This window comes from Micrasema longulum, unplaced genomic scaffold, assembly GCF_059751315.1.
Source record: "Micrasema longulum isolate JH-2025_06_02 unplaced genomic scaffold, ASM5975131v1 h1tg000220l, whole genome shotgun sequence".
Taxonomy (NCBI): domain Eukaryota; kingdom Metazoa; phylum Arthropoda; class Insecta; order Trichoptera; family Brachycentridae; genus Micrasema; species Micrasema longulum.
Window position 1 is genome coordinate 526,863 of NW_028277425.1, and position 234,741 is coordinate 761,603.

Consider the following 234,741-nt stretch of genomic DNA (forward strand, 5'->3'; position numbering starts at 1 on the left):
TAATGTGGCTATATTTCCATACATCAGGAAATACGCCAGTAGTTAAAGACTTATTGAATAAATTTTTAATAGGATGTGCTAATATATGAATACAATTTATAATGTAGACTGGAGGAATACCATCAGGGCCAGCAGACTTACGTTTATCCAACAATCCGTTTATTTTACAAACTTAATAATTTTATCATCAGAAATAGTAAAGTTAGGCAGGTCAATAAGCTTAGTTAATTTATTTTCCATTGATTTATTTAAAGTTACGGCATCATCATAAACATTGGAGAAAAAGTCAGCGAACATATTAACTGTATCTTGCAGATTACTAGACCTATTATTTCCATATCTCACAGATTTAGCAATACCAGTATCGCTATTGTCTAGGATTTTAGCATATCTCCAGAAATACTTAGGATTAGTCAGAATATTTTTTTATGAAAATTTCTCAATTACATATTTTTTCAAATTAATTTTAAATATTTAAATTTTTTCTATTTCCTTTATTTCTTCAGGTAACTCATTGTACAGCTTCAATCCCTTGTACAATGAGTTTTGAGATACTGTTTTCTTAATTAGTAACCTTATCTTTTTTTACCCCTTGTTTCATATGTATGACATTGTTGGTTGAATTTTATTATTGTTTTTATTTTATTCATCCCTTTGATTATTTTACGTATAAAAATTTCCACATTATATTTAATTTGTTGCTTTACTGTGAGCAAGCCAATTTTTTGTGCATTCTTTCTACATTTGGATATTTATTTTGATTTAGTATAGTCCTCATTGCCTTTTTTTTATGTAAGTACATAAAAAAAATCTCGTTAAATGAACTTTCACTTTTTTATTTTTAATAATTTGGTGTAAAGGTATTTAAGGAAACGCTAAAAAATATGTATTGATTTTTCACATTAAACATTCCACTCACACAGAAATCTTAGTCACTGTATCTTTGCGTAAGTATCTCTTTGAAGATAAAATGTCTTTTGACGTAATCGTTCGTAAAGGTTGTATTCCGTAGAGACTGAGGTATCGTACGAGTTGATTTATACACTACGAGAGATTATTTAAGTGACTCATGGTAAATTCAGATTGATTCACGTTTGTCCCACAGAAGAGCGCGGTATACAATCAATGTGTGCATCATCCGATTAATGAAAATGAAATGAAATTATATAAAACCTTGATCTTTTGTTACGTTTTATTTGCCTCGTAGACTAATGGCCAGCGTGTCTTCGAATTCGATTCCCGACATGGTTGACATTAAATATTTCATGACTCTCTGATTCCACTCATTCTTTCATGTAACAATGATGATCAAGATCCGCTGGGGTTGGTGTACCAATTCGATGCTGTATGCACCAATATGTGCTGAAAGGGAACGATGACATTGATGATGATTTGTAACATAAAGGTTATATATTCAATCTTACGCTTGAAATGAGTAATGTGAAAATTCGTTTTTTCAAATGTATACACTTTGATTTCATCTCAAATCTGTAGGAGATAAAATTTTGAACCACATACATGTTAGACTAACGTATAATTTTAAACTGTAATTAATTCTAACGTACCACTACAGAGATGAATAACATTAACGAAAAGGAAATGTAGAAGTCTAGGCATCCACAGGGCTTATGACCTGTCATTGGCTGGTGTAAGTGGCCACTTTACACACTGTGTAACATTCACCACTTTGCCTGTATTTTAAGCTCTATGGTCCTTCGATTATTCTATCTGTTGACGTTTGTGAAGTAAAAGAGCTGAAACCATTATTGCTGCGGGTGATATTCATAAATATTTTAAATACTTTTATTTTTTTTAATCGTTGCGTTCTTATAATTGACGCAAATAATTAATTTTGAGGACCATTTTCAACGAGTTGTAAATAACTCACTATTAGAAAATGGGAATCAAGTTGGAGTAGAGTGGGATTCGAACCACGGACTTTTGATCCGCGAGTCCGAGACACCAGCCACGCGACCACAACCCGATTCAAAAGGGCTTCTCTTGGGCCAGGTGGATTTATCAACAATGTTTAGCTTGTCCAAATTTTTGTAACAGCGAATTGTATTAACTGTTCCCTAGGGGGTTGAACCCAGCTCTTGTCTACAAAAACTCAAAATATTGTTGGTAAATTAATATACCCAGTGGACTAGCAAAGTGTTTAGCTTCCAACCATGATGTCCAGGATTCAATTGCCGATAGCGATTTTTTTTTTAACAAATAAATTATTTCCTGTTATTTTTGATTTTCTGACTTTTAAGCATAATTTACTTTTTAATTAATAGATTTGGTACGATAAACAACTTTTTCTAATACCTCGCTAACTCCTACAAAATAGGTTTACAAATAGTAACCTTGCCTCCGTGATATAGTGATCAAGACGCTTGACTCACGCACGGAAGTTTCCGGGTTCGGTTCCCGGTGCAAACACAAAAAAATCTGTAATTTCTCTCAAACCTCGGTATTCTGGGTTGTAATTCACCACTTTAATTGGACCTCTTGGCCTGTTTTAGTGCAAAAAAAATTAATGTGTATTTATTACTAAATATTATTAAATATTTGTATGCAAACACTTACCGACTTTTACATGTCTACCGGTTTCAAGATGTGCCCGTCTCTTCATCAACACACCAATCAAACCAACATGTAAAACCCACTATACATATTAAGTGGGTTTCTTATTAAAATGCATGGCATGTTGGTTTTATATTTTTGGGTTTTACATGCTCTGATTAGGTTATAAAAATATTTTATGTTGTAAGATAAATAGTTAAAAAATGAGAGGGAGGGGATGAAGGGAGAGGCGGGAGTTTAATAGGTATAGGGTAACATACATAAATATTATATAAAATTGTTTTAAATAAATATTTAAAAACATTTGGTAGAATGTTCGACCTCAAGGTAAATTATTAAAATATTTAAAATATTTATTAGTTTACGGAATTTGCTGTTATAAACTAAACCCTATTTAATTTATCGAAACTTACTTTAAAAACAAAACTGAAAAATCATGAAAAGGGCGGGTACTCTTTTTTTGTTAAATTATCAATTAAGATTAATATTTACGAAATATTTATTTTGCCATAAATATTTATCGTTATCCAAATTGCATCGATAAATATTTTAACGGAGATAAAGATAACTGTTTTGAAAAGTGAAATACTTTAAATACCTATATGTTTTATAAATAAGAACCTAAATTTACTTGCTTAAATTATTTCAAAAGAATTTTATTTTTTCAATATTTTTTTGATTAAAATTAAAAACTGGATGTTTGCCAAACCTGATTTGTTGTCTTTGCATGAAATTCCTTGAAGGAAGCATTATAATTAAAATTTTAATTATTTTCTGAAATGTTGACATCAGCCAGCGCCACGATTACAAATGCTATCCTCGTCGGTACATATCGAGATGGTATAAAGTAAAATCGATATTTACATGTAATTATTTATTTTATTTAAAATTGTATGCGTATCCTATTCTTTATAAAGAAAACATAATTTTACTTCGTAGATAAAATAAAATGTTAAATTCGTATTTTTATACGGGCCCGGACAATTTTGTCGGCCTCGTGGTGTAATGGTCAGCGCGTTTTCCTAACATGCGACAGGTCTTGGGTTCGATTCCCGACATGGTTGAGATAAAATATTTATTTAAAGGGGTGTTTTCACACTAGAATATTTCATAGTCCCTAGACTGGTACCTGAAGCGTAAGACTGATCAACTTACCTTCATGTAACAAAATCGATCGAGATATGCTGCGATTGGTGTACCGATCAAGTGCCCTATGCACTATTAGGTGCGGAAAGCGTAAGATGATTATGATCATTTTCTCTATGCGTTTTTACAATAAAAAAGTCAACAAATCTATATTCAACGCATCAAACATACGCTTTTTCATTCTGTTTTTTTGTTTGTATACGAATACTTTACTGATTTAAATCCATTTCAATGTATGACATACATATATATGCAATATATGTATACTTTATTATGAACTCTCCATACAAATATTATTATAAATGCAAAAGTGTTTTTTTCTGTTTGTGTTTCCTTCACGTCGCAACGTAAATCGATCAAAATGATTTTTTCATCCGAAGAGCTGAGAAGTGTCATAGTTTACTTTTCGTTCCGTAAAAAATATCAGTCGGAAAAATCCTTAATGGAAAATTGAATTCTTCTTTCACGTCACAACGGAACAACCGATTGACGTGCTTTTTTGCATCGAGATAGCCGGAGAGCTGACAAGTGTCATAAGTTAAAATATCCTGAAAAAATATCACTCGCGGAAAAAATAATAAATATTGAAACAGTATATCGGTAGTTGGAGGATGAGCAATCGATACAGGAATCCAGAAAAAAATCATGCTTCTATCGAAAAAACGACAAAATTAATCAGTTAACTAATTTCTCTAAATTTATTGCAACGGAGAGGGAAAACATTTTTGAGAAGGGAATATGGAAGTCTAGGCATAAGACAGGTTATAAGCCCTGAAAATGCCTAAACTTCCATATTCCCTTCTCAAAAATGTTTTCTCTCACTGTTGCAACAAATTTAGATCTTAACTCTGCAAACATTTGGACATACTGAAAACATTGTTAAATTAGCTAATTTCTCCTTAATACTACGCTAGCGAAGATGCGGAGTAAAACCTTATATTTATAATATATCTTTTACAGATAAATGGAAGATTGTGAAACAACGCACGAAAATAATTCATTTGTATCATTATTTTTCAACGTATCCGGACGGATGAAGTATACAGTTCTGTGAGTGAAATGAAACCAGGACCCTGGTCGAGAGTTTTGACTTAATGGCTACTAAAAAAAAACGGGTCGAGAAAGTCCATCTCGTAATGCAGTAGCTGGTGCGTTTGCCTGTCATGCTTGAGGCCTCGGGTCCAGTTCCTATAAAGGGGATATAAAAAAAATATTTTCAATGTGATTCTACACTGCAATATTTCATTGCCCTGGACTGGGACCTGAAGCGTAAGACTAATTACCTTACCTCCCTGTAATGCATGATCAAAATGCACTGTATCTACTTTATTTTATGCTTCATCAGGTTTGGAATAGAGCTTAAAGATAACGGTCACCTTATTTTCATTTGTAATTTTCAATCTGTCTTCAAACAAACTCATCGGACTTTTGAGTCTTATATTAATCTGATAATGCTCACTTTGCGAAATCTTGTTGAAGTTTAGAATACATATATTGATTTTAAGCATCAAGGTGGAGGGATTATTGATGCCTTGTCTTGGTAAGGATGAGATGTTTGCAATCAAGATTTAGTCAATGATTTTGCTGAAAATACAAAACACAAACTAAAATTAGCAGGAGGGTTTTGTCAGTGTCATGTGTTTGGTAGTTGCTAATGCTAAAAATATTTTCAAAGGATACTAAAAAAAATGTTTGCGATTGAAATTCTTTTAAAAGAAAACACAAAAAAGAAAGTTTCACAACAAAAGGTTTTTACTTAAATATTTTAAAAGTTTTGATTTTTAAAATGATTATCGAAGGCATAATTTTATATAGAATTACAGAAAAATATTTTTAAATTTATGTCCTTTAAAATGCTTGCATTTAAAAAAATATATAAAAAAGTGTTGGTAAGATCATTTTTTTGTCCTTCCTAGGAGTTTTTAAAAATATTTTTTTTAAAACTTCAATACTAAGTTTTTGTATGGGAATCAATGTATCAGAGTTTGGTCTAAATTTTTGAGACGCGTAATCTGACGGTTGAAAAGTAAGGATATTTTAGTCATTTTTCAACGAAATACCTTTAAAAACATGTTGTTTTTATCTAATGTATATTAACTAACTTTTTTAATGGCGCCATTTAAAAAAAACCTAGTTTTAAACTGACAAAATCGTATGATTGTCTCATTTTTCGTGCGTTTTACAAGACAACAAACTTCAATAAAACTTTAAAAAATACTTTTTTACGAAACTTTCATTTTAACACTGAGTTACACAAAAAATTCTTTTCTCAAAAAACTTCTGTATCTCTTTTGAAATATGTGTAAAAATTTAAACCAATCTATTATGTCGCAACTGGGCGATAATAGTGACACAAGTCCGAAATTCTTATTTTTGAGTTAATTATGCATAAATGTTACTCTATGTGTTTTTTATCCGCTTAGTTCATTAAAATATTTATGTGAATTATAATGGAATAAAAACTTTGGTATTAGTGCTTCACGTTTATTATATTAAAATAACCCAATTACAGTTTCGGCAGAGCACTCCTTCCATCGACGGGTGATACAAAACAAAAAAAAATTGTAACAGAAGTGAATGCTGATCCATTCAATAATAATGTTTACGTGACCTTTAAAACAAAAATATTTATTACATCCTGTATTTTATTACTCAAATTCAAGAAATAATAGTGGCACAATGATGATTATGCCAATTTTATCTGAAAATATTTCAAACTAGATAACACGAGTGAACTTGTTGTGCCATTGTTTTGACGAATGAATGTAAGTTTTCTGATATCGCGGACGTGTGTTACTGCTCTCCTGTGAAAATGGGTTTTTTTATTTGTTCCGCTGTCATTCCCGTATGACTTCTGGATATGTTATTCAAACAGGAATTAAAGTTAAAAAAGAGAGTTGGACTTGAAGACTATTAAATATTTGCTTCCCTACTCTCGTATCTACCCTCACCCCCACCCCTACCATTACCCTTACCGCCACCCCTTCCCCCATCAAGGCTAATCAAACACTTGCTAGATGAGAAGGAAGAGTCGGATTTCAATTACTTTTCCCTTACTCTAGGGGTTCGAAAACTTTTAAATCAACAATTTTAGTCTTTAAAAAAATTCCAATGTTTGTGGATAAGAATAAATGGATTTAACTTCAGAGATAAACAAAAAATACGACAACAGAGATATAAAAAAAGGATTTTTTAAAAGGGTTTACATCTGTGACTCTGTGGTTGTTTTAGGTGTTTACGCATTGTGTAATATTTACCCTTCACATGTCTGCGTCCAGGCGGATAAAGGATACTGTACTTTTTAGATAATGATTATTTGATGACATTCATGAACACATCTCATCTTTCGATAATTTGTAGCTACTATTTTGTGCCAAAAACCCGACGATTTATATTATATTTCAAAGGTACTATTGTATTTATTATTTTTTTATGACATTTATGAAGACATCTCATCTTTCGATAATTTATAGTCACCAACTTGTGCCAAAAACCCGACGATTTATATTATATTTCAAAGGTACCATTGTATTTATTATTATTTGATGACATTATGAAGACATCTTATCTTTCGATAATTTGTAGTTACCATTTTGTGCCAAAAACCCGACGATTTATATTATATTTCAAAGGTACCATTGTATTTATTATTTTTTGATGACATTTATGAAGACATCTCATCTTTCGATAATTTGTAGTCACCAACTTGTGCCAAAAACTCGATGATTTATATTATATTTCAAAGGTCGTTTTGTATTTATTTTCTCAATTTTTGTACAAAAATGTTCAGTTAAGCGCTTCTTTGGATTGAAAAGTGTTAACGGGTAAATAGATTTCCCTTAAATCGGGTGTGTTATTATTATTGGGGAGGTTGACGACTTCTGCAAGTCTTTCTGTGGCCCACATTTCTCTCCCTGAGCTCTCTCTAGAATTGGACGGACTCATACATAGGCAAAAGCTCTTGTACTTTACAGGCGGGATAAAATCTTTTTCTTCAGACAAACATAAATGCCTTCCATTCTTTTAAATATATCACCTCGATAACAAGTCCTTACATTATCTGGTGCATAATCTGCGTACTATTACTAAATTTACACGATTGACTTTATAAAATGTTATAAAACCCCTTTTTTTAAACATCCGTCAGAAAATATTTAATACACATAAGACTTGATCAACTTCACTGTCAAGTAATAAAATCTAACATCCATTGTACACAGTAACATTTATTTTCAACAAAACAAACGCCCTTTATTATAATATATTTTACTCGTCCAAATAGATCGATAGTGAGGTAATTTTTACCAGTCATTTATGGAAGCTGGAAAATTAACATCAAGTTTTGGTATAGCGAAATTCAAACCACGAATCTCTGACCCGGAACCCGGTAAACTACCACGGAACCAAAGCTCGAAAAAAGTTACATTTATATGTGACCTATATAGCTGTTTTAATAAACAGCTGTAAAAAAATGGGTAGCCAAAGTAGGTTGAACATGAATTGTTGAACGGAAGAGGTTAAGTGCACATTGAAAATTTTTTTTTCTCCATGTATTCATAGAAATATACACAATTGAACTGAAATTTTTGCATAAACCCAGTAATTATAGTGCGCTAATAATAAAAGAGGCAATTGAAATACACAGACACCCAAATAACATAAACAAAGACGACGAGCTTAAATTAAACTCAACATGGTTCCCAGCACTGCATACTACAAAAATGAATGGAAATGTGCCTACTGCCGACTGCGACACGGTACAAATTACTAGAACTTAAACACACACTTTTTTCTACAAAACACTCAGATTACCCTGAAGATGGCTCCTGCAATGGTAGCCGAAACAAATCCAAGACACATGGTATCACCCAAAAAAGAAACATTTTAAATATACACATGTCACAAAAAAAAAAAACGCATCCCTAACTCTATGAGATTAAGAGCCCTGTGCTGAGTTGGAATACAACAAAATAGAAAGTGAAAGCATGCACATTATTAAACAATAACACAAATAAACCTAAACATAGGTATATTACAATAAACATCCTGACAGCACGCTTAATAGTGTAAAAATCTATGCAATATCTCGCAGCAGTCTTTTGCAATGTTGCTCGTTGCCGAACAAGAAAAGCTGCCCGAAGGAGATCTCTGTAATTTGGAAGCCTTAACATCTTTATGCTGAAAGAAATGCGCATAATATGCATTTCATTAAAAACTATTTTAACTAGTCCAAATTTCAGGCCGCCACGACTCGCCATTTCGAAGATGTGACGGACAAACAAACAAACAAACTCAACACAGGGCTTTGGTTCCATGGAGTTGGGATTTATGTCTTAATAAATGTAACATAAGTATATTGTAAATAAAATTAATAAAAAAATAAACACATACATGTATTTTTAATTTTATAAAATAAATATAGGCGAATTATAGAAAAATAAATTGGAATAACCCTGCTATAATAAATACCCAGGTACATATTTAAAAAAAAATTACAATGCAAATATATATTTATTTGGCAATTCTCGACCAGAGTACGGGCCCATTGTTTTGCAGCGAACTGTAGCTAACTTAATACCCAATAGTCATAGAATGGTTTTCCTACGTTTGGGCTCCTCTATAGCTCGGCGCATTATTATTCTGAGCATGCAACGCATTTTGTCACCGGACATTATTATTAATTTTACCTACAAAAATATTTATGGAATTTAATTTTTACTTTTCAATATTTGAACACATTTTTTGTTGATAAAAAAAGGTTTACTCGGTAATGGTTTTCCTATTCTCTTTGTATATTCCTTCGCAGAATGGCTAGATAATGTTATATAAATATCATTCTACAGACCAAAAACGTACCACAAGAAAACCACACAAGATAGGTTATATTGTAATCAGTTCTAAATAGATTATAAGGTAGTTGAAGGGGAATCCATTGTTCTTTAACGTCAACCTAACGATGCGTTATAACCTACATTCATAAGCTGAGTGTGCTCTGTCATTTGCACATATTATACGTTCTATTACATTAAAAGATAAGAAAATTTAATCAAGGCATTTTTTATTAAACAGAAAACCCTTTTGAATGTTCCAAACATATTTTTTATTGAGGAAAAAACGTGTTTTAAACTCATGTACCAAAAATTTATAATATGCTCCCATTAAATATTAAAAATCAAAAAAACTTATCTGGCTCAAGAGAAAGACGTCTGCTGAGAATCTGGCTCTTAGAACGTGGTTTTTTATATTAAGATTATAGTTGTTTTTCCGTTTTATTTGGACAATTTTTTATTTTCGATATACATATTTTCCTTTTTTTTCGTAGTAAAAAGAGTTTTTATATGTTTATAGAATTTAAGAGATTATGTTTAAATATATATATTAGAACTTAACTGCACCTGCTGACAAACTGCATGTTATGCAGTTCAGTAGGACTTGATAATTTATGTGTTCATTTTTTGTATGCTTTTGAAAAATATTTTTTTATTTAAATGCTGAGTAATAAATTGTCGGTAAATTTGATTTTATTTACATATTTGATAAATAAATTTATTTTTTTAAATACGGATTTTACTATGTATATTTACACATCAGTGGCGAGCGGTGAGTTTTTAGATTGCTAAGCAATGAAAATTCGGATAAAATGTTCACAGCGGTAGTATGGCACATAAAAAACAAGTCCATTTTATACTTGATTAAATAATCCATAACAAATAGCACTGGCGGCTAATATTTTCAATAAAAATATTTTCTAATGTATCACAAACATTCGATTTAAGAAATACATTTTAATTAAACGTAATTGCAAAAAAAAAATTAATGCGTAAGGACTCGAGCCCCCGCCCTAGTTAATAGAAAGCAACGACTGATCCGTGCGGCTATTTCACGTTTTAGGCCGTCACTTATAAAAAAATCATTTATAAAAATCTATTGTCGACTATGTAGTCATTGACTCTAGATTGAGGCCTGTAACAGTTGATACGCGGGTGTACAGAGGAGCCGAAATGGAAACAGATCACTTCTTGGTGGTATCAAGGGTAATCTTGTTTCAAGGATGGCGGTCCAAGACCCGCAAAATGCAGGCGCCTTCTAGAGTCAAAGTTGAAAAACTCCAAAATGATTGCATAAAAGATAAATTTGAAAGGGCCGTAAATCTTAAACTGATCGATGAATGTGTGGAAAATATGAGTATTGATGCAATGTGGGAATGTTTGAAAAATGGTATGTGTGAATCTGCTATGGAAATATGCGGTATAACGAAACAAGGAAGAAAGAAAGGTGATGCTTGGTGGGACGATGGAATAAAAAAACTAGTGCAAGAAAAGAAGGAAGCATGGTTAAATCTGCTGACAGTGAATAAAGCGATTGGTAATAGGTATGCAGAATTAAAAAGCATATATAATGAATGTAAGAAGAGAGTGAAACAAGGTGTGTGTGAACGAAAAAAATTGTTGAAAAAAAAAGAGGGAATCAAAATGACCGAGAACTTCCAAGAAAATATAAAGATATTCTGGAAAGCGGTGAAAAATTCCCGAAACAGTAATGAAAGTGGATGTATGACAGCTATAAAAGGAAAAGATGGGAAAATGGTGACAAATGATAGTGGAATAAAAACAAGATGGAAGGAATACTTTGAGGAGGTGTATGAAACACATACAGGAAATATAAGCACTGCAGCACCTCCTCAGGTAAGTTTAAATGCATATGATGGTACGACAGAGATAAGAATGGAAGAAATAAAAATTGCTGCCAAATATATGAAGAATGGAAAAGCGCAAGGTTTTGATAATGTTGCTACAGAATTTATAAAGGCGGGCGGTGTAATAATTTTTGTATGGCTGCACAAACTTTTCAACCGATGTTTAGAGGAAGAATACACTCCTCCAGACTGGAGAAGGGCTGTTGTTATGCCTCTATACAAGATAAAAGGTTCAAGAGTAGAATGCGGAAATTATAGAGCAATCAGCCTTTTGAGCGCTGTTGGCAAAATGTATGGAAGAATACTGATTGAGAGAGTAAGAAAAGTTACAAAGGATAGAGTGTGGGATATTCAGAGCGGTTTTATGAGTGGAAGAGGATGTATGGATCAAATATTTGCTTTACGAAACATGACAGAAAAATTTCTTGCTAAAAACCAAAAGCTTTTCTGCGCATTTGTCGATCTGCAAAAAGCGTTTGATAGAGTTGACAGAGAAAAATTATGGAAGGTGTTATCGGAGTACGGAGTAAGCGGAAATCTAACACGTGCTATTGCTTCTCTGTATAAAGACAGCACAGCATGTGTTAGGGTAAATGGATCATACACATCGTGGTTTGACATTCATAAAGGAGTGAAGCAGGGATGTGTTATGTCACCATGGCTGTTCAACGTGTATATCGATAACTGCATGAAAGAACTGAAATGCTTAAGAATGGGAGCAAAAATGGGTGATTTAAAAGTCAATTGTCTTTTGTATGCTGACGATGCTGTACTCCTTGCTAATAACAAAGAGGAACTGCAATTCTTGGTAACAAAGGTCTACGATGTATGCAAGAGAAGCGATTTGCTGATGAATGTCGATAAATCGAATGTGATGGTTTTTGAAAGAAATGAAAGTATGACTAAATGTGAAATCACTGTGAATGGAGTTATACTAAAACAAGTAGAGGAATTTGTGTATCTGGGAAGTATGTTCACTAGGGATGGAATGACTGAGAAAGATATTGAAAGGAGGGTGAGTGCCGGGAACAGAGTGAACGGTGCACTTAAATCGACCTTGGCAAATAAATGGTTGTCACAAGAGGCAAAATTGGCAGTTCACAACGGAGTCCTGGTCCCGACCCTGATGTATGGGAGCGAAGTATGGACTTGGAAAAACAGGGATGAAAGTAAGCTGAATGCTGTCGAAATGCGATCTCTCAGGCGAATGTGTGGTAAAACTATGTACGATAGATGCACAAATGTTGAGATCCGTACATTATGTAAGGCTGAGACAAGCATTATCGACAAAATCAAGAAAGGAGCTCTGCGCTGGTTTGGACATGTAGAACGAATGGACAGCGATAGAACGGCTAAGAATATTTACAATGCGAATGTTGATGGATGCAGAAATAGAGGAAGACCGAGAAAGACATGGCATGACCAAATCCAACAAATACTTAAAGATGGACATGTCAAAAGTCGGAATAATCGGCGCGCGTGCATGAGAAGATGTATGAATGTAGAGGAAGCGAGATCTGTATGCAAAGATAGAGTGTTGTGGCGTTCTATCCTCTCTGCCTACCCTTACGGGGAAACGGCGTGATGGTTTGTTTGTTTGTTTGTTTGTTATTCATTAGCGTACCGGTGAAATTTTGTTTGAGTCCGACTTTTATAACTCATCTTGAAATTAAACACTATTTTTTAGTGAATAAGATAAAAACTAAATAATTTAAAAGTATTTCTTACCGAGTACGATAGTTCACTAAACAAAACATAAATTACGTTTTAAGAAACATTGTTTCATCTTTTTTTATATCACGACATAAGATATACATTTTGTAATTTTTTATATATATTTATTCTTAACACTTTACATAAGTAACGTTTTTATCATAACTAGAACTTAATTTTTTAAGTTTAAGTGGATACTGAAGAATAACCTATAATTCAACTGTCATCGTCTGCACAAAAACATTTTATAAATCATGTATATTTTATTTTTGTTTGGCGAATCTTTGTTTTTTAAAACCCACTAAAGGATTTTTACTGGTACGGCAATATTGTGAGTTAAAATATCAATTCGTAATATTATTTATTTTACAAAAAATTCACTTTCGAACCACCGACACTTTTTAAGTATGATCAAGTATTATTGTAACTTCCGTGTTTAGTCATACATAATATATTCGTTATCTCTTTCTCACACATAACGAGTGCGTATAAGCCCCCTCCATTGGATCGTCATAAGCCAAAAAGATTTATTTTAAAGAATAATAGCCCTTACAAAGAAGTGTTAAAATACTAAATTGCATTAAGGAAAGCTGCAATATTTTACTGTAATCGCTAGTGTACTTTTTTGAACACGATTCTAAAATTTTGGGTTTAAGACGTATTTAAATTCGTGTTTTTTCTTCAGCAGAGTAATCTTATGTAATCCAGTAGTAATAATTTTGGCCGATAGAGACGCAACTGGCTCGTTGTATGGAATAAAGGAATATGATGTATATTTACTAACCCAAGAAATGCAATGTTTTTTTTGTGATGTGTTATTTCCTAATAATAACGTAACATAAAACATTACTTTCTATGTCAAAAAAATATGGTAAGCTGCAAATAATCGAGTATAAGGAGAATTCGCCCATGCTACGTAGCACACGTTTCCTCTGCCTTTGCCTTTGCCTTTGCCCGTTGCCTTCCATTCAGTTTTAGTCACATTACTCAAATTTGGTACTAAAAAGTGGAAATATTTCGATTGGCTATCTCTCCTCTACGGCCGTCTCCCTGGAACTATCCGATTCAAATATTTTATTTATAAATTTACACATACGCGTTTGGTTTAGTCAGAATGTTTATATTGACATTAATTTTAGACACTCGATATTAAATACGCGTGTAAACTCAAAATGACGAAAAATTCCCAATATTTATTTATTTATTACCTATAATTTTGTTTACAATTTTATTTATTGAGGTTTGTTTCTATAAGCTAGAAGTTTCGTCTCTTAAACCAGAATTTTTTTATTGTTACATTTAAACGTACAGCAAACTGTGAATTGAATCGGGTTGTGGTCCTGTGGCTAATGTCTCGGACTCACGGACCAAAGGTCCGTGGTTCGAATCCTACACTACCCCAACTTGATTCCCATTTTCCAATAGCGAGTTATTTACAACTCAACAGAGAGGGAAAAAGTTTTTGAGAAGGGAATATGGAAGTCTAGGCATTTACAGGGCTTATGACCTGTCATTGGCTGGTTTAAGTGGCCACTTTACACACTGTGTAACATTCACCATTCTGCCCAAGTTTGAACATCCACATTTCCTCAACTGTTCCATCTGTTGACTTTTAAATGTGGATGTTCAACTTGGGCAGAATGGTGAATGTTACACAGTTTGTAATGTGGCCACTTAAACCAGCCAATGACAGGTCATAAGCCCTGTAAATGCCTAGACTTCCATATTCCGTTCTCAAAAATTTTTTCCCTCTCTGTTGAAATAAATTTAAATATGAACAACTCCCTAGGGAGGAAATCCAGCCAGTCTGCAAGCATTTGGACATAATCAAACATTATTGTTATTTACAACTCGTTGAAAATGGCCCTCAATGTAAATATTTGGGTAAATCATAAGAACGCAAATATTTCTTTTAAAAAAAAATGATAAAAAAAAAAAAAAACAAAACATAATTTTGATTACATTTTGAGATAAAATAATATTATTTTAATTTAGAAATACGTAAATATGCAATACATTTTTTTTAGGACGATAATATACCACATCATATTATCATGTCAAAATATTATATCGTCACAACAATTTGTAAAACTCGCAAGTCCACAAATGATCAATAATGATTTTTCCGGGTTTTTTGTTAGTACTTCAAATAATCTGTGTGCCTGTGAAACTAATATATCCGTATAGTGTTTTTTCTTATTTGCACCATTCGCTACTGATGCAAAATCTGTTTTTACTCTCCCCTGAATAAAAGTATGTTTTGGACTTACGAGTTTTACAAGTTAGGCTGACGATGTGTGTGTTGATTCTGACAAGAAAATATATCTTGAGCGATACATAACTTTGAGTTTTATGAATTTAGGCATTATTCACTACTGTGATAAGGAGCTATTCGCAATCCGAAATCCCTCAGCATAATTTTATGATAATGTAATCGTTGACCGCATAATAATGTAGGTATTATTTTCACTGTATTCCCTTGCTATAGGTGAAGAGAGAAAACTCGGGAACTCTTTCTTCTTTCAAATAGTAAAGAAAATGTGTTGAAAAAGGTAGAAAAGCATATAAATGGTTAGATAGTTAAATCCAGTAGGTAATTTTATTCAGTTAAATAAAAGAATAGGGATAAATAGTTGTATATCCATACTACTTTTCTCTCTTTTCTTTTGAGAATAGACATATTTTTTTACCATTATGATACGGTATTAAATAAGATTATTTATGATTTGGAAAAATTTTCAAAACTGTTAAAAGTATTTTTAATTTTAGTGCAGTTTTTGTTTGTATATTTATTCATATAAAAATTTTAATTTAAAAAAAAAACGTCAACCTAAATCCATGGAACCAAGAACCTTGTATTGAGTTAGAATTATGGATGCAAAATTACGTAATTTTACCAAAATAGTACGGTATTTTACGGTATTTTGAAACGGTATTTTGATACGACATAATGAAAAGTGGAAGCATGTATACTACTCGTATTATAAAATATCAAAAAATATTGCATTAACATCTATTTTAATAAATAGCTGGACAACACACTTAATAGTAGAAAAATCTATGCAATGTATTGCAGCAGCTTCCAGCAATATCCCATAAATAAATTATATTAATATCAAGATCAAAACTATATCCCAAAAACACAATATTAACATTGAAACTAAAGTTATAAATTATGTGGAAAAGATTAAATATCTCTGAGTATACTTGGATTAGAAAATAAAATTCAAAACACATTCTCAATAAGTAACAACGATTTTTTTTTAAATTAAAAAATACTGGAATAATTTTGATATATGAAAATATAAAAACTAGTATTCTTGTTCATTAAACAATAGTATGCCCACCTAAAATTATTATTCATCTGTAGTTTTTTTATATAATGAAGGGGAAATTAAAAACATTCAAATTCTACAGATAAAGGTAACGAGGATAATACTCAAAAACAAATATAAATATGTATTTTTTAAATGCATTAAAAAGGTAACTTTCTCTCAGTAAAGCAACAAATAAAACATGATGTAGCAATTTTCATTCATAAAATAATTTAGGGGCTTTTTAAATTAAAAATTATAATCAAATTTAACCAACATTGCCATACATACGAAATAAGAGATAATAAAAAAAAATTGCCAACGAGGAAAAACACAGTGTTCAGAACTCATTTTACAGGGGCTGAAAACTGTAGAATGACTTACCTGAAGAAATGAAAGAATCCCAAAATATTTCAAATAAGTTTGAATATTTCAAATTTTTCAAAATCTAGTTAATTTATTTTACAATAACATTACAAATAACAAAATATTTAAGGCTATATATTGGGACCAAATATCGAACCATAAACCCTTGAGCAATTATTCGACATTATTAAGGTATAATACTCTCTAATAACAAGAGTATTTGCCTCTTAAACATTGTTTCACTGATGTGAAATGTGACGATAAATCTTCTTAGTTTAAAATGTTATTAAGAGTTCATATTAGTTCTAAAGATGTTATGAACTAGCTTAATAAAGCATAAATAAAAAAGTTAGTACTTACAGTCACTCGAATCATTAAATCTCTTTATTTACGCGTCTAGAAAATGCCGTTAACAAATAACATTTATTCACATGTGCTTACTAACACAAACAAAAGTTCTATGCTTACTTCTTTCGCGAACAAGAGCTGAACATTGTGATAGGATAGTATTTGAAAGATTTGTACGGAGAGTCCATTCAAATAATTAATAAACTTTACATAGGTGTGCATGACAGAACGCTTACAAATAAAATATTCTAGTGAGCCTACTAACACGAATGAAATTTTAATGTTTACTTAGTTTTCCAACAACTGTCAGTTATACATTAAAAACACAGAAACTAAAAATGGCTGATTGATTTCTAGCAAATATTGCGACATAATTAAACAGGTAACTATTGTGGATTACCAGGTTTACAAATATCACAACAGAGACGTGGAACCTCTACGAGAGGGGAATATGAAAGATTTATCTATATTTAGATACTTAAAAATACATTCCTGTATAAGATACTGAATGATTGAGCATTTTTTATTATTGGATTTTTTTATCGTATTGGAATGTGAGATAGAATATGTATGGAAAAAATAATACAAATTAACTGCTTTGAATGACGTCACTAGTTAGATTTCAGGTTTACGGGAAGCCAACCCACCAAACAGCTTTCTGTATTCTGATATCCTTATCATTAAGTCCGGAGGATTTTAATGTTAAGATCATCTAATCATATCTCGTTTTATCGAACGCCTTCTCAAAGTCAATGAAACATGCATATATATACATTGCAGTTGACGTTCCTACATCTTTGAATCAAGACTTAGAAGCCAAACAGTGCCTCACGAGCTCCTGGGCCGCTTCTATATCTAAACTGGATATTATCCAATTTCTCTTCAACTTTCCGGTAGATTCTTGAAAGAATAATTCGAAGAAAAATGTTCAGAATATCACTCATTAAACTAATTGAATGTGAGAATAAAAAAAATGATAGTGGTGTTATCGGGTGTAGTAAATTCTATGCTGTGCTAAAAACAGCCAGGTCGCTTGCATACAAAAAACTGTAATAATCACCTTCTGAAAATAGTGTTGATCACAAAAACGGCATTTCTCAATTTTCAGAAAACACCCACAGCACTAGGAAAATTTTACGGTATAGATGCTGATGGGGAGATTAATACCTCTAGAAACCTTGTTCTCTTAAAAAAATTAAAGTGGAAAAATACATTAGTATTTCAATTTTATAAATGTATTAATTTGAAAATATCTGTAATAAAAAATGTGTTTTAATACAGAATACCTATACATTCAAAGCTTGAAAAAATTATCATTCAATTTTAGATCTGGCTGTTTTCTGCAAAATGCATATTTAAGGTTGTGTGGTAAGCCAGAATTTAAAAAATCACCAAAATTCCATTAAACCATTTTTAATGTTATTATAACAAATGCAATGAGAGATTTTTTACAATTAAGTACCCTTATATAAATATTTAGAGAGTCTTTGCAAGATGTTGACATATGAATTAAAGTTAATGGCATAGTAATCAATATTATACGCTGATGATACTACCAAGATACGCTGATGATACTACCATTACAGTTGATACTGCTGATCATCAAAGCTATGGTTGTCAGCAAACGGAGAGGCATTAACATCCATCTAACTATGTTTGGCAGTGGGATAGAACAGGTAACCCGATTTAAATATTAAGGTGCTGGATTAATGATAAGTGGAATCCAAATTCTAAAATAAGGACCAGAATTGGTATTGCAAGACCAACCTTCTATAAAATCCATAAACTCCTGTGCAAACGAAATCTGAGACTAAGCACAAAATGCACTCTTGTACAAGCATTACTACTACCCATTCTAGATTACGCTGATGTTTCCATGACTGATTTAAGCTGTGAGCAACTCGATAAACTTGAACGACTTCAGAATACATGCATAAGGTACATTTTTGGTCTTAGGAAATATGACCACATTTCTGATTATCGTAGGCAACTGAAATGGCTCAAAATTAGACAGCGGAGAGACTATCACTCCCTCTCACTTCTGTTCAATGTACTTCATAGTCCTAACGCTCCTATATACCTGTGTGAAAAAATTCAACGCTTATCAGTTCATGGTTTACCTCTTCGTTCTCATTCTCAAGGCACTCTCTTAATACCCATACACAATTCCTCTTTCTTCTCTAACTCATATAGTGTCCATGCGGCTCAACTGTGGAATCATCTCCCATCCACCATCAAAGATGTTACTACATTATCTCTGTTTAAATCACGTCTGAAGAAACATCTCCTTTCTCTTCCTTAATCTCTCCTCCTTTCCTTTTTCCTCTTTCCGCTTTTTTCCTTTTTCCCATTGAGTAATAGTTTTGATTTAAGGTAATTTATAAACAAATACGTTTATTTCTATTTTTATATATTTTTCACTTTTTAATATTTTTTTCTATTGATTATGTTCTGTAACTTGAATTATAAAAATAAAACTTTTATTTTATTGGTTGGTTGGAAGAAATTGCCATTTGGCAATAAGCCCGCCAATGTACAAATAACATTATGTACAAAAAGTTAAATAAATAAAATAAATAAATGAAGATACTTATGTATTGCCAATGTTGCTGTATGGAGTGGAGCGTTGGACCCTTAAAGTTTCAACAATGAACAAAATTGAGGCATTCAAACTTTGGCTGTGCAGAAGAATGCTTCAAATCTAATGGACTGATCGTGTCTCCAATGAAGCGGTTTTTAGCATTATGTACAAAGAGAGGGAGTTACTGACCATTGTCAAAAGAAGAAAAGCCTCATACTTTGGTCACATATTCCGCGTTGAGAAGTATGCCCTTCTTCAACTTATTATGGAGGGAAAGATAGAGGGCAGGCGGGGTTTGGGAAGGAAAAGAGCATCATGGATCAGATATCTCAGACAGCGGTTCGATGTGCCGGATGCAGCAGCGCTGATTAGGCTGGCCCCAGATCGTTATGAATTCAGAAAGAAAGTCGCCAACCTCCGATAGGAGCGGCAAAAGAAAAAGAAGAAAATATAATTCAAAAATAACATTTTCAATACATAATGACACCAACATACGTCAAAGTTTTACTAGAGCTGGCTGTTTTCTGCAAAATGTACATCTTAGGTTGTATGGCCAGCCAGACTTAAAAATAATTAAAACTGGTCAAATTGAATTCTTTTATTATGATGAAAAAACGAATGTATGCATTATTTATCATTTGTCAAAATATTCTAGCTTCTATGAGACATTCAGGCAACTCAATGAAGGTTTTACTTGAACCCATTGACTTTTAAGTCTTTGCTATTACAAAAATTGAGTTTCAGTCACTCTTACCTTAGGAATCATAAAATCATAATTTTCGTACTACAACTTGAATCCCATTTTCTAACACAGCTATTTACCACTATTTTAAAATGGCAAAAAAAATCTAAAATTTAGGTAAATTATAAAACCTCAACGTTTTTTCATACATATTTTTTTTTAAATAGGTTGTGTTTCCAAAAAAGTTATTTTAGTGATTCAAAGCGAAGGAAGAATATTTTTTTTAAGTGGAGGGATGCTTCAAATATTGATTTTATGAAAAAATCAGCTGTCAACAGTGAAAGTGTATGTCTTCATTATTTTCGAATCTTCGTATGAAATATACAATGTATAATATGAGTCGTATGGAATCAAACGCAGAACTATCCCAAACAAAAACAAAATCAACTATGTATATGAAATTGTTTCTTTAAGCCGAAATGAATTTAACTTAATGTATAAAAATCGTATATTTATGATGATTGCCTTTGGGAACATATTTATTTACTTATTTATTATTTATCCACTCAATTGAAATTAAATACAGAGGCATTAGATTTCACCTAATTCCGCGGCTAATTTAAGTTACAAGGTATAAGTTTATAAAAATATTCAAGTCAACCGCGCAGCATTCGCGTGCGCTAGTCTATGAATTAACAGGGCTTTTGACCGGTCATTGGCTGGTTTTAGTAGTGAATTTACGTACTACGTCACATTCACCAATCTGAAAAAGAGCAGAAACCTTTATTGATGTGGGTGAGATTCCTCTGGCTGAATTATTTTACCTACTAGGCAAGGCCTGAAAACACATTTTAATTTTAAAGTTTCAAGGCCAAAATGATTGTTAGTATTTTCTAGTGAAGAGAGATGTTCGTTATGTCATTTTAATTATTGGCAGGGAGAGAAATATTATCAGCGTATCTCAAATTCATTATTCGTCTTTCAGCCTTTGTCCCAATTCTCCAATACTATTTTCATTATATATTCTGAATAAATATTGAATAGTAAGGGTGACAAGATACATCCCTGATGAACTCCAGCACGAGTTTCAAATACATCCTAGTCAGCACTATCCAGTCTCACCGTAGCAGAGTTACCTTCATAAAGACTTCTTAATAGGAAAAAAAGATGATTAAGTACTCCTATTTCATTTCATTTCATCTAAAATGGTCCATAATTCATTTCAACGAGTCAAAAGCCTTCTTGAAGTCGACACAACATATGTATGGCGGTGAGTTGAATTCTTTTGCTTTTAAGATAACCTGTCTTAATATAGACAGGCGCCGTGCCGCAGTTGGTTAGACGGCCAACCGTGAAACTGGCGTCGCGGGTTCGATCCCGCCAGTTGCAAAAAAAAATCAAATAATTTTTTTTTTCTTAATTGGTCTGGGTGTTGTGGTGTATTTTTTATTACCTTCTTCCATATCCCCCTTAATTCCACCTGCTTACAAGCCTAAAAATAGAGGCTTAGTGGGTTATTCCTTTAAAATATATATATATGATTTAATTTTTCTTTTCAAAATTCTCAATAACATAGTTGATTCGCCGTATCTTTTACAAAATATTGGTTTCCGTTGTCCTCTTCGCTATACTAGATTAAATTCCCCTTTTTATGTACCAACTTGTAAAAACAATTATACCTCGAATTCATTCATTAGACGTACCTGTAGAAATTATAACGGACTCAGACTATTGATGTAGACATTTTTAACTGCACGTTGCATTTGTACAGAAAATTTCTTCATGGGGTCGATTATTTGGGATAGTTGCTGAATGTACATCTTGAGTGGTTTATGCTATGTATATGTGCCGCATGTAATGTATATGTTTGTGTATGTTTTATATGTGCGTTCATGTGTGTGCGTGGATGGCTCGGAGTGTACATTCGGTATTTTTATTTATTTTAATTTATTACCTCCATGGAAAACGCAAATGTCAACAATTATCCTTTTTTCACTTAAAATTCTTATTTATTTTTTATTTTTTGTCACATTTAATGTTTATATCTTTTTAATTTATGAAAACTTAATTGGTCTTTTTATGTTAAAAAAATGTTGTTTTTAATACTGATTTTGTATGACTGTATGTTTTCTAAATAAAATAAAATAAAATAAATAAATAAATATATAGGATTTTGTGCTCGAGTACCTTTTCCTCTAACAAATCCTACTTGCTCTTCAGCTACCTGTTCTGAGAGGAATGTTTTAAATCGTTTTTTTTAAACGTCTGGCACTCAATAACAAATATAGTTATATACAGATTGGTATTTTTTGCTTTATGAAGCAAATTCATAAAAAATATTTTAAATACATAAATAATAAAACCAACATACTATTTATTTGTGGTTCCGTGGTAATATTACGAACTAACGAATCAAAGATCCGAGGTTTAAATCCTACTCTCCCACAACTCGTTTCCCATTTTAAGGAAATGGTATGTGTCAGTACTGTGTATTGCATTGAAGATGCTTGGAATATTATTTCTGGAGTATTTACATTAATTTATTGTATCTTATATTAGTTGTGTGCTTTTAATCTTATGCCTGTTAGTAGGAGGTACAAAAGTACATACAATAAGTGTGCCAGGATATATGTGGGTATGCTGATGCTTTGATGGTATTATTCCTAAAAACATATCCACATTCCTTATCCGTAAGGTCCAAAAAAATATCGCGAAACAAATAATTTATATTTTTCAAAATTACTAAACTAGACGATTCTTTTTTTTAATACACCTACGTAAATACATATAAATATGAACATACGTACATACATAAGGGTGAAAATCGCCCACGCGGCTATCATCAATACTGCTCTATTTTCTGTACGGAATTCTTTGTTATTTTACAGCGGTAAAGATAGGTTATTAAATTAATTTCATTTTTAAATACAGCCTGTAACTGGGAGGGCAGAGCGATGATTTAACAAACAATCATGTTAGAATAAGTATAGATATAAATATTGTGTTGTAAACTTATATATTAGACTTTGTTTATCATATAACTAAATTTAAAAAATAAATAATTGAAAAGTATAAAGTTTATATTTGAACCACTAGCTTTGTGGTTATTCATTATAATTAAATAAATAAAACAACTTTGTTTTTAACCACTAATTTTTATTTTCCACCGACCGGTTTCAAAGCAAACAAGCTTCTTCGTCAAGGTTTAAGTAAGTAATGAATTGATTTTATTTTTATCATGTTCACTAAATACTACACATACATCAATACTTATAGTAGTACTACAATAAAAGAATCTGAGTATAGGAAATACTCAGATTTTTTAGTTTTATGATTTTCTTTAAAAAAATTGCCGACAACAATTAGTGAAATTGGGCCTTCTAAAAGCATTAAAAAAAAATAAACGATTTGTATTTTGTTACAAATAAATAAATAAATACTGATTCCAGATTTATACTCATATCCCATACTCATTCTTGTCGAAAACTAGAGTTACGGCCGTCTTCCGTATGATGGCAGAATACAATTATTAAAAAATAATAGAACTTGAAAAATACGTACAAAATAAGTCAAAAGTTTAAAAGAAAGCTAGATTACCATCGAGGTACAATAAACGGAAAATCATTTATTTGTCAATCAGCACAAAAAAGATCTCTCTCCCTGCCAAGCACGAAACACATTATAAAACTTTTAATTTAACTCCAGAAATTTCTTATGCATTGAAAACGAATTCAAATGCGAAAAACTGAAAGAATGAAAAGACGTAGGATTAGGTTTCTGAGGGTTGTTGGAGCTCCTATCCTAGTAATAGATTGACAGAAGACACGAGGCTGATATTTAACACGTATTTAATAAATGGCAAATAAATAAGGAATTATGTCGCCCGAGTGTTACGGCGATGGCGATTTAAACTGGCTGCACTTGAACTACATGCTGGAACTGAGTGATTGCGTTGAGCTGACTCTAATGCTGGCTGAGATGACTGGGCGTTACCACACCCTGTGGTCTCTTTGTAGGCTACGTTCCTTTGCTCGTCACGTCTCTATATTAGGAATAATGTCAATGTACTGCAGGACTTTGCTCTTGTGATGTGCAATAATGTTAGACTTGCATAATATGTTGCACAGTATTCAATATAAAACGACGACTAGCTTCATCGGTCATCGTACTATATTTCAGAAGAAATTATTTAACACGTGTATGTGTCATCGATCATGGACTATGATCCGTATATAATAAAAAATAACGCTACTACTACTACTACCATTACGCCATTTCCCCGTAGGGGTAGGCAGAGAGAATGGACCGCCACACACGTCTATCCTGGGATACATTCCTAGCTTCTTCCACATTCATACATCTTGTCAAACATGCCCTTCGGTTCGGTCTGCTTTTGACATGACCAAACATAAGATTTTTGTTTATCTGATCATGCCACGTCTTCCTTGGTCATCATCATCTTACGTTACCGTTCATTTTCACCATGTATACTTGTTTTACCATTATTTCGTCGTCCATTCGTTCTACATGACCAAACTATCTCAGTGACCCTTTCTAAATCTTATCAATTATACTTGACTCAGATTTACACTCTCGCCAGATTTCATCATTCGTAACCCTGTCATACATTGAATTACCACACATTCGTCTAAGAGATCGCATTTCAACCGCGTTCACTCGGCTTTCATCCTTCCTCTCCAGTTTCATGTTTCACTTCCATGGATAAGTATTGGGACTTAAATTCCGTTGTGCACTGCCAGTTTAGCTTAGATTGACATATTTTTATTGGCAATTACTGTGCTTAATGCTCCGTTCATTTTGTTGCCCGCATTCACTCTCCTATCAACATCTTTTTCTACTCTTCCATCTCTTGAAAATATACTTCTCAGATACACAAATTCTTCAACTTGTACAAGACATTCGTTGTTTACATTTATTATGCAGTCAGTAACCTCACTATCACTTTCAAATGCCATTTTTCACTTTTGACTTACTTTCGTTCATTGCCGCTAAATTGTCGCAAAAATAACGCAACATCAGGTATTCAATAATTAATTATTTTGGTTGTAATTATTTGAAAATTAGTGAATAAGTTAAAAGATTTAATTTTCATGCTGGTCTAAAAAAACAAAACTATTAGTTTTATTTTTAATTTACTTTATTATTATTACGCAAAGTTAAAACGAATAAAAAAAATTCGTTTAAATACATGTTATGCGCAATATCGTATTCTGTCTAAAATAATAAATAGCGCATGAAATTAGTTTTACTTAAATAGGTCGTTCTGATTTTGATACGACGGCTGTTAGTGATTTTAGAACAACCGAAAAGGTACTTACCGTCGTTTATGAAGTTTCCTATCAGATTAACTGCAATTATTCCATAATCGAATGATTAGTGCAACCAGTTACAACCTAATCACATCTTTATTTCTATTTTAATTGAATGAGTAAAATTTTAGCATTTTCTTTACAAAATAATGATAAAACAATATTCTCTGTACTAATGTAAATTCTGTTTTTTTTAAATATTTTACAGCATCATCATTCCTTGGTGCATAGGGCACTGCATTAGTAAATTTAATGCAGCGTATTTCTATCATCTGTAACGTGAAATTACAGTGACAAGTCCTATACTTGAACAATCAATAGACTTCATGAACTCGGCAATAGTTATTCCCACGTATCGAATATACTTAGTGTAGGGTATTGTTCCTATAGAACAAACCTTTTGAACTTTTTCAAAGATGGTGAATGGTAATTATATTTATTTATTCATGCATTTCATAATATTCACAGTTTTTTGTTCACTTTGCCCAGCTGTATGAAACAGGACTTATGATTTTTTTGTCTTATAACTCTAGAATGTTTTATTATTTAAACTTTCTACTGAATATGCTGTATAATTTTTAGGTAATTTTTTTAAATATAAATCTTGGATAATTTTTAGGTTTAATTTTTTTTATTATTAATCTTAGGTATAAGGAAATTTATGTTTTAAAAAAAAAATGTTTTCATTAAGTCAAATATGTAGTTATATAAATGCTTGTAAAAGGCAAATTTGCTGTTTATGTTAATAAAATAAATAAAGCAGTTTCAACGACCTGTGAAATCAATATTTTACGTCCACCCTACCAGTTATCGAACCCAGGACCTCAAGAATGGTAACGAATGCGATAACCATTAACCAACAAGGTGGACTTTACATTGTTCATTCAATTCAATTGTTGCGAACGTTAAAAAAAAAGTGCAAAAACAGCACACTCCGTTCAATATTTCAAAAGCATAAATTTATTTACTTTTACATGTACGGCATACATGCATAATATTATTAATAATATTATTGCAGGTCAGTGAAAATCTACTTTGCTTTGTGTTAATAAGCACATTTAATATTTTTATTATAAACTTCCTGTTTCATAATTCCTGGAAATGATTTATTGTTTTGTGATAATATAATTTTTAAGATAGATATTATTGATGTGAACAAAATACATTTTTATGTATTTAAATAAAATAACCTTTTTGTAAAAAATCTTGTTGATAGGTTAGTTAACACAAAAATGGTAGACACAAATAAACAGTTTTTTTTTATGCATAAAATAAAAAAATAAAAAATTTTATATTCTTAAATTTATAGAACAGCTGTTTTGCCTTAAAACGCGTGATTTAATATTTATTTTCAAAAAGCAATAATAGTAATAAAAAATAAATAGTAATAAAAAAATGTATTATATAACAACACATTTTTTTATTATTAAGTATTTGGAAAATTACTATTATCTTTAAATTTTATCCAGAACATAATATTCCTTAATCCACTGAAAGAGTGATAATATTAATTTATTTAATATTACATGTATTTTTCAAAGGTAAATTTTTAATTATTTTCTTAAACGTCTGTTATTTATAATTGTTTCCTCAATTCTTTCATTTTACTAAACTAAGATATTACTAGAAAAATTGAGTTTTAAAATATTTCTTGTTCTTAAATTTATTTGATAATTGCTTTCAGCGACGTTTTTTAACTGGGAAACTTCAGAATTTTACTTTTAGATAAAGAAAATTAAACAAGGCGTTATTACGCTGTAAACAAGAAATATGGCTCGTCAGTATAAACGGAGACTTGTTCCAAGTCGCTTCAAACTGTTGATTCGGCCAATGAGACCTCCCCTCTAGCCTTCAACCAATAGGAGCAGAGCAAACTACGCCTTATAAGGTTGTGCAGGGAGAAATCACGAACACTACCTGCTGATTTTGCGACTGAAATTCAGTTTCAGTGTCCCGATAAATTGTACAAATTGTGAGTGTCTGTCGGAGTCATTTAAAGAGCTATTTCAAGTAAGTGTCTGAAAACCGTTATTTTTGTTTATTTAATAATTAAATTTTACAAAAAATGGCTGAACCTTTCAAAACAATATTGTTGAAAAAAACGTTAATGTGACGTATTTACGAATATTTTTATATAAACACAAAATACATAAATAATTAACAATAATATCAACAATCCCACAAAGGATAAATAAATATTTAAGAAAATATATTAAATTGCTGTTTATTATGTACGTCATTTGAATTATAATTTAAATTTATTATTAATTCTTTAAACGTGGAGTCGTGTATTGGCCAAGGAAATTTAGAATATATGCATATATAATTTTCTTGAAATAATATATAAAATAAATAAATCAATTATTTTCACGGCATGTTAAGTTTAAAATATTTATATTTAAGTGAAAATTTACAGTCGTATTACAAAGTTTACACAAAATTAATTAATGAAATATGACCACTGTAAAAAAAATTACAACATAACTTCTCTTGTATCCTTGATTTTTTTATTTTTTTTACCCTTGTTTTAGGGTTTCTTGATTTTTCATACATTATAGAAGAAATGCAGTGTCGTTTAAATTATCTTCACAGTTTTAATTTTAGTAAGTTAACCCTGTTGAAGTAGTTTATTTCTTAAATTTTGTTGGATTTTTTTCTTATTTTTTTTAGATTGAATAATGTGACAATTACTTTAAGTTAATTTCAAATAGATACTTTTTCCACACACGTTTAAAAATCGTAACAGCAAAAAAAAAACAGAGAGGGAAAACATTTTTGAAAAGGGAATATAAAAATCTAGGCTTTTATAGTGTAACATTCACCATTCTGTCCATGTTTAAACATCCACATTTCCTCAACTCTTTCATCTGTTTACTTTTGTAAAGTAAAAGAGCTGAAACCTTTATCATGTAGGTGAGATTTATCGGCTGAACCATTCCACCTACTAGGCAAAGCCTGAAAACAATTTTTCAATCAACAAATTTGGATCTTAATATATCCCTAGGGAGGACGTCCAGCCCCTCTACAAGCATTTGGACAGGTTGTTGAAAATACATTTTATACAAGTTTTGTCAAAAAGGCTTTTGACAAAATGAAAAACGATGTTTCATTGAAAAACATGATTATTATTATTAATAAAACATTTAATACAAAAAGTACATCTTATACTCACAGAAGTTTTTACAGAAACTAATTTCGGACCGTACATAAAAAAAACATTTTTGTGACAATACATAATATCATACATAGTTAATACATCCGAAATAGTAAAAAAACATTATTGTATAAGAAACATAAAACACAATACTTTACACCATTTATATAAATTACATTGATAACTATCACTATCAAAAAGATTTAAGTAACATTTATTTATTTGCGACACTTCTGGATTTTTAGTTAGATTTTTCGTGTTTTAGCTCATTGGGCAGTTTATTATATTCGGAATGGCCAATACTTTCCAAAGACCTACTGCCGAACTTTGTTGAGAGAAACTTAGAAACATAAAAATTCCCCGAGTTACGGGTATTATAATTGTGAATATCATGACCAAATGTGTATTTTAAATTTGTGTGACCGGAAAAGTTAATGATATTTAAAACAGTATTGGTTATGTCATGCACTGGCATTACCTTGAAAGGAAGTATCTTTGTCGGTAGATATCCTTGACATGGGAATGCCATTTAAGTCCAAAAATGTTTCTTCGAGCTCTGTTCTGAAGAACTTGCCTTTCTTTTTTGATTTTTGCTGGCAAAACCCCATAAACATGATAGATAAGATAGGTGGGAATAAATCATAGCGTAGTAGACGGCAAACAAAACGGATTGAGGAAGCAAGCCTCGAAGTCTACGCAATACGCCACCTACGGGTGCTATTTTTGATTTTACATGCTCAAATTGGTAGCTCCATAAAAGTTTGGAGTCAAAAAATAGTCCCAAGTATTTAGTTACATTGATCTTTTCAATATAGCCAGTTCCGAGAGAAATATTGATATTTAAGTCCCGTTTGTTCCCAAAAATCATGTTTTATTAACATTCAAATTTAATTTATTTAATCTTATCTATAATAGTACGCTGTCAAGGATTCTACCTGTATTTTCTAATTTAATTTATTTTTAGCTAGTTTTATATTGTCAGCATGGAACGTTGAAAGTGGTATAATTAAACATAAAAATGGAAAAAGTAAAAATAATTCATCTATAAATTATGTACATATGAGAGTACTCTTTGCAAACCCGGCAAAATCCATCTTTCTTTATTTAGAGCAAATCACAAAAAACTGATACAATACTTAACTTCAACTTTTTTTATAATAGTCAGTAAATATTTAATACGTAAGCAGTGATAATATAAGTAGCATTATTATGTCAAGAAACTGTAATGAAATAATAAATATAATTTTATACATTCCAACATTATAATACTTTAGTAGAGGTTGCCATGTTTGCAACAAACCCGATAATTTAAAAGTCAAATTCTTACAAATAAAGCCGTATTTTTAACTGACAATGTTATAATTATTGTAAAAAAATGCATTCTGAATAAGTTTCAATAAATATCTCCGGATTTTGCCGGGTTCGCAAGTAGTACCCTCATATATACTATCGAAAATCATTTACATTCCTAATTCAAAACTATAAGACGATGAAAAAGTGTTATTTAAAGCAACTAATTTGAACATGATTTTTTTGTCATTAAAAAAATCAGCTGTACAATTAACCATTTAATAAAATTCAGCTTTGTCCTCTCCACTGCTGGAAAACGGCATCTTCCCATCCTTTCTACTCCTTTCTTTCACCCGCTTTTATCATCCCCACCGACTATCAAGGCAATGTCATCGGCCATTTTTTGTGGCCTTTCAACAACTCCTTTGTTTGCCTTTTTTTTATTTTGGGTGTTTAACCACAGGTTTCTTATCATTTTGTTTTACCAAGTGTTTTGCCCACTGCCATTTTAATTATGCTGAACGATTCATGATATCTGCGATTCCGGTTATTTGCATTTCTTCATTTCTTTTTCTGTCTCTTAGACATATACATTGAGCATATGTCTTTCCGTGGATTGTTGCATGCATTTCAGTTTCTGACTACTTTTCCGTATCACAAACATGTTATCTAGTCCGTATGTTATCGCTAGCAATATAAACAATTAAAAAATGTATTTTGGCTGTTCAATTAATCTCTATACTTCTAGGCAACTCCGATGTCTAGTTATTTTTACCTAGTTAGATTTTGTGTCCTATATATTCATAAACTACTTTGATTTTTTATTGTTAGTAAAATTAATATTCCTTATTGGACTTATCTTTGTTTTATTCATATTAATTTCAAAAACAATCCTTTTTGAAGCCTCATGTAGTTCCATAATCATTTCGTCTAGTTCATCCATGGCTTACTTAAGGGCTCTATGTCATCTGCAAATCTGACGTGAGTCAAGTACACGTCATTGATCTTTACAATCTTATTTTCTCAATTCAGGGTTTTAAATAGATTCAAGGTTAGTGTGAAGAGATTTGGCGATATTGTATCCCCTTATCGAACACCTTTCTCTATTTTATTTTCACCAGATTTCTGTGTCCTCATCAATTCTCTTATTCGTAGTAGCGTTTTGATAAATGAATTATTTTAGTCTTATGTATCTAGAGTCAACTTTGGTATTTTAGAATGCTGACATCTTATTTTTCAACGTTTTAAACGAGTAAAACGTTTTTGATAATCTATAAAAGCTATAGAAAATGTTATGGAATGTAGTTTTGCGATGAAAGAATATCATGACTAATGAAAAAATAATATTTAATCAAACTAACCAATAATGGTATACAACAACTCTTGCGTGAACTTCATAAACAGTGAGATGACATACAAAGCTACTTAAAAAATCCAATCAAACGAAGAATGGTAAATACTAAAATAATAATAATTAGGAAACACGTTTGAATCGAATGACTTGTGATACAGTAACTGAAATTATTTTTGTTTATTTTGATTATAATGTAATTTGTAACTAGTTGTTTAGTTATTTTTTAGAACTATCTAAATAAATACATTACATTACAATGTTGCATTGTATTCAGTTGATCTTCTATAACTAGTCAAATTAGTCGAATATGGTATATAGTCCTAAAGCCTTCTCGTTCTACAGGTCGATTCTACAATTATGGAGATTGTCACTATAGCTTTTTTATAAATAACAATCTAATTTCCGCATTTTGCGATACATAAAAAAGCATACAAAAATATTACATTTGAATGCAATAATTAACATTTCAACAATTTTATGTAGGTAAAAATTATTATTCTGATTTCACATTAAATTAACATGCATATTATACTGCGTAAAAAAACAAAGTGCAGATAAATTACAATTGAAACACACTCATTAAAATGTATTATTGAAAAACCACTTTCTTACTCAAATATATTCGTGGATCAATTCAATGAATTCTGAAAAACAAAATATTTCAAAGAGAGTTTGATAATGTCCTCTTAAGAGGAAACTTATCACTATCTCTATTTCAAAGAGTTTTAAAATGAGTTTTGTCGAATGTATCGCAAAATGTATGTATTTTTATTATATTTCCATTTCTTCATTTATCTTAATACCTTTACTTCAATATATTTTCTTACAATATATTATCTGTTAAACTGTTTACCACTTTTATTTATATTTATAGAGTTGTATTACTTGAGCACAAACACAATAAATAATATGCAAAATATACTTTAATTAAAGCAAACATTTAGGAATACAGTAAAACTCCAATTTTCCGGACTAATAGGTTCCAGATTGTATTGCTTTTGAAAAAATACAGCAAGTTGGAATTAAATTAAAATTTTACTGATTCATGTTCGGCAAAATTTATCCTTTTATTTTCTGATAACGATCGAGATGTTTGGCAGTCCGAATGACTGGAGTTCAAATAAACGGAGTTCTGCTGTAATACAAGAAACAAAAGTCACATTAGTTTGAATTTTTTATAACGTAATATTCGTGTTGATTTAACTCTTTTAATCACTAATTTCAATTATGAAACTCATAAAATTGTATTATTGATGTATTAATGAAATACCTAGTAAGTATCAATTTGAAATTTACCGAGTAACAAGTACTGGCGCCGGCGTCTGCGAAGCGTCGGCGTCGAATCGCCGCCGCCGGCCGACGGCAAATGAATGGCAAGTGCAGATCATGTTTGATTAGTATTGGAATTGAAGTACTTTTTGCGTGAATATATGCTTAATAAATTAATTAGAAAAGAAAGTCGAAGGACGACCAATAAAGAAAAAACGCATTTAATTTTATTTTTCTTTTCGTTTATTTTATAATGTTATTTTATTTTAAAATTTCGCAGTAACTGTACTCAATATATGTATAAAGGATGTATATTGGCTGAATTCGTGCAGAATTAAACTGCTCCTACATCTTTTCCTCCGCTGAAGATGCCATCTTCAGGGTAATTTCATGTCTTTTGTTAATAAATTAGTTTTTACATTAGATAAACGACGACACTACACATAGGCAAATGAAAGATAGGGGGCACTTTGTAATAGTATTACTGCGTCCGATCAACAAACCCCGCAGTTTGATTGATTTATTTACGTTTAAAATGATAATGGTTGATTCAGACCCCTAAGCATATCATGCCGTCGTTTCGTAAGCTCATTCATATCCCATTCACCAATCTCACTCGAATGCAATTCAAGTCGTGTTTTGCTCTCGTTTCCACCAGAAACAAACGAATACTCTGTGGTTCTTGGAAAATAAAATGACACGCAAGAATGACTTGTGCCGTGAACTTACTCCGACACACTAGAAAATCCGTGTCAAACCAGAGCACTTGAAACTATTTTATTTATTTATTTACGCTTTGTTAAGTTAGTTCATAACATCAATTTATAAACTTTTAAAAATATAACAATTTTGTATCAAAATTAATCAAGAACATATTTTATCTAATTGTTTTTTTTTTAATTTTACTTTTTATTCATTTAAGTAATAAAGTAACATCCATAATTGTATTATTGTTCCCGCAAAGTCAAGGCATGTCCGCGGGTAAGATTTTTCAAATAAAAATTAAGTACAGAGTTTAATAAAAAGATATAAAAATATATAAATAGTCAAAAAATTATAAACAGCAAGTGAAACTTAAGTGTATAAATATATTTTATTCTTCAATTATTATTAAACTATCTACTTGTTTTTTTTTTATTTTAGTTTTTATTCATTTTAACAATAAAGTAACATCCATAATTGTATTGTTGTTCCCGCAAAGTGAAGGCATGTCCGCGGGTAAGATTTTTTAAAAAAAAGTTAGGTACAGAGTTTAATAAAAAGATATAAAAATATATAAATAGTCAAAAAATTATTAAATAGCAAGTGAAACTTCAGTGTATAAATATATTTTATTCTTCAATTATTATTAAACTATGTACTTACTTATAATTTTTTTTTTTAAAATGTAATGACTGAACTGTACAAAAAAACACACCAGTTTGACATAAACTACGTGACCAAAATTGAGACCTTAAAAATTGTGCACAAAATAACACTGGGAAACATACAAGACGACGACATAATATTAGTCGAAAATGCTGACATACACAAATATAACACCAGACAACAACAACACTATCATATTGAAAAAGCAAAGACAAACACAGGACAGTCAAAAATACTACATAATGGACTGAAACACTACAACGACCTACCTTACTACTTGAAAACTTTTAATGGAGACAAATTTAAAATCAATCTGAAAAAGCACATGATGACTGAACTAACAAGACTAGATGAGACATAAAACGACTAGACAATATTAAATTTCTAATGTAACCCTAACGGGTTTTTTAAAATTCTAAAAAAATAAAATAAAAAAAATGTAACCCGCAGACAAGCTTCGGCTTTGCGGGAGCAAAAATACAATTATGTATGTTACTTATTTGTTAAAATGAATAAAACTTTAAAAAAAAAAATAATAATTTATGTTCTCACTTAAGAATAACTTGCTCTTTTTAAAAAGTTTTTGATGGTTTTTCAAAATGCGTTTAAGTTTTTTTTCTCTCGATTTTCACTACGTATTAAGTTAAACAGTTTTAATACTACACTCCCCATTTTTTATTATTATATTTAAGTATTTCAATGCTTTCTATTTTTTTTATTTCTTCAGGTAACTTACAGTGATACATGCTTGTATAAATAAATATCGTAATCATAAAACATTATCTGATCATTATTATTGAGAAGGGTGATGAATTTTACACAGGGTGCAAAATGATAAGACTTGTAAATGCCTACACATCCCTTCTCAAAGGGTTCTTCATAATATTTGCTAAAATATCTATCAAGTCATAAAAATGTTTCGTTTCAAGCTATGAGTGGATCCGGGAAAAGCTTTCTCGGTCTATGGCTGTATCGGAGCGGAGAAGAGTGGGCAGTGAAGCAAGGAAGCCCCATTCACCACGTCAAGCATCCTTCAAGCTACATGGAGCCAGCAGCTGCGTCAGGAGAAGACAGTGAAAGGACCGCTGTGATCTTCACTCTCAAGAACCAAATAGGAGGACTTGCGAGAGCTCTGAATGTCTTCCAAGATCTGGGAATAAACGTTCTTCATATTGAATCCAGGAAATCAGAAGCTGAGCCTTTAGAGGTAAGTCAAGCTAAACTAAAATATTTGTTAACATATCACAACAGAGATGAAGAACATTTAAGAAAAGGTAATATAGAAGTCTAGGCATCTACAGGGCTTATGACCTGTCAATGGCTGGTTTAAGTGGCCACTTTACACACTGTGTAACATTCACCATTCTGCCTATATTTGAACATATATATTCCTTCAATTCTTTCATCTGTTGATGTTTGTGAAGTTAAAGGCAGGTCATAAGCCCTGTAGATGCCTAGACTTCTATATTACCTTTTCTTAAATGTTCTTCATCTCTGTTGTAATATGTTAATATAAACAGCTCCCCAGGGAGTTGAATCTAGTCCTTGTCTACAAAAATTTGGACAAACTCAAAATATTGTTGTTAAAATATTTGTGTTTTTTGTAGATATTTCTAGATTAAATTCCATAGTGTATGATTTTGTTAAAAATATCAGTAAAAAATCCTTAGTTATGCACTCGTATTGCTTGACCAACGAGCAATTTTGCCTAAGTAAGCATCTTAAGGACTAAAATGTTAAATAGAGAAATGTAAAACAAAGTAATTTTTATTGATGTTTTTATCAAAATCGCAAACCAAACAAGTTGATTTAGAAATTTATTTTTTAGAGAAGTCAATTCATTTGTTAGAACCTGTTAGGATCATGTGGACTTTTGTGCTATTCTCTGGTCATTGAGTAATGGGACTTCAAAGTGATTTTCGCTAAACAAGTTACACGTTTTCGTTACTGATATTTCGTGTTTTTTAAAAAAAAATATCTCTTCTAAAAAGCCACATCAAACTATTTGGTATTTTTTTTTTTTTAATTTTATATTAGCAAAATAGTTACATTGTACATTCTACCATATAACTTTATAATTTTACTTCATCATCGTCATTCCCGTTCCGCACCTAAGGTGCATAGGACACTGCATTGGTACACCAATCGCAGCGTATCTTGGTCATTTTTCTGTTACATGAAGATAGGACGATTAGTCGAACGCTTCAGGTACCAGTCCGGGGATAATGAAATATGAAGAAGCTTGGAATATATTTTTATTGTGTTTATTTACATTATTTTTGAAACAAGAAGATTTTAAGCGCTGAAATATTGAAGGAAAAAAATGTCACCCTCCCTGAAGGAGAAGATTGCGAGGAAGACCGATAAAATTTTGGTCGGAAAATAGCATCGTTGACCTAGAAATCGCATCTAGAATGACGTGTACAAATTTCCCGTCGCTACGAATAAACGTTTCAGAAAAGATGTTGTGGCAGATAAACACACGCGTGTATTTTGTGTTTTATAATATAGATATGGTATTTCAAACACCATATAAGGTATACAATAAAAAAAAACTTGAAATGAGAGAATTTAAAATAAACCTAAATTTACAAAATACAGAAAAAGAAAGAGAAAAAGAACGAAAGAAAGATATGTGCGTGTATATGTGTGGATATTTAAACATGCATGCGCACGCATGTGCATTTCCATGCATATGTATTTGCACTTATTTATAAAAAAAAATGTTTTATATACCTTCATTTATTTTTTGAAATATATGTGTATTTTGTACTTAAATTATTAATATTGTAATCCCACAGCAAGAGGTTGCTTCTTTTTGGTGTGGTATTTCGTTTTGTTTTTTGTTTCTGTACTTTTGCATCATTATGTATTTCTTTTTTTTAACATGTCCCCTTTTTTATTTTATTAAATAAATAAATAAAAAATATATTAATACTTACACTAAAAGAACAGTAATATAATAATAATAAAACATATGATCTGTAATAAACGGTATTACCATAAAGCATATACTACTTACTTTAGTTAAGATTATTTTATTTTATAGGATTACTAAAGTGCGTTATTAGTAATTATGTGTATAATTAAAATGGCATCTGAAATACTTAAATTTGAGCATTTATTGCCCAGCTCATGTAGCCGATTCAGTACTGAATTGCTAATACATATTATCTTGTTAAGATTTTTGCAATTGTTCAGTTGTACGTTCAATCACTCTAACAGATACTTAAAAATTAATAAGGGACAACGATTATATCAAGTGTTTATAATATATTACAGTGCATTTATTTTTTTTTTCAAATCCAGTCTGATATCCTGGTTGAGATTGAGTGTGAGAAGCGTCGCATGGATCAACTTAGCAGGATGCTAAAACGAGAAGTCACAACACTACACATGCACTCTTCAGATATAAAGGGCAGTGAGGAGTTTCCGCCTCCCACGCCTTTATCAGCTGCTGCTAGTTTTGGTAAGCCTGAAATGACGTAAGTTTAGATTTACAAAATCTATTAAGCGTTTTGATTTGAGTGGATAACGCGTAAAGACAACGTAGATTCATCTGTGCAACATTTATTCATGTCATCATTAAGTAAAACTAATTTAATTTTTAACATTTTTTTATAAAAAAAATAAGTGGGAACTGTACATATATTTACACTTCACATTCCTAGCTAGTCAGGACTAGAAACATAATTTGTGTGTATCTAATATATTGTCGCTTTAGTTCGTTTTTGTCCAACAGACCATTTTTAACGAAATTCTGTACGAAAGTACAAGAGTTCTTAGAAATCCTTAATTTATAAGATTCAAATTAAAAATATATGTTTTTAAAATTGTTTAAGGAGTTTTTAACGAATTTTGTCATAAGTTGTTGTCATTATATTTGCCTATTCCATAAAAAAAAATAAAGCTCTATTTGTGCAGATTTCAGTTGTGGTCTGTTGGACAAAAACGAACTGAAGTGACGATATTACGACTTTTAATGTTGATTCAAATTTACATTTTAAAGAACATATTCTTGATACGAGAATTGAAATCCGTCTAAGCTGGTAATTCACCCAAGTAAATTTCAAACTATTGTCATACATTTTTTTAATTCAAATCCAACAACAAAAAACACAGAACCAGTGTTTTCTTTTATTTTAATTTATGCCGCTTTATTTTTTACGTGTCCGTTTATGTTTTTGAATATTCTCCGGGTGTTGCTTTGTTTATATAAAAAATCGATTACTACCATAATCTTAAATATTTTTTATCTTATAAGTAATATAAGTATAATATACGTTAATGTGACAAAAAACCTCTACGGTACAAAATAAGAAGCCAACGCATTTTTGGAAGCCTAGGTGTCACAAATATCAACAGTAAAGTGAAAGAAAGGCATCTGAGGAGGTATGGGCACGTTAGACGCAGGGCACTCGATCACATTGTGAACCGGGCGATTTCCATGGATCTTCCTCGAATAACAACTAGAGGAAGACCAAATAATTTATGGGAAGTGCAAAGAAATAACCAGATGCAGAGGCACGGCCTGGGAGACGTCGTCCAGGTATAGCCTGAGGACGGGAGAGCTGACCCAATAGTCTACGCAGATAGTGAGTTGGGATGGAACCCGAAAAAAGAAGATTAAACGTAAGACTCGGAACTGGTTCGCCTTATATGACATATAAGAGAGAGATTTAGGTATTATACTTGATACTAAACTTTCATTTACAATTTATATTGAAGGTGTTATGAATAAATCCTTTAAGCTCCTTGGATTTATTAACAGAAGCACAACTGACTTAAACAATATCAATACCCTTAAAACTCTCTTCTGTTCCCTAGTTCGCCCGCACCTAGAATATTCCTCTGTTATCTGGTCTCCATATTATGATGTTCACGTCAAAAATATTGAATCAGTTCAGCATCGATTTTTAAGAAAGATAGACTGGAGGTTGGGCATATCCAGAGACCAATATACGTATAATGCATTAGAAACTAGCTTAAATGTATCTTCTCTTCAAGACCGTCGAAATAAATCTGACCTTTTAGTCATATTTAAACTTCTCAACTCACTCTTTGATGCGCTTGAACTACTGAGCTCAATGAAATTAAATATCCCAATTAGAAACCTCAGACAAATCTTACTTTTCCATACCGATAACTAACTTTGGTTTTCATTCCTCTCTGCTCAGAATTCTTAGGTCTACCAACAAACATACCAATCTTGATTTTTTTGATAACAAGTTGTCTTCTTTCTTACGATCACTGAATCAAATTCAATTATCAACATTTCTCTCCCGCTTCCACTCCCACCAAGTCTACTATATACCATTGTGTCTTTCGACTTTCTTTTATAATAATTTTCTATGAATACATATGTCTTTGAAAATGCCCATTGAGCGCACATATATAAGTAAATAAATAGGTATAAATACTTTTAAAAAAACGTAAAATACTCTACATACAATTAATTCGATCCTAATTTCAACTGCACATACATTTATTTATTATAGCTTATGTTAATCTTCTATTAAGGTACACTTTGCACATAGATATAATGTAGTCAATAAACGGGTTATGCAGTGTGGTTCCATATTAGCAAGACTGTCTATTTCAGAGCCTTCTTCTTACGCATTTTCTATGGGTATCAAAGTTGTTTTTGCTATAATTTTTGTGTTTCTTTTTCAGATTTTGATGAGATGCCGTGGTTTCCTCGTAAAATAAACGATCTCGATAAGGCGCAGAATGTCCTGATGTATGGTTCAGAGTTAGATGCAGACCATCCTGGTTTTAAGGACCCCGTTTACCGCAAGCGCAGAGAGCAATTCACCGCGATTGCAAACAATTACAAATAGTTTGTACAATTAAATAAATAATCTAACGAAGCAAAAACAAATTGATATAAAATTTAATTGATTATTTGAATCTCTCACTTGTTTATTTTGTATTTGAAGTATACGCAGATACTTTTTTAGCGGCAACAATACACGTCATAAGATTCCGGGTTTGATTCCCGACAAGCTCGATACGAAATATATTTTAGAAACATATTTTTCCACTGCGAAATTTCAGATTTTTCTAATATCTTACTCGTAAGAATAATTATCGTGACAACATTTCTTCTTTAAATATTAGGTATTTACATTAAATTTATTTTGACACTGTAATAACGAAGCAGTGATAAATAATTTATAACGCCATTTAACTCTAATCTTTATTTTTTATTTTCAGTGGCCAAGCTATCCCTAAAGTACAATACACGGGGGAAGAAATCAAAACTTGGTAAGTAGTTTTACCTAATCAATAACTGGAAGCAATATTTTGTAATTTATTTTGATATCATTTTTATTAATTTATGAATATTTATTTTAGCTGAGAACTAAAAATGAAAGCGGCGTTTTCTTTAAGTAGTTTTCTGATAAGTTAACAGCAAATAATTTTGCTGGTATTGCGATCTGAATTTGTGATATTTTATAATGTTATGTACACAAGTCATGCGCACAATATTTTTTTCTGTTGATGGATTGGAATAATAAAATAATTTAATGCTTATGAAAAATGTGTCGTTTATTATATTAAATTGACAATTAAATTATGTAAATTTTAAAACCAATCTTCCAAGACTAGAATTCGAATTCTATTTAATCCGTGCACTTGAATAAGTTATTGAGTTGGCATGTTATTTCTTGCAATTTTATAATGTAGTTAGCACGTACAATAGTTCAATAGTATAATAAAACATATTGTCTTAACTTGAACTTTTATGCTAAGCGTAACATAGTAATTAAGTCTTAGATCGAGGAGAACTACACATTTTATTTCTTCAAAGAAATCTCTCTGTGGATGCAAATATGTACATAGGTACGTATAACTTTACAAAGTTTATACGAATACACTCGATGCTTTAAAATCAAATATTTTAAGTCAACAATCGATTAAATTGAATGTATTTAAATCTCGATAGATTTTTTAAAATGTATTCCATATATCGCTCTCCCAGGGCCCTGATTATAATGGGAAGTCAACACAGGTATTTTCGACTGTATTTAAAGAAAACTCGATATTTGTGTACGAAAATGAGAATATTTGCATGAACATTTAAAGTATCTTCGTCGGTAACCTATAATTGAACATGTTTAGAAGAAAAAAATGTATGCATATTCTGCTTTTTATACAGAAAACTTAATTCTACTTTACAGACAAAATAGAAGATAAATGTTAAATTCCCATTGTAATAGGGGGCCACTGTGGTATGTCTAAATTGGCCATTTTGCACGTGAGCAAAATCAAACATTTTTTCAATTTTTTAAATATTTTATTTTATTATTTTGGCTTTAAATAATACAAACATAATAAATGAATGTCCTAATATTAACTTATATCTAATTATTATTAAAACATATACTAATTATTAACATTTTTCAAACGATATCCGTACACTTAAAAAGAAAACTTCTATAAAGCTAACACGAAAATTTATCTGTTAAACACATGTTTTTTTTAATTGACATTTAAATGAAATAATATTTTTTTGCTCTCTTATTTCCAATGGTATTTCCTTATAATATAACTGTACAGCTCGGTGCATCAATGAGTTCTGTGTACTTGTTTTCCTACGAAATGGTAGTCTTACTTCATGTTTATTTCTCGTTTTATATCCGTGTTCACATTGATTAGAAAAAACCTTTTGAGTCAACTCTTTTGAAGTATAACCATTAATCATTTTATGAACAAAAAACATTACATTAAAATATATTAGTTGACGTACTGTCATAATTTTTGCTTGTTTCAGCATCAACTTTATTCTGGTGTATTTATTTTTTTTCAAAATTACTCTCTCTATTCAGCAGAACAGTAAGTTTATTTGTTTTTTTGATGATTGTAAGTTAATGTGCATTGACATAGTGCCCAGTCTTTTTTGTTGTATTTGCTCATTTGCCATGTTATATAAAAAACACCAAAGCGTCATAACTACTGCAGCGTTATTTTCGATATTTTATTCAATTGATTTCAAATAATATTGAAGTATGTGGTATATCTCGCTCAAAAAACCGTAGTGTTCTTGTAAGAGAAAAAAAATATGGTCAAACTGCATTCACATCTCAAAACAGCCAAATTTAGACTGATGGTGGTGTACTTGTGCGATATGAATCTGTCCGATTTCCGGTCCTCCAATTATCGCCATTCAAAAGAAACGACAATTCGTTAAAGGCTGTTTACACGTAGACAGTGCAACATTGTTTTATCCCAGGACTCAACCGTTGTACACATGCAAGTTGTGGGACGAAAAATTGTTCAGAGACATTGCCGCATTGTCCTCGTGTAAACAAGCACGGGCAGGAACATGTGACAATAGCGATTTGCTCGACGTGAACGTATCGCTCCCGTACATTTTTCTGACAAAAATGGAGGCAAAAAAATCCCTTGAATTTGTTCTTTGACAATTTCAATACTTCTTACTATAAAATAAGTAGTATTTTTCGTGAATTCGCTCGTTTTCGCGGTGGTCGCGTGTGAACTGCGGCCGAATTTTCGTATTGTCCCAGCGTTCTGTCCCGCGCGATCGTTAAAGTTCACATTAGATTTTGTAATGTCTATTATATTGTCCAATGAATGGCCCTTCGGTCTATGGCGACGCGACGCGACGTGACATCATTATTATCCCTAAATATTAATATGTTTTCCACTAATAAACTTTTCAGCTCTTCAACTATCTATTTATGCGAAAAAACCACCTTGATCGGTTGCTCCGTTGCGACTCGAGGGAAACACAAACTAACAAACATACTCGTATTTTCGCATTTATAATATATGGTAAGAATGAAGTGACTCCATTAAAAATGATTCGATGAAACATCGTGTTATCAAAACATCCGATACATTAAATTAGTTAACTAAAACAGATAGCTTGCATTCAAACTGAGTTAGCTTGGGACATGAAATGTCAAGTATCAAAATTAATTTAATATTCGCTAGAAACGGAAATGATTCGCCCGTCTCTTGATTTCAAATTGTATGCCATAGTAATATTGAGTTATCGTACTGGAGTCTGAAAGTAACTCAATTAAATTTCCGGTATATTCTGTATGATGTTTCAACTACAACAAATAATATAATCCAGTTGATTTAGAAATAGAACGCTCGCAACTTCGAAAAAATATTCGAAGCACTTACTTTATTTTTTTACCGTTTACATTTATCAACTTTGTCAAAAATCACCCATTAACACAAACTGATTGGTTTCGGAATACAATTTTGAATGAAAAAAGAATGAAAGAATGAAAAAAAATACGTACGCGTTTTCCTAATATGTGTTTAAATATTGATAACGCATTGAAATCAAAAGCTTCCAATTAAAAAGTCAACTATCTTGATAAGATACACAATTTTTAAAGCACTTTTAATTTAATTGAAAGTTTTGAATAGATCGAAAGTCTTCTTTTTATTTCCCTTATTTAAAAGGAATATCACAGAAAGCTTCTATTCTAGAGGCTTTAAGGTGGGAAATCCTCTCGATTTTTAAGGGTCTCCAAAGATATCAATGTTTCTCGCGGTGCTTTACTTTGCAACTTACAATACCATACATATTTAAATATATCTAGTACACATGCGAGATGGAGGGTTATAATATCCAGTATTGGGGAAGAAATGAATAACCATGAATATTTCTGAATTACGTAGTCGAGTGTCAGCGCGTATTCTAAATATATCATTTCGAAGATGTGTTTGTCTGCATACCTTATGTAGTTAAAAAATACAATTTTTGATACCGAATATGTTTTGAATAAACGTTATTTATAAGCGAATTTTCACTGCTGAGATTTCTGCGCTATTTACAAATATATGTTTTAGAAATCAATGCGGGTTGCCGTGTTTTAAATGTTTATTTTATTCATAGGGGTATTATTTTTCGCGAACTACACAAGCTATACGCAATCCATGCGTGTCCAGAGTATTTGGAGAATTGGCCTCAACTTGTCAAGTACTGCGGGTATAGGGAAGATCATCTACCCCAGGTAATTAAACTTTTTTTGCCAATATACCTACCCCTCGAGGGAGTGTATCTATAGTTTTCTCTATTACTCTTCTAATTCACAAACATCAATATATACTCGTATGATAGAATTAAAATATATTTACCTATGTTAGAACATAGGTAATTACTGCAACTAGGTAACCTCAAAATTAGCATTTTTGAGTTATTCACTAAAAACATTTATTTGTATTTTCCTCCATGAATGCTACAAATAGGTAAGTCTTGATTCTTTGTTTTATGAACAACTTTTTACTGACACAAACGACTTGTTTTGGCAACTACACGTTGCCTTTTTCAGGGCTATAAAATACCTCATATTATACTAGCGGACCCGACAGACGTTGTCCTGCCTGAACGTTGGCTTTCCTGCTATTTATTACCTTGGAAAAAGACATTTCATTAATAAGTAGGTACCTAGGTATTTGTTCGTGATAAAATTCCAAAACTGAAAATTGTTAAAATTCAAATAATATTTAATTTGAGTAGGTACCGAGGTACTTGTTTATGGTTAAATTCCAAAACATAAAATAAATATTTTTTTCAAATATGGCATTCTTTTTGCAAACGTCAAACTCCGGTCTTCTCACCCACATAGAGGTGTACCAGGGGCGAATGCTCCTTATAATCGATTACACGCAGCTTACCTTATTTTTTTGACATCTTAAGTAATGTTTTATAATACTGTAGTATTATTAGGAAAAAACACATCACCAAAAAAATATATTACTTTTCTTGGGTAAGTAAATTTATATATTCCTTTATTCCATACAGCGACCAGTTGCGCCTCTATTGGCCAAAATTATCACTACTGGATTACACGAGATTACTCTGCTCACTTTAAAATCACTAATTCAAATACGTCTTTAACCTAAAACTTTAGAATCTCGTTCGAAAAATTACACTTGCGATTACAGTAAAATCTTGCAGCTTTCATTAATGCAATTTAGTCCTTCAATATTTTGTCATAAGGGCTAGTATTCTTTAAAATAGATCAATTTGACTTACGACAGTCTAAAGGAGGTGACAATATACGCACTCGTTATGTGTGAGAAAGAGATAACGAATATATTTCGTACGTCTTAACACGAAAGTTACAATAATAAGTAAGTAATTGACAGTAATTGATCATACTTATGTTTCGGTGGTTTAAAAGTAAATTTGCTTAAAAATTATTAATATATTGATATTTCAATCGATAATATAGTATAAATCCTTCAGTGGGTTTTAAAAAAAACAAAGATTCGCTAATTGTTTTTTGATTGTAATTCGTTTTTGTGTATACGATGACAGTTGAATATTGTAGGTTATTCTTCAGTATCCATTTAAACTTTTAAAATTTAGTTAGAGTTATGATAAAAACGTTACTAGTGTATAGTGTTAAGAATAAATATATATGAAGAATTATAACGTTTTGTGAATAAAAGTTTTGTGAATACTAATGTGATATAAAAGTCGATAAAACAATGATTCTTAAAACGTAATTTATGTTTTGTTTGGTGAACTATCGTACTCGGTAAGGTAAGGAATACTTTAAAATTATTGAATTATTATCATTTATTAAGAAATAGTGTTTTATTTCAAGACAAGTTATAATATTCTGACTTAACCAAAGATGCACTGGTGCGCTAATGAATTATCCAGTTTATTAATTACTTTTTCGACACTTAGCCGAAAACGTGAAATAGCTGCGCGGTTAAGTCGTTGATTTCTAAGATGAAGGCGGGCCGGGGGGTTCGAGTCAATTACCCATACTATCAATTCCTTTTTTGCAATTATGTTTTTTTTAATTGTATTTTTTAAACCAAATGTTTGTGCTACATTAGAAAATATTTTTACTGAAACTATTAGCCGCTGGAGCCATTTGTTAGGAATTATTTATTAAATATAAAATAGACTTGTTTTTTATATGCCATACTACCGCTATGGACATTTTATCAGAATTTTCATAGCTTACCAATTTAAAAACTCACTGCTCGCCACTGAGGTGTACTTATATAGGAATGCGATTTAAATTAATGTTTTGAATTAAATGTTTTTTTAGTATTACCAAAAATCCAATAAAAATAAATAAATGGGTAGAAATTATAAGGAATTTAAGGAAAAAATCTGATTGAGATTCACAAAAAACAAACGCTGTTTGAAAACATTCAAAAAAAAACTTTTTTTACACACTAAAAACAAAATCTTTCCATTTTTTTGCAAATGCTTTCTCATCGAATGCAACCCTGGTAGATCGATGAATAAAACATGTATGCTCCTAACTTATTTTTTGCATATTCGATTGAAGAGTTTAATATTTACGAACATGCACAGCGCAAAGATCTATATTTCTCTGAAAACCACACGTCAATCCGTTAAGCCATTTAGGAGGAGTACTGTGACATCACACGTAGAGAGGAATTATATATATAATTAAGATAATTACATAAAGTTATTTTATAACCCTAAATAGGACAACGTGTAGTTGCCGAAACTAGTCGGCTGTGTCAATAAAAAGTTGTTTATAAAACAAAGTTTTTTATTTACATCTCTAAAATATAACAATGATCCACAAAGTTAGCGCTACAAACATTTAAAAAAAGTCTTGATTCATTAAAATCATACTATGACGATTTTAATGCATTACTTGATTATTTATAGCAGTCATAGAGGAGGATAAAAAAAATGTTTTTAATGGATAACTCACACATAATGCTCATTTTTAAGTAACCTAGTTGTAGTAATTACCCCGCGATATGTAGCTATTGAGACGGCTACGTAGTATGAAATGTCATAACTTAAACCAGCGGTGCTATTCTGAACCGCTCTCGCGGCCGTAGATAACACTTTTATCTCGCGTAATTTCATACAAAATATGTCATTGTAATTGCGATTGGTGTAATACGCTGTGCATGTCTGTCTTAGGCCATGCAGGGGCCCTTTGGCACACAGAGGCTGGGGATTTTAGAAAGGGGCCCTTTTAGAATTTCGAGGCCCCAATCGGGCCAGGGGCCCTAGGCTCGTTCCCCCCGTGCCCTTGAAAATATTGCCTTGGTCCTATGCACCATTAGGTGCGGAAAGGAAATGATGATTATGAAGAGTCATTCGTTAATATCAAATTGACAGTTTTATTCTCAAATATAAAGAAATCGTTAATTATTCTCGTGCAGTGTTGATTTTTTGCAGATTCAAAACTTCCGCGTGGATTTGGCGTTAAAATGTGTTTTATATTATTTAAAACTGTGTATTTTTATATATTTATTCAGTTGGAGGATGTGAGCGCTTTCCTGAAACGGAAGACCGGTTTTCAAATAAGACCTGTGGCCGGATATTTGTCCCCTAGGGACTTTCTTTCCGGGTTAGCCTTCCGAGTGTTCCACTGTACTCAGTATATAAGGCACTCGTCGGATCCTTTCTATACCCCGGAGCCGTGAGTAATTTGAAGATTTAAATATCAGAAATATGCCCTAGATAACCTCTCAAAGTGACTTCAGTTTTTAAGATTTATGTATTTTACAATATTTTGGGTTTGTCCAAATGTTTGTATACGAAAGACTGGATTTCCCCCCTAGGGAGATATTAAGATTAACAAATTACAACAGGAGTGGAGAACATTTAAAAAAAGGGAATACGGAAGTCTAGGCATTTACAAGGCCTTGGACCTTCATTGGCTAGTTTAAGTGGCCACTTTCACCGTTTCGCCTATGTTTGAGCATCCATATTTCTTCAACTCTTCCATCTGTTGATTTTAGTGAAGTCAAAGAGTTGAAACCTTTATTGTTGTGAAAAGATTCATCTGATCGAATTATTTCATATTTTAGGCAACGCCTGAAAACAATTTTTTTAATTCTTCTTCGACCAGTTTTGAGTTTCTCCAAATGTTTGTAGACAGTAGACTAGTTTTTATACCCTAGGGAGTCATTAAGATGAACAAATTGCAACAGAGATAGAGAACATTTTAGAAAAGAAAATGCAGAAGTATACGCATTTACAGGGCTTATAACCTGTCATTGGCTGGTTTGAGTGGCCACTTTACACACTGTAACATTCACCAGCTCAGTCAATGGCTTTATAAATGCCTAGAATTCCGTATTCCCTTTTCTAAAATGTTCTCCATCCCTGTTGTAATTTGTTGATCTTTATGTATTTTTTTTATTTTTTTTAAGTCATCGACTGGTTTTCTCCAGTATTAAGTAATAAGTAATAATAAGTGCATAATTGTAATTGTTAGCTCGGTATATTATTTTTATACCTTAAAGGATAAAACAGTGAAGTTCACTTTTTGCCGTTTTAAAGTTAAAAATGCATAAATTCTCACAGTAAACTATTTTTTACGCGAATAAAACGCCGAAGCCCACTTTTGTCATTAAATACTTTTTTAAGTTGAAATTCAAATCTGAAGTCCGCTTGGTTTTAGTAAAAGAAAAACATCAGTAGTCCCAGATACGCTATTTGATTAATGCATGTATTTACCTTTATTATCAAAATAATTATTATGTCACATTGAAAATTCTTGATAGATTGAAATAAATTATTTGATTTGTTTCAAGAGTTGTTATATTTTAGAAATCGCACAATCACAAAATCTTGTGTCCCGAACGTTTCGTTCAATGTGACGTGGTTTATCCTCTAAGGTACAGATTTATTAAAATTATGTCACGCAATATTATAAAAATACGGGCCTGGAAATATCTGTAAAAAAGAATTAAGATATTTTAGTTAGTTAATAACTTTATTTTTTTTAATCCAGATTCTAATTAGATGTAACATTCCTTTCTGAGAAGAAAGAGTCCTCGGGACCTTATTACGGAACGTAAATTAAGTTCGATAAATAAAATAAACTCCCACAATGGTCGAATTAGAAATGCTAAATTTGAAAGCGTCTTTTTGAAGTAATTATTTTAAAGAACTAATTACAAACTCTGTCCCCGAGCAGATCACGAACACAGTTGTGTTTAAACAGAACCAAAATTTTTGACCAGTGCTTTCAACTCGATAGCTTCTCTCAGGTAAAAATCCAGAATAAAAAAATAGAATAGAGTAGAATAAGTCCGCCTTGTAGTGTAGTGGTTGGCGCTTTCGCCTACCATGCTTGTTGAGGTCCCGGGTTCGATTCCTGAGATGCTCGAAATGAAATATTTATGAAAACGGTGGCTCTACACTACAATGTTTCATGTTCCTTAACTGGTATCTGAAGCGTTAGCCCCGTCTTACCTTCATATAATAGATAATCGATATACTCTGCATGATGATGATGATGAATTTTTTTCTTCTCGTTATGTTAATTTTGTTCGCAGTTAAATATATCTGTTGAATTGTTGGTTTCAGCGATTGCTGCCACGAACTTCTAGGCCACGTGCCACTTCTTGCCAATCCGAGTTTTGCTCAGTTTTCGCAAGAAATCGGACTGGCATCTCTTGGGGCGACCGAAGATGATATTGGGAAACTTGCAACAGTAAATACATATTACCATTTACAATTATTCATAAATACCATAGCAAAAATAAATTTTACACATTTTTCTAATTTAAACTAATTTAAATATAAATTATCTTGTGGTTGTAAGAACGCTTCCGAGGCAAACATTACAGCTCATACTACCATATACCTATCAGGGGTGCAAGTATGAATCTTCTCTTCCCCCTAGAGAGTGGTTAATTTGGAGATATTTATTTCTCCCATGCGGATAATCTTTGGTTCACATATGACCACATTGATGATTTAACGTCAAAAAATATGATCACGTGAAATCAAACATGATGATTTTAATTTAGAACATTATTGCGACATTAAGCATTACCCAAAACACTTAATTGGGTTGAATTGACCAGATCGTATTGGTTTTATTTCAGTTTTTGAAGCAGTTTTATACACCAGTTGACGTTTAATCATCAGTGTGGCCATTATATGATGCAAAGTGTCGTCGCATGACAAAAATCTTCAAATTAATCACTCTCTAGGGGGTAGAGAAGATCCACAATACTACCACTGGGTTTGTATTTCGAACGCATTTACAGCGCACTATAATGCGTATTTAGTTCGTCAAAACGAGCTATACCGCGCTATAATTACATTCGGAATAATTGCCCGTGGGTGAAATTTCAAACGCTCTGACGGCCATAGAAAATACTAAATAAAAAAAAGTGTTTTCTACGGCCGCGAGAGCGGTTCAAAATAGAACCGCTGGAGGTTGACTATCGTCGCCTTGCGTTGCGGGATACGGGATTTGGATACCCCGGAAAGACAGAATTCTACACCACCTAGACTTAAATGCCGGTAACTAAAGTCAAGATGGCGCCGGAGATTGGTCTAGTCATATACACGTATTTCAGAGGCAAACCGCTTCATTGGAACTTCGTTAGTCAAATACGTTTTTTTATCTCAATTTTTTTTTGGGGGGGTAGAGATTTGTGGAGTGTGATGAAAGATTTACTCAATTTTCAATTTTGTAAAAAAAAAAACATTTTTTTTGTTTATCACGAGGAATGTTCCTCTGAAGTTTCGTGATCTAGCCCGGAAACACCGCGTATAATATTTATTTGCTTGGGGCATCGTTATTGTAGATATTAAAAAGAAAAATGAATGGAATGTCGAACCTTTATCTTTATTTGCATCAAGAAATATGTATGTGGTTATATTCATTACAGAAACCACACAAATAATTGAATGTTGCACTCTTATAAAAAAATAACAATGAAAAATACAAAATTTCTAAAACTAAACATAATTTTATATTACGCACTCAATACAGAATTGCAGTTGGTGTACCAATGCAGTGCCTTATGCACCATTAGGTACGAAAAGAGAATGATTGTGATATTGATGGAAATTTAGTATGGACGTAAATGCACGCGCCAAAACAATTTTTATATTAAAATTGTATCATAATACTAAAAATAAAGTTTTGTGGTGTAATGGTGGTAAATTTGCCTATTATGCAAGAGGTCTCGGGTTCGATTTCCGAAATGTTTGATTTGAAATATTTATTTAAAAGGGTGTTTTTACACTAGAATATTGCATAATCTCTGGACTGGTAACTGAAGCGAAAGACTGATCACCTTATCTTCCAAGTAATAAAAAATATCTAGACACGCTGCGATTGGAGTGCCAATGTAGTACCCTATAAACCACTGAGTGCGGATAGGGGAAATGTTGATGATTGTTTACTTCTGTTACCAATTTATCTAAAAATATCATAATACAATGCCCTATGCACCATTAGGTGCGGAAAGTGAATGATGATGATAGTAATACAACAAAATATTTATTAAAAGTAGGGAGTGTAAAGAACCCGCAGGAAATGAAAAATGCATCAATTGCACTACGGCAAAAAAATTACTAAAACTTAATATAGACACAAACCATGCAGCATGGAGTTACGACTGCGCAGTTTATAAGAAAAAGATTGAAAACGAAAAAAATAAATATTCTTTTTTATAAAAAAATACCAAAGTGAAATAATACTATATATGAACATAGAAAGTCTTATTTCGCACCACGAAGAAGTACAAATATTACTGGAAAAATCTAAACCGCTGATGTTAATGTTAAGTGAAACCCATGTTACGGAAGACATACTAGATTTTGAAATAAATTATAAAGGGTATACTACAGTAAGGTGTGACTCAAATAGCAGACATACAGGAGGGGTAATAATAATTATCAAACAAGGAATCATATTTGATGAAGTGACTAATGAATCGTATGAGAGAGAGTACTGGATATTAGGAATAAAGATTAGAAAAGGACCGAGAAAGGGATATTACTGTGTAATATACAGATCACCAAATTCAAGTGCTAAAAAATTCCTAGAATATTTTGATGAATGGTGCCAAAATGTGCTGATAGAAAAAAATATTAACGTGATTGCAGGTGACTTCAACATAAATCTAAATCAAAGTAATGATACCTATACCAAAAAAAAAGGTACTGAAAATAATACGACAAAACGGTATGAAACAACTAGTAACAAATGATACAAGAGTTACAGAGACATCCTCAACTTTAATTGACTATGTTATAAGTAATGATTTTAATCTGAATGTAAAAATAGTTGACGATTATAAGATCACGGACCACAATACAATTGAAATAGGATTAGAAGGCTTTAAACAAGATAATATTCATGGATGTAAATACATAAAAAACTTCAAATGTTATGATAAAGTATCTTTTCTGAAAAAATTAGAAGAAAATCAATGGTCAAACTTGAGCGAACTTTCATTCGAAGAAAAAGTTAATAAAATGATACAGTTCATTGAAAAAACTGTCAATACAGTTATACCAGAAATGAAAATAATAAACAAACCGTACAACAAATGGTACTAAAGACTTAAAATAATGCGAATGGAAAGAAATAAGTACTATAAATTAACAAAGCTCACGGGAAGCCACATAGACTGGGAAAACTATAAAAAAGGTAGAAACAAATATGTCAAAGCACTAAAAGAAAACAAAAATATTTATTATGTTTGTAAAATCGAAAAAAGCAAAAATAACTCAAAAGGATTGTGGAAAAATATTAAAGGTATGATCAAAAGTGAACCAATTACCAATATTGATGAAAATATAGAATTTCCAAAGGACTTGGGAGACGACAGAAGCTTGGCAAATCGTTTTAACACCTACTATATAAAAAGCATAATTGAAATAAATGAAAGTATTCCGGTGGAAGAAGCAGAACAAAATAATAATGTGCATTTATATAATGACTTTGCTTTTGAAGAAATATGTGAACAAAAATTACTCTCTATTCTAAAATCTATGACATCCAAGGCAAGTCCCGATGGAATAACCATAAATTTGATGTGTGATGCTTTTGCTGTAATTGGAAAAACTTTTCTAGAAATAATTAATGAATCACTTAAAACAGGAGTTTTTCCGGAGAAGTGGAAGATATCTACAGTAGTTCCTATACCAAAAATAAAACAACCAAAAAAATGTGACGATTTTAGATCTATAAATACTCTACCAAAATATGAACAAGTTCTGGAAAAAGTAGTAAAGATGCAGCTTACAAAATTTTTAGATGTAAATAATATTTTATGTGATCAACAATCGGGATTTAGGTTTAAAAATTCATGTGAAATGGCCCTTAATATTGTTATAGATGACCGGAAAGAGAACATCGATAAAAATAAATATGTAGTTGCAGTGTTTTTAGATTTTAAAAGAGCGTTCGAAACTATTGACCGAAATATAATCATTAAAAAATTAAAAAATATTGGTATTAAAAACACGAAAATAAAATGGTTTGAAAATTACCTCAACAATCGCATGCAAATGACAAAGGTTAATAATGAAACGTCAGATCAACAAAAAAATGATTTGGGAGTTCCACAAGGATCTGTTCTGGGACCCCTATTGTTTATTTTGTACATAAATGATATGACTTTAACATTGTCTGATTGCCAAGTTCGACTTTTTGCAGATGATACCTTAATTTATGTAGCTGATAACGAATATGATTCAGCAATAAGGAAAATAAATGCAGAATTAAAAACAGTCTCCAAATGGCTTAAAGCAAATAAGCTAAAACTAAATGTAGGAAAAACAAAATGTATGATAATGGGTAAGAAACGCTGTTTTAACAGTGATCACAGTGTTGAATTAGATGGAGAAGTTCTTGAGAATGTTAAAAGCATGAAATATCTAGGAGTTTGGATTGACTCTAAATAGGGTATTTTCATAAACTGGGGATATGATTTTTAATTTATTCAGTATTTAAAGAATATTTTTACGATTGGAACCATATTACTATCAAAATCTGAAACGAATATTTTCATTTATAATTTCCTATTTAAAGTTTGATAGAAATAAAACGGCCCGTAACTGGCCAAAAGGGTTGATGACGTCACGCGTGACTTATATATCCTACGTTCACTCAAATCCTATACTGAGATACTCCGACGCGGGCGGCTTGTGGCTTTTTATTTGTTTTTTATAGTTAAATTTCGTCTTTTCCTTTGTTTTTTTTTGTTTTCATTTATAAACATCCATAGCATTATGACTGAAATTGGTTTTTTACAAGGAAAATCCGATAACTTGCCCAAAATAGATATAATCATGATGGGTATTTTTTTCTCATCCAATACAAACTTTTTAAGTTCCGAGTATAGAAATGTAAAGGCCGTAAGGTTAGCAAATATGTAATGTTTGCTTCCAAAATGTATTAATTTAAATAGTTGTATTATTTGCATGTACTATAAATATATTGTTTCGCGTACATTTAATGCAAAAGGGAAGTAACGTGACTTTGACACAACATAATCCATAAAATACCATTGCTTGTAGCATCTCTGTTGCTCGAGTGCGTGTTAATGCCTTTTTTTATTAAATGTGATTTACTTATTAATATATCAGCTAGGGTATATTACGGAGACAATGCCATAGATTACATTCAAGTAAAACGGACGGGTGATATTTGAATGGTAAAAGGTCGAGTCACCCCAGCAGAACATAAAGTTAGAACCAAATCGTACTCGGTGACGTTGATTTGCGATGAAGTCTAGGAAATTATAGATTCCTGCAAGTGTGAAGACTGTCCAGCATCTCAAGGTCAGTTGCCATTTTGTAAATGCAATAAATTTCACAAATAAATAAGGTAGGTTTTCATACAGCAATTTTTTAGTAATTTTATTTTTTATTCATATAGAAAACCAACAGTTCCACAAATTAAACTAAGTAACATAAGTACAGAAATATAATACAAATATAAACAATAACGTTCAAGGAATAAACTATTTTGGTATTGTAGTACCTGTCAAGTTTTATTAGTGCTAATTTCAGTACCTACTGTTAGTAAATGTTTACAGTCTACAGTCTTCATCATAAAATATAGTATTTTGTACTGAACAAGACCTACGGAAAAAAAAATAGTGGTTTGTTTTTTTTAACATCTCGTTTCAAAACGTTCAAATGCGTTCAACCATTTTGTCTGCATTTTTTCATTATGTACTAGGAATGGCCAAAAAAGCTTTATTTTGCGTCTTCACCGTAGTGTTTGTGCACATCGGAACTAAGCAGTACTTGTATCTTAAAACTAAAGACATTTTATGCGCGTTAATTAGTTAAAACAGTGTAAAACAACCCATTACAACAAAAACAACACGTAGGCTATACAAATTCATATGAATTTGTTTGAACGGTCAGTCAAATTCGTAACGCGTGACGTCACAAGCCCATACGGCATCCGAATGTTCGTTTTGGCGCCAATTCAAAGTATACGTTTTTAAACCGCTCTGAAAAATTAACGCGTGGACATAAAAAAATAAAAACTGTACAGTTACCATCGTAATTTTTTTTTCTATTTTTTTGGAAAATAAAAAAAAAACGTGAAAATACCCTATTATCTTTTTCAAAAAATGCAGACTATACGAGTAAGAAAATCGCAAAGAAGGTATCCCTGTTAGGAAGGATAAGGAATAAATTAGACATTAAAACCTCTCTGCTGATATTTAAAAGTATTATCGTTCCCCACATTGATTATTGCTCCAGTATTTTATATTTAAGTAATGAAGGAGATCTAAAAAGACTCAAAATAATACAAAACAAAGCGATGAGGATAATATTAAGATGTGGGAGACGAACAAATGTTAAGAAAATGATTCAACTTCTAGATATCATGACAATTGATCAAAGAATCAAATTCAATGTTGCCAATGAAATAAACAAAATTATTAAAGGAATAGTTCCGAGATATTTTCAAAATAAACTAAAAAATAATGAGTTCTTTCATAACTATGCAACAAGAGGATCTAAAAATATAAGACTGGAAAAAAAATCAAAAGCAATGTCCCAGAACTGCCTTATGTACAAGGGAATAAAACTATTTGAAGAAATGCCAGAATGCATAAAAAATGAAATTAATGTTAATATATTTAAAATTAAATGTAAAAAGTATATATGTGAAAAATATTAGGTAGTAAATAGTGTAAATAGTGAATATAATTAATGAAAATGTACATATGAAACAGTTAATATTATAAATTAGGATACTAAGTGTATAATAGTGATAAATAATGTTAGAATAAGTATAGATGTAAATATTGTGTTGTAAATATATATTTGACTATGTAAATACATAGAACTAAATAAATAAATAATAATAAAAAAATAAAAAAAGGAAATAATTATCTAAGTACCTACCACTAAACGTTTCCATGACAAGTGACCTAAAATTTATTTCTAAATGAAAGTTTAATTACTTTTAGCTATACTTCTTTACTGTGGAGTTTGGTTTGTGTCGCCAAGCTGACGGTTCCTACCGAGTATACGGAGCTGGTCTTCTGTCATCTGTGGCAGAGCTGCAGCATGCTCTGACTAGCAAAGACAAAATTAAGCGATTCGACCCAGACGTTACTTGCCACGAAGAATGCATTATTACATCATATCAAAATGCATATTACTATACTGATTCTTTTGAGGAAGCTAAAGACAAAATGAGGTGAGAACCGATTTAATTACAAAATTAAGTTATTTTTTCATAATTACATCAATGAAGTAAAAAGAGAACGGACGCAGCAAACTCCAGTGACAACTGTCATCAAGCGGAGGCGATACGGTTGGCTGGACCATATACTGTGGATGCCTCTTGAGAGCCTTAACCACGCTTGAATACTTTACAAGGCATCAGGTTCTCGACGTCCTGGATGTCCACTGCTGACTGTTGGTCCGCAGTTTATGTCAAAACTACGGGACGCAAACCTGACTGGACGCACAAGAGCAGGCAGCTGATAGAGATGCATGGAGGCTCTTTGTGCACACCATATGCTCCAACTAGGGAGCAGACATGGACATGGAATAGTTTATCTACACAATAGTCGGAATGTTTTTTACTTTGACAAATGAGAAATAATGTATGCATTCATTTTTTTTATAATACAAAAAAGAATTTAAGTATGTAATATATGTGATTATGGCAAGATTATATTATGGTACTTAATGGTAAAGAATCACTTAGTTCATGTTTTATGATAAATTAAAAAATAATTCAATTATGTTTTAAAGGAATTTTTGTGTTTGTTTTTAAGTCGGGCTGACTACATGATCTAAAATATGAATTTTGCAGATAACAGTCAGATCTAATATTTAATGAAACCTCATACAAACTCTGAATATATGAGGTAACATTCATCTTCATGACATTTTGACATCATGAAATTTTCAGAAGTCGATTATTACAGTTTTTCTGTATGAAAGCGGCCTTGCTGTTTTAAGCAGAACATAAAAATAAATCTCCTGATCTTGATAACACCAATATTTTCTTTTTTGTGGACTGACTGCTTTCTGCATAACAATGTTTAATTGTATTTAATACACGCATTTACAGACTCATAAAATACAGTTCTGTGAGTGAAGTAAAACCAAAACCCTGAACGGGTATTTTCGATTCGACTGCTCTCTGGTAAAAATCTTGAATAAAGGAATCGAGCGGAAGTAAGACCGTCTCGTTTTGTAGTGGTTGGCCCATTCCCCTACAATGCTCGATTTCAATTCGTGGTAAGGTTGACGTGAAATATTAATTGAGAAGTTGGTTTTACGCGGCAATATTACCTTTTCCATCTTACCTTCATGTAACATGTTATTGGGGCACGCTACGTTTGATTTACGTCTGCAGTGCTCAATGCACCATCGGGTGCCAATAAGAGTATGATGATGACGTAAAGGAACATTTGTGAGAACCGAATAATTTTTAATAAAATTTTCTAATATGTGCAAGATATTTAACACAGTTTTTTCCCCATACAGAGCTTATGCCGACAGCATAAAACGTCCTTTTGGGGTGCGTTACAATCCTTATACACAGAGTGTTGAGGTGTTGAGCAACGCGCAAAAGATAACCGCAGTCGCGAATGAATTAAAGGGAGATCTCCATCTTGTCCTCTCTGCAATGAAGAAGATATCAGCAAAGGATACGAACCTAAATATTGACGGAATAGCCCACATGCTAAGCACGAATTTACAAGTGAGTTTTTATAAAATATTTTATACTCTTTTGATTCTGTTAGGTAGGTACTTAATAGTAAGTAATAGGTAAGTACTTACTTAAAGTGATAGGAAAGCAAAAAAAGAAAAAAAAAATAGATGGATCCTTTGTCCTTTGAGTTGTTAATAGTCCCATTTTTCACGATAAAAATCCATACGGCACGATAAAATAATATTGGATGGATTGATATTTTTGTATAGTGATTATTTTTTTATTATATTTATTTATTTAATTCCAGAAAACCCAGTAAGCAGTAAACTATAAGACAGTTAATTTGTTTGGAAGCGTTAATTTGTAGAACAAGTAATAAAATAGAAAAATATCATTTATAGACTGAATACAATTTATCGCATCAACAATCGTCAATATTTTTTTGTATTAAAAAAATGTGTACTTACGAGTACCTAGCAATCCTAGCATAAAAAACGTATTTTTTTAATTTCCATTAATATTTCAAATGATAATACTATAATGTATGTAAAAAATACATACCGTAATAAATGTTATGTAAAGAAAAAAATGTCAAGAAAACATATTTATACAAAAATAGTTGATTGTATAGGAAGTACAATGAAATTCATGTTGAATTACCCTATTCATATCGACGTCTAAGTAACTAATGCGCCATTATAGACAAAATTAAGGGCATTATTTAAAGGGTGTTTACTTAAAAAACTAACTTGTACGATGTTTGAAAAATCATCTGATTTATAAAATGCAAAATAGTACTAATTTTTGAAAATAATAATATTTTAAATCAATTTTTGATATTCATCTTACAAGCCTTATTAATTAAACATAACACTTATCTTACAAACACTATTTTGGAATTGATTTAAAATATTTAAAAATTATGATCATTTTTCACATAAAAATCTTTCATTGATTTTCCTGTAAAATTTATAATATAGCGCGTCAGTCATTTGATCATTTTTACAGTCAATATGTATATTTTATATATTGAGTGGCCAAACCAATTTTATAATTTTATTTGTTAGCGAATTTGTTAGCATTTGCGGGTTTATATTATTTTATATTTCATGCCTACAATTGGAAAATGTATGCATTATAATAAGCCATTTTGTTTCAGATAGCTGAAAAAACTCCATCTCCTGCATCAGGCGAAAGTTCTCCAAATAATGATCCGAGGGATGAAAAACTCAGTATTGGAGGGGATAAGATATATTAAACAACAACAAAAAAACAGATTTTTTTGCGTTTAAGAAAAGTAAATTTTAGGCATCAAGCGTTTTATTTATATTTATTGAACTTCAAATATTTTAAATATAAAACATTACTCCCTTGTTCACGAAAAAAAACCTCACATAAGATAACGTCAGCCGTACATACTTTTGGGTACTTAGAGAAATTTCGTGTATGATCAAAGTGGAACCAACACTATAAAGTGAACGCTGCGCTAAAACAAAATGTCAAGCTGACAGATTGATTTTATCTAGACGAGGTATTTCGTTCTAAGCGACAAAAATACTGAAAAGTTGTAAGAATATTTACCATCAAAATCTTAGAGTTTATACATCTATCAAAATACATAACAAACTTTTTACAAAAATATTTCATCGACTTGTCAGAATGTACATTCTTATTTTTTCGACATATTGCTTTGCACCATTGCATTTTCAACAAGCGAGTAAATAAATTTTATCTGTAGAATTTTACAATGTACAAGTTATTGGTTATACAGTATATCCGCCGGCAGATTTGACACTTTAAATCGCGCTGTCTTTGGTTATAATAGTAAAGGCAGGAAGAGATAGGTGCATCATTCGCCGCGGGAGTGTTGCGGATTTTTTATTAATCATGAATTATGATTCTGTGGACAGGAGCCCATTAGGCTTTCGGGATTGAAGCGTATTTCGCGAACAAGAATTCGACCAATGTGGCAAAGCAACGTTTTTGTTCTCAGTTCGATATCTGAAGATAAATGATGGCCGTCGAACCAGCTGATATAGATGTGGATGCAGGAGTTTTATAAAACTGGATCAGTGGGAAATGAACCTCGACCCAGACCTTCAACTTATGTTTTGAGTCTGGAAAACGTAAATAATTTGAAAGACAAAATAGTGCAAATAATATATAATAAATAATACATTAAAAAGACTTCTGTAGGCACACAACATTTTGAAGAAAGATTTGATTTACAACCTACAAATCATCCAGCAGTTGAAAGAAAATGAGCACATACGAAGGGGAAACTGTACCAGAGTGATTTTAAGAGGATTTTCTACCCCAACACTTTTCAACAATATTTTTTTCATAAGGAGATGCATTTTTACATTGCAAAGTATGTCAATAAACATAATATGTATGTACTACTGGAGTGAGAAAAACCGTCATTAAGTCCATCAAAAGCCACCTAATAGTCTGAAGACCGCTGTTTGATGCCCCATTTCCGGCCCATGAGTAATTAGGCCATTTTTTTTTAAATATAAAGACAGTGACTTCAGAATGATATTGCGATGGTAAATACCTTTGTCATACCAGAGCTACAGCAACATGATGCCTTCAATAACATATCCCATTTTCAGCGGGATAGTCACATCACACACAGCTAGAGCATTAATGACTACAGAGAAGAGCATTTTTTCTGGAAAATGAATAGTCGCTTTGGTAATTTAAACTGGCTCCCAAAATCACCTGATCTTATCCTGTGCGATTTTCTCTAATAAAACTATCTTAAATCTCGCATGTACAGCAATTTGCCTTCAACAATAAGTGCCCTACAGAAAAATATCCCACGTGAGATTCCATTTATCAGTCCAGATCTCTGCGGGAGTTTTCGTCAATATGAGGTCCCGATTGCAAGAGTGTTTGCAACAAAATGGACAGCATCTGGGTCATGTTATTTTCAAAAAATAAATCTGCATTATTTCTGGTTATGAAAATAAATTAATTACATTTAATATATAATTATAAGAATATTTATTATTATTTTATGTGTCAAATCTGCCCGCGAATATACTGTAACAATGGGGAATAATTAAATAGACACGTTACGATAAAAAATATTTTGAATGTGTATATACATACATCTTTGTAGGTAAATACTGAATTTAAGCACGCTAAGTAAGTATTTTCAGGCTTTGCCTAGTAGGTTAAATAATTTAGTTAAATCTCACTTATACGTATCAACGAAGGTTAAACAGATGAAAAAATTTAAGAATTGTGGTTGTTTAATCAAGAGTTAAAATAATAAATGTTACGCAGTAAAGTGATCTCTAAAACCAACCAATGTCAAGTCATAAATCCTGTAAGCGCCTCGACCTTTATATCCTTCTCAAAGACGTTCTCCATCATTGTTGAAATAACTGCCATGCCAGTTTGTGTTGCTTCAATAAGTTTTTCCTTATATATGGGCCTGGATTTAAAGGAAGAAAATCGGCTTGTACTTTAAAACTAGCAACTCTAAAATGAAATCGCTTCCTTATTAGCATTTACTGTAGGCAATCAGTAGGGCTGACTTGGCTCTACGTCAAACCTGCTGATCGCCAACAACAAATGCTACTAGGGTTTGCAAAAAAGCACCTAATCTTCTTCACACTCGAAACCATGGTAGTACTTTTTATTGGTTTCATTTTTATATCCCTACTTCATTTAGAATAAACATTAATTATAGGTAGGTACGTACTGTGGGAATCTACGTTCATGGTGCACGGACGGAATATGGTAAAGCTGTGACGCTGTCCAGTTGAGTTTCGATAAAAAGTGTAGTATCAATAATTATCCATAGGATTTTCTCAGTGAAGGTAATGAAAATTTGTCAACTAAATGGCATTTTTTCAAAATCAAGTAAAACAAAAATAAACAATGTTTTATAGTGAATTCAATAAATAGGTATATTTATTTTTATACAAAAAAATATAAATAATGTATCAACTAAAATTAATCACTTATATACAATTCAAAACTAAATACAAAATCAACATAACAGTATAGATGAAACATTTGTAATAAAAGCCATTAAAATGGAGGAATATGTAGTACAATATTTTAAACAAATAATAAAACTTCTTAGTAACTACCTAATTATAATTCCCAAACTTAATATTACAAGTATTCCTAGAATCTATTTGGAATTATAACAATAGGATGGTAATAAAATATTTAAGTAAACAAAAAATATAGCTATTAATTTATAGTATTTGTTTACAATACTATAAGTGCACACTAAACTTTTACAATAAAACAAAACTAGTATTATACTAGAAATTGAAATATCGATTACAAACATTAAAGTGGCATAAACAACACCAACGGCGAGAGTCAATCGGATGTGAGATGCAGGAGCGGGGAGTTTCTACCCCGCCAGCACCTCTAAACATGCACATCATGAACTTAGATCCTCACCTAAGTAATACTTTTTTAAGATGTTGGTATAAAAGAATAACAATTTCACTTCGAATTTTAAGTAGTTAGTATTTGGGCTCCTAGTTATAGAGAAGCCCAGGGATGTGATGACAACAACTTTTTGGATTTAATCTATTTAGTCTTTAAAGTATATTTAGTCTATTTTATTCTACATACTTTCACATTCGATAAAATAGTAATATCTAAAAAAAAAACAGAATTTTCAAGAGAGCCAAAAAACTAACTTAACATGTCCTAAAACCATGTATTTTACATTCAGTTTTTCTTTCAAAAAAGCAATGCCGATGTGTTATATATATTTAGATTTGTCTTTTCTCATTCTTTAAAGAAAATCTTGTTTCTCATAAAGAAAATAATTAAAATATGAGGTGATACTGCAATTCCTTGTAACCTCATTTTTTTTACAAAAAGGTTTCTGTTGCATAAATTCATTCTAAGGACCAACAATCATTAACAGTATTTTCAGTGAAACCAAATGTTTGTAGAGAGGCTGGATTTCCTCCCTGGGGAGTTAAGATCTGAATTTGTTGCGGCAGAAAGGGAAAACATTTTTGAAAAAGAGAGTCGGTTGTGGTCCCGTGGCTAGCGTTGCGTACTCACGGATCAGAGGTCCGAGGTTTGAGTCCCACTCTACCTCAACTTGATTTACATTTTCTAGTAGTGAGTTATTTACAACTCGTTGAAAATGGCCACCAAAATTAAAATATTGGGCAAATTATAAGAGCGCTAATATTTCTTTTTATATAAAAAAAAGGGAATATGGATCAATAAAGGTTTCATCTCTTTTATTTCACAAAAGTCAACAGATGAAGAGTTGAAAATATATGGATGTTTAAACATAGGCGGAATGGTGAATGTTACACAGTGTATAAAGTGGCCACTTAAACCAGTCAATAACAGGTCATTAGCACTGTACAGGCCTAGACTTTAATTTTTTCATCCCAAAAATGTTTTTCTCTCTCTATTGCAACCTATTTAACAGCCATTAGTTTAAAATGATTTATATTTTTATTCTAAATAACAATGATGTTTCTAATACTCCAGCAGTATTTTTGATTGATTAAAATCGTAAGTAATATATTAATTGAACAGTTTTTAAGTTCCCCTGTAAAAAATATTTATATTTAAGCGGTATTGCAGTATCACCAACGACTGTTTGAGAGTGGATGCGTTCAGATAAGTGTTAGTGTGTGTGTTCATACAGCCATCAAGCAGGTAAATCGTAAAGCTAGAATTATGTCAAAAGGATATTTTTATAATTTATTTCATATGCTAAAAATCTGTTTATTTTTTTAGTTATTATTCTATTTTTTTGGATGTGCTCTTGTGGAGGAGCACGGGTCGTTTCAATCATAAAACACACTTGTCTGTGGCCGTCTACACACGTGCTAGTGTATTTCAATACTCCCGCACTGCCATCTTACTCACCACTCCATACGCAACAAGAGTCTCTCCTTCTCTCTCTCTTCTCGCCCCTACAAGTAAAAATAAACATTCAGATTTCATATTTTAAAAAAGGAGCTCAGCCTCTGTTCTGTGGTCTTAGCAATATTTAAAAAGTTAAATTTTGTGAATTTTCACCTCCGCTTATTTCTTCAAGGATAGGGATTTTCGAAAATATGTTTATTGAAATGTAAATATGAATAGAATTAATGATATTATAAAATTCTGAAATTCATTTAATTCATGATTTATAGGATGGTTTACTTACGTAAGTGATATCTGCCCAGAACTTAAAGTATTAAATTATTTAGTTTTAGTAGAAATGCTGTTTATGTATAGAGCTTAACATGTAAATGAAGAATCTACTTAGTTACAGACCCAAAGATGGTCGCCAAAAATGTACATAGTACTTTAAATGTACTCAATAATTAGTGTTGACTACCCTGAAACTTTATTTTGACTATGACTTCGATAAATTGATATTTAAAGTATGAATAAACCAATGACTAGATAATAACATGTAATCATGATTCAAATTAGAAATTCTGTAATAAGTTAGGTAGTTTCCCCGTTGATAGTGAGTACCTAATAGATTTCTGCATAATCAAACTAGTTCTCTCTAGACAACTAATAATATAATATGTAAGTGATTTCAACTTTTTCCAAGATCTGTAACTTTTAATTTTAGAATACAAATCACAAAACATAAGTATATATTTTTTAGTAATTTTATTCGACGAGGAAATAACTTTTTGCATGTCTCACAGAACATCGAGCAAAATCAGCTGTGATTTGATATTAGATTCTATTTAAACATTTCTTATGACAACCCAGTAGAATTTTCTATTCATAATCAAGATTTTTGTTCCTCATAAAGAGCATTCTTTTATTTTTTTTATGTTAGTGTATTTATATCAAAACATCAAATTGAAATCCAAAATACTTCTCAATCAATTCAACGTAGTATTATACAGCACCATATCCATGCGTGCATACATACATCCATACTTGTGGAATAGAACTTCATTATTATAGATGATATAATGTTATAATACTAACCTAGGAGATTTGAGAAGTGTTGGGACATGATAACGATACAAATGTTTAACTGTATGATGAAACTCTTCTAAAATGGAAAAAAAAAAATTCAATTTGAACACATTTCGTATGCGCAGTTTGGAGCAGTGATGGGCAATCACAGTCCGCAGGGGTGCAGCCCTATTAAAAATTGTGTTTATGAATTTTTAAAAATAGAAACAAGATTCAAAGATGTGAACCGGGTTGTAATCAGGGGTCTGACTTGATTCCCACTCTCTAATTGTAAGTAATTTATAACTCGTTTAATATATGGCCATCGAAATTGAAATCGCAATTAAAAAATTGCTTAATAGAATTTACCGCTCGTAAGCTTATATTAAAGACCTCTATACAACCCATCTAGTTTTTTAGTAAATTAGGCATATTTTAGTCCGCCTTGAGTTTTAAAAAAAAAATTGCCTGCTCCTAAGTTAGTTTGCTCATCTCTGGTTTAAAGCATCTTTATTTATCCTGTTTCTGCTAATTAGTTGGCCAACTTGAATTGCATTAGCTTAATATACTAAGGACTTATTGTCCCGACTCACCATAGATTTTCTGGCGAGTCGGGATAAGTTCTCAGGCTTGAGTCCCTCCCTAGTGGTGTCACTGTAAACTTTTTGTATTTTTTCATCTTGTATTAATTTGTGAACTGTTTATATGCTTATCTGTTTTCTATCCATATGCTATCAAGTTTATGATTGTTTAAAGGTTTTTAAACAATAAAAAGAAGATTATAGAAATAGAAACCTGCAGAATGTATAAATTAATTAAGTTTTAATTCATGGATTACCTATGAAAACTAGAAAATATATACAACATTACGAACATTCAAACCTGCTGTTTTATTTATTTTCTTTTCCCATTTAATATTTATTATTTTAAAACACGTTCGCGGTTTCCTTCCTTTCCATCAAAATCATGTTTCTCATTTAGAAAATAATGGCTATCTATACCTTTCAATCCAAAAGAGATTGAAAGTGAAAGACGGACATAGTCTATATGCGAATTTTATATTTGTAGCACAAACTTTGTGGTTATTCATTATAATAAAATAAATAAAACAACTTTGTTTTTAACCACAAATTTTTTTTTCCACCGACCGGTTTCAAAGCAAACAAGCTTCTTCGTCACGGTACCAATTTTATATTTTGAGTATCACTTTGTTTAAAATAATAACTTATTTGGAGTTTCTAGAATTATCAGTTTTAATGGAACAATTTGATTGTCGTAAACCTTGATGAAGAAGCTTGTTTGCTTTGAAACCAGTCGGTGGATAAAAAAAATAAATTGGTCTTTAAAAACAAAGTTGTTTTATTTATTATATTATAATGAATAACCACAAACTTAGTATTTTATTATGGTCTATGTGACTTAATTATATTGATGGGAGATATTGTATAGTGTCCCAATATGTCGGTCAAATAAAATTTACTTCAAACCATCAACTATGGTCCACCTACGTACTAGGCAACGTCTGAAAATACTTTAAAAAAATTATACTTCTTAGACCAGGTGGAATTTGGACAAACTCAAAACATTGTTGATAAATCCACCTGGTCTAAGTATAAAAATTGAATTGAAATAATAAAATCATATGAATCTCACCCGCAACAATAAAGGTTTCAGCTCTTTAACTCCAAATACGTCAACAGATGGAAGAATCAGAGGAATATAGATCAGCGCTGTGGCTGCCTGACTTCTATATTCCCTTCTCTAAAATGTTCTTCATCTCTGTTATTTATATATTATATTAATAATTTGTGTATTAGATGGGTTAATAAGTAAACCATACTCTTTTATGTATGTTAACACACTATTTAGTATATTAGACATAAATTCTATTGATGCTTTTAGGTCTGCAATGATGATATAGTATGATACTGGTTGTGCTTATTGCATTAATATTCCTTGCACTATCTATTGCGTTGCAGCTTTTATTCTAGAACTCATTAAACTATTGTGGACTTTATGTTCTCACTGTTTTTTTGTGAACTCAAAAGAACAACTCATCATTTAAGGCTAGGTCTTAGGTCTTCATAACAATGTGAGTGCTGCTTATACAGGCCATAACTCATTGATCAAAACCAGTGGTAATCGGAGGGAGCAATGTCCAGTGAATACGGCGGGCGAGTAGGACTTCCTATTTGAGGGTTTCCCAGTATGTTTTGACTGGCCTTGCAACATGTGGCCAAGCGTAGTCATGCTGCAAAATTACTTTGTCTGTAATATGCTCTGCTCAAATGCATCAATTGTATTCGATAGCGATCTCCCGTGATGGTTTTGAGGAGCTCATAATACACCACACACAGCTGATGATGGTGCAGAGCAGAGATGATGATGATGTAAGCTGATTTTCCGACAGACTACGGTTACCGTAAGTCTCCACAAGAACTGTGTGCTTCAGCTTCAGATTCTAAAAAAAAGTAATAAAATTTCCCACAAAAACTCTTTTTTGCCATGAAATTTGACATGTTAAACGCTATGAAAAAACATGTTGGTGCTGAGACCCTAAGAGCTTAATTTTCTAACGCATCAACTATTACCGACTGTTACTTGCTTGTAATAAATAGTATGTTTAAAACAAGCTAATGAGGAACTTCAATGTTTTTTTTTTAAATTTAGACTATTAAGCTACTAAGCCAAGAAAAAAATATTTTTAATTTTTATATATCGTGTTATCAGCGCTACGATTTTTTAAAGTTTTGTATTTCTGAAATAACTCTGCGTGTGACGTCAGAGGTTCTTCTCTGTCAGTTCTTCTGATTGGTTCGTTTACGGTAAGCAAACCGGATATCCTTCCAGCTCTCATATCATTGGCTGGTTCATATAAACCAGTGACGTCGTTCAAAGTAGAGCGTTTTTATTAAAACATTTTTTATTATTTTTTTCATACATTTTCAAGAAACTAAGCGCACAATTGAATGCTCTAATTTTTACCGCGCGCAAGAAAACATTTTTTGTATCCAATTTCCTGTTGGGCTGAAGTTCCTCGTTGAAAGTACTTAAATTTTAAAAAACATATTGATGAATATATTGTATATGCCGGAACAGGTGATTCAATTGTTTTTAGAATAAAAAAATTGTTGGGTTTTTTTATTTTTTTACTATATATTACATACTATTACATATTTTAAATACAAAATAGATACATAATTACATATTTTTTTATAAAAACCAATAATTTATTTGACATGGTAATAATGAAACTAATAGAGCAAAAGTTAAATCAAAGCATGTATATGAACAGTAAAAAATATTTGAGTATTTCTTTTTTTTAATAAAATAAATATATATGAAAATTAATAATAATTGGATTCGACCAAACATGTATATATATATTTTTTCTCACATTTTATCTTTAGTATAATTACTCGAGTGAACTGTTATCAATAATAATAACCCAATTAAGGAATATTTCTAACAATAGTTAAATTGTGGCACATAAATAAAGGATGTATCGTTTCAAACCTGTTTTTAAATCTTCCAATCTTAAAAAAGTATGTCTTAATCGAAAGCAGTATAAAATGTGTAAAAATTTCTTGGCTGTTAACACACAATTTCAAGTTTCCAAAAAAATGTAAGAAATATGGATGTTCAGTCATGGGCAAAATAGTGATATTATAGTGTAAATTTTATAATCACTTAAACCAGCCAATAGGAGGCCATAAGCCCTGTAAATGCAAAGATTTCCATATTCTTTTCTTGAAAATATGAGCATACTATATTTAAAAGGATTAGTATTTTCATTAGATATGGTTTATTGTAAAGATTGGATTATCTCTCGTTAGTTCATTTCCATATTAATTTTAATGAATATGTGAAATGCAAGTATCTGATGACATGGACTAGATTATTTGATGAAATAAATAACTTTCCGAAATGATTTTACATCTATATGAGAGTGTTGAAGTTTCCAAAATAGAAATTTAATGGATAATGTTTTGAATTTGTCCAAACATTTAATTAAGATCTAAATTAAAGTAAATCACAGTGTGTAAAAACCAGCCAATGACAGGTCATAAGCACTAAATGCCTAGACTTCCATATCCCCTTCTCAAAAATGTTTTCCCTCTCTTTTACAAACATTTAGGAATTTAATGATTTATGTAATCTAGCCAAAGAGCTTTAATGTCCTAATATTAGTATAGTGCAGCCAACAATGATCTCTTTTCATTTAAATATTTTATTAACACGTGAATCGAAATTGGGAAATTCTTCTGCCCCACCCTGTATTCTGATTTAAAATTTATTAATATAAAAGGTATACCTTAGAATCCAAAATTACATTTAAAAAAAATGTAATTAGGTTACAAATGGCAATTTATTATTTAAAGAGTTATTCATTTGCCAATATCTACCAAATCTTGGGGTCAAAATCCTATTCAAATACATACCAATTCACAAACAAAATTAAAATAGCTTTCTTTCCAGTCAATGAGAATAATCCTGCAGAAGTTTTTACCATTTTTCTGAAAACTCGTTTACATATTAGAATTATATATACTCAAAAAATAACAACACATAAATTATTGATTCTTTAAAGGAAACAAATTTAAATTTTATATAAAATAATCAATAAAATAACTAAGCATTTTTCTTTTCTTCTTAAGCTATTCATTTATCACAGTTCTTTGCAAGATGGTACAATTACATACTTTCAATAAAGCTAGAAATTTGATGGGAATATATAGGACAATTTATCCAGACAGAAAGAAACATATTTCCTTCCTGAAAGTTAAAATTTGTCCTTCACAGCATCTCAAATTTCTTTACACTACAAAAGACAAACCAGGTCCGCATAAAACAACTTAAAGTAATACAAATATACTACGTAAATAATAATATTTATATCTTTTCACTTCAATAATTCAAACTGAGTGGAGGGTACATAATGTACCTCTTATCGTTGCACCTCGATTCCTCTAAACTTTTTGTATACAACTAACACTGCAGCCAATACTGTGCAAAATAGTTTTAGGTGTTCTAAATCTTCATAACTCAAACACTTGTCTCTGACACAAAGCGACAAATCTTACTAAATAGTTGAGATTCGGGGTTTAAATAAATAAATTCCTCCAGTGTCATATTTCCATTTTAAGGTTGAATAAAGTTAAAACAAGTTGTGAACAGAAAAATGTCTCATAAAGCAGCAATGTTTGAAGATTATTGAAAAAGAGTTATACTCCTGTTCGAGTATTAGGTCTATCAAATGACACTGCTTTCAATGATGGCTGCTCTTGAGTGCCAGAACTTTATAATTTTTCTCTTCCTTGTTTTCATAGATCTGATTTTGAAATAAGAATATCCACAATTCTGAGTATGGCATGTTTTGTATTAAACGTGACAAAAATAATTGCATATTACCGTATATGATGCTGCAGTCAACATAATGTACTCGCTAGGATGATGGATGATGTGTTGTGTTGATAAGTTAAAATAAAACTTTTTTTTAAATTCTTATGATACCACAATTTTGGATATGTATCCCCACAAAACTAAAAAAAAATATTCCAAATAATAAATTTCTAAAGTCAATAAATAGTATTTAAAACAAATTACTGAATCTAATCAAAAAACTTGTAGAATAAAAATTACATTATGTGAAGCTAAAAATAGACATGAAATTAACCAACCAAAATTGATCTTACAAAATCTAACAAATTGGGGTTTTATTTTCAATTATAATAAATTACTTTTATAGCGCACATTTTTGTATAATATTAAATGCATAAAAAATAGGTTGAATATTATTTTATAATTTGGTGATTAATGTAAAATAAGCCATCTTTGAAATACACACCTTTAAATTATATTCTAGAGATAAAAATAAGCTCAAGGTTTATTAAACTAATTAAGAAATAAGTGGACTATTTTCTTACATTCTTACAAAGTTACTTGATGGGAAAGGGACAGAAAAAACAAGATAACAAAATAGTATGATGATCATAATGATGTTTAAATCAACAGATATGGTACATAACATTTAAAATATGAAAAAGTGAAGCATTATTATTGCTATCTCACTCAAATGATATGAGCTATTATCATATTCTTAAGACGGATTTATGCATTTGTCTAAAACAATATAAATTTAATTTCATTTTAGTTACATTACAACACTATTCATTAGTCTCGACATTTAATCACAAGGAAAATTCCATCTCTTTCTTGAACAGGGATTTGACCACCCTTCTTTGTTTTTCACTCAATATGAAGATTTTACAGTTTAAAATAGGTTATATAAATAATAAATAGCATATTTGCAATTTCCAACAAAAGTTGGTTGGAAACTTATTTGATTTGAGAAAATAACACAATGAACTTATTTGTTTCAAGTATTTTAACAAAACATAGAACATTTTTCGGAATTACAAACATTATTATTAAAAATACTTCAGCTATCACAACCCAGCAAATTTCAATAATATAATGATTTTGATTGACTGAATAAATGATGCTGAGTTCAAGGTCTTTGTACCAGCTTCTAACTGGTCTAATGTCAATAGCATATCCCATTGATTTAAACATTCTATTTGAGAATAATCGATGAGGATGAACATTAATTTTATCAAAAAGAAATGTTCTTTAATTTTTAACAGTTTTAACGTAAAATGGGGAGTTGATATAAAAAACAGAATTCAGTCTTTTCTCTCAAGAAAAATAACTTAGTTTTACACCAGTTACATAGAGCAAACATAAAATAAAATAATTATAATTTTTTTTCATAAAAAACTTATTAGTTGAAACAGCCTTAGAAAATCAGTACATTCTTAAAAAATATAAAAAATATCTCAGTATAAAATAATATGTAATAAATTATTCTTACTTGTAAATTGTGCACTATTCAATTGTGATAAACGAATTTTTAAATATTTTTGAGGAATTATTCTTTGAAATGAATTATCATCAGCCATGTTTATTTTATTACAGGACATTAGAATATATACGTATTTTAAAACATTAAATAATAGTAATTAGCAAAATTATAGTGACATAAATGGAAATCGTTTTAACGTAAAATAATATTGATATTTTCTTCAGCCTGATGTGTTCTGCGGAGGTCTCCCACCAGCAACTAAATGAGAAAAAATACAATCAATAATTACTAAACAGCCAAACGGAACAACAGGGAAGCGGAAATCAATCAATCAAATGTGATGACAATAAAGAACTTCCGTATCTATGGAATATACTATTTACATCAATATATACATATTTGCTGCTCGGTAGTCAACGACAGGTTAGGTAGCAGGGGATACACTGACGCAAATAAGGTATATCTAAGAAATAGTACATAGATATTCCATCCTGCAAATCGTACTGCCTGTGTGTAAATGATATTGAAAAGCGAGCAAAACTGAAAGCATTGAGAGATAGTAAAACAGATGCGGATCGAATTGTCGATCTTAGATACAACTACTGAAACCAAGACAAAATTGTCAAGAGATTTGCTCGGACGGACAAACGTCGCTACCCAGATTCGCAAATAAACACAGTGGAAAGGGCATCTAGCAGAAATTACAAAAAAACTATTCAAAATAAGGCCAGACAACACCCTCCCGGGTCCTGTTCGCAGTCTCAGTGGGGCGGTTGAGTTTGATATGGCATTGACATATGGAAGATTAGTTTCTCGCCCGCCTCCCTCGGACCTTTTCGATATTCAGGCAGGAGCTGCTCAAATAAACATCCGTAGAGCAGTCAATATCCTCGACCATTCTCCGACCATCGATGAAATCATGAAGGCGGTTAAATGTCTGAAAAATAGAAAAGCACTGGGCGAAGGTGGAATTCATCCCGAGCTGATAAAATGTAGTTTGGGTGCAATTGTTCAGCCTCTCCACACTTTATTAAAAAATCTGAGTTGAAGAACGTTGACTGAGGGATTGGATTAATGACACGATCATTGCACTTCACAAAAATGGCGATCCTTTGGAGTGTAATACCTTGGAATAGCTCTGCTGAGCATTCTAGGGAAGATTCTTGCACACATAATCTTGGGCAGAACAACAGCTCCTGTACTGCAGATTGTGACAGTCAACCAAACTGGTTTTATTCCCGGTAAGTCAAATGTATACATAATATAAGATGTATTTGCCAACAGAACAATGAAATGAACTAACTCCGTACGGGTTGCTTGAGCCACTTTAAAACGCTGTTTTTTTCAAAACTAGTCTATAAAAAAAAATATTAGATAAATACAATTAATTTTCAAGGTAAGTTTGATAAAAAACATACTTAAAAATTGTAGAAGAATCGTGAAGAAAAGAAATGTAGAATCGCAGAAGATTACGTATTTTGAAATATAGATTAAACTTAGGTAGGTAAATAGGAAATCATATAAAAACAAAACGATTATTGAAGGAATAATTTAACCCACAATTTAAAATAAAAATTGTGTGATTTTAAATGGATTTTTTTTTTCCACAGCTTTCCTGTTCAATCTATTATCTATAAATGATTAAACACATTTTACTTCTACATTTCGTTTATATGGGTACATTGGCTATATGAGTACATCAGTTATATAAGTACCAATATACTCAAGTTTAGTCTAAATTTCAAAAGGCGAAATCTGCCAGTCAAAAAATAATTATATTCCAATAGGGAAATATCACGTTTTTTTTTTTAAACATTTTTTAAGTAATTAAGGTCTATGAAATACTGTCCGGTAAACAAAAAATTTTTTGCTAATTATTAGTAGCATAAAAAATACTTAAAATTTGTAATTTTGAATTCCCACAAAAACAGTCATTCTATTGGTCACGCCCCTAATACGTCATGATTTGTGTTCATTTCTAACCATTCCGTGGTCATTAGAACATGATAACTCATGATTAGAAACAAGTGGAAAGGAAAATATATGATAAGAAACAAAAATTAAAATCAATACAGACCTCTAGCATTTTCAGTATCTTCCTCCTGAATGGTGGGCAAAGCGGGATTTGGCTGCATGCCAGCTCCGTCAGAATCCTCTATGTTCCTCCCGCTTTCCATCCCCCGAATATTAGACACAACCTGAGCATACACTGGGTCGTTTTCATCCAAAAACTCCAATACCTGCTTCAGTAGCTTATCAAGTTGATTCTTCTCATAAAACACCGAGATGTGATATGCCTCGCAAACCTGACGCGACAGGTGCCTTAGAGGAATCGCCATGTTGGAAATATCGACCTGTGGAATACAAAAGTACAATTATATAATTAACAGTGATACAAATAAACTGTACAATTGTGACTATACAACGTAACTGAACAACCAGCGAATAGTATACTAGCAGCAACACAAAAAGAACTAGGACCAAGAATATAACAAGAACAAAATAACAAAATGAGTGTACCAGTTATCAAATTTGAAATGTCTACGGTAGTTTGAGATGTAGTTGGTGACAATGGTGGGAGTTCAGTTTTTTTCACTTCTTTTATAGGAGCCATTTTTTTTAATAGTTAAATTTATGTAATAAAAAAGTAATTAATTTCATATAAACCATTTTTGCCAGAGTTCGAAAAATTGACATACACTGACTGCTTCTTAAACTTTCTTGAATGTTAAAGAAGCAGTCAGATCCTATATCAAAACTGTAAAATATGTTATATTTACAAATTTATAATTTAGATAATAGAGGATTATAAACTATCAAGAAACATTAAAAAAGATCTCACTGTGGCCGTTCTTCGTTTGCACATGACACACACATTTAGGGTTTTTGCTAAATCAATAAAACATTACATATTATGTTAACTATTTATTCATTTTATGTGTAAATGTTTTGGAGATAAAAAAAAAACAGTATGCGCGCACAAAATGCTACTGTTGCAATAAATTAAAGATTTGAATGTACTAAGATGATCTCCAGTGTGATTCTGAATGCTCTCTAAGGGAGGGGGGAGGGTGCCCCCTGGGGAGGGTTTAGAATCTCACTCAGTTTGTCATTTTGATGGCAGGTATGTAAACTTGTGAGGAAAAATATGTACAATACATGAAATAGTATGTTAAAAACATTAACTTTTCAGGACGGCTGGTTAAAGTCGTTTTGTTGATTATCGACATAATACAATTCATTAACATATTACAACAGAGAAGAGAAGGTAATATAGAAGTCTAGGCATCTATGGGGCTTATGACCTGTTATTGGCTGGTATAAGTGGCCACTTTACACACTTTGTAACATTCACCATTCTGCCCATATTTGAACATTCCTTCAATTCTTTCATCTGTTGATGTTTGTGAAGTTAAAGAGCTAAAACCTTTATTTATGCGGGTGAGATTCATCTAATTGAATTATTTCACCTACATACATAAAATGTTATTTTTACAATTTCTATACTTCTTCATGGACCAGAATCTCATCCACATAAATAGAGGTTTCAGCTCTTTAACTTCAGAATTGAAGGAATATACATGTTCAAATATTGGCATAAGCCCTGTAGATGCCTAGACTTCTTTATTACCCTCTCTAAAATGTTCTTCATCTCTGTTGTAATATGTTCATGTTAAAAGCTCCCCAAGGAGTTGAATCCGGTCCTCGTCTACAAAGATTTGGACAAACTCAAAATATTGTTGATACAATTCACACGAACTAGACATAATTCAAGTAAATATATTTTTTTTAAATCACAGCAAAGATAAATTTACACACCCTTAATCAATTCTCCTTAACAGTAGATTTTTCATAGCCGCCATATAATTTAGTTGCAAAGAATTCTGAACAGCATATACATTGGACAAAATACATTTAGTTATTATATTGCACATAAACATACATACCTTTAGAGGAGCAACTATCAGATTTATGAACTAAGGAATTAAGATCAAGATAATATATTGTGAAATGTTATATGGTAGATTCAAAGGAGGTATTATATTAATATTAATTTATTTAATATGCAATTTTTATTAAAATAGAGTAAAGTAAATAGAGTAAATCGCTCATCATCGCTAACGACTACTTTCTCTCATAATTCTGGCAGCATATGAATACACTCTCGAAAGAACGACTCATCATGCATCTTCATAAGAATGGAAGTGCTGCTCAACCAGGCCATGAGTCATCGATCAGAACAAGTGGTAATCAGTAGGAGCAATGTCTGGTGAATACAGCGGGTGGGGTAGGACTTCCCGTATGAGCATTTCCAAGTAGGTTTTGACTGGCTTTGAAACATGTGGCCGAGCATTGTCAAGCTGAAAAAATACTTTGTCATGTCTCTCCGCGTATTGCGGACGTTTTTACTTCAATGCTCGGCTTAAAAGCATTATTTGTAGTCGATAGCTATCTCTTGTGATGGTTTCGTTAGGTTTGAGGAGCTCATATTACACTACACACAGCTGATCATGGTGCAGAGCAGAAATGATGATGGTGATTATGTTCAGTGATGTTCTGACAGAGCATGGTCGCCATAAGTCTCCACAAGAATTCTATGTGATTCAGATGCAGATTTTTTTTAAAAAAAGTAATGCAGTGAAATTCCCCGCAAATACTCTTTTTGGCATGAAATTCGACATGTTTAATGCTATGAAGAAATGTGTTAACACTTCAGCGGAATAACATACATTGTCATTTCAAGCCTAATGGTGGACCTTACAATGAAGTTGGCTGTGGTATTGCCAGATGTAGAAAGATTAAGATAACACCATCTTTTGGGAAATAGCGAGAACTTATTCTAGTCCATATTATTATATTACAAGAGATGGAGATCCATCCTTTTTGAGATTATAATATGGGTGTCTAGGCATTTACAAGGTTTGTGACCTGTCATTGGCTGGTTTATTCACATAAAGTAAAGTACGCAGTTAGTAAAGTCAGTGATGAATGACATTTACTATTCACCATAATATTTGGTTTGAACATTCACATTTCTTTACTCTGTTGATTTTTGTGAAAATAGCTGGAGCTTTTGATTTGAAAGAGATTCATCAAAATTATTTCTACACCTAATAGGCCGAAAAATACTATGACAATATTTAGAGATATTCTAAATATTGTTGATCAATGAAATTTTGTTTAAGATTTTTCCTTTACTTGATTAATTTTATTTTATTTATTTATTTTTATATACGCCCAGTGGGCATTTACAAGGATGATATATTATAAGATAGAGACAATGTGATGAGACGGTAAAAGTACAAGAATATGGGCAAAATCAATGGTAGGTGAGGAAGGGAAGAGAAGGGACAAAATTGGACTAGGTGGGAATGAAAGCGGGAGAGAGATGGTTATAGTTGAATTTGATTCAGTGATCACATGAAAAAAGACACCTTGTAACAAAAAAATTATACACACACTGAAAGTTATCGCTGCAATCAGTAAGTTCATTATTTTATAATAAAAAAGGTGTATAAATTAACAAAAGTATTAAGAATAGTTTCCTGTGTTTGAGTGGAGTGAAGAATGTAGTTTAGTCTGAAATGGAACCAGAACCCTCGAAGAATGTTTTTTTATGAAACACTTATTAAAAAAAAATAATTGTGTGTTGGCCAATCATGCTTGAGGTCCCAGGCCAAGTTACTAGAAAAATTTTGTTTAACAAGTGGTTTTTCAGTGTCCGGATTGGCACCTGAAGTGTAAGACCTTATCTTCCTGTATATTGCAAATGAACACCAATCCCCTGCAATCGGAATACCAATATTATGCAACAAGATTTTAGTTAAAATTCCAGTTGAAATTTGTTCGGTATTTGTGAAGTCATAAAACGGATGAAATAAATGCAGTTCAACTGTCCTTTATAAACAATGCTAACTTAATTCCATTCGACGTGTGATAATATAATTTGATTGACGAACGTTAAAAATTCCAATAATGTTGCAATGCGAGTGATTATGATTGGCAAGGCAATTAGTGGGAAATAGACAATAGTTGAAGATGAAGCAAGATGTGCATTTGAAATGCCTTAAAGTTTTTAACTATTTTATTTATTTACTGTACATTTTGGAAGTATCGCCATACAAGTAAATGTTTGGTTTTTATATCCAAGAAAATATTTTAAAATACAATTTTGGGTGGCAAAAAAGTAATAGTATCAAAATAAACAGTTTTACAACTATTTAAGATATCGAAGCATAATCATCATCATCATTTAACTATCTGCACCCAGGGGTGCATAGGGCATTGCATTGACACTGATCGCAGAATATCTAGATATTTTTTTGTTGCATAAATGATCAGTGTTATGCTTCAGGTACAAGTCCAGGGACAGTGAAATATTGCAGTGATAAACCACCATTAAAACAAATATTTCGCATTGACCTTGCAAGGAATTGAACCCGGGACCTAAGAAATGGTCATCGAATGCGCCAACCACTAATGCGACCGGATTTCCTTTTTCAGGATTTGTATCCAATAGTAGCAATGGGACCGAATTTCCTTTTTCAGGATTTGTATCCAATAGTAGTCATCGACTCGAATACGCTCGTCAAGGATTCTGGTTCTATTTAATACAAAGAGCTGTATTCTTCATTCACCAGAACACGGAATTTAATACATTAAGATTAAACCTCTATTTGATACTATTAGTTTCTGTAAAAATAAAATTGAAATGTTGCCGTGGTAATAAAATGTAAAACAAGCGTTTTACTTAAAAAATATACTAATTGTGAGACCTGTATAAATTATAGTAAGTACCTATATTAAATTTGTAATACAATAGTGAATGGTTAAGACATATATCAAGTTCTTAATTTCACATTTGGTAACCTGTTTAAAAATATATATTTATTTATATGTATTAAAAAATACCAGAGAAAAATTGTCGCATTGCTGTCAGCTTGAGGAAAATATCTGTTCGCAAATACATTTATACTCAAGGATATTTACATCAGCAGGATATGGCGTTAATAATAATATGGTATAAAGCAACTGTTTTAATCTATGTATTTATTTATACATTCACAAAAATTAACTCATTTACATTTTTTGAGACACAATTTTAAGTTAAAGGTTTTTTTTAAGAAAACAAAAAATGTGACACCTGAAGAAATATTAGCAATCAACAATTGAATCATGAAACCCTTTGTGCGTTTCTCAAAATGCAGTGGAATATTTTTAAAGTTTGAAGCTTTGACTTATTGTAGGAAAAAAAGCTTGTACCACATCCCTTTAGTTGAAATATCCCTGTTTAATCAGCAAAATATTAAACGCATAAAGACATCATTAAGAGGATATGCGGTGGAAGAGCAGTTTGATGAATAGGCAATTGGACATAGTTTTTCTGTCACTCTCTTCCAGTTGCCTTCCTGATACTGTGTGAAAAATACAACTGCTCGTCGGACTGTTTGTATAAAGAAAAGTCAGACCGCGTATCCTCTTAAGAGCTCACAAAAGAGCCAATTACAAATTTGAATAATTTTAGATTTTTGCAAAATGCATCTTTGCCCTTATGCTTTGAAAGATACAGACTATTAACAGCAGCATCTGTTTTCTGCTTTTCCTAGCAAAACACCTTATTTTTTGTTGTAGTGTTTTAAAGGCAAAAGTACATTTTATAAGAAATACAAGATAATAATAAATATGTTTCTTTTTTGGGTGATACCCTGGGTGTTGGATTTGTTCTGATAATTCGGCTACCAATGCAGGAGCCATCTTCAAGGTAAACTGTGAGAGAAAATGGATCCTGCAATGGTGGCCGAAACGTCGGAGCAAATTCAACACACACAGTATCAACCAAAAAAGAAACATATTAATAACAGTGACCGTGAAAACCTTCGCACAAGATTATATTGTTTTTTTTTATTTATTCATTTATGCTTTATTCAGTTAGTTCATAACATATAAAGGACTAATTTTAACTTTTTATATGAATACAATTTTTCATAAAAATTTCAGAACTGAACTGAAAATACATGTGTGTGTTTGTCTATCTGTCTGTCTGTCTGTCTGTCTGTCTGATTTTTGATTACCAATCAAAAATCAGACAGGTCGAAGAAACATAAAATTCAGGTTAACTGTGCCATTTTCAAGTTGAATTTAACTAGACATCTACTCGACACAGATTCAAACTTTTTAAAAGTAAATTCAAAGAATGTGAAATTGAGAATCAAGAGGCAAATTAATGTTTCAAGATCAATCGTTTTATATTTGACCCTGCTCGGTTCAAACTCGATGTAGATTATAGAAACGTGAAATCAAAATTACCACATTAAATGCGATTTCTAGATCAATCATGCTATTTTTAAGGCTAAATTTTACTCAATCTCTACTCGATACAGACTCAACCTTTTAAACAGTAAAATTTAGACATAATATGTAAAATACCATTTTAAGATCAAAAATGATGTTTTAGAGCAAAATTTTACTTGACCTCTACTCAAAACAAACTAAAACTTTTTAACGGTAAATAACTTGTATTTTTTTTAATGGTAAACAACTTTCAAATAAATCGCAATGTTTTTTTTCAAGACATATTTGACTCGAGCTCAACTCAATAGAGTCAAACTTCTTAACGGTAAGTTGTGGAAACGTGAAATTTGGAATCAAGGTGGAAAATGCCATTTTCAGATCAACGTTGCTGTTTAAAAGCCAAATTTAACTCGGCTCTTATTCGATACGGATAAATTTTTAAGATACGTATTGGTAAATATTTTAAAAGAGACAGAACGTTACACAAAGGAACATCTCCATATCTGAAAACATGTTTTGCTATTTATATGTTGTGTAAATGAATAATGTAAAAAAAAAAAAAATATTGTAAAAGATTAAATAAATATTTCCTTATAGAATTAGATAAAATAGGATTTTCAGACACAATCAATGCTCTCTTAATAGACATGATTGTTACATGCTAGAAATATCTCTAAGTCATTCAAACTTTGAGAGCAAATAATAAATACCATAGGTAATATTACAAATTGTGTTTAAAAATGAAACATTTATGCAAAGGAATTTAAATGTTCTATCTTAAAAATGAATTTTGTGTAGCATTAAAAATGTTACCTCAAAATTGTAAAGTATTTCCTAAAAAATGATTTAGGGATTAATTTATTATGATAATAACAATACATTGTCATGGTTCTCATGAGAGCTTAATATTCAGGATTATTACTATTACAATGAACGCCGTCTGTAGCAGATCACACATGTGATACATAGGATAATAAGAAAGAGTCAGCAAATCTTTCAAACTATACAATTGAGGTCTCAACTTTTTCAATGTGAACATTTATTTAAATATCAGTTCTTACCGTTTAAGCTTACGGGGATAAAGATACAGATAAAGTTTGTACTGAAAGAAATTATGCAAAACACATAACTCTGACTGAAAGAGTAATTATATTGATATTACTATAATTGGGTTTGAAAATCAACAATTCAAAAACCAATCTACTGTGTAAGTTGTCAAATTTGTAAAAAAAATAAGTAACTGGGAGTGTGTGTAACAGAAAATAGTCTGCCTTAAACTAGGGCTGGGAGGCTGAGACTAGCCATGTGCTAGTGTTTTGGCAGGCGCCACTTTCAAAAATGTGGCTGCCTGGAGATTGGATATGTGGTCGACAACACCCCTACAGGTAGTTGTTTTGGCAGGCGCCGCTTTCAAAAATATGATGGCTGCCTGGAGATTGGATATGTAGTCGACAACACCCATACAGGTAGTTGTTTTGGCAGGCGCCGCTTTCAAAAATATGATGGCTGCCTGGAGATTGGATATGTAGTCGACAACACGCATACAGGTAGTTGTCGACTTACGATCACAGTCAATTCCGATAAACAGGTCGCAAGTAGATTTGGTAAGTCAGATTATGCAACCGTAAGGATTCTTTTTTTTTATGGTTTTTCGAGGTTGTCATTGTTTTGTATGTTTTTATTCGTGTTTTCAATTGTATGTTTATAATTTGTATACAAAAACTGTCATTTAAGTAGTTTCTGCGCATTCAAAAAAAATCTATGCTTTTGGCAGGTTGAGAAAACAACATTTTCCTTTTTGAAAGTCTTTTTCATAGTACACATATCTACGCATTGAAGTGACATACCTTCCCTATGATGGCATAGTAGAAGATACATTCTCCCAAGTAACCTCGAAGAAATACTACCGACCCTGTACCTTCAAGTTTTGAGGGCAAAAGTACCCCACAGTAGACATATTTACGCATGAGGTGACAAAATTTTTGTCTCACCGAGGAATTTTTACTTTAATTACTATCTATTTCAATTTTAAAACGTATTGAGGTGGCTATTTCTTTTCTTAAAAGCCTATTTTAAATACAAAAGATAAAAACTTCCATTAACGCGGAGTAAAGTTTCATCGCCACCTATTTGACAAATTTGAAAATTCGAGTAGCGGCGGATGTGTCCGATCAAATGATGTCTGAGATTACATTGCAATGGCACCACTTCGAAAGATATATTGCCACAATGGAAAATTTATATTACCATATAATTTTTTTCATTAAGTCTTATCTTCCTGAAAACACATATCGACATTTCGGCAGATCAAAATTCGCCATAATGAGGTAGATAGAGATAGTAGAAGAGTTAAGTATACCATTTTGATATGTACCAACAAAGATAGCGTTCGTAATCGTGGCCCTGGAAGGTGTTTGAGGATACAATATGGTTAAACTAGGGATATGGACAAATGATGATGAAATAATCTGATTTTTCTCAAGCCTGGGTGTTCTGTATTATAATTCATTGCTGTAATTCATCCTTTTGACCTGATATGCGGTGTAATATGAAAATATACTAAAATTATAAGAGACCAGTTGATGACAGGGCGTCCAAATTTGACAATGAAAATTAATAGCAGCCTGTTAATTCTGTGGCATTTAGATAAAGAGGTACAAGTCACTATTAGCTGATTGTGCAGAGGAGCCATTTAAAATTTCTCCTCTGAAACACACAATTTCAGGTGATATCTTAAAATAAAATTTAAATGCGTAAACTGAAGAGGTAAAGCGGTACAAGGTACAAGTAACATTGTGTTCCTTCATGTTGGTAAAGGCAATTTTAATACAAGTTACATGTACTTGTTTACTTATTAGCACTTTCGAATTATAGTACCTACATCTAATTTTATTATTGAAATGAATAAAATTCTCCTAACTTGTATCCCTTCACACAACCTTCTGTCGACCTATAGAGTGGAACTATATGCTTAATTCATTTTATCCATTTTAGTGACATGTACCCCTTTACATATACGCCACAGAATTTCCGGCAAAGTTATTGATTAATGTCGCGTAAGTATTGGAGCAGACATTAAAGAGATTGAAAGTTATAAATAACAACAAAATAATCAACTTCTACTCATTAAAAATAGTTCAGTTCGTTTCAATATGCATTGGTCAAACTTAGCACATAATTCGTAAATTAAGAAAAAAGTATCGAGTCAGAGGTTTTTTATTTCTCAATTCAATGTGAGTTGCATGGCGACGATTATGTTAAATGTTACAGCACAATTACAAAAACTTACGATTAGAAGTGGTATCGTGTCAACCCTCACTTTGATAACTTGAATATTCAGTGGAAAATAAGTAAGGCGATAAGCCGAGATTATTTCTACTCTCAAACCTACGAACCAATTTCCGACTTTCCGAGGTTTCCGCCTGGGCGTCTTGTCACTTTTTTCGTTTTCTTTGTCTCGCAACGCAATTTTCTCAGCGACTGCGCCTGCGCAAGCGCACGCGCACTGATATTTAGTTAATTAAAAAATAATAATAATAACTGCCTACGGTTTACAGTTAATCCGGGGTTAAATGCGTCACTTTAAAACAATTACAAATAGCTTGCAAATCAATGCAGTAATAATTTCAAACTTTTAAGACCCCAAGGCCCGATTAACCCTTCCGGGCCTAAGCGGGGTATCTAAAGTTCCCTAGGTAGCATATTTTTTTCAATAGCTATGTATATTATCATATTTATTATTTTTTTGCAGAATCTTATCCCAAAATATTTTTCTGCAGAATTCTTTCGATAATAATCAAGTTTGCCTTTGCTTTTCCCCCGAGCAAACAGAAAACATTAAAATTCATCTTTTTAACGTTGACTGATCTTTGATATATTTGCAACTTTTTTATATTGGGCACAAATTTTCAGCCACAATCGCCAAAAACTGAATTTCGTGCTTTACATTTTACATGCATTCCCGCTCTCAACTCTTCACTTACCGCCACGCTAACATTTAGCAAGATTTTCAATCAGAGTGCAACGTGATGTTATATTATAGCATCCTCTCGCAACAATATTTTATGAATAAAATCATGAATTTCGCAGAAAACTCGAAATATTATGAAACAGCTTTACAAAAATGATGACAATCATAATGATTATCTTTAAAGTAGTATTTATAGCATTTTAGCTGGGGTATTCCTGGTAAGCCCCTCAGGACTTGGTGGTTTTTTTCACCCTCAGGCTCGGAAAATTTAACTAAAGCCCGTAGAGCCGATGAAACAAGGTCCAAAGGGTCGAGTAAATGAGAATTTCTTCTCTTGTTTCCGATGGTTGAATATAATTAGTGTATATTATGATACCAGTATATCCATGTAAAAGGCCTTAACTTGCCCGTTCCTATGATGTAACCGGCGTTGCAAATTGCACTTAATTCATTAATATCTCGCCAACTACTTTGAATATCACAACAATTTTTTGTAATCTTCAAATGATTCTTTACACATAAGAAATAAATTATATCATATGTTAAGGTTTATTAGATAATTTTAAATGAAATATTTTGTCCATCATGATCTCCGAAAGTGACAAAATGTCAAGTACTCTGAGACAAATATATAAAACATTCATTTGAGAGAAAGAAATTTAATCTAATTAGATCACTAAGCAAGACACACATAAAATTTTAATAAGATGAAAAGAGACAGTAATTATCAGTAGATCATTCCATGAGTTTCAGATATCAAAAACGAAATCAGTTAACCTCGAAACTTTATACCAATGAATCGAAAGTCGCCGCTCTTTACTAAAAAAAAGGTGCGCTGTGTCTCCGAATTGTAAATAATATGTTTTTGTATCGTTAATTTTTTCGACTTCTGTAACTGGTGGTGATTTTATGTGATAAGAACCAAAAAAAAAGTTATTTTTGGATGTTACACGACATTTAATATAAATAATCAACATTAAATCGAGTGCATTCCACCAGTCGTGACAGCGAAGAAAGAAAAATGAAAGCATTAAAAATATAATATTTTTATTTTGTCCGAATTTTTATAGATAAGGACTAGATTCAAATTCCTGGGGAGCTGTTAATATTAACATATTACAACGGAGATGAAGAACATTTTAGAGAAGGTAATATATAAGTCTAGTCATCTACAGGGCTTATGACGTGTCATTGGCTGGTTTAAGTGGCCACTTTACACACTGTGTATCATTCACCATTCTTCCCATATTTAAACATCTATATCCCTTTAATTCTTTCATCTGTTGATGTTTCTGAAGTTAAAAAGCTGAAACCTTTATTTATGTGGGTGAGATTCGTGTAATTGATTATTTCACCTACATACTAGACAACGCCTGAAAGTTTTATTTTTTAAATTTCTATACTTCTTCATGGACCAGGTGGATTTATCAACAATATTTTGAGTTGGTCCAAATATTTTCCATGTGGGATTCCATTTGGAGATTAAATCGATCGTCACTAAAGTAGTGATATGTTTTGTAAACATAAACAATGATGTCATTACACGTGAGACAAGACCCTTTCTATAAAAAAGTAATTATTAAATAAGATAATGTCATTGAACTTTTAATCGTTTGTCAAATAATAAATTGGACTTTATTTTTTAACGGCCGTATAGTGTTCAAGCAGTTATTATCCCAACTCCGAGAGATAAGAAATGGTCATTACGAGTACTGGTGGTTTAATTTAAGCTGGCGCGTTCAGAAAACTCACACTAACGCATTTAAAATCTACGGAATGTTGATTAAAAAAATCTGTGTTTTAAATTTAAACCAAATGCGCTATTTTAAAAAAAATTCGGTGTTGGATAAAAGGGAGGTGTACATGAAAAAAAATACAATGGGATAAGAAAATGTAATATTAATTTACTAAAATACTTTGTTTGATTATTTTATATTTTAAAAAAAAATTAAAAATGTTGCATTTTACTAATTATAGTCCTTCCAAGAACAAGGAGCAATTTAAATTTGTAAAAATGTATTTATTTTATAGTCAATTACTCTAGAACTAAAATGCGAAGTAGTGTAGATTGTTTTAAGTATATTAATAACAAGAACTATTGTTTATTAATAAGTGCGTACACATATTTTTTCCTATATAATTTGTACTATGCATATTAATTACACTCTATTAATTATTATTATGATGAACACACAATATTAAATAAAAAACATGCTTGTTTAAAAATATATATAAATATTTTCTTAAGTAATTGTTTTTTTTTCGCTCTAATCCAAAAGAGATTTTTGAAAACATCAAGATTTTTAAAATCAGTATTCTGTACATTAAAATTGTTTTTGTGTAAGTTTTGTGAAAGCGCCATCACTACATAATCGACCTATTCGTGCCATGATTAAATGAAAATACCTACACATTTATGAACCAGTGTTTTTAATCCATAACTTAATACTCGTACATATTATTATATTTTTACTATTGAGAATCGCAGCGTTTCAGACGAACGCAGAAGCACCTGTATATATTGTATTGCCATATCATTAGCAACTAATAAAGCAATAGTTGTCTATGTCACGCTCATAAGCGCGTCTGAGCGCGAGAGAGAAAGAGATTATTTTCATATGCCGTGTGATGTCGTACCATGGGCTTATTCACGGATACTACACAATGCTTATGTGTAAGTATAGCGCACGCGCCAGCTTATAAAAATCCAACAGTATGAGTACGGAGTAAGAGTACGTCAGTAAGCAGTTCGCAGATGTAAGATGTATTATTGCTCTGTGCGAATTGCGCTATCATTAGCATTTAAATGCTTTATTTTAGGTGTTTTCCAATATAAAATGAATAATTATGATGATTAAAGTTATAATCTAAGAGTATGTGAATTTTATTTCACAATTATTTTACTTTAAAGGCTAGGAAATACGAATTTAGTATGGGAACCTTAGGTTACCACACAGGGACTGTTCACGCCAGCTGGTGCAGGGTTCTCGCTTCGACGTTCTCGCTAATCTCGGGTGACATGCGAATGAGGAAAAATACACATTCAAAATACCATTTTTTATACAAATTCCGCAATGTCACATAAATATAAATTGAAAACAGTTTGAAAAAGTTGAGCGGGCACAGTCATAAACACACAAATCAGCTCGAATAAAACCACAGGGTAATCACACCTTAACACTCGTAACACTCGAGGATGGGTACAAGCCTCGCCTGTCACTTAGGACCTTTCGTCATCGTCTCTTGAGGCTCACCAATTAACGTCACAGAAATAATAATTATTGCCACTGTTCTTAAAGATAACCGCAGTTTCTTTAAATGATTACGCAGGTAAACACATTTACCTAATACACGTAACACTCAAGGATGCGTACACTCCTCGCCTGCTACGGTCTGACTTTCCGCCAGCAATTCTACAAGCGCACTTGCAGACTCCAAGAAAAAGACTAAAGCTTGTTACTCTCTCACAAGCATTCCAAAACCTATTTCAATCGAATTCTATAAAAAATAATACTGAAATTTTAGTGGCAAACAAAATATTTCTGAGACCTTTTCAAACAATTACAAGATTTCTCTTCCTCGATAAATTAAATTATGTGACATCCTAGGACAAAAAAGAATAAAGGAAACTAGGATCTTCACACTTAAGTATAGGATAAATACCCGGTTCTTTGAAAGATTACATAAAAAATACAAGGGTACAAAGTATACACAGTATAATAAATATCTCTACTTCAGTAGAAAACATTTTAAAAGGCATAAAACATTAATTCACTATATACGACACTTTAGAAATAAATTAACATGTTGCAAAGCAGAACAATAACATTCAAAATTGCCAGTCGGTATACAAAATTAACCAATAAAGCGTTTTTTGTAAAGCATTTTTTTAACCCGCCAAATCTTTTGAACGAAGATGTTAGTGATTTAAATGCGTTCTTTACAAAATATATTATTTAAAAAACGAAATATTGATCAATTTAGTTTTGTCCCCAACAGGGACTTTGGGAAGTTTTTTCACATAGGTTAAGGTGTTTATAAAATAATGAAGTCTGATTGGTATATGTGGAACACAAACATTTATAAACTTAACAGTTCAGAAAAATAAATTGTACTAATTAATCATTTTAATATAAACGAGAAGTCGTTAATTTATTGTTGTCCTTCTCGATAGGAACGGGTATTCATATTTTATTAAAGATACATAAAGACTTATATTTTAACTGTTTAAAATGTGATCTTACGGAACAAAATAAAATGATGACTGCTTTACAATTTTCAAAATGTTAGGTGTTTCGTATAAGAAAACCTAGCATTTTTATATAGTCCAGTTAAAATTTATTTCTGTGATGTGTATAAGTAGACTTAACAATTAGAACAGGTGAATAAACAATCATAGCCTTTCACGATTAGTAGTTGAGTACAAATAGAAAATTAGTTTAACAAAAATGGAAAATTGGTCAAATAAAAATGGAGTTTCCAAAACTAAATGAATTGTTGTAATAAAAATAAACATCAATCCACCCTGTTTAATTTTATCATGCCGTGCAGATTTATATGACCATCTGTAAAAAAAAAGATTTTTTACTATTTTTAATCCAATATGTCATATTTGAATGAGATTAAACTTAAAATATTACAATGGGTATATGCAATAACTGACATGCTAACCAATATTCCATGAGATAAAAAGTATTTAATAAAGTAATAAGCTCATGGATTCAAAAGAAATCAAAATGAAAATGTTTCGTCTTCTGAAGAAATCGACATTATTGCATAAAACTATAAACTACCTTATCCGTATCGGCTATAATGACATTAATTAGGCGAAAACGACAACGCACGCGTTGATGACGTTTTGTATTTTATTTTCGATAGTATAAACCTTAGCGTATATACATATGATGTATATACATATGACTTAGAGTATATACAGATGTATATACTCTAAGGTATAAACACACTCAAATTCTTGTATTTGGCGTTAGTAAGGAGTCAATTGGAAGACAATTCAACGGTTTGGGCACAAAACTATTCAATAGAAATAAGAGTAGGTACAAAATAAATTTTTAAGTACCTATGTTAAGTTCAAAATAAATTCACTAAAGGATCATTTGCATTCGAAATCAATTGCTTTGTCTACTCAGTTTATTAAAGCTGTGTGGTAGGAGAAAACTATTTGATCTGATAAATTTAAACAAAATCTTAAATAATATTTTAGACTGTCCCTCGTTGTTGCAAATGATAAATCTTTATGCCCGAACCAGAAACATTAGAAACCATAAAATATTTCATTGTAATAACAGCCGGACGGTGTCTAAATTTGATCTTCTCCAATACATTGAATGCAAAACCTCGGCAACGAATTTTCAGACCATATTAATATCTGGAATATGTCACTTGCTGGAGAAAATAATCGCTTTGATTCTGGTAATACCTTGTTTTATATGTACACCCTTATTTAGATAAATCTTTTATTTTAACGAGAGAATAAATATAATTAGTTAGAAATAGATAAAAAAAAATTGTTCAACATACTCATGCAGATGTATATTGAAAATAGGCACCTACTACTGATATTACAACAATAACCAATGAACCAAAATTTCAATGTGTTTTTATACTAAAAACATTTTTTTATGCTAAATCATATAAAACAAATAAAGTGTACCTATGTCTAAATACATCGTAATACGTATGTAAGATTTACAAATAATACGTTTCTTGTATTTTATTATTTTTCTAACAATCTTTCACTGTTTTATCACCGTGTGCCCTTTATTATGTGTAACCAAACTATATACATTAACTACACTGTCCCTTAACCATATTTAACTTTATATTTTAACTATGTTATAAATTTTATACAAATTGGCTACAGTCGTTAAGGCTGTAGCCGGTAAATTGAATCGTACGGTTTGCCGCCGAATGCGTAAAATATACCGCTTCAAGACAAAGCAATTAAAAAAAATATCCTGTTACATTGTATGTTCGTCAATTTCTTACGTACTCTACATACTTTGTTTGACAAAATGAGAAAGACAGAGATAGATAGAGTTTTTGCGTGATTATTTAATAGGTAAAATCTATAAATAGCACTCCTGACTAGCGTACTGCAGAGATATATTTTACCGGCCTTAGAACTCAAATCACAGTAAAATTCGCTAAACTGTAGGAGCATGAAACAAAGATTATTATTAATAATAAATAACAGTAGTAATTGTTAATCATAGCACACAATATTAAATATATATATATACGTATATACGGTTAAATAACCACTAAATATAGTTAAATGCCACCGGTAATATCTTACAGTCAATCATTTTAAATTCTTAGTTATTACATTATGAAAGTAAAATTACAACGTTTTCTGATTCTGGCACCAATAGCAAATCTTTTAGAAAGTACATCTACGCTATAATATATAGCAATAAAAAAAAACTATTAATAAAATAAAAATTTTAAATGCCGCCAATACCAATGTGTTGAGGCGCCTCTCTTGCCTATTTTTTTGAACGGGCAATAGATGGTGCACTATGCAATGTCAACAAATGGAAATAATGTGTTTCAGTTTTCAATATGGCGGTCTTCTGTGGTGTCTGTTATTGTTTTCGCGTGTCTACAACGTTGTGTTATGTCATTTAAAAGACTACCAGTTACGCAGTGAATTAAAAGTGCGTCAAAAGATTATGTTGAAGTGAATATTTAATACTGCGCTTTGTCTACTCGGATCCACGCCACTCCTTAAAGGTATGTGATTCAAAAATGTTGTCTAGCTTCTACTCGAAATGGACATGTTGAAATTGAAATAGATTATAATTATTGGCGTGTCTACTCTGATGCAATGACTGTCCCAACATGAAAACTAAAGCGATGTTTTGTTTAATTTATAATATAAGTTTTGGGTAAAAAATCTAGAGCCGAATCCTTTTGCCTAAAATCCTATTCATAGGTCATCAACCTCGTCTATGATTTTCGAACGCACTATAAGGTATGCGATGGACCAAAAGAAATATATCATATTTGTATTAGTGTTCGTCGTAAACATATTTTGACAACGATTTATATTGCATTATTTATTTAGTTTTTATCAGCGAACGCGGACCACATTTGTTATTATAGTTTTATTGTTTTACAAACACATGTCACTACTACATGGCAATCACTGTCATAGGTATGCAAATATTATAGTTGTTTCTAAATTTTACCCTTAGATAATCTACAATGAAAGTATAAAAAATATCTATACGAAGTAATCTAAAATGAGCGAAAAACGCATTAGAAGTATATTAGATTTATTAGCATTAAAAAATGCATTTTGTCTGTTATAATAATTATAAATTGTAATAAGTGGTAAAATTTAAACTCCATCAAAATTTGTCACTACAAGTAGTGTATATAATTATTAAAGAATGTCTACAATAAAAATTTTGAGTGCTGTCTGGCTCAAAATTCAAAATGGCTTGTTGGTTGTACATACAGCGCTAAAGGTCAAACAACGAGACACTGATGCTCCGTGATGCCAATGAGTGCGAGCGAGACGAGAGCGGCACAGTATAACCCCCTTTTATGTCTGTCGCGATACAAAGGGATGGCCACCCCATTTTAGCAAAAATAACAAAAAGTATACAAAAACTCAACCAGCCATCTTCTCTCACGGTTATATATAGACATTGTTTTCAATTATCTGTGTCCAGGTGGACGAAGAAAACAGCTCTGTGTTTGAAATAGAACCACAACCCCCGTACGAGTGTTTTCGACTGGCGGTTGCTCAGGTAAAAATCCTAATAAAGGGAATCGAGTGCAGATAAGTCCAACTCGTAATAGTTTACGCTTTCGTCATTCTTAAGATCCGGATTCGATTACCGGCAGTGGACGTAAATTTTTTTTCTTAAATATGGTTTTAAATTGAAATATTTAATTGTTCCTGGATTGATCACATTTCCTTCGTGTAAAGACAGATGGTAAACAAATACACTTCATTTTGTGTTTTTTGACAATGCAGTGCCCTATGCATCACTCGGTGTGTGAAGGGGAATGACGATGATTATTTATCTTTCACTACACATTTACATACGCACCTACTTAGTTGACATCGCAATTTTTTATTTTTTTATTTGGAAATAATAATAGATCATGATAAGCCCATGGTGGTCCCCTGTAGGACATAGACCTCTCCCTGTCTACTCCACTCTTCCCGGATCTGCGCCGTTATCATCCACTGTCTCCCGGCAACCAGCAACCCTCCGAATTATTAGAGCCATCTCTCAATCTGTCTTCATTGGAGAAACGTAGAACTGAGATGGAACTTATATGCATTTTCGAAATACTTCATGCTATAAGCGATGTCCCATCTCTGTTGCAATCAATTTCTTTTCATGTTCCCAACCGTGTCACCAGAAGTCAAAATCTGCTATTTATCAAATCTTCCAAGCGCAACTTTTGTCCTTCTTCCCCAATGTCCATAATTCGTAGATTAGTCAATTCGTGACACAACTTGGAATGAGGAATCAGCCCTACGGTAAATTTGATATAAAAAATGTTTTTTTACACGCGGTAAAAAGTAGAGTATTCAATTACACGGCTAAGTTACTTGAAAATGTATGAAAAATAAAAAATATTTTGTTAAAAACGAACTATTTTGAACGACGTCACTAGTTCATGTGAATCAACCAATGATTAGATGGTTGTGGAAAAAATCCGGTGTACGGTAACTCAACGGACCAACCGGCAAAATTGACCGAGAAGCGGAAGAGAACTTGAGACGTCACATGCGGAGTAATTTAAAAAATCCAAAACGTTAAAACGTCATAGCGCTGATAATACGATACGTATTTTTTTTTAGCTTAACTAATTACAACATGGATGGAGAGCATTTTATAGAAGGGAGCATTTGAAGACAAGGCATTTACAGGGTTTATGATCTGTCATTGGCTGGTTAAAGTGGCCACTTTATTAGCTTAGTTTGAAAGTCTATTAACAAATAAAAAAAATAAAAAAAAACCGCTGGACTTCCTCATTCTTTCGGAGAGATCCTCCGGCTTTTCGTAGATCTCTTCGTGATTAACACTGTGTGGAATTATTTATTTATTTATTTATTATCATTATATTACATACACAAAATTATAATTTATGTAAAGTTGCTTTGACTGTCTAACTAGGGCTATTTACCCCGTTCTAAAACAGTCAAAAAAATATAAAAAACAGTAATCAATTTATAGAAACAGTTATAAAGATACAGGACAAAGTGAAAAACAAAGTAAAAAATGGAGTAAAAACATGGTAAAAAATGTAGTAAAAACATAGTAAAATTGTAGTAAAAACATAGTAAAATTGTAGTAAAAACATAGTAAAATTGTAGTAAAAACATAGTAAAATTGTAGTAAAAACATAGTAAAAATGTAGTAAAAACATAGTAAAAAATGTAGTAAAAAAAAACGTAGCAAAAAAATAAATTATTAAAACAAAGTAATAAATGCAGTAAAAACATAAAAACAGAATACATAGTAAGAAACATATTTAAAGTCATAATAAAAAAATGAATGTATGTTGTATAGCAAAAAGCGTATTTAAAGAAAGAAAAGAAAAAAACAGCATATTAAAAAATAAAGTAAAAGATGTGATAAAAATTTAAAAAAAATAAATACATAGTTAAAACAAGTTAAAAAGTCATGAGGATCTTAAAAATTAAATCAGCAAAAAAATTAAATCAGCAAAAAACTAAAAATATATATTAACAATTTAAATTAAAATGAAGATGGATTGGCATAGGTTAGTTCAAAGCCTTATATATTGATCGTATTTTAAAATATTTATTTAATGTGGAGAGTGGCACTCATATCTCCTTTTCGACTACTAACCTGGCTCGGTATTCGGTTTTCATTGCAGCCAGTGCCGAATAACCTGTTTCGCATAAATAAAACTTTACAAATGGTAGACGTACCTGCATTTCTTTGCAATACAAAGATTCATACTCTCCGCTAAGATTCCTCCAAAATTATATAATTCTATCATTTTTTTATTTTTAAATTGGCGCCTTCCCTGAAGCTTAATCACAAATAACTATCGACGTGCTAATAAGCGACGTGATAACAATTTCTCACCGTGGTTGTTTATCGTATTCGCGATCACAATGGGACATCCGTGAACATCTAATATTTGTCAAAATATTTACGTTTCGCGACGTATAATCCTGCTGCGCAATCACACATTTGAATTTCACCGGTGTAAATATGGAAAAATTCCAAAACTGCTATTTTCATTTATTTATTATTTATTGCGTTTATCCGGCGGTTGGCAAGCCAAATGTCAAGAAAAGCAGTCGCCATAGTAATTGTAATTTTATTTTCACTTGTTTGTATTAGATACTCCTTACTATTTTGCAAATGCAATATATTGTATTATTTTTTATAGTAAACGCCGATTTTTCGCCGATGAACTGTATTTATTTACGAGGAAAATAAAAAACAAACCGACACGAGCGTTGACTTAGAGATTACACACGCGATAACTTAAGCATGTTCAATATTGTTCATTGCGATCGCTCAAAAAAAGGCGCGCTTCCGACGTTGGAAACCGGCGCGCAAGGGTGAATCGTTCGTTTTCTAGTTATTAGAGTTGGGGTTCGAGTCCTCAAGATTTCCGTTTTTTTTGGATTATGTTTTTTTTGTTGATCAGATGTTTGTGTTCAATAAGAAAATATTTTAACTGAAACTTTTAGCCGCTAGAGCCACTTGTTATGGATTATTTATCAAATATAAAATAGACCCTTTTTGGGATGCACCATTCTACCGCTATGGACTATGGACATTCTAGCTCGCCACGGGTATGCACTTTGCATGCAAATACTACGGACGGACCATAGAAATATTCAATTTCATTTATTATAACTGCAAGAGGTAAACTACAGTATCTCCAAAAACCCAACTTTTTAGGATAGACAAATGAGTGTATTTTATACTTTAAACACCTGATATTTTTTTAATGAGAGGCTTTAAAAACATTTGTTTTCTACAATATTTTAATTTTTATATGTTTTAGTGTTGTAATTTTTTTTAATGCTCAAAATGGAGATACATTATTCTTGTTTACCCCTAAATATTTTGATGGTACAACATAAAATGTGGCATGGGAAAACAAAAGTAAATCCTACTACTACTACTATCACGCCATTCACCGTAGGTGTAGGCAGAGAGAATGGACCGCCACACACGTCTATCCTGGCATATAATTATAGCTTCTTCCACATTCATACATCTTGTCACACATGCCCTTCGGTTCTGTCTGCTTTTGACATGACCAGACTTAAGATTTTGGTTTATCCGATCATGCCTCGTCTTCCTTGGTCGTCCTCGTCTCGCGTTACCGTTCATTTTCGCCATATATACTCGTTTTACCATTCTTTCGTCGTCTATTCGTTCTATATGGCCATCTTAGAGACCCTTTCTTAATCTTATTTATTTTATTTTATTTTTATTTTTATTTTTATTTTTATTTTTATTTTTATTTTTATTTTATTAGGGAAATCAACAGTTCTACATACATATTTTTTTAGTAAACAAACAGATATAGTGTATAAGCTCAGAACTAATAACAGATTTCCACATAGTATACAAAGTTAGTAAAGAAAATATATGTTACATATCAAATAGATACATACAATTTATACATATAAAAATGTTATTTTCATGTACTCAATAATCAAAGATTTTAAAAATATTAATTTTAAGAACATTAAGTTACTGTAAATTGGGCGGGATAAGGACAAAAATGCTTGAAGAGAGGATAAGGAGGGGGGGGGGGAGATGTACATAATTATTATTATAATGTCTACTAAGTTACATAATGCATTTTTAGTGTAAATTTTAAATCTGACAGAGTGATGTTTGTATAATCTATATTTTTAAATGTTGTATTGTACATTGAAAAAGTCCTACGAAAAAAAGCATTTTTAACATACGATGTTTTACTTATTGGTACATGAAACAGGTGGTACCGTCTACAAATCCTGTCTGGCACATGTATTGTTATTAAACCAAGCAGCTCTGTACAGTCAACCATTCCTGTCACAATTTTGTAAAGCAGTAGTTGGTCCGCACACACTCTGCGGTATTGTAGAGAAATGATTCCATGGAAGGTGGAGGCAGTGAGAGTAGATACATAAGAAATACCGGTTTTGTATTTAAGGTACTTTATAATTTTTTTTTGAATATTTTCTATTCTACTTATATATATGGCATACTGGGGATTCCATATCTGAGAGGCGTATTCCAAATGGCTTCTGACAAATGTATAATATAATAAAATAAGGGCCTTTGGATTATCAAAGTGTTTACTCATTCGAATTATTATCAATTATATTTGACTCAGATTTACACTCTCGCCTGATTAATCCAAAAGATGTTTTATCCACGGTTAAAAAAACATTTTTTTAATTAGTAAAAAATAAATGTTATTTATTAATAGTAAAATAAATTATAAGGATGATAGGTATAGTTTAATAAAATGTTAAAAAGGTGCCTATACAAATGCAATCGGTTTTAATTTTCATGACTTTTTTCATTTATTGTCACACACTATTAGATTTTTGATAATCCAACAGTAAAGTTTTTCCCTAGACTGATACCTGAAGCGTTAGACTGATCATCTTAACTTCATGTAACAAAAATGATTAAGATACGCTGTGATTGGAGTACCAATGCAGTGCCCTATGCTCCAATAGGTGCAGAAAGGGAATGATGATGTAAAAAGTAAGTAGGTAGGTATTTATAGGCAATACTGTATTTTTTTCTGTAAAACAAATTATTTAGAGTTTTTTTCTTATCTTTCTTAATAATGTATGTTTTCTTATAGTTATTACCTCTGTTTTATAGAGATACAGTAAAAAAAAAACTTTTTTACTAACCCCTCTCAGTACCAGAGTAAAAATATTTTTTTCATTTATAAATTCTATTTTTTTTTCAAATATTTTCACGTAATTATATTTTTTATGCTGCATAGTTTACAAAAAAACATGCACTTTAGGAATGACATTGGGGTTTAGGGGGTGTAAAATAAAGGTACAGAGTACAAAAGGCATGTATTATTTTAATTTTTTTATTAAAAAAAAAGTCAAAAACATATAAAATAACTAAAAATATAAGAAATTTAATTTATTTTTTTACATATTAGTATAAAAAAAAACTTAATCATTGTGAAGTTTTTCAAATTATAATATAATTAAAAAGGAAACGTTATAAAACACAAACGTCAGAACATGCGTGAGCTACCAACATAAAAATCATATTGTTTTTTAAAGAATATATATTTGGCTAGATGCATTCAAAAAATGGGGCAGATTGGTTTAGAAAATAACGAGATATGATTATTTTTCTTCGTGTACCTGAGGAATGACGCTGGTACTGAGAGGGTTAGCAAAATTAGGAGTTAATGCTATTTACCTTAGTCTGTTTCCGCAACTTGACAGTAATAATGATACCTCTTTTCAACTAACGGTGTTAACATGGAGTAAAAAGCGGTTTTTTTTATTTTTTTATTATTAGAACGATAATCTTTTGTTTTGCGAATACTGATTATACGCACACATGCATAAGATAATTTAATTGTTCGAAAATCAAAACAACAGATTTAATACAACTGCGTCTACGAAAATTGGTTTGCGGTTACATCATTTTCTTGTAATTTTTTTTAAGACCGATTTCATATAAATCGTTTTTGTAAATACAAAGATTAATGCAACTGAAATTTGTAAGGGAAAACACCGTTTCATTTAACCTTAAAATAACAGTTGCAGAGCAGCTGCACGAGCACGTATGAACCAGCGCAAATATCTTTTGATTAGATAGCACCAGTTTCAAGAAATAATTGTACTGGCAACCTCGAGGATTCCAGAGACACTGTTGAATATTCATCATTTTACTCGTTGGAAGCGTCGCGTCGGGTGGCAATTTTTACGGTTCACCACACGTTGTACACAAGCTGTAAACATAGGAAACAAGCAATCTTTTCTTAGATCATATCAAGAGATTCTCTCTGATCAAATACTGGAAGCACTGACACAGATTTTCTTCGTGTACCGAACGAAATTCCGCAGCTATTTTTTTATAACTCAACCACTTTCATGGGACTAGCGAAAGGATTACGCTTCATTTTAATCACTGCCTTTCCTAAATTTGCGAAGACTACTGCATGTCGCGCCTGCCTTGTGTGTCTGTGTATTCAGTATTTGATCAGAGAGAATCTCTTATACGTGACAGAAGATTGCGCGTTTCCGACATTTATAGCGACTCCGATAATAAATCTTCAGCAACTTATGGTGAACCGTCGATATTGACACCCAACGCTTACAATGAGTAAAATGATGAATCTTCAACAACGTCTCTTGAACCCCCAAGATTGACAGGAAAGTATTTCCTGTAACTGGTGCTGTCTCAGCAAAAGACATGTGCGCTGGGTCATGTCGTACGTGCTCGTGCAGTTGTTTACCAAGTGTTACCAAGTTTGGTAAAACTGTTTCATAATATCGTTATTTGAGGGTGTGTCAATGCAATATAAATGAAAAAGAGTGCAGTTTCTTAAGACGATTCATGAATTACCATGGTAAATGCTACCTTGAAAACATGAATTACATAGCAGACGTTAATTTGTAGAGAATCACGCAAAATCGGGAGCGCGAAAAAGAAGATGATGGCTGTGATTTAAAAACAATATTTAACGAATAATTAATAATAATAAGCTCGAGTGATTGAAGATGTGTACTAATTAGTAATATGCGTTATTTGATCCTTTATTTAATTAATGATTTATTTATGCTTTAGCATCTTAACATTACATTTTTTTTATAAAAATCCTCAAGAACATATTTGTTCAAATTAATTAATGCAGGTGCTTATAAGGCCATATACGAGTTTGTTCGCTTAAGTTAGACGCGTTGCATCCGCGATATTTTGATGTTGCACCCGCGATGGCTTCAAAAAGGAATAACTCTTTGGTTTATTTTTGGTTTCTATAATATTTATAATTATTATACAGTATTGCTTTATCATCTTTCAAAATATGTAGGCATAATATCATAAATGTTCATAATTAACAGACTTTTCTGTTTTTGTACCACGCTCCGGAAGGGTAGGGCCAATTTTGTTGCACCCGCCATATCATTTTAAACCTCTCTTGTGTTATTTGTGTAATCCATTTGAATTCTTTTACACAGATTTAAAGAACACTGGTTAAAATGTAGCCCTTCAAATAATAATTTCACTAAAATTATTGGACTTTATAAGTTAGAAGCTTCGAATGCGTCTAAATGTTGCACTGTCGAAAATGGAATCGCCCAGTTGTACTAATTTTATTAAAATACCAATATTGGGCAGTTAAATATCCATGCACAATTGATTTAAAATGAAATACTGACTGTCGTGACTGAAGGAAGGTTTTGCAAATACTACAACCCTTATGCTGCTTTTCGTTAAGTGCAATCTTTAAACTTACGTTGATTTCTGGCTTAAGTTTATTTGCTACCGTCAGACATTATAAATACTTATCTAGTTTCACGTTCTTACAAACATTGGACAAAAATACTTGATTTGAAATTTAATGTTGCTTAATCAACATATAATTTAATTGTGCAATATCTTCTAGCAACAGACCCCGCTGTGAATGTACATACATAAATATTATACTATTATATCAGAAATCTTGCTTTCAGGCGTGTAATTACTAGGGATGTAAAATTACCAAAACGGCTGGTATTTTACTGTCATTTAAATGAGGGTAATTTTACCAAGGATAGAGACTTTTTACATGTTTTTTACATTCATTTTATCTAGCCTAAATCAACAGTTTTTATGTTATTACAACAAATTTGGCAGTCGAAGTGTAGTGTACAAATTGAAGTTTATTATCATTTTTAGAAATTGCGAACTAAGACACTTTTAGTTAGTCTTTTTTCTTCATTATTTATTTGTTAATTGTTTTTTTAAAATTAAATTTTAAGATTTAGATTATGTTTTGCGATGATAATATCCTCCTCGAAAAAGTTACAATTATGGCAGCAGCGCATAGTCGTGCCACAAATGAACAACAATGTATTTATATGAAAAAGCTGTTTTGATGCAAGTTGAGAGGCTTTTGAGCTTGCTAGCATTGGTACTTAGACCCCGATTACAATGGGAAGTTAACAGAGTTATCTTCAATTGTCTGAAATAAAATAGAATTTCCGTGCAAAAATATGTGTATTTGTTTTGTCATTTGGAGTATCTTCGTCGGTAATCTGTAATTTAACAAGTTTCAAAAATAAATTCCTGCAAATCGAACGAAATGTTCAGGGAGCAAGAATTTTTGTGATTGTGCGATTTTCAAAATATCATATTTTGAACCAAATGTGCTAATTTCAATTAATAAAGAACTTTCAATGTAAAATAATGATTATTTTGATAATAAAAGCATATATTACATTTTCGCGCGACACGAAACAAATATTTATTTCATCTGCCAGTCTGTACCACTAACTATGCACAACACTCTTTCCTCTATCGTTCTTATTCGTTTTTTTTCATCGATTGAAATATTTAACATGCCCCTTAATTTATCTAAAAATAAATTACGACTTATTTTCTCTGGCTGCGATACACTCACTCACAATGATACACATATTTTTGGGGCGCTCAGTTTGTATTGAATTAAAATAGGTTTTCGAATAACGTAAAATATTTTTTTATGTACAAGCACAGTAAAAACTAACAAAAACGTCTACTTTAAAATAAGTAAAAAACTCCTTGAACAAACAAAAACTATTCTCAATTATTCCATCAATTATCGCATTTTTTACCGTTGTTTTGCTAGCCGTGACAACATATTTTTTTTCTGCAATTTATCCGATTAGCAGTTACATAGTTTGACATATTTCATTCTATTAAACTCATTCAGGAGAAAAAATCATTAATATCTCTATAATCTTTAAAAATCGAAACTTCTAGAACTTTGAAAATCGAATTTCCGTTTTTCCGATATGGAATTTTGTGTTAACATAAATGATTCAGGTAGCTTTTTATTTTACAGAAGTAGCTGGATACGATAGAGCACCATATGAACATAGTTATGCAGAAAGCAGCCGGCCATAGAAAAACGAAACTGAGATAATAGCACCGTTGTGAAAAGAGTGAATAATCCAATCTACACAACAGTTGTAATGTTTTTGACTTTGACAAATGATAAACAATGAATTCATAGTTTTTATTATATCACAAACAAGAATCGAATTATATATTTGACCAGTTTTAATGCTTTTTAAAGAACCATAAGATTTCGTGCTGGTGCTGTGGGTGTTTTCTGCTAATAGAGAAATGCCGTTTTTGTGATCGAAACTATTTTCAGAAGGTGATTATTACAGTTTTTTTGTATGAATGCGGTCTGGATGATTTTAGCTGAACATAGAATTGACCTTACTGCACCCGATAACACCAATATCTAATTTTTTCAAAATTGTGGACTGACAGCTTTCTTTTCTTTCAGTCGTTCTTTGAAACTCGCAAGATACTTTACATTATCATTTTTACTAGAAAAAAAACAGCGAATTCAATAATGGGGCATTCTATTGTGACTGGTAGGGCATTTGATTCCAGAATTTGACCAATATAGAGTTGTAGCTACTCGTATGTCATCAGAATTCATACAATAGTAAAATATCGGTCAAAGAGGATTGGCCTACTACTCGGTTAAAGTGTACAATCTACTTCCATTAGTAAGTACTCAAAATATAAAATTGCTATTAAGAAATGGATATTAGAGGTGGGTTGCGCACGGATCGATGAGTGGATCAAGCCAAATAGGTCAAATGTGTGTACTGTTTATGAAATTTGGTGTATTGGTCTATATAAATTGGTTATGTTTTTTATGATTATTTAAGTTTACATTGTTTGTTGTGTTAAAAATAATTAGGTTTTTTAGATTAATTTCGTATTTTTATTATTATTTTTAATTTGTTAAATAACTAATTTAAGGCATGTTTCACATTTTGTAATATGTTTCCCTCGGCACGGGACACCCCAGTGAGGGAACATTATTCTGTATAAAAAAGAATACTAACTTTGTAAAAGTATAAATAAAATAAATAAATATATTTAAAAACATGATAAAGAAACATTTTATTATACTGTTTTCAAGAATAAGCTACAGTCAATATGTTCTGTGTAATTATTGGTTAAATGAATGTGATTGGTGGGAAGCTGGAAATTCCTACAGTCAATATCGTACGGGTCACCCCAAAATGAAGAAGCTTTGTTTTCTTATTAAAAATGTAAATAAATATATTTTAAAGATACCCAATATATACAATTTAATCAATAGAACATTTAAAGTATGCAAACAAAACAAACAAACAAACAAACAAACCATCACGCCGTTTCTCCGTAGGGGTAGGCAGAGAGGATAGAACGACATATCACTTTGCATACAGACCTCGCTTCCTCTACATTCATACATATTCTCATGCACGCACGCCGATTGTTCCTACTTTTGACATTTCCATCTTTAAGTATTTGATGGACTTAGTCGTGCCATGTCTTTCTCGGCCTTCCTCGTTTTCTGCATCCATCAACATTCGCATCGTAGATCCTTTTAGCCGTTCTTTCGTTGTCCATTCGCTCTACATGTCCAAACCAACGCAGCACCCCTTTCTTGATTCTGTCGATAATGTATATCTCAGCCTTACACAGTTCACAGATCTCGACATTTGCGCACCTATCATACATCGTTTTGCCACATATTCGCCTGAGGGATCGCATTTCGACAGCATTTAACCTATTTTCATCATTTTTCTAATTTTATACTTCGCTCCCATACATTAGAGTTGGCTCTAGAACTCCATTGGTAACTGCTAGTTTAGCCTCCTGCGATAAACATTTGTTTGCCAAGGTAGATTTCAGTGCACCGTTCACCCTGTTCCCGGCACTCACCCTCCTTTCCATCCCTGTGTACTTCCCAGATACACAGATTCTTCTACCTGATTCAGAATATCTCCGTTCATGCTGATCTCACATTTAGTTATATTTTCATTCCTTTCAAAAACCATCACTTTCGATTCATCAACATTCATAAGATGAAGTATGCACTCGTTTAATATATCATAAATTCAACAATGTTTTCAGTATCTCCAAATGTCTGGCACACTGGCTGGATTTCCTCCCTCAGGGAGTTATTTCCCTTCTAACTGGTGTAAGAAGTACAAAAACTGGAAAGTTGTTTTAAGGCGTTGCCTAGTAGGTGAATTGGTTCAGCCGGATGAATCTCACCCACGTGATACAGGTTTCAGTTATTTTACTTCCTAAAAGTCAACAGATGGAAGAGTTAAGGAAATCTGGATGGTTAAACATAGACAGATTGGTGAATGTTACATAGTGTGTAAAGTGGCCATTTAAACCAGGCAATGACATGTCATAAGCCCTGTAAATGCCTAGACTTACATATTCCCTTCTTAAAAATGTTTTCCCTTTCTGTTAAAATAAATTTAGATCTCATGAATTCATTTACATAATTGTTTTGCTGACCGATCTTATTTGTATCCTCGAAACGTAGGTTTAAAAAAAAAATCACTGCAAATTACTACAATCGATGGTTACCTACCGTATTAAAAATCGTGTTTCGATAGATATTATACTACCCATATTTATCTTCGCGATACCACATCTTTGACTCATCACGATTTTCAGATAAAAAAAAAATGTGTTGAAAAACGGGGCTTTATTCCTAATCGTTAGCTCGGCTTGTAGGGATATTAATTCGCATACAATGTTTTATCACGTAAATAAGCTTTAAATTGCTTTTGATACAGACTTTGCAATTCCAGATCAATTATATAATTATATTTGAGTATAATTTGTGGAATGGGGCTGAAAGATGTTTCGAGTTGTCATTAAGTAAATAATTTGCAGAAAACTGTTTTTATTTTTGAAATATTAATAGTGATGAGACAAATTTGGGGTGATTAAAAAAATCAGGTTTAATTCAATATCGCATATAATTACTTTTGTAAAGCGCCCTTTAACCTTTATTACCTAGAACACCTACAACAAAAGGGTACATAAATATACCACCTAAATTGATTGACTTATTTTCTAATATTTCGTATTAATAATACGTCTTATGTCACAAAAGTATCGTTATAACGTACTCGTACGCTCTGATCAGCCTTTCTCTCAGCTTTTTCAAATGCAATAGTTTTATTATCTTAATAACATATTTTATTAAGATTTATATTTTATTAGGTATTCATTTATTTATTAAGGATATCATAGTCTTTATATAAATACAAGGTACAAAAGGATAATTAAAAAAGTAAGACCAATGTGAAATATGTAACATTAATTTATCATGAATGCAGGAGGAGAGGAGAAAAATAATTAAATTCCAAAAAAATATATAAGTATAAAAGTATAAATATTAAATAAAAAGTATATAAAAGGGAGAAGACATTGTATAGCTCCAACTATACTTTCCTCCCCTCTCTCTGCTTCCATGAACATTTAGATTTCTTAGTAAAAATTCACAACCTACAATAATTAATAGATGCAGGTAATAGATGTACATATGAATAGTAAAAATTAAGAGTTGAAATAAAAAGATAAAATTAAAAATTAAAATTAAAAGTTAAAATTATAATTAAAAGTTTAAATTAAAAATTAAAAGTTAAAATTAAAAGTTTAAATTAAAATCAAAAGTTAAAATTAAAATAAAAAAAGTTAAAACTAAAAGATAAAATTAAAAGTTAAATGTTATGCAGGAGATAAATTAAAAATGTTTTTAACATATCTGGTAAAAATATAGTATTTAAAGTGTAATATGTCGATGTCACTAAAACTGTTATTATAGGTAATCTGTATTCTTCGAAGAGTGCTATTTTTCATATAATTAGTCATTGAGTTAGGATGGCGAAGAATACAGATTGATGAGTTTTACGGACAGGGACTCTATATGAAATTTAGGTTATTTACAATTTTATAGAGAAAGCTCATGCCCAACATGGTGCGCCGAGTTGTGAGATTTTAAACCTTATGAAAATTAGCGGACTCAGTCCTACTTGAAAATGAAACATTATTTTTGAAATCTAATTCTCTAAGAAAACAGTTTTGAGTATGTTCAATACGGTTTAAATTTAGAAGTATTATATTGAGGATTCCAAATCGGCGAACCAAACTCCAGGACACTACGTAAATATGAAAAAAAAAGTTTTCTTAAAGGTTTGGTTGATCGTACGACAAACCCCAACATTTTGTAAGCTTTTTCTACAATATTTTCTATATGTTTGTTAAATGTACGTTTACTATCAAGTACAACACCAAGGTGACGGACTTCCGTAGAAGAATTTATAGTTAACTCATTGATTTTATATTAATAATTTATTTTCTTGGAACGAATGCGGTAAAAAGAAATTTGCTGTCACTTTTTAATGTTAATAGACAATTTGTTTTTAATACATTATGTGTTTAATCTATTAAGGTCTTCTTGAAGATTTATACTGTCTTGATCATTATTAATAGGTAAGTATACTTTCATATCATCGGCAAAAAGACTGAATTGTGCGAACTTGAAACATTGACCGATATCATAAATATAGACATTGAAAAGGAGTGGCCCGAGGTGTGAACCTTGGGGCACTCCTGATGTTATAGAAGAAAAGTTTAAACAGAAGCCACCGATTGCAACAGATTGACAGCGATTTGTCAGATAAGAAGTAAACCATCGCAAAAGATCTCCGTGAATACCCAGATGTTCGATCTATTATATTATTGTGTATATTTGATTATGTATCTAACTAAATTTGTATAATTTATAATATTTTGAGTTTGTCCCAATATTTGTATACAAAAGACCGGATTTCACCCCATAGAGACTCATTAAGATAGACAAATTTCAACAGAGATGGAGAACATTTTAGAGAAGGAAATATGTAATTTTTGAAAGGTTTCAGCTTTTTGACTTCACTAAAATCAACAGATGGAAGAAATTGATAAAAATGTGGATGTTCAAACATTGGCAAAATAGTGAATGTTACACAGTGTGTAAGTGCACTATGACAGGTCATAAGCCCTGTAAATGCCTAGACTTCCATATTCCATTATCTAAAATGTTCTTCATCTCAGTTGTAATTTGTTAATAGTTGTATAATTAATATTTAAATATTTATATCTGAATATTTTTATGTATTTTTTTGGAATGTTATTCTTTGTTGTTTTATTTTTTTTATTGATTTTTATTCAATTGCATTACATGTTATTATAGTAAAATTTATTATCCTATATTTTTTTTTTGTTAATTATTATGGTTTATTGCAAGCGCACCCTAAAAAGTCATAATAAGTTCACGAATCTGTAAACGAGTGTAATTTTAATGAATAAATAAATTAATAATTTTACGAAAATAGCGCTATATCTGTAAATTATCTACAATAAAACTGATTTCATAATCCATACTATCCGTGCTATTCGGGATTTGAATTAGTTCTTGCTGTTTTTCGTTCGACGTCTCTTGGAAAAAGAATTGTGAGATTTCTAATTATCCTTCACTAATTCAATAGAGTATGCTAAGTTTGCGGTCTCAAGTAGTATAATTGAAATCTGTTTTTGCAAGATCTAGAGAGGGTTTTGAATTACGCTATTATTCAGGTAGGTAGGTTTTTATGTATAGTTTATTTTGGCATCAATAATTAATTTTCCGTTTTTGGTGGAGTCGTCTTCTAATACACTCATGTGTCTTGATCAAGTAATCTTATTTTTTTAATTTATTATTATTCTAAAAAATATTAATTGTGTTATGTCATGTACGGCCCGTTTCACACGTTTCTTGCCAATCCACTGGGTCATGTAAAATTAGGGTGCGTGGATCCCTATTTATTATTTTATTGTTAGTTTTATTTATTTAGTTTCTACTCGCGGGTGAAAATTTTGCTAAAATAAATCGAGTGGAGATTAGTCGGCCTCATGTTGTACTGTTTCGTGTGTTTACCTGCCTATTGATAAATGAAATAATTTAAAAAATAATTATTAATAAATCAACCCTGTGTTATTTCATGGTTCGTGCTATGTTTTCATGGTTCGTGCTATGTTGGATAGGAATTCGACCTCTATCCTTTGAGTGAATTGGACTCATTTTCATCTGTTACAATTCGTCTTTTAAAGCTTGGCTTAAAATTTTTAGAAACTATATGAATACATGTGCATCCTAAATCGTAACCTGTAAAGCGTTGTCTCTCTCAGTATAACATTAATTATTCCACACCGAACTGGTGCAACAACGTTCTACAAAGTTGGCAGTCTCTTTCGTTTCTTATCTAATTTAATAACTGTCAACGTTTATAGGTACCAGTGGCGAGCGGTGAGTTTTTAGATTAGTTAGCTGCAAAAATTCTGATAAAATGTCTATAGCGGTAGTTTGGTACATAAAAAAGGTCTTTTTTATATTTGATAAATAATAAATAACAAATGGCACTTGCGGCTAATAGTTGCAGTTAAAATATATTCTAATTTAATCCACACATTTAATTTTGAAAAAAATGCATTAAAAAAACGTAATATAACTGGACTATTTTATGTTTGATAAATTATTCTATAAAAAAAGACACTAGCTACTAATAGTTTTAGTTGATATATTTTTAATTTAACACTAACATTTAATCAACAAAAAAAATGAATTTAAAAAAAAAAAACATAATTGCAAAAAACTGGACTATTTTATATTTGATAAATAATCTATAATAACAAATGACACTAGCGGATAATAGTTTCAGTTGAAATATTTTCTAATTTAACACAAACATTTAATAAACAAAAAAAAAAATAAAATTAAAAAAACTAATTAAAATTCCTAAATTCCATAATAAATAGCTTTGTCTTCAAAGGTGTAAAAAGTAAAAAAATCTTCCCAATGAACTAAAAACTATTTAAAATAATATATCAATAAATAAATTTAAAGTCAATCTAAAGAATTTTTTTTAACACGTGCAAAAACAACATTAAATTCTAATTAGTATGAATGTATTATTGTTTTAAGGTTTTTCCTCATATATCGTATATTTTTATTTTTCTTTCTCATGTAATCGTATTTAAAATTATATAAACTCCTATAAATAAACAACTAAAACAGTGTAAGTCACTCTCCAAGCACAAGAGTTAGTCTCTTTTTGGGAGAGTTACAGTGGTAACATTTACTAGACGTGTAAAAGTAGATATGGTAAGAATTTTACAAAAACATGTACTTTTTATGAAGTTTATTAATAAAAAAAAAATAAAAATCATAATTGCAAAAAACTGGAACCCCGCGAAGACTCGAACGCCAACCGTAGTGTCAAAAAGCAACGACATATCCGCGCGGCTATTTCTATATGAGTACGATCGTCGAAAAAGTGATTTATACAATATTATTATTCATAAGCGTACCGATAATTTTCGCTTAATTGTGACTACCTTTACTTGTCTTGAAATAAAACACAATTTCTTAGTAAATAATGATAAAATCTAAATTATTTAAAAGTATTCTTCATCGAAAACGATAGTTCACTAATAATTGCCCTTTTAGAATTATTCTTTCATGGATTTTTATATCACTTTAATATTCACAAAACGGCGTAAGTTATACATTTTACTATTAATTATGCATAATTTACTCTTGACACTTTTCAATTTTAATTTACTAGTAACGTTTTTATTATAACTCAAACATTATTTTTAAAGTTTAATTGGATACTGAAGAATAACCTATAACTGTCATCGTCCGTTAAAAACCTTATTTATTTCATGTATATTTTATTCTTGTTTAGCAAATCTTTGTTTTTGAAAACTCACTTAGGTATTCATACTGATACTAAGGATCAAAATGTAAATTCGTAATATTATGTATTTTACAACAAATTAACCTATAAACCACCGCACAGGACTTAAGTATTATCCTAATCTAACTTCTATGTTATATACTCGTACACATGTTCGTTATCTCCTTTTCACATTATACGGGTGCGTATAATACTATCTCACTTGCACTGTCTTAAGTGAAGCAGTTTTATTTTAAAGAATAATAGCCCTTATAAAGAAGTGCTGAAAGACTAAATTGCATTTAGGGAAGCTGCAAGATTTTACTGTAATCGTAAGTTAATTTTTTCTAAGGTAAATCTGAAATTTGAAGTTTGGAGATGTAATGTATTTTATGTTTTATCTTTGAGCTACGCAAGCTTCTGTAATCCGGTAGTAATAATTTTTAACGATAGAGGTGTAGCTTGCTCGCTGTTATTCCATACATCATATTCCATTGATGTAAATAGATTAACCCAAGAAATGCAATGTATGATTATTATTACTATATTTGTGATATACTGTTTCCTAATAATAATGTAATATAAAACATTACTTTCGATGTCAAAAAATATGGTAAGCTGCAAATAATCGATTATTGGGAGAGCTCGCCCCTGATATATACGGAACGCGCTGTCAAATAATTTTAGGTTATATTTTTCGCCCGGTTAAAATTCAATTTTATATTATACAATTGGGTTTTAAATAGTATGACATAAAAAAATTCTTAAACTTAAAAATTAAAAATCGGTAGATTTCACCCAAAATCGGTAGATCTCAGGAGGTTCGGGTTGGCACCCTGCCGATTGCTCAGTTAAAAAAAATTAAAAAAAATTGTATTCTCACCAGGAGTTGAACCCGGAATCATCCGTGCGTGAGTCAAGCGTCTTAACAACTACACCACGGAGGTCGCCGGGATATTTTATATATTATAACTGTGTGTTTTTTGTTGCGTTATTCTGAGTGCCAGATTACTTTTTTTAAAATTTTATTTTAAAATAAATATTTGTGTTCTTATGATTTATCCAAATATTTAATTTTTGGGGTCCATTTTCAACGAGTTGTAAGTAACTCGCTATTCGAAAATGGGAACCAAGTTGTGGTACAGCGGGGTGCTAAGCTCGGACCTCTGATCGACCACAATCTGGTTCATTATAATATTTAGATGGCTCCTAACAGCAAAAATAAATTGTGAGGCTCTATAGCCTCTATATACTGTTACCTGCTAGTGCTTCCAATTCTTCGTCTTTGAACTTTTTCTGTGCGCCGTTGCGTTTTTTTATCTTCAACATCTAAATCATTACTTTTCGTGCGTCTAAGTGTCTAAACCAATTTCTGCGTGTTGTTTCCGACGGAGCATGGTCGTCAGAAGTCTCCACAAGAATCCTATGTGCTTTAGTTGCAGATTAAAAAAAAATAAAACAATAATTATAATACAATAGTAAAACTAAATTAACATTAATCAAATTTACATAATGTAAACAAAAAAATATAGTTGATAACTCATTTCCTTTACCAGCCCAGTTTTCGATCTCCACACTTTTCACTACTTCTAGGTACTGCATAATAATAATTTACAAATTAATATAAATAACAGACAAATAAAATATAAACTTACCAGTACACACATATTAATACATATATAGATATCCAACAATGTTTGAGTTTGTCCAAATGCTTGCAGACTGGCTGGATTTCCTCCCTAGGGAGTTGTTTAAATTTAAATTTGTTTCAACAGAGAGAGATAACGTTTTTGAGTAGGGGATATGGAAGTCTAGGCATTTACATGGCTTATGACCTGACATTGGCTGGTTTAAGTGGCTACTTTACACAAAAGTCAACAGATGGAAGAGTTGAGCAAATTTGGTTGCTCAAACAGAGGAAACCGATAAGAACATGTTCGTAATTGCAGTTTTTTTGGATTTTAAAAGAGCCTTCGAAACAATAGACCGAGAAATAATTATTAAAAAATTGAAAAAAATAGGAATAAAAGGAAAAACTATAAAATGGTTTGAAGAGTACCTTGGCGATAGATACCAAATAACGAAGGTGAATGATGAAATTTCCGAGCCCCTCAAAATTTCATTGGGAGTACCACAAGGATCGGTTCTCGGACCGGTTTTGTTTATTATATACATAAATGATATTGTCGAAACATTAAAATATTCAAAAATAAGACTCTTTGCAGACGATGCCTTAATATATATATCGGGAGAAAATTATAAAACAATTATGGACAGACTAAATCATGATCTTAATAGTGTATCACTGTGGCTAAAAATTAATAAATTATAATTAAATGTTAACAAAACTAAATATATGAATATAGGAAACAAAAGAATAGAAATTACACCATCAATTGTAATAGAAAATGAAAAACTTAATGAAGTCACTGAAATTAAATATTTAGGTGTAATGTTGGATTCAAAACTTACATTTCACCAAAACGCTAAGATGGTAATAAATAAGATTGCAAAAAAAATATCAATTTTGGGAAGGATCAGAAGATTTATTGATAAGGACTCCTGCAAAACTATTTACAAAGCAATTATTGAACCACACGTTAACTACTGTAGTAGCATTTTATTTTTATCAAACAAAGAAAACATAGATAAACTAACTGTATTACAAAATAAAGCCTTTAGAATCATTTTGAAAAAAAACCAGATATACGAGGGTAAAGTCGATGGTAAATGAAATGAAATTATTAACATATAAACAAAGAATATTTTACAATACAATGATATTTGTTCATAAAATTATAAACTCTAATAAAAAAACAGAATTTTGGAAAAAAATTGATCGGAACCAGCATGAACACGATCACAATACTAGAGAAAAGAACAAAATTAGACTTCCATTTAGGAAAAAGGCAAAGTCACAAAATTCAATTTTATTTAAAGCAATTAAAAAGTATTACGAAATGGAAAAAAATATTTATGAAGAAAAAAACATATCAAAATTTAAAATAATGGTCAAGACATATGTGATAAACAATTTATAAATTAAATATATTTGCAATGTTATTATTAGAACACACATAACAATATGTATGATATGTGTGCCCTACTTTAAGATTTAAATAAAAAAAAATAAAAGAAAACATGGGCAGAATGGTGAATGTTCCACATTGTGTAAAGTGGCCACTTAAACCAGCCAATGACAGGCCATAAGCCTTGTAAATGCTTAGACTTCCATATCCCCACCTCAAATACGTTTTCCCTAACTGTTGAAATAAATTTACTTATATAGATATAGTTATATGTAGAATTTTTTTTTTTAACTTGACAGGATTTCATTGACCCTTAATACTTTAAACATATTTAAAAAAGTTATGTTTTCCTATTGGCAAAGGAGTGACAAAGGACTTATTCTACATTTGAACATTTGCACTTATAACCTACTTAGTATGCAATACGACACATAAATTAAGTCAATTTTTCAAATTTAAACAATTGATTTTAAATTGATCCTTTTTGACTTCCCATCTTACAGCCTAAAAGGTGCCCATTGTTAATATAATATAGGGATGAAAAATACGTATCCTATTTTTCTTCTCACCTCTCCGGCTATCCTTATGCAAAATTATGTCAATCGGTCCCTCCGTTGAGACGTGAAGGAAACCCAAACGAACACACTTTCGCATTAAAAATATTAGTACGGATTCCCGAGTACATTATCGCACTGCGAGAACTACAGGGCCGTAACTGCAAATAAAATTATTTTGAGTAATTTGAGATTGAATATTTGAAAATTGACCACAATTTGAATATTAAGATTTAATTTAGTAGATTACTGAAAATTGTAGGTATATTGCGAGGATAATTTAAAATTCTTTGCCTTACTATAGTTAAATATATTATGTTTTTATCCAGAAATGTGTTTTTTTTTACGATTTTTTGCAGTTGTGGCTATATAATTTATAAAGCATTAATAAATCTCCAATAAATTTGCGTATATGTCGCGGCATCATAGTTTTAATAAAAGTAAGTTAAAATGAACCATTTGATCATATAGATCCTTAACACAAAGAACACTTAAACAAATACATACTAATACCACTTTCGGACTAAGGGATTTTGAGTATTATGCAATCAAAATCTATAACCTACTTCCATTGTCTATTATTTATTTTATTTATTTATACTCTTACAATGTTTGCATTATTTTATTTATACAGAATAATGTTCTCTCACTGAAATGAGAAATTGCTCAAAATGGCCATAAAAAAATGGATAGTGGAGCTGGATAGAAGTAAAATGGAGTGTCTCATTCGCCCAAACCAATATTGAATAAACTGCTCCACAAATATATTTGATTTATTTTCATTTTTATTTATTTAGGAAAGACATCAGTTGTTATATAAAAATACAAATTTTAAAAAATAGTACATACATCCAGTTAAAGTTTTTCACAAATATAATGAGAGAACATGTTACACAGTAAAGAGAAAAAAATTATGTATTAAGTATATAAGGCAAGAGAAAAAAGAGCACGTAAGAAGGTTAAGGGATGAGGAAATATAGTTTATGTTATGTTTTTGTTATTTTATTGTACGTTTTATAATACAAATAATATATGTGTACATAAATTAAACATAAACTTAAATACGTAGTGTTTAAAACTTTCTGAACATTTTGTTAAGTATCTGCATACTAAATCTTCTTTCTTTATTCTCACATGTGATTATATTTTTTAAAAGTATATTGTTAAGTGTCCTCGGCACTGGTAACCCACCCCTTTGAGGTCACATTATTTTATTATAATTCTTTGTTTATAATGAAAAAAATAAAAAAAATAAATACGTATTTTAAAATTATTATTATGAAAATAAAACTTTGTTTTTAGTGTTACACAATTTTTATGATTTTACAAAAACACTACTACAGTTTCGGAAGAGCATTCCTCCAACCGACGGGTGATATAAAACTTATATTGTGCATTCACTTGCAAGTCATTTTTGGATTTTTTGCAGATGCGGCCCTTAAGTTCTCGCAGTGCGATGTGGAAATCAATTCCCCCGTTGTGCGTGTTTCGCTATCGACTTTACTTATATTAATTATTTCGCAAGATAGAACCTGCGCTCGTTTAATTATCTAAAAGCACTGTTTGTAGTGCTTGTCCGATCACTCATACCGATGCAAAGTCAACTGAAGTAAAATGTACGTAAACTCTCTCATACGCATTTTCTTGTGTACGAAGAACTGTAATATTGTTTTTTTAGGTATTTCTCAATAACACATTATAGATAATGATTTTTATTTTTATAAAACTATCAATGAATTCCTCGATTTACTTAAACTTAATTGATATTTTTTATCAAAATTATAACAAAGGACTGGTTTTGTCCAGGGTTCAAAGAGTAAATGTTTGAGCCCATTGCATGCAAAGTGAACTGACGTTTATAAAAACATAAAAGTTTGTATATGAAAATTCTTCATTGTATTGTATTATAGAAATAAAAGAAGAGTGATACTTTAATCCACAAATTTGGAAGAAAACAGTGACCGGTTTCATCGCTTGCGCGACATCTTCGAGACTGGTATTATAATTATAAAAATCAATGTACCGAATTTGCGGACAAGACGCACTTTTTTTACTCTAAAAAATTCAACCAAAAATTTTGGTGCGTTTTATGGCCCGATGCGTCTTATCGTCCGAAACGTATAAATTTTAGCGTGCGCCTTAAGGTTCGATGCGTCTTTTTTTATTTTTTTTTATTTTAATACGCCTCCACTCGTTTGCGAGTGATTTTGGTCGATGCGTCTTATCGTCTGCAAAATACGGTATTCACACAAAACAGTAAGGATAGAGAAATCAAAATTTTATAATAGTAATTTTAATTAAGTTATTTTTGTGTGAAGGACCTTTTAACAGAGTGTTTCGAGGTAAATAATGAGTTGATATGATGGTATTTTAATGAGTTTCTAAGTACGATTCGCAAGTAAGATTTTTTTATTTTAACCGTGAAGTAACGAGTAGTCCTCACATATGTCAAACAGTACAAAAAAAATAATGAAATATTAAGAATAATTCATTATATGTGAATTTTAGTTTTTTGGCGGGCTCGTAGTTTTTTTTTTATCCTGCGGTGTATATATTATATATACTCCCTTTCACTTCTGTTCAATATACTTCATAGTTCTAACGCTCCTATATACCTGCGCGAAAAATTTCAACGCTTATCAGTTCATGGTTTACCTTTTCGTTCTAATTCTCAAAACACTCTCTTAATACCCACCCACAATTCCTCTTTCTTCTCTAACCCATGTGTCCATACGGCTCGGCCGTAGAATCATCTCCCATCCACCATCAAAGAATTTACTATATTATCTCTGTTTAAATCACGTCTGAAGAAACATCTCCCTTCTCTTTCTTAATCTCTCCTCCTTTCTTTTTTCCTTTTTCCTCTTTTTTCCCCGTTCCCATTGAGTAATAGTTTTGAAGGTAATTTATAAACAAATACGTTTATTTCTATTTTTATATATCTTTAGCTTTTTAATATTTTTTTCTATTGAATATGTTCTGTAACTTGAATTATAAAAATAAAACTTTTATTTTATGGGTTGGTTGGAAGAAATTGCCGTTTGGCAATAAGCCCGCCAATGTACAAATAACATTATGTACAAAAGTTAAATATATATATTATTGTTGTGGTTTAGGTTCTTTATTGTCCCATCTCCTTTCCCATTTAAGTCTTACTAAGATGGTGAAAGCGATGAAACCGGTCACTGTTTGTCAATATTTGCGGATTAAAGTATCATTCGTCTTTTATTTCTATAGTAAATGACATTTATAAGGTGAAGTATACTCTTTGTTTATATTAAATTTCTGTAATCAGTATAATTCAAATCCCCCCATTTTCCCGGTTCTTATGTTTAAAACATTTAAAACATCCATATTACTAAAAAATATCAAAACAGTTTAGTAAAAATATTACACAAAAATCTTTGAATTCAAAAGTTTGACCATTTTGTTAGTTAGTTCACTTCACCTGCAATAGGCTCATATATCACGATCAAAAATAAACAGGAATTTCTCATTTGAATTGCCCGCGCTGGACCAATCGGTATTTTTTTTGTAGTCACGTTACCAGCACTGTTTTTGACGATCTGTCAAAGTTTGACGGCGATCGCATGCTCAGTATTCTGTCAGCGTCAGTTTGAGTGAGTCAAAAAATTGCTGTGTGCCGATTTTTGCAATGGATAAAAAATTGGCACAATGAACGGGCCTCAAATTTTGTGTTGCTAATGAAATTTCGTGTGCCGAATCATTTAAAATGTTGAATAAGACTTTAGAGAGTCGTGTATATCGAAAACACGGGCATACGAATGATATAAGAGGTTTGAATACGCTCGTGAATGGTTAAATGATGATGAACAAACTGGACGTCCAGCAACGTCAAGTACCGAATAAAACATCGAATCGGCAAAGCAAATCGTGTTGAAAAATCGATGTGTACCAATCCGAGAGCTTGCTGTGTTATTAAACATATCATCATTGAGATGTTTTGGGTATGAAACGCGTCTCTGCCCCCCTCGTCCGAAAAACACCGAAGGAATGTGGAAGGACAATTCGTGCATTTTACACCATGATAAAACGCTGTCTCATACAGCGGTGATTGTTTCCACATTTTTGGCCGAAAATTCGACTAATCTCATCAACCAAGCACCGTATTCTTCAGATCAGGCCCCGTCTGACTTTTTTCTTTTCCCAAGACTAAAATTGGCATTAAGAGAAACGCGCTTTGAGACGATTGATGCCATCAAAGAGAATTCGCTGCGAGAGCTGAAGGTCGTACATTTGCAGGCCTATCCAAAGTTCATGGACAATTGGATTAAGCGTTGGCATCAATGTATCGTCGCAGATGGCGAGTATTTTAAAGATGATAATAAATAAATGGGTCAAACATTAAAATTTGCCTTGTTTTGCCTAATTCCTGTTCATTTCTTATTATAAGGTGTGTATGTAGTTTACCACTTTTTTAGAAAATGATTGCACCCTTTATCGCCAAAAATTAACTAAATCGAATAAAAAATCACATTAGGAAAATATGTGTTGTTTACCTAATAGATTGATTATTGACCACTAAGTTAGCTGCAGATTACAGCAATACAACGGACCTTAAGTACTTGGATTGAGAATTGCGAGCGCAAACCGAAACCGTCCATTACACGTTTGTTGTTAAACTAAAAATCAAACTAAAACCAAATAAAAAAATTGGAACGTTTTTGTTCTATGCAATAGAGCTTAAGGGCTTCTCTAGAGAATTATTACTCTCAGGTTTAATCAAACAAACAAACGATAGGATAGAACGCCACTTCACTGTTTTTGCATACAGACCTCGCTTTATCTACATTCATACATCTTCTCATGCAAGCACGCTGATTATCATACTCTTGACGTGTATTTTATGCACTTGGTCGTGTCATGTCTTTCTCGGTCTTCCTTGTTTTTTGCATCCGTTCGTTGTTAATCCTTGCAGTCGTTCTTTTGCTGTCCATTCGCTCTACATGTCCAAATCAACGCAACACCATTTTCTCGATTCTGTCGATAATGCTTGTCTCAGCCTCACGTATTTTACCGAGCTCGACATTTGTGCACCTATCATACACCGTTTTACCACAAATTCACCCGAGAGTTCGCGTTTCGACAGCATTCAACCTACTTTCATAATTATTTTTCCAATTCCATACTTCGCTCCCATATATTGTGAACTACTAGTGTGACAAACATTTGCCAATGTAGATTTCAGTGTACCCTTTACCCTGTTCCCGGCACTCACCCCCCTTTCTCAGTCTTTACATCCCTAGTAAACATACTGCCCAGATACACAAATTCTTCTACCCGATTCAGAATATCTCCGTTCACAGTGATACCATATTTGGTTATACCATCACCCCTTTCAAAAACCATTACTTTCGATTTGTCAACATTCATTAGCAAATCGCTTTTTTTGCATACATAGACTTTGGTCGAGTTTTATATTTAAATTTGAACAATTACAGTAATTGTATTTCTTTTCGGTTTTTATAACACGAGTTTGATTCTATTAGACATCTTTAATGGTGGGTATAATAATATCTATCATAAAGTCCTTGATAATTTTATAACATGTTTTGTGTGTTGAAAAAGTGGTACAAATTTTATCAAGTCCGTTTTTGCATAGTTTTGTCAACCTACGCATAACCCCCCGTTAAGTGAAAAAATTATACTTTTTACATTTCTGTATCGCATCCCCAGAAGCATACTGTGGTATCTCTAAATTGGCTTTTTTGCAGGAGAGAAAAATCGAACTTTAAAAAATGTATTAATGTCATGATAACACTGTAGCAAGTAGCAAGACGGTTACTGCAGTGTTCTTCTCGATATTTTATTTAATTGATTTAAAAAAATACCGTAGTTTGTGGTAAATCTTGATTTATTCATTTTAAATTACATTTGATTACGCATTCACTAACTTTTAATGGCTTTTTAGGCTATGCCCTTGTTAAGCCGTAATAATTAAGAAGGAAAAAATATAATACCTTAAGATGAAAAATTATTACAAATGAAACAATATTTAAAAATTTTTACTAATATAAATATGTTTGTTTTTTGGGTGATACCGTGTGTGTTGGATTTGTTCCGACGTTTCGGCTACCATTGCAGGAGCCATCTTCAGGGTAAACTGAGTGTTTTGTAGAAAAAAAAATGTTTTTAAGTCGGCAGTAGGCACATTTCTATTTATTTTTGTAGTATGCAGGAGCTGGGAACCATGTTGAGTTTAATTTCAGCCCGTCGTCTTTGTTTATGTTATTTGGGTGCCTGTGTATTTCAGTTGCCTCTTTTATTATTCATGCACTGTAATTACTGGGTTTATACAAAATTTTCTGTTCAATGGCGAAAAAATCTCCAGTGTTCCGCTATTGCAGATTTGTCAGGATGCCCAAGTTTACACGTTCTTTTGTGTTCGTCAATCCTTTTCTTTGCTAAGCGCCCTGTTTGTCCTATGTACACTTTATCACATCGTTGGCAACTTAGTTTATAAACAGCTTCCGTTTCCAGAGGATTCTTATCTTTTGGGTTCAATAAATGGTTCTTTATTTTTCCCACAGTCCCAAACGTTGTTCCAATATTATGTTTCTTCAGCACTTTGGCTGTCCCTTCAGTAACATTCTGTACACATGGTAGGTATGCAATTCCTCTGGTAATATCTTCTTCCTTGTTCTTCTGTGTTGTTTGCGATTCAATAATGCTGTCAATTTGCTGCTTCTTATATCCATTACGCTCCAGCGCATCTGCAATTTTGTTGACCTCTCCCCTTTCGGAATTTTCGCAAAAAAATAAAAAATGAAACATATTGATAACAGTGACCATGAAAACCTTCGCACCTATTTATTAATATAGTTACATAAAATGATTCATGTTTCCTTTTTTAATCCAATCTTTTTTTTTTTTATTGAATATTTTTTTTTTTACAAAATACATTTTTGAATTACAAAATAGGTAAATATACAGAACATCTTATATATAACGTTTCTACCTCTCTAATAAAGTAGATACTTGTGTTTAGAGAGGGAGTTCGTTTCACATTTTTTATTTTTTTTTATAAACAAAGTAAATTAAAATTAAAATTAAAAATAAACAAGGTGAATTAAAAATAAAAAATAAACATTCTTTGGTATGGAGTCTAGGAAGGGGTTAGTCTTAAATGTTTTTTAATTTTAGTTTTAAAAGTTTGATATTTTTTATAGATTTTAAGTTTTCCTCTTTTATATGTTGAGTTAATCTTCAAACTGTAACTTTACACAAAAGAGACTAGCTCTTGTGCTTGGAGAGTTGCTTACGCTGTTAGTTATTTAATAATTTGAAATTATATCATTTCGAATATACCTACATGAGAATAAAAAAAATAAAAAAAATAAAATAACGAGAAAAACAGGAAATAAGAGTACAGTTATTCTCATTAAAATAAAAATGCTGTTTTGACTCGAGTTCAAAAATATTCTTTAAATTTAGTGATGTAATTGTTTTAAGTTCATTGGGGATGTTATTATAATTTTTTATACCTTTGAAAACAACACTATTTTGGCGAGACTTCGGTGTAACTTAGATTTTATTTTGATCTGATTGACTTATTCATCTCAAATTTGTTGATATTTTATTCTTTGTTATATTTGTATTTATATATTTTTTTGTTATACATAATTTATTTTGTAAATAGTGTCTAATGTATGAACTTTAAATTATTCATATAGATTTTCCGTATTAAATGTTGAGGGTTTCTTTAAAATTACTTTAATGAATCTTTGTACTATTTTAAGAGCGTTTAATATATTGTCATACGCAATATTAAGAAAAATATACAGAGACTTTACAAAAATTAAACGAGGACTTAAACAGAATATCTGAGTGGCTCAAAATTAATAAACTTCAGCTTAATGTTGGAAAAACAAAATACATGGAGTTAGGAAGGAAAAAGCCGAACCCAAGGATGAATGTACTTATTGATAATGAAACCATAGAAAAGGTTAATGAAATGAAATATTTGGGGATAATACTTGATTCAAAATTGACATTAAATGCAAATTTTGAACACGTTAATAAAAAAATATCAAAAAAAATATTTCTCCTTAGTAGATTGAGAAATAAATTAAATAAAGATACTGCAGAACTAATTTACAAAACAATCATTCTTCCACATATAGAGCTCAACAATATTATTTTTAGCAAACGAAGGAAATTTAAATAAACTAGAAATGTTACAAAATAAAGCGATGAGAATAGTTCTTAAGAAAAATAAATATAGCAATGTAAAAAAAATGAGAGATGAACTAAAATGGTTATCTGTAAGAAGCAGACTTAAATTTAATATGTTGATATTTATACATAAATTTTTTCACGATAAATTACCAAAATATTTTAAGGATAAAGTTGTCTTAAACAAAAATTGTCATGAATATGCTACTAGACAAAAGGATAAAATAAGACTACCATTATTGAAAAGAGCTGAGTCGCAAAATTGTTTGATGTATAAGGGTTTAAAAATGTATGATGAGATGCCTGAATGTATGAAGAATGAAAAGTGTCTGAAAGAATTTAAAAATAAATGTATAAGTTACTGTAAGGAAATGTAAATATAAATAGATGATGTAAATGTACATAATAGTTTATATTAGTTTTAATATAAGCTAACTTAAGAAATAAATAAAAATAAAAAATAAATAAAAAAATATTAAGAATAAGAATTCCTAAAATAAATAACATTAAGTACTTAAAAAAATAATAAAATATAAATTATACACATGTACTTAGTTGCAAACATAATCCAATATACAAAATAATACAACTATTAGAACTGTTTGCTCAGAGAAATTTCTATTTTGTGACCCCAAGAGTGTTCTATGTCCTGAATGAACATATTAAGTTCCCCAAAACAAAAGCCATTTGCGTGTTGTCCAGATGTTTATTGAAATATATATATGTTCATGTAATAATATTTATTTTTGCTTTTGCTTTTATTTAACTATGTACATGCTTCCACTTTCCATTATGTTGCATCCCAACTTAACACAGGGCCCTTAGCCTGATAGAGTTTGGGATAGGTTTTTTTTTGTAATATACGAGTGTATGTATTTTTATTAATAAATAAAAAATAAGACAAAAAAAATTGTATTAATAATTAAAATTTGTCTAATTAATAATATAATAAAATAACAGATCATACAAAGGATATTCAATAATAAAACAAACCATTAAAATGTACAGAGAGGAAATAAATAAAAGAAAGGAAAGCAATAAAGGATACAAAAAATATTTAATTTAATGAATCAATTAGTACATAATATAGACAATTTCATTAGTCCGTATTAATGTGCAGTAGCCAATTGCAACCATTTTTCCTAGATATGTACGTTTGCACTCGCGGAGAAATGAATTGTTCTATTTCAAGTTTTTGTGTTCAAAATACATTGAATAATGCATGTACATAGGTAATCGTTTTTGTAGAGTACTTTTTTTTGTAGAGTGCTTTTCCGGTATTATACAATATTACGAAAATGTCGCTGTATAAGTTATCCATAATACGAATAATCGGGGGCCTGTGGCCCCTGGGGGGCAATTACGAGGGCGTATCTTCGAGTTTTGAGATAAGTATCATATTCAAGCAGGCAATTTTGCTTTAATCGCGATTTATTCCAACTTAAAACCGTTTCGAGGTGGCTACTTTTTATCACATGTGTATTTAAAATTCCTTTTCTTCTTCAGCTGTAGCCGTCCATTCCCGAACGTAGGCCTCCTCCATCCTTCTCCATCCTTCCCCACCCTTCTCCATGCCAATCGGTATTGGGCTATTTGTATCCACGATGTTCCCGAATGCTCCACTATATCGTCTTTCCAGCTGAGCTGCGGTCGTCCGAGGTTTCTGGTAGTAGTTCGAGGGTGTCGGCACAGGAGGCGTTTTGTCCATCTGTCGTCTGCGCTGGGAGCAACATGACCGGCTCAGCGCCATTTCAACGTTGGAACTCTTTCAATAATGTTCAGCACTTCTGTTTGGGTTCCTATGTTTAAATTTCTTACTTTATCTCTAATGCTAATCCCCCTCGCCTTCCACACAGTAGCCAGGCTCTTTATAGACCTGGGCTTGGAGGGCATGAACTATTCACGGGGACCCGTCACAATAGATCTCCACAGGTCGCAATGATGTCAGGAGTTTGCATAGCACTGACCCTACCTCTAAGAATAAAAATAAGAATCCCCAGGATTGCTCGCTCCATGCCTTTTAGTGCGACTCAGTTTATACGCACCTTTTTTGGACAGTGATGGTGTCAAACCCATATGTGAGTACTGGCAAAATACGGGAATTAAACACTTTTAAACGATTTTCCTTGCCGAGTACAATTTTATGTCCCGAAATATACATATTCATGTACTGCTTCTTGAACATATGAGTAACTTCTGCATTTCGCCATGTTGCGGGAATTAGGGTTTCATCTATACATTTATTGAGTGATACGCATAGCCCATCCACTTAGGCAGTTCCACCTTTCTTCAACATTTCTACAGTCACTCGGTCTGTTCCCGGGCTTTTGGGATTTTTCGTATGGTCTATGTTCGCTTTTATTTAATATCTTGTCAATTTAGGGATTCCTTCTGAACCAATATTCGGTACCAACCAATAACGTTGTTCAGTTGTATTTAAAAATTGCTGTCTAGGAGTCTTCTCTTCATAGAGATCAGTGTAAAAATCTTGTATGATTTTGATAATATAATTTTTATTGTATTGAATTCTGCTATTTTAGTATTTCATTATATTCATATATATGTTTTTTGCACCACAACAGGCCAGGAAGCCCAATTACAATGGTGAATTACATCACAGAACACCCAGGCTTGAGAAAAATCAAATTTTTAATTTTTGTGTTCTCACTGGGAATTGAATCCGGAACCTTCCGTGTGTGAGTCAAGCGTCTTAACCACTCCACCACGGAGTCCGCCATGTTAAAGATTCTGCCTTTGCCTTTGCAAAGCTTTGATTTGAAACAAGGTTCATATTATGTTTATTTATTTAACACGTTATACACATATACATATAAGGGCAGGCATATTGCCTGGCAATTTCTTCTTTCCTAACCAGACCGTTCAGTTTGAGAAAATTACAAATACATGGACATATTCTTGGTAATTGTGCAGAATATTAAAATTTTAACAAAAAATTAAAACTAACTTAATTATATTCTATGGTCTGTTGTATTATTCGTGTATTGTAGCATCTTACATATTTCCTATAAGCCTTTTTAATTTTCTTGTTAAGAATTTCATATTCTGGAGAATCCCTTGGAATTGACTTCCTTTTCTAAATCATTACATAGGTCTTTGGTGAAAGTCTTGAAATTGTAGAGTGTACATATTTTCTTTGTTGCTGTAATGATACACATGTAAACCCCCGGATTCTACATTAACCACACCGACTCTACCCTCAATGTTTAATTTTAAATATCTTTGATGGGCGGACGTAAGAGAATAACTGCATTTTTGTTCATTTTGTGATTTATATGCGAAAATGTTTCTTGTACATTGTACATGCCTGCATCAATGGTATTAACAGTACACTTCTATGACTACTCAAAACATAAATCAACAACTTTGTGCTTATTAAATTTTGGTTTTAATAAAATAAGTATGCACATTTGTGTCATATTTTCAGTGGCACAAATAGTACAAGATGGTCTCAGTAATATGAGAAGACTCATTTCTACATTCATTGAGTGGTACAAATAGTATAAGTTAGTTCTAGCAGGATAAGGAGACTCAATCCTGTCCCATCTTTAATGGTTCAAGTAGTACATCTGGAATATTTCTGTTATTTGTGCAAATTACTTGAATCTTATTACACAAATGAAATTATGTGTAAATAATAACCCATTTTGCAAAATATGAGTTCTGTAGACAATTGGGTTTAAAATAAGGTTTTTTTGCTCTGCCGAAAAGTTGCACTTTTGTAGTTACACTCTTATGCCCGCCCATCAAAGATATATCATGTTATTTCGTAATGAACTCTGAAGAAGGATGGTGTTTTGTCGAAACCAGTTGCTTATTAAATTATAAAAAATAAAGTTCTGTATAAAAAACAAAGTTGATTTAAAATATATTTAACAATAATGTTCTGCAAAATCAGTGCTGGATATTATTATCTAATACGTTTTTACAGTCCACAAACGAGTTTATTTAAAATTGAACACATAATTAGCATGAACGTGTAGAATGTACAGTTTACTTATTATCACTATTTGTATTAAATATACCTAATATTTTATATTTAATTCTAAAATTAACTCGTGTATGAAGTATGAACTAAAAAACAAAGCGTTTATTATTTATTTTGTCATTAAATTATCACGTCTGTCATTCCACAGAGTAAACACCGACGTAATAAACAGTATAGGTTCTTGATAATCACGAATGTTTGTAAACATGTGAGACCATATTGAATGCATAAATAATCATATTTTAATACTAAGTCGATACGATAAACTGGAAGTTTCCGAGCGAAAACGACATTTTGTCGATATCATGTCACCAATGAAATGAACTAAAAAAATTGTGTTGACTTTGCTGAAATAGTGCGTTATTTATTTATTTATTTTTTATTTTATTTATTTTATTTTATTTAGAAAACATACAGTCATACAAAATCAGTATTAAAAACAACAATTTTTTAACATAAAAAGACCAATTAAGTTTTCATAAATTAAAAAAATATAAACATTAAATGTGACAAAAAATAAAAAATAAATAAGAATTTTAAGTGAAAAAAAGATAATTGTTGACATTTGCGTTTTCCATGGAGGTAATAAATTAAAATAAATAAAAATACCGAATGTACACTCCGAGCCATCCACGCACACACATGAACGCACATATAAAACATACACAAACATATACATTACATGCGGCACATATGCATAGCATAAACCACTCAAGATGTACATTCAGCAACTATCCCAAATAATCGACCCCATGAAGAAATTTTCTGTACAAATGCAACGTGCAGTTAAAAATGTCTACATCAATACTGAGTCCGTTATAATTTCTACAGGTGCGTCTAATGAATGAATTCGAGGTATAATTGTTTTTACAAGTTGGTACATAAAAAAGGGAATTTAATCTAGTATAGCGAAGAGGACAACGGAAACCAATATTTAATATATTATTTTCGAATTTTTGTTTTAACGAATACAACAGTGAGCAATAGCAAATTAAACAAGTCAACATAGCAATAAAAAATGAAATTTATTTCATCGGAGACGGAAAACATTTTTGAGAAAGGAATATGGAAGTCTAGGCATTTATTTACGGGGCTTATGACCTGTCATTGGCTGAATTACATATATTCCCTACTAAAAGATGTTCCTCCTCTCTGTTGCAGTAAATATCAATCTAAATAACTTCTTAAGGAGTAAAATCCAGTCTTGTCAGAAATTTGGACATACTTGCAATATTAGTAATCGTAGTACTAAAATATCGCACATACGTATACTATTATGAATACATTATCCAGTGTAGCACCAGTGGAGGATTTTATTTATTGTGCAGAGTAAGGCCATTAAATTTACAAAATAAATACATACATTATGTTACCCGAATTACAAAATTAAATACAATGAACACATTACGTAACGCCATTTACACAATTAAATACAATAAACACATTATGTACCGCTATTTATGGGATTAAATTCAATAACACATGATGTATCGCAATTTACAGAATGAATTACTAGTCTTTCAACGTGCTGACTGTGTTTCATTAGGTGCCGTCCCTATGAAACACAGTCATCACGTTGAAAGACTAGTAGTAAAGAACTGTATTTGCAATACGCAATGACAATGTAACACAAGGTAATGGGGTGTGGCGGCGCGTGAGGATTCCGGTCGGCGGGGCACCAGGGGGCGCAGGGCTGAAGACGTGCGGCTGCGCGTGAGGACTCCGGTCGACTCAAGGGCGGCGGGGCACCAGGGGCGCCGGGTAGAAGGCCCAGGGGATGGATACAAAACACTCAGTTTTACTCTGGAGAATGTCACCTTACACTTGGGAGTGGCATCCGAAGGAAATTTCCCTTTAGTCATCGTGCACGGGGTGGTTCCGGTGTGAGGCAAGCTGAGTAACACCCGACCACTCGAGGAGACAATCTTCCACTCTTAAGCACACCCCCAGGAGCGGTAGCTCAACTGGAGAGCCTTATATTCCGAACGACTAGTGAGCGGAGCTCGATAGGTCTTCTTGGACTAGTTCAACCTGCGCCTTTTGCGGGAACTTACCAAGCAGAGTTGTGCAGTGACTTATGCATATGCCAACAGAGTTTTTTTCCATACTCTGTGGAAAACGTAGCCATTGTATTTTTGATACGATGGGAAGGTTAAAAATAGGGCGAAAATTAGAAGGATATTCCAATAGTGATGTTTTTTTGGAGTGACATTAACATTGTTTGGAATAATGCTGCTCTCCATCGATGTATTAAATAAGTCTGTTAATTTGGAGTAAATACGTCAGTATGCATTTTTCAAAAGCTACTTTGGGATCACATCTAATATTTATTTATTTAATATACATTGTTTGACGGGTAATGCCGCAACAATGCTTAAAACCTCATTCATGCATGTCGGTTCAAATTTATTTAATCTCTGGGAGGCGTCAGCTAAAATTTCCGGTTTTATCGCTGAACTAGATGCTGATCTTATTTTTTTGGCTTTATCTGTAAAAAAGGCGGCAAAAAATCGGTAGTAGCGGCTGTATTAGGTGTCTCTGCTCTACAGTCACCACGAACAGATTGCACTGAGTTATTTTAGAGACTTTCTCTGGTCAGTGATTTTTACACACCAGAAACTTGATTTAGTTTATTTTCTAAATGTCCTGTAAGAGGCTTGTATTTTTAACCACATTGGTCGGTCGGAAGTTAATTGTGTATTTCTGTATTTAATCACTACACCACGAGGCAGACATGAAAAATAATTATGTAAAAGTCGTCGTGTTGAGTGCAATCAAAGACTGAAATTGTTTTATTCACAATTCTCGAAGGCGGTGATAGAAAATAACAGAAAATGATCTGCGACTTGTCGATCCGGGAAGGAAGTGAAGGCCGCCAACGGTCGTTTTCCTGGACACTGTTCCAGGCAACTTGGCGGACATCCATCATACTGATTGTCTGTCATCATCCCCCTTCCTCGGTACAGATGTTGCCATGTCACAATAAATTTTAAATTCGTAAATTATTTTTTTAACAGACACACAAGATTGCTACGGCAGCAATAGCCGAAACGTCAAAACCAATCCAACCTACACGAGATCTTAAAAAGACCAGACTAATAATTATTTATTCATTTATAAATTTATTGCATAAATAAGTATCATTATTGAATACCAGGGAATCTATATAAAACTAGTGAATTATGACAATAATACGGAGCAAATTCTGGTTAGAATAGTCTCCATCTTACATGGCTCAGCCGGTAAGGTAGAGATTTTTACGTTTTAAAGTATAAGTAGTTCTATAAAAATAATATTAAAAAAAACTAAAACTACTTAATTATAAATGCATTGTTTAATGTACTTATTAGGTACCCACTTAAAAAAGAACTAACTACCCGTATCTTTCATGGCTTTTAGTGGTTTTTGTAGCCGCTTTAAAAAATATTGCTTCAACCATTATTTTACCCATTTGCGTATGTATCTGTCTAAATCTGATTTTGGGAAATAATTAGACGACTTGAGGTTTCCCACGTCAGTGACAAATTACAGGGTTTTGACCATGCTTGGGAATAACGCGAATTATGTTCTTTTTTGTGTTGTTAGTAAAGTTTATATATATTTATTTATACTTTTACATTGTTTGTACTCTTTTTTATACAGAATAATGTTCCCTTACTGGGGGTCCCGTGCCGAGGGAAACATTTTACAAAATGTGAAATATGCCTAAGATTAGTTATTTAACAAAACATAAAAATAACAATAAAAAAACGTAATTCATCAAATTAACCCAATTATCATTAACATAATAAACAATAAAAAACTAAAATAATCATAAAAAACATAACCAATTCATATAGACTAATAGAGCAAATTTCATCAACATATGTAGAATAATGAAAGGAATATAGATGTTCAAACATAGGAATATTGGTGAATGTTACACAGTGCGTCGCTTTCGTTCGTTTTTGTTCAACATACCATTTTGAACGAAATTGAGTTAAGTGAACAGGAGTTCTGAGAAAGCTTTTATTTATGAAATGAAAATGAATAAAAATATTTTTTTAATTATTTAAGGGGTTTTTTTACGAATTTAGTCTAAAGTCGTGGTCATTATTTATGCCTATTTCTTAAAACTTTAAAACTCTATTTCTGCAGATTTGTGTTTTGGTCTGTTCGACAAAAACGAACTGAAGCGACGAGTGTACAAAATGGCCCTTTAAACCAGCTAATGACAGGTCATTAGCCCTGTAAATGCTTAGACTTCTGTATTTTATTTTATTTAACTTTTTGTACGTAATGTCAATTGTACATTGGCGGGATTATTGCCAAATGGGAATTTCGTTTAACCAACCAATAATATAAAAAAAAAATTATATAATTCAAATTACAAAATATATTCAATAGAAAATAAAAATAAAAAAAAGCTAAAGATAACCTTGCATAAAATGTTTTCCATGTCTATTGTTATATATTCATATTGATAATTCTTAAGGAGGTAGAATCCAGTTCTTGTCGACAAAAATTTTGACTAATTCAAAATATTGTTGAAAAAGTAGTGTTTAAATTTTTTACCGCCTTAATAGTAAGGCGGTAAAAAATTATCATGCAATGGGAAATCATTTATGATGAAAAAAAATCCAAGCTTAACGTCAAGACACGTGTCTCAACAATAATTTATTTATAAATGATATTATATACGCGTGTTTCAGGGCCCAACCGCGAAACTTCAGAGGAACATTCCTCATGGTAAACTGAAAAAATAATCTTTTTTTTTTCAATAAGTACTTTTTTTAAGATATATATTTTTTTAAATTTGAAAATGCAGTAAATCTTTGATTTCTTGGACTAGCATCCCTTCTACAAACCCCTACCCCTCCGTTGGTTAAATACGTTTTTTATAATTTATTTATATATATATAATTTATTTACTTAAAATTGCCTCTGGTTCAATTGACTGTCCTGAACTACTTTGCAAACTTTCTATCAATGTTCCTTCCAAAGTTTTAAGAAATAACCCTCTTCTCCAACATACCTCTTGTTTCATCTAATTATAGGCAAAATTCATATTTATGGCGAACTTTTAATAATTTTAATGTAATAAATAAATCATTTAACAAAGATTTATTTGCAAATAATCTTAATGACGTACGGCGTTTGCTTTCGAAATAACTCGTAGTATTTTTTATTTTCTTTTAAATTTATATTTAATTACTATTCATTTTATGTTCGAGAATCTTTTTTAACTTACTGTGATGCTAATTGGCTTATTTGTTATTTGTTTTGTTATATAAATATGAGATAATTATAGCTGTTGGTTCTCCAAATAAATAAAATTAAAATATATATATATAAAAAAATTGTAGGGGTGTTTATTTTCGTTCGGTTTTTGGGGAAAAAATATATGTGGATTTTATTCAGTTTTACCATGACGAATGTCCCTCTGAAGTTTCGTGGTCGGGCCCTGAAACACAGTGTATAATTAAGGCTGTAGTCTGGTAAAACGGACGCAAAATCAGGAAATCATACGATTTTGCCATTTTAAAACAAATGTTTTTTTTCAATCGCCCAATAATAAAAAAAATAAAAACAACTAAATTAGGTAAAAACAATAATTTTCAAAGGTATTTTTATTAAAAAATAGAATTTAAAGTTTTATGTTACTAAAATATAATTACTTTTAGACCGGCAGATTACGCCATTTTAAATTTAGACTAAACTTAGGTATCTGGGTTCTCAATAAAGACTAAGTATTGAACTAAAATTTGTTGTAATAATTTTAAGATAATAAATTGAACATTAAAGTGGCCACGGCCAAATTTTATTTTTTTGTTTTCGAAAAGAAATACAACAAAAGTTAAAACCCTTTTTTATAGAATTGTATTTTCTTTTTTTTGAAAAAAGAAGATAATTCTCGTTGTAATATTCAATTTAAAACGATATCTTATTGACTTTTTTATGACATTCAGACCGGCCCTAAGGCCAGGATTACCGAAAACGATTAGATCAAAACCATTTTATTGTCTTGTTTTGAAAAATGGTATTATACAGGGTGTTCTTTAAACCCTGTCACAGCCGAAACCACAATGATCAGTATGGGCAAGAAGACATATTGGCACATTAAAATAAATTTTTAGAACAAATTTAAAATAAAATATATTAAAAAAACAAACGGTTGCTTACTTCTGCAGAAGAGAAGCGAGGGAGACGCGGCCGCGCCGCTGGTGGTGTATTAGACTCCCCCTCTCCCCTCCCGTTTCTCCCCTGCAGAAGTAAGCAACCATTTGTTTTTTAATATTTAAAAAAAAATATTCATTCTAAAAATTAATTTGAATGTGCCAATACTTCTTCTTGCTCATACTGATCATCATGGTTTCGGATGTTACAGGGTTTAAAGAACAGTCTGTATAATACTAAAATTGTAATTGAAGTGTGAGTTCATAAAAATAAATAAATGTGTATACATAAAAAATGTACAGACAATTTATTTACCTGATAATCCAGAATGTTCCCATGAGCCAGTAGAGTGGCTATGTCCACAATAAAAAAAATGTAAGTGTAAAATAAAATTGTGAAAGAATAAATAAATATATAAAATACGGAATTTTGTAATTTTTTTATATATTTCTATTTATGTATTTTTGTTGGATAATTGAAACAAATATATAATACGTATTCATTTTTTTCATTTCAGCGCACTTAAGAATATGTTTATGTGTGCGTAAAGCTAGGGTTTCCTAGAACAGTGGTGATCCGTATCTTACGGCCGTAGTGAACGGTGATGCGGTGCATAGCTGTCGTAACGGTGACTAGAGAGTGGTTTCCTAGGAAAACGGTGTTGATAACATTTACTACCACCGTTTTCCTAGGAAACCACTCTAGTCACCGTTACGACGGCTGTCCACCGCATCACCGTTCACTACGGCCGTAAAGATACGGGCACCGCTGTCCTAGGAAACCTTGTTTTAATATTTTATTTTTATTATTGTAAACCATTGTCATATCAAATGCAAATGTAATGTAACTTGAACTTTACAAATGAAAACAACGTTTTTTTTATTTATTTTTTTTATTTATTAAATCATACAATTTTTTTTTTGTACTCCCAGGAGTTACAACAAACTTATTTTGGGACAGAAAAATATTTACACATAGGTATGTTAACAGCAATAATACAGAAACAAATAGTAATAAATTAACAAGTAATAATATGTACATAAAAACTGAAATAAGATAGCAAGCAAATATATGATACAAAATCATACATCCGCTTGCCATCCTTTAAACAATCCATAATAAAAATTAAAAATAAAATTGTTATATTTACATATTGCAAGAAAGAAATATTTAAGGGAAAAAATAACTTAAAACTAAATTTCACCCTCCACGTACCTCCTCAAGTAGTAATTTTTTAAATGAATACAGTTATTTATTGACGTTCTATAGGACTCCGGTAGCCTGTTGTACTCGCTACAAGCAAGGTATAGCAGAGACCTTAGACCATACCTTGTCGTGCGTGATCCAGGTTGACTGTGTGATTTACATTATTACCGTGCAAATTTACACAAACATTGTAAAAACAATGGATGAGAGGTCTGCTGTATTTTCGCTTTTGCATTTTATACTACAACATTATTAACACAATTCAAAAACATTGTAGTAGAACTTATATTTTCATATTTAAAAATTATATACGCTAGCAGGTAATAATAAAACAATATTTTCTTGTCCCAAAAATCTGACCTGACACCGGTTGATATAATTTTATAATTCAGTCCCTGTCCAGGCGGATAAATAATACAGTTCTGTTTGTAAAATAGAACCAGAAGTGTGATTCTGGACGATCTCGCATGTAATTATTTTGCATATTGTTTTGATTACCTGTATATTGTTTTAATATGTAAATAAATATTTTTGATTTATATATCGAAGAGTCCCGACTTAACACATAATTTTCTAACAAGTCGGGACATAAAAAACATATAATTGTGTCTATGTAAAATTGTGTATTTTGTGTATTAAAAAAAATAAAAAAATTAGTGCGTAAATTACGTGATATAAACGGGTTCTCTACCCCCGCGAGAGCGTTCAGAATACCATTGAAACCGCACACACTTACGCAAATCCAATTGAAAGGTCTTGTGACCTCTTTTGATATTCGCACATTGCAGAAACATTTTTTTAGCTTTAATGAAAGGATTATTTTTTCATAATTATCATTTGATTACAAAAGGTTCGCGTTTTCTTAGAATTAACATATACTGCTTTCAATTTTCAATGCCCTTTTCACCGTCAGTGCACCTCAGAATACCATATGATAAAAAATAAATGGTAATTCCTAATTTAGTTATAGCCGCGCTGCACCAATCTGTATTTTTTTGCGGTCACGTTGGCAGCAATGTTTTTGACAATCTGTCAAAGTTTGATGGCAATGGCAATGGTTCGGTTTTCAGTTTCAAATTTGTTGTGTGGCGATTTTAATGATAAAAAAGCGAAACAACGAGCGTGCCTCAAATTTTGTGTTGCTGATGAAATTTCGTGTGCCAAATCATTGAAAATGTTGAATAAAGCCTTTGGAAAATCGTGCGTGTCAAAAACACGGGCATACGAATAGTATAAGAGGTTTGAATACGTTCGTGAATGCTTAGATGATGATAAACATACTGGACGTCCAACAACGTCAGTAATCGAAGAAAACATCGAATCATCATAGCAAATCGTGTTGATAAATCGATGTGTACCAATCCGAGAGCTTGCTGTGTTATTGAGCATCTCATGAATTGGCAGATCATATTTTGATCGATGTTTTGGGCATGGGACGCGTCGCTGTCCGCCTCGTTCCAAGAACACTGAATTTTGTCCAAAAGCAGCGTCGAATTACTGTACGGATTTTACATCATAATAATACGCCATATCATACAGAGTTGATTGCTTCGGAGTTTTTGGCCAAAAATTCGATTAATAAATGTCATCAGCCAAGCACCGTATTCTCCAGACCGGGCCCAGTCTGACTTTTTTCTTGTCCCAAGACTAAAATTGCTATTAAAAATAAAGCGCATTGAGACGATTGATGCCATAAAAGAAAATTCGCTCCGAGAACTTAAAGCCATAGCATTGCTAGCCTATGAAAAATTCGAAGTATTCGTGTAACAGATGAAAGAAATACGCTGCATTTGGTTAACGTACGGCGTGTCCTATACACCACTGGTTGCAGAAAGGGGAAAGATGACGATATTTAACTGCGAAAATATGTTATATATGCGATATGTTTAAGTATTGTGCGAATTAATGGAATAAAATTACTTGTTATCATAAAATACGTTTTTTATTAATATTTTGAGTTACAGGTACAATCATAAAATATTTTTTATTTAATAGGATAAATGTCCTCTTTTTGCTTTCATAACAGCCTGTTTTGGCATGGAATCAATTAAACTTCAGCAATTTGCTTTTATTCTGTCATCTCGAAACCACATCTGAATAACAGCTTCTATTATCTTTATCTTGGTGGTGCAGTCCAATGTTTGTATCTTAGATTTACAAATCGCCCACAAATTTTCTATAGGGTTAAGGTCAGATAAATTTCCAGGCCAGTCTAAAAGAGTTATCTTTTTATCATTGAAATACTTATGCATAAACTTCAACGCGTGACAAGGCGCTGAGTCCTGTTGAAATACAGCCACACCATTAGGACAACATTTACTTAATTCTGTACTCAAGTGCTGCTCCAATAGAGCTTTATACTTTAGTCTATTCATCATTCCTTCTATTGGTATCAAAGATCCGGTCCCCATATACGAAAAGTAGCCCCAAAACATCTTCTTCACAGTATATTTCGCCGTTTGGTCAATATGAGCCACAATAAGTTTTTCATCCCCACCTTTTCTAACAAATTTAGTGCGATATCCCTGCACGAGAACGTGGGTCTCATTTGAAAACAGCACCTTCCTCCAGTCTTCTACAGTCCATTTGGTATATTTTCTAGCCCAAATGAGCATTTGCGTGCCATACGTGCCGTTGGGAGTTGTTTTTTCTGTGGTCGAATTTCTTTTCTTCCAGATTCAATGAGTCTTCGTACTGTTGAGTCATGTATCATTACCCTAGTGGCTGCCAAATCTCGTTGATGTTCGTAACTTGTTTTTCTGGCGTTTAACTTACTTTTTCTGATTAAAGATATTTTATCTCGGACACTAGTTTTCCGGTTTCCTCCACATTTTCCGATTCTCTTTGCTTCAACTGACCCTGTTTCTCTTTTCTGCTTAAAAATCTTGCTGACTGCTCCCTGACTCACAAAACAGTCATTTGCAATCTTCTTCTGAGTCATTGATGTGTGTTCACTTAGGCTTGTAATATTTGCCCTTTTCCTCGGGGTGATATCCATGATTTTAACCAACTCAAAAACACTGTTTGATATGCAAGCAATTTATAAAATTAGTTCTTTATTAAGAAAACGTAAAAAAACAACAGATAGTACACCTCCCAGTGGATTAATGAACATAATTTTTGGCGCTAAACAACTGTCAAATTGACATAAGAGTGTTGCCATACGGAAAAAATGTCAAAAATTACTCTTATTCCATTAATTCGCACAATACTGTATATATATACGTTATACGTGTATGTACGTGTATACATAATATGTATATATGTAATACTGCTATGTTTTTATCACGGAAGAAAGATTACATGCATATTCATATAAAGGAATTTTTATTTTGTTTTCTGCCTGTAAAGCTTTCTCTATTAAAATATTTTCGTGTCATTTGAGTCTTTGCAGTAAGTACCTAATGGTGCAGATCACGTTGCAGAAATTTATCTTTATCTTGAACAAATTATCTATAAGAGAAATTGCAGGTCTGACGATCAAACAAATACTTACGGCATTTTCTTACTGACAATAAGTTTATGCGGGTTGGGATTTAATTGACTTGAAGAAAAAAAAAATTTAAGTGAATTATGAACATTTAAGTTAATCAGCCGATTGTATATTTATAACAGTGTTCTACTACAAAATGAAATAATACAAGAACAATATATTTTTAAATATTACACAGTTGATTTAATACATTGTACTATTATATTATAACTAAACGATTTATTATACGATACTTTAATAAAAAATAAAGATAACGCAAATTAGACATAAGGAAAATCATAAATTATTGACTTGTTGGTATTGTTGCAATGTATATTAAATGCCCTAGAGCTCAGGGGTTCTCAACAATTAAAAATATATATATATATAAATTTAAAAAAGTGGATTTTGTTTTATTACAGAAGTTTACAAATTTGTCCCGCTAAACGGTTCAGCGGTTCCTAATTTTTTTTTAGCTATGGAACCCTATTTGATATTTTTTTCATCATCTTGAGAATAAAAAAAATATACAGGTGTTCTTGATACTCCCGTCGGATCTTTATTTCGTGAATGCAAAATTAAATACGGTTCTCTCGTTATTGGGATTTGTTTAAATGAAAGAAAGAACGTTGTAATGAAATAAAGAAAATTTAGCCATACATAAAATTGATTCATCGAGATCATTTGTAAAAAGGATGATGTAACTTTTCGTTTGTAAGTAGAGTTACCTTGGTACTTGTTTAAGATTGAATCCCATAGCTTAAAATAATAAGTTTTAAAATTTAAAATATTTTTTGTAAATGTCAAACTTTGCTTTTTTTGCCAACAGCGGTGCTCTTAATGAAGGAATACGATTTTCACAAGTGTTTTGAATGTCAGTAATTATTATTTTAGTATTACAAAAAATCCATTAAAAACAAATACATGTGTAGAAACTAAAGGGAATTTAACGAAATAATCTGGTTAGGATCCACACAAATAAGTTTTCTGTATGAAAAATAGAATTAGTATACCATTTTTTTCCTTAACATGTTGAATTACTGACCGATCAATGTACTTAAAATTTTCGTACAAAGAGACACATTTTCGTGAATAAATATCGATTTTACTTTATCAAGTCCAGGCATTTACAGGTTTTTTGACATATCATTGGCCAATGTATGTATCGATTTTGGATTTGTTTTTGTTACAATGTTCCTAACTTAATAATTTTTAATTATAAATTTGATTTTTGTTTAATCTAAAAATTGTTTACACGTAAAATAAAATAAGGAATTATTGTTATTATTATAAGCAGAGCTCTTAATAATAATATGGCTTATTTTATTTATTTATTTATACTTTTACATTGTTTGTATTCTTTTTTTACACAGAGTAATGTTCCTTCACTGGGATGTCCCGTGCCGAGGGAAACACTTTACAAAATGTGAAACACGCCTAAGATTAGCTATTTAACAAAGTTTACTTAATAATATGGCTACATCCATAAATAAAAATGAAATTATATTGAATTTACCTATTGTATAAATATTTTCTTTTGTAAACTATGTATTTGGATTATATATTGGATTAAATAAATAAATAGATAAAATAATGTTACGCAGAATGTAAAGTGATTACTTAAACCAGCCAGTGATAGTTGATAAATCCTGTAGATCGGTGTTTTTTTTTATCCTTTTTGAATGTGCCAGATTTCTATCGCTATCCCTCTTTCCCCTCAGGATACCAGTTTTTCATCTCTTATTTTTTTTTTTGTTTTTTATTTTAATATTTGGACCCCTTTATTAAGTAGCCTAACGTGTCATGTACAAGGATAAGGTACTCGTTATTGTTTGCCTTGGAAACGGGATGTTCGATTTGGTTTATAACCTTTATGTGTCCAATCACCATTGTTTCAAAGTCCAAGAACAATAGCGCGTGATAACTACTTTAAACGACAGTGTGGATATCTGTTAAAGGTATCCCATCTTTCCTGCATTCTGCTTTAAGATTATGGCGTTGTAAACTGAAAAATGGGCACTGAAATAACAGATGTTCGATACTCTGTGAAAAAATATCATCGCATGGACAATAGTCATCATTCCTTCATTTAAACCTATATAGGTAACCTGTCGTGGCTCCGTGTCCAGGAAAAATTTGGGTCGTTTCGAATGGACTTTGGTGATGACGACGGAAGTTTCCCAACGCTGCTGCGTATTTTGTTTTATACAGCGTTTAGCAAAGCTAAGAGGAAATTCTGAGAAAAAGAGTACCGTTATTTTACAAGTTGCGGCTCTTGCTAGTACATCTGCTCTCTCATTTCCTACGATACCAGCATGTCCTCTTATCCAACATATTTGAATAATCATCCCTCTGATTTTTAGATGCTTAATTTTACTCTGAATATCTAAAGTTAATGGATTTACCGACCGAGTATCAGTTATAGCTTGAACACCCGATCGACAATCTGATAATATTTTCGCAATAACCCACCTCTTTGGTAGTTTTTTTAATAACCATTCGAGAGCTTCTCGTATTGCGAGTAGTTCAGCCTGAAAAACTGAGCAGAAATCATCTAATTTAAATGTTCTGCCTGGTAATTATTTATCAACCTCAATAGGAACGAATGCCGCTCCCACTTTGCCGTCGAGCAGGCTACCATCCGTAAAGAATCTTATATCATTGGGAGCATAAGGAGGTATATCTTGGTCAAGTAAAATAACACTTTCGGGAATTTTTGCACACTGGTGAGGTAAATCAAAATAGTTTGTAGTTCCTTGATACTTGCGATCATCTGGAATGGAATACAGCTTAACAAATTTCTTAACATTATAAATCTCCTTTCTTTCTTGAATTTTAAGGTCTAACGGTGTAAACCCTGTTAGGGCTTGAGCTGAGATGAGTGAAATTATCCGGTATCCTATACCAGATCTTATGGCAAATTGTCTTTGTAAGCTGTCTTTCTACTTTTGCCTTGCTTGTGCCCGTGACTCACAGGTTGATAAACATTGCTGTAGATGCTTAAAATTTCATATTTCCCGAATATCCCACACCACGCTCAAGACGTTGTCCCTTTTTTGGTGTGGTATTTCTTTTCGCTTTTATTTTTTTCTTTTTGCTTTAATATGTATTACTTAAATAAAAATGTATCTATTTATAAAACATTTCAAACAAATAAAAAACAAAAGAAAATCTACGTTAAGCTATTGAGAATAATTACGATAAAAACTTCCTATTCCAAAATAATAATTGATAGATGTTAATATATCAATTATTATAGGTATATCAATTTGAATTCATTTAGGCATTACAGTCGATACTACTATACTTAGATAGAATCATGTTAACATATCGATATTTGATTTTTTTTATTTGTTTTCGTTGTTATTTTTAAAAAAACACATCCACATGGCCAAGTATGGTTTCGATTTGTTGATCATCTAATTCAAAACCCTATTGCCACCCACGGGGTAGTAAAAATTCTAACGGTCATGTTTTTTTGTTGCAGATATTTGCAATGGCGGAATCTAATATGGCGGACGATGAACCTAACGCGAAGGTCATTATCACCACTACCGTATCTCCCGTGACCCAGGTCATAGTAAAGGCCGTTGCGGTTGTAGAGCATCAGCAACTCGACTCAAATATCCCAAGCACTGAGCTCAGGTCTGTGATAACGCAGCCCCCGGCCAACCAACCGGTCATAGTCCAGAACAAAAGCTCCATAATAGTACAAAACTACATCAGGAGCGGTGTCATCAGGTCTTTGAAATCAGAACAGAACAGGGAATATAAGTCTGAATCCAGCCCAGTGCACATATCGAAAGACACCGATGTCAGTAATGATAGTTCGTCTCTAGTAACGACTGGTAGTGATAATTCTATGGACTCCGTTATTATGGCAAAAACTGATAAGTCTGAAAAAGCGAATCCCTGGGCTCAGGTTTCAGATTCTAAGAGTGAAGATAGTTCTTCCAACAAAGACTTGAAATCGGATTCAGGGTCTCCGAATTCGAGCTTGTGTCTAAGGTAAGATATTGTTTATTATTATTTACAAACATAGGTCTTTATGGCGAAACGTGATTCATTCATAATCAAAAGATTAATTTTGATATAGTGTTTCAATTTAAACAAAATATTTTTGTACATTACCTACAGTCATAACTCGTAACGGATACTGCCGACAATGTTTTGTTTTGTATTTTTTTTGCACTACATCAAGCCAAGACAAAGTAGTTTCTGTACTTGAAAAAATCATATATATATATTTGTATGTTTTTAATTTTGTACTATGTTATTTTTATATTTCTATTACCCATTGTAAGAATAAAGCTGCACCAAATTAAAATAAAAGCCAATTTTGTCGGCGCTTAAAACAATAAAATAAAAAAAGCAATATTTATAAAATTAACATATTACAACAGATATGAAGAACATTAGAAAAAACACAGCTCCTCGGGGAGTTGAATCCAGTCCTTGTTTGCAAACATTTGGACAAATTGAAAATATTGTTGATATTTATAATAATAAAATTTAATTGTGACCTAAACGGGAATCGAATTTGGAACCCGGAACATCCTAGATATTACACGTAGGCATCCAGCTGTTTATTGAGTTTGTGAATGTCTTTACTAGACTTGTAATTTGTAATACTGTTAAATTAAAAATAATTGACATATGAGCTAAAACGGGGTTTGCACCCCTAACTGCTGACCCGCTAGTTCGCGACACCACTGACCGACAAATGACAAGAAAGGGGACGTAATATTGATTGATTTTTGTTATTATTATTTACTATAACCTGAAATATTTTCGCACAAAATTTTTAAATATACAGTAATGCGTGTAGATTTTAAATTTATTTGCAAACATTGTAATTTATAAATCCAATAGATATGCATATTATGCAAAATATGTTTACTGGTCTAATGTGATATATTTTCTTTGCATAAGAGCTAACATAGCAAATTCCTTTGATAATTATCATGAATTTCATAATGTGCCTACAACAAAACACGGGTTTTTATTTTATTTTTTGTCAAGTTAGTAAAAAAAAAACTAAAACAAGCCGTTCTTAGACACTACGCGTGCATATTTATTTCGTCAATTAAACTACCTACCTATTGTACTCAATGTATGGAAGAGAAGTATGGAATTGGAAAAACAAGAATTAAAGTAGGCTAAATGCTGTCGAAATGTAAATAGGCGAATATTTGGTAAAACTGCGATAGGTGCACAAATTTCAAGAGCTGTATAGTATGCAAAGCCGCTACAAGCACTATCATATAATGTACAATACAAAATTTAAAAATATAGATTACATAAACATCACTCTGTCAGATTTAAAATTTACACTAAAAATGCATTATGTAACTTAGTAGACATTATAATAATAAATATGTACATCTCCCCTCCCCTCCCCGCCTTATCCTCTTTTCAAGCATTTTTGTCCTTATCCCGCCCAATTTACAGTAACTTAATGTTCTTAAAATAAATATTTGAAAAATCTTTGATTATTGAGTACATGAAAATAACATTTTTATATGTATAAATTGTATGTATTTATTTGATATGTAATATATTTTCTTTACTAACTTTGTATACTATGTGGAAATCTATTATTAGTTCTGAGTTTATACACTATATCTGTTTGTTTACTAAAAATATGTATGTAGAACAGTTGATTTCCCAAATAAAATAAAATAAAATAATGTGGCCAAATTACAAAGACAAACTTAATTTACTCTGTACATATAACGATTTTTTTTTGTTTAATACGCTTAAGTTCATTTACAAATTATTACCCAAGTGAAACGTTTTGTTAAAATAACAACAGTTACAATGAAATAAAATGCAAATCTATATATAAAAATAAGTTTATAATAGTTTGTCCTTTATAGATTCGATAACTACCAGACCGATTTACATGTGGTTTTTTGCAAAATAATCCAATTCACGTGACTTAGGTTTGCAAATAATAATATCTTCGACATGTTCATCGGAAAATAAGTTAGGAGTGAATATGTGTTTTTCATCGAACCTTCAGGGTTGCATTCAAATGAATTGCATATTCCAAAAAAATTTGAGAATGTTTTTTTTTTTTTGTATATTAAAAAAGTTTGTATTTTAACGTTAACGAACATAAATTATTAATTTATTAATTTCCTTACGATTTCTGAATTTCTACATAAGAATTTATTTTCAATGGAATTTTTAGCAATGCTTATAAAATGTTAACCGACATTCGAGACATTTTTGAAAAGCGGATTCTTACACAGAATACACCACTGCCGGTAAGTTGCGTAGAGTTTGACATTGGTAAAAAAAATATTTATTCAAAAATAATTTTATCTCATGTTTTGGAATTCAATCATAAACAAGTACCTATATATCAATGAAAAGTATTTTTCCTTTTATCCGAAAAGTTTTTGCACGCTTTAACGATACAGTCATTTTTCTTTTATTATTATTTATTTATTTACTTATTGATGGACTTATACAGTCCGTTCCAACAATGGTAAACACATTTTCTTACTAAATACAGGTACAAATGAAATAAAATACAACTAAATAAAATCAAAGCTCGGGCAAAAAAAAAAACTATCTGAAGACAAAATCTAGTCTATAATAGTTCTTTCTTTTCTTTTGGTTTCGAATTAAATATCAAGGTCACGTCAAAATCCTGCTGGCGATTAAATCGTGTAGGGCATGAGTTGAGTGTCATAATTTTAGAAGGCTCAGGGTAAAACGCGGTCTGACTTTTCTTCATTAACACGTATTCCCGTATTTTCTCCATGTATTATGTCACTAAAGTAGTGATTTTTGCATGATTTTAATTTGAGCATGACAAGGGCTTTTAGCCAATCACATGAGATAAAACGAAAAACTAACCCTTATAAGGAATATATAAATAGCTCAAAAAAGGCAAAAATAAATAACGTATGTCCTTATTTACGAAAAAACGTTTGCTGAACCAGCTTTTAGCAGGCAAGCCAACGTTCGGGAATATTAATAATTTTTAGTTTTGGGATTCAATCATTTTTTAGTTTTGGGATTCAATCATAAACAAGTAACTAGGTACCTACATATTGATAAAAAGTATTTTGTCTTTTATCCGAACAGTTTTTGCACACTTTTACGACACAATCAGGCATTTTAATCAATTATAGTTAATTAATTAAAGAATGACTAAATTCGCTTTTGGCATGGGTTATGTGTCATAATTTTAAAGGGCTCAGGGTGTATCGCACTCTGACTTTTCTTTGCTAACACGTATTGCCGTATTTTCTTCCTAGATTATGGCACTAGGGCAGTGATTTTTGCACAATTTTGATTTGAGCACGACGAGGACTCCTAGCCAATCACATGAGGAAACAAGGCAAAAAACTTACCCTTATTCCGTATATATAAATAGCTCAAAAAAGTCGGAAAAACGTTTGTTCAACCAGTTAAGCAGGCAAGCCAACGTTCCGGCAGAATAACGTCTGTCGGGTCCGCCAGTATGTTAAAAAAAAATTAGGTCCTGTATGTTTGAGGCTGCAAATCTCGGAAGTAATCAATGGATTGACTCAAAATTTTAACAGAACATTACATTTTAGCAGAAGAGCATTTCTATATTTTTTATTCGGAAGTTTCAACAGAAACGGAACATTCTATACGTATTTAATTAACTCGTAAGTTGTCATAGTTAGTAAGTACTGAATGAAAATTCTACACAGTGATTGGTTTGCCTGATATTACCTTGGAATAAGTTTTCCTTGATAAGTAGGTACCTAGGTACTTCTTAATGATTGAATTCCAAAACTAAAAGTTGTCAATATTAAAAAAATATTTAATTTAAGTAGGTACTTGTTTATGGTTGAATTCCAAAACATAAAATAAATCTTTTTTCGAATATAGCATTCTTTTTGCAAACGTCAAACTCCGGTCGTCTCACCAACAAAGGGATGTTCTTATGCAGAAATACGATTTATTTTAATGTATTGAATTTAATATTATTTTAGTGTTACCAAAAATCCAATAAAAATAAATAAATGGGTAGAAATTATAAGGAATTTAAGGAAAGATTCTGATTAAGATCAACAAAAAACTAATGCTGTTTGTAAACATTCAAAAACAAACTTTTTTACACACAAAAAAACCACATCTATGCAACCCTGGTAGATCGATGAATAAAACATTTATGCTCCTTACTTCTTTTTTACATATTCGATTGAAGATTTTAATATCTACGAACACGCACAGCTCAAAGATCTATATTTCTCTGAAAACCGAACGTAAATCGGTTAAGCCGTTTAGGAGGAGTACGGTGACATCACACGTACAGAGGAATTATATATATAAAGATAGCCAAAGTAACTTTCTTTTCTCATATTCTACAGCATAGGCACAGCAACGCTAAAGATATTCAATTAAACAATGTGTTTTCTCGATAAATGCATAGTTGCGAGACTATTTTTAATATCAGACAAAGCCTCAGCGAAGCGTGGCCGGGTTCAGCTAGTAAAATATAAAAATAATAGAGACATAATTTGTTGTAAAAAGAGTCTACAAACATTTTCCCTGAGATTAATATTAACCCACTATACCTATACATACATTTAATATCCTAGCAAAATTGAGGTATTTACTCATATTTCGTATAAATAATAAGTCTTATGCCTCAAGAACATCGTAATAACGTACACTGGTAGATCAGTCTTCCACCCAGCTTTTTCAAATCAATAGGTTAATTATATAAAAAAAATAACATGTTTAATTAGGTTAGCAAGACGTAAATCAACACAAAATATGTGTTCCAAGGGTTAAGTTACAAAATGAAATGAACAATTATACAATTTGAATTATGTGAATAAAAACAAAAAAAAACTTTTTAATAATACATGAATAATAAAGAATAATTATTTCAAAACATAATATAATACAGGATGGAGCGGCGCCGACTGAAAAATTTTGAGAGGCTATAAATAAATAACGGTACAACTTAGAGAAAAGCTGGTCATTTTATAGGTAATCCCATTTTTTACATAATATTTCAAAAATTATACTAACGAGATGGCGGCTGCCAGCAGCAAAACATTGGTGAAGGCGATTTCTGAAGTTTTCTCATGATTTTTGGCGCTTTTTAATAGGTATGGTCGCAATTTCAATGGAGTGGTCTTTTGTGGAGTTGCTGTGGGTTAATTACAGCCAAATATTGAAAATTTTGTTCATTATTGAAACAAATCGACAGCTCACGAGAGATGAAAATGGGTCCCGTCACTACAGAAAAAAGTTGCTCCCGGAGAGATTTCCTGAAAGCGATTTTAGTGGTTTGCGTAGTCAATAACACTCAATTTTTGAACAAGCATTAGTTTGTAGGAATGAAACGTCAAATCTTCATGAAAAATACATATCTCCTCATATCAGCAGCGTATAACTGTATTATGAAACATAGTATTTAATCCCGACGGCGGATTTATTTTCCTTTTCAAACACTAATTTAACAATTCGTAACAATAATAACTACATGCTACGGGTACCTATATATGCATTCGTTTGTGAATTTTCCTACACCTAATTAGTATTTATTTTTATTTATATTCTTTATTAAGGTATATTAATAAATAAAAGAACATGAAACAAACGAACCACATATGTAAACAAAATTGTACATAATAAATAATAAGGGCTAGATTACTTACCGTCCATGCGCTCTGTAGCTGCAAGACGTGCTGGGATATTTATTTATTGTACAGCGCCCCTGAGGCGATTTTCACAAAAATGGCGCTGTATAAATTATCCAACCAAATCAAATCATCATCATCATTCACTTTCCGCACCTAATTGTATGGTAGGGCACTGCATTGGTACACCAATCGCAGCGTATCTTGATAATTTTTTTATTGTTACATGAAGGTAAGGTGATCTATCTTGCGCTTCAGTTACCAGTCCAGGAATATTCTGGTGTGAAAACATCATTTTAAGTAAATATTTCATATCAACCATGTCGGGAATCGAATCCGAGACCTCTCGCATGGTAGGTAAACGCGCTGACCATTACACCACGAGGCCGACGACCATCAAAAATGATTAAAATATTTTTTCATTACTTTTTGTATTTTTCAAAGATACTAAATTTGAATTTTAAAGTCACAAGAATGGCAGTAGGATCGCGATTGGTCAAAATTTAAGGCAGGCGCATTAAAAAGCTATTTGCAAAATATGTAACCGTATTTTTTTTATATCGTGGACCATGTTTACCGGTACGAATATAAGCCACACGTAAGTAAGTAAAACAACTTGTTGATTCATCGATGCGTCTTCTTGATAATTGTGTTAGTATTTCCAAAAATGATATTTACTTTGGCCGTAAGAGAGTTTCTTTGATTTTTCGTGACAACGGTTTTTTTGTTGATAATAGTTGCAAAATAAAATGTTGTCTTAAACGTTGGCCAGGCGAGGAGAGGGGTGCCGAAGGCGCGCGCCTTTTCCCGCTGGGCCAGTCAGTTCAGCGTTCAGCCTACCTTAGTCATTTCAGTCGTCAGTCGTCAGTCGCTCAGCGCCGAGTTACCGCGACGTCCGCGCGCAAACCGTCCCATTCATAGCCGGGTTTCTCACGTCACTACAGTACTTCTACTGAACAAATTTATTAAAGTTTGAATAATAACAATAAAAACATTTATCATATATAAAATACTCCCATAGTTTCTCACTACCAAAGTTTTCAACTAATTTCCTGTGCATAAGATTTATCGAAATATTAAAAACTTGTTCCATTGTTTGACGTTTAACGCGGCGCCGACGTAAGTGAAAAAACTATTTTTATTTTTCTTAATAAGTGTTCGATGTGAAAAAAGGATACAACCAAAATGTTAGTGTTTCACGTGTGACGTAAGTAGTGATATTATGCTGAATTTACAAACTTTACCAAAGTAATAACATTCCTAAAACTCTTGATCTCAGGTTATCTAAAACCTAATTTGTACAACAATATTATTTCATACTTGCAAAGAGACAAATACATTATTGAAAATATTCTACTTGCTTCTCTCTTTCACGTAGATGTAATATGATGTATACAATTAAATACGTATTTTTAGAATAATTCTTAATTGCATTTTAACTGTAAAAATAGTTTATCAAAACCCAGCAAAATGATGAATGAAGAGCTTTTGGGAGCTAGTGAAACGCAGTTAAATAATGCAAGTAGCGATCCCAGTGGTAGTTCCATGCCTAAAAACGATATTTTACCATCGGACAGCAATCATTTGAACCTCGAACAAAATCGTCCTGATGATTCTCTTCAAAAATTGATTGATGATACTTTTGGACATCTCTCGCGTTCTACAATGTCAACATCTATATCTGTTCATAATACTCCCGGTTTTCCGGCACCCAGTCATACCTTTACCAACGCTCCATATTGTGCTGATTATTATGACACTCCAATGCATTCCTTTATGGAACAGTACCCTGAGTCAATTGGAAGCAACTTTGGAAGAGAGAATATAATTTCGAATGATTGGAACACTTACACCTCACCGAACATCGAATACGCAATCATGCCGGAATCTGAGATACTATGTGATCATAATATAAATCATGAAGAAAACCCACAATTTGATGCAACGAAGCCAGCGTACAACGCTAATTTTTTACTGGATTTTTGCACAGCACAACCAGAACGCGTATTGACTATGGATGAAATGATGCAATACATCGAGGAGAATGCTATGGCGCCCATCGGCAATTCCAATTTTACGCCATCGCACAAAGCGACACCTCTACAAGTCAATTCGACTACGTTAGAAATGCTTCCAAACTTTATGACCAATCACGAATACAATGCTCAAAATACCAGTCAATGGGAAAACATTGATACTCAGGTAGCTACAGATAATGTGCAAGCGACAAATTGTAATATGCTATCAACAAATGATTATATGCCAGCATCAAATGATTATATGCCAGCATCAAATGATTATATGCCAGCATCAAATGATTATATGCCAGCATCAAATAATTATATGCCAGCATCAAATAATTATATGCACACAATGAAATATAATATGGGCACTGACACGAAATCTAATGATGGCTCGAATTTGCCGATCCATAAGAAACCAAGCAGGCGTCGTGCAGATGAGATACGTAGTAACACTCCTATCAAACAGAAAACGATAGTTGACGAGGTTAAAACACAAAAAAGCCGGCGGATTGAATCTACAGGAGCCTGCAAATTAAGGTCAGTTTACATATTCGACATGTTCGTTTTTCTTTAAGGTTTAATTTCAGGGTGGTTTATACGTTTAGTAGTTGACTCCATTATAATTCTTATCATCAGTTCGAAAAGCCAAAATCTCCCTGGTTGATGTATAGTCGGTCCAATAAAGACTTAAGGATTGACCTATATTATCATCCACAATTTTGTTAGTATTTCATAAAATTGCCATATTGTTTAGAAACATAAATTAATATATTTTAATTTTTTTAATGAAAACTATTTTATTTATTTATTCATATGGTGTGATGACCAGCGCGTCTGCCTACTATGCAAGAGGCCTCGGGTTTGATTCCGGGATTGAAAAAAGGGTGTTTTCACACGGGAATATTTCATAGTACCTGGACTGGTACCTGAAACGTAAGACTGATCATCTTACCTTCATGTAACAAAAAAAGATCAAGATACGCTGTGATTGGTGTACCAATGCAGTGCCATATGCACCATCAGGTGCGGAAAGGGTATGATGATGATGCTAAAGATACATATTACGAAAAATAATAACGTATCCCTAACTCTATGAGGCCGAGAGCCCTGTGTCGAATTGGGATACAGCATAGTGGAAAGTGGAAGCATGCGTATTATTCAAGAATACCAAGAATGAAAATTATTACATATACATGAATTTTAATAATCACCTGGACAACACGCTTAATAATATTGAAATCTATGCAATGTCTCGCAGCAGTCTCCTGCAATGGTCTCTTCCCTTAGACAAAATCCAAACATGTTCACTTTTTCTAAAAAAGGCTTTCGTTTTGGAGAACTTAATATGTACATCCAAGACTTTGAACACTCTTGGGGCCACAAAAGAATATATTGAGCAATGTTTGAGTATGTCCAAACGCTCGCAGACTGGCTGGACTTCCTCCGTAGGGAGTCTCCCTTCTCAAAAATGTTTTCCCCCTCTGTTGAAATAAATTTGAATATATTGAGTGTTATATATTGAATTGCTCGAAATATTGTCCCATATATTAATATCTGCACAGTTAATGGTAGGCGATTGATGTCTTTGCGGTAAACGTCCCGTGGGCGGAAGGCGACAAATGCTATCAAAACATTTTTCACAAAATTTTCGGAGTAATTTTTTTTCCTTGTAAAAAAATCCAAATTTCGAAAAAATAAACGGTGATCAGTTTAAGGTCCAGCTTTTAACTTCAGCTTTTGCAGCTTAAGCTAGGGTTTCCTAGGACAGCGGTGCCCGTATTTTAACGGCCGTAGTGAACGGTGATGCAGTGGACAGCCGTCGTAAAGGTGATTAGAGAGTGGTTTCCTAGGAAAACGGTGTTAAATGGTGTTGATAACACCGTTTTCCTAGAAAACCACACTCTAGTCACCTTTACGACGGTTGTCCACTGCATCACCGTTCACTACGGCCGTTAAAATACGGGCACCGCTGTCCTAGGAAACCCTAGCTTTAGAGACCGCCTGCCGTGAAATGTACAGCCTGGCGTCGTGAAGCAGCAGCGGCGAAGAGCGACTGACCAGGCTCGGATGTTTTACTGTGAGCTTTTCCACGTTGTCTGTAATTCTTAACAATATACGTCTACAATTTAATTTAAGCCAGATCATATGAAGCTGTAGCTGATTATGCCGACACAAGACAACCACACCGTTACCTCAAGATAATTTCGGGTGATCTTTCGTTTTATTGACCCCCCCTTTTTTTTTTTTAATAGAAAAGAAATATTTGCGTTCTTATGTTTTATTAATATTTATTTTATTATTTTATTTATTTTGTTTGGGAAATCAACAGTTCTACATACATATTTATAGTGAACAAACGGATATAGTGTATAAACTCAGAACTAAACTATTTACCCAAATATTTCATTTTGAGGGCCATTTTCAACGAGTTGTAAATAACTCACTATTAGAAAATGGGAATCGAGTTGGGGTAGAGTGAGATTCGAACTACAGACCTTTGGTCCTTGAGTCCGAGACACTAGCTACAGGACCGCAACCCGATCTAAATTTTATTTAATGTATTTTTTTTGCATTTTGTAATAGGTATACATAAGTTACGTATACAAAAACAACTGTTACATTAACACCAAATATCCCACAAAGGCATGGCCTGTGTGTGTATACATTTTATTTTTAATTGAAAAAAAAGTCTACTGGAAGAATACGATAGATATCTGTATTCTTCTGTTAAGTGTATTCTTCTTTATCCAACCACTGCGATAACCGTTTACAGTAGTTGTCTTACAATAAACTCGTACATTTCTCATCGCAAGTTTGAACCGGGTTGTGGTCCCGTGGTAGTATTGTGGACTCACGGGCCAAAGGTCCGAGGCTCAAATCCCACTCTACCACAACTCGATTTCCATTTTCCCAGCACAAGTTATTTACGACTTTAAGGAAATGGTCTGAAAATTTAAATATTTGAGTAAATAATAAGAACTCAAGTTTTTCTCTTTTTAAAAAGAAAAAAAAGTAACGACCCGACTCTGAATTATTTTTTTTTTTATTTAAAAAAAAAATATTCATTAATTTTTGTTTTTTTTTTTACAATATACAAAAGAGGTAAAACAGAGTATTAAAAAAATAAAGGACAATCAAATGCATCTTAACAGTTTACTGTTTACTATTTTAAATAGTAAACAAAAATCCCAGAAAGGCATGGCCTTCCCAAATTCCTTCAGCAAAGCAACTCGGGCATTGTCGCGAGCTTGCCGCTGGTTTACATTTCGCTCATATGTACCCACTCTCAAGTTTTTTTGCTTTGCCGACTTTACTTAACTGATTTTATACTGTTTTGTCCCTTACGTTGAAAGGTGCTGCCAGCTCAGTCGTAGTTTGAGAGGAGCCCACTTCCACTATCGCTGTCAATTCTCCATCTTCAACTTTTGTCTCGGCCTTCCACTGGGTTCATTGTTGAGGTCGGAATTTCCCGAACGGAACGGAAGCGATCAAACCAAAAACTTGCATAGAGTTCGCTTGCGGTGATTAGCTCGTACACATCATTGATGATGCGTGCCGTCTGCGCCGCGTAAGTTCCGCGACGGAACTCGTAAAAAAAAAAACTATTCAACCATCCTTAAATTCATAAAAAAATATCGAAGTTATATCAGTTATGTACCGATAAACTGCAAACCCAAATGCAACGTTTAATTAGATATAATATTTTGAAATATTTTGAATCACGAAAAAACGTCGTGAAATATTTTAACACAGCTTACACTGACATAAAAACAAACACGGACTCTCACTCCGCATTGAACATAGAAGTACCTAGTAATGCTGGATATTTCCTTGAAAGATAAGTAAACCAAAATGGACAAGGTCAAAACGAAGGCTTTTTTAAAAAAATATATGTTTTTTTTATTTTAAAGCGAGCATGCGATGAGAGGTGGAATTAGATAGTTTTTCTGATTTTCCCGTCTAGACATGCGAAGCGCAAGTTGGTTACCTACATTCTTTGTTTTTAAAAAAAAAGTTTTTTTATGTTCTTTTGGTTTGCACAAATATTTCCGTTCTGAGGTTCATCTAGGTTATTGTTAAATAATTTACCAACAAAGCTTTTCGAAATTATGTTACGTAAAGACTTTTTTACTCACGTCATGTTGCACTTTTTATTTGTGCAAATGGGTGCATACAACACTAATTAAAAAGTCTTATTTTGGTGTTTTTTATGTAGCAAGACCGGTTGTTATTTTTTCAGCTCATTTCACATATTCACTTTCAATAATCTGTTACATTAGTTCTTATAATTTGATAGAAGAATGTGGCAACTATCACGTGAATATATTTACTATCAACGTAACAATGTTTTTTCCCCATGATCAAAAGTGGTCATAAGAAATCATCTAATGCTGTATATTTATTTTGTTTAAAAATTTTATGAAATCGTTTTATTTTATTTATCTGTTTTTTTTAATTTTCAATTAAATTGTAACATTGGTATCATGGTGAGTTTCACCTAGTTTGAATATAAACGGGGTGGACGCACCGATTTTTGGTACCACAATGATTCGAAATTTTTAACTTCAATTTCTAATTTCAAATTCTTGATTTCTAACGAACGTTAACTTATCTGCATCCTGCATGTTAAAATGTTTCATTGAAATCCATGCAATTCTTATCGTAGACTCAGCGCTCCTCAGTCATCACAGGAATAATTATTATAACCCCCAGAATCTACCCAGAAAGATTACGATTCTATATGTAATTAATAAAACACTTTGCTCTTAGACCACTTAAGTTTATTTTAAAGCACTACTCGTTTCGAAAATCTCAGATCCTTTCATCTACAGGTGTTATTATAAACTTTTATACTCTTACATTTTTACTAGAACTAGGAAATGTAACTATCAAACCTTAAATTTCTTTCCCCATATGAATATCATTTATAATTTTTGAATGACTCAATAATACTTTGTACGATACATATACATTTTTTAAAATAGCACCGTTTACTATGGTTGTTCTTTTTACTTCATACCTTACTGGTTTTTATAAAAATATTACGTTTTTTGCTATGCACATATATTTTTTTTTACTATGCATTTTATTTTTACTACTTATTTCACTGGGTTTTTAAAAATATTTTTTTTTACTATGCATTTTATTTTTACTACTTATTTCACCGGGTTTTTAAAAATATATTTTTTACTATGTTTATGCTACATTTATTGCTTTGTTTTTTGGCCATGTATTTTACTATGTTTTTCATCACTTTTTTAACTTTATTTATTATTTTTATGTATTGATTACTGTTTTTTTTTGACAAGCTTAGAACGGAATAAATAACCTTAGTTAGATAATCAAATCAACCCTGAATACATGTATAATTTTATGTATGGAATATCCCCAATAAATAAAATAAAAAAAATAAAAAAATACTTACTAAACATATCGATGGCTCAGATCCATGCAAAGCAGAGATAACTAGAAATGACTGTTTTGAGTTATGGCTGACCAATGTTTTGACAGATCTAAACTGATTTGCAACAAATAATTATTTATATCACCTTAAATGAAGTATATGATAAAAAATAAACGGGTATTTGGCAAAAAAACGCAAAATTAAAATTTCTAATTTAATTTCTTTATTATCCCGTTCAAAATACTCGCCATCTGCGACGATACATTGATGCCAACGATTAATCCAATTGTCCACGCACTTAGTATAGGCCTGCAAAGGTATGATCTTCAGCTCTCGCAGCGAATTAATGGCATCAATCGTTTCAAAGCGCGTTTCTCAATGGCAATTTTAGTCTTGGGAAAGAAAAAAGTAAGACGGGGCGTGGTCTGGAGAATACGGTGCTTAGCTGATAACATTAGTCGAATTTTTGGCCAAAAACTCCGAAACAATCAACGCTGTATGGGATGGCGCACCATCCACGAATCGTCCTTCCACATATCAGGCCCTTTCTTACAAATCGCTTCACGCAGGCGGCGCAAAACGTCTAAATAGTATTCTTTATTGACCGTATGGCAGGAATTCGCAGTGCACTTCACCATGAATATCGAAGAATACAGTCAACAAATCTTTAATTTTCGAACAAGTTTAACGAGTTTTTTTCAGTTTTGCCTCATTTGTGAAGCACCTTTCGGAAGATGGTTGTTTGGTTGGCACATCAAACTCGTAAACCCACGTCTGGTCATCAGTTATTATGCATTTGATTAACGTGGGGTCGCTATCTATCTTTATCCACAGTAATTTGATGCTGCTTTTGGACAAAATTCAGTGTTTTTGGGACGAGGCGGGCAGCGACGCGTTTCATGCCCAAAACATCTGTCAAAACATGATCTGCCGATTCATATGAGATGCTCAATAACACAGCAAGATCTCGGATTGTACACATCGATTTTCCAACACGATTTGCTTTGCCTATTCGATGTTTTCTTCGGTAACTGACATTTTTGTTCGTCCAGTATGTTTATCATCATCTAAGCATTCACGACCGTCTTTGAACCTTTTATACTGATGGTGATAAAAGCTAAGCACAAACTACGGAATTCTGGAATAACTAGACGCGAAACCATTACGCTTCCCGCATATTTAAAAGCAAAAGAAAATTATAAGAAAGCTATTGCTGATGCCAAGATAGAATCGTGGAAAAAATATTGCTCAATACAAAACAAGGAAACAGCTTGGTCTGCTATATACAGGGTCCTAGCAAAGAATGACAACAAGAATCCTCCAATGTCTCTTAAAAATGGAGACACAGTTTTCAAAACTGCTGAAGACTCTGTGCAGGGTCTTTTGGAACACTTTTTTCCAGACGATGACGCCACCTCAGAATTAGTGCTGCACTCTGAAATAAGAAACGAAGCTCAACTTTCATCTATTGAACCAGACGACCCACTATTTACCAAACAAGAAATAGTTAATATACTACGGAATATGAGCCCCAAAAAAGCACCGGGCAATGACTACTTTACATTAGATATATGCACTAAGGTCACAGAACTATTTGAAAATGAAGTTTTAGAAATGTACAACGCATGTTTACGACTTCATTGCTTTCCTATCTGTTGGAAGTGCTCTAATGTTATTGCTATACCAAAACCTGGCAAAGTCGAGAAAAACGATGTTAAATCATATAGACCTATTGGGCTCATTCCAGTTTTTGGAAAGGTTTTGGAGAAACTTATGATTGAAAGAATTTCTTGGCATCTTAATAAAAAGCTAAGCCCAAAACAATTTGGCTTCACACCCCAGAAGTCTACCGAAGACGCCTTAAATGCAGCCATCAGCTCTATAAATGAAGGAAAAAATAGCCGCCAAATCGTCATAGCTGTCTCATTGGACATCCGTGGAGCCTTTGATCATGCTTGGTGGCCATTCCTAATATGTCAACTACGTCAAAAAAACTGCCCTAAAAATATTTTGGAACTAGTTATCGACTATCTTGAAAACAGAGAGGTCAAAATAACACACGCAGATATAACTAAACACAAAAAGACTTCACAAGGATGTATTCAAGGTTCAGTTTGTGGTCCAAGCTTTTGGAATATAATTTTGGATGATCTTTTACAAATAGATTTTGGAAATGGAATTAACATACAAGCGTTTGCTGATGATGTTTTTCTGACAGTCAGAGCTCAACTTATGTCTGAAGCCGAAGAAAGAACAAACTGTGCCCTTTCGACAATAGCTGATTGGGGAAAAAAGGTTAAACTTAACTTCTCAGAGGAAAAAACGAAAGCGATGTTAGTAACCAAAAGAAAAGAAACTCTTCCTAATTTATTCATGAACGGTGTAAAGCTAGCTCTTGCTGACTCTATTAGGGTATTAGGTGTAACTGTAGACAAGCATCTCAACTGGTCACTACATGTGGATAACGTCTGCAAGAAGGCTGCCAATCTTTCTGGAATGCTTGTGAGAGCGGCAAAACCAACATGGGGGTGCTCTCCTGCGGTAATGCAGCAAATATATTATGGTGCAATTGAACCTCTTGTTACATATGCGGCCAGCTTATGGGGTGAAGCGGTAAAAAAGAAATGCAATAAGAAAAAACTTGACAGCTTACAAAGACAATTTGCCATAAGATCTTGTAGAGGATACAGAACCATTTCACTCATCTCTGCTCAAGCTCTAACAGGATTTACACCGTTAGACCTTAAAATTCAAGAAAGGAAGGACATTTATAATGTTAAGAAATTTGGTAAGCTGTATTCCATTCCAGATGATCGCAAGTATCAAGGAACTGCAAACTATTTCGATTTACCTCACCCGTGCGAAAGGATTCCCGAAAATATTCTTTTACTTGACAAAGATATACCTCCTTATGCTCCCAACGAAATTAGAATCTTTACGGATGGTAGCCTGCTCGACGGAAAAGTGGGAGCGGCATTCGTTCCTTTTGAGAGTGATAAAGAATTACCAGGCAGAACATTTAAATTAGATAATTTCTGCTCAGTTTTCCAGGCTGAACTACTCGCAATACGAGAAGCTCTCGAATGGTTATTAAAGAAACCACCAGAGAGATGGGTTATTGCAAAAATATTATCAGATTGTCGTTCGGGCGTTCAAGCTATAACAGATACTCGGTCGGTAAATCCATTCATTGTAGATATTCAGAGTAAAATTAAGCATCTAAAAATAAGAGGGATGAACATTCAAATATGCTGGATAAGAGGACATGCTGGTATCGTAGGAAATGAGAGAGCGGATGAACGAGCAAGATCCGCAACTTGTAAAAGAACGGCACCTTTCTTCTCAGAATTTCCCCTTAGCTTTGCCAAACGCTGTATAAAACAAAATACGCAGCAGCGTTGGGAGGATCATTACCGCGCTTCTTCTGCAGGTAAAATCACTAAAATGTTTTTCCCAACGCTGGCTGATGCAGCAAACTTCCGTCATCATCACCAAAGTACTTTCGAAACGACTCAAATTTTTACCGGACACGGAGCTATGAGAAGTTATCTATATAGGTTTAAATTAAGGAATGATGACTATTGTCCATGCGATGATATTTCTTCACAGAGTATAGAACATCTGTTATTTCAGTGCCCATTTTTCAGTTTGCAACGCCATAATCTTGAAGCAGAATGCAGGAAAGATGGAATATCCTTAACAGATATCCACACTGTAGTAAAAAGTAGTTATCATGCGCCATTGTTCTTGAACTTTGCAACAATGGTGATTGGACTCATAAAGGTAATAAACCAAAATCAGTGATCGAACATCCCATTTCCAAGACAAACAAAAACTTTTTTTTTTCCGAGTACCTTAGCCTTGTACATGACACGTAAGGCTACTAAATACAGGAGTCCAAACATATAAAAAAAAAAAAAAAAAAGAACCTTTTATACTATTCGTATGCCTGTGTTTTCGACATACACGATTCGCCAAAGGCTTTATTCAGCATTTTCAACGATTCGGCACACGAAATTTCATTAGCAGCACAAAATTCAAGGCACGTTTGTGGTTCCAATTTTTTATGCGTTGTAAAAATCGCCACACAACAATTTTTCGAGACATTCAAATAGACGCTGACAGGATACTAAACATTCGATCACCGTCAAACTTTGACAGATTGTCAAGAACATTACTGCCAACGTGACTGCAAAAAAATACCGATTAGTGCAGCTCAGGCATTTCAAATTAGAAATTCCCGTTTATTTTTTATCATATGGTAGGAAGCGGTTCGATGGAACGCGGTGACGCCCTGGTTCTCTGGTCGGGGGTCCCAGATACAGACAGAGTCTGCCAGGGTGTTGCCGCGTTTCTGTCGCCCAGAACAATATGGTGTATGAAAGAGTTTGTCTGTGTTTGTCAGATTTATGATTGGATTGACAGGAATTATTTCAATTATAGGATATGCTCCTGTGAATTCCGACCGCGAATCTGTGAAGGATAAGTTTTGGACAAGTGTAATGAATGGAAAAAAAGATAGTGAGAGAGTAATACTTGCGGGAGATTTGAATGGGTGGGTAGGAATTCGAAGAGACGGGATGGAGTCCGCCCTAGGCATGTTCGGGTATGGAAGGCAGAATGATAATGGAAGAAGACTGCTAGATGTATGTCTGGAATGGATTTTTTTTGTGTCAAATACATTCTTTGATCATAAGGAAATCTACCGGTATACGTGGAAGAAAGCCAATGAAAGATCTATTATCGAATATGTAGTCATTGACTCTAGATTAAAGCCCGTGACAGTTGATACGCGGGTGTACAAAGGAGCCGAAATGAAAACAGATCACTTCTTGGTGGTATCAAGAGTAATCTTGTTTCAAGGATGGCGTTCCGAGACCCGCAAAATACAGGCGTCTTCTAGAGTAAAAGTTGAAAAACTCTAAAATGATTGCATAAAAGATAATTTTAAAAGGGCCGTAAATCGTAGACTGATAGATGAATGTGTACAAAATATGAGTATTGATATTATGTGGGAATGTTTGAAAAGCGGTATGTGTGAATCAGCGATGGTAGTATGCGGTACAACGAAACAAGGAAGAAAGAAAGGTGATGCTTGGTGGGACGATGGAATAAAAAAAAATGTGCAAGAAAAGAAGCAAGTATGATTAAAACTGCTGACATTAAATAAAGCGGTTGGTAGTAGGTATACAGAATTAAAAAGCGTATATAATGAATGTAAGAAGAGTCCCTTTCTCTTACAAGGTGTGTGTGAACGAAAGAAATTGTTGAAAGAATAGAATTATCTCCTTTATTTAATTAAATTATTTTTCAATTATTTTCTTTAACAGAAAATCGACTTTTAAATTAAAAAAAACATATTTATATAAAAAAAATATAAATATATACACATTTTTATCCAGAAAATTCGATTTTAGTTTATAGACGATTGAATATAACGGTACTTACTTCCCAATGTAATACGGGCCCTGATTCGAGTAATTTCGTGATCAGTTACAATAAAAGAAATGTGTGATATTTTTCATTCAAGTTTATTAGTGATAATTTTTTGGAAGTTCATTGTAATTTATTATATAAATAAAATATAAGTAATACTTAAATCCACAGTGCCTAGTTTTATTGTTTTCGCGACATCTTCGAAACTATTAAGTCATTTTTTACACAATAACATGTAATTATACAGAAAAGAGAATTCAAAATTATATACAGTAGAACTCCAGTTATCCGGATTGCCAAATATCTGGATTTTTATCAGGAAATAAAATATACAATTTCTCCTTAATCTTTGGTGTTTAGGCATGGACGGTTCTCGCCATTGAGCAAGGAACGCAATGCACTCCCACTCGTTTAAGAAATAATGCGTCTTATAATATAATAAATAAATCTGCGGTCGCTCGTTTATCGTCTTATCTTTATAACCTACTTCTTGTTATCTTTCCTCTCCCCGGTGGAGGTTGGAAATCATTGTAGGAATTCTTTATGTGTTGGCAGCTGCCCTGAACAAGGACTGAGTGCTGCAATTAAAAGTTTATATTAGTTCTTAAGATGTTATGAACTAACTTAATAAAGCATAAATAAATAAATAAATAATGTAACCAGTCACGCAAGTTCTTAAGCCAAGAGATGCGCCCTCTACCTGCACTGTGTCTTCCTTCATCCTTCCCTGTAGAATTACTTGTAAAATGTTATATTTTGCGCCTGTGATCACATGCCCAAAGCACTCGAGTTTTCTTTTCTTTTTGGTCTTCAGTACCTCTTTAATTTTTTCATCCGTCGGAGAACGTCATCGTTACGGACTCTGTCAACCCAGGAGATTTTTGATATCCTCCAAAAACTTAATACATAAAAAGAAACTTAAGGAACTTAATAAATAAAAGATAATAATGAATCCATCCACCCTCCCTAATTTTACCGATACCGATTTTAGACGATACTTGTAAAATGGGCCATTTTATAAAATTATTTTTCATAGAAGAGATTCATGTCAAATGACGTTGTATAATGTGCAGATAATGTGGTGATTGCGGGAATAGGGAGTACCCGTTATGACAGAACATGCGTTTAAATGTTAACAGTTTTTTTTCGGACATTTTATAGTTTTACCAAGCTCTTAAATGTTCGTTTGTTGTTAATGTATGTCCGAGAAATCATTTAAAAAATAAGATTTTAGGAAGCAGTAAACTTCCTTATTCAGAAGCTGAAAATTGGTTTTTACAGTACTGTGCGAATTAATGGAATATAATTCCTTGTAATCATAAAATAAGTTTTTTATTAATATTTTGAGTTACAGGTGACGTACAATTTTAAAATATTTTTTATTTAATATGATGTATGTCTTCCTTTTGCTTTCATAACAGCCTGAACACGTTTTGGCATGGAATCAATTAAACTTCGGCAATTTTCTTTAACTCTGTCATCTCGAAACCATATCTAAATAACAGCTTCTATCATATTTATCTTGGTAGTGCAGTCCAATGTTTGTATCTTAGATTTACAGTTATTTTGAGTTACAGGTACAATCATAAAATATTACAGTTATTTTGAGTTACAGGTACAATCATAAAATATTTTTTATTTAATAGGATAAATGTCCTCTTTTTGCTTTCATAACAGCCTGTTTTGGCATGGAATCAATTAAACTTCAGCAATTTGCTTTTATTCTGCCATCTCGAAACCACATCTGAATAACAGCTTCTATTATCTTTATCTTGGTGGTGCAGTCCAATGTTTGTATCTTAGATTTACAAATCGCCCACAAATTTTCTATAGGGTTAAGGTCAGCTAAATTTCCAGGCCAGTCTAAAAAAGTTATCTTTTTATCATTGAAATACTTATGCATAAACTTCGATACGTGACAAGGCGCTAAGTCCTGTTGAAATACAGCCTCACCATTAGGACAACATTTACTTAGTTCTGTTCTCAAGTGCTGCTCCAATAGAGCTTTATACTTAAGTCTATTCATCATTCCTTCTATTGGTATCAAAGATCCGGTCCCCATATATGGTCAATATGAGCCACAATAAGTTTTTCATCCCCACCTTTTCTAACAAATTTAGTGCGATATCCCTGCACGAGAAAGTGGGTCTTATCTGAAAACAGCACCTTCCTCCAGTCTTCTACAGTCCATTTGGTATATTTCTAGCCCAAATGAGCCTTTGCGTGCCATACGTGCCGTCGGGAGTTATTTCTTCTGTGGTCGAATTGCTTTCTTCCAGATTCAATAAGTCTTCGTACTGTTGAGTCATGTATCATCACCCCGGTGGCTGCCAAATCTCGTTAAAGTTCGTAACTTGTTTTACTGGGGTTTAACTTACTATTTCTGATTAAAGATATTTAATCTCGGACACTAGTTTTCCGGTTTCCTCCACATTTCCCAATTCTCTTCGATTCAACTGACCCTGTTTGTCTTTTCTGCTTAATAATCTTGCTGACTGCTCCCTGACTCACAAAACATTCATTTGCAATCTCCTTCTGAGTCAGTGATGTATTTTCACTTAAGGTTATAACCTGTTCCCCTTTCCTCGGCGTGATATCCATGATTTAAACCAACTCAAAAACACTGTTTAATATGCAAGTAATTTATACAATTAGTCCTTTATTGAGAAAATGTAAAAAAACAATAGATAGTACACCAAAAAACACCAATATGAGCTCTATCAAACTATTGAACTAAGCCAAAAGTTTTTATTTTTATAAAAAATTTTGGCGTTTGTAACCGCAGCCCGGGTGTCGAGATGGACACAGAAACTGTTGCAGCCGCTGTTTTTCAAATTTGATTTAGTTATTTAAACTTAAAGTGGAAAATATTTGCACTTTGGCGGGCTTACTGCTAAATATCTTCCAGCCAACTAAAAAACAGACTGGTGAAAAAATGATTAAAATTTTTAGTTAATAAAATTTATAATCATATTTTCAAATTGCGGCTGTTCTAAATACCTTATTTGTTTATTTAAAGAAAACAACAGCCAATAAAATTTTATAGGTCAATTATTTAATTAGCAGGCAGATAGAGATTGTATACATAAACTTATTTGTAAAAATACTTTCGCTATCCACAATTTAATTATGAGGAAAAAAATTAAGTACATATAAATGTTTTTATGGTTTTCTTATTAATTTTTTTTTGACACTTATAAGTATGCGCCTTTATAAAAGATTTCTAGTTATTATTTAAATATATTATGTGTATTTTTATAAACATTTTTCTCTATGGTATGATTTGATAAATCTAAAAGTTTCTTCGTTGCTCATATGCAGGCCGCTATCCTGCCGAAAACTAGATAAAAATAGACGTAAAATACTTTTTTAAAAAACGCGCACACTCTCCGGCAGTTCGTTGCATCCTTACAACTGGGCCCGCTTTGACATTTCTTTCGCCAAGCGTCCTTTGGTATTTTTTGAAAAACCGACAATATTCTGGTTGGCCAGGAGCGCATATACCAGCACGCGTAACAGTGCCGCGATTATTTATTTATTTCGACGGCTTACGCGTTTGACAAAGTATAAAATAATATTTAAAAACAATTACAATCAAACAAAACACATGTACACAAGTATAGAAAATATATGTACATAAATTAAAATCAGCAGAAAATAAATAAATAATAAAGGAAAATTAAATAAGAAATTTTAACAAAGGTATGCAGCAAATCAACATTTTTTTTATTTGAAAATTTAAACCCTTACGGATTGTTACATTCATTTTACAAAAATAATATTATCATTTTTTATTTATACTCTGTTGTTCAAAATAATATTTTTTACATCTTTTAAAAAGTCTTTTGTTTAGTTTTTTCTGGTAGTTTATTGTATAAATTCAGTCCCTGGTTTATTAAGTCTTGATTGTCCTTGTCTTGTTTTAAAGAGTTGCATATGATATTTTTCTGATATTCTCGTATTATGTCCATTTTGACTACAGTTTTTTATAAGTTTTAGTTCTTCGTCTACAATTACATTAGTGGCTAATTTATGGATAAATTTTAATGATTCTAGTTGAAAGAGTTCAGTTATATTTAATTGCTTTGTTTGTTTAAAAAGTTCTCTCGTTGCAGTTAGATAGGAAAGGTCATATACTAACTTTAATATTTTATTTTGTTGTCTTTGTAGTTTGTTTATGTCATTTTGATATCCTGTTCCCCATAGTAGTTGCATATAACATATTTCAGTTTTTACATAGGCTTCATACATTAGAATTTTTTCCGTTTTTGGAACAAAGTTTTTAATTTTTTTTAAAAGACTCGATAATGTCGCCAATTTGCTAATTAAATTGTTGATATGACTTGTCCACGTCAATAGTCTGTCTATTGTTAGTCCTAAGTATTTATAAATATAACAAATAAAGAGTTTAAATATAAAAAATATTTAAGTAACACAGACGATGTATCATAGTATAAACAGTAAAACAAGTATAACACTTAGTTCATTTTTATAATTTAGAAAATAAGTGATTAAAAAATAATGATTTTAATTAGTATAAAGATAAATGAAATAAATCTAAGTTTCCATGTTTGTGTGCTAACACGTGCAGTCGTGGAATAGGTGAGTATTTAGCATAGTTTGAACTATGCACATCAACAGCAAAAGAAGTGTTTTGTCTCGTCCCACGCTGTCTCACATAAAAAATCACATAATTTCAAAGTTAGGGACTGTTAAGAACATTATTTAATAACTTAAAAAGCAGCACTAAATCTGAAATTTTCCTTCTATCACTAATACATATTAATTTTAACCGCTTCATTAAACATTTATAGATGAACGCTTTCTTCATCTGTACATTTCGAGACGGTACACATAACTTCTGTAATATCTACATACCTCGGTATGTTTTACCGACTTGTCATTTCGACTTTATATGATTGAATCCAACAAATGAATCACCCCGAAAATTTAGTCCGCGTTCCTCACTTGATTAAATTTTTTAAATGTTCTTGTTTATATTTTAAATAGGCTTCCGCGATAAAAAGTGCCCACATCAAAGCGTTTATAAACTCCAATAAATCCCAATTCAAGCAAAAATGCTCGCTAGAACATGATTTTAAATGACTTTTGACAATACCAAGACGGTATGCTTAACGAACGTCTGTATTTATCTACCGAGCGATTACGAAGCCGGCTCCTTGAACGTCTCAATACAATGGGAAAAATATATAATAACTAAATTATTTTTTTATAGTTTATTCAGATAAAAATATAAGTTTACAATATTACTACTGAATGCAATTTTGTATATAAATTAGATACATTTATTTACATAGTGGCATGATTTACTGTCTAGATGCTCTTATATGCTATAATGGCAGAATCCTGCCACATTGTCAGTGCATTTAGGCGTTCGTTTTCAAAACGAACTGAAAGTTATGTCAGAATTCCATTCGACTTCAAAATTGACTTATTTTCCTTTAATTTTTTTCATAGGCTTTCAAGAAAATAATTGCCAACATTCGAGCGGTTAAAAATTGAAATAAATTGTAATTAAAGGAAAAATTGCTCTGTGGAACAATTTTTTTGTCACTTTTAATGCGTAGATAGCGAATAGATAGGAACTATATCCGTTGGTACAAACCGATGTACTTACATCAAAACTTGATGGTGAGAGGATCGGTAGTGTATCTTCGTAATCGCTCGGGAGAATTTATCTTCAAATATGACGTCATAATGAAGCCATGTAACTTTAGTGCGTAGATATGTGTACAGTGACGTACGCTTCCCTTTGTCACATATCGATGTAACCCACCCAAAACTTGAAGGTGTGGGCTCGGTTGTGTATCTGTAATCGCTCGAGAGAATTTGTCTTCAACTATCCCGTCATGGTGAAGGTATGACGTCCTCAGCTTCCCATCATAATCGCGGTCCGGCTCGTCCAGCCACTAATACCCCCCTCTCACGTTTGCCCCACCAGTACGATCACCAGTACGCTGGTGAATTCGTATCGGCAGACGTGTAGAGCTGTCTTAATACAGTCGCAAGTTACAAGCGGTTTTAAGGAATGACAAAATATTTTTATAAAAGTATGCAATTATAAATTTTATTTTTCCGGACAGTATTGTTTTTCGTTATATTAATTTGTTGACTTTTTTCACAAATTATTACACATAATGTTTTGAGATTTTTTAAAAATGTGTTCCGGATTTCACTTTCTCTGGATTTATTTATTTATCACAAACATTATACATACATTAGTTGATTACCGAGACACAGTTTAAAGTGACACAATCAGGAACGACCCATACCCGTAAACCACCAGCCCCGATTCTTTTGTCATTGGCTTGCTAAATTAATCACTATGCACTGAGTAACATTTACAATTTTCAAACATAGGCATAATGGTGAGTGTTAAACACCGTATACACACAGTGTAACACTCACCATGCGACTCGAAACGACGAAAAGGGGTGCGAACAACACACGGCACAATAACCCAGAAAACCTCATCGTTTATATGAACGGCCGTAAAAATCTATGAAATTTAAATACACTTGATTTTAATTTTTTTAAGTATGTTAAACGAAAGTTTAAGTTAAAGTCACGTGATACCTTATTTTAAAATAAAGTATCCAGAGATGTTCTAATCAGGGTTTTATAATGTATCATTAGATGCCTTTTATCATAGAAAAACAAGGTTACAAAATATGCGAGACAGATGTTAAAAAGTTACAGTTAATTTTTTCTTCTGGGGCGTGATGAGGACTGGTTGGGAGAGAAGGGAGTGTAGGGAGGTGTATTACCTTGGTAACTGAAAACATTCCCGGGAACAAATTTATCGAATACATTATAAGTGTTCATTTCGTATATATACATATGTACATACATAAACTTAAACCTTTAAATTCAATCATTCGCCAAAACGCTGTGTTTAGTGATCCGCGTGCGTCCATTGGTACATACATAGTAAAATAAATATTTTGCCTATTGATTTTATGTACGGCGTAAATAATAATATGTCTCTCCGTAACGGTAGGCGGAAAGGATTGAACGTCACACTCTGTTTTTGCTTACACGCCTCTCTTCCTGTCGACTTTTGGTATGTGACAGGGAGGTGAGTGTCGGGAACAGGGTGAACGGTGTTCTGAAATCTTCTTCGACAAATAAACGTATTACGCACGAGGAAAAATAATTTGGCTAATTACGAGGGTCACCCACAAAATAAGGTTACAATATTTATATAGGATCGAAAAATGCTTGCATTTAATTGAAATTCACATGTTAATTCACAAATATATTTTTTGTTGCATTGTCATGCAGGAGGCTTTCTCTCCGGTCAACATTCCCTATCTGCGGTTCTGTATGGTTCTTTTGAGTTTTTTAGGGTATTGTAATCAATCTCTGCTTTACGTGATAGTCCCGTGCCTTTAGGCATAAAATCAACCAAAAGGATCCCATTACGGTCCCAGAAAACAGATGCCATAACATTTCTGGCTGAATGGGTCATTTTGAATTATTTGGTGGATGAGGACGACGAATGACGCCACTGAAGTTATTGTCTTTTGGATTCTGGGGTGTAGTGACACACCCACGTCTCATCTCCTCATACATTTTCCAGAGTCCAGAAAAGCTTCTCCTTCCTGTGCAAACGATCCAAAAATTAACGGGCGGTGGTCACGCGGTTTTGACGGTGCACCGGTGGCGGGAGCGCGCGATGTGCTCTCCATCGGAAAATTTACTGCGACTAAACAAGATGTCCGCCAAACACGCGCCACCAAATAAACTGACCGTTGGGATCTCCCCTACACGTCAAGTGCGCCAGCTTCGGAACGAAAAATTCCCGCGGCCTCAGGAGCCTTTGTAACCTTGTTTTGTGGATGGCTCTCGTATTAGCAGTCCACAGTTTACTGGACTTCAGTCCAACTGCCGATGGTAATTAATGTATGGAAGTGAAGAATGAAATTAAAATAATGTATTTGATATTTTTAGATTAATTGGTAACAGAAGTAAACAATCATCGTCATTTCCCCTATCCGCACTCAGTGGCGTGTAGGGTACTGCATTGGCACTCCAATCGCAGCGTGTCTAGAAATTTTTTATTACTTGGAAGATAAGGTGATCAGTCTTACGCTTCAGGTACCAGTTCAGAGACAGTGAAATATTGTAGTGAAAAAACACCATTTTAACAAATATTTCACGTCGACCCTGCCAGAATGGTAGGCGAATGCGTCAACTACTGCACTACAAGACCGACTTATCCCCACTCGATTTTCTTTTTCATGATTTTTGCCTGAAAATAGCCATCAAGTCGCAAACGCTCGTCTGGGATTCTGGTTCTATTTCACACGCACAACTGCATTCTTCATCCGCCTGGACACGTAATAGTAATATATTTACAGTTTATGCAAAATGTTTATCAATTATATATAGTCGGTATCCATTTTGTAATGTTTAAATTATACGGATAAAAATATAAGGAATAACTCGCAGATATCCCACAGGCGCAATACAAGTCGTATTTAATTTGATACTGTTTCAAAAAATAAATTAACGTTCTCTGTGAAAAGCAAATTCGAATAAGTCTCGTAGTAAAGCCACAGCTGACTTTCCCGTCAGATTCTTACGTAATACAGAGCGGCCCATCATCATTCCATGTCCGCTCCCTAGTTGGAGCACATAGTGCCCACGAAGATCCTCCAGGCATCTCTGTCGGTTGTCAGCTCCTGTGCATCCTCCCAAGTCAGGTTCGCGTCCCGTAGTTCTGACATAAATTGCCGACGAACAGTCGGTAGTGGACGTCCAGGACGTCGAGAACCTGATGCATTGTAAAGTAGGCAAGCCTGGTTAAGGATCTCAGAAGGCATCAGCAGTACATGACCATGTCAACCGTGTCGCCTCCGTTTGATGACAGTTGTGACCCGAGTTTGCTGCGTCCGTTCTCTAATTACTTCATTCCTTACAAATTCAAACCGCCGCACACGTCGGAATTTAATTCGACTTCAAAATTTACTTATTTCCCTCATATTTTTAATACGCTTTTAAGAAAAAAAAATGCCAACCTAAGAACGATTCAAAATTAAAATAAATCGTAATTAAAGGAAAAATTGCTCGGTGGGACAAAATTTTTGTCAAAACTTTTATCAAAGGGTTCTAGACCCGTCGGTACAAACTGATGTACTTGCATCAAAACTTGATGGTGGGGGGGATCGGTAGTATATCTTCATAATCGGTCTGAAGAATTTTATCTTTAACTATGACGTCATACTAAAACTGTCATTTTAGTGCGTAGATATGTGTATCGTGACGCACGCTTCCCCTTGTTTCATATCGATGTACCTACCCAATACATGAAGGTGGATGGTCGGTAGTGTATCTTCGGAATCGCCCGAGAGAATTTATCTTATCTTATCTATTTATTTATTTATTTATATATATATATTTTTAAAAAAAAATTATTTCTTAAGTTAGCTTATATTAAAACTAATATAAACTATTATGTACATTTACATCATCTATATATATTTACATTTCCTTACAGTAACTTATACATTTATTTTTTAATTCTTTCAGACACTTTTCATTCTTCATACATTCAGGCATCTCATCATACATTTTTAAACCCTTATACATCAAACAATTTTGCGACTCGGCTCTTTTCAATAATGGTAGTCTTATTTTATCCTTTTGTCTAGTAGCATATTCATGTCAATTTTTGTTTAAGACAACTTTATCCTTAAAATATTTTGGTAATTTATCGTGAAAAAATTTATGTATAAATATCAACATATTAAATTTAAGTCTCCTTCTTACAGATAACCATTTTAGTTCATCTCTCATTTTTTTTACATTGCTATATTTATTTTTCTTAAGAACTATTCTCATCGTTATATTTTGTAAAATATATTTGTACATAAACGGTTCAAAGAACCTTTTTAAAAAAATATATTTATAGAAATAATCACAGAAGTGCTTAATAATTATGTGGTAGATATTATGAAATAATAGAATAATTAAAACTAAAAAATTGAGTGAACAGATAATACAAAAAACAAAAAAGTAAAAAAAGAAACATAACATTTCTAAATAAAAGATAACAATAACCATGAGAAAATCTTATGTTCTAAATATAAGTATAACACAGTAAAGTTGAGAATAACTAGATAATGAAAAATTGAAAATGAATACATTAGCACTTAAAAAATTAAAAGTTTTTTGAACAAAAAATAATAAAAAACTTTAATGAACTAAATAATACTTTTATTTAGTAAAATCATTATCATCAGTTGGTTGGAAGAAGTTGCAATTTAGCAATAAATCCACCAATGTCCAATTTAAATTATGTCTAACATGTCAAAATAAAGAAATAAAAAATCACGTATTCCAGGAAACAAAGTTAAATTTAATAATATATTTAAAAATAAATCCATTACTTTTCTAAAAAATAACAAGTGAGAATACGTTTTAATTCATGAACAGAATTTGCATTGAAAATATCGAATATTTGTTCTAATGCATTTCCATACCTATGTATCCTGGGTATAGGAGAGTGCATTTCAAAGTTGGTCCGTGAATTGTTGCAAAAAAAAAAAATTACTTCTAGTGCACCTACCAGGTATTCGAATTTTAATAAGTTCAAGCAGAGCAGGGCTGTCAATTATCGATTTAATTATTTTAAATAAGAATAAAAAAATCAGCTAGAACTCTACGACCAGACAATTCAAGTAATCTCATTTCATTTCTAAGGAAATCATAATTTAAGGATTTTACAGGTATTTATAATTTATAAAACGCAAGAATTTATTTTGTACCCTTTCGATAGCATGATAATGAATTTCATGGAAGGGAGACCAAACCGAAGAGTTGTATTCAAGTCAACTCTTTACTGATGAGCAGTACAATTGTTTCACAGTAAATACATTTTTGAAATTTGACGCTACTCTCAAAATAAATTCAAGCATCTTCATTCCATCATTAGCTATCTGATTGATATGAAAAGTGAACTGTAGTTTCTCATCAAGCAAAATACCCAGATCTTTTATTTGAGACACTCTTATCAAATCGATACAATATTTTGAGTTTGTCCAAATTTTTGTAGACAAGGACTGGATTCAACTCCCTGGGGAGCTGTTTATATTAACATATTACAACAGAGATGAAGAACATTTAAGAAAAGGTAATCCAGAAGCCTAGGCATCTACAGGGCTTATGACCTGTCAATGGCTGGTTTAAGTGGCCACTTTACACACTGTGTAACATTCACCATTCTGCCTATATTTGAACATCTATATTCCTTCAATTCTTTCATCTGTTGATGTTTGTGAAGTAAAAGAGCTGAAACCTTTATTAATGCAGGTGAGATTCATCTAATTGAATTATTTCACCTACATACTAGGCAACGCCTGAAAATGTTATTTTTTCAATTTTTATACTTCTTCATGGACCAGGTAAATGAAAGATGAAAGAATTGAAGGAATATAGATGTTCAAATATAGGCAGAATGGTGAATGTTACACAGTGTGTAAAGTGGCCACTTAAACCAGCCATTGACAGGTCATAAGCCCTGTAGATGCCTAGACTTCTATATTACCTTTTCTTAAATGTTCTTCATCTCTGTTGTAATATGTTAAATCGATACAATTTAAAGAATATATAAATTTAATGGAGTCTTTACATCTACAGAAGGTTATAATTTGACATTTACCCATATTTAACTTAAGATTATTTAAACTACACCACTATACAATCTATTTATATTTTCTTGAAGAATATAACAATCAGTAACATTTTTTATATTCTTATATATTTTTAAGTCATCGGCAAAAAGTAAAATATTAACTTCTTCAAAAATGCTTATTACGTCATTAACAAAAATACTAAATGAAATAGGTCCTAAATAGGATCCTTGAGGTACCCCACTTGTCCCCAAAAATGATTGTGACACAAAATCATTAACTTTAACTATCATATATCTACCAGTTAAATAACTATAAAATCAATTCTAACTTCTAACAAATCACTTCAACTAATCTAACTTCTTTACCAAAATATTATGACAAACCTTTCCATAAGCTTTACTTATAACAGTGTAAGTCCAATCTACTTATCATTTTTTTATTTAAGGCATTAATTATATCATTTTGGTAAATAATCAGATTTGTTAGAGTTGATTTGCCGAGAGTAAAACCATCCTGAACTGGTGATATGGCATGTCTTATTTGAGAAATTATTTTATCAAGTACAAGGCTTTCAAATAGTTTTCGAATAGTTGATTGAATACAAATAGGTCTATAATTTTTGACATCATTTTTATTACCCTTTTTAAATATTGGAGTCAGAAAACTTGTTTCCCATAGATTCGGAAATAGGCCTACAGACAATGACAAATTAAACAAATATTTTAATGGAAAACTCAATTCATGTACACGATTATAAAAAAAAGTAGGATTCTTATCCGGACCAGCTGTTTTATGAATATCTAATGATTTTTATTTTAACATATTACAACTAAGATGAAGAACATTTAAGAGAAGGTAATTGAGAAGTCTAGGCATCTACAGGGCTTATGACCGGTCAATGCCTGGTTTAAGTGGCCACTTTACACACTGTGTAACATTCACCATTCTGCCTATATTTGAACATCTATGTTCGTTCAATTCTTTCATCTGTTGATGTTTGTGAAGTTGAGTGAAGTTGAGTTGAAACCTTTATTTATGCGGGTGAGATTCATCTAATTGAATTATTTCACCTACATACTAGACAACGCCTGAAAATGTTATTTTTTCAATTTCTATACTTCTTCATGGACCAGGTAATTTATCAACAATATTTTGAGATTCATCTAATTGAATTATTTCACCTAGTATGTGGGTGAAATAATTCAATTAAATGAATCTCACCCGCATAAATAAAGGTTTCAGCTCTTTAACTTCACAAACATCAACAGATGAAAGAATTGAAGGAATATAGATGTTCAAATATAGGGCAGAATGGTGAATGTTACACTGTGTGTAAAGTGGCCACTTAAACCAGCCATTGACAGTTCATAAGCCCTGTAGATGCCTAGACTTCTAAATTACCTTCCCTTAAATGTTCTTCATCTCTGTTGTAATATGTTAATATAAACAGCTCCCCAGGGAGTTGAATCCAGTCCTTGTCTACAAAAATTTGGACAAACTCAAAATATTGTTGATTTTTATTTTACTTATTATATTTGAAACAGAGATACTCGTATTACAACTCGTTACATCTTGACATTCTTCCAGAGAAAAGTGTGGCAAGTTATTATCTGGAGCTTCGTCAGAGACATGGACATCGGTATTTTTAAATACTATACCGTAATGGTGGAGATATGACGTCGTTATTTTCCCATTATAATCGGGGCCATGGTGTAGTTCTGTCCCTACTCTCCTCTCCTCTTTCTGTTTCCACGAACATATTTATATTAATAACCAACAATTCATTAGATACCGTCGGTATGCAAATGGTAATCAGAAGATTATAAAGACCTGAGAAGACCTGATAAAACTTTATAGAATTTACAGTGTAATAATATGTCGATGTCTTTAAAACTGTCGTTCTTAGATATATTTTGTAATATTATTTGAAAAACCAATTTTCGTATGTATTTATTTTTTTGGTTTATAAATTTACAGATATATTTAAACTTACTTACTAGTATAACGGTATAATCAACGATAGAAATAAATTAACGTTAGTCAAAATCATCAAAAAATCTACATAATATTTTTTGATTTATTTATATATACGCCCAATAGGCATTTTTAATGACATTTATACATTGAAAATTATTGTAAAGAAAAGTAGAAAGACATAATGGTATATAGTAGACTTTTTGGGAGAGGAAGCGGGAGAGAGGTGTTTATAATTGAATTTGATTCAGTGATCGTTTGAAAGAAGACAACTTGTTATCAAAGAAATCAAGACTGGTATGTTTGTTGGCAGACCTAAGAATTCTGGGCATAGGGGAATGAAAACCATAGTTAGTTCTATGGTTATTGGAATGAAAGAGTAAGTGCTGTCTGAGGTTTCTGAGTTGGGATATTTAATTTTATTGAGCTCAGCAGTTCAGGCGCATCAAACAGCGAGTTGAGAATTTTAAATAGGACTAGAAGGTCGGATTTATTTCGACAGTCTTGAAAAGAAGATATATTTAAGCTAGTTTCTAACTCATTATACGTATATTGGTCTCTGGACAAGCATCTTTCTCAAAAATCGATGTTGAACTGATTCAATATTCTTGATGTGTACATCATAATACAAATTAATTATCTCCATCCCTAATATACTAATAGCATTTTGCTCTAAAAGTAGAGATTCCAGCTTGTAGCCTTCTCGAGACTTTCTGGCAACTCATTAAACGTTTTCAAACCTTTATAGTAAAGGTTGATTTCAGTTCCAGTCAGTCTCACCTTAGGTAGCCAGAAATAACCTCCACTTCCCGTTCTTTACCTATGGAAATCCCTATTGCATTGTATATTTTTTAGCACATACCCAGGAAGCAGTCCGTTTTTAAACTTGTAAATAATTTTTCTTTGAATATGTAAAGATACCTCCGAGTAATAATTCTTTAGCGAAGCCCCAAATCTATATTGCATAGAAAAAAAATGCGTTCCAAATTTTTTGTTTGGTTTTAGTTTGTCTTTAGTTTAGTAACAAACGTGTAATGGATGGTTTCGGTTTGAACTTGCAATTCTCAACCCAAATACCCACGGCCCGTTGTATTGCTGTAATCTGTAGTTAACTTCGTTGTCAATAATCATAGAATGGTTTTTCTCTGTGTGGGCGAGTCTATTGGGTTATTACTCTAAGAAAGATACCTACTTGAAAATAATTCAATATGGTGAATAATGAAATGAAAAGTGTTTCGAGCATGTAAATATAATGGCACTTTATTGAGATCTAAATTTATTGCGACAGAGAGCGAAAACATTTTTGAGATGTGAATATGGAAGTCTAGGCATCTACAGGGCTTATGACCTGTCATTTGCTGGTTAAGGTGGCCACTTTACACTATGCGTAACATTTACCATCCTTCCTGTGTTTGAACATCCACTCCTTTCTTCTACTCTTAGGCCACCTAATTTTATTAATTTAACTTCATTTTAGCGACTTCTTTCTACATTTGAATAAACTATAACTATATATTTATTTATTTTATTAATTGATTCGTTTTTTTTTACATTACAAACAATAATATCTAATAAAAATAATTTGTTTTGAGTATTTTCCTCACTGCCTTATTCTGTAAAACTTGAATGTTTTTTTTTATTTCTTCATTACATAAAAAAAGACTTGATGAACCTATATATATGCCGGATATGAGACAACTGTACCTAAAAGAAGCCCTTACACACTTCTGGTCAAACAATAAGGAGAGGTCTCAGCAAAATGTCCGTACGAGGTTTTCCCAGAGCATTAATTATGTCATACCCAAAACCCGTACGACTTTTGCTCAGAGGCATCTCTCATTTATCGCACCGAGAGTGTTTAATATTTTGGAAGAGCGTATTAAGCTCCTAAGGACAAAAACTATTTTCAAGCAAGTAGTTAAGGACTGGATTTTCCTTAGTGGGAGGGATTTGAGTAGGAAACTCCTTGATGATTTTCCGAATGTTTGAGTTTACTGTTTACCATATATTGATGTGCCATATAGTCCATGTTGTTGGGACAATAAGTCCCATGTCCAAGTCCTGTGTTGAGATGGGACGAGCAATTATATGACACAGACACATGAGTATTTCACCATAAATATAAGATTAGAAACATAAAAAAGAATTATAAAATATATTTTATATATACACACTGATTTTTTTATTTCAAAAATGTGTGATAAAATATCTCCCTAGGGAGGAAATCCAGCCTGTCTACAAACATTTGGTCATACTTAATACATTCTTGATAAGATTATTATGTTGCTTCAGGTATGGAGAACGTTATTCTTTTTTTTTGCACCACAACAGGCCAGGTGGCCAATTATAGTGGTGAATTACAGTACAGAACACCCAGGCTTGAGAAAAATTATGTTTGGATTTTTGTGTTTTCACTGGGTGACTAAGTGTCTCAACCACTTCACTACGGAGGCCGCCGGAGATTTTCGAGAAGGGATATGGAAGTATAGGCATTTACAGGCATTTTACCCTGTCATTGGCCGGTTTAAGTTACCATTTTACACACTGTGTAACATTCATCATTGTGCCCATGTTTCAACACACATATTTCCGTCACTTGGGTCTAAAAGGGCCAACGTCGGATTTCGTTTTTTTCTTGTCAATCAATAAATATACATATTTAACAATTTTACATACACACTTATATTATTATGCTATAGTGTTTTTTTATTGATAAAAGTTTCACATTGATAAAACCTCGAACAGTTTATTATACCATCACAAAATAGCTGCAAAATTACTCCCGTAATGTTGTGATTTACGACGTTGGCCCTTTTTGACCCAAGCCACAGATTTCTTTAATTTTTCAATCTGTAGATTTTTGTAAAGTTTATAACACAACTAAAACATAGACTATCAAACCGTTTTTCTAATACCGGTAATTTTTTTTATATTGGAATTTCAAATATAGGAAACCCGGTATTTCAATATTTTCTTGATATTTTTGCTAAATATTAAAAAAAAAAAACTTTTTTTGCTTCACCGTATTCAGTTTTCACGTTAAGATATAAAAGATGGAAATAAAAGTGTTTCAAAGTAATGATTTAAATTCACTGTTTATTTTTGAGGTCTCAAACTTCAATTTAAGCTTAGGTACCAGGGTACCTACCAGGTGGGGTTTTTGATTAGGGAAGCAATCAATATATAAGTAATTGGTACATAATAATATACACTGCCCTTACATAATTAAATACAAACTTAATACTTTATGCATATGATTAGAAATAAAATCAATAATTTGACATATCTAGTAATAAATTGTAATGACAAATCAACCAATGTCACTGTATATACCATAGTAAAAAACTGCGAAGTATTTTGAGTCATTATATTTTATTTGACTAAAATGCAGTGAAACCAAAATAAATATTATCTTGTTAAAAAACATGACTTACAACGAAAAAGAATTGGTCATTATTTGAACCCGAAAAATAAACATAATATGTAGTAGATTATAAACTGTTTTCTTATAACAAATCAACATTATATTAATGCAATGTTTGAATTTAATTCTAGATTTTACCTTGTATTTCTACTCTACCACAAAATAATAATTAAACTATTGTGTCTATCGCCAAATACCAAAATCGCATCTTTGTGCTGCGCGGCGCGGCGTTGCGTTCGCGTCGTATGTAAACTACACGGAAAATAATGTATTGGTGTTTCGATTGCTTTCGTTGCCCAGTGAGATTTGAGAAAAAAACACAAATATTTAACATATAACTAAAATAATCCAAGTATCAACTTTTGTACTTATCAAGGGTGTGACATTAAGTGTCAAAAAATATAAATTAAACTGCTCTTGCGTAAAATTTAAGAAAATCACATGCGTCGTTGCTTTTCGATCATGACGATATACATTTCTACGTAAAACGCAATGCGCTGCGTTTTGAAACAAATTCAACAAAACGTAAAATAAGTTAATAAAAAAAGAGATCGTGGCTTCTAGTAGTAATGTTAACTAACTAAAATGACTAGGAACCTACTGTTGTACTCAAACTAGGGAGTTGGGTTGACATCTTGTCATGCATGCCCTTCGGTTCTGTCTGCTTTTGACATGACCAGACTTAAGATTTTGGTTTATCCGATCATGCCACGTCTTCCTTGGTCGTCCTCGTCCCACGTTCCGTTCATTTTTGCCATATATTCCTGTTTTACTATTCTTTTGTCGTCCATTTGTTCTACATGACCAAATCATTTCCGAGACCCTTTCTTAATATGGTCAATTATACCTGACTCAGATTTACACTCTCGCCTGATTTCATCATTTGTAACCCTGTCATACAATGATTTCCCACACATTCGTCGCATTTCGACCGCGTTCACTCTGCTTTCATCTTTTCTCCGCCAGTTCCATGTTTCACTTTCACACAAAAGTGTTGTAGGCAAAAGCACCTTTGTGTACTACAAGTTAAGCTTCGTTTGACATATTTTTACTAAAAATATTTATTCTCATTTTTTAAGAATAGTTTTTGCTTTGTGATAAAGTATTTTATGAACGATATTATTTATTTATATTTGAATTTCTGTTAACGTTTTTATAAATGTGTCATTTTTTACTTTTTGATTAAGTAAGAAAAAACTCACATGACCGAGATCAGCTTAAATTCAAATCGCATAATGAATACATTAAAAACTTGTTTTCTATATTTCATTTTATATTATTTTAATAATGTGACTCTCATTACGCGAACTTATTGCTCGTTTTCCCGTTATTCTCTTATTACATAACAATTTAACACTACACAGTCTACACACTGTCACATAGGCCCATTCCACATGTATCGTCCCAATCCACCCGACCCGGTAAAATTAGAGTGGGTGGATATTTATATATTAATATATCACAAGGGATTAGTATTTTTATAGAAGTGAATTTGGAAGTCTAGGGATTAACATGGCTTATGACCTGTCGTTGGCTAATTTAAGTGTCCACTTTGCACACTGTGTAACATTCACCATTCTGCCTATGTTTGAATATCTATATTCCTCAAATTCTACCGTCTGCTGCTCTTTGTGGAGTTAAAGAGCTGGAACCTTTATTGATACGGGTGAATTTCTGACCCAATTATTTCGCCTACATACTAGGAACGCATGAAAATACATAAATATATGTATTTTTACTTTTATTTCATTAGTTTCGCGAGTGAAAATATTGCTAAAGAAAATCGAGTAGAGATAAGTCGGGCTCACGGTGCTCAGTGTATCGCCTAGAACAAGCTAGGAAGGCAAAATTATTTTTGTCTTTTTTATTTGTACTACCCCCCCAACCTATAGTATTTTCCTGATATATTAACTTTTGAATTCGTAAATCGTCAAAAAGGGGGTGTTAGGTTCAGGCCACATAAATTATACGAGAAATTTGAATTTTTAAAAAATATTTTAACTCTAATTAAATGAAACCTTGCAAATACACAAATAATATTAACAAATGCAATTACAGGTATGCTATTTAAATTGTAAGTTTCAAAATATTATATTATTAATAAATTCGATTCGGGTTTAACACTAAATTTACAAAATGCTCATCATTAAAATAGAACATCTATAATGTTTAATTACTTAAAAATATAATATCAGTTCTCATTTAACTGTAGATTAAAAATACGTAAGCATGCAGTTTTGAGTATGTACCTTACAAAAAATAAACGACTTTAACGGGTTACATATAATTAAGATTAAATTAATTTTTGCTAGTCTCTAATTACTGATTACAATATTTCCAAAAAAATCTGCGATGATTGTGATGATGTGGAAAGTTCCAGAAAGTTCAAATATACTTTGAACTGAATGTCTTCGTCGTCCAACCAGCTCGTGTTTTGTTTTAAAAATCTCCCATTTTTTCCAGTTACGTGCTTTTCATTTCACGCCAAGTTTAAAATTAATTCTGGCGACGTTAAATTTTAATTGTTTAATTAATTCATCCGACTCGTTAGAAATATGAAATTTTGAAGAAATAGTAAAAAAGTAAAAAAACTTTGAGTTTCTTTTATCTTAACCGTGCTTAACTCACCGTCGAAGAATTCAATTTTTTGAAGGTGTAAACATGTTCTGGAAAAGAAAAATATTTTAAAAAACACGCCAATTCAGGCAGTGGTTTTTTGCATAATCGTAAAGTTGAATATTGTAGCCTACTCAATTATAAAATTTCAACCCGTGAATTTCCAAGAATTGTTAGTTACAAACTTTGAAATTTGGCAAATAAATAAAAAAAATTTTTTTTTGTCGTTTTGATTGAATTTATCGCTACAGGTTTCATTTTTCTCTTCACTACGAATTCGAAAAATTATACACAGTGTTTCATAGCCTGACCGCGAAACTTTAGAGAAACATTCCTTATTGTTAACTTTTAAAAAATACTTTTTTTTTTTTTGAAAAACCGTTTTTTCAATGAAAAAATTAAAATCTGTAAGTAGCTATCTTGGATTTCTGCAGCTTTTTTAAGTAGGCCGTACTCCGAGATCTGAAAAAAATACTGTAGTCTTGTGAAGTTGTCTTTCCCTTATGTCGTTGAGTAATGATATTTTCACAGATGCGTTTTAAGGCATTCAATGGCATATTCTTAAAAATGTTCATGAGGCTTGAAATCTTTCTTATTCTTTAACCTTCGTCTAATAAGGATATTATTAATTTCCTTGCCTACTTAGGCGAGAACGCTCGTTGGTCAAATTAAATAAAATGAAACTAAACCACGGAGTTTTATTGATAATTTTGTTAAAATCATAACTGTGGAGTTTTATCAAGAAAAATATCTACAAAAAACATCAATATTATTGAACTTATAATAAAATTTTAGAACTTTTTTATTTTTTTAAATTTAAAGTCATTCTCCATGGTGCTCACATACTTCTGTGACCGCCTATGATAGCACTACTACGCGATTCTCACAGCACATGTGAGTAATTTATTATCACAAAAGTATTCATCAAGCATACGTAGTCTATATATTTATGGTGAATAGCAAAATTAGTCAATGTTTGATTATGTCCAAATGCTTGCAGACTGGCTGGATTTCCTCCCTAGGGAGTTGTTCATATTTAAATTTATTTCAACTGAGAGGGAAAATTTTTTGAGAAGGGAATATGGAAATCTAGGCATTTACAGGGCTTATGACCTGTCATTGGCTGGTTTAAGTGGCCACTTTACACACTGTGTAACATTCACCATTCTGCCTATGTTTGAACATTCCCTTCTCAAAAATTTTTCCCTCTCAGTTGAAATAAATTTAAATATGAACAACTCCCTAGGGAGGAAATCCAGCCAGTCTGCAAGCATTTGGACATAATCAAACATTGTTGAATTACGACCTGGTAAAATAAGTATAAAAATTGAAAAATTGTTTTCAGGCGTTGCCTAGTAGGTGATTTGGTTCAGCCGGATGAATCTCACCCACGTGATAAAGGTTTCAGCTCTTTTACTTCACAAAAGTCAACAGATGGAAGAGTTGAGGAAATGTGGATGTTCAAACATAGGCAGAATGGTGAATGTTACACAGTGTGTAAAGTGGCCACTTAAACCAGCCAATGACAGGTCATAAGCCCTGTAAATGCCTAGACTTCCATATTCCCTTCTCAAAAATTTTTCCCTCTCAGTTGAAATAAATTTAAATAAAAAGCAAAATTAGTGTTTAAACTAATAAATAAAATACCAAAATTTTGAACGCGGGGAAACTGTTAATCTTGTGCTTGTTTGTGAATTTTTTATACTCTAACATGTATCTGGTTTATAATAATTAATTAATTTTTAAATGATTTGAAATAAAATATAATATTTATTAACGACAAAAAAAAACGATTTCCAGGTTGCGTAAGTATATTGATCGATCAAATAAAACCAGGTTGGTTGACTGACGTGTTCCCTCATTAGGCATCTTACCAAACCTCGGTACCTGCTTTAACAACGAGTGGAATATCATATATTCTTTAGAATATTAATGTTTTCTACCAAACAAGTGGCGCAAAAGTTGTCACCCGATGTTCTTTGCCTGTTTTTTTTATGAATGAAAAATTTTGGTTTTTAGATTGTGTTTATTTGATGTCTCAATTTGTGTGGCAAGTGCCGCCGCCTTGATGACCATACGAGCCCGATTTATGGCATTTTCCATCACTCTTTCCAGAACTTCCCTCATGATGATTTTCGATAAAAAGTTGTCTTCCTAGTGGTCTAGATTCAGGATGGCTTGAGCGTAGATTACACGCGCTTAGCGGTCAACGGCTAGCAGCTGGTGCCCTGTCTGCACTTTGTATGGAGACATATTCAAGTCTTTCACCAAAATTCTCTGTAAAGACCGCCGATTGATGCCCAATTGCACGCCATCTGGTCGAAACTCCGGGGTCTTCTGCGACATCTTCAGCCACAGACGCGATATTCTCAGCAGAACGGCTACTCCGGGGCCGGCCAGACCTGGCAGCATCTCGCGTTGTCCCATGCTCTTCTAGGCGAGCGGCCAGACGCCGTAGTGTATGCCCAGTTGGTGTCGGACGACCGGGAAATCTGCGCCTCAATTCACGCTGCGCCAACACCACCGACAAATTACCGAAAAAAATCGAAACAATTATTCCGTGTTATTGAGTTTAGCTATTCTCGTCTTGTTGACGTGTATTTTGTATCTGTTTACTTCACAAATGTCAAATCAGAACTAATATTTGCCGCCATTTGCAAAAATTATGGCATCTTCCGATAAGGTGATGACTTTTGCGCCACCTTGTACCTACCTCACAAACCACAACCTTGCGAAAATTTTGTTAGCAAAAAAGAAAATATTAATGATTTCGTGAATAGGTACACTACCTCATGGTATCTCCTATGGTAAAGGGAAATTCTAAAATTGGTAGGTACATATTTAAAAAAATAAAAAATATTTTTATTCATTAAAAAAAAAAATTATTACAAAACAAGTGTTAAGTTACAAATGTTCAGTACACACACAATTGGGAAAAATATCTTTTTTTTAAATTACACTTTTAAAGTAATAAAGATCTATGAAATACTGTAAGGTAAAAAAAATAAAAAATAATTATTAGTAGCATAAAAAGTATTATGAATCCCCGCAAAAACGGTCATTCCATTGGTCACGCCCCTAATACGTCACGATTCATGTTTATTTGTTCCTGACCATTCAAATTTGTTTAGAAGATTATCACAAATCTTTACGTCACAACTACCAAAGCCAAACATGCCGCGTTTTTCTAGAGACGTATTAAAAAAAAAAAAACTACATCTAAAAACATTTCTCCACAATATCCATATTGATTTTGAAAATACTATTAATTATTCTAAATCCATATCATCTATTTTTATCGGTATAATAGAGTTAAAACTCGTGTTTACATAGGGAGTTCGTTTTGCATTTAATTTATTTTATATATATGTATTATGTTTTATTGACATTTTATTTTTACTATCTAAAACAGATTCCTTAAAATTGGAAATAGACTTCCCATTCAGTAGTTGCTTCCCTTTTGTAGAAGATACATTTTTAGACGCAATTCTAGTTAGTATAATTCGATTTGGATGTAGGGCAGCGGCTCTAGAGGCGTAGGTCGGCGGTGTAGACGACGCGGCTACTTCATAAACATTCTATGTAATATCTGTGCATCGAATATATTGCATCCCGCACGGTCTACACAGCACCCTGATGCGGTCGTGTGCGGGGAAAGTAGTCCTCATACGTGGCGAGAGGGAGACAGATAAAGCGGGCGAACAGCGCGCTATCCCTCTCGCAACGTGATTGGTCGGCTAACTCACCCCCGTCATTGGCCGGCCGGTGTAGGCCGCGCGTATTTTCTGTGTTTGAAAAGGCCGTATGGGCCCTAATAAATCAGTCACTCTCTACTACTCGTGTTTGAATTATCTCTTGGCTCTTCCCTCCGCCGATACCGACTACTCTTCAAGACCTTCGTCTTCCTTTGGATTCGGTTACTGGACTTCTCACTCTACGGATCCCGACCACGGTGATTTCTTCTGGATTAAAAGTTCTTTTAAGGACTACAAGTTAAATCGGCTTTAACTGTGGTGGAAACAGTGTGCGTTTAGTTCTTCGGTTTCCGCTGGCTTACAACTAGCGGAAAGCTAAACTCGCCGGTAGCGCGTCAGCTACATGCAGGATTGCATAAATCGCGTTATTTAACAAAAAACTTAATTTAACTTAATTGCTACAAACATATTTTTATTTTATTTTATTTTGTTTATTTGGATAACCAACAGCTATAATTATCTTATATATATGTGCACTTAAATCGACCTTGGCAAATAAATGCTTGTCACAAGAGGCAAAATTGGCAGTTCACAACGGAGTCCTGGTCCCATCCCTGATGTATGGGAGCGAAGTATGGACTTGGAAAAACAGGGATGAAAGTAGGCTGAATGCTGTCGAAATGCGATCTCTCAGGCAAATGTGTGGTAAAACTATGTACGATAGATGCACAAATGTTGAGATCCGTATATTATGTAAGGCTGAGACAAGCATTATCGACAAAATCAAGAAAGGAGCTCTGCGCTGGTTTGGACATGTAGAACGAATGGACAGCGAGAGAACGGCTAAGAATATTTGCAATTCGAATGTTGATGGATGCAGAAATAGAGGAAGACCGAGAAAGACATGGCATGACCAAATCCAACAAATACTTAAAGATGGGCATGTCAAAAGTCGGAATAATCGGCGCGCGTGCATGAGAAGATGTATGAATGTAGAGGAAGCGAGATCTGTATGCAAAGATAGAGTGTTGTGGCGTTCTATCCTCTCTGCCTACCCTTACGGGGAAACGGCGTGATGGTTTGTTTGTTTGTTTGTTTGTTTGTATATAACAAAACAAATAACAAATAAGCCAATTGCAGGTTTTCACAAGTAGCATCACAGTAAGTTTAATGAATGGTAATTAAATGTAAATTCAAAAGAAAAGAACAAATACTACGAATTATTTCGAAAGCAAACGCCGTACGTCATTAAGATTATTTTGCAAATAAATCTATGTTAAATGATTTACTTATTACATGAAAATTATTGAAAGTTCGCCATAAATATAAATTTTGCCTATAATTAGATAAAACAAGAGGTATGTGAAGAAGAGGGTTATTTCTTAGAACTTTGGAAGGAACATTGATCGACAGTTTGCATGATAGTTCAGGACTGTCAATTGAACCAGAGGCAATTTTCAGTAAATAAATTATATACGCTATTTCACGACGTTTTTGCAGAGGCAATATATGATGTTAACAGGTTATTTTTTTGATCTTTTTATTAACTACAAAAAGTGGCTTGGTGGGATTTTAGTTTTAGTAAAAAATATAACAAGTGAAATTTTTTTTAAATTGTAAAAATGTATAATTATGCTATTAAATAATAAAATAAAAAAAACAGGTTTTATTAACTTCACTTCACATGAGACATTTCACGTGAAATCGGAAATAAAAAAATTAAAATTCAATTAAAAGTGGATCTTTAATATTTGCTTTGTAATGGAATCTTTCAGTTCAATCTTCACCCACCTTGCGAACTTCCGAAATAGTGAATTTAAGCGCACGTGATAAAAATGATTACAATACATAAAATAACAAAAAATAACTAATGTTAAATTTTAATTTGCTTTATTAGTACGTGATTAGCCTGTTTTTTTTGTATTTATTAGACTATATTTTTATTTACCTGCACACGCCCTCACTGTGCCATCTCAACGCCCCCTATTTTTCTCTGGGTCTTCTACTGCCCCACTGAAAGTCTCAAACGCCCACAAGGAGGGGTTATTGCCCACGTTGAGAACCTATGGGCTATCCCAATGCAAAAAAAAGAAATGCTAATCAGTCCATCTGCTGAGACATAAAAGAAACACAAACAAACATACTTTCTCGTTTATAATATTAATATTGATATGTAAGTATAAGTTATTATATATTTACAAAGTTATTTGACCATTACACATGATATACAAAACAAAATAACAAATAAACATACATTATATAGTTTTACTTCAATACTTTTTTTTTTTTTTTTATGGATTGCCACAGTAATCGATGATATTATTTTTTATCATGTCTCCACAATCCAGTTTTATTAATAATCATTCTATCAGGAATTTGGAATTTTTCCTTTTTTCAGTTAAGCTCCTTATAAATATATATATATAGTTGGATTATTTATATAGCGCCATTTTTGTGAAAATCACCTCAAGGGCGCTTTAATTTCAACATATCCTCTTCGAGCCCACGGTATCGTATATGATACTTGAAGTCCACCAGTCTTGAAGATGCCTACTTAGGCGAAAGCGCTCGTTGGTCAAAATAATAAAAAGTAAAACTAAACCAAGAAGTTTCATTGATAAGTTTATTTATAATTTTATCATAATCATTAAGTACCTTCCAGCCGTTCTCTCGCCGTTCATTCTCTCTACATGTCCAAACCAACGCAGAACTCAATTAATTTTGTTGATGATGCTTACTTTACCTCTTTGCTTGCCAATAAATAAATAAAAATAGTTTTAACAATGCAAAAAGGTTTTATTTTAAGTGATTTTCCGAAAGTTAAATTCATGTATTCAACCTTATGTTTTATGGTTTGTTAATGGCAGAGGCAGGCAGAGCATAGCCGAAATAATTGTGATGTGGGTATATTCAATAGATCTCTTTATACCAACTCAAACATAATAAATGCTTCCTTTTTTTTGTAGCAAAGATGTTTCGGAAAAAAATATACAGGAAATTGACAGGTTTCAGTATTCGCGATCGCTTTTATATCCTTTGTTGTATTTTTCGTTCGGATTTTATTTTTATGATTGATACCTTAGAGTATACATAACTAATTGGTACCTTTTTAAAATAATATACAAGACTTTCCTAATTGAATTATAGATCTAAGAAAATGCGTCCAATTCAGAGTGCTTATTTCTGTTATGACGTATTTTGCTATGTTCAAACATTTTTGTAATTTTTTTTCTGTCTGTTGAATTTGTTTTAGAAATATTTGAATAAAAATTGAATGCTAGTAATATGTGATGTGATATGGTGATTGCCACATAGCTTCCCTCCAGCATCTTTCAGCGAAGGGAGTTGATAAGTTGCGGAGCCCTAAATAATTTTCAGTATCATCATATAAAGATACAGAATAAAATAAATAAAAATAAAATAAACGTTTGAGAAAAAGTATTATATTTTGCAAAGCAAAACATTCATAGTAAAATATATTTCGACCCTAAAAAAGTTGAATTATAAAAAAATACTAGTAAAGAATCATGTAGCTGCAAGCAGTGTGAGTGGGGTTGGATTGGCTTGAAATCTATTGGAATTTCAAAAAAATATATATTATCATATTTGTGAACTTGTTAACGATTTACCGAAATATAAATAAAAGAAAGGCAATTTCTGATTGTCGTAATAACCGTGTTGAAAATAGGAAACAAGTTTCGGTATAGTGGTTTCGAATCTCCTGAACCGGTAAATTAAGCAAGCGTAGTTAAGGCTTTCGGGAGGTATCTGCAGTATATGGCCCGGCCAACTGTATCGCCTCATTGATGACATAAGGACTTGTCAAGAGAGGTAACATTATACACGATATATATAGTAAAGGCAATAAATGGTATCATTAATACATGACACCAAATGCCGATCGCTCTTCAAGTGGATCGGAAAATCTGTTGACGAATGACATCAGTCGGCCTTCTCCGGACGAGTTTCCTGTGGTTCCTCGTCACTAGAACAAATGCAGAGAAGCTCCTGAAACAGACCTCCGCCGAAACATCCCGTCCGATCCTTACATATTATAAACATATTTTATCAATTAAATAAAGTAAATTTGATAGAATATTTTTTTTAAAGTAAACAAATCATAACTATCCCTTTGAAGTAAATATAAACCTTATACATTATAAGCAAAGTTGAAAATAATGCAACTCCCATATATAAACAAAAATATTTGTCACCGGAAGTTTCTGCGTCCGTTCTCTTATTCATTGATTCTATACAAAGTCGAAAAAAAGTTATACCGTGACGATACCTGGTCCGTCGTTGTATCCGCTTGTGATTGGCAAGATAGATGTTACAGAGAAGGTACAGTAGAACTACAACTATCCGAACTCCGGCTATCCGAATCGCTTTCAGGATTTCAGAAAAAAAAAATTAAGATTGAAACGTACCTACAGTGATTCGCAAAACGATGATTCTGTCTGCAGTCACATTAAGCCTTTTAATTTAATTGATTAAGCTCTTTTTCTTTAAATTTACATACAGTAATTAATTAAAATAGACCCCCTTTTCGGAAGAAAAAAACGATTATCCTAATTTTGGAATATCCGAACTTTCGATTATCCGAATGAGTTTCCGGTCCCAATTGATTTGGATAATTGGAGTTCTACTGTACTGCTATCGTGCTGAAGAGTGATCTGAGTTTCCATGCGGCTGCATAACGTTTTGTTGCCGTTGTAATCTCTGTTTGTATCTGTTCGGAAGATACGAATACTCCAGCGATGGCTCAGGTGTCCTGCTGAAGGAATGTTCTTCCAGGCGGTTTCATGAAAACGTGGATGCATTGTTGAAGTCCGTTTATGTAAAGGTAATTGGTAGCTATTGATCATCGAGTTGCTTGATTTTAAGTAGCTTAAAAGTATTTAGATGTGGAACTATAGTCAAATGAAGCTGTTCATTGTTTTTCTAAAAACATGCTTAATAAGTCTGTGGGGGTCGTGGCCTTTAGCTTACCTGTCGGGATCTCTCTGTACACGTTGTGTGTAACTTTTATACGCACAGGCATGTGCGGGGGGTAGGATTAGGCAGTCGTCCTTGCTGGAGCCTGCAATCGGTCCCGCCGGTGCCTTATGGCCTCTCGCTCGACACCCTACTACGTTCTTTTCAGAAGGTGGCGGGGAAAAGGATTCACATATATATTATCACACAAGAAATAAGAACGGCTTACTTACATGGATAACACTATTTATTTTATAAGAAAACTGGCGTGTAATACAAAGATATTTTATTACACGTTTAATGAAATCTAACTTACTTCGAATTTATATCTAACACGTGTTTTATAGAAGACTAATTTTATGCAAGGAAGTACGGCAGTTGAGCTTTGGACAAGGAGAGAAGAACGGGCCTTGAACTTCGCGCCTTTTATAGCCTTTGTTCTGGTCGCCCTCTATTTCCGGCTGGGTATAGAACAGCAGGCTGGTAACTTAACGAGCTGCGTTCGCTTGCGTGGTTTCGCTCCTCGGTAGGTCCTTGAGGATTGTTTATGACGGAGGCGCCACAAGTCCTTATGTGGGTCCAAAAATTTTTTTTTGAATTTTTCGACAGGGCACGATTCCATTTGATTTTCTATCCCCTAAATCCAACCAAGGTAAAAATTAAAAAAAAAAAAACACAGTATTAATCACTCACTTTATTTATTTATATAAAACGTTCACATGCAAAATAAATGTTTAGATTATAAATAAGGATACCCTTTAATGTAAAAATTATTTATATTTAGGATACGAGTACAATGGTTGATTTTTTTGTATCAGGATATTTTTTTCTGTACACTTTTACCAACCAAAGCAAATATTGTTTTTGCTCTTCATCGATTGTCATCGATTTATTATATTCCTCCATTGAAGCAATACCGCCCTCAGCAACATCATTCACTACCCGCTTAGAACGGACGATTTTCTTTGCAGCCTCAAAATCAGAGTCTTCCTCCCCAGTTTCAACATCTTTATTCAAAAACTCTGATGAGATACCCAGTATCTGAAAAAATCGTAAAGAGTTGCTAGTCACAAAGTCTTGTATTCTTTTTTCGGTGATGTGTTTGACATCAATCCTCTACACCTTCGATTCTTAGTGCATCTACCATATTTTTCTTATCTTGAACTGAAAGTTCGTTGTCAAAAAATCCAAAAGACACCAATTCTTCCGACAAGTATCATAAATGGCATAAACAGTACTTTTTTCATGGCGACTTTGGCCATTGTTTGGTTTATATTTTCAAAGGACGTAAGGTCTTTTTTTTTTTTTTTTTTTTTTTGAAAAGAAATATTTGCGTTCTTATGATTTACCCAAATATTTAATTTTGAGGGCCATTTTCAACGAGTTGTAAATAACTCACTATTAGAAAATGGAATCGAGTTGGGGTAGAGTGGGATTCGAACCACGGACCTTCGGTCCGTGAGTCCGAGACACTAGCCACAGGACCACAACCCGATTTTAATAGTTGTAAGTCATTTCTCGGCGCTGAATATCCGACAGAGGCTTATTACCAGTATTTTAAATATATTATGACTGTGAAAATACATATTTCGTTCACTGCTTTCTCTTTCTTTTTCGTCAGTTTAAACTGGTGTTTAAATAGGAAAATCTTCAAGCAATACATACCTTTAGCCATCCATCTAGCACGGTGAAGACCAGCAGGCCTCCTAAATGAAACTCCTTTTTTTGGAACTCCTCCCAAGTAAATGATTGCAAGATTCCGCAACTCTTTATAGTTATCTCGAGGTTGATATACTTGAAGTTATTTTTGAGCAAAAGAAATCCTGTCTGAGGACGTGGTATCATAAATTACTGTTTTATAATCACTTTGTCAATTTTGTCCCAGTTCTTCTTAAACCCTTTAAACAATTGGATATCAGGACAACTAGACGGACCATGCGATTGACTCACTACAGCTTCTAACATAATTTCCATTATGTGATAGCGACAAGCCAAAAATATCTTTTTCCATTTTCTGCTCCAAATGTTTCGTGCGTGAGTCAAGCGTCTTCACCGCTACACCACGGAGGCCGCGAATTTTTACATATTTTTTATGTGTAAACAACAAAAATGGGTAAATTTTTATGATTAACTAGCTGAACAAATGCTTTGCTATTGCTAGATTTGTGTATATAATATATTCGTATATAGATTAAATTAACACGATCGAAAGTTTGATGTCAATCATTGTATTTAGTTCAACTTAGATATGCATATATATACACATTTTTATTTCTGTGTTTCGGATTACCTATATAAATTGTCAGGATATGCGGTGATAGGGATTTTGATGAATATATATTTGAAAATTGTTTTTCTGTCACTATTTTGCAGATGCCTCCCCGAGTACTATGCAAAAAAGACAACTGCATGTCAGACCTTTTATGCCTAACAAAAAATAGACAAAATCGGCGTTTCGTTCTCCCGTTTTCCGCGACTGAAAATTGAATCGATTTTGTTTTTTTTTTAACATAGTATCAAAATAAAACTTTCTTTGTCGATACCTTTTTCGTTTTTCAAAAATAGTTAGACAGCGGATAAAACTGGCCATTTTTACGGGTTTTTGGATGGTTCTAGTTCCCATAATAAACTATTTATCTAAGAAACAAAAAGACAGGAACTCTCCAATGACAAATATCATGAGTGTATAAAAAATCACTGCTCTCTGTGCCGTAATCCAGGAAGAAAATCCGGGAATATGTTTGTATGAAGAAAAGTTAGACCCCGTTTCGTCTTAAGATAAAAATATTGGTTTGTAATGATTTTACGTAACCATAAAAACAGGTTCGGTTTTCTTAAATTAAACTATTGACCCGCACCCTGAGCCTCTTAAAATTATTACACTTAACTCATGCCCATACGCTCAGGAATGCCCGATTCGTATTTAGTCAGTTTCGAACCACCAGCCGGATTGCGACGTGAGCTTGACATTTAATTCGAAACCAAAATGTCTCATTGTGTCGTAAAAGCATGTAAAAACGTCAAAAAGATTGGGTAACTTTTCATTGGTCGATGTTTATGGTTGAATTCTTAAACTTTAAATGATAATTTTTAAAATTTATAATTCTTTTCGCAAATGTCGAACTCTGTTTTTCTCACCAACAGGGGTGCACTGTATGTAGGAATATGATTTTAAAAAAATGTTAGTCAATATTATTACCAAAAATCCAGTAAAAATAAATTAATGGATAGAAATTATTCGGAATTTAAGGAAATAATCTGATTGGGATCCACAAAAAACGAATGATGTTTGTAAACATTCAAATACATTTTTTTTTTAATACTAAAAAATAACATCCTGACATTTTTTTAGCCTATGCATTCTCATCGAATGCAACCCTGGTGATGGATGAATAAAACGTTTATGCTCCTAACTTTTTTTCTACTTATTAAATTGAAGATATTAAGAACTATAAAAATGCCCAGCGCAATGCTCATTATTTTGCAAAAAACCGCTCTTAAATCGGACCAGTAATTTTTTAGTCTATCGAGGATACAAATACGAACATTGCCTTTTATATATATATATATAGATTTACCATTTGTACCCTAATGTACTTCGGCGTCGACATGCGTCGCGTCGTTTTTTTCGTCACCATAAATTTTCTTATGTACATAAGTGACAAATATGTTTTGATACTTTAACCCTTGCAACCGGCGCACATTTTTCATTCAGGTTATTTTAATTTATTTATTCAATCTAAAGATATACACATTTTTCCGTGTCTGGGCGGTAAAAAAATACAGTCCTGTGTGTGAAATAGAACCAGAGTCCTGGAAGGGTGCTTTCGATCCGATGGGTAATCTCACCAAGCCACAAAAACTGGTTTGGTGGGATTTAGTTTCAATCAATATGACCGAAATTTTATTTTTATTTATTTATTTATTTATTTAACTTTTTGTACATAATGTTATTTGTACATTGGCGGGCTTATTGTCAAATGGCAATTTCTTCCAACCAACCAATAAAATAAAAGTTTTATTTTTATAATTCAAGTTACAGAACATATTCAATAGAAAAAAAAAAAAAAGATTAAAAAGTGAAAAATATATAAAAATAGAAATAAACGTATTTGTTTATAAATTACCTTAAATCAAAACTATTACTCAATGGGAAAAAGGAAAAAAGCGGAATGAGGAAAAAGGAAAAGAGGAGAGATTAAGGAAGAGAAAGGAGATGTTTCTTCAAACGTGATTTAAACAGAGATAATGTAGTAACATCTTTGATGGTGGATGGGAGATGATTCCACAGTCGAGCCGCATGGACACTATATGAGTTAGAGAAGAAAGAGGAATTGTGTATGGGTATTAAGAGAGTGCCTTGAGAATGAGAACGAAGAGGTAAACCATGAACTGATAAGCGTTGAAATTTTTCACACAGGTATATTTTAATATTACTTTATAATTTACTTTTAAAGAAAAATATGTAAAAATTATTTTCTTTTTAAAATTTTATTTGCACACTTTGTTTAATTATTTTTTATATCTAAATATGTTTTTTATACAAAACTGCTGTGTTATATATATAGTATTTATGTAAAATAAGTAAAAAAAGTTTTTCACATTATATTGAAATGTTTATATTATTTTTAATATGTGTCTTTTTATGGTAAAAGGCACTGCTTGCCGTGTATATTAATAAATAAATAAACTAAATAAATAAAAATAAAATCTTTTAAATCGCCAACACTACAAGGCAATCATGTTGTTTCATGTCGGGGTAGGCGTAGAAGATAAACCTCACACGTCTTCACCTTTACACGCAGACTTCGCTCCCTCTGTATTTAACTAAACTATTTTTAAAAATGCTAATTTATATTTGTTTTGAACTGTGTGTGAGAAATTAATATTTTTCAGTATAACCAATCAATAATTAACCGTGTTTGAATTGGTAGATTGCATCAATATGTAAATTGAGAACAAAGCACTTCAATCATTACTTAATCAAGATGTGCCAATCCCGTTACTACCAAATGTAAGGTGGTTATAAACTTCCATCAATAAATACTCTACATAACAATATATTCATCATGTAGATAATGTGAAAATAATGAATTTTTTATTTAGGTTTTTTGTTACTGGTTATTTAATACTAATAAAATACTATTTTATTGTTAAAGAAATTGACATATTGTTTTACTCACCTGTATTTATCAATAACTTATTGTTGTAGCAATCTAAAATCACAAATATAACAAACTTACAAAAAATCTGATACTGAATTTCAATTTTTATCTTCTCGACATTATTCATTATTTTGTTTTCTAAATATAGTTTTAAATAAATCTAGGTCTTGCTTTTGCTAAAATGTTACTCAGTTTTATTCTAGGCTTAAATTAGCAGTTTTATTCTGGGCTAATGTTAGCATGCAGGCTGTTTCATATTTAATTCATAAATTAATTAGGTCAGCACCACTGAAAATTTATTAACTAGTAACATTATACGGGGCATGGATGTTACATCAATGTAAGATGGTAGAATTCTTTCCATCGATTAGCGATAGAGCGATTACCAAGTTCCCCGACCATGCACCTTCAAGTTTTGACAGTTAGAGAAGGTTAAGATATCGATAGATACCTCCACGGGGGTATACTTATCTACATACTGAAAATGACAAAATCATGTTGTTATAATATAACTTCTACATTTTATGTAGAAGTTAATCCTAAAAAAAATGCTTTTAGAAAAAAGTATAAATCGAAAGTTATGGTTAAGGGACGGATGGGCAAGACAGATATGCTAAGTTTGACTTTTAATAAAAGCCGGTCTTTCAAAGAAATATATTATTGTATTTAGATATTAAAATTACAAAAGTTTTTTAAAATAATGTAATGAAAAAATGTTTCTTTATGATAATTTTTTTACTCAACTTAAATGCAATTTTTTTATTTCGCCCGACTAGCAGGCGTAAGATGGATATAGTTGCCGAGCTAAATTAATAATTATTTTAGGCATCCATTGCAAAAACATGATCCTCGGACCATGTACGCTGAAAAAGCTTCATGGGTTCGTTCTTTGCACGTGGCACACTGAATTCAGTCATCATTTTGTGGAATTCTTTGCGAATGGTTTTTGCTCATTTCGCTTAGTGGCTAAAACCTTTCACTCTGGCTATTCATAGCGCTGGTGCTCTCAAGACCAAATTTGGATGTGGAAGCTTCCTTGCTCCTCCGATAGCACTACATCCCATATCGAGCTTTGGCCTCCTGCAACTTACGCCTCCAACTCTGTTTGTCCTCAGCCGCCATCTTCTTATTTGCCACCGGAGAAACTGCGCTGCATCCTTTCTCTCTTCATCCTCCCATCTCAGCCAAGATCTTCCCGAATGTCGAAGCTTAAAGTTCCTAAACCAACCTTTCCCAGCTACGTTGCCCGAGAAACAACTCTCTTTCCCCTTTCTCTTCGCTAACTAACAGTTCAGCTAACTTTATCCGGGCTAAGAAGTATTTTAAATAAACAACATTTTTTTGATGAACCTAATTTGATGCATCGATGTAATGTTGGAAATGGAATTACAACAATAACTCTTCATGCGAGCGTACTGTGTTTTTTTAGCTCCGAACCATACACATAAAATGGATAAAGAGTTAAGATTTGTAATGTTTTAGTGATTAAAACAAAAACTCTTAATGTGTGTGTCATGTGCAAATGAAGAACTATCACAGTGAGATCTTTAATAATGTTTCTTGAGAGTTTATAATCCTCTTTTTATTGTCTAAATTATCAATTTGCAAATACAACATATTTTACAGTTTTGATGTAGGTAGTAGATAAAAGTTCGATATTTGAGATAGTTTTATAAGCAGTCGGTGGGTGTCAATTTTTCAAACTCAAGCGAAAATATTTTATATTAAATTAATTACTTACATAAATTTAACATTAAAAAAAAAAAATGGCTCCCAAAAAATAAATGAAAAGAACTGAACTCACACCACTGTCATCAACTTCATCTCAAACTACCGTAGACATTTCAAATTTGATAACAATGCTACAAATAGAAATGAAAAAAAATGCGGATGGGTACGAAGAAATAAAAAATAAAAATAAAATTGATAATGAAAGATGGGACGGGACAAAAAAAGAATGTGAAAACCTTTGAAACTTTCAGCAAATCATTATATTTTTTTTACGGAAAATTTATGATTGAATTTGAAATTTAAAAAAAGGTGAAATGCAAAAAGTATAAAATTTCGTCTTAATCAGATTAAACAAAACGCTCTTAAAACCTCTGTTGTAATTCAAGGAGTCCAACTGAAAAAATATCAAAATCAGAAAGTCCCGATAGAATGATTAAGAATAAAATCAGATTGTGGAGACAATAAAAAATAATATTGTCGATTACTATTTCAATATATAAAATTTTCCATACTTAATTTTTTAACATTGTTTTCTCTTTATTTACAGGGATAATCCTAGAGAGGCACGAAATAAGGCTGAAAAACAAAGAAGGGACAAGTTGAATAGCTCAATCAACGAACTTGCTACCCTGGTTCCTTTAGTGGCTGAGTCCACAAGGAAAATTGACAAGACTGGTATTCTTCGATTGACAGCTCACGATCTCAGAAAGGAACATGGTACGTGAGACAATTAATTACATCACATCTACATAAATTATTTTATTTATTTAACCCGAGTGACTGTTGCTCATTGCATCTGCAAGTAATAAAGAAAATACAATTCAGTATAAATCCAGAATAACTCGTCAGGTTTCCGGAACAAGTTGGTAACTCAAAAAACGAGATTTCTTTATAACTGGCATCAAAAAGTATTTGTAAGTTTCTACTTGTTTTATTTGAATTAATTTGGGATGAGCTTTCAACTTTAAAAGTGCAATATCTCACAACTGGTGAAATGTTATTTACCAACTTGTGTCAGGAACCCGGCAAAATAATATAATATCAAATGCAAAAGAGCAAATATAAAAGGCACCATTTTTATTGTAATGGACGCTTGTTTTTTCAGTGTTCTAGATTAAACTACAATAAATAAACGTGGGTTTTTTTTTCAAGCCTAGGTTTTTTGTGCTGTAATCTATCATTGTGATTACCAGTGGTGCAAAAAGGATTTTCAAAAAGAAACAGATGTTTAAAGCTTTTAACAAATAAATTACACTAAATATTTCCTTTAATTAAGCACAATATCTGTACCTTAGAGGATAAACACAGGAGTACACTTTTTTCCGTTTTGAAGTTAAAAATGCAGAAATTATTGCAAAAATGTATTTTACATGTGAAATGTTAATGCACTTTCGTTAAAAAAATGTTTTTTTAAGTTGAAATAAAAATCTGAAATGAAGTCCACTTTGTTTTAATGCAAAGAACATCAGTAGTCCAGATTTATTATTAAAAACAACATTATTTTACATTGAAAGTTTTTTATAGGTTAAAATTATCTCATTTAGTTCAAAAGTTTTGGAAATGGCACAATCACAAAATCTTGTTCCCTGAACATTTCGTTCAATGTGACTCCCGTTGTTTATCCTTTAAGGAACAGATAATGTACGAGTATATTGTAAATAATGCCTCGACACAGGTTGTGCCCAGTGAGGTGTTCAATATTATCTATATAATGATTACTTTTGATTCCTTTCACTTCATATTTTGTAAAAGACCATATATTTAAATATGTAAGCCTAAAGGGCATGTGCGACGAGAAGAGGTTAAGAGTTTTTTAGTTTATTTTTTGTTTGCGAGTTCAGTGAAGTATTGGCTGATGATTTAGTTGTTACAAGTAGGGTGGAGTGTGTCGTTGACGCTGAAGCCAAAGAACAGAAATATTTATTTTTTATCTTTGAAAATAAAATCCCTTGACTTCCATATTACCTTCTCAAACATTTTTTTCATCTCTGCTTTAATATCTATCAATATTATTCTTGTATATTTAGAAACTGTATTTATTTTTATGATTTCTAACTGGCAATATGCCAGAAAGTTTTGAAAAAAAAAACATTCATTACATTATAGGTATTCTTTCGTAACTTTGTTTTTCTTCACTTCTTAGTATTTGGCAAATCTATGTCATCATGCCATATGAGAATTAAACCAAAGTTAGCAGAGGCATTCATCGACATGATGGGAGGATGTCTCTTTACAACAACGTGCCGTGGTGTAATTATTGTCATCTCTTCAAATGTGGAAAACTATCTTGGCCACTGTCAGGTAACTATTCTCTTTGAATTGTGAATAAATAGCAAGTTGTAATCCCTCAATTTTTGTCTGTGCCCGACGGATAAAAAATATAGTTCTGTGTGTGAAAATGGAACCAGAATCCCGGATGAGTGTTTTTGACTTGATGGCTACTATATTGGATATAATAGATATATATATATATATATATATATCGATGATAGGTATAAAATCGCGAAAAAGAAAATCGAGTCTAGATAAGGCCACCCCGTAGTGTAATAGTTGGCGTATTCGCCTAACACGATAAGATGTCCCGGGTTTGATTTCTGATTGATTGAAAAAATATATTACAGTTAGTTTTACTCTGCATTATTTCATTCTCCCTGGACTTGGCACCTGAAATGTAAAACTGATTCTCCACCTTCAAGTAACGGATGATTAAGATACATTGTATTTGGTGTCATGGTTATTTACAACCATTTGAAAACAACCCCAAAATTGAAATATTTTGTTAAAATTTTAAATTTCTTTTGAATTTTTAAAAGTAAATCTCAGATCTATTCTCAATCTCTTTTAAAACACATTATTTTACCTGAAGAGTTACCTAAGATGCCGTTGAAACAACCCAAAATTTTTGTCTGACTTTTCAGAATCTGAATATATGCAATAAATAAATGCCGAGTTTGTCAGAATTGAAATTTGAAAATAATATTTATTTTGATACAACCTAGGCCTCATTTACATTAATTTTTAAATTAATTATAGAGTTTTATTTTATTTAAAACAAGCCATTTACAAATAGCAGCTAGATTATAACCCGTTCCATAGTTACAGAGCACATAAACGGTTGGAATTCTGTACCGTTTTACGAAATTGGAGTATGAAATAATTTAATAGTTTATTACATTTATGAAAGCTAGATTACTAAACGTCTTACAACTACAAAGCGCATTCAAGCAACTTGAATAAAGGGAGAGGAAAACAGAGGAGTTAAGGAGAGATTAATAAAGAGAAAAAAAAAAGATTCTTGACTCGATATTCAAAATAATTATGATTAAGTGAGTTATGATGTTGTGAGTTTTTAAAATTTTTTCATATGGGAGTTGCTTTGTTATTTACCTTGCTTATAATATACAAGGTTTATATTTCGAAAGTGGATATTTCTGCAATTAAATTTTTTATAATTTATATAAACTGTTGGGATCAGGAGCGATATACTAATGTGGGCCAATCAGGAACTTCTCAGCATTTGCTCATGTGGACAGGAAACCACTTAAAACTCTTCAGGAGAAGCTGGCTTGTTGGCAGTAGTCAACAGGCCTTCCGTTCCACTAGAGGAGTGTTCGGCATTTTGTTCTCTACTTTGGTTTAATTTACCAATTGCCTGCACTATATTGATCATGTATGATATTACCTCTCGTGTGAGTTCTTTATTACCTATCACCGATGGGATGTCGCATAGATCTTCACCCAAGCTTCTGCATCGCGCCTACAGCTGTTGCCTTTGAAGGCTGAAAAGGGGGCAATGCATCAACAGGTGAGAGACATCTTGAGGAGTTTCATCGTCGCATGGGCAGCTGTTGATCTCAAAGAGCTTGAAGCGATGCAGGTAGCTCTTGAACCCACCATGACCCGTAAGCATCTGGGTGAGCTCGTAGCCAGCATTCTGCATTCTCCTGAAATCATAGGCATGGAAAATGGTAGGGAAAAACATTTTAGTTATACTTCCGGTAGGTTCACATAAATAACGATCGTTCCTGAGTTGAAGGGTCCATGAATCCACTCAAAACCTTTGCTGATACCAAGGAGATTGTTCTGTATCCCTTGCATGACCTGATGGCTATTTGTCGTTGGATGGAGTTCAATTTCTTCCGATTGACTTTTCTGTTGACCGCGTCAAGCGTGTGGGTACGCTTGAGGCGTACGTAATCAGAGACTCTACAGCGCCTACGTATATTTGCTGCATAACCTCCGGCGACGCACCCCATGTGGGTTTGTTGGCGGCTCTTACGAGTTTGTTTGTAATACCTGCGGCTTTTTTACAAACACTGTCAACATGTTTGGACCAATTTAAGTTGCGATCTATGGTAAGACTTAAAACCTTTAAGTGGTCCACATAGTTCGACTGAACTCTGTTCATATGAATAGCCAGCCTCTAGCCAGGTCCTTTTTCTGGTTATAAACATCGCGTTGGTTTTGTTGGTCCGCAGGAGGATCCCTGAATGCATCCTTTGGTCGGTAGCTTTTCAAGGGTGGCATCGAAGTGTGACAATACCACTTTCCTTTGTTGATGATAGCTCTTCACCAGCAAGAACAAGTTTCGAGGGCGCTTCTCACTGCTCAGTTAGCACATTAAAAATGGCCACCAAGCATTATCAAAGGCTTCTTTTATGTCGATCGAGATCGCTACGATCATTTTCTTGTCATGCAATGCAGTCCTGATTACCTTAACTGATGCGTTAAGAGCGTCTTCTGTTGATTTCTGGGGTGTAAATCCGTATTGCTTCTGACTTAACTTACCTTTGATGAAAATGCCAGTTGATCCGATTGATCGTCAGCTTTTCGAGTACTTTACCAAATACCGAGATGAGTCCGATCGGTCTGTAGGACTTAATGTCTTGAAGGTCATTGTCTCCCGGTTTGGGTATGACAATGACCCTCCCTATTTTCCATTGAGCTGGAAAGTGGCTCACTCTGAGACATGCATTATACATACCCAGTACCAGTGACCTGTCCACGTTGAAGAAGTGAAGGCAGATGTCCGCGGTGAAATGGTCTTCACCGGGCGCCTTTTCTGGATTAATATTAGATATTATATCCTCAATCTCCTCCACCGTAAATATCGGGTCGCTTTCTGTATAGGGTCTGATATCTGCCATCCGCCTGATGTTGATTTGCTCACGAGTCTCTTGTTGTGTATTGTCATCCGGAAAAAACCTCTCCAATAGACGGCTAGCGCTTTTCTCAGCCGAAGCTAAGTATTTGCTGCTATCCTTTAGCGTCGCTAATGGAGTGGTCTTTTTTCGGTTGACCAGCACTCTGCGGATTGCAGACCAGGCGGTTTCTCTGTTTTGAGAGCAGCAGTAATTCTTCCAGGATTCCGTTTTTGCTTTTTCAAAGGCGATTTTGTAGGCTTGTTTAGCCTCGAGATACTCAGGAAGTGTCTTAGTCTCTCTACTACGGAGAGAACCTGAGTTCTGAAGCCTGTGCCTGCATTTCCTACCTTTTTTCTTTAGTTTATCGAGCTCAGTGTTCCACCAAGGACAGGGTTGCCCTTTGAAGGGTTTCCTGATTGGTATACTTGCTTTGCACGATTCGTCTAAAATTTCCATCAACGAAACGATTTTATTCTCCAAATCCAGTGAGTTACTTTCTTCGGAGAAGGAAATCTGTGATAGTTTACGTTCCTTTAATTTACGTTGAACTTCTTTCAAAAATTTCTCCCATTTGGCCGTTTTGTGGCCATGTGGCTGACAGCTAGGCCTGCAGCTGCGAGGCTGGTTGCAAATCCCTGGTAGATGGTAGATGCACGTGTGTAGGTACCAAGGGATGATGTCTATTGTTTCATCAGTTTCGGGTTCATTTCGGTCTGCATGTTTCGTTTTATGAGACGCAACATTGCTCAAAATTACTGATTCATTTTCATTACTATGATTATGAAATAAATAAATTATTATGTAGTACGCTAGCAGCTTGAAGTTTATGTACACATCAAATAATACTTTTTTTTTATAATATACATATTTTTTAAAGTTTGTACGCATTGTACTGTAAGATCTGTTCACAAGAAGAGCTTCTTGAGGTTAGATATGAGGAGGCTGTGTTCAACTTTAATGTACAGCCTCACAGGTGTCCATTTATCTTTACAGTGGCAACTTAAACATTTGTTTTCATGTTCGGACATCATGTCAAATTTACTTGTCTGGACATATTCAAAATAAACAGATGGAAGAATTGAAAAAATATTGTGGATGTTACGAAACATGGGTGAATGTTACGAAGTGTGTAACAGGGGCGAATCGTGTATAGAAGCGATTATGCGCAGCTTACCATTATATTTGACTGTCCATAATAATGTTTTACGGTGACTTTATTTACAGAAAAACAAACAAATAATTATTATTTCTTATAAATCATTGCCACCATTTGTATGTTTCTCCAAATATAAATAAAGCGCGCCAGCAATGAGCCAAGGAACTATCTGATTACTTTCATTCTCTTTCTTTCATTTCACTTTTCTTCATACAAATAAGTGTACTATATTTTGAACATACTAAACCCAGTAGCGGGATTTTTCTCCTACAGTAAACTTGCAGATTACACAAATTATTTGAAGATTCTCGATTTGGAAAACAGTATTTCAAACATTATTTCTTAAGGATTATTTTTCTTTAAGATGATACTTTTGACATATGGCTCGCAACACATGTGGCGCTCGTTTTTGGCATTATTCATTTCTAAAACAAATCGGCCAGTTGACATTTCAATTGTAATGAAAATTCCTAATACTGAATGAATTATAAACTTGTTTATCAGTTGTGTTAAATTAATGGATAATATGGCTACACAATATATTACATCACATAGTTACGTCTTTTGAGTAGATTTCATTGATGAGAGTTGTTGTATTACACAGAACCACAGAAAAAATATCAATTTATAGTATATGTATATACATTATATTATGTACCTACTATGTAGGTACAAATAAACAATATTTTTTATAGCTTACCTGTAAATAAAATCACCGTTCGCCACTGGTGTGTAAAGTGATCACTTAAACAAATCACTACTACTACTACCATCATTCCATTTCCACATAGTGGTAAGCATAGAGGTTGGACTGCCACACATGCCTATCCTGACATACTTCCTAACATCTTCCACATTCATACATTTTGTCAAACGTGCCCTTGGGTTGTGTCTACTTTTGACATGACTAGACTTAAACCGGCTTACGACTGTTAATGTCTAGACTTTCATATTCCCTTCTCAGAAACATAGCTTAACTCTGTTGCAATATGTTATGTATATGTATATAAATTTTGATGAGCTCCCTGGGAGTTGGAATCCAGCACCTGTCTGCTAACCAGGGGCGTGCGGCGGGGTTTTTGATTAGGGAAGCAATTAATATATAAGTAATTGGTACATAATCATATACACTGCCCTTAAGAAATAAAAGACAAACTAAATACTATATTATATACACATGATTAGAAATAATAACAATAATTTTACATATCTAGTAATAAATTGTAATAAAAAATCAGCCAACCTCACTATAATAAATTAATAACTAAAATAAATTACTAACTATAATAAATACTATAGTAAATTACATACTATAATAAATTGATAACTGCGAAGTATTTTGTGGCGTTATATTTTATTTGACTAAAATGCAGTGAAACCAAAATAGATATTATCTTGTTAAAAAATACGACTTTTCAACGAAAAAGAATTGGTCATTATTTGAACCTGAAAAATCAATATATGTAATAGATTATAAACTTTTTTCTTATATTAAATCAACATTATATTAATGCAATGTTTGAATTAAATTCTACATTTTATTTTGTATTCCTACTCCATCACAAAATAATAATTATAATATCATGTTTAGTGCCAAAATACCAAAATCCCATCTGTGCTGTGCGGCGTTGCGTTCGCATCGCGTCTTAACTGCATGAAAAATAATGTATCGGTATGTTTCGATTGCTTCCATAGCCTATTGAGAATTTTTGTCTGCGACTGCGCGTGTAGTACGGCACTGGAATTTTGAATTTCGTTCCTGAGATCGATACTCAGCCAGCCAGTAGCAAGTACCCGCAGATCAGTACGCGCCTGACAGCGCTGACAAATGGATGTGTTTGGGGGCTACGTTGCTTTTTAACATTTTTTATAAGGCGATAGTAAAATTCCCCCACAATTATTAATAAAATGATTATTACCTTATTTGTTTATAGTATTCTAAATGTTAGGTATTATGACTGATAATTAATTTATTAAACATGCTATTTTATAAACATTAATTTGCTAAATTTAGGGGTACCAACGGTTCCATGCGTTCTATGAACGGACCGCACATGCTGCTAACATCTGGACATATTTAAAATACTTTACTTATGTGCCTATCTATTTTCAGACTGATCTTCTAGGGCTGAATATTCTCAGCCTTACTCATCCCAACGACGTGGAAAAGATGAAAAAGAACTTAATGCCTCAAGTTACTCCCATTGGCCCCAATGGTCAGTTACTTGTCAAGGACTTGGATGCTAAGCAGTTCACAATCAACGAGAAGTCTCGTGACTTTCAAGTCAGGTACAAATTAATCTACTGATCCCATTATTGTAAGTTAAAAAAAAAACCACAAGCATATGGATGTTAGAAGCTAATTTAAGGTGCTTTTCAATGCTATTAATTCATCATTGAAAAATTTCTAGTAAAAATGTTTTAGTAATAATATTTCAAGTAAATTTTACCCATTCATAACTTCTTAGAATTATTATTTGTCTATCAGATTTACTTGGCTGATGTGGTTGTTGGTTGATAGAATGGTTCTACTAATAGCTGAGAAAGCCTAAAAAGTAATAGCCTTTTCAAATAGCGTGGATTAATGGATAGTGTGGATATTTTAACCTTACCATTCAGCTGCGGTATTTGGGATTGGGATTGTTAGAATAAATGCAATTTATAAAAATTTCTTGCCTGCATTGATTTCCACGCAAGTTTACCCTCTTTGTTCTGCTCGCAACAACTTCACAAACTTCTCGCAGCAAACAGTAATCATCATTCGGCTTATCCTTATTTATAGGCATGTTCAAAGGAACACTTGGATATTTGATGATTTGATGCATCAGCACATGCGCAGTGGATGTTGAAACTCCTGAATGAGCAGACGCTAGTCAGCGTTATTTGACACGTACTTTGAAACAATACAAAAATCTAATTCTTTAGATTTTATTCCGAGAGCCGGAAGATTTAAATAACGAATATCATTTTTCTGGGAGTGTTGGCAATCTTATATGCGGTAGGTATTCCATTCAGCTAAGGCGTTGACAAAAGTGGGTTAGAATCTAAGGAAGCAAAGAGCGCGAGGGGAGTCCTCATATATAAATTAAAACTGTCATTAGAAAAGAAAAACAAAACAAACCATAACGCCGTTTCTCCATAGGGGTAGGCAGAGAGGATAGAATGCCATATCACTCTACCTTGGCATACAGGCCTCGCTTCCTCTACATTCATACATCTCCTCATGCACGCACACCGATTATTCCTACTTTTGACATGTCCATCTAAAGTATTTGATGGACTTGATTGTGCCATGTCTTTCTCGGTCTTCCTCGTTCTGCATTCATCAACATTCGCATCGTAGATCCTTTTAGCCGTTCTTTCGCTGTCCATTTGCTCTACATGTCCAAACCAAAGCAGCACCCCCTTTTTTTATTCTCTCGAAAGTGCATGTCTCAGCCTTACACACTTCACGGATCTCGACGTGTGTGCACCTATCATACATCATTTTACCACGGGATCGCATTTCGACAGCATTCAACCTACTTTCATTATCATGTCATTAGAGACTAGGAAATATTAATATGTATAATTATTTGACTGTCAAGAATATTTATAATAAGGATTTAGTTACTTCCTTTGTGGAGGAGTCTTATAGCGTTTTTCTTAAAAATCAATTTCAGTGTTATATTTTTCATTATGTTTTGGTTTTAAATTTCAGATTAGCACGAGCAGTTCAACGCTCTGAGACACCCCAGTATGAAGTGTGCCGTATCAACGGTTCTCTTAGATTTGCTGACCACGCCAGTTCTGGGGGTGTCGGTACTGGCCAGATAGTCAGGAGACAAAGAGCCAGAGGAGATGAAGCTATTTCACCAAGTGGAAATGATGTTGTAAGAGATTTTTATTTTAAGCATAATATAAAATCACGTTCAGTTTAATTTTTCATCATTTGTTTTGTTTCGTAGTCAGAATTATTTGTAGTTTAAAATGATTTGATCTTTACTTATTTTATTTTACGCATCGTCGGGTGCATTAAGGGTATGATTATTATGATGATGAGTACAGCCTTTGGTCAGTTACTTATTTAAATATTGTTTCACATAATGACTATTAATTGTAAGGCAAATAACAGCATTTATTACATACACAATAATTTTCATGCTTTGCTATTGCTGAGAGTTTTTAATTTTTGTAGTATTTATTACTTTTCATCTAATTCTAAAGTAAGCTGTCTATCCAATTCTTAGCGATTGATTAAACAGTGTTATATTATTATTATTATTATTGTGCATAACTTATATAGCGCCACTTTTATAATATAATACCTCAAGGGCCTTTACAAAGCGATTCCATAGATAAATAAATTTAATTGAAACTTTTAAATTTGTAATTTAAGTAAAACATTTTTTTTTGTAGTCATCTTTCCTTGATTATTTCCTTTACCGAATCCTTATATTATTAAAATGTTATTTATTTGAATTTTTTTTTACAGGTATTTATTGGCATGATTCACATTGTAAAGCAAACTTATTTATCTGAGAGGCTTTTTGAAGCCAGCAAAGAGGAGTACCGAACCAGGCATCTAGTTGATGGTCGCATTGTTGATTGTGACCAAAGGATTTCTGTTGTTGCTGGTTATTTGACATCTGAGATATCCGGAGTGTCTGCCTTTACATTTATGCACAAGGAAGATGTCCGATATGCCGTCATTGCCTTAAGACAAAGTCAGTAACTTTTGGGATTACAAATTTGGTTTACTTTTTTTTTAAAGATGAATATTTTATTACTGTGCGATAATATATTATGTGCGTTAGCACAGTTATTTTTATTAAAATTGCAAATTTTTATGCGAATTGACAATTATGTACATTTTATATTTAGTTTTTTTGCGACTATCTAAAAATTTATGTTATTGCGTGTAAAAATTATTTAATTTGAGTAAATGTCGGTGTTATGTGAATGTTGTCCATTTTTTTAGTGTACGACAGGAGTAAGCAATTTGGCGAATCTTGCTACAGATTGATATCAAGAACTGGTCAATTTTTATACTTCAAGACAAGCGGCTACTTGGAGATCAGCTCCAACTATGATGTTCAGAGCTTTGTGTGCACAAATACAAGGATAACAGAAGATGAGGGCAGGGTGTTAATAGAACAGATGAAAGAGAGATACGCAGTTATTTTCAATGGTGTGGATGAAAATTTTCCTTATGGAAGTGTAAGTATAGAAATGAATTAATTTTAGATTTTGTTGCCAGCACTTGATATAATATTCTGAGATAGCCAGCAATTTAATGATAAGAATACATTTAACTTAACAATTAAAGCGTTGTATTAAAAACAAGTGAAAAACAAACTATGTGTGAATTATGAGTGAAAATCTGAGTGAACTCTTGCCAAATTTTACAGTTAAGGAAAATAAAATTCTGTCTACTACGCCAGACTGGCAATATTAAAGTTTTTTTTCTTAAAGCAAGAGTAAAACACAATTTGTAAAAATAATTCATCTTTAACTAACTAACTCTCAAAGTAAATTTATTAGATTTTCACATCCGTTCAAATGCGTAATGAGGTTTCCTGGGTTATTGTGCTATGTGTCGTTTGCAATCTTTTCCGATGTTTTAAATACAGCACAATAACCCTCTGAACTGAAAAGGTCATTCTGTAAATATCAGATATTTAAAATATTACATTTAAGCAGAGTCTGTTTTTATCCTCTGCCTACCCTTACTGATTTTTATATGTTTAATATGATTTTCAGAGTGGTGAAGCCACTGTCGAAGACCCTCACAAATTGGAACAAGTTATTATGCATCTCATAACCAACCTTCCTTGCAATAATTATCGCAATTCAAGTCGTGATCCATCATCTCCGTCTACGCACAACACCCTCTCTATCATACCACCAAAGCCATCAACCATCAAGACCTCTATTGCCAAAAGTGTTTCAGTCATCAGTAAAGCTATAAGGATAAAAGGCTGCGACAGTGGCTCAATAGTCCAACCTGATACATTTTATTCTTCAGAACCGATAAAAACTAGCAGACCCTCGGTTGTTAAGAAATCAGTTCCCCTATCTTCTAAACAGCAGACTTCTAACCAAGACAAGAAGATAAAACAAGACTCTTCCTTGAAACAGGAACTCATTAAAAAAACAACGGGAGATAATGAGAAAAACCAAATGAATGAAACAAAGTTAAAGAAAGAAAATGATGATATTATTAAGGAGAAACAGGAAAAAAAAAATAAAGTAAAAGAAGATCAAGAATCATGCTCAACAGTTTGCATTAAAGATAGCAAAGTTCTTTCCACAGGAGCCAATATAACTCCAAATGAACTCGAAAATATAACAAAAGAGGAAGTTATCATTAATCCTCAAACTCCAACTGATAATATTAACGTTTACAATAATTCTCAACCAACACTTACTCAGGCTTGTGAAAACAATGATAACTATAGTGTAATGTCTACTCAGGCAATTATGGATAATATTGCACATGATCCATTGACAGCTGCCAATGAAGCCTCAATGCCTGATTTGAATAATTATGTTAATTTCATAATTTCCGGAATGAACTTGTTCGCTCCGGACACAGATACCATTATGGATACTTATTCTACCAAACTAGAAACAGTTGACTGTGATGATTTATTGATTGATAGTATAAAGACCAGCACGCTTTCAAATAATGATGCGCTTCTTACGAGTCTGCAAGGATTGGAGTCTACGGACAGTTTTTGTCTTCCTGGCACATCATCAGGTCAAAGCGGCAATTCAAGTGTCCTCAAAAGACGCACGGAAACGACTGATTTTGATGTTCTGTCAAAGCGTAGAATGCCATCAGAAATTCAAAATTCATCTACAGATTTACCAGCGGTCAATATCGCCACATCAGATGTTCTTATGAGTAATGCTTTACAAACTCCTCACAGAATCGATACTCCTACCGAAGGACTTGATACATACATTCAGCAGTTGACGGATCCCGATTCTGGTAAATAAATGTAGTATGTTTTATAGATACATTTATGTATTTTTGTTTTTTCTTTAGTCTCTATACATTTGGTAGAGGAGAGTGCCTATGAATGGGACATTTTTGATTTAATCTCTCTAAACTTTCTCCGTAAACGAAATCACAAAAAGTAAACACGGTTTTTCTTTATTCAATCTTTAAGTAACAAATATGCAATACACTGTTTGCAAATAATTTAAACTTTAGTGCCTACAAAATCTATTTGAAAAAAATCTAAATATGTCCCATTCATAAAACATCCCATAATATAAAACATGAATAGTTCATATTTTAAAATTCAAGATTAGTTGAAAAAAATATGTTTAAACTAAATAAATTTGTAAACATCTTAACATATTATTTAGGTACACCCTTTCATTTTTTAGAAAATTATAATTGCAGTGGAGCCTTTGCTATAAAGAGATAAAAATTAAAACTTATAACTATAAAAAAATATTTTTAACAAAACAATCGCAAAGTATGTAATGTGTATCTATACTTCAATATCTTTAATATACAGTTTTTTCAAAAGTATAATTAAACAAGCATTATACCTAGACAAAACTAACTAGAAAAAAATAATAAAAGGCAGAAATGAAAGTGATTTAAAATCATTTTTGACATATAAAATCCGGAGAACCTAAAATTCCAAGATTTTCATGGGCCCACAGCCTACATATTTTGAATACAAGCCATTGCACAACACTATATTCTCCATCGCATATGTGACTTTAGTTATCATGTAATATTATTATTATTATTTTTTTTTTTTAAAATTGCTTCACGCAGGCCTTGAGGCCCAATTGCAGTGGTGAATTACACAGTACACCCAGGCTCAAGAAAAATCACATTTAATTTTTGTGTTCTCACCAGGAACCGAACCCAGAATTCTAGTGTGTGGGGCAAGAGTATGGATGTAAAATTATATAAAATAAAAACAACTATTAAATTATTGGTATTTTACAGTCATTTAGGGAAATGATATCCCTTATAAGTATTAATATTTTAAAATATCTAGGTGGTAGGTATTAAAAAATACCTTACGTACAAATAGTGAATATTTATATATTAAAAATAATTTTTATATTATACGAGCTGAACCCGGCAATGCTTTGCTATTTCTAGTTTTGAGTACGTACTCATATATATATATATACCAGGGGCGTGCAGTGGGGTTTTTAATTACGGAAGCAATTAATATATAAGTAATTGGTATATTATAATATACACCGCCCTTAAGAAATTAAAGACAAACTCAATACATTATACATATGATTAGAAATAAAAACAATAATTTTACATATCCAGTAATAAATTGTAATGACAAATCAACCAACTTCACTTTATATACTAAAATAAAAAACTGCGAAGTATTTTGTGGCATTATATTTTATTTGACTAAAATTCAGTGAAACCAAAATAAACATTATCTTGTTAAAAAACATGACTTTTCAACGAAAAAGAATTGGTCATTATTTGAACCCGAAAAATCAACGTATGTAGTAGATTATAAAGTTTTTTCTTGTTACAAATCAACATTATATTGATGTTATGTTTGATTTAATTTCTAGATTTTACCTTGTATTTCTACTCTACCATAAAATAATAATTAAACTATTATGTCCAGCGCCAAAATACCAAAATCGCAACTCTGTGCTGCGCGGCGCGGCGTTGCGTTCGCGTCGTATGTAAACTACATGGAAAATAATGTATTGGTTTGTTTTGACTGCTTCCATTGCCTAGTGAGAAATGAAGTCTGCGCCTGCGCCCAGACTGCGCGTTCAGTACGGCGCTGGAACGGAATTTCGAATATGCTTCCATCGCGATCATTCTTTAAATCGATACCCAGCCAGCCGGTAGCAAGTACTCGCCGATCAGTACGCGCATGACATTACTGGTAAATGGATGTATGGGAGGTTAAGTTGCTTTTTAACATATCTTTATAAGGCGATAGTAAAATTCCTTCACAATTTATCTCGATTATTAATCAAATTATCATTACATAATTTGTTAATAGTAATTTAAATGTAAGGTATTATGACTGATAATTAATTTATTAAATATGCTATTTTATAAACATTATTTGCCAAAATGTGGGGGAACTAATGGTTCCATGCGTTCTATGAACGGAACGGACCGCGCATGATATATACATACATGTATATACACCGCAAGACAAAAAAAACTACGAGTCCGCCTACCAAACTAAAATTCACGTATAATGAATTATTCTTAATTTTTAATTAGTTTTTTTGTATTGTTTGACATATGTGAGGATTACTCTTTACTTCACAGTGACAATAAAAAATCTTACTTGTGAATTGTACTTAGAAATTGGCATTATATAATATCACGTATCAGATTAGACGAACCTAAGACACATAAGGGTTCATTTATGGTCTAGTGTTTGTGATGGAATAATAAAATACATATTACTTTTTCATTCATATTTAAGAAGTAGGTTCTTATCGCTTTATTTAAATTAAGATGTTTTATAATGAAACATATTTATAACATTTAAAAATATTTAATACTTAGTGAATTCACCTTTATTTTTTGTAACATGTAAAATTCTATTATTTAAAGAAGCGTAATGTGAATTAAAAATTTCTAAAGTTATTTCTTCTTCCCATACATGAATTAAGTTTTATTTAAATTCTTCAATGTTTTTTTTTGCCCGAATTTTTTTTTCATAACTGCCCATAAATTTTCGGTCGGGTTTAAATCACAGCGGTGTATATTAAATGAACACAATCAAAAGTTTCTTATCAATTGTTGTATTTAGTTTAAATTAGATATGAACATGTACATTATTATTTTTATTTGTTGGAATACATAAATTGTGCGAGGCTGCGAGAGCGAAGTGATGTTCCGGGAAGAACTTAAAAACTCACTTGTTTTCTAGATCATTTGAATAGATTCGTAGCATGTGATAACAAAATAAATTGTTTTAATTAAATTACACATTTAAAAGCTTCAATTAAATTTAAGCACTTTGTAAAGCGTCCTCGAGGTATTATATTCCGAAAATGGCGCTGTATAAGTTATCCATAATAATAATATTAACTCAATGTCTTTAACTTTTATGCGTTATATTTGTGCATTCCGAAAGCATAAGCTATGCTGTAATCGTAACATGTGGCAACTTCTTCAAGCAGTTCCAGGAATTTTACACACACGGAAAAAAAAAACAGTCTTAACGCTGTGCAACACTTTGAATATTGTAATGTAATGTTACTGTAACTGTTTTCTTTTACACATATTTAGTATCCAACTTAAGTGAACCTCAATAAAATCTTTATAAAATCACACACTTTGTCAAAAAGGGTAAATGTAAATGTTTAAAATATCCAGAGGAAACAATTTAAACTCCGGAGTAACTTCACAACGCACCCGGTCGCCACCGAGCGCCGAGGATATGCGGTGACAGGGATTTTGATAGATAGGTATTACAACATTGTATTGCAGACACCTCGATACTGTGCGGAAAAGACAACTGCATGTCAGACCTTTCGTTAGAATAGACAAAATCAATGTTTGGTTGTCTTTCGGATTTCGTTATTTTTTTAGGCAGTGTATCAGAATAAAATTTTCTGTATCAGTACGTTTTGCATTTAAAAAAAAGTTATCATATTTATAAACCGTGCAGCTGAAGACAGCAGATAAAACTGTGCATTTTTTACGAGTTTTTGAATGATTCTAGTTCCCATAAACAATTAATCAAAAAATCTTTTTTTTATTTATAAGTTTGCATTTTTGTTTTAATATTTTATCAATTTAGTTATCATTGTATCCATCATTACTAGCAATAAAAAAAGACTCGACTTTTTAACTCTAAATGTATCGATGTAATATTTAGTAATCACTGTAAAAATAAAATAGGATAGAATTTTAAATAAATAGAGCATTAAATAAATAGTCCAGATCTTGTCTCGATGTCCCTTATGTTTGTCAATGCTTCTTTTATTCTTTTTTAATGTTTTAAACTATTATTTAATTGTAATATTCATGCCTATGAATTGCATAAATGGACCATGTCCGTAAATAAATTAGTTGAGTATACCTTGATAAAGAAGCTTGTGTAGCTTTGAAATCAGTCGGTAGAAAAAATATAAATAAAGTGGTTTAAAATAAAGTTGTTTTATATTTATTTTACTATGAGAAACATAATTTATTTTCGCTCCCATTAGTAATTTACATTTTATCCTGTACAGCTTGTCAAATTTCGGCCGACGATATTAAAATAATCATTTTAACTATTCATATCAAATATGTAATATGTTTTGCATGTTTCTAGATTTGTGTGATTTGGTTCCCCGTTCTCTTGCTGCCCTCGAGTCTACATTTACGCAGATTGAAGGCACAGTTCATGAAATGAATGATCCACAATATGGGTATTATCATGAAGGCATTTCTGATATAATTGTAAGTCTAAATACGTAGATTTCATTAAGTTTAGCTTAAATTCTCTACTTCTGGGCTAAATATTAAACCTTTCAGTTTTTTAAATTAATCACTTCAAATATGTATATTTATTTAAAATAGGTGAGTACAGTGAAACCTTGTTTTACAAACACAATTCTTTCCAGAATCTTACTCATAATGTGAAACTCTTCTTAAGAGAAACAATTTTTCTCATTTCCCATATCAATGTAAAATACAATAATGTATTACATGTCAAAAATATTACTCAAGAAAATTAATAATGTTTATTTAAACTTTAAAATTATTTATAATACCTTATTAGTTTTTTTTGCTAGAATTCTATCTAAAGACATTAGTTTTTGCCGATGCTTTAAGACTGAGTGAAAATGCGACAAAATATTGAATAAATTCACAGCTCGCACAGTCACTGCCTTGTTAGCGAGGTCCTTTTCAACGATCGACACCCACGAACAGTTTCCCAAGCTCTCAATATTTCTCTTATAGCGCAGGAGGTGAACTTCCTTCTTCCCCGACGAATTCTCTTTCACAGCTTCTTGCTGCGAAATACCATGCAACTCTCTTCCGCATCTTCTTGCTTGAGGTACAATGCAACTTCATAAGCTCTTCGGCAGTCAGCTCTTCCACAAGCTCTTTGATATCATTGCTATCCACCTCCAGTCTCGCGATGATGGCTAAAGACACAAACTCGTTGGCTACACACTCAAAAGGCACTGTCTTAAAGGCCTAAAGTCACGTTCAACAATGCTATCTAGCCAAAGTTTATTCTAAGGTTTTACAATCCGAGACTTCTAAATATTCTCCTCGTGGCTCAAGCGAAATGACGCTCGTTAAAGTATTTTTTTACATTTAAATGTGTTGCAACAGAGAGGGAAAACATTTTTGAGAAGGGAATATGGAATTCTAAGCATTTACAGGGCTTATGACCTGTCATTGGCTGGTTTAAGTGGCCACTTTACACACTGTGTAACATTCACTATTCTGCCTATGTTTGAAAACCCACATTTCCTCAACTCTTCCATCTGTTGACTTTTGTGAAGTAAAAGAGCTGAAACCTTTGTCATGCGGGTGAGATTCATCCGGCTGAAACAATTCACCTACTAGGCAACGCCCGAAAACAATTTTCCGATTTTGTATACTTCTTCTTTTACCAGATAAAGTATGTCCAAATGCTTGCAGACTGGCTGGATTTTCTCCCTAGGGAGTTGTTCATATTTACAATTTGATTGTCTTTTTATCCAAATTCATTGTTATGAGAGTTGCTTGTTAAACGAGGTTTCTCTGTACTTTCATTCCACTTTAAATGGCTTTAAATTTTATTAATTTAAAAGTAGTTTTTGATAGTTAACCTAAAATATTTTATTTTTTTACTTTCTGCGTGGTATTGAACATAGACTTGGAATGGAATGGGATTTTCAAATCATGGTCATATTATGTTTTCATTTGCATTTATTGTATCAATATACTTGCTGAAATATCGTATTAGGAATTATTCATTCATTGAATGTAATGTGTTTTTATAATAACAAGTTTCTTTGATAAATTAAAGATTTAATATATTAATTTCAATAATTCCATAGTCTTCACAAGCGTGCAAACTTCATATGAGCAGCGATCTTAGAATAATAATAATAATAATTATGGATAACTTATATAGCGCCATTTTCGTAATAAAATACCTCAAGGGCGCTTTACATGGTGATTCTATTGTTAAGTTAATTTAATTGAAGCTTTTAAATTTGTAATTTAATTAAAATAATTTATTTTGTTGTCACGTGCTACGGATTTATTCAAATGATTTAGAGAACAAGTGGGTTTTAAGTTTTTTCCGAAACATCACTTCACTTTCACAGCCTCGCACCTCTGCTGGGAGAGCATTCCATGCCATAGGGCCTGCGACCGCAAATGCGCGTTCACCAAATTTAGTGCGCTGTTTGCGTAGAGGTATAATAACTTTTCCTCTCGCCGTAGATGTAGCTGATCTAAGCGGGAGACGCCTGTCAGCTAGTTTATCTGGAATGCATAGTTCCCTTAGATATTCCGGAGCCGAGTTGTGCAGTGACTTATACATAAGCCAACAGAGTTTGTATTCGACCCTCTGTGGAAAACGTAGCCAGTGTAGTTCCCGAAGTAGTGGAGTGATATGACTGAACTTAGAGATTCCGAAAAAAAGTCTCGCTGCGGCATTCAATACAGATTGTAGGCGAGTCATTTTGTTCATTGGTAGACCTGCATAGATACCATTACAATAATCGACTCTAGACACTACAAACGCATTTATTAATTGACGGGCGGCATCAACAGAAATCCGAAATAATACCGTAAACCCCTTAGGCATTGTATTTATAAATGTCAAAGTTTATGAATACTGTCTGTTAAATATTGAAACGTGATCACTAATTTAACTGCTGTTTAAGCATCATAATTGGACGTGGTTATGTGGAAAGCGTCCAACCCTCAATATGCTAAATATGAGTTTTATGCTGGTTTGGACAGCATCCTACTATATACCTAGTCCTGCCATAAATACTGCTACAAACTGTTTCTATTATAATAAAAAAGCAATTAATTTTATAAAAGTTTTTTTTTTATTTCTGGGCCAACATGCATATTCCACTTATTGAAAAAAATTTTTTTATTCAAAATGTCCTCCTCTTGCCTTCACACAGGCCTTTAAATGTGACGGCCAATCGTCAATGGCAGCACGCACGATATCCATGGGAAAATTGGCCACTGCTTTTTCACACTCAAGAAGGCCAATCTTCAGCTCTAATAAACTCTAGTATGTGATTTTCCAGCCATTGCTGGGTAGATTTTGCCTTATGAGCTGGAGCAGCATCTTGCTGGAAGATTCAATGTCTCGAATTGAACATTGTGTCATTGAGAGGCTTAAAAACCTTCTCTAAAATGTCATCTTGGTATGATTTTGCACTTGTCTTCACACCCTGCGCACAAAAATGAAGCTCAGAAACCCCTTCGTAGGAGACACCCCACCAAATCATCACGGCTGCTGGATGATGACCTTTTTGATGAACTTGAGCGGCTTCTCGAAAGCTATGAGCATTCACTTGATCATTTTGCTTGTTGAAGTTTTCTTCAATGTTAAATATTTTTTCATCAGAAAACAGAATTTTGCAATGCAAATTATTCACGTATTGTGAAACAAGCATTTTTGCTCTGGTCTTCCTAATGTCCCTTAAAGGTGGAGTAAGCAAAAGACCAGTGCTTCTTCGGTAAGCCCCCATCTTTAGGTCAGATTTGATGATGCGAGACATACTTCGAGTCGATATATTCATCTCCCTGGACAATATTTTTTGTTTACGGAGCGGATTTCTATGAATTCTGCTTCTGACAGCCTTAATAGCTCCTGGAGTCTGCACAGTTTGAGTACGTCCAGATCTTTGTCAGTCTTCAGCACTTTGAATATTCTTGAGCCAATTAATAGTTCAATACACAATCTGGCGACTGATACTTAAAAGTTTTAGGGTGTTAAAAATGTCTTCCGGCTTCTTCCCAACTTTGTGTAATGCGATTACAGCGATTCGGTTTTCTTTAGCACCCCACTCCATGTTTACTCGTTGACGTTCAACGACTGACTAATTATAGCAATAGCATAAGGGTTGGTACTTTACCTGAAAAAAGGTTACGGGTGTCTACCTGCTTTTGTTTACATTTTATGAATTTTTGAACTCGTGTAACCGTATTTATGGCAGGACTAGGTATATGTGCCGAAAATGTTGATTTTTATGAAAAATTTTAAATGCGTAGATAACGCAACTTGCTAGATGTGTTAAGAGTCCGTATCTCAGCCAGCCAGTCAGCAGGCGCCGAATGTAAACATTGCATTGCTTCTAATGCTTAAATAGTGGGTACATACAGCGAAGAATTATCGTAAACATGTATTCCCTAATTAGGTGATATTTGTTTCAATTGCAATCAATTTTTTAGGCGCTTCGTTCGCTGAGTAAACAAAACAAATATTTCTTTCTCTTTCCCTCAACGCAGATGATTCGTTTCTTTCTTTACTTGCCTATGCCGGTAAGGCGCGAACCGTGCAGTTAAAATTTTTACTTACGTCATCTTTGTAAAAGTAACCCTTACTATAATCAGATAAAAATCCTGAATAAGGATTTCGAGTGGGGATAGGTCCACTTCATAGTGTCGTGGTTGGCGCGTTCGCCTACCATGTTTGTGGTTCCGAGTACTATTCCTGGGAAAGTCAACATGAAATGTGGAGTAAAAAGGTGGTTCTTACATTGCGATATTTCATGTTACTGGTCTGGCATCTGAAGCGTAAGGTTGATCATCTTACCTTCATGTAACAAACAATCTGGTGTTGATGGCTCTTCTGGACATGAGTGCTGCATTCGATACTGTAGACCATAATATTTTGCTTGAACGTCTGGAGAAAACTTATGGTATCCGTGATCAGGCATATATGTGGTTCAGTTCATATCTTAATAAAAGAGAATATGCAGTTGTTTTCCAGGGTAAAAGCTCAACCAACTTTCGGGTGTCTACAGGAGTGCCTCAAGGGTCAGTACTCGGACCACTTCTTTATCGCCTTAACACTAAAGATATAGAGAACATTATCAAAGAATGTGGATTGTGGTCTCACTGCTATGCAGATGATACGCAGATTTATTTTTATTGCAAACCAGGCGAGAGAAGTGTGCTTGTCAATTTATTATTATTTTTTATTTTTTTGCACCACAACAGGCCGGAGGCCTAATTACAGTGGTGAATTACATCACAGAGCACCCAGGCTTAAGAAAAATCACATTTTAATTTTTGTGTTCTCACCGGGAATCGAACCCGAAACCTCCCGTGCGTGAGTCAAGCGTCTTGACCACTACACCACGGAGGCCGCCGTGGATTGATTGATAATTGATGGATGCATCAAGAAAATAGGAAACTGGATGGCTGAAAACAGACTAACATTTAACCCATCAAAAACTGAACAACTGTGAGTGGCTTCAGCCAGACGACAGAATTTGATCCAGGATACGGCTCTACCCAATGTAGGGAGTACCGCTTTACCCACCGTTAAACTACTGGGAGTTTGTCAATTCTGACCTATCTCTTGACGCTCAAATTAGTAGAACGATAAGTTCATGCTTCTACCAGCTGAGACAAATTAAATGCATACGCAAAAATTTGCCGGTTGATGCCGTCCGTCAATTAATAAATGCGTTTGTAGTGTCTAGAGTCGATTATTGTAATGGTATCTATGCAGGTCTACCAATGAACAAAATGACTCGCCTACAATCTGTATTGAATGCCGCAGCGAGACTTATTTTCGGAATCTCTAAGTTCAGTCATATCACTTCACTACTTCGGGAACTACACTGGCTACGTTTTCCACAGAGGGTCGAATACAAACTCTGTTGGCTAATGTATAAGTCACTGCACAACTCTGCTCCGGAATATCTAAGGGAACTATGCATTCCAGATAAACTAGCTGACAGGCGTCTCACGCTTAGATCAGCTACGTCTACGGCGAGAGGAAAAGTTATTATACCTCTACGCAAACAGCGCACTAAATTTAGTGAACGCGCATTTGCGATCGCAGGCCCTATGGCATGGAATGCTCTCCCGGCAGAGGTGCGAGGCTGTGAAAGTGAAGTGATGTTTCGGAAAAAACTTTAAACCCACTTGTTCTCTAAATCATTTGAATAAATCCGTAGTATGTGACAACAAAATAAATTGTTTTAATTAAATTAAAAATTTAAAAGCTTCAATTAAATTAATTTAACAATAGAATCACTATGTAAAGCGCCCTTGAGGTATTTTATTACAAAAATGGCGCTATATAAGTTATCCATAATAATAATTGCATTAAGTGCACTAATGCAGTGCATAGGGCACTGCGTTTAGTGCACTACACTCAATCGGGTGCGGACAGGGGTATGATTATATTGGACGTTATTACCCACAATGGAGGTGGTAAAAAAATGCTTGTCTGTTGATAAATGTTTACTAGAAAATTGTTTTTTTAACATTTAAATACATCAATAAATTTAATCATTGACTCATTTTGTCATCACTACGTATGACTGAATGTGGAATGTTGGGAGCAATCCAGGTTTTGATGGATTTTTTTAAGACCGAGTCTTGGTAAATATTGAAGTAATATGTATTCAAAATATTGCACTGTTTTAAATTAAAAGACATTATAAACATAAAGCTCAATCAATAAAGCACATTATATTTGTAAATAGACAGATAAATAATGATTTCAAAATTATATTTTTCTAGAAATTGACAGACTCATTAGGCAATTATTGTAAAAGGGGAATTTCTGGGATTAATAAATAAATGATAGTTCATTTTACTTCTTTGTTCATAGGCCTATTTGCTCCCCTGCTTGGGTGTTTTGAGACAGTCCTTTTTAGTGATGCTTTAGAAAAAAAAGTAAATACCATGTAAATAAAATTTTATCTTTTATATGCACATTTAAAATTTCAATTGAATTTTTTTAAATTATCCATATGAAATTATTCAAACATGTTCTTAAAGTAAATAAAAAACAGAATACATAATACTGCTTGAAAATTATTAAATTAGTTTTAATGAAATCATCGAAAATATGTTAAATATTAACAATCCTTAATAATGACAGATTTTACAATTTTTCTGGAAACATATTTACACCATAAATAGTCTATCAAATTATTATTATTTTTATGTAATTCCGTTTTTTTTCATACATTTTTCGTTTCCTCACTTTTGTGTTTTCCTCAGTTTTACACTTTTTTTCTTGTTCCCTTGAAAAAAATAAATATGGGGTTTTACTGTACTTGTTTAATGACGGTCAGCGATAAACACATACTTAATATATTTATTACTGATTTTTTAACATTCATAAAAATAAAACAATTTTACGGTGGTCTAAAAATATATTTTTAGTGTCAAAATTGTGTTCTACTTATTTACACTACACCATGCTATGGATTTTTCTCTCAGTGTTCCGCATGTTACTTAGGATCCTTCAGAGCCTTTTTTTACAATTGCATGTTTAAGAAACATGCTAGAAATTGTTTTTAAAACTATTGACAAAATATTTTGTGTTTATTATTGCATATTATTATATTTTAATCCCGAAATCATTTCACACAAAACTGATAGCATCCATCGTTTCTCTAAGCTCGATTTTACCGCATTAATTATTTAAGTTTTTGTGCTTTTCAACCTTTAAAATTCTTTCATTAATTGAATTGTGTACGATTTTTCGAAGATTGAATTCTGACATTTCAGATCACGTTAGAGTGTCCATCATCAGGATTGGTATTGTTTATGTAACATAATACATATGAGGCATATAGAAACAAAGGCGAAAGTGTCCACCTACAGTTGAAAATGAGTTATATATGCAGTTTTGTTTAGAAAGCTTTATAGTATTATCTCCATAGAATATATGTTTTAAACAAAAATGGTATTAAAACATCTAATTTTAGATTTGAAGTTTAGATGTTGTAAAGATCTTTCCGAAACAATAGCGGTAGTTTTTCTAGTGACCAATCAGGACACTCCAACTGCAACGGCGGCCATTTAATATTTCATACAAACGTGTGTGGCATTGTCATGTAAACACATCAAAACCGGCAGTGTCCAAAGCTTTGAAACAAAAACGCCAGTGTCCATAGATTAAAACCGATTTTTAGAGAAACTATGTCATTTGGATGTATCTTAAGTTTCAACTATGAATTTTAAACCTATTTAATTCAATAATATTCATTTTTGTCTTTCGGTTGTTACATACAGTTTTAAAAATCTTAATGACTCCCGAGGGGGTGAAATCCAGTCTTTTGTCTACGAACATTTGGACAAACTCAAATATTGTAACTAAACAAATGTTTTTTTGTGATTGCCAACAATTCACGAAACTGAATCATATGTAACTTGACGTACTTAGGATTACTCGGGAGATAACAAATATAATATTTTTTCCATAAATATTCCCGCAGTGTGATTCCCTTCATTCTTAGTTTTCAATAAGTCCCTTTAAAACGATAGATAGAGGTTTCGCTATATTTGTATCTTTACATTAAACAAGTAACGTTTTCGTGTATCTTAGAAAAATTAGCTGTTAGTTTATAAGGATAGGTAATTTTTAAGTAAGTAAATATTATTGTTACATAAATGAATATTTTTTTGTGAATTCCCATTTTTAATGCATGATGGCATTTAAAAATTTAGTTATTAACGATTGCGAGGATTTTTGAAAAACAACCAACTCATGTTCTTTTACTTACGCATGTTTAATTCTAGTTTTAAACTTTTTCTGAGGCTTGCGACTTATGGCAATTTCTGTACTTTCCGGGCAAATATCAGAATATCTTTTCTGAACCTATGCAAATGGGGAAGATAAAGAAAGTTGCTGTTCAATCTGTCAAAGTCACGTTTTACAAGGGCCCATAAAACCCCATTTTCCACCGCAAAACAAATTACCGGAATCTTATTGGACTGTTTAAAGTCCTAGACATTATTTTTGTGAATTTTCCGACATTTCATGATCACAACGGAGAAGTTCGTAGTGCATCAAAGATGTTAGCCATACATGGTTTTTGCTGTGAGTACCTACTGAGAATTCTGTAAACTCATTGGTGCATAGTAGAATTAATAAATCGGTTTGTTGATTTTGGCAAGGTGTGGTGGATAAGGTACAAAATACAGTTCATACTCTTTTTACACTAGAGAGTGTGGATATTATCCGTGGCTCTATCCTACTGAGTTTCTTCAGGGTATGCTTGTTTACAACACATTAAGGAATTGTGTAACTAGGCATTTCTTTAGATCATTGCGCCCAGTATTGTCGATAATCCTGAAATAATGTGGAGCATTTAACCTTTATGTTTCCCATAATTACCCCAGTCAGCGTCAGCTTATACTGTTCAACATTATATACAGGACCATTCTGCGGATGGAAGAGCTATCTCTATGTTAAACAATATCACTTTTTGCATTATTGACTGAGGTGATCTTTTTTACATCTCTGAAGATTTTTTCAATGCTCTCTTAACAAAGTTTTGTTCATTATATTATTACATTATGTACAGTGACTCACAGTGACATTCGTATAAGCGCGTTTTCGGATTTTTGTGTTGAATATCTGTGAAATTAATTTATATATATATTCTCTGTTTTGATTTTGCATCCTGCAAATTTCTGCAAATGATTTTAATCAATAAATGTAAACAAACTTCTCGCGAAAATATACAAAAAATAAGAAACACACACTAATACGAAATTTCACCTCACACTGATATTCGTACAGACAAAACTATCTAACGACATCATTAATTTAAAACCAAAATATCCATGAAACAACCAAAAAAATTAATACTTTATCATACACTGAGTTTTTTAGGCATAGAAAATACAATTTTTTTGGAGTATTTAATGTTGAATTTATTCCATTCATCCATCAGTCAAGATTTTAGGTCTTTGGCGTTAATGCTTCCATAAACAGAACCCAACTTTTGGCCCAGATTTTCAAAAGGATTAAGATCCGATGATGGTGGTGACGTTTTTAATTCTTTTGGACAGTACAATAGCCATGACTTTGGTTTCGCGTCAGTATCTGAGTAGAACTTGAATGACTCGATCTTGATCAATTTAGTTAGCACTTTGTTTAAACTTTTCATTTAAAATGTTCAGATGAATATGCTGTTCCATTGTTGTGTCGATAAATGGATGTTTACACACCTTCCGGGTTGATATACAACTCCAAAACATCACAGATCTTTACATCTGAAATGTTTTTTTTATGATTTAATTCATCATTTGGATTTTGCCATTAATTTCTTCGTCCATCTGACCCAAATATATCAAATTTGCATTTATCACAAAATATCACACCATTCCAGGATAGTCGAGAATTTGCTGTGTTGAGATTTTTTTTCAAATGTTAATTTATGTTTCTTAATTAGATCACTTACAAATGGTTTTTTCTTGGCACCCAACCTTCATAATTAATTTTTCCCAATTTTTTTTTATAGTTTCTGAACTCACAGGAAATTCCTTATGCTGTTAAACTAAAGAAACCAGTTTTGGAAAACTAACAATTTTCATTCACTTGAACTTCAGGTCACTTGAAGCCCGTTTTCAACGTGTCCACTATTTGATTTTGCTTGAAATAGCTGTTTATATTGAACTATATTGTAGAGTGACTGTTTTATGCAATATTACGATACGTCTGTCCCTTTTTTAAAAGTGAAATAACAATTTCACACGCATCAACGGATGTGATTTTTAGATTTTCGACCAATTATTCAAATAATTTACCACCGTGAGATGATTCCTCAAGTGATAAATCATGTAATAATTCAATATGAATAATGTCAAATATGTATAATGAAGATGACGCAATTTTTTTTTCCAAATGAACAAGTTTTAACATGCTCTTCTTTCGCATGTGCCGGGCTGTACGAATATCAATATGAGGTGCAATTTTGTATTGCCGAGTGTTTCATATTTTAAGTATATTTTTGTGAATAGTTTGTTTACATTTATTGATTGAAATCATTTCCAGAATACTTTAGAATGTAAAATCAAAATAGAGGATGAAAATATACATAATAATTTCACAGATATTCAACACAAAAATACGAATGCGCGCTTATACGAATATCACTGCGAGTCACTGTATGTATAATACACTTTTATGTTCATACCTACAATTTCAATGAAATAAAAATGGGTATTTTTCGACACTGATAAAGCTTTTCATCTTTTATTGAATGTAATTAAATCACGAAATATGAATTATAAAAATGATACCTAAATACAAGAAAATTTAACATTTTAGATTTTAACTGTCAATCAGATATTAAATGCATTCTCTGTGTTTTATGCTATGTGTTGTTTGCACTTCGTGGAGACATTTCGGGTATCACATTTCTGTAGAAAGTTTAAATCCATGCCTATTGCAATTACTGTATTAGTATTTTTTCATGCTGGCAATAGATGATAATACTTATAGAATTATATTATGTGTAATACTATTTTGTAACTTTTATTATATTTTATGACTTAATAAAGATACATACTGTAGTAAAATGGAATTAAGTAAAAGTTCACTGACACGAATCAAAATAAAAATGATGCAAAATTACTAACTGTGAATGAATTATAATGATATATTAATAATCATTGTGATTGTGAAAAAATAATATTTAATTATTTTAGAAATGAGATTTATTTATGGTCGGTGTTGCGCAATTGGCGAGTCTTATATTTTCTATCTCTCCCACTCTTGTGCTTCTTCATTCTCTTTCTAAAGGTGTCATCGGCTTACCTGGACTTTCATGTTTTCAATTATCAAATTTTCATCTACATATATATATAATATATATGTGATTCAGATGAATCTGATATGGTAATGTCAGATAAATCTCTTCACAACAATAATGATTTTTCGTTTTTAAACTTTTCTAAAATCAACAGATGGAAGAGTTGAAGAAATATGGATGTTCGAACATAGGCAAAATACACAGTGTGTAAAGTGGTCACTCAAACCAGGCGGTGACAGGTCACAAGCTCTGTAAATGCCTAGACTTCCATATTTCCTAAAATGTTCTCCATCTTTATTGTAATTTGTTAATATGTATATTTACTGTGTTGTGTTATTCCATAACCCTATTTTATATTCTCTTATACGAACAGCTTTGCTGTCTGAAATAAAATTACATTATCAGTAAAAAAAACTTGAAGATAACTTTTATGCTTAGCAAATATTTCTGTCAGTATTTTGTCACTGATTTTTCAAGTTTATTTCGCTGGATGTTGAAAATTATATTTGTGACTTTCAGATACAACACCACGAGCACAAGCAAATATTGGAGTCTATTCAAACAGCTCACAGGAACCAAAGTGAAGAAGAAGATGAAGATTCTCCAAATTAAGGTGACATCGAAATTGATACAATTTTGCCTGCTCTTGGTCCATAAAATTAATTTAAGGTGGTTTACCTGTATTCTAAAAATAATTCATACTCATCGGGCATTTAAATTACAATTGTATTTTTTAAAGCAATATATTTTATTGCTTATATGTTGGTTTTGTTTTCCTTTTTTTTAAGAAAAAAAAATGTGTTAAACGTTTTATGGTGTATTTTGCATTTCTTATTTTCTCATTTAAATTTTCATATTTTAATGATGTTCTATATTTTTTCCTGTAATAGTTATGTATATTTTTTTACCAAAATTTTAAAATTCTGTTTTTAAATATTTTTCATTTTTTTATATGTAATTTTATTATCATGGAGAAAATGTTCTCATCGTTTTTGTTAAGCGCTATTGCTTTAATATAATTTTTAATGTTAGGATTTCTATTTGTTTCATGTTTTACTAAGATCTTGATGTGATGCAGTAAAATAAGTGGTCAATAACATGTATGTAAAGAATATGTGTCTTATCCAAAATTTGTATTTTGATTTCAATTTTATTTAATTACAATATGGATTAATCGTTAATGAGGTTTCTTAAATAGAGATGAAAAGTGTCTGCTCCTTGGGAAAAAAATAATATAAAATATTTAAATGCATGTAAATTGGTATTTTTTAACGGGCCGCTGTATTGGAAAAAGTTAAGTTTACTTGAATAAAAGTTACTTTATTGGCAAAATAAGCTAAACGGGTTGCAAGAAGAAAAGTTAGCTGAAGCAACTGAAGCAATAAAAAATAAACTTTTCTTTAATTTCAACTAACTTTTTTCAATTCAATTTGTCCTCTTTTCTTAACTTGAGCGTTCTTTCATTTGTTACTTAGCCATCTACTAAGTGTCGATTTTTCGACACTTTGGTATTTTAAGAAAAAGATTTCCTATTTGTTACTTGAGTTTTTATAATAGGGAAATATCACATACTACGATTACCAATAAAAATATATGAAATGGATTTAGAATAATTAATTGTATTTTCAAAATCAATATTGATATTGTGGAGAAATGTTTTCATACATAAATGTAAAAAATAAATTCAATAAAAATATGTTAGTAGAAAAACGTGACGTGTTTGGCCTTAGTTGTTGTGATGTCAAGATTCGTGATGTTCTACACCAATTTCAATGGCCAGGAAAAAATAAACATTAATCGTGATGTATTAGGGGCGTGGCCAATGGTATGACTGTTTTGCGGGAATCCAAAACGCCAAATGTAATTATTTAATTATTTAATAATAGTGTTTTTTATGCTACTAAAAATTAACAAAAAAAATTTTTTTTACTGGACAGTATTTCATAGATCTTTATAACTTTAAAAATGTTTAAAAAAAAAGTGATATTTCCCTATTAACTAGAGTTTTTACCCTGCTTAGCTTACAAATAATGAGTTTGTTTTTATATCGAATAAAACCGAGGAAAGTTTGGCTTGAAAGCAGCTCTGTTGATTAATGTATAAATGCCATTTTACATGTGTCTCATTTTCACTCCGCTACGATTTACCATTTGTGAGTTTGATTGTTTGATTATATACCTATCTATAAGGAGGCCTGCTTGCCATTGCATATTGAGGAGAAAGTCATGATCACCGAGCAACGCCGTGTAATGTTCAAGTTTGAAATTATACAGTTGATATAGAAATGGCATTTTATAGTGTTTAAATTTCGTGTTTGCTCAGGCTTATAGGTGCCTATAGTCATCTCTACGGCTGTCCACTTGGTTATGATCATCTTCACTATCTTTCAGTGCTTTAAGTTTGGCGCGTTTCTCTATTTTCTCCCTTGTACTATCTGAAATCCAAATGGCTCTTCTACCCTGTTTCAAGCTGAGAATATCGTTCGCGGAAGAAACAAGTACTGATTTGAGATTTCCCTACTACGCTTTAATAAGTGGGGGGTTGGTCATCAACCAGCTGAATGCATTGACTGACCATGTCCTTGAATCTCTGTCTCGTGTCATCAGACTAACTAATTTAAGTTACTCCACGTCGACTGTCTTTTGCCGAGGAGGTCTTGGAAGACGTTTGAGCTACAGCCAGATCTTAGCAACGACTAACTCGTGGTCACTTTAAATGTCGGCCCCTCTATAGGTCCTGACAACTAGGAGTTCTTTTCGGTTAGTGCGCCATGAGATCTAGCTGCGCTTTCGTTCTTCCATCAGTGAAGTCCAAGTATATTTATGGAGAAATAGGGTTCCACCAATGATAAGGTTGCTGATTGTGGCAAACTCTATCAGCCTTCTACCATTGTCATTAACTTGCCCGAGGCCATGCTTTCCCATCACCAATGTGCCAAATGATAGGTCTGTTCCGACTCTTGCATTCAAATCGTCAATTACTATCACGCGGTATCTTCTTGGTAGAGATGCGATAATCGCGTGAAGAGAGTTATAGAAGGCATCCTTCCCAGATCCTTTCTAATGCGCCTCGCTTATACCAAGAATATCTAATTTATATTTGTCCATGATACGAGTTGCGTGGATATTTTTTCCGAGGACTTGCATTGCACATTAAAAGAATCGATGCGCAGGGAAGAGTTGTTAGATGGGAGTGATTTTTCCAAATTCATTATCTGTTCAAAGTTGCCGGGTTGGGTATGAGGAATGCCGGTGTTGATGCATTTTGTGGGGGCTTAGTAATCAACTAACCTTAAAGGTTAGATGATTAGCCGTACGCTCCCGAGCCTTGCCCTGTAACCCCTGAGGTCGGCTCAACCTACCCACTCAGGCATAGTCCACCTTTTGATTTTCTTTCGTCTGATTTCTCAACACCAACCTGTCTGGTATGGGGGCCCCTTTTGGTAGTCAATACCGCCAGCATATCTTGGTGAATCTTTGAAATACCCAAGCCTCCTCACCACAACAAGGTAGAGATCTGGTCTTGTGTAATGACAATAATAAAATATTCATTCAAAAACTAACTTCTTTCAGAAGCAAAATTAAACTTTTGTAAAGTGTAAGCTTTCAATGAACACAATTAACCATAGTACAGATGTAGCTATTATGATATAATTGAAAGCTTTGACTGATTTTATCTGATCATATCATCTTTCATGCAACAATGTATTAAAGACAGAAATAAAATAATTTTGATTACTATTTTTTTCCCTCTAATGATTGTATTTTCGGTAAGTAGAATATATTATTGAAATTCAATAATTTTATGAAAGTACATTACTTTATCATTTTTTAAAAATGAATATAATAATATTTTGTTTTGACAGATGCCAAAATTTCAAAATAATGAAAAAAAATTAACAGCTTTAAAATATTAAATTATCTTCGCAATCATATAGTGATACTCTTGTATCGGTAGCATGTGACTGACAGCACTAATATTTTTTATGAAAAATTCACGCTAATTTTATAGAAAAAGTTGAATTTCATCTGTAAGATCATGTCAGGTGAAAGCACGAACAAAGGGCCAATGAAAATCTCAAATTTAATACTCATTCTGTTGTCATGTTGTTTTCATAACCAAATTAGATTAATATCGTTAGATTTTTTTTTTTAATGTAGTATTTTCTTTAAAAACTCGTTATTTCAAGTATTTTTTGGCTCATAAAAAAAATACAGAAAAGCATCAATGTTACTTTCTATATTTTTTCAAAGCAAAATATTTATTTGTATTAGCATTATGGACCAAGAAAATTTGGTTTGTAGATGCATAAAAAAAAACCTATCTAATAAATGTTCATGTTAAGTTGACGAGAAACTCTGCTTTTTTAATAAAGATATATTTTTTAAGAAACATGGTTCTGTATGTGCGAATATGGTTAAACTTGGTCTCTCAATAACTTGTCTCTGGGTAAAAATGATAAATATTTCCATTGTTCTAGTCAGAGTGTAAAAAGATTCAACAACATAAAATTGTTTTTAAATTCTTTATTTCTGGCGCGCGCCATCATTAGTTACTTGCTTTTTGTGTGTGTGCTTAAAATTATTTTATCCATCTCCATTTTCAACTAAGTATGACTGAATGTTGCTTTTCACTAGATTAAGGTAAATTTTATACCATATTTCAATTCCATTTGTAAAGTTGTAATCATTAGGATTAAGTCGAATTAAGAATAATTTCTGATAAAAGTTAACATTTCGAAAGCACAACATTTGAAATCTCACAGTTGACCATATTATTAACAAATTTTGAGAGATTATGAATTTAGTTATTTTAAAAATTCATTCCTGGACCATGCTCATATTTTGTAAGTCGTATTATACTATTATATTCTGTTCAATGTTTTTATTGTTAGAATTCTACGCGATGTTTGTTCTTATTTCAATAGTATTTTCAGGATTCTTAGCCACATTAAAACATGTGTTGTGTTCTAAATCATGCCTGGAGTCTATGTTGCGAGAGAAATAATATATATTTTTTAATGTTTTGTTTGTTTTTTTAATTTAATGTTGAAGAACTTGCGCGACTGGTTCCATTGCAGCACTCAGTCCTTGTTCAGGGCAGCTGCCAATAAAGTAATAATCGCAATGATGATTTCCAACCTCCATCGGGGAGAGGAACCATAAGAAGAAGAAGAAGTTGTTTTATTATCTATTCAGTCTGCAGTTAACTCTATGGTCGCTTTTTCTGTTTCCGTTGCATTGTTTACCCTGTCCTGGTTACCATAGAAGGGTTCTTATTTCTTGCCTCATAAAGTGTCAATTTTTTCAACGAATTTTAGTGTTTAAAAATGTGTTGTGAATAAAATCTGATTTATTAGACGCAACAGTGACAAAACTTGAAAATTAAACAGGAAAACATGTGTTTTGCGACATTTTTATAAAAAAGTTTGGTACACGAATAATACACTTAAGCAAAAACAATGTTGTGGTGTGATGAGATTGTATTATTGTTTTTATCTGAAAAGCTGGCGGACTCTCGCGATTAACTGTCAACACCCTGGAGTCCAGGTAAGGCCGACCTGGTGAATTATCAGTTTTATGAGACATGTACCCTCCTATACTGCCCGGGACAGGATAAATTAAAAACATGACAGAAATGGATAAAGCGACCATAATGTTGACCACAGTCCTGGAAATAGACAAAAATCCACAAAATATGGAAAAAGGGTTATCGTTTTTCTCATGATAATGACTCCAGACATATAGAAACATAATAAGAGTTTAAATAGTACGTAAAACTACAATATTAGTGTTTATTTCATTTGTTGAGCCATCTAAACGAGTGATACGTGGTTACTATCGTGATATTATTACTCAAGTGGTAATATTTGTACTAATTTTGAGTAACTCATTATTCTTTTTAAGGTACACCATCTGTGAAAATCTTTATTATCTATACATTTGAGGAGACTAACAGAATGCCTACAGTATTTTTGAGACTAAATAACTTTGATGATTTTATTGATCTTTTAAAAATGTATTTCATAATTGTTACATATATTTTACTGAATCAAATCAAATGATTATATTTTGAAAAGTTATTCCCACGAATATTTATATTTTGTATTACTATTTTTACTTGTGAGTGGGAATGACGTGTTGTGACAAATCTGCTTATGATTGTGGGTTTTTAATATTATTAAATATTGTTTGATATGTTTTTAAAAAGTAATTTACGGGCAGATGTTAAGTATAAATTGAGGAAAGAAAAGTAAAAATTAACATTGGCATGCTCTGGGAAAAACATAATTGATATAATAATGTGTGGGTCTTTTGTAAATTATATTATGACATACATAATAATAATATATGTATGTGTCTTTTATGAATTTTTGATTGAAAGATAAACTACAAGTCCAGGGTGTACCTTCCAAAATTTGATTCTTATTTGTAGAATATTTTTATTTATCTTATCAAAGTCAAGTCAAAGTCATTCATGCCATCAAACTTTACATACAAATTTTGGCCATTTTGATTAACTCACAAAACATTTTTGCTTTACAATTTAACTTAACTTTATGATCTCAGCTTAAACCATTGTGTTGTCATAAGAAATCTTTTAAAAAATAAGTATCTATAGGTGTAAATGTAAGTCTGCTATTAATTTTAATTATTTATGTGTTTAAAAAATGTATAGTATTTTGATTTTCAACAGGAAAAATCCAATACCTGTCTGATACATTTTTTTTACTCTCGAAATATTTACCCATTTTTGTTTACACATACTATTGACTAATTCCTGGGCAAATAATCATACCTTTCATATTAAAAAAAGTAATAATCTAAATATTTTTATCAATAATAGTTAGTGCAGTAAAAGTGGGTCGTCGGCAAAATACATAATATATCAACACATGTATTTTCCATTTGCATAATGCATTATTTACATCTCTAGACTTCTCAAATTACAATAAGATTTTTCTAAGAACGGTCTTCTGATAGTTCTACTAAGAGATGTGTTTGCTGCCAAATTGATTTCACTAAAAGTCAATTTTGTTCAATGTTCAATATTGCAAATCGATTTTTTACAGGAGAATATTGGACAGTTTATACAAGTAACTCATATTTTGGTATGCAAAATATTGTTATATTGATTAATAAACGAAATAAAACAGGGATTTAAATGTAAACATGTTAAATTATTTTGATAAATCGTGAAAATTGATCAAGTGTCAAACAACAAATATGTTCACATTGCTATCAACAAGTATGGAAATAATTAGTTCTGAATTGTAATAATCAATATACTTTATGGTCGCCCAAACATCAAAGGACTGTTCTTAGAAGAATCATACTGTTAAGCTTTTATTTTGAAAGTTTTTAACAACTATTGTAAGGTTTAAAGAATTCAAATATTTTATGATGCACAAGACAAAAAAAATATAATCAAAAGGGGCCAAAATGCTTATCAAAAAGCATAATCATGCGAAGCATTTTCACTATGGAAGTCCTTACTTTTTGTTCTTGTAAGATCATCTAATAAAAAAACTCACTGAAAAATGACAGCCAATTTGGAGGAAGGATTTTGGCATTATACCGACCATTCTTACAATTATTTCAAACCAATTAGTTTTCAAATATTTCTAGTCTATGCCTGACACATAATTTTTTAAAAAGTAAATAATGTACATAACATTTTAACTAGCATTTGTATCATGTTTATGTCTAATATTATAATATGTATTTATTATCAGACTGAAATAACCTACATCAATAAAAAAATGTACAGTAAATCCTCCAAGTCATTACTTTTAACAGTTAAACCAACAATTAGAGTTGCAATTGTTAAACAACACAGTTGCAATAATGGTACATTTATCAACTTCTGAATAAGTTAATTTTCAGGGATATTATTGCGCATTATTATTTGATTGTTCATTAATATTATTATCTTAACTGATTTTTTAAAAACACTCCTTGGGGGGTTTAAATGTAATTTCGTAAGATTTCTAATCGTAAGGGCTGGAAAGGCTAATGAAGGTAATCTATAACTTCGAAAAGTTACTTTTTGATATCATTACATCATCTGCAACAATTGTTTGATAAAAGAAAATAAGTCACTTTTATTTAATTGAAAATGAGATAGACTGAAATTAGTAACATATCTATGTAACATAAATTGTGTAGCTTTTTTATAAAGCTGGATAAATAATGTAAGAGTAAATTATTATTTGAAAAATATTGGTGGAATTGTATTTGGCAGCATATTAATAAATATACTTAGAAAATGTATGTATACATATTATGTACCTATATCAAATAATTTGTATGAAATAGTTTTTTATGTAACTAACCTATAAATTTCTAATTTGTGGCTTATTTTCAATAGCCTTTCCAAAGTCAGCATGATCTGATTATAAAACAATTTTTACTTTTATATTTTTAATACACAACCCTTTAGTCAAGGAGTTTTCCTTGCCTTAAATTCATAATACTTAAATTTTCACGATAAGTAGAGGGATGCGAGATATTTTTGTATTAAAATACATCATTATTTGGTAAATGCAAAAGATGCGACAAAATAAATATGCAGAGTCCAAAGTTAAATATTATATGTTAATACTCATTAAAAGTCGAGTACATATGCCCGAGAAATCCATTGACCCATTAATACACATAGACGCGCCCTGAGCCCTCAAAAATTATGACACCTAACTCATGCGCAAATGCTTAGTCATTCCAAACGCGTGTTTAGTTGTTGTTCAACCACCAGCCGAGTGTGACGTGAGTTTGATGTTTAGAATCTTAACCAAAATGCCTGCTTGTGTCGTGAAAGCATGTAAAAACTGTTCAGACAAACATTGTAAAAAGGATAGTATAACTTTTCATTGGTAAGTATTTGATTATAAGTGATTAACAAAGCTTAAAATGATATGCAAATATAAATATTCTTTCTTTTAAATGTCGAACTACACCTAGCGGTACAACAGCGAAGCTCTTCTTACTGACAGAGTTGCGCTGGTAAGAATTCATTTTCAAAAATATAATAAATGTTACAATATTTTGAGTCTGTCCAAATTAAACCAGCCAATGACAGGTCATAAGACCTGTAAATGCCTAGACTTCCATATTCCTTTCTCTAAAATGTTCTCCATCCCTGTTGTAATTTATTAAGAATAAATGTTACTTAATATTATTATTTTAGTACTACCCCAGGATAAATAAATAAATAAAAAAGCTAGAAATTATAAGGAATTTAATCCTTTGCTCAAATGGTACAAATTTGTCCAGTTGTAAAATTACTCCTATATTTCTTATATGATGATGCATTTGATGCAACTAATCACTGTCGGTACACATTTGGACAATTTGTAGTAGTTTTTAAAATTTTCAAGTAATTAGTTCCAAAAAATGACTCCTGGGAGATAAGTTTTGCGTGAAGCTGTCATCCGTTTGGTTGTGTAAAATTACTGTTATTTTACTAATATCAATATTAAAATTATGATAACAAGTTCTTTTTTAAAAAATATTTTTGTGGTTTGACTATAATGCGGGTTTTAAATTTATTTTTGTAAATATATAATACTGGAAATATAACAACTTTTTACATACAAATTTATATCACTATTTTTTTTATATAGTTTCAATAAAAACTAACCAATTCATTTGCTGGGGTTGGGACCGATTGACACTGCATACCGCATATCGAAGATACTCACTTATTTTCATTAAATTTAATTACAGTCCACTCCGTTCAATAATATCGTAGAAGCCCCAGGGCTTCACCCCCGCTATTTCACGCCCTGCATCCGCGTGGGAACCCGTTTTCCACCACTATGTTTAGGGAACAAATGGTTAACAAAAGAATCTGATTGGGATCCAAAAAAAACTAATGTTTGTAACATTTAATTAAAAAGTTTTATTATAAATTGAAAATGGTTATCCTTGCATTTTTTTTAGTAAATTGTCTATGTTAGTTTAATACAGTGTATGAGCCAAAAATAAAAAATAGACGAGCCATATTGATTGGTATATTTGAATTTAAAAATTGACTAATTGACTGCTTGCTTTCAATTAAATTCAGTATCGCAATGAGTCCTATCTACTAAAGAAGCAAAGTGATACCGCGCATATACCTTAATCCAATACAGCGGATGAAACATACCCAATTTGCATAGCGTTAATACCTCAAATATGCCATACGTAACTGCCAGTTTAAGTGCCACAATTAACTCAATACAGTAAAAATAGATTTTCTAATAAATTAACAACAAAATACACTGCATTTAATGTATTTTTTTCTTCAAATTGCAAGGTTTTTTCTCCCTCCTGAACATTTTGGCAAATGGTTCATCCGTGGTATTGAACTTATATAGACGATATGCATTCTCCTCAAATGCAGCCGTGGTATAATAAATAAACAGTAACAATGGGGTACGTTTTCGTGTCACTACTTTCTTCAATATTTTATTCTACAGGCGCGTCTAAGTGTATTGAGAGGCCGATGGTCATATCCAAAGAGTTGATTTCTCAAAATATCTGAATATTTCGTATTAACTGAAAGAGAGTAACAATGTTATTTGTAATGTATGAGATTACTTAACTGTAGTACATATTTAATTTATATTTATTTTAATTATCTATTACTTAACTACACAAACTTAGTAGGTATTTAAAATCCACCAAATATATAACTGTCAATGTATAATGTGAAGTCAATGTATATTGGTTTTTACATTGATTTGCTATCCAGATGTTTTTTTAAAGTTTTAATGAACGGTAATGCCATATTTGTGTCATGTTATTATGTAATAAATTAACTTAAAAATTTGACTGCTAATATTAAACACGTAAAAAAAAAGCGATATAAAATTCAAAGTATTTTGTAATTACATATGTATTTTCAGCATTCCAATTAAAGTTAACTCATAATTTTGAATAGGTTAATAACCCATTTTGCTACTGTATGTAGAATGGTTTTCTGAATATTGATAAAAATGATTTACTTTGAAAAAAAATAATTAAATGATGATATCAAATGAATTATTTTTGTCGATGCACAATTTTTCCATAGTGAGATGTTCATGAAATTGATATTTACGATAGTGTTATTTTCAGTACCTTCCTATCATAATAATAGACATGTAGGGTATAAACACATGTTTATTGCAAAAAGAAAATTGAGATGCAGTGTCCAAATAAGTATTTATTCTTTATTCATTTGGTTATTCACTTTATTTTTATCTGGATTGTTTGTATTTCGGCTCTTTTGGTACAAACGCATGTCAGACAAAACGTTTTACAATAACTTGGTACAAAAATTGAATGTAATGTTTATTTAATTATGTTGCATCGTTAAAGACAAGAGTATTTGTATTCAAAACCTAAAGAGATAAAAATATTTATGGAAATTTATAGGAATATCTTTTATTTATATTTTAAAACATATTAATTAACTTTTTGTTATACTTCGACTTAACCATTTCTCATACCCTCTGACTTTAATACTAAAAAAATAATATTATGTAATACGTTTTATACTATTTACTATATGTTCAGGGCACTGTATTCTCTCTTTATCAGTTTTCTTTACTAAACTTAGTTTTATTATTTGAATTATATGTATGATTTTTTATTACAATGTGCTTCAATATTCTGTTAGTAAAAATGGCGATATTGTCTTAAGTTCTAACTTTTGAGATGTTTTAATCCTATTTGTATTATGTGATTAAAGCATGCTGAAATTAAACAGTTTTTAAACTTTATCCTATTTATTTGATTACAATAAAAGCACCCACCCCTTTCCCGAAAATGCCTATAAAGACTTGTGTCTTTTTTCAATTTTTGCATATTTGCTATAATTTAAAAAAATCTAATTAAGCAAAAATTTAATTTAAATTTACAGTCAAACTGCAAAAATAACAAAACAGAAACTAACATTTTTCCAATTTATTTACTTGATAAAAAACAAGACGAAACGCGTCACAATATACACTCTTGTATATTTTAAAAATAAAGTAGAAATAAAATCCAATAAACGTGTTTTATTTTGGATACATTACCAAATTTAATATGGAATTCTACCAATTGTCAGCATACACAATAAATAAATTGGCGAGATGATTGCCGGGCAGGATTTGCCTGTGGGATATTCCTAGATATGTCAAGTGCATTTGACAACGCATAGTGGCCGATGATATTGACCAATTTATAATCCAAACGCTGTCCTCGAGAACTTTTTGGGATCATTCAGAGCTACCTTAGTGATAGATTCATCTCTGTGGTCCACAGGTCTGTAACGGTGAGTAGAATGACGAACATGGATTGCGCTTATTTTCAAAACTCATCAGTTGCATCTCTCCAATAATTAGCACGGGGTATTGCATCCTCCGTGAAACCGGGCCCTAGTA

General features: G+C 32.1%; 2 protein-coding genes and 1 long non-coding RNA gene across 4 annotated transcripts; 2 read left to right on the top strand and 1 right to left on the bottom strand.

The window, feature by feature from the left end:
- The first annotated feature begins 35,113 nt into the window (after positions 1 to 35,113).
- On the top strand, positions 35,114 to 60,875 carry Trhn (tryptophan hydroxylase). The gene is made up of 10 exons (XM_088243617.1): positions 35,114 to 35,389; positions 37,492 to 37,651; positions 39,856 to 40,021; positions 40,399 to 40,449; positions 44,066 to 44,183; positions 47,449 to 47,612; positions 49,511 to 49,637; positions 56,395 to 56,627; positions 57,932 to 58,148; positions 59,260 to 60,875. Exons 1-10 carry the CDS (start codon positions 35,114 to 35,116, stop codon positions 59,356 to 59,358), a joined length of 1,611 nt encoding a protein of 536 aa, XP_088099743.1. The 3' UTR covers positions 59,359 to 60,875.
- Positions 60,876 to 72,003: 11,128 nt separating this feature from the next.
- LOC148283584 (uncharacterized) lies at positions 72,004 to 83,656 on the bottom strand. The gene is made up of 3 exons (XR_015825562.1): positions 83,474 to 83,656; positions 73,970 to 74,246; positions 72,004 to 72,150 (listed from the first exon to the last, which is right to left on the bottom strand). It is a non-coding gene; the product is annotated as an uncharacterized LOC148283584 (long non-coding RNA).
- Positions 83,657 to 90,726: 7,070 nt separating this feature from the next.
- Positions 90,727 to 223,709, top strand: LOC148283585 (uncharacterized). Of its 2 annotated transcripts, XM_088243618.1 has the most exons (11): positions 90,727 to 90,907; positions 139,060 to 139,580; positions 193,867 to 194,036; positions 195,463 to 195,620; positions 201,733 to 201,908; positions 203,320 to 203,491; positions 204,094 to 204,325; positions 204,580 to 204,818; positions 205,362 to 206,595; positions 210,911 to 211,038; positions 222,870 to 223,709. In XM_088243618.1, the coding sequence occupies exons 2-11, from the start codon at positions 139,069 to 139,071 to the stop codon at positions 222,960 to 222,962; spliced, it is 3,114 nt and encodes a 1,037-aa protein (XP_088099744.1). In that variant the 5' UTR covers positions 90,727 to 90,907; positions 139,060 to 139,068; the 3' UTR covers positions 222,963 to 223,709. The 2 variants fall into 2 exon arrangements, with proteins under 2 accessions (XP_088099744.1, XP_088099745.1); XM_088243619.1 differs by lacking the exon at positions 210,911 to 211,038 and having other exon boundaries at positions 222,870 to 223,067.
- The last annotated feature ends 11,032 nt before the right edge of the window (positions 223,710 to 234,741 follow it).

What these genes read in the sequence shown, in the direction of transcription:
- Trhn (XM_088243617.1), top strand. Translation starts at nt 35,114, where the DNA reads ATGAGTGGATCCGGGAAAAGCTTTCTCGGTCTATGGCTGTATCGGAGC. An exon ending in ATATTGGGAAACTTGCAACA is followed by an intron (nt 49,638 to 56,394) that starts GTAAATACATAT and finishes AATTACTTTTAG; the next exon opens with CTATACTTCTTTACTGTGGA. An exon ending in TGCTAAGCACGAATTTACAA is followed by an intron (nt 58,149 to 59,259) that starts GTGAGTTTTTAT and finishes ATTTTGTTTCAG; the next exon opens with ATAGCTGAAAAAACTCCATC.
- LOC148283585 (XM_088243618.1), top strand. Translation starts at nt 139,069, where the DNA reads ATGGCGGAATCTAATATGGCGGACGATGAACCTAACGCGAAGGTCATT. An exon ending in AAAATTTTCCTTATGGAAGT is followed by an intron (nt 204,819 to 205,361) that starts GTAAGTATAGAA and finishes TATGATTTTCAG; the next exon opens with AGTGGTGAAGCCACTGTCGA. An exon ending in GTTGACGGATCCCGATTCTG is followed by an intron (nt 206,596 to 210,910) that starts GTAAATAAATGT and finishes GCATGTTTCTAG; the next exon opens with ATTTGTGTGATTTGGTTCCC.